The sequence below is a fragment of the Nelumbo nucifera genome, chromosome 8 (genome assembly GCF_055504915.1).
Source record: "Nelumbo nucifera cultivar China Antique chromosome 8, China Antique-T2T, whole genome shotgun sequence".
Taxonomy (NCBI): domain Eukaryota; kingdom Viridiplantae; phylum Streptophyta; class Magnoliopsida; order Proteales; family Nelumbonaceae; genus Nelumbo; species Nelumbo nucifera.
In genome coordinates this window covers 12553600-12786472 of record NC_142656.1, presented here as the reverse complement: position 1 = coordinate 12786472, position 232873 = coordinate 12553600, and the positions used below count along the sequence as shown (strand labels likewise).

Here is a 232873-nt window from a genome sequence, read left to right as displayed (position 1 = left end):
CTATAAGTATGTATGGAACTGTCATTCGCATTCTTCCCAAACAGAACCTGGATTAATGCAATGTTTTCAAAACAGGACCGGACTGGACAGTCAGACCAAAAAACTGGGAAGTGGTCACCTGACTGGTTCCGTTTAACTTTAAAACCATTTTTTAGCCCAAAACCATTGATTTGGTCAATAAATCACTGACCCAACCAGTCGAACCATTTGACCCAAAAACGGTTTTCTGTACATTTGTTGAATTTTTTAAACTTTCTATCCGTTTGGACCGTCCAACCCGAGAACCGAACCCAGAACAGTTCCCCATCTGATCCAATTTTAAAACCCTTGGATTAATGTAATAACATATCTTGTGCACGAGTACAAGATAAAATGGTATAAACAAGAAAATAAATGAAACTCAAAGCAAAAAACAAACACTCATATGTGAGGGCATAGGAATCATTAAGAAGCTCATATCCTCTTTAACAATTTTATTTTATGTGAAGACAAACCAATAGGTCATTCAGTTCAGTCGCTTCTGGTATCAAATTAAGTGTTTGAACTTCCGACTTATTGTGTGTGCATGTGAATGCATGGGTGGAGCCAGTAAATTTTCATGAGGGGGGCCAAAGTTTAAAGTGGATTAGGGAGAGAGAGCGAATGAATATAAATGGTTTCAAAGAAAGGCCAATCATGAGTTCACATCTGCACACCACAATGGTCCCACAAAACATTTCCATCGTGTATTAAGAATATCTCCCGATGATAATACTAAAACTGATAATGTTATTATTGAGAGATGTTCTCAATACACGATGGGGATGTGCTATGAAGCATTGCGGGGCGCCCCTTGTGGGGTACAGATCTAAATTCACCAACCATTGGGTTGGAGAGTGGGAGAAGAGGGAGAAGAGGGAATTTACATAAACAATTGTACTAATAGGTGGTGGGTTTTTGGACCATGGGGGGCCATGGTGGTCCCCCCTAGCTCCGCCCCTGTGTGTATGCGTAACTAAATGGGTGGTTATGTTTGGTTTATATGTGAAATGAGCCTTGTTTGGCCTCCTTGAATTGCAAATTTTGTGATATGTTAAATGTTTGGCATTTTATAGTCTATTAATTTTTTTTATATCTAATCGTTTATCCATGCCTACCTATATATATATATATATATATATATTTATATATCCAGTATAAATTTTGAATTTTATGAATAATTGTCTTTACTTTCTTTGTTAAAACGTTTTTATGCGACTTTGCTACAACTTTTTTTGGTTGTTTTTTTTCTTTTTTGAAGCCAACTTTTCTACAATACATTTTTGTTTTGCATTCTCTAGGTACCCAAAAAAATAAAACATACCATTGAGACTAAGTAGTTTCTATTTAATATTTTGTGATATTAAATAGGCTCCTATTCATTCGAACCAAACGGACCGTTAGTTGTTGATGATGATGAAATGCTAAATTGAAACCATTATGCATTTCTTAAAAATGTCATAATATTATCTTTGATGAGGGCAGATTTGGCCCTCTAGTGAAATTGCGACACGTGGCACCTCGTGACAACTAGGCGACACCCAGGCAACAACTTATCAAGTCGGTGTCCCGCTGGGGCACCGACCTAGATCAACACGGCACATGATCCGACCTGGCCGACTTGGATCAGTCCGGCACATGATCCGACTTGGCCGACCTTGATCAGCCCAACACATGATCCGACCTGGCCGACCTGGCAACCCATAAGACGCCCACCGGAACCAAACGGCATACCCCGCGAACTCGGTAGCTCACCAAGGAGCTCGCTAAGGAGCTCAGTAGCTCACCAAAGAGCGCCAAGGAGCTAGGCAGCTCTCCAAGGAGCTCGCCACCAAGGTGCCAAGCAGCTTGGCAAAGCTCGCCACAAGAAGCTCGGCATAGCCCAAGGAGCTCGGCATAGCTCCCCCGAGTAGCTCGCCACTTGTAGGGTAGCTCGATACAGAAGAGTAGTTTGACGTATCACAGGAAGATCTCCTGCCTGACAACCTAGCCCAGACACCGACCCGCCGACTGACACAGGCGTCGACCTGACAACCTGGCCCAGACACCGACTAACACAGGTGCCGACCTGACAACCTGGCCCAGGCGCCGACCTGGCCGCCTGACACAAGCGCCAGCCTGACAACCTCGAGGAGTTCACCACCGTACCCTGGTTCTGACGGGATATGACGAGTCTTACCATTTGAAGGCTTTTCACCCACCTAACCCGCGAGGACACCACTATATAAGGACTCCGACCCCCAAAGCCAAAGGGAGAAAAAAAAAAGGATGGTAACCCCTGCTCTCTAGCTCTCTCATTTCTCTCCAAGCTCTCTATAATCAGAATGCTAACTTAGGCATCAGAAAGTCCCCGCCGGGAAAATACCCCCGGGTCCTCTGATTCAGTTCTCGCAGGTCCCTCAGCTCCCGTCGCCTACAAAGGAGAAGAAATCACCTCATGCAGAGGGTAGTCGGGTTGCGCTGCACCAGGGAGCTCCACCATCCTCTGAGTTGCAGGCCGCCTAGGAGCAGGTCAAATGACGAGTCCACCAGGCAGTTCGCCACCAGGTAGTTTGCCACCAGGCAGTTCGCCACCAGGGAGCTCGCCACCAGGCAGCTCGCCACCAGGCAATTCACCACCAGGCAGTTCGCCACCAGGGAGCTCGCCACCAGGCAGTTCGCCACCAGGCAGTTCACCACCAGGCAGTTCGCCACCAAGCAGTTCGCCACTAGGGAGCTTGCCGCCAGGCAGTTCTCCACCAGGGAGTTCACCACCAAGCAGTTCGTCACCAAGTAGCTCTCCACCAGGGAGCTCGCCACCAAGTAGCTCATCACCAAGGCACGTCACCACCGAGTCAAATAACGAGGTACTTAGCCAAAAAAAATTTATACATCACAAAAAAATGATACGTGACCAAAAACGGTTACATCAATTGGCGCCGTCTGTGGGAACACGCTACAAAAAGCTAAGTTCTCATCCTACAAAAGCTAAGTTCTCATCTTACCAAAGCTAAGTCCTCACTTCTTAGAAATTGAAGCTATCGCTTTATAGTTTACATTTTTTATGAACTCAAAGACTATGCAGGGAGCTAACAGACTAAGTCGCTCTACCAACCTTACTTTCAATTCAGATAATGTCTCATCAGTCCTCTCCGCAAGGTCCCCCCTACAAAGATGAGCTCTTCGTGGCTTCCGCGGGAGTTGGCGGCCAACAGACTACATAGGCGTCCTTACCGGTCGAGCCTTCCAAGGCTCCCGTATGAGCTGGCGACCTAAAGTTAGTAGTGCTGCCCCCGAAGGTCGAGCTCCTAGTAGCTTCTTGTAGGAGTGGGTGACCGGCATTACGAAGCTGATGCAGCACAATCATAGCTCGTTACCTCACAAGCAAAGTCTGCGGGCCACATTACTGCTTAAGACCCGGTCGCCTCTCCGACACAGGCAAAGTCAAAAAATAGTAGACTACGAGTCACTCCCAAAGCCTACGGGCCATATTACTGCTTAAGACCCGGTCGCCTCTCCGGCACGGGCAAAGTCAAAAAAGAGTAGACTACGAGTCACTCCCAAAGCCTACGGGCCACATTACTGCTTAAGACCCGGTCGCCTCTCCGGCACGGGCAAAGTCAAAAAAGAGTAGACTACGAGTCACTCCCAAAGCCTACGGGCCATATTACTGCTTAAGACCCGGCCGCCTCTCCGGCACGGGCAAAGTCAAAAAAGAGTAGACTACGAGTCACTCCCAAAGCCTATGGGCCATATTACTGCTTAAGACCCGGTCGCCTCTCCGGCATGGGCAAAGTAAAAAAAGAGTAGACTACGAGTCACTCCCAAAGCCTATGGGCCACATTACTGCTTAAGACCCGGTTGCCTCTCCGGCACGGGCAAAGTCAAAAAAGAGTAGACTACGAGTCACTCCCAAAGCCTACGAGCCATATTACTGCTTAAGACCCGGTCGCCTCTCCGGCACGGGCAAAGTCAAAAAAGAGTAGACTACGAGTCACTCCCAAAGCCTACATGCCACATTACTGCTTAAGACCCGGTTGCCTCTCCGGCACAAGCAAAAGTCAAAGAAAATTAGACTACAAGTCACTCCCAAAGCCTACGGGCCACACTATTGCTAAATATCCAGTCGCTTCCTCAGTAGGAGCAAAATCAGCAAAAGTGAACTATAAGTTGCCCCAGAGCCTAAGGGCTACACTACTGAATTGGTGGAGACCCCCTTGCCTTACTGGCAGCTCGCCACATACAGGCAGCTCCCAAAGCCTAAGGAATTGGATCAACACTTACTAGCTCGTCGACTTACGGGCCAAAAGAAATCTACTCCCTTCGCTGAGTTACTCTCAGCTCGGGAGTGGGGGGCAAATGATGAGGGCAGATTTGGGCCTCCAGTGAAATTGCGACACGTGGCACCTCGTAACAACTAGGCGACACCCAGGCAACAACTTACAAAGTCGGTGTCCCACCGGGGCACCAACCTGGCCGGCCTAGCGCGCGGCCTGCGCGCGAACTATGTGTTATGGTCACACCATCCGACAGCGCACAGCGGCGCAGTCATAGGCAGCAACACGCACAACAGCAGCACGCACAGCAGCACGCATCGCCAATAGCGCGCAACACGCACCGCACACACGCCCGGCACCGCACGGCAGCGGCACCATGAGCCGCGCGCACGCACCTAACAGTAGCAACAGAGCGGGGCCCACACGACAGCTCATAGGGGTGGGCCCATCCTTATTTGGACACGTCAAGCCAACTCGCCGCCAGCTTATCTTATCCCTATCTTATCCTTATCTTATTTTATCTTCTTAAGTAAGAGTTATGAGTTTTAGTTTGAGTAGGAAATTAGGAGTTTTAGTTTGAATTGGATTACCCTAGCCTAGTCGAATCCAACATGGAATTCTCTTCTGTAATCTCCTATTTAAGGAGCTACAAATTGAAATAAAGGAGGCAGTTTTCGCAGTCAAAAAAGAGAATAAGGAGAGTTCGGGTGATCTCTTGGACAAATCACCCATTAGATAGTCAAAATAGGGTTTGTGCGCAAGGCCAAAGGCAAGGGAAGATCAGGGGTTCCTGCCGTGGAACGACCCGTGACGAGATCCTACGCTCGGGCCCATAACAATTTGGTATTAGAGCCAAACGTCACGGGCGATATGGAGCAGCTATCAGTCAAGGTCAACGAACTGGAACATAGGCTAGCAGAAACCAGCATGGAGGTTCGTGAAGTCAGGGAAGACGTCCGGGAGATGCGACGCCTGCTGGAAGCATTCCTCCCCAACAAAGAAATGAGTTCTGAGGGAATCACCAACACCAACAGACGCCGTCCGAACTGGGCAGAGGCATCCAGCGAACAACAGATCACTGCCCCTACAGCCGTAGTTATTTCCAAGGATCAACGCACGGAGGATGAAGCTGTAAAGTCTCCTCCTTTGGCTAGGGACAATGTCACGAACATTATAGTAGAACCTGCAGAATGCGCCCCTTTGAAGAAGACAGGTGGGCTTGGCGATGTTACTGGGGCTTTACCGAAGGCCTTGGCTCGGCGTGGACATAGAGTTATGGTTGCGGCACCACAGTATGGTAACTATGCAGAAATCCAAGAAACAGGAGTGCGCAAGAGATGTAAGGTGGAGGGGCAGGATATAGAGGTAACTTCCTCTCAAGCTTATATTGATGGCATGGATTTTGTGTTCATAAACAGCTCTATGTTCCGCAATATTGAGGAAAATACATATGGGGGAGGCCGAGGGGATATTTTAAAATGCATGGTTCGCTTCTGTAAGGCTGCTCTTGAGGTTCTCTTCTGTAAGTATACCCGGTGCGTTCCTGTGATCCACAACAAAGCACACCGGGGCCGTGGTCCAGTACACGATTTTTGTTATGTGGATCTTCCACAAAACTACTTCAAACTATATGACCCAGGAGGTGAGGAACACTTCAATGTCCTTGCGGCTGGACTAAGTGCAGCAGATCGTGTAGTCACTGTAAGCCATGGTTACGCCTGTGAGCTGGAAACTAAAGAAGGTGGCTGGGGTCTGCATCAAATAATCCAGCTTTATGCACTGAGATACGGAGCAGTCCCTATTGTTCTTACTGTTGGTGGACTGAGAAATAGTGTGCAGCCGTTTGATCCATTCGCAGTCCCAAGCCATGTATCCGGAATATGAGCTTGAGGACAAGCTCGTAGTCCGGGAGGAGTGTAATGTTATGGTCACACCATCCGGTAGTGCACTGCGGCGCAGTCATAGGCAGCAACACGCACAGCAAGCCACACAGCAGCAGGCACCGCCGCATGGCAGCATGCACCGCCGATAGCGCGCAGCATGCACCGCCAGGCAGCAGCGCGCACCGCACGCACCGCGCACACGCCCGGCAGCGGCACCATGAGCTGCGCGCACGCACTGCGCGGCAGCAGCACTGCACGGCAGCGGCACCATGAGCCGCGCGCACGCAACCGGCAGCAGCAGTAGAGCGGGTCCCACATGACAACTCATGGGGTGGGCCCATCCTTATCTGGACATGTCAAGCCAACTCACCGCCAGCTTATCTTATCCCTTATCCCTTATCCTTATCTTTATCTTCTTAAGTAAGAGTTATGAGTTTTAGTTTGAGTAGGAAATTAGGAGTTTTAGTTTGAGTTGGATTACCCTAACCTAGCCGAATCCAACAAGGAATTCTCTTTTGTAATCTCCTATTTAAGGAGCTACGAATTGAAATAAAGGAGGCAGTTTTCGTAGTCAAGAAAGAGAATAAGGAGAGTTCGGGTGATCTCTTGGATAAATCACCCATTAGATAGTCAAAATAGGGTATGTGCGCAAGGCCAAAGGCAAGGGAAGATCAGGGGTTCCTGCCGTGGAACGACCCGTGGCGAGATCCTACGCTCGGGCCCATAACACTGCACGCGGCCTGCGTGACCTGGATCAGCCCAGCACATGATCTGACCTGGATCAGCCCGGCACATGATCCGACCTGGCAACCCATAAGACGCCCACCGGAACCAAACGGCATACCCCGTGAGCTCGATAGCTCACCAAGGAGCTCGCCAAGGAGCTCGGTAGCTCACCAAAGAGCGCCAAGGAGCTAGGTAGCTCTCCAAGGAGCTCGCCACCAAGGAGCTAGGTAGCTCTCCAAGGAGCTCGCCACCAAGGAGCCAGGCAGCTCGGCAAAGCTCGCCACAAGCAGCTCGGCATAGTCCAAGGAGCTCGGCATAGCTCCCCCGGGCAGCTCGCCACTTGTTGGGTAGCTCGGTACAGAAGAGTAGTTTGGCGTATCACAGGAAGATCTCCTGCCTGACAACCTGGCTCAGACATCGACCCGCTGACTGACACAGATGTCGACCTGGCAACCTGGCCCAGACATCGACCCGCCGACTGACACAGGTGCTGACCTGACAACCTAGCCCAGACACCGACCCGCTGACTGACACAGGCGCCGACCTGACAACCTGGCCCAGGCGCCGACCTGGCCGCTTGACACAAGCGCTAGCCTGACAACCTCGAGGAGTTCACCACCGTACCCCAGTTCTGACGGGATATGATGAGTCTTACCATTTGAAGGCTTTTCACCCGCCTAACCCGCGAGGACACCACTATATAAGGACTCCGACCCCCAAAGCCAAAGGGAGAAAAAAAAAGGATGGTAACCCCTGCTCTCTAGCTCTCTCATTTCTCTCCAAGCTCTCTGTAATCAGAATGCTAACTTAGGCATTGGAGAGTCCCCGTTGGGAAAATACCCCCAGGTTCTCTGATTCAGTTCTCGCAGGTCCCTCAGCTCCCGCCGCCTACAAAGGAGAAGAAATCACCTCATGCAGAGGGTAGTCGGGTTGCGCTGCACCAGGGAGCTCCACCATCCTCTGAGTTGCAGGCCGCCTAGGAGCAGGTCAAATGACGAGTCCACCAGGCAGTTCGCCACCAGGGAGCTCGCCACCAGGCAGTTCGCCACCAACGAGCTCGCCACCAGGCAGCTCGCCACTAGGCAGTTCACCACCAGGCAGCTCGCCACTAGGCAGTTCGCCACCAGGCAGCTCGCCACTAAGCAGTTCGCCACCAGGCAGTTCGCCACTAGGTAGTTCACCACCAGGGAGCTCGCCGCCAGGCGGTTCTCCACCAGGGAGTTCGCCACCAAGCAGTTCGTCACCAAGTAGCTCTTCATCAGGAAGCTCGCCACCAGGCAGTTCCCCACCAGGGAGTTCGCCACCAAGTAGCTCACCACCAAGACACGTCACCACCGGGTCAAATAACGAGTTACCTTACATCAATCTTGTATATTTCAAGTTGAAACATGATTTCCATTTTATATATTTGCGCTCAACACATGTTATTTGTTAGTGTTTTTTTATTATTTTATCTAGCTACTCAAAGGGGATACCCATCCCCCAAACCCATAACTGCCAACCCTGGTGATGGTGATTAGGGGTGCAATTTGGGCGGGCTCAAATTGGAAAATTGTTAAAATTTCAATGAGCCCAATCCAAAATCCAAGTCCAATATAATGTACATTCTTCAAATTGGGTACCTGCTTTATTATAGCCTCAAATATTTTACTATTTGATTATTCTGTTCACTAAAAAATAGGGCAATAAGTACTGATTCTTCATTTAGGAAGAAAATATGATTCCAACATTTTTTCTTTTTACTTTAAGATGGAAGAGAAAAAGGAAAAAAATAAACAAATGACTATCACCCTCCATCCTCGTTTTTCTAGTCATTACACTTTTAATTTTTTTTTCCATCATTTTCACATTAAACACAATGTTTGATGTACCAAATTCATTATATTTCATTTTAAGGCATTTTGCAAAATAAATGTTGAGATTTTGTTTGTCGAAAAAATCTAGCAATGTTTTCAAAGTAATGTTGGATAAGAGAAAAAAAAAACTTAGAAACTCATTTGCAAAAGTATGGTTGGGAAAAATAAAAAATGAATAGCAAATAATATCAAAAAGGAAATTTTTAATAAGAAAAAAACAAAGAAAGAGAAGTAGGTGCAATTGGCTTATGCCCTTACTGAGGGAAAAAAAGTGAGGAAAGAGAGGGGAAATTACAGGAAGGTACCCATGTACTATATATGAGGGTAGTAAAACTTAAAGGGTCTCAACTTTGTTCTTTCAGAAATCAACAACCAAGCTCAATTAGCATTCTATGGTTATCTAGAGTATGTAATGTCATGTGCACCTTGAAACATTTAAAAATCCCAAGACTATCATTTTTGCATATTTTATGAGACTGTTTTGTTCTCTCTTTTATCGAGTATCTAAAACCGTTATTCTCACACACACATTCTACTATGCATTAGGAACATCTCCTGTGCTTATTAGTTATTGGCCCTTCTTCCATTTTCTTTCTCAAAGTTGAACAAATTAGATGTTAAAGCAACACAACCATTTACACATTAACCATATCCATTTTTTTGTTATTTTGCAGATGGGCATTTTAGTAATTTTACCACTCATCCTAACATCAGTTCATGGACTTGGATTGGTCTCTAAAAGTACAAGGCACCTAAGGTCATGTTTGGTACAATTTTCATTTTTTTCCCTTACTCAATATGAAATTCTAAACTGGACAAGAATGGATATAAATAGGCGGAATGAGAAAAATACTGCTATGAATCAAATACTTTTTTCCAAAAAATTAATTCTTTTTAGATTAACAAGTATCTTATGTAAAAGTACTTTTGTAAAAATATTTTTGAAAAGTGCTTTTATAAAAATACGTTGATGAAAGTAATTTCGTAAAAGTACTTTTATAAAAATAATTTTATAAAAGTACTTTTGTAAAAGTAGTTTTGTAAAAGTACTTTCCATGGTAGTGCTCTAGTAAACATCTATGGCAACAATTTTGTAGGCATGCTTTCCTCAAAGAATGAAAATCAATGAGCAAAATGAGGCATAATTATTTTTCATCCTACGGGCTACCTCAAATTTTGTGTTATGGGCTGATTTTTCATTATAAAAAGAATGTAGCCCATGACAAAAATTTTATAACCAAACACTCTAGTGTTATTATTTCTTGCTCATTTAAGCAAGAATTAAAAGAATGAGGCTCAAAGCAGTGAACCAAACATGGCTTTATTGTCGCAATTGAAAGTTGAGGCCCTTTAAATGCCACTTCCCCCAAAGTACAGGGTGCACCCCTGTAGTTTTCCCAAACATTGAGGAAAGAGAGGTCTAGAAGAAAACTTCAAGATGCCTGAACTGTGACAAAAAAAAAAAAAAAACTTGGCTGTCCATGTTCCATGGTCTCTGCAGCTGTGCTGTCCACATGTTCTCTCCACATGACATGGTAGTTCATACAGCTATGCCCAGACACTGCTACTGTTGCATGAAGTTCGTTTGGACCAATGTGTCATGTAAGGAGATGCCTATCAACAACAACACAAGCTGTCATATGTAGACAGCCAAAAAATTTTCCATATGGACAGCACTTATTTCCAACCTTCTAACTATTTCATTTGCCAAGGAATTGACTGATCAAACATCAGTCCATGTAAACAACATATTCACTATAAAGAGAACTATTAAGTACTAAATTGTAGAATGTAGAGGTCCATATGAAGGAACGTCACTCCAAAATAGGCATTAGAGATCATATAAAAGTCATCTGGGAATTGGGATATGAATCTTTAGGATTGCCAAAAAACTGTATTCTTTCAACAATGTGTTAGATAATAATCTGGTCAGTTGAGCCCCTTGCTCCCTTAGCCCCTCTTATCCCTCATTTTTCAGGACATTGAGGGATGGGAGGGGTTAATGGCTTGTTTGGTTTGAAGGGAAAGATAGGGAAATTTATACAGGGTTTGTAAAGGTTTTCCTATAATTCTTTTCTTTTTCCTAATTTTTCCTTCAAACCAAACACAGCCTAAGGGAGAGGCCATTAGCAATCTAAATCTTGGACTGATGCTTGTCCTTGTTGGCTAAGAACCTCTATCTTAGAAGACTTTGCTTACCTTATTTAGTTTGCACTTAGTTTAGTTATGTTGTTTCTGTGTTTCTTTCTTTTACTTTGTTAGTTTTATCTTCCTTTTTTAGCTTTTTCTGATGTTCTCTGGTTCTTGGCTTCGGCCCGTTTCTCTAATGAAAGTTTTCCTTTTTTTTACCAAAAAAAAATAATTATTCCCTGAGAAATGCTGATCATCTTTTCATTTGTTGCTCTCTGCCTAAAATATATTTGAAATCACTTTCAAACTTTTTTTTGGATACCAACTTCTTCTCTACCCATACAAAGGAAGATTCTGTAGAGACGCAGGTTGCCAGATGAAAGGTGTGGAAAGAAAGAAATACTAAAATGTAAACTTTTTTTTTACCTCTGCAAATCATTGGAAGCGGGTTATGGGCTTATGTTTTATTAATATATAACATTTTATATTATATGTCTGTATCAAATTTATTTTATACATTATGGGATAAAAAATGTATATATTAAACATAAAATGTAATATATAACATTATGAAAACCAAGATGGGCAAAATCATTCCACTCAGGCCTGGCCCAAAAATTTGTAGGTCTGATTCAGGCCCGGCCTGAATACAAAACTTAGATCTAAGACGAGAATTTCCATGCCCAACTGAAAATGACGAAGAAAAAGCTGCCACTGGGTTCAAAGTTTCCAACCAAAGAGCAAGATAATGACAAACCAAAAATCAAGACAAACACAGAGAGACTTCAGATAAAAATTAAAATATGTTGTTGATAAAATCCTAAACTCTACGACCTTAAACCTTGACTTATCCCTTGACAGAAAGGTCGGAGTTTCATATATATATATATATATATATATATATAATCTTGATAAGCAAAAAATATGAATGTATATGATTAGAATATGAATATATAGGGGTGTCAACGGTATTTGAAAATTAAATTTTGAATTCAAGATTTAACATAATTGAATTGAATTCGGATAATTCGAATATCTAATCGGTCAAATTTGAATATCATATTCATACTGAATAGCTAATTGGATTCGAATTCAGATATAATCTGATACGATTCGATAAATATCCAAAGTCAATCGATTATTTAATTCTTATATATAATATATAATTTTTTTTAAATGTATTATATAATTTATAAATATAATAATTAAATTGTATAAATAATTTATTATTTATATACTTTATATAAATAAAATATTTATTTTATATATTTATTAAATATCTAAAATAATTAATTAGTTGAATTTGATTCGAATCAAATATTCGAATATTTAATCGGATTTGAATTTGAATATTAATTTTTGATATCCATTGAATATCGAATTTTTTAATCGGATTCGAATTCATATATTAACTGATCCGATTCGAATTGGATCCGTCTACACCTCTGTGAATATATGGTTGGTAAATGATATTGAGAAGTGATATTTTCGAAATATATATAAGATGCTGGTCCACAGGTCTGAAACCGTCCATCTTTCTCGGGTTGCTGCACCGCCGGTGAAGGCCATAGTTAAAGCCAATAATACCAATAATTGTTATACAATGTAAATAAATCAAACTCTCTAGTGTATAGTTAGCCAATACGCCGCATACATTTATAGCGGAAGGTCGTGGGTGATTAGCGTCGAGTCGTCGACGTCGAGTCTCTTTGAAGATAGTTACAGAGTTTCATGTAAAAGATATTGCCAGTTGATGCAGATTAATGAAACTAAATACCTGCTGACCAGAAGCTTCATTTGGCCACTCCGATCATTTTCCAGTAGGTGGAATTTCAAATTTGTAGTACAACATTTTTGTTGCGGAGTATTAATTGCAGTACATGCAGTTAGAGGTGTCAACGGATCGGTTTTGGGTTGGACTCCGTCCAAATTAGACATATTGAATTTGGACGGATTGGATGGACCAATAAGACATATTGAATTTGGATGGATTGGACGGACCAATATGAAATATGGGATTAGACCTGGTTCGTCCATAATAAATATATATTGCACTGAGTCAATATCTGATCCATTGATAAAAGATAAGAACATAGGGGTCAATGAACCAAGTTTGAGTTGAAATCAATCTAAATTAACATGAATTTGAACAGATTGGACAGTCTTTGAACCTGTCCAAAATGGTCCAAAATATCCACTGGACTGGATTGGACTAGGTCTATTTGTAATGGACTCACAAGAAGACATGGTGGAAAAATCGACTGGCCCAGTTTGAGTTCACTAGTCCAGTATTGAGCGATCCTTCAGTGGACCAATCTACCATCGATCGAACCGGTTTGATGGATGGACCGATCAGCCCTTCACCCGATCATCAGATGCATGATTCCATTTCACCCGAAACCACTTAGACCAACACTTGAGAGATTATTTTTTCATATGAAGAATTTCATTATTATAACTAATTTTGTTTGATAATGTGAGAAAATCAATTTACCACGAGACCTATAGTTACCAATGTATCAATATGAAAAAAAAAGTTTCTTAAGTGGTAGAAAATTTTTACTTCCATATTTTAAATAAATTTAATAAAAATTCGACGGTAACAATGTAATCAAGTTTAATTTGGCCCATTTATTAATCTCTCAATTGAATTGGCTGTCCCAAATTTAAACCAGCAACACATGCATGCCCTTGTGATGGTGGTAGCACATACACCACTAGGCCTTAAGGCTGAGTTTGGAAGGAGTACAAATGCAAAACCTTATATTTTGTATGTATTTACTCTATACATATTTACATTTGTATTGCTTCCAAGCTCAATATGAAAAAAGTATAAATACAAATTTGTCCTGATTGGCAGGCCCACATCAATGAAAAGAACTGTTAGAGTAATTTTATATTTAGAAATATAGCCTCTTGTCTTCTAAATAACATAGTTTTATCTTTAGAAATATAGCCTCTTATCTTCTAAATAACATAGTATTATCTTTAGAAATATAGTCTCTTGTCTTCTAAATAACATAGTTTTATCTTTAGGATGGACGGCCTCTTTTGTCCTAGAGGGTAATTGTCACAAACGTATAAATTCATGAATACCGACCGAGGTGGTGATTCATTGAACATTGACGTGAAAACATGCTCCAAAAGGTCTAAATAATGTAGGTGGACCCTTCTCTCTCACGAGACATGAGAGAGAGAGAGAGATTATCGTCCAACATTAACAAAGAGAACAAGTGGCTTTTATTACCATTTTCTATCGATTCGAAATATTCAACACTGTTGGACTTTTTGAAGAGTTTTAAGAAATACGAAGAATTTTTAATAGCTTTTCTACGGGAGGCTTAATGTTCTCTCAGTAGATTCCTTAGTCCATTTATCAGGTGGCTTTAACAAAAGATAAACGCGGTTTCGGAGCTAGCGTTCAGGATTGTTTAATTTAAGGATCATTTATTAAAACATCCTTATAGCTTCATAAATTTATTAAAAACTATCTTATAATTTGTAACAATTTATTTAATCAAATTTTCATTACACATAACTAGAAAATGACAAATTTGATCATAATGTCTATTTGGACAAATTTAATAGAAAACATAAAAAATGGAAGTATCATTTTTCTCCCTAATAAAACGTGAGCAACCACTTATATTTGATCAGTTTTGTTCTTTGTTTGAAGGAAAGAAGAACCCAAATGCCACCGTTATCTTTTCTTCTTTATTTTACTGAAACCAAACAATGTTTGGTAGATCGGGAAATCAATCATTGTGTTTTTCTTAGATTCAGTTTGGAAAGAGTACAAATGAAAATATATACAATATAAATACATATAAATTAATACAAAATATAAGGTTTTGCACTCTACATATTTATATTTATACTTCTTCCAATTTGAGCTTAAAAATTTGATATTAAATGTTTGGGGTACTTCCCGAATAAACAATTATCTTAAACATTTTCCGCGGTTTAGGTGCTCATGTGATCATGATTAAATAAATTGGCTACAAATTATGAGGGGTATTTTAATAAAACCCAAATTATAAATTATGTTTATTATAAAAAAATTATAATTGTATGTTTCACTAAATCTACAAAAAAAGTATAGGGGTGTTTTAATAAATGTCCCTTATCTTTTTAATATGGGTCGTCTCTTCCACTTTTGAAATGAAAATACATCAACGGTTGGGATTATTTAGGCTTATATTTGTCTCCAAGTACTCTCCCAGGTACAAGAGACATGTGACTCGTGAGTCGTGAACCCAGAGGCCAAGATCGTTCTCTCTCACCAAGGTCTCGTGCCACAGGCCCACGGAGGCCCAGACTCCAATACCTTAAAAAAGTTAAAACGGAGGAGAATAAAAACTATATATAAAAGGAGAAGAGTTCAAAGACTAGAGAAGCACGTGCCATGCACGTGATTACTCCATATGGCAATTGCAACTTGCAAGTGACAAACTGACAATGACAATTCACAGCTCCACAATCCATGGGTCCAACTTTGAGTGAAAAATCAATGGCAGTTATAGCTTGACTGCGCTTAATCTTGATGCGGAGATCACAGTAATGACACTCCCAAGTCCCAACAGGCAACAGACAATTCGCAGTCCAAGTGTGTGATTCTGACTTTGTATGAGCTAATGAGTTTGTGGTTCATCGGTTTCCACGACTGATAAACCATCCACAACTACAATTTTTGGAGCTATTTGAACTGTCTTCTATCTATCCCTCACCTTTTCTCTCTTCACCATCTCATACAACCTTCGTTTAATTGCAGAGAATCCATGATTTCTTCTTTCCTGTGAAAAGAAGGAACACCCATCATCCGTTTGATTATCTTGTCCGTCCTTATTCTTCTTACAGTTAAGCTCTCCTACCATGGCTTCTTCAATGGCTTCCATGTCTAGGTTTCTTCAGAAAGATACTAAATTACAGATGCCTAGCGGCCTTTACAGAGGAAGCTCTTGTTTGCCTGTCAGAAGACTTCAATCCCATTTGGGTACGTGCATTTGTTCTCAAATAAAATGTTTCATGTGCGGGCTCTGTTTGATTGCTGGGTTGGCAAATTTTATGCTCGTCTGTAATATTGGGTTATACTTAGTTTGACTGTTTTGGGGATCTGGGTTTGTTTGATTATGTTACCGTCGATTGTAATACTAATTTGCTATTCTTTTCTTTTCTTGTTTTTATTTGATCAAGTAGACCTGAGAAGCAGCTTAGTATCTAATAAGGCAACTTGGACCGTCCTAAACAGTGTCTGGAGTCCGATAGTCGCTTTGTCTTCTCCTTCCTCAATTGTTCAAGCTTCGCGGTATGTTATGGATTACTTGAGAAGTTCTTACCTTTTTTGTGGGCATTGCGTAAGGCCAGCTGCCACTTTATATGTTATACGGTTTTCACTTTTCAGTTCTATATCCTCATCTTCACATTTTCTAAACTGATGCTTGCCTTCCTTTTAAAGGATTACAAAATTTAAGGGAAACAAAATGAAAAACTATATCCTCTGTCTTTATTGAATTTAAGTCATAAGCAGATCAAGCCTACCTGCCTGAGATAACTTCACCACTCTGTTGTCAACGATGTTATGCAAAAGGAACTGTAAGAGTGTGTATCTGGGAAAAACATGAACAAGGTTCTATAGTTGAGGATCTCATAAGCATACATCACATTTCTAGTATTAATTTTTTTAAGGAATACAGGCTTTAGACACGAGAGTTTATATGTAGTACACCTTTGTTTTTACAGTGCATTAAACCGGTGGCCTGTTATCGGAGGCATTGTACCTATTCAATAACTAGGGAGAGCTTATTCCAGAAAAGATGAATTCATTGAGGACTAACAATGAGCCATCATCAGAGTTTAACTTATAAAGAGAGCAGAGAGATAACTTATGATGTTCATATATAATGGGGACGTATAAAAAGGGAAGAAAAGTAGAAAAAAAGGAACAAAGAGCACATCATTTTTCTGTCTGCAGAGGTTGTTCCATCTGCCTCTTTAGGACTCTGGGACGAAATCTCAACGATATTTTAAGATCTTCTCACATTCTATTTTTTTTCTATTATTGTATTTTTTATATGATTTATTATTTTGTGGATTTAGTCCCATGTTGGTTGTTTGTAGCTCTGTCAATATGAAATGCTTGAGTCTATTTGTTATTGAAGTGGTTATGAGAATCTACTGTCTTTTGCAATCAGGTTCATATTTCTTGCTTAATTGCCTTAAATTTTGAGTGTTGACATACTTTTTTAGTCCACACAGTCCCAATTGCTTAGGATGGTAAATGATGGAAGCAGTTTATATCTTATTTTCTTTTCTAATGGTTTTTTTAAATATACATTGTGTGTGATCATGGTATTATATATTTGTGGGTTGAAGCTGGAAATAATGCCTTTATGATTTGAAATCATATTCTAACGATCATTCTATACCACTGATTTATTTGTTATGTACTGTCCAGCAGAAGCAATCGAGTTTTGTGCAAAGCAGCAGCAAGTGTATCTGGGGAGGTTCCTAGTAGCAAGCCCAGTGGATTGAACCAATATGAGAGTATAATTGAAACATTAACAACTCTTTTTCCTTTGTGGGTATGTTCAACACTCCACATTTCTTTGAAACCTTTCTACTCGTACACTTTCCTTTACCAATTCTTTCAGTTTTCATTTGAGGTTTGTTTGGTGAAGACAATTTCTGTCTTTATTTATTTTTTTTGGACAGGTCATATTGGGTACAATTATTGGTATATACAAGCCAGCTGCGGTAATGTTATCAATGTCTTTTCCAACTTGATTAATAAATCTATATTTTCATTTAATTGAAAATGTTTCTAAACTTTGTGTATTCAAAGTCTAGGTTGCATAGCGACTTAATCACTTGGATTCTCCTGCAGGTTACTTGGTTGGAGACCGACCTTTTCACTGTTGGCTTGGGTTTCCTCATGCTTTCAATGGGATTGACCTTGACTTTTGATGACTTCAGACGTTGCCTGAGAAATCCATGGACTGTTAGAATCCAACTCTCTTTGTAGATCCTTGGAATTAGTTCTGTTATTAAAGTTAAACTAATATATCTTTTAAAGCATTCCTCACTCCTTTTTGTTTCAGCCATTAAAGGACGAGTTTATTCTTCTATTTGCAGGTGGGTGTAGGATTTCTTGCTCAGTACTTCATTAAACCCATGTTAGGCTTCATCATTGCAATGGTATGCCTTTAGCCATACTAGTATCTCTCATTTTTCCCTGCATACTGATATTGAATCCTGTCATACGTTGATTCTTTTGATTTTTCCCTTTTGATAGAGACACTATTTAATGCCTGAATTTTATATTAGTTCTTCCTCAAGTTCCATACCTACATACATACATAATATATGTGATCACTTTCAGTATAGATTATGATAGTTTGATATAATTCCTGGTTGGAAATAGTCTAGGGAGCTGGAGCTTATTCTTCCATAGCTTTGCATTATCTGGGATAAAATGAATTAATTTTTGTGTGAATTAAGTTTTGGAAATTGAGCACTTATATATATATATATATTTGGTTATTAACATATCAGAAATTATTTATTAGATATTATGATAATAGTACATTGGTACAAGATAAAATAATAGTCTTTATTCTCTTCATTATTACAAGTAGCCCTCTGGCTCTGCCACCCCTAATATAAAATTGAAAAGAAAAAACAGATAGACATCGCCTATTCTTGATTATAAGGCCCGACAAACAGTTCAACCATGTTTACCCCCTTCTCTTGCATAAATATTGGCCAAAGCATTTGCTGATCTTTTCATCCTTTTGCTGGAAAGGAATCTGCCTTGCTGTATGAATATGTTTGGACACCTAAGGGTCTTCTTGTACTTCATCATGCATCCTATTACCACCTTTGAGTCCCCTTCCACCTCAATCTTGAAGAATTAATGCTAACTTTTCCCTCATTAAATTGCCAACTCCAATATGCCCAGAAATATCCATGGATTGTCATGATTGCAGCCATCAAATTTAATGTTTGGGTATCCTATCTTCTTGAAGAAAAGATCACTGCTTGTTGGTTTCAAATGACACCATATCTTGAAGACAACCTTTTTTTTCTCGTTTTTATTCAATAGGTAGATCTAATGATAATCAAATCAATCAGTTCCTCCTGCATTCTAGTTTTTTTTTTGTTGAAGACTTGAAAATTCCTTTCTTCCCAGATAGACCCTAGAACAGGGGCATCATATTATGACAGGCATTAGAATGTATGTTATTCCTAAATGAGTTCTACCAAGTGCATTTTCTTTTCATTCACGACCACTACTGTCACAGTTATCATCATTATCATCCCAACTATTTGGAATTAGCTACATGAATTGTACTCCATCATTTTATTTTGCATAGAGTAAAATCAATATCATGAATACAGCACATGATTGAATTTCTGCATGAACCATTGCTACTTGTATGCTATGGTGCTTAGAACTATCAGAATCAATTCACACTGCCTTGATTTTGTTTCCACATGATTTGTAGTCTGCTTAGTAAATCTACTCTCTTATTTACAGAGTCTAAAATTGTCAGCTCCACTTGCAACTGGTCTTATTTTGGTCTCATGCTGCCCTGGAGGCCAGGCATCAAATGTTGCAACCTACATATCCAAGGGAAATGTTGCACTCTCTGTTCTCATGACAACGTAGGTCTACTTTGTATACTTGCAGTTTGGTTTTTCTTCAGTAGACTGGATGCTCAATGGCCTTCAATTGTAATTTGATATAAATTCTCAAGGAAATTCTCTTCTTGCTAATACTTTTTTTGACAAGTTCTATAGTACTGAAATGATATTGTACCTAAAGCACTTTGACCAATCAAAATTTCATGTGAATTTGAATGAAAATATCGGTTGATTGGTTATGATGCATTATACCATAGCGGGACTCATACTTTTATGAAGTATTCGTGGGCTGGGTAGCCCGACAGGCGAGCCTAGCCTGGCCTGCTCTTAGTTGGGCTTAGACATGAATTTAGGCCTGCGGGCTTAGGCTTGGGCTTTCTCAAAAAAGCCTGACCTGAGCCCAACCTGATAGTATATTATATAATAAAATATATTTTATTATATATAATATATAATATATAATATGTTGTCTTTGTTCATCGTCTCTTTTCTCAAGCCATAGTGGGATCTTTTAGTATTGTTAGGTTTTGAGGTTGTTTAATATAAATAAATCAGTTTTGTTATTGAGTAAAAAAAATATCTTTTTTTCTCAATTTCCTTGCCTGGCTCAGGCTTGGGCCTGAATGTGTTCTATTGATATAGAGGCAAAGCCCGGCCCATGGATAGGTCTAGATGTACTAGGAAATGTGCATGTGCTTTTTATGTGCAATTTTAGATGATGATGGTGATAATAATAATGTGTCCAAAATTTTCCATAATTTTTTTATGTTTCTACATGTATAAAAATAGTTCTTTTATATCACACTTATTTTTGTTTAATATGATGAATATATAATATTAGAGATGTGCCTAAATGTTTTCTACAATTTTTTGGTGTTTCTATCTTTTTAAGTCTTTATTATTTAATATGACGTCAAGGTTTAACACATTTAACCCAAAGAGTCGAATTCTTATTGCCAAAGAAGAAAACGATTCCATTTTTTGGGCTGGTTTTAAATTTTGTATTTTATTTCCATGATCAATAGAAATAATTCTTCTTTATCTCACTTATTTTTCTTTAATATGATTAATATAAAATATTAGAGATATGCCCAAATTTTTTTCTATAAGATATCTATATTTCTTCATAGTTTTTTTTTGTGTTTTTTTTTTATCTTTTTATAATTTTTATTATATAATTATAATATCAAGAATGAGACATTTGACCTAGAAGGTTAAACTATTGGCCCACCACCAAGTTGGTAAGCAACTTCAATTTTGGCTTGGTTTTAAATTTGTATTTCATTTTCCACATCAATAAAAACACTTCTTGTTTATCAAGCTTATTTTTCTTTATTATTATTATTATAAGTATTAGTGAGTTTTTGTATTTTTTCATATCTTATTTTGTGTTTTCTCTTTTTAAAAATTTTTATTATTTAATTCTGATGTCCAAAAGATTGAACAGTTGACCTGTGAAAAAATAGGAAAACAATTTCATTTTTGGTCAGCTTTAAAGTTCATATTTCATTCCTAACATCAATAAAAACAATTATTGTTTATCACACTTATTTTTCTTTAGTATGAGTAATATAACATATTAGATACATGCCCAATTTTTCTATAGATTTTTAATTTTTTTTTGTGTTAATTTCTATTTTAAAAGTTTTATAATTTAACTATGACATCATGGGTTGACCCATTATGACCCTAGTGGTTGAATTGCTTACCCCAACTAGGAGAAATTAACACATTTGTTTTTGGTTTGATTTAAAAAAATGGGTTTTATGTTGTTAAAACTTAAAAGTATTGGATATAAGTGTAATTGATAGAATTTATTGGTGAGAAAAAAAGCTTAAGCATAGGATTCAATGAGAGAGAATGGGAGTTAATACCTTAAATATAAGACTTAATGAGAGGTAATTGATTGAGGTGAAAAGTAGTAGTTCAAATAAGACTTAGTGAGAAGGAAAGATAATGGGAGTTAATACCCAAAATATAAGACTTAATGAGAGGGAAATGAATGAGGTGAACAGTAGTAGTTCAAATTACATTTTCTGCCCTCACAATTGGAGAGGGGAAAATTCAATAATAGGGGTATTTTGGTCAACTAAAAGTTCCATACCATGGATTCATACTTTTTCTAATAATATAGATATAGATTTACAATATGAAAGCATTCATGGCTATTTTAGTTTCAATTTTACATCTGGAATGCCTTTTTACATGTTGTAGGTGCCCAAATCCATGTCAAATATGTTTTTTAACTTATCGGCATTACCCATAATCTAACATTAAATGTCCACCTCTATGATAATCATACCTGTTCTTATAGTTCCTTCATAAAACCATGAGACAAACATATTGAATTATGCATGGGGGGGGGGACAATAGAAGGAAGAAAGAGTAAATCACAATGTTTGCCCTACATGACATGTGCAAAAAACATGTTGGCACATACTGATTTGGCAGTGTTCTTTTGGAAGATTAGCTAGACAAATTCCAAGACATGTAGAAAAGGACAACTTCAGAAGTATAAAGGTTAACTGTTTGCTTGATAATATAATTGATATTGGCAGTTCTGGTACTATTTGGATCTCTGGTACTATTGGCAGTTCTAATATTGGTCCATCATGTTACATGGTTTTTTGGTTAGGAATGATCATGGGCCGGGCTAGGTTTTTACATTGTTTTGTGGTTAGGAATGATCATCATCTTAGCTTCATTGGGATGCATGAATCCTGTTTTGCGTTTCCATTCTGTTTAGTGCCAAATCCATTGATAAATTATGAGAGCTTAAATAATTTCTTAGTACTTCAACCATGTCCTTTTTGGTCTGCTTCTAGCTCCTTCAACTTGCAACATATTGCTTCTTCTTATGGGTGTTCTAGATGGTCTTCTATGCATGTGACCAAACCATCTTATTCTACTTTCTCTCATTTTATCACCTATTGAATCCATTCCTTGGTTCCTTTGAATGACTTCATTTCTGACCCTATCATTTCTAGCTTTCCCAAGAAAAAGACAATTCAGGATCTATGACCATAAGAGTTTTGTCAAAAGTTTTAATGCCAGCTGCCAAGTTGACACAACCCTCCTTTATCCAAGCTTGGGATTGGTAGTGTAAGACAAGCTCACATGACATGTATCCTGATTTGTAGTTTCATGCTGCTGCTTCTGCTGATGATGATGATATTAAATTTCTGGGCCAGGCAATGCGGACTTGGGCAGAAATGATCATCCTTTTTTTTTGTTAAGTGGCAACAATCACAATGCATTTTTTTTATGCCAGTGTCCTAAATTTCTTTCTCCCTGATTGATTTCAGATAGAATGTTCAATTTGAGCTTCAGATGCGTCACTATTCATTTTACTATTTGGGATTTTGTAGGTGTTCAACAATTGGTGCTATTGTTATGACACCTCTCCTCACAAAGCTTCTTGCAGGTCAGCTTGTTCCAGTTGATGCAGCAGTAAGCACATGCATTGCTTGATATTGAGTTCTTCAATAAATTGTATTGATTTTGTATAAAATAAGGCTAATAACTTTGAGGAACTTAATATTTTGTGTTGAATGGATCAGAATCAAAACCTACCGAATGGCCATAGGAATTAGGTTGGGAACCACGTAAAGGATTATGAATTATGGAATCCAATAAAAACGTTCTTTTGGATGGGAATGAAAAGAAACAGTTCTAGAAATGGTCCAGGAGGAAAAAATGAAAACAAAGAAATAAAGAAGGTGATTGGGTGGATGTGGATCATGAATCAAAGCCTTCCTTGTATTGTCATTTCATCAGAGAAACTACATCATGGCCTTAAGTTCAAAGATCAGAAAACACTCTAGTAGGTTTTTGGATAGAAAGGGCTTATGAATCATGGATCTGACTTGTATTAGGGGTCTCAATGGGGTAGTTCTTTAGGCTTGGGTTAATCTCTTCTGGGGTTATGTTTTGGGGGTTGAGCTAGATTATCCATGACTTGCTCAGTTGTTTCTTTACAGTTTGAGTTTTCCTTTATTTTTTGTACTCTTTTTCTATTGTTTCAACAAATTTCTCTGGTCAGTTACTGGAAAGAAAAGGAAGAAAGAGAAACTGTTAAATCTTCCAATTCAGTTTTTACTGTAAGGAACTTCCTAGTTGGACCCCATCAAACAGCGTGGACTGTGCTTACATTCTTCCTAACGGAATATAAACTTTCCTTTATCTCTTACAAGCAATTTTGATCCGATTATTGATAATTGCCTTCTGTCTACCAGTTTAAGGCTAAAAACAGTTGTTTTATCTTTGCAGGGCCTTGCCCTCAGCACTTTCCAAGTTGTTTTGGTGCCAACTGTCATTGGAGGTAATCAAAAGATGCTCACTTCACGGTATAATTACATTAATGATTAAAAAATAGATCATTATTGCTCTAATGCAGCTTACACAGCTCATAAATCTTTTGAAGAATGTTTCATCTGTACATGGATTTTAAATCTATGTTTGGTTTTATGTGTCAGTATTGTCGAACGAGTTCTTCCCCAAGTTCACTGAAAAAATAGTCACAGTGACACCGCTAATCGGGGTTATCCTTACCACATTACTTTGTGCAAGCCCTGTAAGTTAATGAATCTATTGGTTAATGAAATTATTAAATGAACCGTGAAGTGGTTATGATAGCTACAAGCTTAGTAGTTCTAGCATTATGTGGAAAAAAACTGACCTGGCCATGTGTATATGCAAGATTGGGCAAGTTTCAGATGTCTTGAAGGCTCAGGGTGCACAACTGATAGTTCCTGTAGCTATTCTACATGCTGCTGCATTTGCTCTTGGTTATTGGATTTCAAAAATGTCATTTGGTGAATCCACTTCTCGTACCATTTCTATAGAATGTGGGATGCAGGTATTTGTCTTTGTTCATCATCTGTATATTTTCTTGTCACCTGTTAGTGTGTCCAATAATTTGTATGCCATAAAACAGTTATATATATTTTTTATTATGTTCATAATGCATGGCATCTTCATTTAATCCCATACTAGTGAAAATCACTGATACTGGTATCTTTCTGCAATTTACCAGAACCAAGAGCACAATTATAATGGGTCTTTTTTTCCCATTACGTTCACAATTATAATGGCATATGGGCACCATTGCAAGGAGAGGTCTAGGGACCCTTGACCTCAGTTCCATGGGTCTTTTTTTCCCCAAATTTAGTATGATCCAGTTATGTCCTAAATAGAGAACTTACTGTAGTTGGGTTTTCTGTGACTTAGATAGAAATTGTGAGTAAACAGCAATTTATGTTAAATAGTGTACTTGTAAAGCAGTTTTTTTTTGTTGTCCTCAGACTACTTTTACATTGCCATAGTGTAGAAATGATACTCTGAGAACCCTTGAAATCAAATAATAGATAGTAGGAAATTATGAAATGTACTTAATAGATTACTGCATATGAATTAAGATTAAAATCTTACTATTGGAGCTGAATGGACTGGAAATTAGTAAGCTGGCAGTGATTTGCTGGCTTTACTCACTGAAGCTCCAAAACCCCCTATTTGCTACTGCCGTTCATTCATTCATCCTAATAAAAGATATTTTTAAAAGATAATTAAAATTATAGATTCTTTTTTCTTGGTAGGAATTAAGAAGTTAAGACCTAACATTTTTTTTTTGAGAAAAGGTAGGGTAAAATTTTATTGATATTGAAATAAGATACAAAGGGATCCCCCAAGGAAAAAACCTTGACAGGGTCCCAACATTACAACCCCAGCTTACAACTCCCAAAAGTTACTAGAATTCAGTCTAGCCTCCAAATGTGAGGTCTGAATCCCTTTAGTTGCCGACACCCAAGAGATTAATTTTCCAACTGAATACGAAATTAGATCCTCCTGAGTTCTAGCAATATTATGGAATATCCTTTTGTTCCTTTCAGTCCAAATGGTACTGATTACAGCAGCTGGAATTGTTTTCCAAATAACAGCAGCAAGTTTTGGCATCCCCTTTAAATCCCATCTCCAAAGCATTGAATCCCTTTAGTTGCCGACACCCAAGAGATTAATTTTCCAACTGAATACGAAATTAGATCCTCCTGAGTTCTAGCAATATTATGGAATATCCTTTTGTTCCTTTCAGTCCAAATGGTACTGATTACAGCAGCTGGAATGGTTTTCAAAATAACAGCAGCAAGTTTTGGCATCCCCTTTAAATCCCATCTCCAAAGCAGCTCCTTAACAGATCCAGGCATCACTCAATATAGGCCTAGTGCAGAGAAATAGTGGTTCCAAACTTTAATTGAAACGGGACAGTGAATAAACAGGTGGCAGCAATCCTCAACACCATGTCCACACAGAACACACCTCTGATCCTGGAGCTGAATGCCTCTTTTGAGAAGGTGAGCTTTAGTCAAACATCTGTCTAAAGTTGCAGCCCACACCATTAAAACCTAACATGGATTTGTTTGGGCTTGCCTCAAGGATCTTGGTACAAAGGCGGCCTGTAGAATTAAGATTGAAAGATGTTTAGCATCATATTAGTTAATTTGAAATAATGAAATTGTGAGAAAATTTTGAAAGTTTGACATGCTTAAATATGTTTTATATGCAATACTTTATTTTATTTTTGCATTTTCACTTCCAATATGCTTTATATGTTTATGTATTTTAATTTAAGCTAATAGGCTTTTCAAAACAGTTAGCTTAAAATTAAAGTTTGATTTTTTTAATTAATACTATTTTAGTATTTTTCTTAACTTATTTTGATTTTTTACAAATTTTTTGATTTTTTTTTTTAAATTTTGTGCCTTGCTTCAAAAAGGCGCAGTCCTCGCTTTGCGCCTTGCACTTTGGATGTAAAATGGCTTTTGCACTTTTTTGTGAATCTTGCGCTTTTAAAACACTGTTTTGTTTGGCGAACCATGCTTGTGACACAAGAGATAGCTCCTTTTTTCTGGCCGAGTGATGCTCTACCTCTTTCTGTTAATAAGTGCTTAATTGAAAACAGAATGGGAGTGCCATGGATCCGAGCAAAATGGGTGAAATAATTTTTCTGTTTGTTTTGAGTTTGGATAGAGAGATTCAGGGAGAGAATTGTATTTTAGGTGTGGGGCAAGGCGGGCTACGTCCTCCCATGTATTTGTTTTTAATTCATTAGTGATTTTGCTCAATAAAATTTCAAGGTGGCCACCCCTCCACCTGGTGTAAAGTTTGGGTTTAAAAAAACACTGTTCTAGCCTGACCTGCAATTTATTTGTATATATATACATAATGCATATATGTATGTGTTATTTTATTTTATATTATATGTTATTTATAAATATTACAATATGATAGATATTATATATATTTCATATATATAATATAAAATATTATATGTTTAAAGCTGTAGACCTGGAAGCTCAACCCTGAATAGCACATAGTCAACCTTGCTCAAAGGTGGTACTTGGTTGGTTGAAAGACTAACAGCCAAGGACAATGGCAGTATTGACACACTATGAAGGAGATAAAATACTTGGCATGGGAACGAGGTTACACATTCTCTTGGGTTCAAAGATCAGAAAATAGATTTGGTGATGCATTTTTTAACAAAAAAAAAGGGTCAGGTGGTTGTTTACCATCCCATCCCTAGGGATGCTAAACATATATTTCATTCTTTTTATTATCTACTGAAGTTTTAGTAGTTACCAATAAAAAATTCTCTAATGTCGACTGTGTTAAGGACTTGAATGAAACAATAACACAACATTTATGTAACTTTGGGCACACATCAAAATTGGGATGTCAGATATGTTTTCTTATTTCTCCTCGAAAAAAAAAGATATGTTTTCTTAATCAGGTAGAAATGAGATTTGTTGTTATGTTCTCTGGAATTAACTATAATTATCATGCTTCATTTTCTGGGAAGCTTTTGCACTTATGTGTTTGATAAATTAACACTAACAGGAATAATATTTTAGGGTGTTGTTGTGGACAATCCCATTTTTAATGATGTGGGTGCACCCGTTATAAAAGCACAAAAGGCTATTATACTTATTAATAAAACCTACATAAAAAGAATGAATAATAAGCCCTTTATGTTGACCTTTTTTATGACCTTCTGTCTAATGAACCTATTTAATTCTAATTATATCCCCCATATAATATGAACTAAGAACAAATTAAGAAACTCTTTTCATTGGCCTCGTTGTTGTTATTGAATCATGACCTTTCAAACAAATTTCGTTACATTCCTTTCATCAATGTTCTCAAACTTGGACTAGATGTATATTTGTTTCGGCGTTGGGTCAGATGTTGGAACTTTCAAACAGCCAAATCAAACATATGGCTCACTCAAATCATCATCATTTAAGCCTTGTCCCCACTATATAGGGTCAGCTACATGAATTTTGTTTAACCATTCAATTTTGGTCAGTGCCATATCCATTATTAAATTATGAATGCTTCAACCATTTCTTACTACAACCCATGCCCTTTTTGTCTTGCCCCTAGCCTTTATAGTCCCTTCAACTTGCAACAGATCACTTCTTCTTATGGGTGTGGGTGTTGTAGATGGTCTTCTATGCACCTAACTTTCCAATTCTTACACATCATTTGTTTTATTCTCCTAGTAAGGATAAATCTATTTGGCTTAAATGTTCATCATTTTTTTTTTATATTGGTATACCATTGCTATATTTTAAGCTATTGCAAATTCTAAAATTGTATCTTTTGTTTCACTCCTCTCCCCAAACCAAAATCCTCCATGCACCATATCCCACACTTCTTTTTCCGAGATGCCCATTTATCTCTCCTATAAAAATATTCTCTTTACTTGAGGTGCATAAACATTAATTATATTAATGTTTTCCTCATCTAAAACAAGTCTAATTAAACTGTTCTATCTCCAACTATATTTACAAATTCATTTTTTAAATCTTTATATACTATTATTGCTATTCTATTTCTATTATTTACTTCTTTGGCATAACATAATTTGTAGTCATCAATTTCTATAGCCTTTTCCCTTGCCATTTTGTTTCTTTTAAGTATGCAATGTCAAACTTCCTCCTGTTCGTTGTGTCTACTAATTCCATGGTCTTTCTTGTTGATGTTCAGACATTTCAAGTGGCTAATTGAATTCATGTTTCTTGAACTCCTACCTTGTCCAAAAGGATGGGGGAAGTCTTGCCCATTTTTGGCCACAATGGGCATAGTTGTGGTATGTTGCTTCTGAGAAATGGCTTAGCATACCACTGCCCATTTCTCAGTCCACTTGTGTTAAGCTGTAGTGTGTTGATTCCGGGGAATGCCCTAGCATACCTTTTCCCATTTCTTACCACACTTGAGTTATAGTGTAGCACATTTGTCGCTTCTAGGGAATTCCCTAGCATGAGCACGAAAAGACAATTCAGAATCCATGACCATAAGAGTTTGGCAGATTTTTTTTTTTTTTGATATCTTTTGAAGGGCTACACAACAGGGAGTAGCCCATCCCCAACCCATAACCCCCCAAACACAGGTGCAGACGGGATTCAATCCCAAGTCTCTGCTACGACCAGCAGGAGACCTTACCAAGCAGCTGGTTGGCACCTTGTGGTGTAGCACATCTGTTGCTTCTAGGGAATTCCCTAGCATAGGCACGAAAAGACAATTCAGAATCCATGACCATAAGAGTTTGCCAGAATTTTTTAATACCAGTTACCAACCTGACACAACTCTCCTCCCCTATCCGGACTTGGGGACCAGCGGTGTAAGGCAAGCTCACACTTAAAGAATGGGTAAAGAAGACAGAATTTTTCCAGATTATCTTTTAAAATCATTTTACATTGAAATAAGCTTAAAACGATAAATATTAAAGATTATAACACCGATTAACACATTTGGGTAAGTTGCACCAAGTCAACATTTCTAGGTACTGGGCAACCCAAAAACCATTTTAGCCTTTGTTCCTGGTTCAAATATCTGACCATCCAGTCCAGTCCAAGTTTAATAACACTGCCTTCCTTATCTCTTAGTATCTTGTCTTGACTCATGTTTTACAGTATTTGATGTTTTCTTAATTAGTGCAACATGTTATAGCTTTTAGTCTATCAAATAGAGCAGTTTAGTGCATTTCAATTTCATCTTTTGTAACTATACAACATTAGTTATTTTTATGTGCCTCACACATGCAGGCCCTATCTAGTACTAATAGAAGTAAAGACACAGGATTATTCTTATCTTTTTAGAAAATAACTTTTGGGAAACTAATTAGGGGTGCTCCATTTATCAAAAAGAGGATGTGTGCAAATATGCCCAATTTTCGAGTCTTGTTTCAAGCACTACTTTTATAAGTGTTTCTAATCATTTTATTTTATTATATCCATGTGTATATACATTACATTCTACCCATATTTTATTCTATGCAAAAGTGCAAATGTTCTAAAGCTGTTCCTCTTTAACATGTGGAATAAGATGAGAGCAATGCTCACATGTTAGGTTGGCTAGTCTAAAGCATGTGTTCCTATTACTTTCAACATTTTTAGCACCACCTTGTATATTTTCTATGTTTTCACAACTTCATGAATGAATTGTGCATTTCTAATTTTTATTTTCACGTCATCCTGATAAGATGGTTTACTTGTGAAACTTATAACAATTGTATAGTTACAATTGTCCAATTTAACTGAATATCAGCTAGCATGGGTGTTTGACAATTTGTTGCATTTTCTTGTTATTACTAGAGTTGTATTTTTGAATTCATAACACCATGGAGCAGTATTCATCAAAAGTAGGAAGAAAGTTCAAATAGCCCACAATAAATGAATATTTATCAACTCATGTACTCATGCTATACTTCAAATAAGCATAAAAGTTGCTCAGTTGTTTATTCCATTTTTACAGAGTTCAGCCTTGGGATTCTTACTTGCTCAAAAACACTTCACAAATCCCCTTGTTGCTGTTCCTTCAGCTGTCAGTGTTGTTTGCATGGCGGTGGGACTCTAATTTACTCTCATTAAACATATAATTATTATTTTCTTTTTCTTTTTCACATTTACCGGTATGGAATTCCTTACCCACTTCATTCATTATCATCTTTACAGCTTGGTGGGAGTGCCCTTGCTGTCTTCTGGAGGAACAGTCCAATTCCAGATGATGACAAGGATGATTTCAAGGAATGAGAATTCTTTGGCCTTTTCTGCTGGTACATTTTTGTTTCAAATTATGTGTCAGTTCAGAGCTTTTCCACTTAGAGTACAACCTATAGGAGATATCATTTAAACTTCCCCTTTAATGTGAGGAAACAATTTTGTATTTACATTGCATTTAGATAGTTAGATTGTTACTATAGGATGTAGAAAAGTTTTTGTTTTTTGCTGGTCAACTAGAAAAGTTTAATTTGAGATACTGTTTCTGGAATTAGGAAGATAAATTGGTTTTGGGTAAGTAATACCCAGTGAAGAATAATTCCTTTGTTCTCATTGGAGTATCTTTGCCTTGTTTTATTTGTTAAAATATTTTTCCTTATCTATTCATAATGCAAGATGGAGAATTATATAAGAAAAAGAGAATCGTAAAGAAAGGCTTAGAAAGAGGAAAAGAATGCAAATGAGAGGCAGTCAAGAGCCATTTTTCTGCTGAAATCGATAAGCATTTTATATTTGTCATACTGGTAAAATTGCTGCTGACTTCTTGGGGTGTGGCCCTCAATGCCAGTATTTATCAGAAAAGTTGTCACGTCTTTTTAGAATTCTTCTGATGACAAAGCTCCATCTTTATATTTAATTTACATTTAACCAAGACCTTTAGAAGTAAGTGCTTCCTATCAGTATCAAAAAAAAAAACCCAAGATTATTGTTAAATGGTCCACCAGCACCATTGTTGCTGTCATCTTTTAGCAGATATGCTCATTGATTCAGACCATCCATAAGCTATGAACCATTCGAACAATCATTTTATGTTGGTCAGTGCATTACTTTAATGAGTGGTTAAAAAAACTAAAAAGAAGCAAATGAAGATTGACTCATTTGGTGTTTATTCTGGACTTGTGGGCATGGGCCAAGGTCTTTAGACCAGATTGGTGGTTTATCTCAGGGTAGTCTGTCCTTTCAATAGGCCCTTATTTTCTTTTTTTTTTTTTCCCAGAGAATAAAGGTTCTTTTTCTCTAGTTGCCATAAAGCTATTAGTTGCAATCCACTCTGCAACTAAGGTTTACGGCTAGAACGTGCGGGCATATTCTACCACTTCATTTAATCTCCAGCAAGTAGGCTTCTGCATCCTGAGAATCCAAAAGACTATACAAACTTGAATGAGGGCTTGGGTCCTGTGCATTAAAATTCGTAATGTTTAACCTTCCATAAGGCCAGTACCAAGCCATGCTCTCCATTCAGTCACGAGACCCCCAAGAGCAAAAAAATTCTTTAATATCGATCCCAGAATGCCAAAGTCAAAAAACTTCCATTATTATTGGCTTTTATATATCAATTATATGAAAGTACTTCAGTACTTCCACATGAATCTAATTCCACATTTGTTTCAGTGAAAAAGGGAAGGGAAAAGAACAAGAAAAAGAAAAAGAAAAGCTCAACCTCTACAATGTTCATGATATGGAAAAATGAGTGTAAGGGTACATTGAGCTGGCTTGAGTCATTGACAGCTACTGCAACTTAGGACGAGTAAATGCATGGCAGCCCAAGTGATCTTCAGTGGTCATTTGGCCCTGTAAACCATAGATGGGCAAAAGTTCAATAAAGGGTATTTGGCGATTTTGTAAGGGGGGGCCCATCAAATGAAGAGAAGCTTTTTACAGTGTCAGATTGGGCCCCACTTTACAGTGATACCCTACCACACATTGACACATTGTCGTAGCTATATGTCCCATCCGACACTAATCTACTGATGAAAAATTATTGAGAGAAGCTCCTTTGTTGCATTACAGGGTCGCTTCTCAGTGTTCTCAGGCTCTAGCAAGCACTACTCCTCGGCCAAAAAGTCCTGGTACGGGTGCCCTAGATTGGGCTAACTGCAATGAGGCTGGAATCTTTCAAGTTGAAGCTTGATAAGGGTCCAGAAGGGTCAGGAATCAACTAGGGTCCTCTCAGGTGGTGAGGTATGGGCTTGAGGGTGCTCCCCCCTCATATGAGGGTCGATATTCAAATCCAATTGAATACAAGTTGGGCATGAGCGTTAAGTAGACTCCAGACTGATATGTGGAGGATACATATTAAAATGGACCCTCTCATGTGAGGGTTGCCTTCTGCCACGTGGCATGGGTGGCATCTTCTTATTCTTCCACCTGGCTAGATGTATTCTAGAACTTTGGATCTCAGAAAGCAAGAGTGAAAGAAACAATCACTAAAATGGAATAACCCTTTTTAATATAGCACTCAGTGAATTGAATGTGGATTATATTAAAGTGCAATTTCCGTGTAAGTCAATGATGGGCCTAGATTTTATCGAAAGTGTGGCCCATGGCCCACCTTCTCCTATAAGAGCAGAAAAAGGGCCTTCTTAGTGATAAGACATAGTACTACAAATGACAAAACCAAGCATCTTGCAGAAGAAAGATCAACCTAAAGTGTGATAGTGGATTGACCCATTGGAGTACCCCAAGTATATTTTATTCTTTTGAACTTGACACTATATTCGGTTCTTGAATTACTCCCTTCTGTGTAGTAGGATCCGGGCATAATCAATTTTGCAACCAATTTTTTAAGTTGAAAAAATTCCTTTGGGGAGGGTCAAATGGGTCCATTCCAAGTCCCACCACCTGGTCCAAATGAAGGTTGGGAAGCGGTCTACCTAGGCCGGGCAAAAGGTAAAACAAACCAAGTGAATCGGGTCTCTTGGTGAAAAGGCTGAGATGGGTTCATCTAAATTCCAAGCTTTGAACGTGGCTGTGAATTGTGATAAAGCCCAAACAATCTTCTACTCTTGTAGATGTAGGATGGGGTTATAATTCATAGGTGGAAAGGTGAAGTAGACGGTACAGCTGTTTGGGGCTTACGTGGATGCATTCACTGTACACTTGGAGGGCTGATCTGGACAACCCAGACTATCACATCAGGTGGAGGGGGATCTGGTTCATGGCAGCTATATATATATATGTATATATGGCCACATTAATGTTTTGACCTTTCTGCTGTAACTCTCTAGCAGATTGCTTTCTTTCTTCCTCTCCCCCACCCATCTCCCCTCTTTTGCTCGTAATGCAGCTACAAAAGGGAGCAGGGTGAGATTCCCATAACCAAGAAGGAAAAGAATATTAACAGAAAAGGCGATTGTCTTGGTTAACCTTTGAGGCTTGTTTTTTGGAACCCGACACATGTACAGTCAAGCTCCTGGTGGAGGTAGCATTTCACACAGAGTGACGATTCAATGGGGACCCACACAATGAAATGGGAAACTTTTCTGGACGACAGATCAGAATCTACTTGACGCATAGGTGACAATATGTCCCATCAGACACCAAAGCGGTGGTAAAAAGTTCTACTCATGCGAGGGGGTCCCCAACATTACTGCATCATGGCCTTGCTTAAATAAACCAATCCTTCTCATTAAACAAATATGTGAAAGCCTGGGGCTATGTTAAGCTTCTTGGCTTTAGGCTTTAGCTGCTAGCCTACTACTATTAATGCTTTGAACACTGTGGCTGTGGGGCATCCAACTTGGTGGTGAGTGTTCAAGGCTATATTGGCAGCTAGCCAGCTAAAGGCAAGAAGCTTGCCCCTGGCTTTTCTTTCATCCTATATATTTTTGGAACATTTAGCTTATCAACTGTGGAGCTAAAAGGGATTCTAATGTTCTCTAGTTTAGATCATGATCATAAAATATAGAGAATATTAGCAAATGCGCATGCAAACCACCAAGAACAGGGAAGAAGGGTATGTTTAATTTATTAATCAAATAGCCCACAATAGCCCTGTTTTGTTGCTTAAGCTTCAATCCTCTTAGTGTAGCTTAGAGATAATATAAAGAAACAAAAGAGCACAAATTCAGGTGATTAGAGTTTATTTGCAAGAAGAATTGCAGCTTGAGACTAGATTAATTTGGAAGGCCAGACAGCAGGTGCAATTTCACAAATACTCAACTAATGCCACCCATGGTTGGGACTTGGGAAGCAATATTTATTTGAAATAACACATAATGCATTTAATGAAGCAAAAACACTAGAGATCTCTATCTCAGGTACATCCCCCTTCTGCATTTATAGGATTGAATCTGTTTCTAGCCTCAGCTTTTGCAATGCCAACCCTGAGGGTTCTCTTTTTCAAATGATGCAAAGGAGGAATGAAGAATCTTCTTTTTTTAGGGGGGGAGGGGGCCGGGCTAAACATACAGAGAGAAATATGACAAAAGAAAGGATTTTCAGTTATAGACGTGCTGTTCTTTTAAGAAAAGAGGATATCATAATTCTATCTAAATTATAGAAAAAGTGGTCATTCTGTATGCTTTAGTTATAAACAATCTATTTGGGATGGATGACTTTAGATGCTTCATTAGCAATATTTATGGGTAGCCAAAAATATTCCATTTGACAGCTTTTTTGGCCGCCTAAAACCCAAAAGGGCTATAACAAAGGGAATACCACTTGTCAAACTTCTCATTATGTCAAGTTCATGCAATAATGCTATTAATTTTGAGGTTAAATGGCTCGAATACAGAAGAGAAAAAGAACTCTTAGCTCATGGATTAATAATGAAGTAAATAAATAGCCAGTCTACATGATTAGTCCAACAAAAGGAAAACAACAACAAAAACCCATATGATGTCTCAATACTTTGAATTCGTTCTATCATTCCACAACAAAGCTTATAAAAGAGAGAACATCTACAGTTCCTTTGTCCTCCATGACCTCTTTTGTATTAATTTCACTCTACAAGTAGTGCAGTATTATGGGTTTCTTTCTGAAGGTTTTCTTATAAATATAAGCCACTTTTGCCACCAAACACAGTGTCAATTGGCTGATCAGGAACTGATTGACATGAATAAACATGTTGGGAGAGGGAGAGCAAGGCCAAGGAGAACCAACAAACCAAAGACACAGGGGCATAGAAGAAAATAGGAAAAAAGTGAGATTGGTCTAAAGAAGAAGATGGCTCTTTTTTCTTCCTGAAGATTTTCTTATAAATATAAGCCAATTTTTCCACCAGACACGATGTTAATTGACTGATCAGGAACTGATTGACATGAATAAACATGTTGGGAGAGGGAGACCAAGGACAAGGAGAACCAACAGACCAAACTCAGGGGCATAAAAGAAAATAGGATAAAAGTGAGACGGTTTAAAGGAGAAGATGGATTTTTTTTTTCCTAAAGATTTTCATATAAATATAAGGCACTTATGCCACCAGACACAATGTTAATTGGCTGATAAGGATTGACATGAATAAACATGTTGGGAGAGGGAGAGCAAGGACAAAGAGAACCAACAAAACAAAGACTGAAGGGCATAAAAAGAGAATAGGATAAAAGCAGGATGGTTTAAAGGAGAAGAAAATGTTGGAGTAGTCCTACCAAATAGGGGGTCAAACTCCCTCTTTCATGTATAAGTTATTCAGTTATTTATATTACTAGAGGGGGTACTGAAGGGGCACTTTATTAGGTGAGATGTCAATTCATACATTATACCTAGGATATATAATGCAAATGATCAAACATTGAGCCCCATCCCACCCCCACACACCAATTAATATCAATTCTTTTTTGCTTCAAAAGCAAAGTGAGAAAATTTTAGTCATAATATTGCATTTCCATTACAATTTCTATAACTATTTTTTTTTCACTCTTGATTCCCTTTTCAATTTGGGTTGGGGGTGGCTTCACCCATGGATTACTTTCCCTGCAAATGCCTCTTTTATTGAATACAAGTTAATTTAAAATTTTTTTGTTGATACAAAACTATTCCCAGTTGACCAATTGTCTTAGGATAACTATGCAGCAGTAGATTTATAACAAATACAAAGCATGTAAACCACATGTTACATAACACTTGAACAAGCACAAAATCAAAATTGCACTCTTGCTTAACAAACAAGATGTAAAAGGTGGCACACAAAAAAAGCAACTCTACGACAACACCAAATGAAAACTAGCCAGATTTGAAAAGAAGCGAATCTGAAAATGTAATCCAAGGATATTCCTTTTTGGAACATATGGGGGCAGTAAAATTTAGAGTCAAGAATGAGAGAAGATAATCTAAATGGAGAATGCCAAAGAAATTGGTGTAGAGTTACTAATTCTAGAATGGGTGTTTTTGTCATTGCATCTGTGAAAAGGATGATGCATAGAGACACCGGTCAATAAAAGTGCATGATGTCTTGTCATTTTTTTTTTTGCTTCCGAATTGCTCAAGTAACACACTACTGGAGTTTTGATAGGGTGCCCCTAGCTAAATTGTTGTTTGGGGATTACTGATTAGTCCAAATTAATTAATATGTAATGTGGATCTTGGAGGCATATAGGTCTGAATAATTTTCTTGTCATGCATAATTATGGTGGTTATGTGGGGTATTAATGTCATTGCAATGTTGCAAAAAGCTGGGGGCTAAAATGGATGGCTTTTAACTCAAGCCCTAAAAACCAGTATATAGGGACAGATATTTGACACCCACCTTTTAATTGGGTCCACTTAGGGCATGCTATGTACCAAAATCAGCATAGGTGGATTAATTTATTTTAGTCCTCTCATTTCTAGGGTACTAAGTGGTAATAGATTGTTTTCCCACCATGCAAAAGAACTACATCAAACTACTAGCTGCAAGCGCATGATAATATTAATTGGGGAACCGATGAAGTTAAGTTTGTATGTAAAAGAATCACAAAAATCTTGAGGAAAAGGAATGGATGATGTGCCACATCCACATATGAATGGGTTCAATTAATTTGTGCTTATCATCATTTAAGTCTTGTTTCAATTATATAACTAGGATGGCTTAAAATAAGGGTTCAATGATCATGAGAGTTTGGCAAAAGTTTTATTGATAGAACCCTCTATGGTTAGTTTCCAGTGGTATAACACAAGTTCAAATTGGTTGAATTGGATTAACTAGGGCTATAATAGAAAATTTAATGAGAGTCGATAGTCAAGAAATTCCTTATTAATTACTCTCAGTTTCACCCATGGATGGGCAAGGGGAGAGACAAGTGTGGTATATTAACCAAAGGATTAGAGTTGAGTGGAAAATTTGTGCTTCAATGAGTCTTGTTCATTCGACACATAATAAGCCATGGAGAAATGGAGAATGAGCAGAATATATAGTAAGATGGGATAAAAAACACTTGGTATGAGTATATTGGGGAGTTGATTTGGAGGAGGCACTAATTAATGACAAAATAAGAGAACATTGATTGAGATAGTTTAGCGACCAATGATGCACCGATAAACTGATTTGATGAAAGTTAAAGCTCAAAATAGACAAAAAAAAGAAAAGTGACGATATTATTAATTACTCTCAGTTTCACCCATGGATGGGCAAGGGGAGAGACAAGTGTGGTATATTAACCAAAGGATTAGAGTTGAGTGGAAAATTTGTTCTTCAATGAGTCTTGTTCATTCGACACATAATAAGCCATGGAGAAATGGAGAATGAGCAGAATATATAGTAAGATGGGATAAAAAACACTTGGTATGAGTATATTGGGGAGTTGATTTGGAGGAGGCACTAATTAATGACAAAATAAGAGAACATTGATTGAGATAGTTTAGCGACCAATGATGCACCGATAAACTGATTTGATGAAAGTTAAAGCTCAAAATAGACAAAAAAAAGAAAAGTGACGATGAGGAGGAATATCGAATTCCCACTTCCCAGTACGGGAAAAGATCCAGTAGCTCTTTTTACCTAAAAGGGTAGGAACTAGATGTCCTTTCATGGAGAAACAATTACACTAGGGTAGATGATGATAATTGATAAGTAGAGTTTTTGACTTTTTTTTTTTTTTTCTGCTATTGTTTTTCAAGCTAAACCTTTCTTTGGATTTCATGACTATAGAAGATGTGTGATTATATAGGAGATATCATTGATTACACTGAGATGGGTTTGATTTAGCAATCCAAACAAGTAGCCGCAATATTTCCTTGGTGAACTTCAGTTTTTCTTCTAAGGAAAATAAAATCTTTTTCTATTCATACAATCATGACAATGCAAATCTTTCATACTGTTAATAGGAAAAACGGTTCCATTTGGTAGCAAACCACATATGCTTACCAGAGTAGTGTTCTATGTAAAATTTGGCTTACCATAATGGGTTTAAACTAAATTAGATACTCATTATTCATAATATTATTTAGGGTCTTTTTGGTTTGCTGTTGGGATCGAAGTCAAAATCGTTTGGAATTGGAATTGGGATGATCTGTTATAATTTATTTGGTTCAGGAAGGAATTGGAATAAGGTGGAATGAAATTGCATTTTCAAGGAAGGGGAGGGAATGGCCATTTCCTCAAATAGAGAGATGCCATTCCAGCAGGAATGGGAATGGAATTCTGATTGCACCCAACCAAACAGTTGGAAGTGGAATGACCGATTCCGGTTCCAAACTCCTGTTCTTGAAAACCAGATAGGGCCTAAATCATAACATCTACATTAATATATATTATTGGAAGCAATAATGTGAGATATTGATCCGTTTTTTTTTGAAGATGTTGAGATATTAATTAAATGCTTTGGTTTGTTACAGATTTAATAGCAATTTCCCTGATTTAAGGAAAATCAATAATGCCGATTTACTATTATATTTTAGTTGAAAGATATAGATATGAACTTTCTTAAGAGAAATACTGTTAGAATAATATATATGGTGGTGATCTGGGCACATCCCATTTTTAAACAGTCAGGTACAACCCTAGTGAAAAGACAAAAGATTCCCTTGCTTATGATAGTAAAGGTGACATGGGGGGTACTTTTGTTTGTGTTTTATTTTGTTTTGTTTTGTTTTTGTTAACTATCCCCTTTTCACTCATAATTATGGGGTATGTCTGGTTGTTCAAAAATAGGATGTGCCCAAATCACACCCAAAATTCAGTCTCTTTTATCTAAAACTAGTTAAAAATAAGCATTGAAAGTAGGAGACATGATACTTATTTCCGAATTGGTTTTAGGGGTGTTAATTTTGAGCACACTCCAGCAATGGTAAATGGGGAATATACCATATGAAAGACATAACAAACTCCTATTCATGACAACAATAATTAAGAAATTGGTGCTAGCTTCTTTCTTGTCAAAGAGTAATGGTCGATAATGGGTGCCCAAATCACCACCCTATTCTGTGTTCTTGCATAAATGGGGACATATAGCCAATTAACCTACCAAGGCAGTGGCCTAGAATATTCAATGTGGTAGCTTCATGTGTTGGCCATGTTACCTCTATCCATGTAGAAATCTGGGGCCAGCAGCCCCTATCATCTCTCAAGGAAGATATGAGAGAGAGAGTGAGAGAGAGATTGAAAGCCTCAAACTAGTGAAAGTATTGAAAGATGCTTTTTTTTAGCATTATTAACCATAGCATCTAAAAGTATGCTAGTACAAGAGATGAGATAGAGGAGAGGAGGTGGAAAGAGATGAGGGAGAGGAGAGAAAGGACAACAGTAGTAGCTAAGTGAGGAGTGATGACACAATGTCATGAACCATCTCACTTTCAAGAAACAGAGTGGGATCTTGCGATGGGGAGAGGAGGCAACAATGAATTTTAAATGGTACTTGGAAAAGGAGTTCAAATGATGTTTGTTTGCTTGTGTGATGGGGTTCATTGTAATTTAGTGCCTCCCATTCTTAGTAACTATTGCTTCTGTATGATATCAAACTATCGTGACTACTTTATCATTCTACTTTGACCTTTGATCAATATCCTCCTCCAAACAAGTATATATCCAACTATTCTCTCTCTGCAGATTAAGTGTCAAGACAAATAAAGCAAGTCTTAAGGAAAATTTCCCTACTAAATCTTAGTTATAATATGGCAAGTACAAGAGGGGGAGGGGTGAGGTGCGTACAATTCAGATGCCTGACAAACATGAGAGTGCTGGCTGGCTTAGCTTGGTTGGTTTACAGCCAACCTCTCCACTCTCTCCACCCCCATCCAGCACTCACTGTTCTAATTAAAGGGTACATCTATCAAGTTCTGTTGTTTCCTTTCTTTTGATGAACTAAACACCATTACTCCAAACAGAAGACTGAAAAAAAAAAAAAAGAAATGATACCCACCAAAGAAAGGTCCATGTAGAAGAAGACCTGAACAAAAGACTTGACAAGATTGGATAGAGACAATTGAATTCCGGACGCATAGTTATTGCAATGATAGAGGTGTTCAAGTTGATTGCAGAATATCATTGTCCAAGAACAAGGAATGTCAAGATCCCACCACACACTTTCGGGGTTTGTCACTAGAATCTCAAGCTAGGGAAGCTATATAGGAATATTTCCATCATTCTGAACCTCCTGCTGCAATAATTCAGCCCAGAAAAATATGGTTATCCAATGCTATCGTTGTAATGCATATATTCTTTTGGGGCAAAACGACGATGAATGATACTGGAAGATCTCTTTGCAGGTTATTGTGGGTCATCGAGGACCCCTCTTAAGCCTCTGCTGTCCTAGCTAGTGTACATATCTCTGAAACTTTTGCTCAGCTTTCAGTGGTCGAAAGTCGAAAACGTTTCCAAACAAATTTCTTTCTGATCATCAGAAGAAAAAAAAAGGGGGTTTGGTCTTTATATGTACACAATCGATGAGTATTTCATTAAAACTAAATGGAAACAAGATTTTTGGTCTCAATTTCCAAAGAAATGAGGCTTTCTGAAAACATTCCATCTGATCTTTCAATAAGAAGCCACCCCATTCCCATCCTCATCCACAAGCAAGGCATTTGCAGCGAATCTGTCTATGTTCTGATACGGCAAAGACTTGCGTCCAAAATGAAATTCATGGCTTCTCCTGCTAACCCACTGACCTGCAATTGTGCTAGCATAGTGTGTAACACTTGTGGAGTTCACTTCACCATGGCCGAATAAGCCTACTGATTATTAACACTTCCATGCATTTCATATTGCTGTTCATGATCCATGTTTGACCTTTTTGTGAATTTCCATGCAAAAGGAAAACAAGCTAGGAGGAAACCCCCCAAAAAAAATCCTGTTTGGGTGGCTTGGATCATCTGAAATCATTGACTAGAACACCCAATAAAGAAGCTTGCAGCTTTCTTTGGCTGGGAATGAAGAGGGTCCGCCGGCCTCACGTGTGGAGCCCACTCAAATCAATGTGAAGTGATGGATGGGAGATAGAGGTTAAGGACTTAAGGTTGAAATGGACTTCAAAATAGACTCCCCAACTTTGCCTGATTTAGGGTCCGTTTGAATTGCAGTTAAAATGGGAATTAAAATCCATTGGAATCGAAATTGGAATAGTCTATTCCTCCTGCCTGTTTGGTTCAAGCAAGAATCAGAATTAACTGGATTCACATTCCCAAAAGAGGGAGAGGGAGAGGAATGACCATTTCTTCAAATGGAAGAATATCATTCCACCAGAAATGAAAATGTTCACCCAATCAAACGGTTGGCTCTTGACCCTGCGAACCAAATGGACCCTTATTGCTTTTGTCTTTTAAGTCATGTTGATTGGGAAAAGAAAGAGAGAGAGAAACAAAATGTTAGGGTATGTTCTTGATGAATGAATTATTAAAGAGGTTGTGAGCTCTTTAATTAATAGTGGACGCTATATTAGGTTGATTGTTGTTTAACTAATATCCATCAACTTCACATATAGTCGGGTCCCCTGTTCAAAGACCAACCAACAAGAGACTGGATCTGGTAGGCACATTCGGTTGCACACTGAACAAGTACATGAACATTTTGCCAACATGTGTATGATACCGGTGGAGCAGAGTCTCAAGCTTGTGCCAATACTAGGTAATTACCGCCATACCAAGTACGCTTCTATTATTTCTCATCTACTTTGTTTGACACTCCTTGTCAATTTACATTACTTTTCTTTATTTCCAAATAATAACCCATTTTTCTATTTTATTTGAGGTTTTCTATTTATTTACCTAGTATATTTCATTTGAATTCATAAAAAAACTGGGGTTTTCATAGTTCAGTCCACCCCTAGGGTGGAGTTAGGATTTTTAGGGTGGACTGAATCCTGCCCGTGGATTGATGCCAAATTTACGAGTAGGATGCGTTTTATAGGGGGGGGGGAGCTACTAGTAGACTAAGAGGGGGCTGGAATTTAGATTTCTGAGATGGATTGCAGTCCACTTATCTTTTATATTTTTTAATATAAATCTTACATCTTTTGAAGTGGGGTTTACTTTTCATTCAGAATCTCCTTCTCACTTGATTGTATATCACTTGCTAAGTAGCCAATCATGAGTGAACACATCAGTGTTCCGTACCCATGGAGCCCACATGCCAGTGTTTGGAACACAGGCATGTTCACTTGTGATTGGTTAGCATATTTAAATTGTATGTTTTAAATTAGCATGTTTATATTGTCACTTTTATTTTTGAAAGTGGATTTAATACTCTTTTTTTTTTTTTTTGAGAGAGAGTCAATAGATATGTTTGAGAAAGAAAGCTTCTATTTCATAGTGCAAATAACTACTCTCAAAATACTCTTTTTTTAATTTTAAGAAGGTAGGATACCACTTGTGTTTGAAATAGAAGCTTTCTAGTCTCAAGGCATTCCTTTATGCCTAGATGGAAGCTATTAGCTTTTGTTAAACTTTTTTTTTCATTTCATTTCAATTTAAAATAGTGAAGAAAAGGGAATAAACAACCAAAATTTTCTAAATTCTTGCTTTCATCTATTCCTCTATCCCTTCCATATAGCCCGTTCAACCATCATTTGAAGGCATGTCCCAACAGTTCCAACAGCAGTGAAGACAATAACATTCTCCAACTTTGTCTCTCTAAGGCTGCATTTGGCATTCCTTATTTTAAGGACGTATCTCCTTTTTACAATTAAAAACTCAGTATTCAATAGGGAGATAAATCCATAAAATAAGGAATGCCAAATGCAGTCTTAAGTGACACTTGCACCAGCATGCATTTCTCTATCTCTTTTTGTTCTCGGCCTCCATCACTCCACAGATAAGTTCATCAAGGCTTCAAGAGCTCTCCTAGATCAACCCAAGCCCGAGCTTTGGCCCCACATTCATCTTCTCCAACGATTTTTTGGCATTTTCTCCAATGCCACCACCCATTCCATTGCCATATAATCTTATCTGTGGAATAATTTAATAATGACAAAACTCAGAATTCAATAACCATATATATTGTGGAATAAATATTTTGAAATATAATATAATATTAAATGGCATATAATGTTATTATTTGCTATAAAAGCATCATATATTTGTTTGTTATATAATATATGATATAAATATATCATATTAAAAAAAAATTTCTTTCTTGTCAAATCTTGTCAAAGTGCAAAATAACTTTTCCTCATTAATCTCAAATAAAAATATAAAGTTCAAATTCCGACCAAACGAGTCCTAAAATAGATGGCCAGGTATTGAATTTCACGAAAGGGTTTGTCATTAGGGCAATGTGTCATGGCCAAACTTAGGGGTGTCAATGGATTGGATTTGCGTTGGATTCTGTTTAGAATTAAAATTAAAATCAATTTAAACGGATTTGAGCTGACCAATAAGATATATGAATTGGACCAATCCAGACTTAATGGTCCGAAGTATTTATTGGATTGGATTGGATCCGATTCATCTTTAATAGATTTATATTGGATCGGGTCAAGTTGAACTAACATTCAATTTATTGACAAAAGATAAGACTATGGGTGTCAATAGACCAGGTTTGGATTGGACTCGATCTAAACTAGAACCAATTTAAAAGATTGGACGGTCTAGGCATTAAATTTGATAAATCAAGAATGGTTTAAAGTATTCACCGAATTGGATTGGACGTGATCTATTTGGAATGGACTCATATTGGACCGAATCGGGTTGGACCAATATCCAGTCCATTGATAGCCCTAGCCAAACTAGCTATGCTTGGGTCGAATTCAAGGAAAATAAAAGTTACAATCACTTTGGTAGGTGTATGTCTGCCATCAAGGCCTACACTGACAAAAGGTGCAACTTGGGCTAGGCTAACCCGAACTCAACCCGGAAAAAATCTAGTTAGGAATAGGATTGAAAGATTTGAATCTGCCTTAATTTTGAGTTGGGTTAGGGCTGAGGCCTTAGTTAACCAAAATCCAATTTAACTTCATAAATATTGTAACAATAAATCCTTAAATGTATGCATGTATGATGTAAGTATTAGGCTGATCATTTTTTGAGCAAAGATTGGAATTTTTAAATATACTTGGCACGAGCCGGAGCCCGGCTGTATAATATTATAAATAATAAATAATACATATTAATAATAATATTAGATAATAACTTGTATTTCTATTTTAATAATTTACTAAGCTACTAGCCGTCCAACACTAACTTTTAATTTTCATTTTTTCCTTCCCATTTTCCATCTGCAGATTTGCTCTCTTTACCCTAAAAAATATGAAATTAGAAGATAAAACTAATATTTGCTCGATATTGTGCTTGGATACAAATATGTAGAGTACAAAATATTGTATTTTATATTATTTTAAAAAAAGCACAAATACATACAAAACAATACAAAATACAAGGTTTTGCACTTAACATATTTGCATTTACATCCCTTCCAAACTGAGCCTGCCATGATTAATTGCAAATAGTTCTAAAATTATTATCAATAAATTTAAATTTAGATGTAAATTTTTTAAAGCATGATAATTATGATTCACGTCTTTTTACATGCAACAATGAATTGATCTCAACCCTTGAATCTAGAAAATAGCTTAGGAACATTTGGCAAAAGGAAAGTAGAGAAGTTCAGGCCAATCCGAACCAAACGATTGGCCTGATTGGGGATTCAACAGCTCAGTTTGGTTTGAATTGACCTCAACCCGACTTAACCCGACCCAACTTGTAGCCATACTAATATTAAAAGTCTTGTAATCACAGACTGTGTCCATCGACATGTATGTTGAGTGTTTTTTTCCAATGTCAACTGAGTAGAAACATGAAGTGTTGTATCATTGCAGCTCAAGCGATCGACAGTTGGACACTAGAGCTGTGAGAAATACAAACACGACGAAGTTGTCTGTTTCATTGCTTGAACATTTGTTGTTGTCATCTTTCCACTCCGCTGGAGCTATAGCTGGCATTTCAATCCCCCTCTGTTGCTTTTGTGCTCATCTTTTCTGCAATGTTTTTAAATTGAAAATGGTTAATGGAGAGAGGACACAAAGCCCTCCTCCCATGTTCTCATGAACCCGGATCTCCACACAGTTATTGCAGAGCTGTTGGGTTTTGATTTGTTCACAACAATCAGTTTTCCATCAGACCCAAATTCCTCCACATCACCATCTAATGTGTGATATATGACCAATATCAATTGCCTGCATCCCCTTGATGAGGTTATTATCCAACTATAACAGTAATTTGACTGCTTTTAGTAAATTGCATTGCTCCTTGTATTGATAAGAGAGGTAAAATCCAAAAAGATGAGTGCCAATAATATTACCCTGATCTCAAACATTATTTAATTTTTTTTTAATACAAAAAACCCCCATTGTGTTATGTGGAAAGGTGACAATGCAGATCCACAAGGATTTTCTGTAATGTGGAGGGATGAACCAAGCATATCTAGATTAGGCTTTTTTGGGATCTGCAACCCACATATGGTGTCCTTGTTGACATCAAATCCATGTTCTTTAAATTACTTCATCCTTTCTTTCTTTTTCCCCTTTCAACCAGAAAACATTCCTTGCTTTTGATAGGAGTGATGATACAATGAATACTGATCAAGTTATGAGCACCCTATTGTGCTTATCAATTCATAGGGTTAATATTTTAAACAAGAAAACAACTGTGACTCTTCTTTTTTTTCTATTTTTGAGATGATGATCTATTATGAATATATTAGGGTTTGTCAAATTAAGTGAGAGTGCACTAATTCTGTGAAGTACTACTACTCTGTAAGCTCCCAAGAAAGAAATATCTAAGCTATCAGGGAATGCAAGTGGGCCCACCCAAATGGCCAAATGTAGGGTTTGTGGGAATGAGCTTGAATGCGTGGAACATATTCTCAGGAGCTCCAACCCTGCAAATCAAATGTGAATTCGTTAACCAAATTGTCAATGTCCTAACTCCTACGAATGATGGGACTTAAGGGGAAGCCAGCCAGCTTCTTGAGATGTGGAGGAGAAAAAAAGAGAGGGAATGATCTTGCCTTGACAAACTGTAGTGGAGTTCATTGAAGGCTACGACGACATTGATGTAAACCAGGAAAGATGAAACAACAAGAGCAAGGAAACAAAAGATGGTGAAGTGGACGACCACATGCCACCCACTGATGATCAACTCCGACTTCGATCCATGCAGATCGACGTCAATCCTACAAGAAGTAGATGATGCGTGGCTAGAGAGACTCAGAAGCAAGAATTCTAGCATGAGATATTGAGAGCACCACTATAGGCAATTCTGAAGCTAGTGCAGCTGCTAGAGAAGCAATTAATCATCATGGTTGGGTTCAGTAGCACAGACACAGGTGGAGAACATCTAGGAGCCAGCAAAATCACACCCCTTCTTCGGTGAAGGAAATCGAGCAACACAACACTCCTGTTTTCAAAGAAGAGTTACTCAACGAGCAAAGCTTACAGTCTGCGTTCACCATAACAATTCCCTGTGTTTTATAATAGAGCTCAAAATTAGCCAGCTGGCAAATTATAATAAGCAAAGGCTGAGTGGTCGACCACTTTTGCTTGCCACCTCAGCTGCCACATGTCAAAATACAACTTCCCGGCTTGCATCATCTGACATGCAAATCTTGCGAGTTGTGTGATGAAATGAAAACAATAAAAGATGAGCCATCGCATTCATTCCAACCAGCTCATGATGAAGGCGATGATGCATTCCTTTTAATGAAAAAGACGAGGATGAGATGGCGAGACCAATCGTTATTAATTAACCTAATCCATTGATTTGACAAGGAATTAATTAATTAATTAATGGAAAATAAATGTTTCATTGGAGAATGAAAATCTTCTGAGGTTCTGAGTTCTGGAGTTCTCACTTATGAGCCAAGCTAAACGTCAAGTTAACGAAACTTAGAAGTCAACACATGAAATTGACATGGGAATTAGGGCACCCCCGCAAATCCCATTACGTGCTTTAGAACTCTAGTCCATTTCCTTAATTGGTTAAAAATAGCAACCACGCCCAGACCCGATTAGATTTTTATACTTGCTTACGTACGTACATATATGCATCTTTCTCACGGTCTCACCGCAGAAGAATACCTGGCAAACCTAATTCTCAGTGTCTTAATGACGAGAATACCCTGCACCATCCAATGAGACAGTCTGACCCACCCACCCACCGCCAAACCCCATCCACTCCTTCTAGCAATCAACGCCGAATGATCGGGGCTGTTTTGGTCATTTTAGAACCGTGGGCCTTACACTTGTGACCGTACGTGCCCCCCGCCCCCCGCCCCCACCACCAACAGAGGCAAATATGCATATCGAGATTCAATCGTGTCAGAGACACGTGACTTGCAGCGGTGACGATGGCTGAGGTCACGTGACCTCGTCCTCCCGTCCGGTCGGGTGCACCGTGACGTCAACCTGACTCCCCCTCTGTCCTCTCCTCTCTATATTTTTGACAGTGGGAAAGCTATCCGTACAACACGCTCTCTTTCTCTCAGCTCCTCTGCAATCTCTCTCTCATATAGTGATATATATATACATACCATACCATACACGGTTACACACAAAACACGGAGACGTGATAGAGGGGTAAAATCGTAAAATGAAAAGATCTCGTGAGTGATTGTCGTCACGTACCGTAGGGTGTGGAGGCCTCGGGTGGCGAAAAGATCTTTTACTTGGGCTCCAGAGATCCCACGGCAAATCGGCATTTACTCCCTCCAGGCTCCAACCCGACTGAGAGAGAGAAGTAAATCTCAGTAACCCACCCTCCAGAGTCCAGCCCAGAGTCCAGAGAGTCCACAGACCCAGCCACCAGCAGAAGAAGAAGAAGAACAAAAGGACCCGATCACCCAGCACCAGCACCAGATGATAGATAGATAGATAGATAGATAGAATAGAGACGATCGAGACGACGTCCTATCCACCCATCCTATTTGTTTTTTTGTTTATGCTGCTCAACTCTATACTGCAACTGGGTGCGCAATGCACGCATTTGGGCACATTTATTTTGCTACGCGTGCGCTCTGCTTTGCATGATAAGGGGTGCTGTCCCATTTCTTGCCCGAGACTAGCTATTTTGGGTAATATCCCAAGAGTAACTCTGTAACTGTTTGTTATTAAGACCTAGCCCCTAATTGGGTTTCCATACAAACCATTCATACAGATAGAGTTACCCATCATTATATTACTTGAAATTAACCAAGCTTTTCGATAGATTTTCTCACCAAATTTCCCTCTAAACCACTCAAATCTAAAAATAACCCATTTTTGCTCAGTGAAGTTGCTTCAGATGATCAGTTCACCATCAATATATGTCCTTTGATATCGTGAGCTTACATATATATAAGCATGCCTTGAGAGAGAGAGACCGAGAAAGTGAAAGACCCAGTTCGGTATAATAGAGGAGTCGTACTCTCCCAAGTGTGGAAAAGGTTAGTTGGATACAATCCCTGTACTTTTAAGTTGCAGAGTTGGAGGCAACAAAATAACCCAGGGAATGAATATGAATAGTAATGGATGATATTTGGTTTCCAATGGGAGATTGTATGTGCCTGTGTATGTAACTATTGCTTTGTATAGACAATATGAAAGGTGAATAGCAGGAGATGTATTCTGTTGTGTGAGATAAGAGTAATACAGTACACATTAAGAGAGAGAGAAAGAGAGAGAGAGAGGGGGGAGAGAGAGAGTGTGTGTTGTTGGTGTCTATCGTATATACTATACGATCTGCTTCACCGTCTGTCTCCTATCATGGAACAGTTTACGTGTCATATGACCTGGCATCTTAGTCTCACCATCCGTCCATAATTTCAAGTGTGCAGCCTTCACCAGTCACTATAACGGTACCACCCGCCCAAACTCAAGAAGAATTTTTTTTCTTACACAAAAAATTGGTGAGAGAAAAAGAGAAATTAATTAATAAACAATTCTTTTGCTTATTTTATTTATTTGTTCTGATAATAAACACCGCAGGATTTACATATTTATACCATCTCTTTGCCCATGTCCACATCCCTCTCACTGAGTCTGAAGAGGAGCCTTGAGAAAGAGAACCGAATCGTTTTCTTAACCTTCACGCCTCACTCACCTTCCTTTCTCTCTCTCCCCTACTCATCAGTTCTGATGAACGCCCTCCCTCTCTATTTGCTGCTCTGAAATACGATAAAGTTTCGTTACTCCATTCATCTTTCGCTCCACGTCTCCTGACACCTTGTTTCATTCAAACACACTCTCCCCCTTTTAAATAATCCATAACTTCTCGCCTCCTTCGATACCCAATACAAAGTTGGTAACAAAGAACGCATTACCTGGAAACAGGGGAGAACAGAGGTTTCCTGAGTGAGCAAACAGGGGAGCTTTTGAATGGGTTCTTGCAAAGAAAACGAGCCACAGATGAAATGTGCTTGGGTTCTCGGACCCATCATCGTCGGTGCAGGCCCTTCGGGTCTAGCTGTCGCCGCTTGCTTATCCCAGCACGGTGTCCCTTCCGTTCTGCTAGAGAAGAGCGATTGCATAGCTTCTCTTTGGCAGTACAGGACTTACGATCGATTAATGCTTCACCTTCCCAAACACTTCTGTGAGCTCCCTTTATTGGGCTTCCCGGAGGACTTCCCAGAGTACCCGTCGAGGCAACAGTTCATCTCTTACATTGAGTCATACGCTGCCAGATTTTCTATCAAGCCCAGGTTCCGACAGTGGGTCAAAACGGCTGAGTTCGACTCGAGTTGTGGACTCTGGAGGGTTCGAACCCAGGACATCGAGTACTTCTCCCGGTGGCTCATCGTCGCTACCGGGGAGAACGCTGAGCCTGTAATTCCTGAAATTTCAGGGATTGACAAGTTCCGTGGCCCTGTTATGCATTCAAGTGACTATAAATCTGGTGCAGATTTTCAAAACCAAAAGGTTTTGGTTGTTGGGTGTGGCAATTCCGGCATGGAAGTCAGTTTAGATCTAGTCAGTCACCATGCAGTCCCTCATATGGTAGTTAGAAGCACTGTAAGTTTCCGAATCCTTTCCATCTCATATCTTCGGTGTTCCATGAAACTGGACTCTTCGAGTTCAATACTTCAACTGCTCATATGGGTTTATCTGATTTCAATTCGTCCTTTTTCAATGAAATTTGTCGGTTCAGGTGCATGTTCTACCGAGAGAGATGTTCGGATTATCAACCTTTGGAATAGCCATGGCTCTTCTGAAATGGCTTCCCTTAAGGCTGGTAGACAAGTTTCTCCTACTAGCATCAAACATCATCATAGGCAACACTGACCGATTAGGCCTCCGACGACCCAAAACCGGTCCAATTGAGCTCAAGAACGCGACGGGGAAGACTCCAGTACTGGACGTCGGAGCTCTATCAGAAATCAAAGCGGGAAAAATCAAGGTAAACCGAGATATTGCCTGGTTTTTCACGTCAAAGCTCGAGCTTCATATTGCGTGTCTTTAGCTAACCAGTTTGTTTTGGTGTTGCAGGTGATGGAGGGTGTGAGAGAGATAACGAGAACAGGAGCCAAGTTCGTCAATGGACAAGAGAAGGAGTTCGACTCCATAATCTTAGCGACAGGCTATAAGAGCAATGTCCCTTCTTGGCTCAAGGTTAGCAGCATATAGCATGGCTCCAACTTTTTCCTCATATTACATCTTCGTTTTCCCATCTTTTTATCGACTCTTCCATCGCTATCACGCTTACACACAAATAGCCTATCTATGCCAAAGCGTCTCTTTCCTATCTTCTAGAAAAAATCAAATGGGTTCTGTAGACTGTGTTGTGGGGTTGTGACGTTTGTCCTACAAACTGAAATTTTTTACGCAGTTCTGAATTCTGATGCTTTCATGAAAATATTGGGTTTTGTGGCAAAACTTTCCATGCTCAACTAATCTAAAGCATCATAATGTGTACATCTAAAACAATTTTGGGAAGGTTAGGAAACCTACTGGAAGCACAACCTACAAAGTGTCTCTTTTCTCTTTCGCAGAAAAAAGCCAAATCCACTTTGTACTAAGAAAACCAGTACTCCGTGGAGCTCCGCTGATGTGTTGCTTTATGGAATTTTTGTTCTGTGTGGAGAGAGAAAAGAGATTTATTTGAATATCAAAACCTGGGTTGTTGTAGTTTATGGCCCAGATGCTTCTCGCAAAGGATCTCCTTCTTATTCCTTCTAACTAAAGAAGAAATAATAAACAAATGGGATCACCCCCACCAGGAGAATATCAACCTGAACCTCTGTCTAATTTCTACTTTCTACTGCTGAGGGTTTCTTTAGAGATTTCGATTTGAGAAGTTGGTTTGCTTAGGCTTTAGATGAGGTTTACGTGAATATATTTGAAAGTTCGTTACTTGGTGTAACCTGAGTAAAAATCCTTCTTGCTGCTAATTTGACAGAGCAGCGATTTCTTTACGGAACAAGGGATGCCGAAAACGCCGTTTCCTAACGGCTGGAAAGGAGAGAACGGGTTGTATAGCGTGGGATTTACGAGGCGAGGCATCTTGGGAACATCATCAGACGCCGTTAAAATCGCTAAAGACATCGCTGCTCAGTGGAGGCCCATTAAGGACGTCAACAGTACCTGCAACACCCATATTATCCTACTTGGGAAGCCATAAGATTGAACTCTTCGGTTTGTCTCACTCACTCTATACACACACGGGATTGGATTGAGATCCGCTAATCTTCGGGTTGGGCGGTTCAAACGGATTCAGTCCTCGGATCTTAACCAATTTCCATCGGATCACATCCTTGTTTTTCCTCTTTTTTATTTTCCTTTTTTTTTGTAAATTATTACCCAATTTTGCTTGGGAGGAGATCTCTCCTGCTTTCCTCCTTGCGATGTTCATGATAAATTATGTATTTTTGTTGGCTTTAATCTCTGTAATATATTAATTTGCAAATAGAGAAAATTTTCTCTCTTCACTCTTCAGTCTTCAGTTGTTTTATTTTTGACGGCTACGATTGCCGGATGAAGTGAGCATGTCCCATCAAAGCAAAAAGGGTTGCCCGTTGATTGATGGGCCCAGTTGAATGGGCTGGGCCTGTGAGCAAGTTAAGAGAGAACAACACGTAACGTTTTCGGATTTCCAAAGTCCAAACCCGGGTGGGGGCAGGGGAGATGCGAAGTGACCAAGCTACCCATTGGTATATTGATGTGACATGGAATGTGGTTTTGGGTCAACGTTTGGGTCAAAGTTGGGATGTTTAGTTATTTACGCCTTTTGGCGATGGACGTACAGGGAGGGAGGAGGAATAAAAATAAAATCCTCGGTTTTGCTAAAACTGTGGAACGGGGGAGGGGATCAACTCATCAACGTGTTGGCACTCGGCGTTGGTTGTGTGAGTGTGAGTGTGACAAAGCCCTTTTCAACGGGCTAAAATTGGCAATCAATCCAGCAGGGCTAGATTCGTCTTTTGGAAAGCGGTTAAAACAGTTAGGGAGGGTTCCCAACTGTAACATGGGACATGGTGGCACCATCACTGGACGCGTGCGCATAAAAATCTATGTGAATCTGAACTCTGAAGTGTGCTGCAAATCTCATGATGAAGCCTACCTCACGCTCGCCTCTATATAGATTAGTTCTAACTCTATATATCTATAGCCCAACTTGAGCTATACCTCTCCTATATGGCCCAACTCAAACTTAACAGTCAACACCCACCCCACGGGCTCCGAATTTCTCGATATCTGCATATCAGACGTTTTTCAGATAAGGATCCGAGGGCTGACACTTGACAGCTGTGGCCCTAACCATGGCCACCAGTGGGGGACCTGCTTTGCTTATTTGTTGCTTGAGTCCTATTTGCCTGACTCGACAGTCGACCCCGTCCTGTTTTTGATAATGCCAATGGGGCGGGGCGGGGCCCCGTTTTGCCTGTCCCGTATCCGACCCCGAATTGAAATTTCCCGCCCCGAATTCCAGAGAGGGATTAAAAATCTTAAACCTATTTTCGTCTCCGTAGGGATTAGGGATCCTCGACTTTATTCCACCCGTTCTAATCATTCTTATTTTGTATTTTATAAATCGGGAAAATCAATGATATGGAAAAGATATGATATGAAAAGAGTTTTGATCAATCAAAATTCATTCATGAATTTTGATAAATAACATCTTATTCGCTATTATATTATACTATACTATAATATAATATACATTGTTATATATTAATAATTTTATATGTATACAAGGTCAGGGCTGGAATCAGGGCGGGATGGACAAATATCATTCCCAACCCCCAGAGCTTTGGATTTTCCCCGAACCTCGATTGGGGTGGGACATGGCAGGACCTCACGGGGATGGGTCAAATTGCCTTTTCTACCTGTTTCCAAGTGTATTTGGTTGAGTAGTTATGGACTTATCACTTATGGTGACAGTATCTAGACCACCCCAAATGTGAACCAAGTCAGGATAGTTGGTTCTAAGAAGTAAGAACCGGGTTAGCATTGTTTTCATGGTTTGAGAAATGGTTTTACATAATTATTAGGCCTTATTTATTAATTAGTATCTTGTAGGGGATAAATTAGTTAATTGGGTAATTGACCAATATCCCATGTTTGGGAGTTAAGGTAATGGATCCCATAGAAAACAATTTTTCTAGAGTCATAAACGATACTCATCTCAAGGGTGGATAAGCTACTTAACCAACCCAGGGAAGCCTTAGTAATGACTCTAAGTATTTGGTTTTACATTTTTTGATGATGCAATTCTAAATTTCTAGGTTCGAATGCAATTAATCGAGATAATAAATTTAAAATAATAATAATAATAGGTAGAATTTATTATTTGGAAAATATTAGTGAACAGATAAAAAAATGTTCAAATCAACTGGTGAAGAAAGTCGATAGCTTTCAGGGAGTTGATGGGTCAAAGACGACGTTGCCTAGCTAATGAGAGCTTGAAACGCAGAATTTAGACGCAGAAAGGGTTGCAAGTGGCGGGTTTATCGGCCAGAATGGGTCTTTAGCATAATGCCAGCAGTCATCATATGAGCTAGATGAATGATGGAATGACCTTCTTTCCACGTAAAGGACGAAATTAGGTTTTAGGGTTTTCACTGAACTTCAGCCTGCCTAGGAGAACCGTAGATGGGTTAGAGTCTTCTTGATAATAGAATTGGATGAGAATTCGCCAAATTGTTAAGTGGAACTTTAAGTGACAAAACCTGTGGTGCATTCACACCACTAGATCTATCTGCAGCAACGTAACAGACTTGATTGGTTGAATTGATGATAAATACAGCATGTTAAGCATGAATATATAATCCCTAAAATGTGAATTAGTAAAAATTAAGTAAAGCAGACTTAACGTAAAAGTCGTAGCAATTTTTTTTTTTTTGTGGATTTAGCAAGAAATCGTGATCAAAATATAGCTTTCTTAATCAGGTTGATGAGTGAAGCTCGCATGGTAGCTCTACTATACTTGTTTCTACAATGTGGAGGGATACAATATCTAATTTAGAACGTTCATGAAATTACGGAGTTATCCATTATATGCTTACTCCTACAATCCGCATCAGCTCCATAACTCATTTTTTATTGGAGTTTTATTTATTTATTTTTTTTTTCATGAGGTGCCCAAATCCGTACGAAAGAATCCCATATAGAAGGCCTATGTTGGGCATATGTCAAGGTTTTCAACCTTGTTTGCATCAAGAAGTAAAGGTTGGAACGTGTCGAAACAGAGGGTGGGGAGGGTTCTTTTAGCTTTAGGGTCCCAAACCATTAATCTAACAAGAAAACTAATCTCTATATACATACATACATACATACATACAGATAGACAGACAGACACACAAGAAAATGATACATATATAAAAATGTTCAAAGCATTGATACACTCTGAATCTCCTGAATGGGTGTATGAGTACTTTATACTCTCATGAAAGTCCTTATTTTTTTTATTTATAAAATAGGTGGGTGTAGGTCTTAGGCCTGCCAACCCCCAAATTAAAACTGGTCAAAACGCCAAAACAATCGCATCTAACTGATACGGGTCGATACGTGACGAAATTTTAAACCATTCATGTAGTATATATTACACTGAGTCTTCCCCATTTTGTGTGTTGTGGAAGGGACATGCATAAAACCTAATAAATTCTTTTGCATTGCAACCAAAAGTGCCTAATATCATCATCAATTGGCCGCTGCACCATAGGCACAAGATGATGTAGTAGTACTACAGCAAACAAAAACTAGTCTTTGGTTAGTGTCGTATTGAATTAGCTAGTTTCAAGAGATATTGTACTTGAGAAGCCTGAAAGCTTCCCGTGCGGTCAGTATCTCTTGAACTTGGCCAAGTTTCTTTCAACCTGTAGAAATGGCAATTCGAAGCTCTCATTTGCCCATATCTTTGCTTTTCATTGATCGATTGAGGAAAAATGTCATAGTCCCATCTCCTCTCTTAATTTTCTTGAAATGGGTGAGTTGATGACTTGTCTAATCTATCACTATGCCAAAAGCTAGGGATTGTGGGTCTGCTGTAGACACTTGAAACCACGTTTACACCGCATGTCTTTTGGACTCTTCCGTGACAATATTGTTTTGGAAACTTGCGTGACTCAGTCAGAGCTCTTGTTTGTGGCACATGTTAGCCTCATCGCATGAACACTGACTAACATGCAAACAACTACAAAATGGGCAATTCCTATTGGGGTAGTGCAGATTGCAGAATTCAGATTTCTCTCACAAATTCCTTTCACCACATTCACAAACATTGAATCTCTGTGTGCATTTAGGCTGATAGGCTTCCTCCTTATATATTCTATTGATGATTTGATCATTGGGATTCAAATCTAAACTTTACCATATTTTTAGGTCATAGCCTGTATATATATATATATATATATATATGACAGTCACTAATTGTTGTCTACTAGTTACTGTAGTTTCCCATTTGATAAATGCTTACAAAATGCATGCAACTATGTCTTCAACCATGCATGCACTTGCTATATATATGTGCATGTAGTAAGCATTTCTGCCATTGAAGGGCTTTTCCTACAACCTTCCTTGCCAAACATCCGCTTAGTTACAAAAGGAAATAATCCATTCCATTGTATTTGAATGATTCAAAGAATCTATGAAGTGAAAAGCTATTTTGGTCCAAATCACTTTTTAGCTTCTTGGCTATCCCTATACCATATAAGCAAATCTGCATGATAGCATGCATATACCCATTCACCCACACATTCATAGGCTTCTTGCAAGGGTATTAGGTTCACCCATGTGAATCGTACCTCAACTCTTCCTAATGGGTGATGTTGATGTGAGTGGTCAGTGGTGTAGTGCCACATATTGTCACCATTCCAAGCCTAAACGTTATCTTGCAATAAACCAAGCTAATCACTTATGCTAGAGAGTTCATTCATGGCTTCTCCCAAGTGAGAATTTAAAATTATTCTGAATTTTTCATCTAACCTATCATTTATGCAAGTGAATTATTGACTCATGTCTTCTCCAAATATAATTGTAATTGCCCGTGAAAATGGTGTATTTTCTTCTTTTCCCATGCCTCAAAATTATTCGAAAATAATTGGATATATTTTCCTGATTATGCAAACTAAAGCCTAATTATTCATAATTAATCCAATATCTCTACGTACAACATTAATCAAGTCACAAACAAATGATATGGAAAATCTATGGAAAGGCCCAAACAAATGCCATAGATCTATGAAAGAAAGCATGCATGCATGGTTTTCAAAACATCATTCACCTGCGTGGTTGAACCGCTTAATCCAAAAACTACTCAACTATCAAATTTCATTTATCCTATGCATGGCCCAGATTTTTCTTAAAATTCATTGACTTGATCAACAAATTTGTTGGAAAATAACAAATAAGGCAAATGAAACTTATCGGTAATCACTTTTCAAACCGAAAACATGCAGAGTGTGATGTTGTAGAACTGCGAAACTGAAAAAATGAGGGTTAAGTCGTGCAACTTGGTCACTCTCCTTAAAACCGCATTTATCCACTACAGTGCAGTCGGGTGATCGCAAACCGGTCACCAAGATAAAATAACCCACAGGCCACTAGTAGCGGTAGGCGTAAACTCGCTTACCAGACCTCCACGAACCATAGAGAAATGATGCTCAAATTTGCAGAGAAGACAGAAAAGAAGAATTTCAAAAAAATGAATTCAAAAAAAATAATAATTTCAAAAATGTTGGTGTGTTGTTGTATGAAGACTAGTCGACCAACACTTTTTATAGAGTGTTCTCAGACCCGAATGGACACAGAGGTGTCCTTTTAGACAGGGACCTCTTTAGAACAATGCACCTGTTCGAAGAGACAAAGAAAAAAAGAGACACGAAAAAAGAAAAACAAAAACGTTTAAAAATTAAATTTGAAATTCAAAAGTCAAAATTATTAAACTGATAAAAGCAAACCCAATTCGGTGCATCACGCGCACTTACGCATACCTGCACCCTCACACACGCCCCAACCCAACCCAGCTCAACACGCACGTGTGAAAAACACCCCCAACCCCTCTCACATGAATGGATTGTCTATTGTGCTTTCCTCCTATGTGTCCCTACTCATATGGACAACAAAACTATAGATATACTCTGCCTCTACTCCTTTTCCAAGCAATGTAGGATAAGAAGTCTTCTCATACATTTCAAGAGTGGGAAGAGGAAAAAACAAAACTGAAAAACAAGAGAGGGAGGAGAGAGATTCTTGAAATTTTGAATCTTCCTCCAACAAAACTGCTGATACGAACAATTGAACCATCGAACCTTTCAACTTGGGTAATGGTTCATGGTTTAAAGTTAAAAACAAGAAGATTGATCGATTGGTGTGGAAGAGAAAAGAATTAATTAGGCCGGAGTTATTCCTTTCTTCTTCTTCTTCATCAACCCTTCTCACTCTCTCCTCTCTAATATAAAAATACCTAACCTAATATCCCAATCAAATGGTCAAGATGCAATAAATAATGGAAATTGAAATCAACCATTTTGACCTGTTCGAACCAAACGGCTGAACCACAGACCAAGAACCAAAGGAAAAAACCGGTTCCATATCCAATTAGGTTCTCAAAACCTTTGAAAAAATTGTTACAAATTCAATTCATACTTGATGAGGTTAGGCTTGTGATATCTCTCTTTTCTTTTACTTCATTTATACTACAACCAAATAAAAGAAGCTAAAGTTTGAAATAAAAATTAATCAGAATTTACACTCAAATCTGTTTTGCATCAGTGCAAATTTATTGGCATTGCAACGAAATACAGCCTTAGTAGAGCGTGTCACTAAATGTTAATTAAATTAGGTTCATCAGAGGATGCAGTCTAGACTTAGTTTGAAAGCACATTTAGGAAATTGATAAAATTACAGACTTAGAGGATCTTTCTTCAAAAAACGAGAAAGCACATTTAAGATTTCATGATAATGTACAAAGACTGTTGAAATGGAATCTTTTGTCTCAAAATCTAAGGATGTGATTCATAAAATCAAGGCCTCATCAATACACGTGTATTTCATCTCTGAGATTAAAAGTCACAATCCAACAGTTTTCACCCAAGACTGAGTTGTACTGTCAAGGACGGCATCATCATCCTTGAAAAAATGTTCAATAATATAGATTTATTTTTAGTATTTGACTTATGCCTCTTACAAATGCATTTAGTCTTAATTTCTTTTATACCACACATTAGGGGTGTCAATGGATCGGTTTTGGGTTAGATTCTGTCCAAATCAAAATTAATTTGGACGGATTGGATGGACCAATAAGACATGTTGAATTTGGATGGATTGGATTGATCAATGTGACATATTGGATTGGACCTGGTTCATTCATAATGAATTTATACTGGATTGAGTCATTATCTGATCTATTGATAGAAGATAAAAACATAAGTGTCAATGGACTTGGTTTGAGTTGAAACCAATCTAAATTAATAGGAATTTGAACAGATTGGACAGTCTCTGAACTGATACAAAATATTCATTGAACTGGATTGGACCAAGTCCATTTGTAATGGACTCACACTGGATAGGATTGGATTGCACCAAATCCAGTCCAATTGACACCCCTACCACACATTCATAATTGTGTATGTATTTAGTTTGATTGATAACTGAATGAACCACCCAAAATGGCACAATATTCCCAATGTGTTACATGCATAGTCATAAAGGGTTACTAGAAGAAAGAATGGCACCATAACCGTTAAAAATTATAGTGATCAGTCAGTTGAAAGTTACGAAGAATGTAATATTAATAAAATGGGTTCAACTATGATGCTGGAAACAAATGATACCCGGGAGAAACGGCATCATAAAAGTAGTCACCAATCAAGGTGAGTTTTGATTGGTTAGTGTCTTTTCCGGTATCATGTTTCTCCGATGGAAAAATCTATGATACGGGAAAGATATAGTATGAGAAGAATTTTGATCAATCAAAACCCACCCATGAATTTTGATAAATAACATCTAATTGGCTATCACGTTTACGATACCAATTAGTTAGTCAAAAAAATTACATATGATATCTTTGCCATATTATAGTCGAACCCTTTTCCGATATTATAGATTTTCTCTAATGAAATAATAACAAGTTTATAAAAATTGTCATATTAAACTTTTGTGTGAAAGCTAGGGTTCATCATCATCATTATCCAAGCACTATCCCAACCATATGGAGTTGGTCACATGCAGGGGCCGAGCCAGGGGTGGAGGGGAGCCATGGTCCCCCTATACTTTCAAATTCCCCACAATTCCCATTTATATTGAACTTTGTATTTCGGCCCCATCCTTGTTTATTAGCTTCCCAACCCCCCTCAAATCTATATTTATTAGCTTTAGAACTTTTAGTCTAAAATGATGAGTTTTTTTAATAAAATGTTGAAAGTTGGAGCTAATTAGAGGCATTGGTAGAGAAGTGATGTAGACTGGTGAAGTGATCAATATGTAGTAGTAAGTGAGGCAGAGAGGTCCCCTATATGTGGCTGATGTAGGGCTGGTACCTGATTCCTTGGTATGGCAGAAATGATAAGTGGAGTCGAGTCATTCAGATGAGAAGCCCATTCTTTGGTAACCGCCCAGAACGTGCCTTAAGGAATTGTTGGCCGCAGATTCCAATTCCAAGCGTGTTTTGGGGGATTTACCAAGAAATGTCGTGTTGCCAGGGACCAGTCTAAGTTGATGGTCCTTGGCACAATGGCACCGGCCTCGGCCTAGAATTTCCTTATCACTATTCAGTATTGAGGCCTCGTTTGTTTGTCCGTATCTTATAGGGGTTGAATTAGCCAATCGGAGTAATTGACCAATTTCTCATGTTTAAATGTTGGTATAATAGGTTTCATTGAAATTATTTGTTTAATGAGGAAAGTTGGTTATTAAAATTTTGGTTCTTTTTTATCAAAATACTATTTATATGTATCTTTTTTAAGATTTATGTGAGATTTTCTAAAAATTTATGTTTTTATAAATAATCAATTTATTTGAATAAATGATACTCATCTCCTAGATAAATTATTTTATATCTATATAAAAAAAGTATCAACACTAACACTTGAATGAAACAAAATTACCCAAAAAAAACATTTGCGTACCCAAACTCAGATACGAGGCGGAAGAGAATTAATGCTTAGGTAATTGGTACTCTATTTATTATTTATCCACCCACCAAAAACGTTAAAATCTCCCGTTAAAGTCTTCACCTAAATAAGCACCGAAGCATGCAACACTGCAATTTGACCAGATAATAAAACGCATTACTTGAACGAGGCCTGGCTATTCACTCCGGGTCTGAGATGATGAGGGGGGTATGATCCATTCCATTCCATATTGATCAACGCTCTCACCAAGTACACAAGCACGCATGGTTCATGCCAGCTAACCCAGTGGCGCACGTTAGTTCAGTTGGGAGTTGGGATGAATGGAAGGGAGGAGGAGAGTGATCAGTGACGTTTGTTGGTTCGTCTGTTTCTTGGGGTTGCATGGGTAAAAAAGCTTATTAAGCTGCTCGCTGTAAGTCGTCGTCTCTCGCTCTCGGACTGATTATTGGGACAATGATGGGGCTGTGGCGGACTTCCATAGATAACCGTACGCGTTCAGAACGGATTGACACTTGACAGCTGCTGAAATTTGGAGTCTCCCACCCTGCACCCTCCCCCCTCAGGCCCTCCAGATGAGATGATTCAACCACCGCCTCTCTCTCTCTCTCTCTTACTATCTCTATCTGTCTGCCGCCGAGAGATGGCTGAGATAAGTCCAAGAGATGAGATAAAGGAGCATTAAATGCGATATCCCCATCATACGCTTCCAAGCTTGCACGCGTTCCGGTGGGATGGAGGAGTGGCTGTGGCAGAGGCAGAGGAGAGGGGCAGATTGCATGGTTTGTGAAGAAGAAGGGTGTTTCTGTCTGTTTGATGCCTAAATTCACTTGACGCCACTTTGCCATGCAACCGATGCAAACCCCAATATCCAGTTCTGCTACTACTGCTGCTGCTGTTACTTCTGCAGCCTGAACCAGCATATGCTATCGGAATTGGCTCGACGTGTCGTCACGCTAGAAAAAAATTGTTATAGTAGTTGTTGTAGTAGTGTACCTTACCTGACGATGACCAGCCAGCCCAGCTCCAGAGCTTAGCTTCAGTCAAGCACAGTTTTGGTGATGTATCCTTCAGCTTATATTGCTTTGCTTGCATGCATGCGCTCGCTCGCTTCATCATCCACAGACACACACACACACAGAGAAGAGAGAGAAGAGAGAGATAAGATGGGTGAGTGATGAAAGGTGTTTGTCTTTACAAGCTAAGGCCCACCCCCAACCCAAAACGCGCCTCGTCTAGCTCCCACATTGTCATTCTTGTCATTTCTTGTATCAGTCTCTAAGCTTCGTGTTGTTTCTGGATTTTATATTGTTTTGCTTTTTGGAACTTACGATCAGTCCAGCTTCCCCCCGAATTCTCTTGTTTTGGGTTCTTCTTCTGTTTCTGCTTCTGCCCAGCTGGGTCCAATTCCCACTCCCTCACCCTTTCCCTTTTCTTCCTACCTTTCACAAAACTCAACGGCACGCAACAGATTATTCCAATCTTAAACTATCAATGGTTGCTGCTGCCTTTGGGCTTTGTCCATTACCCCAACCCAGATGAATGCTGGTCCTCGTCGGCACCGACGACCGGCCAAGAAGCCAAAAACTAATTACAACTACTACTACTACGCTTTTCTTCTCTTCTCTGTACATAAGAAAAGCCATCTCACGATACATCAGCTCTTTCGATCTGTGCTTCTGGGTTTTTCATTTCCTGTGATTTCTTCCTTACCGAGTTCCGATCTTCTACCGTCCTGGCCAGTCGCATAACTGGGCCAATCATCATGATTCGTGCCAGCTCCGTATGCGTGGGTCCCATGCATCTGGCTGACGTGGGATATCAGGGTTGGCCCAGCAGCATCGTGCCAGTTCCGTAGAGGATTCGAACTGCACCTTACCTGTCAGCCAAACGCTGATCTACTAGGTAGGACCTATGCGATGGTCAGTCGGGTTCTTCCAAATGTGGGACAGGTGGCAAATCAGTCCCCTCGGATGGTAGGACGTGTGGACCTTTTTCGGCAATGCATCTACATCTGCTACGATGCTACGAGGACAACACACAACAGACACTTTGGTTTATAAACGGGTCTGTGTGCTTCGTCCTCTTTCTCTATATGTGTATGTCATGGATGTTCTCATAGCTCTAGTAGTGTTGCTACTCCAGCTCCCAATTAAAACTGATTAACTCCACGTGGTCAAGTTATTAAAAGGCTCCGTTTGGGAAGCGTATAGATAGAGTGCAAATACAAATGTTTAGAGTACACTCTAGTCCATGCAAATACAAAATTGGTTTAATTTTGTATTCTTGCCAAACAACTTTTAGTTATAAGTGCAAAATTTGCTTTGTATTTGATATCATTGTCTAAGACATAAATATATTTTTACCAAACATTAGCAAAACTGAATCAGAATGCATATATACATTGAACCGATATTTGCACTATTTTCAAATGGAGCTTAAGTTAGTTCAACATTCTATAGAAATAACTGATTTGGTGGGGCCAATGGAGTCTACATGTCCTGCCACCTCAACATCATTCCATCTGTCAAGTTTAGCACGTGGCATTTCAAAAATTCAATGTTTATCCTTCACGCAGGGAAATCCGATTCATGGTTTAAGATATTTATATATAGCCTTAATATTATCCCGTGAATGTACCAATCCATAAAGCTGGTGCAGTTCTACCACATGTTTTTGTTTTTCCACCTATTTTTTTCGTTCTCCGTTTCCTTATTTTCAGTCCAGGCCCAGGGTCGGTTCGGCCAGTGTTGTCGGGGTCGGCCAGACCAGACAGTGGATCAGTGGCAGCCACACAAAACAGTTTTGGGTTGCCCGGTTCTTAGAAATTTTGACTCATTAAACTTACCCCAAACCCAATTACACGTGGCAATGGGTGTTACAATCACAATCTTAAAAAAGCATTATTTCAAATTTAATTTTGATGTAAAATTAGTTGGACCTGACAGAAAACAGAAGAGCTGACTGGGTCACGGTGTTATCAGTTGACAGGGTTGTTGAATTGTTCAGTCCATGAAAACTGTTAAATAACCAGGACCCAGAAAGCTCACTGGGTCACTGCTGATTCAACCACCTGCTCCAGTCCGAGTCTGACAAAGTGACAATAGTGCCCAAAGCCCATTATGTGCATGGAGACAGGACCCAAGTATGAAATGGATGGTTTTGGACCTCGCCCATCAAAAAATGGATCTTTGTTTAAAAGTAAACAGCCCACTACTGGAAAGACTCGGACTGCATGAGATGGGCCCAATATCGGCCTAGCCCATTAACGTGCAGAACTATTTATCAAAGCTTATGGCTCCATAGGAACAAGTGACTTGTCTAGGTCATGACACTCAGGCATGTCCTTAGATATATTTTCAGGAAACCCAGAGCGCCATGATAAACCATGTATTGGGCCTGTAATCTTCTAGAGTCAATTGAGGACTGCTCCAACATAAGCTGGGCTTTATGCACTTCTGGCCGGTCCAGCCCAACTGCACCTTTCCCAACCCTAGTAAGTAGTAACCCCATACCAGAATTCCAAAATCCAACGACTAGTTTCAAAGGGAGCAAGTCGGGTTGCCCCGAATTGAAGAATTGAAGAATTTCTGGGTGGACCCAGAAATCAGAACTCATCATAAACCTGGAATTAGAACACATCATTGACTGGGTCCGAGTAAAGAATGCTTTACGTGAAAAAGAGATCAAGATCCGATTATTCTAACTACCCGTTTTATGTAAGCACTGATTTTGGAGCTTTTCTAATAGATGTATAGATGTGAAAGAACACTTTTTTTCTTTTGACAAGTGGCAAGTGATAAAGCATGTGGTTCATATTTATATGTTCCCTTTGTTCTATCAATTCTGTGAACTAATTCACATCATTATCATGTAGACGTGGCAGGACCCAAATGATAAGAAAGAATAAGTTTGTTTGATCTTATTATCAACCAAAACAAGCAAATGACGTGGCAGGACCCAAAGGATCCTACAGATATATATATATATTATGGAAGGAAACAATCTTTCAATAAAAAGAGCTTAATTGCATTCATTAATATTTACTGCAGAATAAATTAATATCTCGACTAATTATTTTAAAGTTTATTTACTTTTATTGCTTCATATTTTATAAATATATTCTTCTCTTTATTTACCATTGCAATCAACCAAACAAGTTTTTTGCTGTATGGTGCAATGAAAGAATTCTGATTAGCTGAACGCGATGGCTGTTCAGCGGGCTGTGAAACCAACTCAATTGTAGTTTTCTCCACCAATGGAATATAATTGTGTGTGTGTGTTTTGTGCTAATTGCACAATTTAGTATATGTTTGGCATCGATGTTGCAGATAAAACGGTGCTGCTGATGTGTGGGTTGGAAGCATAGTTTCTGAGAAAACAGTGTCTTTTTTTTGTTTAGAAATGTTACTGTCAGATACGACGTTTCCTGGAGCAACAACAACGTTTTTTGTTTGGTACTAATGCTCGAAGAAACGTTTTCAGCACTAGTACCTATTATACAGTGCCACATCATGTCCCTATCACTGCCACCTCATATCCCTATTGGTAGCAACGAGCTGTAGCAATAGGAAATGCCAAATTCGGCGTTGCTTCAAACCATGCCTTCTCGATTTCCAAGGCATGGCATAAAGCACCATTTTTTTATGGGAAAACGGTTCCCAACAAACAGTCATTTTCTGGAGCACTATTTTTTTTTTCCGACATGGCACTGATGTGTCACCATTTTCTGAAGCAACAACAACAATGCCAAACAGGCACCTAATATAATTTGACAGTGTCTAAATTAAACTCAGAGTTCAACCTATTATGCATTTACTAACATTGGTTGCACTTTATCCAGATCTCAACCAATCACATAAGAGTTTGCTTACTTTCATGTTTAATAAGGTATATTTATCACTACCATCAAAATGAAAAATAAAAAAAATACACACATACACACAATTCCATAAGGAGGTAAATGAAGTGCTTTTAGAAATATGAGGGATGCCAATAAAATTAACCAAGATTCAAAGAATTAGAAGAGAAAGAGTGGAGAGGAAACCAAGTTTACATGAAAACCGTATCTTCAATTATGGCCCAATATGTGATGAGCTATTTTCTTTTACCAAAGAAATTAGGGGTAATGTTGACAAAATTCAAAACATTATGGGATAGATGGGCTTGGTCTTAAATATGCCCACGATATAAACAAAGCTAATTTCACCAATTTAGAGTGGAAAACACCAACAGAACTCAGATATAATATTTGGGTGGATTTAGTGTGAAGGAAATACATTACCAAAGAAAGTATATATTAAGAAAATACTTGTGTACTTGTAGATACAATTATTTTTAAACTAACAACCATGAAAAAAAAAACCTTAATGGGGCTTGGAAAGAATTTTACAAACTAGAGAATTGGGCTCGGAAAAAACCATTTGTGGGCCTCTACGCTTTTATAGAGCCCACAGAATAAACATAGAAGCTGGAAATATAATAGGCCTAGAACAGGTTAATCAAGTGTTAGCCATAAAATCCATGGTTTCTTATGGCCTGTCATGAGGAATTGCCTACCTTGGTAATCACTACTAACTGTTGGTTCAAATGGAGACAATGAACAAATATCAATATATTTATTTTTAGGCCTTGTTTGCTTTTCGGTAAGTTATTTATCCGAGTAAATGCAGTTACCTGTGTAAGTTTTCTCTGAGAAATATTTATCGGGTAAATGTATTTACCCATGTTCTTTTATTCTTATGTAAATAAGAAAATGACCATTTTAACTATAAAAATCCATAATTAAAATGATTGACTTGGAATCACAGGCCAATTCATTTTCAAATGGAGAAAATGACCTGTGATTCCAAGTCATTTAGACACATACAAATAATATAATTGGCCTATTGTCCAAATGACTGACTCGTTTTTTTTTAAACAGGCAATTCAGACTACGGAATTCGTAGAAATTAAAATGGAATCAAGAGAAGCAAATTTTAAAACTGAACTTGGAAACAATGGTGAAGAAGCACAATGGAAGATAGATGAAGTGTTTTGGTTGCAAGGGAATTAGAATCTTCAAAAGTTCGAGTCAAAGGTGACTCAAAGATGGTCGTTGATAGGCTTAACAAAAGCTTGAGGTATTCATGGAGGATTAGAACTTTAATAGTTGACTTATGGACACATATACATGTATATACATATATATTATAAATACATAGAAATATATTAAAGGCAGGTCTAACAAATTGGGCCCAATCCCGGGCCAGAAATTTTCTATGCTTGATGTGGGCCCTGATCAGAAAACATAAGCCCAAGAGTATAAATTTGCAGGTTGGGTTGGGCCAGGCTAAAAATAATCACCCCTAATTCAATGTAACTACTAACATTTAAAAAATACTTGAAAGATAAATTTAAGAGATGCATACATTAAAGAAAATGAATAAACTCTAAATGGTAGAATAATTAAAATATGCATGCATAACTTAGGAAATTGATATAACCCGCATTAATTCGTTAATTCTCTGAAATAACAAATTGTAATAATCAAATGTCTTAAAGGTTATAAAACTTTAAATTTATGGTGATTTAACAAGTTATGGCAATATGATATAGTGGTAAAGATTCTTGTCTTTTCAAATGAATAACCCAATTTTGAAGTTTGAACTTTGGTTGTTGCACACAGGATTTTTATATGTTGTTAATTGGATTAAGGGGGTCTTATTGGTTCTCCATCTAATAAGATTTTTATAGGTTTGTATGGATGGGGACAATAACAAGTGGGAGAAATCTAGTAAAATACAAAGAAGTATTGTAGCATAGATGAGGATTTAGAAAAATAAAATCAGAAAACCAATAAAAATTTTTGAAATAGGCATATTAGAATACATTGGTATGATTTGGGAGTGCTGAATGAATAGGCATTGGTTTGATTCCAACTATGGCTTTAAAAAATGACCTAGAAACTGAACTGTTTTAGCCATCGATTTTTGGGTTGAAAATTCGACTATCCGGTTTGAATGGATGGTCTATTTTGACAATAAAATAAAATAATTAAAAATAAAAATGGCCAAAACCGTTGAACGGGCTGACTGTTCGACCGCCCGAATCAATGGGTCGTTGACTAATTCAACAATTTTTGGCCAATGATCGGGTTTGAGATAAAACGAAACCGGTTGCCTGAACGGTCTGACTGTTCGAGACAACGGCGGTTCAAAAACCATGATTCTAAGAATTACAAAATTTATATAATGAAATTTAATATAATAGATTGTTATTGTGTAGAAGGTACAGGTGGGATTATAGACATGATTTAACATACCAGAGTTTGTATCAGGCTGATAAAAATAAGCACCCAAAGACATGATTTATGGGAGTTATACCATGGTGAATGCATTTTTTTTTTTGTACTCGTGTTCTCAGAGCTACAAAATGAGCCCATCCCGCGTTAATTAATATTGGTTGCATATTAAATCCAAATTTCAACTGATCACGTTAAAATTTGTTCACCTTTTCATTGATTCATGTTTCACATAGCGTGCCTCCATGTTTAATAAAATATACTAATCAACATGTTCAACCAATCATATATTTTGTTGCACGGTACAGTGGATGCATCATAAATTTTGCCTACTTATGGATACTGGTGGAACTACACCTAAACTTGGTCATTCCAAAATCTATTTAATAGTGCTTGTTAGATTAATCATGCTAAACTATTTTTGATTCTTTGGGCTCTATTTGATTTTTAAGGCTCAGTTTGGAAAGAGTAAAAATGCAAATATATGCAATAAAAAAACCTTGCATATTGTTTTAAACTGAGCCTAAAAAATTAAAATGAGATATATAAATATAACCCCACCATTTTAATATAAAGTGATGTAACGGTTTCTGGTCACGTATCATTTTTTCGTAATGTGTCAATTTTTTGGTTGAGTACCTCGTTATCTCGTCTGCTCCCAAGTGGCTTGTGACTCAGAGGCTGGAGCTCCCTGGTGGCGAGCTACCTAGTGGCGAACTGCCTGGGGGAGAGCTACCTGGTGGCGAACTGCCTGGTGCCGAGCTGCCTGGTGGTGAACTACCTTGATGAGCTTTGTTGCTCTTTTAGAGGTCTGCAAGGAATCAAATGTCAGAGGACCCGGGGTGGCTAACCCGGTGAGGTCACTCTGATGCCTAAGTTAGCACTTAGTGGAGAGCTGAGAATGATATTAGAGAATGAGAGAGCTAGAGAGCAGAGGTTACCCCTCCTTTTTTCGCATACCTTTGCCCCTCGGGGGTGAGGTCTTTATATACTGGAGTCCTCATGGGTTAGGTGGAGCAGTTCCTGGATTCCTGCTATGATGGGACCTGCTTTCGTGTTAGGTGGGGATAAAGCCACCAACTGGTAAGGTTGCCCATTTTCGCCTGACTCAGGGAGTGGGTGAGCTAATATAGCCGTTACAAGTCACAATCCCGTAAAATGTGGGGTACGGTGGTGAGCTCCTTGGGGTTGTTAGGTTGGCGCCTATGTCAGGCCACCAGGTCGGTGCCAGGGCCAGGCCGCGCCTGGGCCAAACTGCCAGCACGTGCCAAGGCCAAGTCGCGCCAGGGTCAGGCCACCAGGTTGCGCCTGCGCCAGGCCGCGCCTGTGCTAGGTCGCGCCCGTGCCAGGCCACGCCTGTGCCAAGCTACGCCTAGTGGGACACCATCAACTTAGCAAAGGCAAGCTATTGCCAAAGTGGTCCCGAGTGTCACCTAATTGTTCTGAGGTGTCAAGTGTCATAATGTCATTGGAGAGCCAAATCCGCCCTCATCATAAAGCATCTATTAAGATGTTGTTCAAGTTGTTAGACGCCCACCAAGTCGAGATGCTCTCAAGTTGCTTGACAGGTCCACTAAGAAGGATTCAAATTAAGATTTTCCAAAATCATTCGTTTGGCTTATGCAATTGGATTGGTATCTTTTGTACACTCGTCCAAACTATCATAAGAAAATTCTAATTAATCCATTTGTTTTTCTCTCTCCATCTCTTCTCTTGCAATTCAACATATAAAAACTAATAATAAATGACAAGTCAAAGAGCTTAAGTTAAGAAGAGAATTTTAAGATATACCCCACAAACACCATCCGGTTGGCATACCGTGTTCTTAAGGCTCGGCTGTTTTCAGTGTGATTTTATTTGTGTTGGTATACAAGAGTATGGGAGTGCAAATGATTTATGGGGGTGTTCTTTTTGTGTATTTTGAGAGGGGGGAAAGTTGGTCAATGGGATTCTGATTCCTATTAACTAAGAAACCAATGTTCTTTTTTCATATTTATGTGGGGACCATGGAAAGTTTATTTTCCTAGGTATTTATTTACCCGGGTTAGTGATACCCATCTCCTAAGTGGGTAAATAATTTTTCCACTCATGATTTGTTCTTTTGTAACAGTGCAACTTACTTAGATAAGCGCACTTATTCAATTAAATGTTATCCAATAAACATTTAATTGGGTAAGTGCACTTACCCATGTTATTTTGACTTTCAAGATTCCGAGGTAAATAATAAAATGACAGTTTTATCTACAAAAAGTAACTATTAAAATGGGTAAAATAGTCCCATCATATTTTATAAAAATTTCAAAGTTGGGAAACTTATTTGCCCACCCGGGAGATGGATAAGTTTTACCTAGAAAAGTAAGGGTAACTTTCCCATACATATTTACTATGGGGACCATTGCTTAATGCAAAAAGAACATAGAAAAGTTGGTCAATGGGAAAATGTTATTCATTAACCAACTTTCCCATACATATTTACCTACAAACGAATGGATAAATGCACTTGAATGGAATTGGGTTTTTATGGCTAAAATGGTCATTGCCTTATTTACATAGGAAATAAAAAGAACATGGGTAAATGGACTTACTTGGGTAAGCTTTTCCTAAGAAACATTTACCTGAATAGATAACTTATTGAACTTTTTATTTATTTTTGTTTCAATTATTGCCTTATTTTTATTTGTTTAAATTGAAAATGAAGTAAAATAAAACCTTAGGTAAACTAAAGTAAAACCCGAATCAAATAATGAATCAGATATTGCATTATTTTCATTTTCACATTCATGCATTTGTACTAATGCAAATGAAATTGAATCTTAAACAAATAAATCACTAGGAATGAAATAAAATAATAAAAAGGCATCAATTACAGCATTCACTGTATGATAATTGTCATAACTTCATGTTCAAACCACTATATACAAAATCCAATCACTTTCGGTTTCCTTTCTTTCCATTCTTTCTCTCTCTCTAAGGATGCAACTTGGGTGGGTTTAAGTTGTTGGCGTTTTATTAAAATTTGAATGAATCCAACTCAGAAGACCAGGCCCAATGCAGTGTAAAATATTGAAATTGGATACCCGATTTGCACCCTCGTGACTCCCTCTCTCTCCATTTGTTTCCTCTCTCCACATTCAAGGTTTTCTTCCTACACGTACAAGTATCTAGCCCTCATTGAAATGGGTAAATAAATTTTATTCAAAATAAAAATATATGTAGATTGGCATGGATCCCACTCTACCTCATATGTATTGAAGCAAATCTTTCAGACAATGACCTCCTTCATACTTGAGACTAAAGGGGTAAACAATTTCTAATTTAATGTGAAGTGGGGCGGGCCTCGCTCTATCTCTCAAATTGTGCTATTTCTAACTCAAATAATTAAAAATCACATTATAAAGATCCCATTCTTAATGAATTATTTAATTAAAAAGTTAGAATAAAGTGCTTTCAGACTAAACATTTGGATGGTGAATTTCAAACCAAACATACAGATTTGAGAGGGGGAAAGTTGGTCAATGGGATTTCGATTCACATTGACCAATAATCCTATGTTCTTTTTTTATATTTATGTGGGGATCAGGGAAAGTTTATTTTCCTGTGTATCATTTATAGGTGGGTAAATAACTTTCTCACCTAGGGAGAAGGTTGTCAACACTTAAATGAAACAAAAATGCCCCTTTTAATAATAGATTTTTATGGCTAAAATGGTTATTGCCTTATTTACCTAGGAAATAAAAGAACATGAATAAATATACTTACTCGGTTAAGCATTTCCTAAGAAAAACTTACTAAAGTAATTACATTTACTCAAATAAATAATTTATCGAAAAACAAACAGAGGCTAAGTATAAGATTAATCAATGGCCTAGTAGTTCTCCGTGGTAAGGTTCATGGAACTCATGTGCTTGCTCTATTTTCACCGTGTTTTGGGCTTATCTATCAATTATATTCATCAAACCTTGCTTTAACTTTTGTGCACACTCCAAACATAATTCTGAACTAACCTAAAGGGATTCCCCTATCAAACAATAAGAACTTCACTTGGATCAACACAAATTACACCATTTAATTTTAAATATGGTAAAAAATAGAGCATCTCGATTTTAAATATTACACTTTGTTGACTTGATCTCCCCAGCTGGCTTCATTACTTTTTCACCACTTCGCCTTGTCCTTTCCTTTTGGTGGATGGAAAGCTACAACATGTCATTGTCCTCTTCGTGAACACACAATATAACCACAAAATTCGTATTGTTCTCAACCGTGCTACACATGGAGCTTTGGCTTATTAATACACCTTCACAAGATCTTCTGCTGCTCACATAACTGTATATGACAGGCTATGTAACCAATCATAAGTGAACATGCCAGTGAATACATGAAGCCTACATGATCCGGAATTGATAAGTTTGGGCTTTCATCTCCCAAGGAGAAAATCAGCTAAAGTTGTGCAGTTTCTTTTCTCCCATCTTCATTAAAATAGAATTTGGGAGGGGAGAGAAATAAATAAAAAAAGAAAAGAAAAAGCTTTGAGAGATGGTATTTACAATTGGGGAAATTCCCGATTAGTATCAGGTATTTTGGGTCTATTGCCACTGTGGTCCCCAAACTTTAAAAGCTTTGAGAGTTGATGTGTCACCGTTTTTTGGAGCAATGACATCGATGTCAAATAGACGCTATGTTACCACTAATTCCACCGAAGTGTTCAATCAATTCTCATTTTATTTATTTTTTATTTAATTAGTTGAATAGTTCATTCAACCATGGTTTTTAAAACCAAACCGATCAGGGGTCCGGCTACCAGGTTGAATGGTTCGACTGTTCAAACCGAATGGTTGGCCCGTTCTAACAAAAAATAAAAAAAAACAAAAAAACGATCAAAACCGTTCGAACAGTTAACCGCCCAGGTCAGCAATTTGCTGACCAAAATCAACGATTTTAGGCAAATTTCCGGTTTTGGGGAAAATTGAAACCAATCACCTGACTGATTTCCAATTTTTCCAGTCTGACCGTCCAATCCGGTCCGATTTTGAAAACCATGCATTCAACCATGAAACCATATCAATCATCATCAAAGCCTTGTTCCGACTATATAGGGTCAGTTACATAAATTCTATTTTGTCTATTTGTTCTATTCAGCGTCATATCCGTCATCAAATCTTGAATGGTTAAAACTTCCAAGCTTTTTTCGGTATGCCTGTAACTATTCTAACCCTTGCAACTTGTAATAAAATCAGTTTTTTCCAACAGATGTTGTTGATAGCCTTCTATACACATATTGGAGCCTGTGCCAATATACATGTGTTATAGATTTTTGTAATATAAAGTATAAATCTTGTTACTCGTAATTTTTTTCCTTGGCAAAATATATTCATTTTTCCTTGCATATTTTTCAAAAAATGCACCATTACATTTTGTGATTTTTTAAATGAAGAAAAAATCGACCATTTTAACTTCAATGGTGATTCACGAGGATCTCATTTGGTAATTACTTTGTCGATCTGTTCTACCATGCAGCTACATGTTTTCAAGCCAATGAGTATTATTCACTAACGTTGTTACAAGTAAAAACTGGACCGACCATTGATCCTCTAAGGGGTTATTTGATAATGGCTGAAGTCACAGGACTGAATGACTTATTGATTTGCCTCTAGTGAATAAAAATAATTAAATGATAAAAACATTTAAGTATATGGTAATTAACCCAATTTCAGTTTCAGCCATTAAAGAATTCAAATCTTTTTTTTTTTTTTATCCCAAACTTTACTCTAGATGAAGGGAGCCACCTTAAAATTTTATTAATTATCCAACTTCAAAAGCAATAAGAAGAGCCATCAGCCAATACTAAGAACAATAAGTTTCATATAATCCTCTTTGAACAAGTTTATAAGCTCATGTGGAGCACCGTGCATAGACTCCGCTTAGTTATGCCTATGTTGACCAAAAAATCAGCACATCGGTTCCCTTATATAAGAGTATGAAGGACTTTGATTCTTATGAAATTGCAAATCTTTCTGATATCCCCTAAGGCTCAGTTTGGAAGGAATGCAAATACAATTATCTAGAACGCAAAACCTTGTATTTTATATTATTTTGTATATATTTGCATTTGTATTATTTCTAAATTGAGCTTAAGGTTGCATTTGGTTGTAATGTAAATGCAAATATGTACATTACACATTTATCCATTTTTCGGTTCATGAATGTAAACATGATTCACATTTTAAACTGTTTTTGCATTCATCTTGTTTGTTTGAGATAGGTGCAAAGTGTGAGCCCATCATTAAATGCTCTAATGCCTTTAACTTTGGTCAAAAAGTTAAATTTTCAAAAGAACACAAAATTGTATAAAAAAAAAATAGGTACAATAATACTCTTTTCTCGTAGTACAAAAGTGTTAGATAATACATTTTTGCTCTGATAATCATTACTTTTTTACATATCAAACAAACGTTTGCAAACGCGAACCAGTGTACATAAATACCCTGATTCGGTGTTTGTATCGCAAACAAACGGAGCCTAAGTGATAAGTGATGGACCACGGGCAAGGAATCTTCTCAAGAAGAATTTCGACTAGGTGTTATTAGAGAGCATGCCAAACATATTTTAAGGGCTTATTTGGGAAGGGTGAGGCAAAGATTGAGTTAAGTTGGTTCAACTTTTTTGGTTTGGAGTACTCTGAATTCTAGATAAATAAGCTATTCTTGTTGGATTATAGTTGAGGCCTGAAAGGCTCAAATGGACTACACAACGGAAATAGCTCTATCCCCCCATTTACAGTCATATGGGTCATACTTAGACTTGTTCATGGGTCGGGTAGCCTGACGGCCCGGCCTGGCCCAGCCCGCACCTCGGTCGGACTTGGACATATAATTAGGCCCGCGGGCCTGAACTCATACCCAAAGTAGCAAGTCTGACTGTGTTTTGGGCCGGGCTCGGGATTTGTCAAAAAAGCCTGGCCCGACCCAACTCAGCATTATATATTTTATAAAATATATAATATAGAATATATAATATTTATTAGAATATATATATATATATATATATTAATAATTTAATGTATACATTTTTTATTTTTTCTTTATAATCTCTCACTCTCTCTCTCTATTCAGCCGCTTCAGCAATAACAGCGGCATGAGCTAGACTTTGGGCTCGGGCCTTAGAAAAATCTGTTAATGGAGAGTGAAAATCTGGTCCAACTCGGCCCATGAACAGATTTAGTTATACTCATAATGGTATCCAAGTCCGACAACATTGATGGGCACATAAGATTAACATACAAGATCTCCTTCTCATTTGATAACCATTGTTTTGGCTTTGTTGCTGAGGTGGTGAGGTTTGGTGGGCCACATGATTTGCAAGCTACCAAAAAAAAAATAATAATAAAAATATCATGTGAACCTCTCGGGTGTCATGTCTAGGAGTTTTGCTTAAGCAAGATAGCAAGTTTCATTTACCACACAATAAAGCTTCCTTCCTTGTTCCTTCACATGTATCACAAAACCATCATCTGTATGGCATAGGATGTTGAGTCATGTTGCAAGGAAGGGCCTGTTTGGGAGGGTTGAAGCTTTGGTTGAGCTAGTTTTACCAAATGGACAGAGTAGGGCTATCACTATCAAGTATCAGCCTCTGATTCATGCCTGAGCTCGGTCAAAATTTAACAATTTCTCAACCATTAGGCAGGCTATGCTTGCACCTAAAAATACGATATTTAAATTTTAAATTAATTGTTGTCGTATTTAGGTGTGGTTTGAAACTTAATTTGAACCCATTTTCTAATGCAGCCATTTTCTTTCCTTCAATTGAAGCTCGAGTATAGTTGGCAAATGAGTGTGATTTTTGGACCCACCCAAGCTGTCACGTGTGCAGTTTGTGTAAAATAAAAACTGAATGCATTTTACTTTGAACAAGTGCCAATTCCTCATTTGGCAGTATTTAACAATTCATTCTATAGATTTGAGAATCAATATCAATATAACACTTTTGGTGCTCTCTGAATAAGTGGATTGGACAAACACCTTAATATTTTTTTCTTCTCCGTGTCTTAGAGAGTGATCGTTTTTATGGTTGACTTGCATTTACATGCCAAGCAAGGGCGGAGTCAGAAAATTTTTATAAGGGGGTCAAAACCTAAATGAAGTATGGATGGACTCATAGGAGGGACTATTGAGGTGGAGAGTGGGAGGAGAGGAAAATTTAAATAGAAACTATGTAGGGTGCATGGCTCCCCTGGGTCCCTCTGGCTCCGCCCCGATGCCAAGGCAAATTAAAACCATGAAAATTGTTAGAATTAATTATTACTTTTGCCCAAGCAGTGGTTAGGGGTGCAAGTCAGGCACCCGTTTTGTTTTGGGTCGGGCTATTCAAGTTTTGACAAAATTCTAACCCGTTTTGTTTGTCAGTATTTAGGGAGGGATTAAATTGATCAATCAATAAATTGATCATGATCTTTGCATTCATTTGCCACTATATTTGAGTTCTACGATAAACAAATATAAGAGAGTATGAAGAGTATCATTCAAAAACACTAAAATCCCACTTGAGCAAATTTTACTAGAAAATACTTGCATATGTAACTAAAACGAATTGGGCATAGTAATTAAACAATTATAGAATCAAAAACTTATTTTAGGCACCAAACCCATAAAATTTTATTGGCAGCATTGGAATCTCTTTTTTTTTTTTTTTTAAAGCCGGTCAAAGAAACAAAATTAAATATATATATGTATATATAAATTACTTTGAAGGTCTGAATGCACATTTATTATAATACCCTTTACAATTTTAAATTTGCTAATGCGGTCCCACAGTTACTTTTTATAGGATCCGAGTGGTCCTTCAGTCACCCACCAGGCCACCAGGACCATCTAAGTTATTTAGACCACGGTGGCCCTTTTCATCCTTGGCGCTCGGATTTATGGAAGATTCTCGACTTTGACCCAATTTGGTTTCAATAAAATAATAAAAGAAACAGAGTAGTCCATGTTCACAAATGGGACGAAATGAGCAAAATAAAGTAATGGGCGCCCCTTTTAGACAATTTCTTTTAAATAAATGCCCGTTTTAGTGACTCGAGTTAAAGACTCAAGAATTCTTGAGAAGTCCATCCCAAATCCAAAACACAGAGAGAATTAGAGAAAGACAAGAAAAAACGGGGCACAGCCCTTGGATTGGAGATCCCAATTCTCAAGGGTGGGAGATTGACAAAATTTTGAATTTTTCGGAACTTGGCTAGCGGGAATGATGGAATTTCTGAAAGATTTAGGGGGCATTTCTAGCATTTGACGTTGCAGAAAGAAGTTTGGTCTAGAGAGAGATTTGGCAGGAAGACGGGGCTAATTCTGGTCAATCATGTATGGAGGCAGTAATGATATCTGCAGCAGCTCAATCCACCACCGAAGCTACAAAAATTTTCCAGGACTCGATAAAAAAATAAGACCAAAATAAAGACTTTTGCTCAAACAAAAGCAGGTTTTGGGTTTTCCGCAGGTAAATCTACTCTTCTTTCCTTGTTTCTCTGCATAAATTTTATTTATTTTTTGATACTGATATTTATAATAACATTGTTTGTTTTCATTAAATAATCATTAATTTTGTTTCTATAATTCTCCTTCTTTGCCAGAAATAGTGGGCTAAGAGGGTGGTTTGTCTTCCCTAAGCTGAATTAGAATTTTCCCATTTCTTCTTTTGTTCATTCTCTCTCTCTTCTTTCTATCCTGTTGTTTGTTGTTGTGTCTTCTGTGCATTGACTGTTCTCCTTTTCTTATATTACTTTGTGTCTAATTTTGGTTTTGTTTATTTTTTTTATTCGTTTTGGGTATGTTTGAGAAGCTGTTTTGAGCGAAGGAATATCTGTTTTTTTTTTTTTTATGGGGTTATTTTCTCCAGAGCAGAGAGTGGAGAGAGATCGAGCTTGTCCCGAAGAAGAAGAAACTATGATCTTAGAATCTGACTGAAGGGTAGAGTTCTCTGACATTTCTGCAGGGGGATTGAGATTTTGAGCTGGGAACCATGTCTCAGACAAACTGGGAAGCCGATAAAATGTAAGTATTTCGTTTATATGCGTTTTTTCTCCCTTCTTTTTCTCTTGTTTTTATTTGTTCTGTTACTCTCCTTCCCTTTCTAGTGGGTCTCCTTTTGGGTTCTCTTGTGGGTTTCCTGTTTTTGGTTTCTGGGATTCTTGTGGTCTGGTTTTCTCTTCTGGTTTTTTATTTGGGGTTTGTTTCTGTAGTGGGTTCTTTTCATTCTTCTTTTTCTTTTTTGGTGTTTTCTCATTTGAACATCTCTGACTTTTTTTCTTAGGGTTTAGGTTCTTGCAATAGCTCCTTTGTTTCTGCTTTTACCTTGGGTTCAAGATTTTCAACTTTGAAACTTGGGTTTAGGTTATAAATGAGCTAGGTCTGTCGATGTTTCTTCTCTTTTGCCCCTCCTCTGGAGTCTGCAGTTTTTTTTTTCTCCGTATCATTTATCAAGTTTCAATCTTTGTTTCTGAATGGTGATATTTTTTCTTGTATTTCTTCGTAACAGGTTGGATGTGTATATCTATGATTATCTAGTGAAAAGGAACTTACAGGCTTCAGCAAAAGCCTTTCAAGCCGAAGGGAAAGTGGCTTCAGATCCTGTTGGTAAGATTATAAGAGATACGACAAATAAGTAATATCTCTTTGAGTTTCTGATTTTCAAATTTTCACATTTTGAGGGTTTTGAAATATGGGATTACATTGGTTTTCAGCTATTGATGCTCCTGGCGGTTTTCTTTTTGAATGGTGGTCCGTGTTCTGGGATATCTTCATTGCAAGGACAAATGAGAAACACTCTGAAGTAGCTGCATCTTACATCGAGGTGGGTATGTTTGTTTTTGTGTCTTGCATACTTTTTGGGGGTGAAGGATTTTTTCGTGTCCTTCCCTCCATAATTATAATTTCTTCCTTTTCGTTTCCTTTCAGCTTTGATGATTTTAAGCTTTAACTTCACAAGGCATAGGTTTTTATTTGCATTTTTTGTTCATTTGTAGTGTTTATTCAATTCTGTTCTATTCTTTAATATGTACTTTGCAGACAATAAAATAAGACCACTCTGTTTGAGAATCAGAGAATATGCCTTGTTTCAGAAGTATCATCAATATGTTTTGAGTATCTTATATGCTGCATTTTCTGCAGGTGGTTGAAATACACTAGAATTGTTTCTCTAGGGTTTGGGTTGGGATTTTTCATGTTGCATCTAAAATGTGGTTATCTTTTCCACTGGGAAGAAAATTCCGCAAGTGTACTCTTGTTTTCATGAGGCATTTTGTGGACTGTTTTGATGTCTATCTTCAGTGGCATGATTTGGCACCTTTTATTTGCCAGGGTGTATTTGTATTTGGTTACTTCTGCTTGACATGTCTCTATATGTCTATACCACTCAAACCTTTGAGGATTCACTGACTAAAATTAACTGCCCAAGTAACTCAACTATTCTGTGTCTTGAAATCTTTTTTGAACTATCTGGAGGCAGTTACAGGAATCCTGTATGCCATTTACTCCATCTAGGACCTGAAAGTCCTCTAATATTTTCCATAGTTGTCAAGGCGTTGCCTAGGCGACAAAAATGACAAGGCGGACGCCTTTTCTAATGTCATTTATATTGATGTATCTTATTAATGTATGTGTTACTACATTTTATTATATGTGTTGAAGATTAATTAGTTTTATGATGTTTTTCTGAGTAGATGTTTTATGTTAGTTGTTAGATAGGAGGTGGGGACCACAGTAGTTATGTCAGTCCAAATTTTATTATGTTTTTTGAGTGTTATATATGCTGTTTTATGTTTTGCGCCCTATAAGGGCATAGTTGTCTTTGTACTGTTCTATTATTTTAGTATAAATAATAAGTGAAGGGGGCGGCCAGATCATTGTTCTCTTTTCTTTCAACTTCTCTTCTTCTCCTTCTCTCTTCAAGAAACTACTTTCTTTCATATTTTTAATTCAGCAGATTTCTACTATATGCTATATATATCAATTATACTTTGTTTTAATGTTTTACTATTGAAATTTAAAAGATCAAAGGGTTTTGAGGAGAGAAAAAGAAAAGGAAAGAAAGAAAAGAAAGAGGAAAGAAAGAATAGAATAATAAAGTTCTTTTTTTCTATTCTCTCTCTCTAATTAAATAAAACAGAAACTCCATCCTTGTTTTTTTTTCTATTTTACTTTCTATCTTGAATATTTATCATATAAAGTTAATAACCTTCTTTAGCTGCTAATTAATATGAATTTGCTCTATTAAATACTTATTATAGTAGTATTATTTTTGAAAATAATGAAATTAATATATGTAAAAGATTTTTATCTTTTAGATGTGATGATTTGCCACATATTTAGAGGAAATTTAATGTTCTTAATAAAGAGAATTGCTATTTTTTCAATTAACATACATGCTGAATGGTATATAAAACTAGGAAACTAGCCAAAAGTCGGTTTTTTATATTATAAAACTTTTATCGCCTAGGCGACGCCTAGGCGCCCCAGTGTCGCCCAGAATCGCCTAGACACCTTGAAAACTATGGTATTTTCTCTTTTTGACCCATGTCTTTCACTCTTCATTTTGGAGTGTTCAACGTGCAAAAAAATTCTTCTCCTCAATGGTGTAGTGGCTGATCTTTGGCATAGATGATCTACTTTTAGGTTCCTGCTTAGGCCATTGCTCATCCTGCCATTGATCTGGAGATCATTTGTTCTTTGTTACACTCATCTATTCTACTTTTACCAAGTGTAACTGATAGTGGAAAACCTTGAAGAATGACATGTATAACTTGCAGGAAGCACTTAGCCTTCAAAAAAAAAAAACTTGCAGGAAGCACTTTGTGCTAGGTGTATATGTGATAAGAATTATTACGATTCAAACCATTCTTTGATGAGATCGTATTAGACCTTGTTTGGGATTTCAGCTGGATGTATAGCTTGCAGGAAGCACTTTGTGCTAGGAATCTTATTTGAAGTTGCTTATAGATAAGCACTTGGATGGAAAAGAACTATGCAATTTTGTGAAAATAACTTGTCAGCAGAACAAGGCAGTTTGGTTGTTTTGGAAACGCATTGAAGTATTATGGGTAGGTTGGCTATTGAAGAAAATTATTAGGACAGTTGGTCATCTATAAACTTATAAATGGATTAGGTGGACAATTTTATCATTGAAATGATCACAGGAAGAAATAATCCACTTCTTTTTTTTTTCGGAGAAGAGGTAAAGTATCAATTCATTAAAATAGGAAAATAAAGGACCCACGTACAACCAGAGGCTGTACAATGGGGTGGAACAAAACCAGTTAAACCACTATTCTATTCAAACTCAAAAAGAGAACTAAAGAAAGAACCATCAACGGCTAACTGTGCTGATGACCAGGAAAACAATTCCTCACTATTTTCTGCCACACTTTCTCCTGTTGACAGCCTTTGTTTTGGAGTAACCTTGAGTTCATTTCCTGCCATATCAACTAGAAGACTGCTCTTGGAATCAAATACCCATAATATTTTCTCTTTCTTACTCAAACCTTGTATCCACCACCCTTTTACAAAAGCATCCACTGAGGCTGGGCAGCAAATTCTGATACCAAAGATCCTGAAAGTTTTCACCCAAATGTTGTAGGTGAAACTGCAATGCAATAACACGTGGTCACCTGATTCTTCTACCCTGTTACATAACACACACCTAGGTGACTCAATCACCATTACCCTCTTAATCAAGTTGTCTTTTGTAAGAATCTTGTTCAGATACTCAATCCACATACATTTGTTCTCTATTCCTCACAAAAAGTACAAGCAGATCAGTAGCAACTAATCTCCACATCTTCCCATTATACTAAACTTCTACTTTAAATTATCCATGCTTTGCAGGCACTTAAGTAATTCACTAGATCAGCATTGATGCTTTTTCTTTCATTTTCTTTTCCAAAAGGGCTTAATATCTGCAATACCAAATGGAACCTCACCCTTTTACCAATAAAACGGAACCCTAGAGTTTTCTGTTTTTGGTGGCACAAAACATTTCTTACATACTATTACTAATATATCTAAAAATCAAGTGAATGAAATTAATTTACCTCTCAAAGGAAGGGCCTAAGGTTTCAATGAATTGATAGATAATCACTGATTATTTAATACCACAAAATTTTCTCATTGCTCCTGTAAGCTTTCAAGAAGGGTTTTTCCCAGTTGTAATTATTTTTTAAGTGTATAACTGTATATGCTTTTAAAGTAGATACTTATATTTATGTTGATATTTTGGAGGGCTATCCGTGTGAGTTTATGTTCTGGAATTTCAGACCCAATTAATAAAGGCAAGGGAGCAGCAACAACATCAGCAGCAACAGCACCAACCTCAACAACAACAGCATCAACAACAGCAGCAGCAGCAACAACAGCAAATGCAAATGCAGCAGCTCTTATTGCAGAGGCATGCACAACAGCAACAACAGCAGCAGCAGCAACAACAGCAACAACAGCAACAGCAACAGCAGCAGCAACAGCAGCAGCAACAGCAGCGAAGAGAGGGTGCCCATCTTCTTAATGGTACTGCCAATGGGCTTGTTGCCAATGACACTCTTATGCGACAGAACCCTGGAACTGCAAATGCTTTGGCTACAAAAATGTACGAGGAGAGATTAAAACTGCCAATTCAGAGAGATCCTTTAGATGATGCAGCTCTGAAGGTAGTGCTCAGTTCATAATTAGCATTAGAAACATTACTTTCTTTTTTCACATCTTTCTTGTTGCCATTTTTAACAAGTTAACAAATTTTCTTTTGCAGCAAAGATTTGGTGATAATGTGGGCCAGCTTCTGGATCCAAACCACACCTCGATGTTGAAGTCAGCTGCAGCAGCTGGCCAACCATCTGGGTACCTTCCATTCTCATTTTTTATCTTTATTGCTGTTCTTACCGTTAATGTTATTTTTAAATGTTGTTGTCATTCTGATTTGTTTATTTCATTAGTTTTAGTATGGGTGTATTCTCAGTTGGTGTGTTAGATGTAAAAGTTATTGTTTTTATTCCTTTATCATCATTACTTGATATACATGTATTATCTGATGTACTTGGTTGTATTAGATGTATATGCTGATTTTAACAGTTGAGTTTTTTTTTTTTTTTCCTCCAGACAAGTCTTGCATGGGACTGCTGGTGCCATTCCAGGGACCCTTCAGCAAGTTCAAGCTCGGAATCAGCAACTTCCTGGATCTACACAGGTGTGGGTTGTTAAGACTGAGCTCATTTTATGTCTTTCCTCTTAATGTATGCTATATGACTGGAATTGAAACAGGATATAAAGAATGAAATGAATCCAGTACTAAACCCCAGAGGTCCAGGTCCTGATGGATCATTGATTGGAGTTCCTGGTATTGACTTCTGGTTTCCTTCTTGTGTTGCCTTTGAGTTTAACTATATATGCATGCATGCATGTATCTGTGTGTGTGTGTGTGTGCAGAGGCTAAGTTCAAAAGTTGATTTTAATTTAGGACCATTTCTTTCTGACATTTCACATCATTTGTATCAGGATCAAATCAAGGTGGTAACAATTTGACTCTGAAAGGATGGCCACTCACTGTAAGTATTTTATAGACTTTATTATCAGTCTTCCTTGTCATTTGAATTTTATTCTCATTTATTTAACTGCATAATCATGACTATTAATTTGTTTATTATAGTGACTGCTAACCTTGTGGTATTAACGAGTGTTTTGAGTCATGTATGATTACTGGTAGAGTAAATTATGCATGGTTGCTGAGTTAGATCGGACATCACCTAAGGACCAATTTCTGGTGAAAGAAAGGAAAGAACATGTATTATGGTTTGCACAAGTGGCATAATTTCTTTACTTTTAAGGTTGTGGCTTCTTGGTTTTTGCAATGGATGGTATGGAGTGGGATCTCTTTAACTGTTTGCCAACTTTAAAATATTCTCCTTCCGTCAATGTTCTTGTTGTGCAGTTTTAAGAGTGAGAAGTGTAACCAGAGTGCAATGGGTTCCTAGAGGCAGAGATGCAAGGTGCATTCTTGAATGCAGTGAGGTGCCACTTTAGAAAGAAAATCGAAAGAAAAATTTAATATATAAGAATAGGCAAATCTAGATTCTGAAACAAAAAATAAAATACGTAAAATGCCTATTAGTTAAATTGGTTTGGTTTCTGCATCATGCTTTCAAGTCCTAATGGGCTAGAATGTATAAACTTTATAATCTGTAGTTACATCTATAATGTTGTAAATTATCCATTCTGTTATTTATCAAAAAAATTGTAAATTACCCACTTGAACCAAATATTTGTTAATTAATCAAATTGTAGCAGCGAGCCACAACTTGAGCCTTACCTGTGAGGATTTTTCAGAATACTATTGCTGTGGGACCATAATCTAAGAAAAGGGAAGCTGAACCCTTACTTCTCTCTTGGGATAAATGGGGCTTCATTTCACTGTCACAATTAGCAGCAATTGGATTTTCATCAATCCATGTGAACCGGCCAATTCCATGAGCCTAAAATGTTGCAATAGCAATTGTAACTCTAGTACGCCATTGAGTTGAGAGCCTTGGGACCAAGGCCCACAAAGTTTATCCTATTCCAAATATCCAATAAGTTTACTGTTCTATTCCCAGTAGGCCTGTTCACGGGCCAGGCTCGGGCTGTGATTTTGCCAAAACTTGAATTGGCCCTGCCTGAAAACTGATCCAGAAACAGTGTAAAATGTTCATGGGCCAAGCCTAAAGCCAGGCCCATGAACATGTTTAATTCCCAGACGATCCCCATCAACACAATAAGAAGGAAGCTTCTCTGGAACTGCACTAGAGCATCTATTCTTTGAACTGTGTGGAATGAGCACAACTCCAGAATTTTTGAGGATAGAAGACCCAAATTGATTATTGTATGGTAAGAGCGGCACATTTGGTGTTGACTAGAAAGTAGAAATGAGTTCAAAGGCATTGCAGTGGGCTCTATTTTTAGAGGATGATCAATGTTGGCAGGCTTCTATCATCATAGACAGGTGGCTTCTGGACCTTCGGTGGTGTTGGGGATAGACTGTAAAATTTAACATTGGCAATCTGGATCTGTTGGGTGTATGGTTATGTTCAGAGTTCATGCAGGAAGCATTCTGATGAACTCTTGAGGTCCAGCTGGAGTTGGAAACTCTTTAAAGACCAAACTTCTTGCAGTATTCCAAGGTCTGAATTTAGCTTTCAGTGTGGGCTGAAGTTGATTACTCGCAGGAGACTGTCAAGTGGCAGTAGGTTGGTTTCTATTGGGAATGGGAAGACCATGGATCCCAAGACTTCCGGTTATTGAAATTAAAGTTTTAGCTTCCAACTTGAATTGCTCATTCAGGTGGATTCTTAAGTTGGCCAGAAACTTGGCTTAAAGGCTGGCTAGGAAAGGTGTCAATAAAGCTGATCTAGAATTGGAGAAGCCAGGCCTGGGGATTAACATGTAGTTTTGCCATTTTCTTTTCATTATTTGTTCGGCCATCAAAAAAGCTATTGGTGATGTCAAACCTACTTCTTTAAGGGTTTCTCATGAGTCATGTGTTCTATTGCATATGTTTGTCTTTGATATGTCCTTCCTGTTTTTCCCCACTCATCCATCTTAGTATTTTTGTCTCATCTACTCTTTATTTGCTAGCATGTCCATTCCATGTAACAATTTTAGGCCTTTAGCCATCTTGTAATGCTTGGCCATTACAGTGTAATGGTAAAACCTCAGGCTGACAAGTGTGAGAATGTGGGCTTGAGTCTGAGAGTGGCTACTTGTGCAAAAAAAATGCCAGTCCACCTCTTGGTCCCCTTCCAACTTCCAAGACCCAGATAGTTGGGCCCAACATTGGGTAATGGCCTTTTCTAGCCATCTTGTAATGCTTCTCATTTAGTGTCATTTATGGGAAGCCCTTGCTGGTCTTACTATGAACTCAAATAGTTTTTATTGGGCCTATACTAGGCCTTGTATCCTGAATTACATTGTTGGACTAAGAGATTATTATGGCCAGCAATCAACTTAAAATGATAATCCGGCAACTATGTCATTTTTTTTTATTGTTTTCCATATTCATTTAAACAATACTTGGTTAGCATGAGAGATCAGATAAGATGGACTCCTAGATAGTTGAATTTGATTGCAGCTTTTTGGGTGGACTTGCTACAGCTGGGATTGGGAATGCATTTTTGTGATTTGTACAGTGACAGCTCTGTTACTGTGTTGTTTATTGTGGTGGGTGAAGCTGCCTATCCATATTTTGTGCATCAGTGTACATCCTTTAATCTACTCTCCTGCTTTTGGTATACTTTACATAATCAGTGTAGATGACTAGCCTTTGCTATATGTGTAGGGAGAATGAAGATGCAATGCATTTTTTCGCCCATTGTTGGGTGGCAAATTTTGTCTGGGGCTTTTTCTTCACATTATTTAGGGTTCAACCAAGCCAAACAAGTAATCCTAAAGGAATTTTTGCTGATTGGCCCCATCTACAAGGAAGCAGGAAGGCTAGATTTTTTCTGGAGTTGTATTCCTTTTGCTATCTGTTGTGGAATTTAGAAGGAAAGAAATGGAAGGTTGTTTGATTGGAAGAAGAAAGCTGTAGAAAGGGTCTGTGCAGACATTGGCGGCATGATAGTGGAATGGATTCTAGTTCTACCAGAATTTACCAAGACTGCCGTGGAGTCTTTTTGATCCAATTTTTGGTCTACCATTTAGGCGGATGGAGTCTTCTAGGAGTTTTATTTTATTTTCTGTTTTTGATGTCTATTCTATCTTGTTTGGTTCTTGTATTGTTGTCTTCTTTCATTATGGAAGTGGTCTGTATTATTGTGAGGGGTGCTATCTCATAACCTTCACTTTTTGTATTATCCTTTTTATGTTTTAATAAAATTTCTTCTATTTACTATTAATAAAATACATAATTGTTACCTTTTTTGGTTACATTTTGTATGTAGCAACTTAAACAGAATGGCATTGGAAAACATGATTCTTGTAGCCAACCCCATATAGTTGGGATAAGGCTTGAATGATATGAATGATGATGATGATTTGTAGGTAGTAACTAAAAAGATTTAAAGAAGGTTATAACAACTTAAAGAAAGATCTGAAAACAGTTTGTAGGCATCATTATCATTGCCATCATCATTGTGCCACCTAAGTTGAGTCAAAAGCCGTAATGCTTTATCCCAAGTGCTTGTTTTTCATTGAGCATGGGTTTTTTGGAATATATTCATAATGTTCTTTTAAATCCTTAAACTTTCATATGCCTATAAAAGACATTAACTTTCATAACTGGTCTTATAGGATATCTATTTTGACTTTATTATCTCTTTTATATACATTTTATGGTTTTATTTTTTGCTTTTTCACCCAACATCCTGCACTTTTAGATTTTGGCTGATATACATGTGCACCCAAGCCAAAATTGAAGGGTGGTTGTAGAGTCTTGCCCCTTGCCTTTGAGATCCTCAAGTATGCCATGCACAAGCTATCTAATCCTTAAACAAGGGTTTTTAGCCTTGTTAGTAATATATATTTCTTCTGTTGAGCCAGAAGTTCTTGCAAAGGGCTGGGTGTACTATTACTCAGTATGTACACCTAATTTTTCCAAGGAATCTGACAATTAATTTCTTCCCCTGTGGATATGAGTTACTTTGAAGTCCATCTTTAGGAATTTTATGTAGAAATTTGTACTTATTGTTCAATATAGCAATTTTATGCCAAGAATAATTTCAACCATAGGTGATGAGTCACTTTCAATAATAGCTTGGGCCTTATCCATGTTATGATGTCCAACCCATAACCAAGATGGCAAGAAAGCACTAGGTTACATTGGTAGCTTTGTAGTGGAATGCATTACCGTTTAGATTAAAGTTTCATATATCACTTTTTCCTTTCCTATGTTTTCATCTGGTTATAGATAATCCTGTGAATTTGCTCTAGTAAGATTTAGCTTTTCTAACCATTCTCATTTGTTTTACCCCTTAATAGGGAATTGAGCAGCTTCGTTCTGGGATTCTTCAACAGCAAAAGCCATTTATACAGTCTCCTCAGCCTTTTCATCAACTTCAGTTGTTGACACCGCAGCAGCAACAGCAACTCCTGCTTCAGGCACAGCAAAATATGAATTCTCCTTCATCCAATGAAGTAGACAGCAGAAGGCTGAGGATGCTTCTTAATAATCGAAATTTAAATCTTGGAAAGGATGGCCAGTCCAATTCTGTTGGTGATGTAGTTCCGAATGTTGGATCACCAATGCAAGCTGCATGCCCAGTTTTACCCCGTGGGGAGACAGAGTTGCTAATTAAGGTGTCTCTTTCCACCAATGATTATTCTTACAATTTTCTTCTGGTTTTTGAGCTATCAGTAATTCTTCCATGCTCTGGGTCTCTTTCATTCTCATTGAACGTGTTCCTGTGTAGTAGAAAATAGCTCAGTTGCAGCAGCAGCAACAACAACAAACCAGCAATCCACAGCAACCGCAACTTCAGCAACATCCACTTTCTAGTCAGCAGTCTCAGAGTTCAAACCACCATCTTCACCAACAAGACAAAATGGGTGGTGCTGGAAGTGTCGCTGTAGATGGTAGCATGTCAAACTCCTTTCGAGGAAATGATCAGGTCTGTCTTTTTTATGACTGAACTTCCTATTTCAGTTTTATCTGTCACTCATTTTTTCTAATGTTATCATAATATCTAATTTATAAATTTCTATTAGGTTCCTAATAAAGTTTTGTTCAATGCACTTTAAGGCTTCGAAAAACCAGAGTGGGCGAAAGAGAAAGCAGCCTGTGTCATCTTCTGGACCTGCCAATAGTTCGGGAACTGCAAATACAGCAGGACCCTCCCCAAGTTCTGCACCCTCAACACCCTCAACTCATACCCCAGGAGATGTGATCTCAATGCCTACTTTACCACACAGTGGTAGTTCTTCTAAGCCTTTGATCATGTTTGGGTCTGATGGATCTGGTACTCTAACATCACCATCAAATCAGCTGGTGAGTGGATATTCAACTTCTTGTATTGGCTTAACTTGGTGTCTCCTCAGAAAAAAAAAGAGTTTTCAAAACTTCTACTTGCTCAAAATTCTCATTAGCACTCCATTTTGGCAGTGGGATGATAAAGATCTTGAATTGCAGGCTGACATGGACCGATTTGTGGAGGACGGATCTCTGGATGATAATGTCGAATCTTTTTTATCTCATGATGATACTGATCCTAGAGACACAGTTGGCCGCTGTATGGATGTCAGTAAAGGTGAGATTAATGCCACATCGTGTGGTGAAACAAGTATTCCAGGAGTCTATAAAGATTTGAATTAGTAGTTGATTTTGATGGACTATTTTTTGCATTGAGACTGTTGTTTGTGATCTAAAACAGGCTTTGCATTTAACGAAGTTGGTTATATTCGAGCAAGTACAAATAAAGTTGTCTGCTGCCACTTTTCATCAGATGGAAAACTGCTTGCTAGTGGTGGGCATGATAAAAAGGTTAGGTCTAAATGGTGTTTTTTATTTTTATTTTTATTTTTAGTGTTTATAGTGCCGCAAACAAATTAGCCGACTTGATAGAAAAGCATCTGGTTTGTTAAAGAATAACAATTACCTATTGGTTTATGTTTGTGTTGCAGGCTGTATTGTGGTACACAGATACTTTAAAGCAAAAGAGTGCATTGGAAGAACATTCTTTGCTGATAACTGATGTTCGTTTCAGTCCAAGCATGCCACGTCTAGCAACATCTTCTTTTGACAAAACTGTCAGGGTTTGGGATGCTGACAATGTTAGTTGCCAACATATTACTTTTTAATGATTTGGCCAAAAGTTTGTTTGTTATTATTCCATTTTTGTGGAATCTGATTATTACTGTTACAAATTTTAATTGTCCTAGCTAAGACTTGTAGCAGCTTCTGTTCCTAAACATGATTTATTGTTACAATAGATTGTTTCTTAATTGTATCTTTATCCAATATCCAATATTTATGATGTTGCCAGTAGGAATGCTCTCGTATTTTAAATTGGTATTCTTAGTTTGTCTTTGGGACATTGACAATGTTAGTTGCCTTCATGTTTTATTTTTTTATGATTCATCCAGATTTTTGTTATTTTTCTTTCCATGTTTTTTCTGGAATGTGATTATTTATTGTTACAAATTGTTGTTTCTAAACATGATTTGTTGTTACAAAAGATTGTTTATAGTTGTATCTTTGATCCATATTTATGATGTTGTGTATGGTCATGGAAAATCTTGTAATGCAATTCCTGGATAATGTGTGAGATGTTTCTAATTGTTGTAGTTAAACTTCACTGCTCTTTGATTGGTTTTACTTAAGAGTCAAACGTTATGCCTGGTTCTTAATCTTAGGTACTGAATAGCTGTCAAGGTGTTGCTTAGGCAATTAAGCATCCTTGGTTGGGTGCCTTGTCTGAATGCCTTTATTTATAGCATCAAGGCACTTCTCTGGGTGACTAGGTGCTTGCCAAGGCTACAAAAATATAAGGCAGTCGCCTTATTATAATAATCATTAATATATGTATGTTAAAATATTTTATTATAAACTGTATATTTTTATACTTTTGTTTAAGTTTTACATTGAAATTTAAAAGTTTCTATAGGTTTGGGAATGGAGAAAGGAAGAAAGAAGAGAAGGGTTAAGGGGTTTGTTTTTCTTTTGTTTTTCAACTCTCTTTCTCTCTCTCTCTCACATTAAATAAAAAATGGTTGTACCCTTGTCCTTTTCTCTTTGTAGAGAACACTGATGTGGGCTCCACGGCTGTGGTCCCCACTGTGTTCGTATGACAGCACATGTAACCTTTGATTAGTTTGTCAGTGTTAGTTGGTTGTTATCTTAGACAGCTTGTTATCTTAGTTATTTATTTGTTTTATTTGCCATGTAAGCATTAAGGGCAATTCTGTCCTTTCCTACATTTAGTGAACATAAACTATAAATATTGAGAGAGTGGCAGCGACAGATTGATTCGATCTGTCCTTCCTTTCAAAACCCTTGTGTACTTCTGCTTCTTCTCCTTTCTTCTTCCTCTTCTACTTTTCTCAATCCGAAATCTGTTGGAATTCAAGACTGACTGTAGTCTTGATCGACTACTTGGTATTTCTCATGTGAGTCTAGTCCAGCCGATCACATGAGAACTGTCTAGGGCTGGAAGCTTACAAAGGACTGTTCGTTGGCTGATTCTTGGAGGTTACCAGAAAAGTTTAGCAGCTGTTCGAAGACTTGTCGAGGCTTGCAGAGTGTTTTGGTAATCAGGAAGAATCAGAGAAGGTTAGGGTTCAGGCCACGATTGAAGGTAGCGATCAGAGTTCTCTGGGTAAGTCTTTATTTTTCCCTTGAGATTGTTGTCAGTCAAGATAGGTTGAACCTATCTAGGAGGAGCGACCGAACTCTCCTATTCTCTCAGAGGTGATCAGTTTTTTTTTAGGGTTTGTCATTAACCCTACGGCTAGACTTGATTGTGAATTCTTTTGGAAAGTGTGGCTGAGCATTGTTTATGTTCTCACAAAGGTCTTCCTAACCCTACGATTAAAACCCTAATTCTGCTTCAGCATTACAGATTGCTTTCTACGTGGGTTTCAGGCCTGTTTTTGGCTTTCAAGCCTGTTTTGGGGGTGAGAACTTTTATTGGACTGCATATATTCTGATTGCCGATTGGTTTCAGATCAGATCTGAACTGATTTCATACAGATTTCTGATTGTGATCAATTATTTAAGTGTTGTTTTCTATTGTAGTAACCCTGATAGTTCTTAACTACTGATTCTTGACCAAGAGTGGAGTTCAAAAATCAGGGAGGTGTTTTTGGGAACAACAGTTCTGGTAGTATGTCTGAGACTGCGTTTCAGATTACAACTGTGAGATTTGACGGATCCAATTACTTGGAATGGGCCCAATCAGCCATGATGTCTATTGGGGGAAGGGGAAAACTTAGCTACCTATTGGGAGATGTGAAAGAACCTTTCAAGGAGGACCCAATGTATATCAAGTGGGTTCAGGAGAACTACTTGGTTATGACATGGCTGTGCAACTCTATGCAGCCACATATCAGCCGAAATTACTTGTGGGCAAAGACAACCTAGGAGATATGGGATGTCATGAAAGATACCTACTCCCAACCCCTTAATGTTGGTAGAGTCTATGAACTGAAGTGTGAGGTGAATAATCTTAAACAAGGAGAGAAACCAGTCTCTGTTTATTTCTCTACCTTGAAATCCCTTGGCATGAAATTGACCATCTGGAGACTATTGAGTGGGAAAGTCCAAAAGATGCACAGACCCATAGAAAGCAAGTCGAGACCAATAGGGTGTTTGAATTTCTGGCTGGCCTGAATTCAGATTATGACATTGTGAGACAGCAGATACTAACAAGAGACAGTGTGACCCTCTCTCAAGCATACTCCCTAGTGCGTAGTGAAGAGACCAGGAGGAAGGTTATGATGCAACAACAGCCCTTTCCCCCAGCCCTGGCGGCAGTTAAACCTAAGTCTGGGGTGATACAGAAAGGGACATGAAGAAGGAAGATAAACGGGATATGGTATGTGAACATTGCAAGAAATCCAAGCATACGAAAGATACATGTTGGAAGCTCCACCCTCATTTAGTCTCAGCAAAACTGAGGAATAAAAGGGGTAATGCTCATATGGCTATGAATACAGATTCTGCATCCTCGTCAGGCACAAAAGGCACGCCCATAGATACCTTAGTTGCTGTTCGGGCTGCCCTAATACAGTTGGCAAAGGAGGTTGGGAATTCAGCTCAGTCATCTCAGTCACCATCAGCCCCTGCCACATCTGCATTTGCTTATTCAGGTACTCGGGCCTCAGCCTACCATGCTTCCGCTCCAGGTAACACTGAACACTGTTGGGTAATAGACTCGGGTGCATCTGACCATTTGACTAGCTTGCCATCATTGTTCACTACTTATCACTTATCTTCTGGTAGAGATAAAGTATCCATTGCTGATGGCTCTCTTGTTCCCATTTCTGGCAAGGGTGACATCAAGTTATCTGATACTATCTCTTTATCCTCAGTCTTGCATGTTCCTAAACTTGATACTAATTTGCTTTCAGTATTACCAAACATCAGAACTGTTCAGTAACCTTTTTCCTTGACCGATGTGTTTTTCAAGACTTGGGGACGAGGAAGGTGATTGGGACTGGCCGTGAGACGAATGGGATCTATTTGCTTGGAGAGAGTTCTCATTAGAAAGAGCTAGTGGATAAGAAGTCTTTTGTTTCTCAGTTTGTGAGTCCAATTATACTTTGGCATAATCGATTAGGTCATTTTTCTTTTTGGTCTTTGAAGAGTCTGTTTCCTACTTTATTTGAGTTTGTTGAAATGTCAAATTTGAGATGTGAGAGTTGTGAGTTTGCCAAACATTGTAGAACATCTTATTTCTTGAGTAATAAAAGAAGTAATAATTCTTTTGATATTGTGCATATCGATGTTTGGGGGCCATATCACATCCCTTCTATGGGTGGGTACATATATTTTCTGTTGTTTGTTGATGACCATACCTGTTTTTCTTGGGTTTACCTTATGCGTTCTCGGGATGAGGTTTCCGCTCTGACCCAAAACTTTCATCAAATGGTTTTAACCCAGTTTGGGGTCAAAATCAAAGTCCTCAGATCTGATAATGCAAAAGAATACTTTGCTAATTCACTGGCCTCTTATCTACTTGATCATGGGGTTATTCACCAGAGCACTTGTCCTCATACACCACAACAGAATGGGGTTGCCGAGAGGAAGAATAGGCACATTTTGGAGGTGCTAGAAGCATCATGTTTACCTCCAATGTGTCTATCCGTTTCTGGGGTGATGCTATCCTCACGGTTGTGTATCTCATTAATCGGGTTCCTTCTTGGGTACTTGATATGAAGCCTCCGTTTACCCTTCTATACCAGACGAGTTGTTTACTGTTCCTCTTAAAACCTTTGGTTGTACCTGTTTTGTTCAGCTTCTTGGATCTCATCATTCCAAATTTGACCTAAGGCCTCCAAATGCATTTTTCTCGGTTATGCACAAACTCAAAAGGGTTATTGCTGCTATGATCCTGTTTCAGGGAGGAGATTTGTCTCAATGGATGTCACCTTCTTTGAGGAGGCACCCTATTATCCTAGGGTTTCTCCTTAGGGGGAGAGTAGTGAGAATTTGTGTCTTTTTTCTCAGGGGGAGCGCAATGAGAGTGGGGTTAACTCATCTGAGGTTGTTCCTTTACCCATTCCATTGAGTGATGAAGGCTGTAGTGGTGAGGGTTGTCAGAGGTATCAGGAGTTAAAAGTCTATCACAGTCGATGCAGGCAGGTTGATCTTGATCATCGGCAGTCCAGGCCAGCTCCAGTTCCTTCTGCGGATCCAGATCTAGGTACTACAGTCCTACGGCCCACTGAGATGCCTTCCACTGTTGCTACTTCCTCCCCTTCTTTAGATGACCTTGACCTCCTCCCTTTTGCGGTTCGTAAGGGGAAACAATGTTGCACCACATCCACAGCTCACTGCATTTCCCAGTTTCTATCCTATGATCGCTTGTCTCCCTCTTACAAGTCCTATCTGACTTCCATTGCCGATATCCCTATCCCCAGAACAGTGCAAGAAGCCTTGTCAGTTCCAGAGTGGAAAGATGCAAAGAAAGTTGAGATGGATGCCCTTTTGAAAAATAATACTTGGGAGCTAGTTGACCTACCTAGAGGAAAGAAACCGGTTGGATGTAGATGGGTATTTACTATGAAACATAATGCTGATGGCTCCATTGAAAGGTACAAAGCCCGGTTGGTTGCAAAAGGGTTTACTCAGACTTATGGTATAGACTACTTGGAGACTTTTGCTCTAGTAGCAAAGATGATCACTATTCGAGTTCTATTAGCCCTTGCAGCAAGTTACTCTTGGCCCTTGTTCCAGATGGACGTTAAAAATGCCTTTCTGAATGGAGACTTATAGGAAGAGGTCTACATGCAGTTGCCCCCTGGATTCTATGATACAGAGACAGGTAAGAAGGTTTGCCGACTGAATAAGGCATTGTATGGATTAAAGCAATCCCCTAGAGCTTGGTTTGATAGATTCAGACTAGCCCTTCGAAAATTCGGCTATGTACATGCCCAGTCAGGTCATACACTGTTCGTTAAAAGAGTGAACTCTTCTTTGACCTTGCTTGCTGTATATGTGGATGATATTGCAGTGACAGGGAATAATAATAGTGAGATTGAGTCCCTCAAACAGTTCCTTCATCAAGAGTTTGAGGTGAAAGATCTTGGTGCACTGCGATATTTTTTGGGTATTGAGGTTGCTAGATCTAACCAGGGGATCTTTATTTCTCAAATGAAGTATGTTCTAGATCTGTTGGAGGAAATTGGAAAGTTAGGTGTCAAGCCTGCCGATACACCCATTGAACAGAATCACAAGATCAATGTAGAGGGTGGAGAGCCTCTCGAGGACAGAGTTATGTTCCAACGGTTGGTTGGAAAGCTTCTATATCTCTGCCTCACACGGCCAGACATTAGTTATTCAGTCAGTGTTGTCAGCCAGTACATGCATTCCCCTAGAACTACACATCTTCTTGCAGCTGAAAGAATATTAGCATACTTGAAGAGATGCCCAGGTAGAGGTATACTGTTCAAGAACAATAATCACATGAAGGTGGAGGTCTATATAGATGTTGATTGGGCTGGGAGTGCTGATGACAGGAGGTCTACCTCTGGATATTGTGCCCTTGTAGGAGGTAACATTGTCTCTTGGAGGAGTAAGAAACAAAGTGTTGTTTCCCTATGGCTGAAGTCCTATTGCTAACGGAGTGGCTGAAATCCTATGGCTGAAGTCACTACTTGAAGAGTTGGGTATTGATTATGAGAAGCCCTTGATGTTGTATTGTGATAATCAGGCGGCTATTAATATAGCTCACAATCCGGTGCAGCATGACAGAACTAAACATATCGAAGTTGATCGACACTTTGTCAGAGAAAGGGTTTCATCACAAGAAGTGTCTCCCGTATATTATCTCCAACATGTAGCTCGCAGATCTTTTCACCAAGGCCGTTCCAAGGAAGAAGTTAGAGGCAGACCTATTCAAGTTGGGAATGACAAATATCTATTCCCAACTTGAAGGGGAGTGTAGAGAACACTGATGTGGGCCCCATGGCTGTGGTCCCCACTGTGTTCGTATGACAGCACATGTAACCTTTGATTAGTTTGTCAGTGTTAGTTGGTAGTTATCTTAGACAGCTTGTTATCTCAGTTATTTATTTGTTTTATTTTCCATGTAAGCATTAAGGGCAATTCTGTCCTTTCCTACATTTAGTGAACATAAACTATAAATATTGAGAGAGTGGTGGCGGCAGATTGATTCGATCTGTCCTTCCTTTCAAAACCCTTGTGTACTTCTGCTTCTTCTCCTTTCTTCTCCCTCTTCTTTCTACTCTTCTCAATCCGAAATCTGTTGGAATTCAAGACTGACTGTAGTCTTGATCGACTACTCTCCTTTTTGATAGATTTGTTCTTTTCCTCTTTTACTTAATCTCTATCTTAAACTTTTAACATGTAAAATTACAGCCTTCATATTTTATACGAAATTACTCTATTGTTGATGAAAAAAAACTCTATTAAATGTTATATTATTATAATTTGTTCATATATTTAACATACTATTCACTTGGATATTGATGGTTTTTCGTGTTTTGAAGAAAATCCATTGTTCCAAATAAAGAGAATTGCTATTTATTTTCAACTAATATGCATACTGATGGTTATATAAATGTAGGGAATTAACCAAAATTATATTTTTTATTTTATAAAATTCTTATCATCTAGGTGCCTGCCTAGCTAAGTGACTAGGTGCCACACTGTCACCCATCATCACCTGGACTCCTTGTTAACTATGGTGCTCAAATCCTAATTTTTTCTTGTGTATGATTAACATGTATTAGCTATCCTTGGATTCTTTGATTTTGATGTCACAAGCATGTTGGTGGTTTCCCCTCTTTGTATTTTTTCTCATTTTCCTTTTGCATGCTGGATATCATTTTCACTTGATACATGAATCCATTGCGCAGCCAGGTTATTCTCTTCGTACTTTTACGGGGCATTCTGCCTCTGTCATGTCACTGGATTTCCACCCAAATAAAGAGGATCTTATCTGTTCTTGTGATGGAGATAGTGAGATACGCTTCTGGAGTATCAACAATGGAAGTTGTGCTAGGGTATTCAAGGTATAAAACAATTGCTTATTTTTTAGTTTTTTAAACTTTTATTTAATGTAATAGTATTTCCTTAGTTTTTTATTTTTGTTTCGTGTAAAACTTATGAACATTTTCACTAATTTTGTAGTTTCTGGTGTTCTATGTAGGGTGGCACAACACAGATGCGATTTCAACCACGTCTTGGGAGGTGTCTTGCAGCTGCAGCGGAAAATGTTGTATCTATTCTTGATGTGGAGACTCAAATGAGCAGGCACTCGTTACAGGTTTGTTTTTAGAGCCAATGGTTGGTCATCTTTCTATCTAAATATGGTGCCATGAAAACTGTGGATCTGGTGCATTTTGTAGTATCCAATTAACTGTTACTTTTCTTTTTGAACCTTGGCCTTGCATGAAGTGCCAGATCCATGGTGTTGAAGGCACCATGTTGTTAACTCCTTGTTGTTGTAACTCTTCCAGACAACTTGGGTGCAACAGAGATGGGTTGAGGGTGGCCTTTTGTATAGTGGTTCAATGATTCAATCCTTACCCAGTTTGGTGTGCGATTTAAACTTTTCTGTCCTGATAAATACAAGGGAGTTTTTTGGATAAATAAATTTCATCAGTTTTCATTAGAAGCAAAGGATAACATCTGTTACAAGCATCCCAGTGGGAGGCGCGAGGTGCAGCCTCACTCTTTAACAAAGAAATGCAACATATTTACAAATGGGCCCAGTACATCTGATCCCTTGTTACCCCTTGCTTAGCTAAAGAATCAGCCAGTGCATTGGCCTCCCTTTCCATTCATTGTATAGTTAAAATCTTCTGTTGTATTAGCCATTTGAATTTCTTCATTTCATTTCTGTAGCATCGAATCACTGAATGTCTTTTAGCCAACCCACCACCACCTTGGAGTCCCCTTCTATCACCAACTTCTCCACGCCCAACTCTTTTGCAATCTAGGTGCCTTGTAGGGCTGCATATAGTTCTGCCTTTAAAAGGTCTCCTTTTCCCATTGGTCCTGAAAAGATGGTTCTGAATTTCCTTGTCTCTTACAACCCCTCCTATGCCAGAAGGACCTGAGTTACCTTGACTGCAAGGGAGTATTTTGAAAAGTCTCTAACCTTGTATTTCTTGGAGCATGGGGTTATACATCAGAACAGTTGCACTTATAATCCACAACAGAATGGGGTGGTTGAGAGAAAAAATAGACACACTGTTGAAGTTGCTTGAAGCATTATGGTATCTGCCTTAGTTCCTGTTCAGTCTTGGAGCATGGGATTATTCTCCTGTGGTCTCATTTGTCACAGTTGAGAATCAGTCCTCTAATATTAGGTTTAATATCAATGATTAACAGTACAAATCAGATCTGAATGGAAGTGCAAGAGCTGTGTATGTAGAAGAGAAGAAGAAATCGAATTAGTCTTCTTCCTCCTCTAACCCTAATTTTATTAAATTCTAAAACAAATTGATGATGACAAGTATACCCTTAAGTGGGCGGCCTGCTTGGCAGTTACATAAAGGAAATAAAATAAGAACAAATAACAGGCCCATCAAGTGAGGCCCATCAACATAAAATAAAAGATAAAGAAGGATATGGCATAAGAAGCTGTTAGGGCCCATTCGGCCCAGTCTCTTTACACTCCCCTTCAAGTTGAGCATAGATGTCAATCATGCTCAGCTTGCTTATATAGTGTGTCAATTTCCCCTTGGGAACTCCCTTGGTCAAGACATCAGCCAGTTGCTCTTCTGATGTGATGAATGGTAAACAGATTTCTCCTGAAGAGACTCTTTCCTTTGAGAAATGCCTATCATCCTCAATGTGCTTAGTTCTGTCATGCTGAACTGGATTATGTGCAATGTTGATAGCAGCTTGGTTGTCACAATAGAGCATCATTGGTTGCTCGTAATCCACCCCCAATTCCTCTAGAAGGGATTGTAGCCATAGTAATTCTGACACACTATGAGCCATTGCCCTGTATTCTGCTTCAGCCGAGGATCTAGCAACTACTGATTGTTTCTTACTCCTCCAAGACACAATATTCCCAGCAACCAGAGCACAATAACCAGAGGTGGACCTTCTGTCATCAATACATCCTGCCCAGTCTGCATCAGTAAAGGCTTCTAGCTTCATGTGATCATGCTTAGCAAATAGAATACCTTTCTTTGGAGTACCTTTCAAGTAGCACAAAACCCTTTCTGCAGCAACTAGATGAGTATCTCTGGGACAATGCATAAACTGACTAGGAACACTCACTGCATAGGAAATATCTGGCCGAGTCATACAAAGGTATAACAACTTCCCAAGCTGTCTCTGAAACACTCCCTTATCTGACAATGGTGTACCAACTGTGGCAGAAAGCTTCTGATTAGGATCAATGGGAGTGGTGATGGGTTTAGCTCCAAGTTTACCAGTGTCAGCAAGAAGATCAAGGACATACTTGCGCTGAGATATGAATATACCATCCTTAGATCGAGCAACTTCAATGCCCAAGAATTACCGAAGATCTCCCAAATCTTTAATTTCAAATTCAGAGTGGAGAAATGCTTTTAGCTTACTGGCCTCTTCAATGTCATTACCCTTGACCACAATATCATCAACATAAACAATCAAGAAGGTCACCAAAGAGTCATTTCTCTTCAAGAAGAGTGTATGATCAGATTGTGTTTGAATGTAGCCAAAGGAGACAAGAGCAGCCCGAAATCTTTCAAACCAAGCCCGAGGAGATTGTTTGAGACCATAAAGGGATTTGTGTAGTTTACACACCTTGCCTTTCATCTCTTTCCCATACACTTCTGGAGGTAGAGACATATAAACCTCTTCATGCAAATCTCCATTCAAGAAAGCATTTTTAACATCAAACTGGTGAAGGGGCCAGTCAAAGGTAGCTGCTAGAGAAAGCAAGATCCTAACTGAAGTCATCTTAGCTATAGGAGCAAAAGTCTCAAGATAGTCAATGCCATACATTTGGGTGTAACCCTTGGCAACCAACCTAGCCTTATACCTCTCAACCGAGCCATTAGAGTGATATTTAATGGTAAACACCCATTTACACCCCACTGGTTCTTTCCCTTCCGGTAAGTCCACAACATCCCAGGTATGGTTCTTATGTAATGCTTCAAGTTCAGTCATCATAGCATCCCTCCATTTAGGTTGAAACAATGCTTCCGGTACAGACCTGGGTATCACATGGGAAGAGACAGAAGCAATAAAGGAATAGTAGGAAGGAGAGAGAAAGTTGTAAGATAAATGTTTGGAGATGCAATGGGCTGTACACTTCCGCTTGCCCTTGCGAAGTGCAATAGGAAGGTCAAGGTCGGGGACGGTCGAAGGTGGGTCGATAGGGGGCTGACCTGTTTCCTCAGGAACCGTGGGAGTGGCCAGATGCTCTTCTGAAGGAGTGGAAACAACCTGCATATGTCTGTATCTCCGCCTTTGGTAACACCTTTGGAGCGTAGGAGCAGAAGCAAGAGGAGGATCAGGGGGGGTTCCAGTGGAAGAGGTGGGCCCCCCATGATCAGACTCACAAGGGATGGGAAGAGGAACAGCTGGAGACATAGCAAAGGGTTCATCAGATTTCTCCCCCTCAATAGGAACACTAAAGAAAGGAGTCAACTCTGCAAGGGTGACATCTCGAGATACAAAGCGGGTGCCACGAACTGGATCAAAACAACAATAACCCTTTTGTGTAGAGGCATATCCCAGAAACACGCACTTCTGAGCTTTAGTTCAAATTTATGCCTTTGGTGACTATGAATATGCACATAACAAGTACTCCCAAATACACGGAGAGGGAGAGAAAAGAGATTATCATCCGGGAAGAGAAGACTAAAGGGGGTTTTAAAGCCAAGGACCCTGGAGGGCATACGGTTGATTAGGTAGGTAGCAGTATGAACATCTCCCCAAAACTTCACAGGAACATGGGATGCAAACAAAAGGGATCTGGCAACCTCAACCACATGTTTGTTCTTTCTCTCCGCCACCCCGTTTGTTGTGGAGTGTAGGAACAAGAGCTTTGATGAATAACCCCAAAAGTTTCAAGGTAGGTGGAGAGGGTTTTCTCAAAATACTCCTTAGCATTGTCAGAGCGGAATATTTTGATACGGGTATTAAACTGGGTGAGGATGAGTTCATGAAAATTTTTCACAATGATTGGTACTTCATCCTGGGATTTCATGAGATAAACCCAAGTATAACGAGAATAATCATCAATAAAAAGGATAAAGTACCGGTAGCCCCCCATGGTTGGCATGTGATATGGCTCCCACACATCAGAATGAACAATATGGAAAGGAGAAAAAGATCTTTTATTACTGATTGAATAAGAATGTCTACAATGCTTTGCTAGCTCACATGACTCACAATGAAGACTAGATAAAGACACTCCTTTAAACATATTTGGGAACAAATGTCTTAAAGCAGAAAAAGACAAATGACCAAACGGAAAATGACATAGCAGAATTTTGTTAACAGACTCTGACACCACTGACTCTAAAGCAACTCCATGAGGTGATCCCAAGGTTTGATCTAGTGTGTCCAGCAGGTATATTCCGTTCGCCTCATGGCCACTTCCAATCGTCCTCTGAGACTGTAGGTCTTGAAAAACACAATAAGTTGGAAAGAAGGTTATGCTGCAGTTCATGGACTTTGTTAAGCTACTAACAAATAAAATGTTTGTATTAAACTTAGGAACGTGGAGAACATAAGATAAAGAACAAGGTGTCAGAGGTCTTTATATCTCCTTTACCAGAGATGGGGGCAAGTGACCCATCGGCCAAGGATATTTTCTCTTTCCCAGAGAGATGGTATGAACAAAAAAGGTTAGATAGGCTGGTCATATGGTCTGATGCACCGGAATCTATAATCCAAGGGAGTTTATGATTACCTGAAGCTGAAGCATGATTTGCTGAGGCATATGTACCTGAGTGAGCAAAAGCCGATGAAGATGACGTACTGTTGGAAGGGTGAGTTGAAGACACCGTAGCTTCCAGGTGATTTAGGAGCCTCCCATACTTCTCAAAATCCAGTTTCATTGCAGCCAAATGCTCAATAGTTGATTTTTCTTCACTTTCCTTACTTCCCCCCTCAGGCACTGTAGCAGCATTAGCAGTCTTGGATTTTCCCACCTGATTGCCATTCTTAGGGTTATTATTGTTCTTAAACCTATCTGGAAGAAGTTCAAGATGAAGCTTCCAGCAGGTGTCCTTTGTATGACGTGGTTTCTTGCAATATTCACACAACTACTCTCTTTTCTCAGTAGGGCCCTTCGGTTTCATTCATGCATGTGCAAAATGTTCTATAGATGGACTCTGCATCTGCACCTGCCGCTTACTCTCCTCACTATTGATCATAGCATATGCCTGTGAAAGAGTAACCTCCTCCCTGGCCAAAATGTTCTGTTTGATAATATCAAACTCAGGGTTGAGTCCAGTGAGAAACTCAAACACCCTATTTCTCTCCACTAGCTTTCTATACATTTCAACATTCTTTTTACTCTCCCATACCATTGATTCCATAACATCAATTTCTTGCCATAGGGACTTTAGTATGGAGTAATAGATTGCCACACTCTTCTCCCCCTGTCTCAGGTTCTTCACATCACTTTTCAATTTGTATGCTCTGGCTACATTCAGTTTCTGTGAATAGGTCTCAGTTACACTGTCCCATATCTCCTTAGCCGAAGACATCCAGAGATAGTGCTGGCTTATATGAGGTTGCATAGAGTTGGCTAATCATCCTATAACGGTATAGTTCTCTTGCATCCATCTTTCAAACTCAGGGTCTGCCTCTTCGGGTTTCACCTTGCTGCCTGTGAGATATCCAAGTTTTCCTCTACTACAAGCATAGATTTTTATAGATTGTGCCCAAGCAAGATAGTTTGTCCCATCTAGCTTAATTGTGGTAACACCCGTCAAAACGGAATCTACTAGAGCAGGTCCAGAAGCTGGCACCTGCTTGAACTCACTTCCATATGCCTCCATTAATCAAACGGAAATAAAAAAACAGAAAAAATTGACTATGTGAACTTACTTGAAGTCAAACCAAAACTTGGGTGCTTGAAAAACTAGGGTTTTGTTCCGTCCAGCGGATGAGCGGGAGAGAGAAGACACAGCCGCACCTACCAGAGTAACCCAAACTCTTCCAAACCTGAACCACCCTCCTTTAGTAGTCACAAGACACCTTCCAAGCACAAAGCGCCACACCCAAGCTTCACTTTTCCTGGTAACTTGAAAATCTCTAGTCGGCTAGGGTTTCGGGCAGCAGCAAGACAGCATCACTTCTTGGCAACAACTGGCCAGATCTAAACTCTCCAAACCCTTCTACCAACCAGGCAAGTGATTCTCTATACTATAGAGAACCTATCTCTCCATACACTCCCTTGATTTTAGAGTGTACAGGAACAAAAGAAAAAGAGGAACTGGACCCGCTCTGATACCAAGTTGAGAATCAGTCCTCTAATATTAGGTTTAAGATCAGTGATTAACAGTACAAATCAGATCTGAATGGAAGTGCAAGAGCTGTGTATGTAGAAGAGAAGAGGTAAGAGAAGAAGAAGTCGAATTAGTCTTCTTCCTCCTCTAACCCTAATTTTATTAAATTCTAAAACAAATTGATGATGACAAGTGTACCCTTAAGTGGGCGGCCAGCTTGGCAGTTACATAAAGGAAATAAAATAAGAACAAATAACAGGCCCATCAACATAAAATAAAAGATAAAGAAGGATATCACATAAGAAGCTGTTAGGGCCCATTCGGCCCAGTCTCTTTACAGTCACCACAACATTGGCAATGCCCTTCTTGTTCCTAAAATGAGCTGGAATAAGATTAGAATGAAGTATTCATCAAAAAATAAGATTAGGATGAAGTTTCCAGCATGTGTAGGCTTCTTACAGTGATCACACACCACATCTTTCTTCTCCTCTTTCTCACCACTAGCTCCCTTGTCTCCTCTAGGTCAAGGTCTGGCACTCACCATGGCTGTAGGTTCACAAGGTCTCATCATAACATTCCACCTACTCTCCTAAGAGACACTATCACAAGTGAGAGTGTTTTGTTTGGCAATATCATGCTTTGGTCTGAGTCCATTTAAGAAGTCAAACACTCTATTCTTCTCCGCTAGCTTCTGAGAAACACTATTATCTGAGAGAGTATGTTCTGTTTGGCAATATTGGACTTTGGGTTGAGTTCATTTAAGTACTCAAACACTCTTATTCCTCTCCACCAGCTTTTGATAAATAGCATCCTCGGTACACTCTCACCTTACTGTTTCAAGGTGAACGATCACTTGGCACAAGGTCTTCAGAGCAGAGAAGTAAATTGCAAGTGACTTATCTTCTTGCTTCAGACTACTTTTGACATCAATTGATAGGCTCGTGCTACATTCATAGCTTGAGAATAAGTTCTTCCACTCCATCCCAAATCTCCTTGGTAGTATTCATCCACAAGTTCTTACTAATATGTGGCAAACATTGAATTACACAGATTCATAAAAAAAAGAAACATTGAATTAGACAGCCTGGTGAGGTCATCACCATGTAATTCTCTTGCACCCATTGGGCATAGGATAGATCAGAGGACTCTAGCTCCTTTGTGTCCCCTGTGATATATCCCAATTTTCCTCTTCCCCCAATGGCTATATGTATAGATCAAGCCCATGCAAGAACCCTTGTTCCATTCAGCTTCACAATAGTGATCTGAGTTCCTTGCATCTCTCCCATTACTCCCAGAGACCCACCATGCTCTTCCGTAACTTCTGCTCACTTCTTGATGCTTCCATTGTTTTCAAAAGGGTCAATTATATGCCAGTAAACAAACAAAGAATCTCAGAGGGGCACTACATAAGGAAAAAAAGCAATCAAGGTTCTCTCAAAGCCACTAAACAGCAAACAAGGGTTTTGGACCAACTGGGCCTTCTAGATTAATCTCAGTAGAGCCTTTAGATCTCTTATCTGGTGCATTCGATCTCTTCAAGGGATAGAAACAACATAAACAAAAAAAAAAAACCTCTTGGAAACAGGTCACTTGTCATACTCCAGGTCTGGACCTTCTTGAGTTTAGGAGAAACTTGAGATGGGATCACCTCTCCAGATTTAAAACGTTGCGAAAGCTGAAGCACCCCCTCTAGAATAGTGAAAGAAAACTAGGGGAGCCCAAGTACTAGACCCAAACTGAAAAATAAAATCCTAGCTCAAACCTACATACCTCCTTGTATCTGCTTGGTTTTTCCTGTTTTTTGTATTTGTAGTTGTATTCATTGCATCATTTTTCAAGTTTTTGCTTCTATCTTGTTTTTTTTGGCTTGGCTTGCCATATCATAGACATTGGTGGGCTGATTTTGTCTGTATTCTGGATGGACTTGTACCAGGGACATACAAAACCTGTCCATTCTGTATGTTGGGATCCTTCTGGTGAATTACTGGCTTCTGTGAGCGAGGACTCTGTCAGAGTATGGACTTTTGGTTCTGGGAATGAAGGGGAGTGTGTTCATGAATTGAGCTGCAATGGGAACAAATTCCATTCTTGCGTTTTCCATCCCTCCTATCCTTCTTTATTGGTGATTGGTTGTTACCAGGCAAGTTATATTACTTCAAACAAATATTTCCTCCAGCTATGCCTATTAGCATGCTTTGTGTGTGATATTTAATTAGTGTTATTGTTAGTTCTCTAGCTTATTTTTGGCTTGAAAATTTCTTTTTTTACAGTTTTAGTTAAAATATATATAGCTTTATGGATGACATATCATATTGAACTTACTAACTGAGAAGGGCCTTGTATTGGTATTTTCAGGATATTCTCTCTCTCTCTCTCTCTCTCTCTCTACTAATCCATTATCTCTGCATTCTTCCACTCTTTCATAACATCTACTTATTTAGCGTACAACACTTTAACAAAATAATATGAAAATGATAGAAAGTGGGTATCCACATATTTTGTTCTAACTACTTCTGATGCCCCTTGTTGAAGTATACAAGTTCATGCTCTAAGGCGTTCCAAATTTTGGTGGTGTTTTGAATTTGTAGCTCCAACATTTACTGCCGTGTCTGGGCACTTTGGTCTGTGTACAACCCATTTGAGTGGGTGGCATGGACGTAAGGTGACTCAAAAGTTGCATGGTTTTGGTAATACATGTGGTGGAAAACAGGACAAATAACCGGCCAGTATTTTGTCTTTCTTCTTAAAGAATGGTGTTCTTCAAATAATAAATAATGTATTAATATCATATTATGTTAATTCATTTTTATCAGCTTATTACATTCAATTTATAGGGACTTTGTATCTATCAGGAAAAAAAATGACTTGGCCGATACGTAACATGTTATTTTGGCATTTTTACAGTCATTGGAACTTTGGAACATGGCTGAGAACAAAACAATGACTATGTCTGCACATGAAGGGCTGATTGCTGCCTTGGCAGTATCAAATGCGACTGGGTTGGTAGCATCTGCTAGTCACGACAAGTATGTCAAGCTCTGGAAGTGATCGCTGTATCAGTGCCATCATAGAGGGTGAAACTGTTGTCTTGTGTGTTCATAGATATTAGCAAGTCTAACATCTCTTTGTTAGTGGTTTGTTTTAATTGCAGTCCAATTGGTCTAGCAGGGGAAAAAGAGTTGCTAGGCCTTGTCAATTTCTTCTTCGTTTTATTCCCTTCCATCTAACACGAGAAGATGGCATTGATGCAACAGATACTAACCTTGTTGCTGTTGTGGTATTAGCTGGCTATATTTGTACAACCCAAGCTAGCGGAATCCGTCTTTGAGTGCTTCCTTTCTGTCAACACATGGAAGTCTTTACATAAAACTTGAATCAACTTGTAAAGTATATACTCTCGTTAAAGAATGCGTCGATTTTCATAACCTTGCCTTCATTTTTGCCTGTCATATGCTGTCCTATCAACTATTATTACCAAGTTCTGGATCGACTCCAATGGGTGACTGCAGTGGTGGGCAGGTGTTTGACAGATGATTGCTCTTGCATGGTATTGCCTAGTGTCAAATCCCTATGGTGGGTTGAATGGAATGACATTTGGGTGGGTGTTGCTGGATCAATTGGTCTGATGATTAATGCAGCGAGCTTGTGTTCTTAATACTGGTTTTTATACCCAAGTCATTCAGTGAGTTGATTTATCCTATCAATGAAACCGTTAAAATTTATGATAAGTTGGATTTTAATTTGGTGGTTAAGATGTTCAATTTTGAAAGAAATAGGATTATTATTATTATTATTATTATTATTATTATTTTCGTGAAGAACATGCCAGAAAGGTGTTGATGAAATTGGAATTGGAGACTGGAGAGGATTAGAGAGGGAGAAGGTACACGCCTACACCTTTTAAATAAATTGTTCCCTGTTTCAGTCTTTCTCTGGTCAGTATGTGTCCTGAAAATGGTTTTCTTTTTTTTTTTTTTTTGGTTATTGCTCGAGGGTGGTAGGGTGAGTTTATGAAGAAAACACAACCTTATTTACAGTCAGTCGTATATTATAAGAATAGAAAAAAGGCAAAGAAATCATATATCTTAACAAAAAACAAAATTAAAATTCGGTTCATTAGTATTAGTGAGGTATATTTGGGTATGAAGAAGCTACAGGTGTTTGGAGAGGATGGGGTGGGCAACACCTTGAGCTATGGGATGATAACAGCCACGGACTTCTGCAAAAACTCTTTTAGCCAATATCTTCGCTTCTTCCTTTCCACTGCCTTGAACCAGTGCCGTATACAGAGGGCGAAGGTACTTCATTCTCCCAACTTCCTTCAAAGTTTTCTCCACTTCACTGTAGTATTCTTGCACCCAGACGAAATGGCCAGTCGGAGAAATGCCGCCTTCACCTCATAACCCTTGGATTCTGCTAGCCTGTACCGTGCATCCAATGGCACCTGTCAAGCTTCAGCGGATTTATGCAAATTCTCCAGATAAAGCTCCCATTCCTGCCCTGGCCAATCCGCAACTTCATCCTCCCTTGGCATCCTCCCAAGTCTAAACTCGTTTGCCAGTAACACAATCTTACTATAGATGTTGGAGACAGGCTCAAAGGCATCTACAGGGATACCTGTATCCTCAGGCCAAAGAACCAATTCTATATGCTTCTCTATTCCAGGAATATTTGCTTTCAGGAAATTCAGAAATGTTTCAGTATCAATCGACTAGAACTTAAATGTAGCGATATGTTTCTTAATGAATTCATCAAATGCAGGCCGTCCGATCTGACGTTCAATGCGCCAAACAAACTGGAAACCTTTTTCATATGGAACTTTGAACATCGGGGTTCACCCCTTCCTGTTTGTTTTTCAGCTTTATAAACTCCATGTCATCCTTGAATCTCCATTACATTCAAACCTCTCCAACCCATTCCAATGCTCAGAGCAGCTCTGTCCTCTCCCTGTACAACTTCAATGATTCTCCGTTCCGCATATGTTGTGAAGCCCTCGTTCAACCAGAAATCCTCATTGGTTTTATTGGTGATCAGATTCCCAGTCCAGCTATGAGCAAACTCATGGGCTACTACTTGGGCACCACCAGCATCACCCTTAATCGCAGTCCGTGTCAAGAAGACCATCCTCGGATTCTCCATACCACCCAAGGATTAAAATATACGGTGTGTATCGTATAGTATCGGGTGATACGGTTCATACTGCACATCCGCATCCATGCCTTCATCTGATAACCAACCGTGTCTCACTTTAAAAAAATGAGGCAAGACATAGAATTAAAGTCGCCCAATGACTAAGAGCATATACCTCTTCTACTACTAATCCACTAACCACTTTTTGTTAATAAAAGAAATACATTAACCTTTATCAACGTAAAAGTCTAGTAGTCTACATACAACCCAAATAAACAATATATACTAATATTCAACAACTCCAACTATAAATTAAAAAGAATAATTTTTGAAATTAGTATTTTATTAACAATAGAATAAATAATTTATCAAATCTACATATATACCAAAAATTGATTTAAAATTTCAAGAAATTTATACAAATAAAATTATTATTAATAGAATAATTATTTTAATACTTAAAATTTATAAATTTGCACATATGTATATTCAAATTTTTATAAATTATTAATTAATATTTTAATTTGTATTAAATAATAATGTATTTACTATTTACAAAAATAAAAATATTATTTACAAAATATTTGAGAATATAACATAAATTGAATTGGTCAATTCCACTAATCTACATTTATATAAAAATAAAATAATTTTGTATTTTAAAATTTATAAAATAAAAATATTAATAACGGAATAATTATTTTTGTAATTAAAATTTATGAATTTTCATATGATGTATATCTTCAAAGTTTTAATAGATTTGATATATTTTAACTTAAGATTATATGTTCTTTTAATGAATTATTAATTAATACTTTACTTTAAATTTTATAATAACATACTTATTTTTTAAAAAATAAAAAATATTGTTTACCAAACATTTGAGAATTGATTTTTTTGTTGATTTTTTGTTAATGTTAAAAAATAAAAATAATAAAATATAAATATTGATATAGTAGTTCAAATAGAATAATTGCATATATTTTGTACCTTGGACTTTAATAGAAAATAAAATAATAATGGTTTTGTGCATGTATTAATTTCTAAGAATCTATATAATATGTCTTAGATTATTGATTGATGCATTATCAATAAAATTGCACAATATCTATGCATTTCACTATATTAGTTGTAATATATTTATTCATATATACCATTAAAATATAAAGCTCATATGTATTTATATATTATTTATAATTATTTTGACCTTAAACTTAATGTTATTAATATATTTATGAAATTCTTGTGCATTTCCCTAGCGTATCCAAGCGTTTCTATATTTTCCGTTCGTATCCATGCGTTTCCCAAATGTATCGGTATCTGTATCCATATCCAAGTTGTCTGATACGATACTCAATACCGATACTTTGATCATTACCTGCAACCACTTTATCACTTTGTTTAGAAGGTTGCACCATCTTTGTGACTTAAGTATAATTTGCACAGAGGATGCGTTCCCACATGGCAAAAACATAAAAGGGCTTTGAATACTGACTTTATACTCAGCTCATATAGATTCCATTTACTCTACGCTCAGGCCATCCACAAATCACTGTTTTGTAATAATATATACTAGCGAGAAGCCATGGAAGACACGTTCCCACCTGGCAAAAACATAAAAGTGCTTCGCATGTTGACTTTATACTCAACTTGTGTAGATTCCATTTACTCTACGCTCAGGCCATCCATGAATCATTGTTTTGTAATGATATATACTAGCGAGAAGCCCATGTAGAAAATGATAGAATTAACAAATGAAATCAAATTAAACCTATTACATTTAGATTAATAAATGAAGCATTTAAAAGAGTTTAGTCCCCTGAGAATTGTTTTATTGGTTTTCCCAAATGTATTAAGTTAAGAATATTAAAGAAATTAGCTTTAAATAAACATATTATCACAAAAATTAAAAACACCACATTGGTGCATGGATCTGTGCAAACCTTTCTTGTAGCAAACTGGATTAGACCATGAAGAAATGGGTGCATTGGTTGCATCTTGAAAGACCAACACTTAAATTAACCTCCAATTATAAACAGGGTGATAAAAGAAAATAGATCCCTACCAAAAAGAACACTAATAGGTAGAAAGAGAAAGGCTTATGTTAGGAGGCAAGTTTCTATTATATTAAAATGTTTTTTTTTTTGGGCTGTTAGAAAAAAATAGGTTCTCTTGGAATTGAATAACTTGTCCTAATTTTTAACAACAAGAAAAGAATAAGGGAAAACTAAAAGGAAAAAGGGGGGAAAGTAATAGCAAATTACAAAGAGAATAATAAAACATTTCTAGGAGATTATAAAAGGAAATTGCAAAATTATGAGAAAATGAAAAATGAGATACCAACCAAATAGCACCAAAATACTAAACCCACAGTTATCTTGTACGTAGGGGTGGATTCGAGCTAAGCCGAGCCGAATAGTACTTGGCTCGAGCTCGGCTCGAGACTGTTCTACAAGGCTCGAGCTCGAGCTCGGTTCAAGCTAGAACCTTGAGCTTGAGATCGGCTCTGCTCGAGCTCGATTTTGAGAATAAATATTTTATAAAAATAAAAATATTTTTATTTTATATTTAAAATTTTAAGAATTATAGTAATTAAGAATTATAAATTTTATTATATATATTATTTTCTATAATTTTATTATATATACATATATTTGAGCCGGCTCACGAGCCGAGCTCTAGTAGGCTCAAGCTCGGCTTGTTTAATAATCGAGCCAGTGAATTGGGCTCGAGCTCGATTGAAATTGAGCCAAGCGGAGCTTTTCACAAGCCGAGCTCGAACAGTTCATGAAAAGCTCAACTCGTTTCCACCCCTACTTGTACGGATCCACTTCAGTAAATAAAAAACATAATTATAAAAGAATGTAAAATGAATTAGATAAGAAAAAGGTAAATATCAATCAAAACCATGGGATTTAGATTTCTTGATTTGATGAAGACGACAAGAAGTTCTACATATTTTGCCGGAAAGAGAAGGACAAGAGTAAAGAAGAATTAGAGGATAGCAATAAAGTGTATCCCATGTCAAAGGAAATACCAAAAATACAACAGAAATGCATAAAATACATCTATAAAATTATTAGAAAATGGCAAAGGTAATAATAGAGTAAGGCATCAAAAAAATCAACAAATTAAAAAATAAAAATAAAACAACCTATTCTAAACCAAACTAAACCCCATAAAAATAGCAACCTAGATCGTTTTGATGAAGCACTTCCAAGGAAAAAGGATGACAAATATTAGAAAATAAAATACATTTAGTTTCCCTTCTATCATACACCACCCAAATCCTGCCATCATCACATCAAAAGTGGTTCAGATAAAATGAACCTGAAAACTAATTCTAGCAAAATAAAATTAAATAAGTATAAGATAAAATAAAAAATAAGACAGTAATCACTAATTCCAACAAAATAAAATAAATAAGAAATAAAAAGTAACTGCTGATTTTAGTGAATTAAAAAAAATAAATTGAAAACATAAACACTTACGTGGGATTTCTAATGGATTCTCCCCTGTAACCAGCTATATAATAACACTTTGAAACAGTAAAGGGTAGCCATTGATTCCATGAAGTGAAATAAAAATAGGAAAAAAAAAGATACTGTGATGATCAATATGTGGTAATCTCTAGCAGGTTCAGTGTAGCAATAAGAGAGTAGTCACCATTTTCATTGAAATAAAATAGAAAAGGAATAGAGTAAGCATTGATCCTAATAGAAGGAATAGTATAGTATGGTAAGGAATAGCAAATATAAAATTATAATATTCAAAAGACTAAAAAAGAAAGAGGGAATACAAAAGTAGAGGTGTAAAAGACTAAAAACTCTTTCTAATTTTAGGTGATTAATTAGGAAGGATTAAAATGAAACTAATGGGGTGGTGGGAATTAAATAGTATGGTGTAATGTACTATTAGTATGGATTAAAGTGAATATTCTAATGAGATGGTGGGTAGGGGTGGATTTGAGCTGATCTGAGTCGAATAGTATGAGGCTTGAGCTTGCATGGCTCGACAAGGTAGTACAAGGCTTGAGCTCGAGCTTGATTTGAGAAAGTGTTTTATAAAAATAAAAAATTATATACAAAAAATATCTTTTTATATTAATATTTTAAAAAATTAAGAATTATAATATTTTTATTATATATATTATTTTCTATAATATATATATATATATATATATATATATATATTCGAGCTCAGCTCGCAAGCTTCACGAGCCGAGTTCTATTAGGCTCAAGCTTAGCTCGTTTATTAATCGAGCTTGTAAATTGGGCTCGAGTAGCTCGTGGCCACCCCTAGTGGTGGGAATCAAATTTCATCAAACCAAAATTTTAATTTAGGTTATTAAATGGGATGGATTAAAGTGAAACTAATGGATTGTGGGAATTAAATAGGACACTATACTAAATTGTAATGGAGATGAAGTAGTTATGAATTTTAATATTTTATTTTTACCTTTTGGGGCCACACATGCGTTGTAAAAGAATTGAGAGGAGTATGTGTGAGGCTTGTGGGAGAGGCCCCCTTAATTACCTCCCCTCTTTCTTCCTTATATTATAGATATAGATATAATGATTGGAAGCTAAATAATAATTAATTTAATTTAATAAATAAATAAATGAGATGAATAGATAATCAAGTGAGAGAGTAAATATATATATATATATATACATGATTCTATATCTTACTTTGCTAGCAATAAGAATTTGTTAGATTATTAAATTATTAACTAATTAAATAATTTAGTAAATAAGTAAAAAAATAAATAAAACATTATGTATTATCAACACAAGATTGGTAAAGGCTATATCCAATTATTTAATTAATTTAGCACTATTAATGGGTTGGTCTGAACTATTGGGCTACCAAGCCCATGAACATGCTTAGCTTAGTTTGTGGCTTGGTCTGGCCTAAGACTTGGCCTGTATACCAGCCTGGCCCGTGGCAGGCCATGGGCCTGTGCGAGCTTGGGCTAAAATAAAATTTTAAGATCTTCTTTAATTTTTTGTCTATTTTATAATTTATGTCAAAATTTTCATTATTTTTTTTTTCAAAATAAAAAAAAAACATGACTTAGCCCAGTTTGTGGCCCGACCTGTCCCAAGACTTGGCCCGTGGCACAACATAGGCTTGTACGGGTTTGGGTTGTATATTATACAATAGTTATATAATATATTAATATATATGATTTTATTTTCAATTTTATTATATTATTGCATAATAAACTATTAGACACATCAAAATTCATATAAAATAAAAATTTAAGATCCTTTTTAATTTTTATCTATTTTTTAATTTATAAAAACATGGCTTAGCCTAGTTCATGGCTCGATAATAATTATATAATATATTAATATATATAATTTTATTTTCAATTATATACATCAAAATTTATATAAAATAAAATTTTAAGATATATATTTTTTTAATTTTTTGTTTATTTATTTTAATTTATGTTAAAATTTTCATTACTTTTTTAATAATTTTTAAAAAACATGGCTGTCTGGTTGGCCTAAGACTTGGCCCGCGGAATGGCACAAGTTGTATATTATATACTGTATACAATAATTATATAATATATAATTTTAATTTAAATTTTATTATATTATTTCATTTTATTATTACATATATAAACAAATGTATACATCAAAATTCATATAAAATAAAATTTTAAGACCTTTTTAAATTTTTATCTATTTTTTAGTTAATTTTAAAATTTTCATTATTTTTTTCAAAAATTTTAAAAAACATGGATTAGCTCGGTTCGTGGCCTGACTTGGCTTAAGACTTGGCCCATGGACCAGCTCGACTTGCGGCACGACACAGGCCTACGCGGGCTTGGGTCAAGGGGGGATTAGCTCAGTTCGTGGCCTGACTTGGCTTAAGGCTTTGCCCATGGACCAGCTCGACCTGTGGCACGACACATGCCTGTGCGGGCTTGGGTCATGGGCTGTGCTGTGTTATGGTCCCGCACGTAGGATCCCATCACGGATCGGTCCACGGTGCGAAAGCCCCCTGCTTCCCCTTGCGCCTTCCCTTGCTTACAGACCCTATTACGGAAACCCAATGGGTGATTTGTCCAAGAGACCACCCGAACTCTCATTTGGGGTGATTTGTCCAAGAGACCACCCAAACTCTCCTCACTCTTTTCTTGGCTGGAAAACTGAATAATGTTTTATTTCAATTCGTAGCCCCTTAAATAGGAGATTACAGAAGGGAATTCCTAATTAAACTCAAACTCCAACTTGAACTCAAACTCCTAATTACCTACTCCTATTGGTAACTCACTCTTACTTAAGATAAGATAAGATAAGGATAAGGGTTAAGATAAGGAAGGCTGGTGGCGAGTTCTCTTTGATGTGTCCTGATAAGGGTGGGCCCACCCCTATGAGCTGTCATGTGGACCCCGCTCTGCTGTTGCTGCCCGGGTGCGTGCGCGCGGCTCATGGTGCTGCCGCCGCGCGGTGCGTGTGCGCGGTGTGCGTGCGCGGTGCCGTTGCCGCGCAGTGCGTGCGCGCGGCTCATGGTGCCGCTGCCATGCGGTGCCGGCTGTGTGCGCGGTCGGTGCTGCCGTGCGGTGCGCGCTGCTGCCTCTGTTGCTGCCGTGTGGTGTGGTGCACGCTGCCGGGCGGTGCGTGCGGCTGGGCGGCCCGCTGTGCGTGCTGCTGCCTATGACTACGCCGCAGTGTGCTTCCGGCTGGCATGCCCATAACATTACACCCCTCCCGGACTACGAGCTTGTCCTCAAGCTCGTGTTCTGAATACATGGCTTGGAATTCTGCGAATGGATCAAACGGCTGCACACAATTTCTCAGTCCACCAACAGTATGAACAACAGGGACTGCCCCGTCTCTCCGTGCGTCATGCTGGATTATTTGGTGCCGATCCCAGCCACCTTCTTTTGTTTCCCGCTCCCAGGCATAGCCATGGCTTATAGTGACTACACGCTCTGCCGCAAGGACATTGAAGTGTTCCCTACCTCCTGGGTCATATAGTTTGAAGTAGTTTTGTGGAAGGTCCACATAACAGAAATCACGTACTGGACCATGACCCCGTTGTGCTCTATTGTGAATCATAAGAATGCTGTACCGGGTGTGCTTATAGTAGAGGACCTCCAGAGCGGCCTTACCGAAGAGGACCCTACGTTTTAAAATATCCTTTCGGCCTTCCCCATATATTTTTTCCTCAATATTACAAAACCTAGGGCTGTCCATGAACACAAAATCTATGTCATCAATATAAGCTTGGAAGAAAATTACCTCTATATCCTGCCCCTCCACCTTACATCTCTTGCGCACTCCTGTTTCTTGGATTTCTGTATAGTTACCATACGGTGGTGCCGCAACCATAACTTTATGTCCACGCTGAGCCAAGGCCTTCGGTAAAGCCCCAGCAACATTGCCAAGCCCACCTGCTTTCGTCAAAGGAGCGCATTCAGCAGGTTCTACTATAATGTTCGTGTCATCGTCCCTGGCCAAAAGAGGAGACTTTACAGTTTCATCCTCCGTGCGCTGATCCTTGGAAATAACTGCGGCTGTAGGGGCAGCGATCTGTTGTTCGCTGCATGCCTCTGCCCAGTCCGGACGGCGTCTGTTTGTGTTGGCGATTCCCTCCGGACTCATTTCTTTATTGGAGAGGAATGCTTCCAGTAGGCGTTGCATCTCCCGGACGTCTTCCCTGACTTCACGAACCTCCATGCTGGTTTCTGCAAGTTGGTGTTCCAGTTCGTTGACCTTGGAAGACAGCTGCTCCATATCGCCCGTGACGTTTGGCTCTGATACCAATTGTTATGGTCCCGCACGTAGGATTCCGTCACGGGTCGGTCCACGGTGCGAAAGCCCCCTGCTTCCCCTTGCGCCTTCCCTTGCTTACAGACCCTATTACGGAAACCCAATGGGTGATTTGTCCAAGAGACCACCCGAACTCTCCTTTGGGGTGATTTGTCCAAGAGACCACCCAAACTCTCCTCACTCTTTTCTTGGCTGGAAAACTGAATAATGTTTTATTTCAATTCGTAGCTCCTTAAATAGGAGATTACAGAAGGGAATTCCTAATTAAACTCAAACTCCAACTTGAACTCAAACTCCTAATTACCTACTCCTATTGGTAACTCACTCTTACTTAAGATAAGATAAAGATAAGATAAGGATAAGGGTTAAGATAAGGAAGGCTGGTGGCGAGTTCTCTTTGATGTGTCCTGATAAGGGTGGGCCCACCCCTATGAGCTGTCATGTGGGCCCCGCTCTGCTGTTGCTGCCCGGGTGCGTGCGCGCGGCTCATGGTGCTGCCGCCGCGCGGTGCGTGTGCGCGGTGCCGTTGCCGCGCAGTGTGTGCGCGCGGCTCATGGTGCCGCTGCCATGCGGTGCCGGCTGTGTGCGCGGTCGGTGCTGCCGTGCGGTGCGCGCTGCTGCCTCTGTTGCTGCTGTGTGGTGTGGTGCACGCTGCCGGGCGGTGCGTGCGGCTGGGCGGCCCGCTGTGCGTGCTGCTGCCTATGACTACGCCGCAGTGTGCTTCCGGCTGGCATGCCCATAACATGCTAGGCCGACCCCCTAAAGTATCCTTGGGGAGGAAAGCACGACACGCACGGCACGGCCTAACACAACCCGGTTGTAAATAAAATGAGAGATAAGACAATTTTTAATAAATATGAAAAAGGTAGAAGTTTAGTGGCATCATTATAAATAATTAGTAGTGGCACCATTGTAAATAATTACATATTTAGTATCAATTATGTAACATGAAAGAGGAAAAGGAGAAATGACAAGTTATGATTGTTTTTTTTTATTCAATAACATTATTGTAATTAATAAAATTTATAATGGTAATGATTAAAAACATGAGAAGAGAAAGATAAAGATTATAAGATTTCATTTAAATTATATAACAAAGATTCCATTTGTTAAACACATTGCACTCAAATTGTCCATTTGAGATTTGATGGGCCGACAGAAAAACTATCAAAATGACAAGAATAGACATTTAAACAATTAAACCTATTCTAATCAATATACGAATTCGATTAAAAATTATTATGTATATATGAAGTATAATTAAGAATATATAGTTATTATATATAATAATATAAAGTTTTTAATTGATAAATTTAATGTAGAGATTTATTATTTATGTATAAAGTATTCAGTTTTTTTTAATTTTTTTTTGTGATTTGGGATGTGGATAAAACCTGAACCCGACCCGAGTCTGGCATATCAAATTTTGTATTGGATTAGAATCTAAATCAGATCCGATTCAAATTAACACACGAGCATGGTCGAGTTGACATGTGGCAAGAATTCATGGTGTGTTGGCACCTATGTGGTACATGAGACATGTTAAATAAAATGTCAAATTTGTATTTATTATTAGTTGTTAAGATCAGTTTAATTAGTGGACTGTGATATGCATGCATTGGCCCACTTCAAATTAGTCTAGACAATGACAAACAAAGTATTTAATGTTGTAGTTGCTTACTGTCTTAATTTGTTTCATTGAAAAGAATAAAAAAAAAGGCATTTTCAAATCAGCTTCATTGAGTGGCATTCGCTAGCTTTGATTGAAAGGCATCCCGGGCTGCTTCCATCCTTTTTGGTCAAAATCTTTTGGTCTTTGGTTGTTCTCCATCCTCCATTGCATCCATTGCAAAAGTTTTGGCCCAAAGAGGTTTTGTGATTTAATGATGGAGTTGTACCTTGGCCTAGTTGGTTTCTTGCCACCTGGCAAGGGATCCAAATGTTGTCCAACTATATCATCAATTCGAATCACTGCCATGGGCGGAGCAGTGCTACTGGCCACAGAACGGACCGAGAACCCTGGACAAAGAGGGACAGGACATGTGGTAGAATGACAGGTCCTACCGCCCCCACCGATAGAGAACACATAGTCACCCTAAAACCTCCAGTGAGGGCGCCTCAGCGCACACCACGTGTCCTAACAGGCGGGGGTATTTAAGGGCACTCCCCTCATTTCTTTCCTCCACTTTTCAAGTACTCTACCCCTCTTGCTCTCTTACCTTCCCTTGCTCATCAGCTCTATTCGGTTAAGACCAGTTCATTTTAAACAGTTTCGCCTAGCCAGCCTCTTCATTGTCCTCTAACTTGAGTGCTAGAGTGCCTTTCGAACTATCTTGGGGTTTAAAATCTCTGATTTTCGGGTCGAATGATTGGCTTGTTTTGACAAAAAAATTAAAAAATGATCAAAACTGTTAAACGATTTAAATGATTCAACTGCCTAAATCAGCAATTTGTTAATTAAATCAACGTATTTTTTATAAAAATCCAACTTTCGAGAAAAATAAAACCGATTTTCAGTTTTTTTGGTCCAACCGTCTGATCCGGTCCGAATTTGAAAAGCATGCCTTAGGGCCTCTGCCTTGGTTTTCTTGCAGGTCGTCAAGCTCTCATCACTTTGCCTTGCTCATTACATTCAACACTGCTCGTCTAACATGGGTCATCCATCGTGGCGCATCCAGCTCAGTTTGTCTCATTCAACATGACAATTATCTGTTGCTCGTCCACCCTAGCATGGATAACATCATTTAGCGTGCTCACTTTTTTTGTTATTTTGATAGTTTTTTTTTTTTTTTTTCTCTCTTGACCCATTAAATTTTGAATGGACAATTTTTGTAATTTTATATTCACTGTCAACTGTGTTTACACAATGGAGGGCAAAGTTTTGAAATTTAAAAGTCTAAGAGTCTCTGTCGTGAAACAAAGTTCGGGGGTCCAAGTGTTACCACCCCCTAGGCTGTAATATATTCGTGATAATTTTGCAACTTTTTGCTTGTTATCCGATGGAACGCTTTATGGTTTGTTTGGTTCCTGCGATGGGAATGAGAAAATACGAATATTTTCCTTAGATTCTCTTTTTTCGATATTTATTCGAATGAATGGGATGAGAAATCATGGAATGCAGGTTCCCGAGTCCCGACCCCAGTGAGAAAAGAAAAGTTTGGGAAAAAAGGTATCGGGCTCTTCCTCAAAACCTTGTGCAACCATCACCGCCTACCTGCATCCACAACAGTCATGTCGTCGCCGTTATTCCTGTCGGTCTCCAGCTAAGATATGATTAGAACCATGACCACCGATGACTGACGACTATTTTCATACCCTTTTTGAAGTCGTCGTCCTCCTCGTGTCGATGGGAAGAAATGGTCATTCGTCGTCCAGAAGTCATTCTTTCATGCGGTTTAACTTATTTTTTGTTTTTTTACAGATCAACAATCTTTCCGATGGGAAGAAATGCCTCATTGCCTTGTTCATCTTTTTTTTTTTGTATTTTTATCAATATCTCTTTCTTTCTTTCCATGTGTTCCACTCGCCTAACGGCCAAAAGTCTAAATTGTCTTCTTCATCCTCTGCGAAGGCCAGATCTGTTGTCTTCTTTCTATATATGTTTTCTTTATCTGCTAACCCCCTGTCTTCTTCCCATGTCTCAGCAATCAAACAACGACAGTGATAGAAATGAGAAAATAAATTTTCCCTTTTTATCCCATCCCATCCCCTTTTAGTAACCAAACGGACCATAAGACTCTCATGGGATAGAAAAGTCTATGAAGGTATCTCCAAGTAAGGGAAAATGTTACGTTAATATTTAATTATTTGGTATTTGATTTTATTGTTATTATTATTAATTCATAAAAAAGCATGTGCATGTGCGTGTTTGTTGTATGTGTATGTAAATGGTAAATTCTGATAAGCTTAATTACTAATTTCTTAACTTTTGCTAAGTCTTAATAAGAATTAGTTTTAGACTTTTAGTTCATTAAACATAAGAATAGGTATGACCATCTAGTAGAAAGATTTGGATTGATGAAAGTGCTGGAATTTTTTTTCAGCAATTTAGTCTTGCTTGTTTTGATGTGCTTTGCTGGAAAGATATATGTGGTTTTTATTTTCAGTTTGCTAGTTTAGTTCATTCTTATCATGGACACTTGGAGCATGGTTTTCAAAACTGGACCGGACCGGATGGTTGGACCAGAAAAACTAGGAACCGGTCACTTGATTGGTTCCAATTTTTCTCAAAACTGTTGATTTTGGTCAATAAACCGTTGAACCGGCCGGTTAATTGTTTGAACCATTCTGACCGTTTTCCAATTTTTTAAAATTTTTTGTCAGAACGGGCCAACTATTCAGGTTGAACGATTGGACCATTCAAACCGATAACCAGACCCCCAACCGGTTCGTTTTTAAAAACCACTACTTGGAGAACACAAAATATTGGAAGTTTTGATTAAAACATATAATACATGAAAAATATGGATTTTCAAAAATAGGGGTTAAGGATTACAATACATATTCTTAAAAATATTTTTAAAATGTAATAAATTATTTTATCTGTAAATAAACTAAATATGAATAATTTTAATAGACATGAGTAATATCAACTTTCCCATATCAAAGAATGCGCCTTTTGACAATGCAACCACTATGACACCAAGGTGTGGCAATTGTCTACAAAAAGAATAGGAGAAAACAGTAATAATACCAAATTCCCAAGTCATGGCTGTTGTCTAAGAAAACCTTAAAGTTATTTATGGAATTCCTTCGTATGAAAAAGTAAAAATAATACCAAACATATAATCAATATTGAAAATTGAATATTCTCTTTTCCTTTTGAGAGAGAGAGAAAGGGAAGAGAATATTCAATTCTAGTGATGCTAGTATTTTCCTATAAACTCTGTAATACAGCTAGCATTCATGCTAGCAAAGGAGGGTAGGTGCTTGAAAGAGGTTTTCCATCATTCAAGTGGAACAAGTAGGCTTAGCCCAAGTGGTTGGATTTTATTTGATTCTCCTGTTCATGGATCCTTCTATCTTGCCTCATGTCGGTTACCTACAACAATACCTACCATGCTTATCTAGCTATCTGGACCCTGGATGTTTTTATCGCTATGTATCCATTAAATTAATTCAAAGGCCCTTTTGATTCTAGCACCTGTGGATCCGGCCATATCCCAACTCTGCCCACCCGAATTCACATATGGATCTGGTTTGAAATTCCAAAATCCGAATCTTATCCAAATAGAAAACTGAGGATTCTATAATATGAATGTTTTTGTTTTTATTTATTTTTGAAATTATTATATCAATTAAAAAATAAAAAATATATTCTTAAATTCTACTTTTGTTTTCAAAGAGAAAGACAAGATGCTTTATTTCTATGGTATTAATAACCCCAGATGAAAATATGCTTTTAAAACCAGAAGTCCAAAAATATATTTTCGGACTTTGGTTTTGAAAGAAAAAAAAAATATATATATATAAAGAATATGCTTTTTTTTCGTGTTTTTCTTGTGAAAAATAATTTATTTTCAAACAAGATGAGTTTGATTTATTTTTGAAATGGGAAACAACAAAGAACAATTTATATTAATAGAACGCCTCTTAAACTTTTGAATTTTGAGGCACTCAAAGACAAAAGGCAGCCATACGGCCCATACCCATATTTGTGAGAGAACAGATTATCATAATAGCCTAGCCTGCCTTCCCTAGTGCTACTGCTACATGAGTAACATGACACATCGTTCATTCTAGGTTATTTAAGTGCCTAAAGCCTAGGAATTGTGGGTCATTTTGCTCTTAACCTTTGAAGGACTTGACCTTCCTCTTGACAAGTTGGCAATGTAGACTTTTGGATGGGCCAAGAAAATAAAAGCTCAACTTCCTCGATTTATCATCTTTATGGGAGATTTGGGCCCACAGACTCAATTATGGGCCCCCTCCCCCCTCACTGTTGTGCACTACAAGGCAACCTAGAAAAGCTTCCTTCGAGTCTAGCACCTCTAATCTAAATTCCCTTAAGAATCAGATAAATACAAACAAAAGGGTCAAGACAAGACAGTCTGAGTTGTAAAGATAAGGTGCGAGTGATTAATGAGTTGCAGAGAAGGTCTCACTCTTTTACTATAAAAAGTTGGCTTCTTTTAAACTCCAAAACCACAAGTTATGCTTTGGGGTTTATATGTGTTTTGGCCTTATCATACTCTTATTGAGAGTGATACTGATTCCTTTATTATCAAATGCTCAAGGAATCCCTTCTTTCACTAAGTTTTCTTTTTCACTTGCCAAAAACTCAAAAGCAAAAACTTATCCGAAAAATTTTCTTTTGGGTACGTATCTTAGCAGTTAAAGCAAAAGATCAATAGCAGCCCAAAACCTTTGCAACCTACACCAGATTTTTGAGGTTGGGAAATCAATTTCTTAGCTATACTAGGGATTTGTTGTTTGACACTTAAACCATGTACAGCTAAGCATCATACAAGCACTATGTATAAATGGAAGTGAATTATTATTGAATATTCTCCTTGGTATTGACCTTTTCCAAGCCATGTCATTTTCAATACAAATTTTTGTTTCAACCAATCGCATGTCGATATCTACTTTTCATTAGTCCAATGTACTTATAACAAGACTTCAACAATGTTGAATATATCAGTTGTGTATGTTTTATCACCCCCAGTTCATATTTTTGACGGTGCAATTCATTCAACATGGGTTTTGCCCTAAATTTGTTTTTTTTTTCTTTGATTTAACAATTACTCCATTAATATGTAATCAACTCATTATATGGCTATTTTTCTTGATCTTTTATTTCTGCTCAAAGGCTCAAATCATGCATTTATTTTTGGTTAGTGAATGTGAAGATCAATTTGAGACAAACGTCCATGTGAATCAATTAAGCCACCTAATGTTATCATATGGTTTTTTCATTCAATGCGTTTTTTTAATAAAGGAGTTGGTGCCTGAGCTCTAAGATAAATGAATCTCGTGTAGATAGGGTTGCAAGTCGGATTGGGCCAACCCTAGCCCAATCCTAACCCTAACTCAACCCGACCTACTCAATCCTAACCCTAACCTTAACTAAATTCTTTCAATCTAACCTAATCCAACCCAATCTTTTTCCCATTCCTTAAAATCTTATAGAACTTAATCTTAGATCTTAACTCAATTTTAACTATATATATTAATCCTATGTTTTATTAGTATTTGTTTGTCGATATTTTTATTGGTTCTTTAGGCTCCATTTGGAAGGAGTACAAATACAAATATGTAAGTGCAAAACCTTATATTTTGTATTATTTTGTATGAACTAGTAATTAAGCACATGCGTTGCACGTGAGAAAAATTTCTTCATATCAATTACTTAAATTTTAGATATATCATAGTTAAGATGAAAATTGAAAATTAACAAAAGTAACAATATGATTAAAATTAAACTTAAATATTTGTTATTCAATTATGGCACCATGGGTTTTTTTGGAAAAATTGGATCATTGACCCACCATCTAGATAAGAAAATAGCATTAGAAAAGCATGTGCTATACTGACCTTTAATCCATGGGTTTCCAACATGTGACCTTTAATCCATGTTGGACACAACAAAAAGCTTATACTGAAATTGCCCTTTAATGTTGGGTGATTGAAAAAAAAAAGGGTTTTACTCACTCTCTCCCCCCTCACACCATCTCACCCACAGTCATCTTTATCTACTCAATGACTATGTGATTTGAAAATAAATAAAAATGGTTTTTGGTTTCTGCATTTACGTTCTCTATATCAATTTCTCTCATTCTCTCTCTCTACCTATCATTCTCCCTCAATCTCTCCCATTCTCTTTTTTTGGTCAATCTCTCATTCTCCCTTAATTTATATCATTCTCTTTCATTTTCTCTCCCGCTCCCTCTCTCATTTGTTTTATTTTCTTACACGCTTATATGGTATTAATTGGATTGTATAAAAGAACATGAGACCAACTTGGTATGATTCAAAAATTATTATACCAATTTGATAAAAATTCACAAAAAACTCTTAGCTATGAAATTTACACCAATTTGAGAACGATAGAGATTAAGGGAGAAAGAGATATTGACTGAGAGGGAGAGTGAGTAAGAAGAATGAGAAAGATTGAGGGAGAACAATAGAGAGAGAGAGAGAGAGAGAGAGAGGGAGAGAGAGAGGTTTTAATTTGGCTACAGACCGAACCTGAGAGAGTGGGAAAGACAAAGAGAGCGGGAAATCGAGAGTTGCCTATGAGAGTGAGAGAGAAGAGAGGGAGATCGAGAGACAAAGGGAGTGGGAGAGAAACTAAAAACTTATTTTCGGTATAAGTTTTTTGTTGTGTCCAACATGGACTAAAAGTCCCATGTTGGCAACAACCACATAAGCTTACGATGACATGGCAGGGGTTTTTATAATTTGAAATGTAAAGATGGTTGTCAGAGTTTTGTTGGTTTCTGGACCAACTTGCAACCTAATTTTAAATGTACAACCGACTTTGACTATAATTTTCCCTTTAAATTATATTTTTTATTTACATTATATAAAATATTTTTTACTTTTCACACTTAATTTTTGTTTGTTTCTGGTATCATTTATCTCAAACCACTAATCCACCATCTAAAAATAAAAATTGTTTGATTTCTAGGTTGACATTAAATTTTGTATTACATTTCATCATTGATAAAAGGGAATTTCCCAATCAGTACCCTATACTTTGGCTCAAGTCACAATTTGGTCTCTGAACTTTAAAATGTGACAATCCAGTATCTGTATTTTCAAAATGTGGCAATCTAGTACCCGAACTTTCAAAATGTGACAATCCAGTACCCGGACTTTCAAAATGTGACAATCCAGTACCTGAACTTTCAAAATGTGACAATCCAGTACCTGTTGTTAACCAGTCCGTTAATCAGCTGTTAAGTGACATTTGAAAAGTCAAAAACACCATTTGGATGCCATTTAATTCTCTTTATCAACCATCCAAATGTTGACAAAAAAACTGAACAGTCCCAAATCCTAGCCTCTTCTATTCAAAAAAGTTGATGATTGTTTAGAAGAATATAGAATTTGGGATTGTTCATTTTATTGTCAATGTTTAGATGGTTGATAAAGATAATTAGATGGCATTCTTAGGGCCTTTTTGACTTTTTAAATGTCACTTAACGACTGATTAACGATAAGTACTAGATTGTCACATTTTCAAAGTTCAAGTACTCGATTGTTGCATTTTAAAGTTTGAGGACCAAATTGTATCTCCAGCCAAAGTACATGGATCAAGAATTTTCCTTTGATAAAATTATTTCTTATGTATAAAACTTATTTTTGTTTAATATAATGAATGCACAATATTAGAGATGCATGCAATATTTTATTTTTTATAAATATATTACATTAGATATGTGCCCAAAATTTTCTCTATCTTTTTTTTTTTAGTTTTGTGGTTCTTTGTATTTTCTATTATTAAAAATTTTATTATTTTACTATGACAACATTTAATTTCTAGGTAGATTTTGAATTTGGAATTCCATTTTTATCATTAATAAAAATACTTCTTACAATTTATAGTTGTTTATTTTAATTTTTTATTATTTAATTATGACATTATTTATTAATCCATTTGACCCCAAATGGTCGAATTGCTTGCCTACCACCGGGAGGAAAGAAAATGGTTTTGTTTTCAAATTACTTTTCAAAATATTTATTTTTATACTATTAAAATTAATATTATGGATTTAATTACAAGAGTTTAATGAGAGAGAATAGGAAAATATTTTTATTTCCAATTGGTTTTAAATTTTACATCCATTTCCATCATGAATAAAAACAATTCTTATTTATCATACTTATTATTGTTTAATATGTATGTTAAAAATGTCCCCAATTTTTTTAATTTCTATTTTTTAATTTTATTATTTAGTCGTGGCAACATGGATTAACCCATTTGACCCAAAACGATTTAATTTCTTACCACCACCTAGATGAAAACACTATTTTTGATAGGTAGATTTTAAAAGTATAAGCTTTTATGTTATTGGAATTATTAATTTATTAGGTATGGATTTAATTAATAGAACTTAATGACGAGAAGAAACAAAAATGACTTAAATATATGATTTCAATAAACATGAATGCAAGTTAATAACTTAAATGTTGGATTTAATGAGAGAGAATTGATTGAATTGAATATTTTTAAATTACCTCTTTTCAACTCATTTAATATCAAGAACCAATTACCCTATTTGCCCTCAGTTTTTATCAATAAATTAAATATAAGGGTAAATTTTTCCCTTAGAAAATTCCGAAAATATTCTTGAGGTCATTCGTGATTTTTAAAATAGTATAGATTTGTATTGTACATATTTGTATATGTACTCATTCCAAACTGAGCCTTAAGTACAAAATTCAGAAACAAAAAAGTGATTGAAATGACTATGGTTTATTATGAGTTATAACTTATAATAGATCTTTTATAGAGAGCAAGCTATGTGTAGCAAACAACAAAGAGGATATAAAGAATAAAGTATTCAAAAAACATAAAATATGTTATTAAGGTTTTGGTATTTCTAATTAGGCTCAGTTTGGAAGGAGTACAAATGCAAATATGTACAGCGTAAATACATACAAAATAATACAACATATAAGGTTTTGCACTCTACGTATTTGCATTTGTACTCCTTCAAAACTCAGCCCTAGGATTAAGTGAAGTGATTATCTTAAAAGAAATAAATGATAGTATGTGGTGGGGGCTATACAACTATCATGCCGCTAAACAAACCAATGTATGATATATCATATATATAAAATATATTTATATGTGGTATGTACTATATAGTCAGATTCGGGGTGGATTGGGTTGCCCGAAAGATTTCGAGCAACCCGAAGTAAAATCGGATTTATAAATTTTAACCCTAACCTTAACCCGAGCATCAACCCAACCCAACCTGACTTTTTTTAGATTGGGTCCGGCTAACCCGGCCCAAATTGCAGCCTTACTCGTAGAAAACCCTCCTATTTAATTCAGATTTCAGACTACCTTGAATTGTCTCGTTTCCCTACGAGGGGGTCAGGACAATGGTCACTTTTACTAGACACCAGGTGCTGAATTTGCAAATATGCAAGAACCACATTGCTAAATAGGGTCAGGACCATTTTGGTAACTTCCGTAAGAAAATTAAATTGCTTGAGGATGAGCTGGCCCATTGCTATGGCAACATAAGGAGAGAAAAGGAGGTCAGACTTGATGTGGTTATTTATTTTTTAAATTAAACGTTTTTTTCGAGGGTTTTTTTTTAAGTTAAATTAATAAGGGTAAAAGAAGTCAAAATAAAACCCTCTTAAGTCATAATAGTCTTTAATAAAATCCCTCACTATTCATCTGCCAACCCCCACACTCCAAGTGTAGGCGGGGTTCGATCCCAAGTCTTTCACCTCAAATGTGAACCTTATATTAGACCCAATTTGATATTAAAACCCAAATTTATCAATTCAAACCTGACCGTATTCTATTTAACCCATGCATTATGTGGATTTTTAATTGTATAATAAAAACCCTAAATTAGGTGGGGAGACAAACAAATCCTTTTAGTTAAAATATAGAGTCCACTCAAGTAAGGAAAACGTGCACACAACAAACATTGTTGTTTTTAATTAACATCTTATCCTGACGTTACATTAATTAAGTAATATTTGTTTTTCAACCTTTACCATTACAAGCAACAAATAAAAAAAAAAAAAAATAAAGAAACAAAGGTGATGCAATGAAATTCAATGTCAAACCTAAAAAACCTGATAATTCCCGAATCTGGATCACCTGTGAACAAAACACGTTTCAATATTTTACCAACATGATCTGATTTCACACATTGAAACATGGCAGGTCCCACATTTACGATAGGTCCCAATCAGAGGGTGAGATGTGTGGTATCAGATCATGTTGATATGATAAAAGAACGTGTTATGTTGGCAGGAGATCCTAACTCATAATTCCTGCTGGGGAGTCAACTATCCGTAACAGCTGGCCCTTACTTCCAAAAGCTCTTCCAACGAACCTAAAGAAAACAATAAAAATCATTAGTGTGTTGGTACGTTAGCAGAGAAAAATAACCAGAGAATATTGATTTTTTATTTGTCAAAAAATCATTAATTGCAAATGGATTTATAACTACTACATCAGGACAAGCATAAATGCCACGTGATCAAGTGCCCTCTACAGTCTTCACAACTCTATTCAGTAGTGAAAATTTTGATATGATAACCCCCTCTCTCTCCCCACAATCAGTCTGTATATAGAGGGAAAGAGAAGAGAAAAGAGAAAGAAGAGAGCAACCAGTCTGTATATAGAGGGAAAGAGAAGAGAAGAGAAAAGAGAAAGAAGAGAAGAGGAGAGAGAAAGAGAGAGATGGGTTTTGAAGGAGTGAGAGAGATTCCATTTCTTGATTTCTCCAAGCAGAGTCTAGACTTGGAGGAAGGCAGTGAGGAATGGAAGGCCCTGTGCAACAAAGTTCGGGAGGCGTGTGAAGACTATGGTTGTTTTCAGGTGGCCTACGATGGGATTCCTGTGCAGCAGCATGAAGAGATGTTCGTGGCCATAAAGGAATTGTTCGAGCTTCCTGCGGAGACCAAGAAGAAGAACAGCAGCACCAAACCTTACTTCGGCTACGCAGGCAAGTCGGACGACGTTCCTCTCTATGAGAGCCTCGGCGTCGAGGATGCATCCAGACTCGAATCTGCTCAAGCTTTCACGGAACTGATGTGGCCGGACGGGAACCCGGGTTTCTGGTAAGATCGATCTCTTCTAACCTTGACTCTCCATGCACTGGATGGTTTGCTGCTTCAGTCAAGATGCATTTACAAAAATACATGCAAAATCAGGCCTTGTGATGAAAATGTGAAATAACAAACTGCTTCTCTGAGATCATCATAAGAACTGATCTTCACCTGGGTTATTGATGTAGACCTATAACCAAACACCCCCAGAGTCTATCAGACAGGAAAAAAAAAGTTAAAAAACACCCGAGTTTCTTTCCTTTGATTAGGGCTACACAACAGGGAAATGATAGAGATGGATTAGTGAATATTTTATTTATCTATTTATTCATTGATTATTGGTTACAACAAATTCTACTGTTCTATTAATCTTTAATTAAGTTCAGATTTGGTTTTTTCTTTTTGGGTAAATCAATCTTTTGTGGTAAAGGGTCCATATCTGACAGCCTGATTTAAGTGTTGGGAGAGTACAAGAATTACAGAAACAGTGACAAATATCAGTTCTCATAGGTAGACAAGAATTACATCATCATCATCATCATCATGTTCGGAAAATTATCAATTCTATAGACATGGATTAGTGACTAGTCGACATGCCAGGTCCACAATATATGTTGTCTTCTACAAGATGCAGCTGGATGGTTGTCATCTCCTTTGAACATTCAAATCAATCTCTGAACAAGTTATATCTCTGTACTCAAACTAATTGATGATATTTCGATCTTTAAATCCTTTCATGAACATCACCTGAAAAGAGAGAGAGAGAGAGAGAGAGAGAGAGAGAGAGAAACATTCATGGATGAATTCCCATAGAAGTTTACATTCCTTTTCAAGAATGTAACTGAAGATTGATTGGAATTGTTCTCTTTTGGGCAGTGAAAAGCTCAACTCCATGAGCTCAAAGATGCAGGAACTGGGGCTACTAATCAGGAAAATGATCTTCCAGAGCTTGGGCTTGGAAATGTACTATGATTCACATGCGGAAAGCAGCAATGGCCTCTTGCGTCTGAATAAGTATGAAGCTCCGCCAGCAGGCAGCGAGTCGGCCATGGGTCTGTTAGCCCACAAGGACAAAAGCCTCATAACAATTTTATCTCAGAACCACGTAAAGGGTCTCGAGGTGCTCACTAATGATGGCAGTTGGGTCTCTGTAGCTCCATCCGAAGGCTCGTTTATAGTTTTCATCGGCGAAATGCTAGAGGTATGTCTTTTCATAATTCACTCTAATTCAGTCGTAGTGAATTCACAAATTCACAATCAGAACCACCGAGAGCGAGAGAGAGAGAGAGAACAGAAGACAACAAGGCAGTCGTCCGGACTCCACACGGTGACTCGGATTTAGCGATCTCGGTTAACCAAAAAGTGAAACAAACAGTGAAAAGACAAAAAAATAATATCGCCATTGCCGGGGATCGAACCCGGGTCGATTGTGACAGGGGGGAATACTCACCAGTCACCACCATACTACAACAACTTGATGCTTTAGTTTAGCCTATCTTATAATAATATCTTTTAACCTGGGCATGAGGCAGTGGTCGAGAACCCACAGTTCCACACTCATCGTCATCGAGTCGGCTGTTTATGGATTTAGCGACAGGAAAAGGTACCGCCGTTGCCGGGGATCGAACCCGGGTCGCCCGCGTGACAGGCGGGAATACTCACCACTATACTACAACGACTGGCTGTTGTGGCTTTACAAAAAAGCCTCTCAAATCAAAATTCAGACATGAGTAGCTCAGTCATCAAGACTCAAGAGTCCAGTGAAATCGAGTCGGCTGCTTCTGTTCGGTTATGGTCTTATCACTTTTGGATTTAATTTAGGGCCGGAAAAAATTCTTTACGCCGTTGCCGGGGATCGAACCCGGGTCACCCGCGTGACAGGCGGGAATACTCACCACTATACTACAACGACATATTAATTAAAGGGCTTCCTATTTTCCTATTTATAAGATGATCTGGATACTACCTCATGCCGAACCAATTCTGTGTATAAAGCTTTTCTGTGGGTAATTCTGTCTTTTTCGTCTGCTAATGAGTCAGAAGCCAATTTACATAGTGGATGGATTGAACCCAAGTCATGGTCCTTTGATGGTTTGCCGCCTTCATTTCAAGCATGTCACTAACCCATCAATCACGACAGCTTCAACTTGCTGATGGGTCCATCTGCACCCATTTCATTTGATATCGAAATTATGATGCAGTTAACCTTTTTATCCATATCCAACATCTTCCTTACTTCCTAGTTCCAGCCTTACAGTCTTGCTAAATTGAGGTGTGCAGAGTTAGAAGAGTGAAAATATTTGTTAGAAAATAATAGGGTGGTACTGTAATATTTTAATTGCATGGGACAAAGAAATCTACTGTATGTATGTATGGTACACACATGATTGAATATTTGAATATTTTTGGTTTATTAAATGAAGAAAAATAAATCTATGGGTGGGCCCAGTTGGATCACCTTCTTGGTGAGCCTCCGTGTAAAGGGATGTCCATTATAGTGGCATCACAGTCCACACTAATATAATATAAGGATAATACTGTAGATTGTAGAACTCTATACCATCATACATCCACTAGGGGTGTCAATTCAACCTTGGCCGAGTAAAAGCTATACAGCATTTCACCCTAGAATTCTAAATTTCACTGCAGATTTACAATAATTCAAAATTTAAAACACCTCTACCTCTAACACTAATACTTACATCAATTCCGAGTTGGCACCTATTCTGTACGGTAAAGTTAAGATTTATTGGAATAAACTGAACAATAAAAACTTCTTTGGCCGATCCGATCTGGTCCAATATATCCATTGCAGATGGACCAGTCTAATATGTTCAAATTGGTTTTAACTTGGATTGATTTCAACCCAAGCCTGGTTCATTGATACCTGTATTCTTCTTTTCTATCAATGGATTGAATATTGGCTCAATCTAACCCAATTCAATAAAAATCCATTAGGGATGGATCAGGTCCAATTCAATCCAATAAATACTTTGGACCATTAAATCTATACTGATCCAATTCAATATGTCTTATTGATCCATCTAATCTACTAAATTGATTTTGATTTAGACAGGACCCAACCCAAACCCAGTCCATTAACACCCCCTACATCCACAGCAACCAGTTATTATACTGGAGTACCAGTGTAAATGTTCACCTTTATAAATTCATCTGACCCCTGTTTTTTCTTTTTTTTGAATCATAAGGTACATTGAGTGTAAAGGGGTCGCCATGGTTTTAGGAAAGGTTTTTAATAGGCGCCAGGTTTACTTATTACCTTCACTGAATCCTTCGTACTTTTAGCACCTGAAAATTATTTACAATTTTACTAGTATCGTCAATATATGTACCATAGTGTTTTTTTAAGACATTGTACTTTAGATTTTTCTGTGGTCATTTCTTACAATAAGGCTTTACAAACAAACATGGACCCCACCATTATTCACTACCCATTGATTTGGGTTGGGTTCGGGCCCATTGAAAATCTAAGAAATTTTCAACCCAGTTCGACCCAAGTTGTATGCAAGAAACCCACAAATCAGAATTAAAAATATTTTAAATATTTTTTAAAATAAAAAATAAAAAATGAAAATTTTAAGAAATTAAAACTAGATCTCTCTGTCTCTATCTTTTGTGAAGTTTTTTTTTATTCTTTTTCTGCCTCAAAGTATTTTTCCCTATTCTTATGAAAAAGAGAATTGGCATGCATGATAATTATATTGAATGAATATATCTCAATTACGTGAATCAAGATCAAGTAAGAGTTGATAATCATGAATTGATGGTTGATAGGCCTGGAGTAATGGGAGACTTCTTGCACCAAAGCACAGAGTAGTAATGAGCGGAGACATAGAGAGGTATTCGTTTGCACTGTTTTGCATACCAAAGGAAGGAGTAGTGATTGAGGTCCCCAAAGAGCTTGTTGACAAAGAGCACCCACTCCTCTTCCGACCCTTCAAATACATGGATTTTCTTCGCTACTTCCAATCAGTCGTTAATTCCAACGCATTGGAAAACGAAAATGTACTGGGTGTATATGCTGGAATCTGATGGTTTTTATATGTGTATGTGCATATATGCAACATATTAAGAATATGTGATGTTATTTATATATATATATATATATTGGGAAAATTATAGTGGTTGTGAATATGCATCTTTTATTAAATTTATCTTTCCCTTTCTCTTCTCTATACATTCACTTGTAAGGTGTGATGAATTATTACAATGGGTTATGTTAAAATAAAGAATATATGGTTGATGTTTCACTCATGAAAAGGATAAGGAATCATAAAAATAGAAATAAGACCCATTTGTGAGCAGTGCATTTTGAGAGAGAATTATATGGGATTGGCTATATGAATCCTGTTTTATCAATTTGTTCTATTTAAAGCCACTGTGAAATATTCTTAAGTATCATGTTCTCTGAAAAGTTCCAATAACTTGGTTCCATCCTTAACGATAGGTCGATAGGAGCTGCATATTGTTGTGCGAGACACTCCATATAACTGCTATGCCAGGCTTATATTAGCAAGTCATGTTCTCTGGTTGAGAAAACTATAAAAAGTCGAAGAAAATGTCTATTTTGATGGTTATGAAACCATTAACTTATTTCTACAACCAACAACAGTACATAAACATAAAAAAACACTTGGGTTATGTTTGGTTTAAAGGAAAAAGTAGGGAAAGGAAGGGAAAGGTAGGAAAACCTTTATAAACATTGTATGGATCTCTCCCTACCTTTCCTTTCCCTACTTTTTCCTTCAAACCAAACACAGCCTTACTTCCATGGTGACTACTTGCTCATGAATCAGATGAAAAATGAACACAATCACAAACTTACACTACCCAACAAAAAAAAAAAAAAAAAATCACAAGCTTACACACTTGTAATTTGTGGCACCCTCCTCCTATTTGGCTTTCTCACTTTCTAGGAAGAAGAGAAAATTCATTTCCAAGAATTGCTTGCTCACTCAACCAAAATAATCCAATGACGATAAAAAAAAAGCAAAAACAAAAGAAAAAAAAAAAACTCCAAATAACACAAATGAGCATTTTCACCATGAAAGATTATGAGAAACAATATACAACATCTTTTGATTAGCAAATCAAACCAATCCTTAATTCTTGTATACCATTTTCTTTTCCTTCTCTCAAACTAAAGAATCCTGACAGGTATAGAAAGAAGAACCCACTTTTACATTAAAGCTGCGATTGGTTTGAAGGAAAAGGGTAGGGAAAACTGGAAAGGTAGGGAAGGACTGTTCTCAGGTCTCAACATCTCCCTCTCTTTTTTTTTTCATTTCTAACAAGAAAAAAGAGAAAATTTCTAATCCTACATATAAAAAATCTTTTAAATGTAAAATTTACCTTAACATAAAAGAGGGAGCACATCAATCATTAGATAAGAACTTAATTCAACGGTTAAAAAATAAGACACAATTCCAACATGGTTCACTGTTTAAAAAATAGATTTAACATTTCTTGGGTTGAGTGGTTTAATTAAATTAGTTATTTTGTACGGTATAAGGATCAAAAGTCGAAACCGCGAGCATATAAGGTGCTTGGGTTGGGTTGGGTTGAAATTGGTTTCAATGTGCCCTCAGTCAAAATCTATTTTATCTTTCACACTTTTAAGCCCCAATGCTCAGTTTGGAAGGAGTATAAATACAAATATATATGTAGAGTGTAAAACCTTGTATTTTGTATATATTTATATTGTACACATTTGTATTTATACTCTTTCTAAACTGCGCCTAAAGAAACAAACCTTACAACCCTAGCTAAAGCTTAAGACTTTGTGCATCAGGTTTAAAAGTGTTTTGGCTATTTTTAAAAGCAACTCTTAACAAACTGATTTAAGATTAAAAAGAGGAGAAATATGCAAAAAGACGAGTGGGTCTTTGGACAACAAGGGCTCCTTTTTCATGACTGAAGTTAAAATTGGGTAAATTACCACTTAATAAGTCGTTTAATTCAGCAATTCCGACAGTTATCAACCCCAAGGACTTCTCTCCTTTCACCTTCAACTTCTTTCAAAGGCCCGGAGAAAAACCTTCACCGACAATCTTCTTGTGTTCTGTATCAGCATTGACCTGCAAATTATCTTTTAGGGTAAATGGTAGGGCTGTTCATAAGAAGGCCCAACCCGACCAAACCGACCAACCCGAGTTGGCCGGGTTTTCATCAGCACTGGTCGGTTTCGGATTATACAAATTCATAAACCAATGATTCGGGTCGGTTTCGGTTTTCTTGTGTGAAAACTGAAACCGACCCAAACCGAACCGACTTAGTTCCTATTTAACTAAGTTGTCTCTATCCTAATTCCTAATTACAACCTAACCTAGTCTTCTAGTTAGGATTCTATAGTCTTTTACACTGGATAGGCAACCAATTAGGCAATTACAATTAGAATTAGGTGCCATTTATTACTTAGAATAAAACTTAGAAAGTTTCTTGAAATATACAAATTTCAGTCTTATTTTTCTAATACAGTTTGACTTTCTATTTTCTTGATAACTTCTGTCTTCTATTCTAATTCTAACTTGGTCCGCCCCCCTTATCCCCTCAACTCAAGCACAATCTCTATTCTCTAATACAATTTGACTCTCAACTCAAGAATCAAAAATTTAAAATTTTAAGTTCTCAAGTCTCAACTTCAAGACATCATTTGAACTTGGCTCTCCCAACTCCCATCTTCTCAAAGTTCTCATTCTCTCAACTCAAGCTCAAGTCTCATTCTCAAAGTCTCAACTTCAGTCATTCAAAGGTTAGTATTGTTTTATTTAATTTTTTTAATTTAATGCATGTTACAAGTTGATATATTTTATTTGTGTTTTGTTTAAGTTTAAGCTTTGAAAAAAAATCCGGTTAATGATGATATATTTGCACAAAAAACTTCAGTCTTGTATGAGAAACCTCTTCTATTTAAATATATATTTCGGTTTTAATTTAAATATATTTTATATTTAAAACTGTTAAATAAAGATATTTCAGTTTTACATAAAAGCTGAAATATCTGAAAAAATCTATATCTAAAAAATATATATTCTGAAATATGTGAGATATATATTTCCAGAAAATATATATTCCAATATATTTGTATGTATATTTTTGTTTATATATATATATATATATTTCTAAAATATATATTTCAGTTTTAAATATATTTCCATAAAATATCTTAAAAACTTTAGTTTTCAATTTTGTATGAAAAACCTAATCTATTTAAATATATATTTCGGTTTTAATTTAAATATATATTATATTTAAAACTGTTAAATAAAGATATTTCAGTTTTACATAAAAACTGATATATTTGACAACCCAAACTTGCACCACACAGGCACATGGGCCACGGGGGGCATGGATGAACTTAGAGCCGAAGCCGACCCAAACCAACCCAACCCGACTCAAACCGACCAGGTCGGTTTTGCTTAACACTGGGTCGGTTTTGGTTTCCATTTCAGGTAACCCGACCAAGTCGGGTCGGTTGGAAAAACCTCAGTAAACCGTCCCAACCCGACCCGTGAACAACCCTAGTAAATGGGTTAAACACACCCTCAGGTTTTACAAATTTGAATTAATTTTAAATTGGCATTTAATTAAAATCTATTTAAATTCAATGAAAAATAATGTAAATTTGTTTAAAAATAGTAAAAGTTTAAAACATAATAAAAATAGTGAAAATTATTATAAATTTATTAGACAATACATAAACCTAAAAAGAATAACGATTGAGTATGGATTCCATTTGACTTAGCTAAATTAGGAATATCACAAAATTTTGCCTAACAAAACCCACCATCACACTGGTCCCTATATGTATGTTTTTAATTGGATAAAAACAATTACAATTGATTGTTTTTTCTTCAACGTTACAAGGTGTAAATGGGTAATTGATGAAACACATGAAAATGAACAATAATATGCTGCAAACACAAGTGGCAGGTCCCACTTTTATGTTGGATCCCAGTTTCATCATATTGGTAGAGAGTCCAGATCTTCTACTCACATAGTGCTCCTCACACCAACCTCACAGCATGTTCTGGTGCAAGTCAAGAACACCTACTGTATTTATGTTTATTATTCATGGGAAGATATTCCCAATACATGGTAGGATGTGGCTGTTAGGTCGGTGTGAGGAGGATATCTCAAGTTATTGGTAGGATGTTAGAATGTGTTTTGTTGGCAGGAGATCCCAACCCCTATGTAACTAATCGCAATGCTCCATCATCGGCAGGGATCTATTACTCTTACCAACCCATGATCCCAACACTGTCCCAACTATCCAATGTAATGGCTTGTTTGACAGTGTTGGAAGTGTTTATTAGGAAAAGATGTGAACTATCTATCATAATATCATCCAATTGAGTTGGGATTTTCTGCCAACATAACAAGTTCCTACCCTTTACCAATTTGATCTAGAGATCAAATTAGCCCCCACAACATTCCATGGCACATCTCTGTCGTGTATTGGAAACATCTCCCAATGATAATACTATAAATGATGATGTCATTATCAGGAGATGTTCCCAATACACGGCAGGAATGTGCTATTGGACGTTGTGGGGGGCTGATTTGAACTCCTTGATCTAACACCACATATTTCACCATAAGATTGAGGCCCACAATAAAATTAGGACCTGCCATGTATGAGATGCACGACATAAGATTATATTGATAGAGGATTGGAACGCGTTTTGTTTTAAGTGATCCATACTTCATCCAATTACCCATATTGAGCAAGATTCATTTGAGACAGGATCAGCTCCTTACATAGCGCTCCTCACACCGATCTCACATCTACCAGCCGCACATTAGAAACATCTCTCTTACATGTATGTTATTATTCACAGGAGATGTTCCTAATAAACGATAGGATGAGGCTGCGAGGTGCATATCTCAATTCTTAGAGTTCGGCTTTAGTCAAGGCAAAGCCCATTCAGGCAACTTTTACTACCTTTTGCATTGAAAATATCTTCGTACTTGTGTGCTTTATTTCATGGGGAGATATTCCCAATCTCCAATTCTTAATAGGTATTAGCGGAACAGCTCCTCACACATGGGCGCCTCGCAGGCACATCCACCGTGTATTGGGAGCATCTTCCGTGAATAATAACTAGGGGATGTTCCCAATGCCAGTAGAATGTGCGTGTGAGGAGCAGATCCGATCTCGGTATTACCCTGTTATAATTATACGTACTCGTGGACCGGGAAGGGTTGTCGAGACTCGGGAGAGACGAAACAGAAGTAACGCGCCAACGAACCAGAAGATACCATGAGCCGCGCAATGTCGGAGCCGGAATTGGAGGTTCAGTACGATCCGTCGATGCTTCTCCTGCAGCCAGTTCTCGACCTTATTGCGTCGGCCGGCTATTCCCCTGACCGAAACGTCAACTTATCGGCCTCTGATAAGCTTGTCGCCGGTCTCGCCTGGTGTATTGCCACCGCCAAAGCTATCGTCCCTGAACTGCAAGCCCTCTCCGGTCAAGATTCCATCCTCCAAGACAAAATGCAAGTAATCTATCCTCTCTTTGTCTCTTCTCTGTTTTATAATTTGCAGACGGTACTGATTTGTTTCCAGTGCATAATAATCTCTTCTTTTGACTTGTTTAAATTATAAATTTGAAAGGTTGATGAAATATAGGAGGTTAATTATAGTTAGGTTTTGTAAGATTCATTCTAATTTGCCAGGTTAATTAAGATTAATTGAGTCCAGCTTTTACGTTCTTTATAGTTTATGGCTACCCAAACCGGATTAAACTTTGGAAACGAGTGCTGAAACCGCTTGCTCTCAAGAGTAATTTTTTTTCAGTCATATTTTATCATATTGCCTAATCGTTTCCTTTTCTGCTGAGAAATGATAATTAATCTGTTTGAATTTTGAATTACGCCACGGGTTGGCGACTTATAGAGAACAATCTTCTAATAATTTAAATATGCATAGTCTCACTGTTTGAGGTAATTCAACTTGTGGTATTGTTTATTATATTCTCTTGTGTACTCTGGCCGTAATTCGAATATAATTGGCGTTATGATGGAGTGCAGTAAGACGCTAGACGTCATTGAATCAGCTCTAAGATCGATGGGATGTCCATATCCTCTCCAAGCTAACCAAATTCGAGACCTTGACTATGGAGGGATTTATCCTGTTGTACAGTGGATTGTCAGTCGTGTCTCACCAATGCAAACTGAGACTACGTGCGAGGTACTGGATTTTTCTTGGAAAGGGTCAATTTTACCAGCAGTGTTATGGTGGTTATTTGTATTTGATCTTCAGTGTACATTTATTAACATCACTTGATATATTAGTGTCCTCACCATGCAAAATATCTCTTTAATCTTCTGTTACTGACATTTTAACAGATGAACCTAAGCCTCTTTTAATTATCTCCGAGACTTCCAGTGCTCCTTTTGGGTAGTTCCAAATAGTAAGCTGAACCGAAATTTGGCAAACAAAATCAACATGCTTGTAGAGATCATGTGCAAATTATTAATCTTTTATGCAGGAACAAATCAGTTGAGTGGCATTTTAGGCAAGTAAATGAATAAAGATTCTGAAGCTGATTTTTCACTGGGTCTTATTTTGTTTTCATTTATAAGGGATAAAAAATCCAGCTATTTCCTTGTCCATTTGATGGAAAATCTAGTAAAGAACTTAAATTAAGAATTCATCTAAAGGACTTCAAAGTTCTCAAGATTTTGGAAAACTTAGGTTCATCTTCCAACTCATGATGTTAGGTTATTAATACCATGTGGAGGCCGGGATGGAGGAAAGATGATCAAGTTGACCTGAAACATGGTTGGATCAGGAGATCAACAGAAATATTGGCCTAAGAGGGGAAACAGGATGTTTCCTTTCCTTTTTTCTTTTTGAACAATCAGATAAAAGAGTTCAGTATAGACATATCCTCCGTATGTAATGGCTTATTACTCTTTTTTTTTTTAATAAACTAACCACGACTTATTACCCAAATGCCATTTTTTTGCATGTCTTGATTAGACCGGAAAGGATGTGGCTGAACTCAGCACAAGTCTATTTATTGAGATAGCTGAGAAGGGCATTTGTCATTTCATCCATCTGTTTAAAATTTGTCATTCTATCCATCTTTTAGGCTTAGTTTGGGAAGAGAGCAAATACAAGGTTTACAAAATACCAAATACAAGGTTTTTCACTGTACGTATTTGTATTTGTACTCTTCCCAAACTGAGCCTTAGCTGCAAATTTTACGCAACCAAGTACTATTCTAATTGAGAAGTCCTCTTTGTAGTTGTGGAGAAATTACCTGGTCTGATGGCCAGTCTAGACCTTCCATCTGACAGGTGACCCTTTGATACAAATATAATTTTGTTCATCTTTATTCATCCTTTTAAACAAAAATGGCAATAAAAGGCTACTCTTTTGGCACATAGCTGAGGCCTATGGACTACTACTATCCATACAAAGTGATGTTGAGATGGATGGCATGTGGAACTCTTTGGGCTTTCACTTTCAGCTACAAAATCCTTTGTATCTTTGTATGCTTCCATTCTCAATTAGTATCTGTTTGTGCATGGGCTTGTGCATGAATCTGTGTGTGTGGAGTTTGAAGTTTTTTAGACTCGACCAATATGGATTAGTCTCTCATTGGCCTTATTTATTTTGGGAACTCAAATGTGACAGGCCAGTAAAACAAAGGTTGTAAATCCTTTTTCTCTGATTGAGGAAGCTAGAGTATCCCCTTGGTCGATATTATAATTGAAAAGAAGCAAAATTAAAATAACAAACCTCCATGCATATGACCTGTTTTGTCATCCTCTTCAATCTTTCTGTCTATTAGGATCAGCATAGTTTAGTAATAATTCTGTTTCATTATGAAGCTTTTATTTAAGAGGAACGCTGGTGGAGGTATTTTGTTGCTGTTGCATTTGCTTCCTTCTTGAGTACATTCTGAGTTCACACAGGTTCCTTGGCACTTGTGTAGTCAATTGGATGTTTGAATGGTAATTCATTGGTTTTTGCTTCATCTTGAGGGATGGGGGTTACTTACTTTAAGGCATCTTTCACATCATGGATTGCCTTCAGCAGCTTCATTTTTTTTTTATGAGCAACATTAGATTTTATTAAGTATGAGCAGAATAAATACATACAATTCAAGCATCCCTTGGAGAGGATAACTTCTACTACTCCCTTAAAAATACATACTTTTACTTTACAATTGAGCCCAATATAATTGATCCCTAGTGATCCCTTGTTTGGCCAGTGCATCAAACATACCATTTGTTGCCAGCCATGTAATCTTCTTTAGTTCACTTTTTGTAGAACCACACTGTTCAGTAGCTGCTTATTCTTCTATAATTCCTTTCTAATCTGTTTATTTGACATAATGGGTAAATTCCATTATGAAAAACATAGGTTATTTATGTTGCACATGGCATTGAGCAGGAGCAACACGCTATTCAGTTACTTGAGAAGGAGTTGTGCCTTGCAGAAAATTCAATTAAGATGTTGCATGCCAATTTGAAGGAACAGGTTAGATAAATTCTGTTTTTGATATAATATTTCACAGGAGCAAATTATTTGGTTCATGACATTCCTTGGAAATGAGATGTTTATCGAGGAATTGGACTTGCTGGACTTGTTTAGTTTATATTGTGATCCCTGCATGTTGTAACCTGTGCTATTTGTCAGAATATGAAGAAGGAAAATCTTCTGAATGCAATGCAGCATCTACATGAAAGAATTGATAAAGAAGGTGGTGTAAATATGGTGCCGAAAATGGTTTCACTGTTGAAGACATCAAAGGTTTATTGTTCTAATCTTGTAGTTTCATTTTTTCCCTTCATGTTGAATATGCATTCGTGTTAATTGATGAAGTTTGTATTGATTTTATTAATGAATTAGAACTAACGTTGAAGGAGCTTGGGACCTGTGTTGACCCTCCTCCTCAGGGGCTTGGGGCCAGCATTGCTACTGTTTAAATCTCAAAACAGGATAAATCAAGTCCATTTAAACTTAAAAAGACTCATCCAACATGGAGAGTAAAAATTCCATCAAATAATCTCCACTTAACTTTTTATTTTTTTTTTCTAGGTTTTAAGCACCAAAGTTGTGTTGAAATTTTCATGAGATATTTTTTTTTTCTAAATTCAGGAGAAATTTTTGTTGCTGATAATAAGTAATAGTTATTTTCTGCTAATGATATTCAATATTAAACTTATGCATGATTTTGAGTCTTGTCCTTTTTATTTATTGTTGTTTTTCTTGAAGTACAAAGCATATTATTTGGTCTTTAAGGCTCTTACAATATCATCAATATTAATTTTCTCTTTAATCTTAAAACAAAAGCAATGTGATTATGTAGAGAACGCCATGTCCAATTGCTCCTTTCAATTTTGTGGCATGAACTGATTATTTGAATGCTTTGCCAGGATTTGGAAAGGCAAGCATTGGATTTCCGTTCCTGTTGCAAGCAAAAACATTCTGATTTGCAAGCTGAGGTTACTGAATTGGAGACAAAGATAAATTGTGACAAAAGCAATGACCTCCTTGGTGACATTGACCATTCTTTATGTAACTCATTGGAAAAACTGAATTTAGTAAAGAGTGTAAGATTCTGCTTCTTTTTTTCATAGTAAATAAAAAAAGTCATTAGAAGAAAGAAAAGAGGTAGAGTCTTTGGTAATGAGACATCACCAAGTGATCCAACAAAGAACAGACACAACTGACCTTCTTTTCATATAACATTACTACCAGTCAGGAAAAATAAAACTAAGAAGAATGAAAACATCTCCACCCCTCCCCTGCCAATTTGCCAAGCCCCAAAGCCATCACACCTCTCCCACCAATGACCAAGATCATTACCATGATCCATTTATCATCTTCCACCCTAAAACCACCTCCTATGAACCTTTCCATTAACCATGCTGCACATAAACATCCTTACCCCTTCACCTCCCAAGCCCCTTGCATCACCAAAGATTGTACTTTTGAGTGGAAAGAAGCTGGTTCCTGCTAATTTTTTTTTTCTCTTTATCCCTTAGAATATGCTTGAAAATTTCATTCAGCAATATATTTTAAGATGTTTGTTTATGCATGTATATGCCATGTCTGTGTCTATTGGTCATCATCATCCATGCATTATCCCAACTATATGGGGTCGCTAGTTAGTGTCCATTGATATGGTAAAACTTAAAAATAATTGCTTTCCAGGCTTCTCTTCATTTATAGAACACCTCTCTATATGTCACAGCCAGTTTGACATGGGAATGCTTTCTCTTGAAGGTCTATATTGTAATATATAATTTCAGAGATATAATTGCATATTTTGTATTCAATTTTATAGGAACTTGCAACCAAGCTGAGGAAAACTTTGGTGCTAAAGAGGCAGCTTGATGACAGGCCATCCCAAACAGAACTAATCCAGTATGTCAATCCTTCTTTTGATTAGTAGTGCTTTTAATAAATATTCTTCTCATTTCTTCTTCTTTTTGTGATGTAATCTCTTTTCTCCTTTATTGATCCACAAGAAAAATGTGCTATTAATATAGATGGAATTTTACAATGTCAAATTATCCCCCACATGGAAAAAAAGGACAGTTGATATATTATACACTGCCTTAGTGAATTCCTTACGAGGGACGCAACATAAAAAAACCTAGATCTGCATAGATTTAACTGTAAAGTGTACCACATTCCATCGGATCTTGCTTTTTTTCTGATAGGACCCATCAGATCTTCTCTGGAGCCTGAGAAGAACCATTTACAAATAATAAATATTGCTTAGCCCGAAAAGAACTATTTACAAATAAGAAACACCTCATGTGGCTTACAGGGTTCAAAGAATTGATGCATATCAGTGTGTATCCCACTGATGTGCTAAATACTGAGATTTAGGACTTGTAGCCACTTTTGAAGTGTAATAGCCTTCCTAGAGATGTCTTAGCTCAATTCTTGAAACTTAAAGATAATTCAATCCAAGTGTATTGCCCCTTTGAATTGTGTGATATGCAACTTTTGTGTATTACATGTATCAGTACTTTGAACCTTGGTGACTCATAAGTGAGCCCACTTGATATTAGAAAGATGTGAAAAAACTCTAGATATGGCCAACCAGTTCCCACTGTAAAAAGGATAACTAGGGTTTATAATTCCTCTTTCCTATTCATCATAGCACTGATACCTATGTCATAAATCATTTCCCTTCAAGATATTGGTCTTTAGAGACTGACCAAAAGAATTTGAAGCTCTTCACCCTTGCCATTTGCAGAAATGGTTTTAGGATGGCCTTCTTGATCTACAATTTCTGAGAGACCCAAATTCCTAAACAACTACATGTCAAAGTTAAATTTGAGGATGCCAAATAGTGCAAGGGAGAGACAACTGAGCTGCTGGCTCTATTTTTTTTGATCAATAACGCATTCATTAGCAACTTCGTTAAATCAGGAAAAAGATGATTACAAAGAAGAAGACAAGCACTCTTGTCTTCCACATACAGCTTGAGCACTTAAGAAAAGGAAAGGAAATGGAAACAGTAGTTTACAAATTGGCCCAAAATTGTTGATTGGATGGCTCTATTAGTATGCTGCTATGTCTTTCTTAACTCTAAAATTGTTGATTGGCTATATAACTGGAGAGAGTGAAACAAGATACAATTCCAAAGGACAGAATGCACTTATTTGGGGGGTGGGGGGCTAGGTGAGAGGGGCCCCCACCCCAATATGTATTAAATCTCAATATCTATAATATGTACATCTACTTGTATCCTCATTGATGGATGTAGTTTTAGTTTAAAGAGATCATGAGAGGTCATCAGAAGGAGCTGAGTACCAAAGTCAATCATGATCTTCTTTGATGTCTCAGAATTGTCTGTGAAAATTTTGGAGCTCTTCTTCTCCCAACTACTCCAGAAACAGTAAAATGATACACCTCTCAACCTCACCTAATGGAGACTTAGTTAAAGTCGCTCTTAGAAAGACATGGGATGCCATCAAGAGGCTTTCATTTCAGTATCAAAAAGTGGCATGTAATGGTTCTGTATCCCCACAATGAAAGCATGGGATATATTATAGTTACACATCATTAACTTTGATTTGTATGTCCTGAAACATTAACTTTACCTCAGCCTTGCACTATTTATTTACTTCAACTATTTTCAGGTATGAGCGCCGGTTCTCAGAATTATATGTTCAGATCCAGGTATGAGAATGATTCTTGTGTTCAGATTTTATTTTGATCACCTGATTAGTAATTCAATCAAGTATCATATATTGAAGTATCACCTGTTATTTCCTTGTTTCCAATTCATATTGCAGGAAAAGCTTCGTCAAACTCGTAAATACTATGCTACCTATAATGCTCTCTTGGAGAAAAAAGAATTAATGCTAAAGGAAACATCCTTATTGAATTCAATAAGTTCACAGGTATGGCCACTTTTCAAGTCTAAATTGGAGATTGTATTCTGTTAGGGAGATCCAACCCCCTATAGCAATTCTATAAATTGGGTCCTTGTAGTTGATTTTTTGAAAGAAAAATAATAGAATAAAAATCTTATTTCATACTCTTTCTGTCTTCTCTCTCTCTCTCTCTCTCTCTCTCTCTCTCTCTTTTTAAGGTGAGATTTCTTCTTCTCTATTTTCTCTTTGCAATATCTATTTATCTTTACCCATCAAATACACTGTGGTAAGATTATTCTTCTTGTCCTGCATTACCCAATTAACCAATATCATGTTTCTCAATCCAGAAATCTAAGTTTCTCTTTAACCTACAACTGTAAACCATAGTCAAGACCTAGGGCTAATCAACTATACTGCACCTTTTTTCTTTTTTACTTTTATGTTTGTGCCTTCCCTACCTTAGACTGCATGGTCTGAAATTCTTTTAGACTATATTGGGATTGGTGCAATTTAGTGCAGTGGAAATGGAATTGGGTTCCTTGAAATCCGTTTCCAGAGTTTGGGTTGCATTGGGGAAATTGGTTTAATTTTTTTTTTTGATAAATGAATGAATTTTATTAATCACCAAAGATAAGGAGTACAAGCATTCCAAGGAGAGGCACACGATGCGACCTCTCCTGAAAAGTTAGATACATCTTTCCAGACTTATTAGAACAAGTTACAAACTAGCCCTAAAAAGACCTTCCCTGAATACCCCTTGCTTAGCCAAGGAGTCAGCCACAGTATTTGCTGACCTGCTCACCCATTTAACATCAACTCTTATATTGCTGGTTAGCCACTTCACTTTTTTGAGAAGGTCTCTATAGCCCCATATAGCAGTATCCGGGTTTTACAGCCATCCTACTATCACTTGAGAATCTCCTTCAATTAAAAGATGTTCCACCCCAAGTTGGTTGGCAAGCTGGATCCCTTGAACAGCAGCTAGTAACTCAGCTCTAGTGGAGTCTCCAACTCCCACTGGTCCTGAGAACAAGGAAATGATGTTGCTGTCCTTATTTCTTAGCACACCCCCTACCCCTGAAGGCCAGGGTTACCTTGGCTGCTCCCATCAAAGTTCAATTTAAGGACACCTTCTGGAGGAGGTTCCCACTCTACCACCCTTCTATTCTTCCTAGTAGAGGTATTAGCCACTTCTAGCCAATTCCTCCAAAGATCATCGAATGAGAATTCAGCAAACAGGTCCAATGTCTTCATCCAATGGATTACTCTAGTTAAGATACAATCCTTTACTTCAGCCACACTTCTTTCCTTTTCTAGGAAAATCCTAGTATTCCTTTCCTCCCAAACAGTCTATAATATAGCTGCCCTGATACATTTCCACATGATTTTACCTCTTTTTGTGCACCACCCAAGAGAAAATGGATTAAACAGCATACTTACATCAGACGTCCACCTACGTCCAAATAAATTAAAGCTCCAACTTCATAAGGCTGCAGCAAAGGGGCAAGAAATCAGTAGATGGTAACAGTTTTCATTCTGGGCCTTACACATGAAGCACCAATTAGGGGAGAGGCAAAGAAAAAGGTCTCTTCTTTTGCAAGTTTTCCAAAGTGTTGATTTTCCCATGGAATACTTCCCAGCAAAAAACAACAATTTTGGGGGGAATAGGTCTTATCCAAACTTCTTTTACTAAAAACACCCAGGAGTTAGTGTTGGCAGTGAAGGATTTTAGAAATGAAGCACAAGTAAAGGTCCCTTTTGGAAGAGGGGTCCAAACTCTTTGATCAGATTTAGTGGGGTTCAAATAAACTGACTCAAGTAACTGAAGCAACTCAGAAATACCAAATAATTCGGCATCCCTTAATCCCCTACGAAGGCCAAAGTCCCAATTTAAAGACAAGGGAAGTACCGGACTAGGGAGAAACTTTGAAATAGGCTCATTTTTGTAAAGGGAGAGAGAATAGAGAGGGAAAAAGATCCTTGAGAGGTTGGCTACCCGCCCAAACATCCTCCCAGAACCGAATAGAAGTACTAGAGCAAGCTTCATACCTGATAAATCTGAGGAAGCAGTGGAGAATATTGTGTATCACCTTCCAAGGTGTTTTGAGAGTAGCCCAACGAGATATGCCAACATCCCAACCATTCTCTGAGCAACCATGAATTAACACCACCTCATGCCATAATCTCTCCCTTTCCAGAGGCCATCTCCATAGCCACTTACCTAATGGATCTTCATTCTTTTGAACTATGTTTCCTAACCCCAAGCCTCCTTCTGGTTTACTTTTATTGACTATCTCCCATCTGATTAGATGATCTTTCTTCACCTCTCCTTGTTCCCACAAGAAATCCCTCATTACCTTTTCCAATTTCTTAGCCTCCCTTGGGGGAATCCTAAAGACTAAAAGGAAGTATGTTGGAAGGTTGGCAAGTGTTGCCTTAATCAAAGTCACTCTACCCCCTATAGAGATGTAATTCTTTTTCCAGGCTGCCAAATATTTCCCAAATTTCTCCACAATAGGGGACCGGAAGCTACTCTCTTTAGGGCCTTCTCCTAAGGGAAGCCCTAAGTAGGTCAAAGGCCAAGAAGAGGTAGCACAACCTAAGCGAGCTGCAATGAACTCTACCTCCCCATCCTCCAAACTTATTCTAGCAACACAACGTTTTTCAAGGTTTATCCTCAAATTGGAGAGACATTGTCAAAGACCCTTATTAGATTCTTAGGGTTGTCCACCTTTCTAAACTCACTCCCTTCACCAAAAATAATAATATCATCTGCAAAATGAAGGTGAGTCACCAGAACGCTTCTCCTACTTAATCTCCAACCCCTAATTTGCTCTTGTTCATATGCTTTTGAGATCAATCTACTAAAAACATCAGCAACAAGTGTGAAGAGGAAGGGAGAGAGAGGGTCACCTTGTCTTAGGCCTCTCCTGGTTGGGAAGAAGTCATTGACCACTCCATTCACTAAGATTGAGTAATGGCATGAAGTTATGCAACCACTTATCCAATTGCACCATTTATCCTCAAATCCTTGCCTTCTTAGCACCTCCAATAAAAAACTCCAGTCCACTAGATCATAAGCCTTTTCCAAATCCAGTTTACACACAAATCCTTGACTACCTGATGTCCTCATTTCCTCCACACTTTCATTTGCTATGAGGATCTGATCTACAATTTGTCTATCCTGTACAAACACACCTTGTGCTTGACTGATGAGAGAAGGTAGAACTGCTTTGATCCTCCTGGAGAGTACTTTTGCCAATATCTTATAGATGCTAGTCACCAAACTAATCAACCTAAAATCCTTGGGATGTTTAGCACCAGTCTTTTTGGGATCAAGAGCTAGGAATGTAGCATTTACTCCAGGACTCACCATATGCTTGTCCTCAAATTCTCTAATAACCCCTATTAACTCTTCTTTGAGTATATCCCAGCAGCCTTGGTAAAATGCCATTGTAAAATCATTTGGTCTTGGAGCCTTAGCTCTATCCATAGAGAAGACAGCTTGCTTGATCTCCTCTTCCTCAATTTTTCTTACTAACCATCCCTTGTCATTCTCATTCAAAGTTGGCCAATCCACATCCTCCACTCTCTCTCGAAACTCCAAAGGTCTTTGAAAGATTGATTTGAAATGATCCACAAAGCAACCAACAATCTCCTCTTGAGAATTTATGCCAATTCCATCGACCTCGATATTTACTATCAAAATTTTCCTTCTTCTCCCATTGGCCATAGCATGAAAAAATTTGGTGTTCCCATCCCCTTCCTTGATCCACTTCCTCAACAGGACCTCTTCTAATTCCTTTTTCAGTTTCCATCTCACTTCTCGGTCCTACCCACTCATCAATCTTTGGGACTCTTTTGCATCTAGACTCTCAATATGAGTCAATAAGGTAGTTTTTGTTTCTTCCACTCTTCCAAATTGATCTCTATTCCACTCTTTTACTTTGGATCTCAATCTTTTGAATTTCTTGTGAAATCTGACTCCTTTCCATTTCACCCCCTCATTTCTTCACTCCACCATTCCTTAACCATATTCACAAAATCCGGATGTGTTAACCACGTATTCTCAAATTTGAAGGGTTTGGGTCCGGATCCAAGTGGTTCTTGTCCTACTTCTATAGGGCAGTGGTCGGAAGTAACTCTAGGTAAAGCCTTAGCCACCAAGCCTCTCCAATGATTCTCCCAACTTTCATTGAAAAGAAACCTATCTAGCTTCGAACAGGTTGGATTTTCCTAGAAGATGGACCAATTGAAGATAGCTTGTAATAAGGGAAGCTCTTGTAACTCATAGGAATTGATGAAATCATTGAATTTCCTCGTACTAATAGTGATGGCCTGTCTAGGATTATTTGACTCAGAAGTAAATCTTATTGCATTAAAGTCCCCCCCGACACCATGGGCTTTCCTATAAACCTTGGATGCCAAAAGCTCCCCCCACAACTCATTCCTCTCTTTATAATTATTTGGCCCGTAAACATTTGTTAAGACCCATGTAAAACCATCTTCCACCATCCTGAATTTTTTTTTGATGAATTCCACCATCCTGAATTTTAGGGATACAAAAAAAATTACCTATCAGCTCCTCTACTGGCTCTATAACATCCTCTCTCCAAATGAGATTTTATTGCATGAAGAAAAATTTACTTTTACCCAAGAAGATGGATAATAATTTATAATACAAACAGCCAAAAGCTGACCACTCCAATTACTATGCTAAATTAAATTCTTTACAAAACATCCCCTAGCCTGGGAGTTACCCACTCCAAATTTTCCTTTGTAACCCCTGTTCTTTGTAGAGTCTTCCAAGCTGTTATCAGCCCTAGGAACCCACATGAACAATGTGATTGTCAGTAGTTCTAGCATGATATCTGGTAGAACAAAGAAATGCTAATCTCACCCTTCGCTATATTGTTTAATATGCCATTTTAGTTTGTTAATTGTTATTTACTATATTGTTAATTGTTATTTACTTATCTCACCTTTACTATTTCTTGAGGCGTATGCCAGAGGCACTAACACCTCAGAGGCGTACGCCTCATGCACACCTCATATAAAAAGACAAAAAAAAAAGAAAAAAGGAAACGAAACGAAAAGAAAGGGAAGGGAAGGGAAAGAAAAAGAAGAAGAGAAAGAGAAGAAAAAAAAAAGAGAAAAGGAAAGGGAAGGGAAGAGAAGATAAGAGGAAAGAAAGTGGTCTGCCCCTGGTCCCTTCAGCTGGGGGGCTTTGCCCCCCTTTTCAAGACCCCCCTTTCAACTAGTGCTATACATCTTTATTCTTCTTAATATAAAAGATTTTTATCAAAAATAAAGAAAAATGAGATCCTCCTTCCTCTTCTTCCTCCTCCTCCTTTCTCTTCACTACCCTCTTCTTAAGGAGGCTTACGCCTCCTTGTGTTTGGGAGGCTTACGCCCCTTACGTTCTGAACTACGCCTCACACCTCTAGGTAGTGAAATGCCTGCATCACGCCTCTGCGTTTTAAAACATTTTTTTCTACTTTGTGGTATATTTGTGGTTTTAGTGATTTTTTTTATCTTATAATAGAAACTTTATTGCTATCTAGTTGGAAAATAAAGTCAGGTACTTTTGATGTGATCCTTGGCTTTTACTTCTTGATGTTTCAAGGAAAACAAAGAATATTCAAGTCTATCAATCTCTTACCGCCGATAAAAGTATTTAGTTGATAAAACATCTATTCAGGAAGTTGTTCAATCTTTCCTCATCTGTTCTCTATCTCTCTTTGATTTACGATTTTGCTGTCACCCCTTTACACTGTCACCAAAAAAATGTCCTTTACACTATGAAGAACAGGATATGTCCAAAGTACAAGTTATTCCTGTGTTGAACATAAAAACAATCAAAATAAACCCAGATGATAAAATTATCAATTCAGTTCATTTTAATTTAATTCTTCGTGGACAATTCCATTTAAGCCAACCTCAAAAGAACTTCCGTTCTTTTAACCTAAGTCATTTTCCTAAACCTTAATCCTTCTTACTCTATGCTTTTTGGAGTATATTTCAAACTAATTTTTCTCCTGCAAGTTTATTATTTCTATTGAATCCCTTTTCCAAGATTATGTCCATCATTCATAAATTATTTATGTTCATTGTTTATAATATTATTCATTGGACTTGTAACTTTTGTCTAGTTTCAAGATACCATTAATAGCACAACTGGTCGTGTGAAACTTATCAACTCAATGGAGGGCATTGTGAAGGGTACACAACAGGTAAACATCAAATCTTCTTATGTATAAATTCATGAAACAAGTCCTAGATGCAAAGGAGATATTCTCTAGTTGATATAAGAACCTGGTAACACAGAAAACTTAAAATTGGCAAATACCTGTCTAATCCAGTATTTTATATATGAACTTCACAAGTTATATTCAGTTCTCTCCCCAAACAATATCAACGGAAATTTACTTTATGGGGGATTTATCTATGAGGGAGAAGCAAGCAAAATATATAAAAGGTAAAGAAAATGTGGAAGACCTTAGCTTCTTTCTAAATTAGAGAAGACAAAGGTCTTTGTTCTCTTTAAATGGGAGTACAAAACGGTATAGGAGACTTTATAGTGAAATATGTAATACATTTTCCACAATCCGGATCTCCTTCCACAGGATACTACAGCTGTACATTGGGAACATCTCCCCATGAATGGTAACATGTAAGTAAGGAAGATGTTCTCAATGTACAGCTATAGTGTCCCGTGGGTAGGAGATTTGAGCTCCATTTTCCACCAAAAACAGTGTTGGAAACTTCCATAGTGAATATATGAGATGTAAATCAGTCCTCTAAAACTGATGTAAACTTGGAAAAATTAGAGAGAAAAGAGGAAGAAAAGAAGAGAACAAAAGTACAAGAGAAAGAAGATGGAGAAAAGAGGAGGAAGAAGAAGAGTTCGAATATCCCTTCCCTCCCTTCTCTAATCCTTTTACTAAACTTCAATCTTAACATAATTACAAGTATGCCCTTAAGTGGGCGGCCAGCTAGGCAGTAACATAAAGAGAACTAGCAAAAAGAAATAACAGGCCCATTAGCTAATAGATAAATAAAACATACTACAAGAAAAGATACTAGGGCCCATTCGGCCCAGTCTCTTTACACTCCCCCTCAAGCTGAGCATAGATGTCAATCATGCCCAGCTTGCTTATATAGTGTGTTAGGTTCCCTCTCAGAACTCCCTTGGTCAAAATATCAGCCAACTGCTCTTCTGAGGTGATGAATGGCAAACAAACTTCTCCTGAGGAAACTCTTTCCCGTATAAAATGTCTATCAACCTCAATGTGCTTAGTTCTATCATGTTGAATAGGATTATGTGCAATATTGATAGCTGCTTGGTTGTTACAGTAGAGCATCATTGGCTTTTCATAGTCAACCCCCAATTCTTCTAAAAGGGATCGTAGCCACAATAATTTTGACACACCATGTGCCATAGCCTTGAAGCAGAGGATTTGGCAACTACAGACTGTTTCTTACTCCTCCATGAAACAATGTTCCCTGCCACCAAAGCACAATAACCCGAGGTGGATCTCCTATCATCAATACATCCTGCCCAATCAGCATCAGTGTATTCTTCTAGCTTCATGTGTCTATGTTTGGCAAATAAAATACCTTTCCCTAGAGTACCTTTCAAGTAACACAGAACTCTTTCTGCAGCAGCTAAATGAGTATCTCTAGGAGAATGCATAAATTGACTAATAACACTCACTGCATAGGAAATGTCTGGTCGAGTCATGCAAAGATATAACAACTTCCCAAGCAGTCTCTGAAACACTCCCCTATCAGATAAAAGTTCACCATCTGTAGCAAAAAGCTTATGATTGGGATCAATAGGAGTGGAGGTTGGTTTAGCACCAAGTTTATTAGTCTCAGCAAGGAGGTCAAGGACATATTTGCGTTGAGAAATGAAGATACCATCCTTAGATCTAGCAACTTCAATCCCAAAAAATATCGGAGATCTCCTAAATCCTTGATCTCAAATTCAGAGTTAAGAAATCTTTTGAGTTTACTGACCTCTTGGGTGTCATTACCCGTGACCACAATATCATTAACATAAACTATCAAAAAGGTCACCAGAGAGCCACTTCTTTTCAAGAACAGGGTATGATTAGATTGAGTTTGTGTATAACCAAATGAGACAAGAGCAGCGTTGAACCTCTCAAAGCAAGCTCGAGGAGACTGTTTGAGACCGTAAATGGATTTCTGCAGTTTATACATTCCCTTGCATTTCCTTTCCATACACCCCTGGAGGCAAAGATATATAGACCTCTTCATGTAAATCTCCATTCAAGAAGGCATTTTTAACATCAAACTGGTGGAGAGGCCAATCAAAAGATGCAGCTAGAGATAACAAAACCTGGACTGAGGTCATCTTAGCCACAGGAGAAAATGTCTCAAGATTGTCAATACCATACATCTGAGTGTAGCCTTTAGCAACCAGCCTGGCCTTAAACCTCTCAATAGAGCCATCAGAGTGATATTTAATGGCAAATACCCATTTACAACTCACTGGTTCCTTCTCTTCAGGCAAGTCAACAATATCCCAGGTATGGTTCTTATCCAAAGCATCCAGTTCAACCATCATAGCATCCCTCCATTCAGGTTTAGATAAGACTTCTGTTACAGACCTGGGTATCACATGGGAAGAAACAGAAGCAAGAAAAGAGTAGTAGGTAGGAGATAGAAGGCTATAAGACAGGTGTTTGGAGATACAATGGGCTGTACACTTGCGCTTGCCCTTGCGGAGAGCAATAGGAAGATCAAGGTCTGGGAAAGAAGTAGATGGGTGAGAGGAAGGCTGACCTATTACCTTAGTAATGATGGGAGGAGCAAGAGGCACTTTTGTAGGAGTGGAAACAACTTGCCCATGTCTGAATTTGTGCCTTTGGTACCACTGTGGAAGAACAGGATGAGGAGGAATTACAGGAGGATGAGGTGGAGGAGGAGGAACAGGAATATTGGAGGTAGGTTTAGTGGGAGAAATGGATACCTCATGAGATGACTCAAAAGGAACACGAAGAGGAACTGCTGGAGACATAGCAAAAGGTTCCTCAGATTTCTCCCCCTCAGGAGGAATACTAAAGAAAGGAGTAGACTTAGCAAATGTGACATCCCGAGATACAAAGCGAGTGCCATTAACTGGATCAAAACAGCAATATCCCTTATGTGTGGGGGCATATCCCAGAAAAACACATTTACAAGCCTTAAGTTCAAATTTGTGCTTTTGATGGTTGTGAACATGCACATAGCAAGTGCACCCAAAAACACGGAGAGGAAGAGAGAAGAGATCCTCATCCGGAAAGAGAAGGCTAAAGGGGGTTTTGAAGCTGTTGTAAGGCCTATTTAATTGTTACTTTATAGTTGCTGTTAGTAGGTTGTCCTCTTAAGATACTGTCAGTTAGTTATTTTTCCTTCTTTTCTATTAGTTTGTCTCTAGGGTGTGCCGCCAGGGGCATACTTGTAATTTCTGTTCTTTTTAATAAGTTAATATAAATAGTGAACTGGCGGCCGCCAGAGATGTCGGTTCTTTTTTTTCTCAATTGTATCTTCCTCTCCTTATCGTTCTCTCTCTTTCTCTCTCTCTCTCGTCTCCCACTCTCCATGAATGATTACATGGTATCAAAGCAAGTTTTTGGGCTATAAAATAATTTCGGTCTCTCCAATTTTGAACCGGCTCCTCATCTCTTTTCCTCTAAATTCTTGGACGTGGAAGACAGAGAAACCCTAGTAGACTACTGGCGGAACCTCCTTTGGGTTCTTCCTTGGTCGTAATATCAAGGAAACCCTAGTCGAAGAAGGGCGGTGCAAATAGAGACTCCCTTTCCTCTCTGTTCGATGCTGTGAAGTCAATTTCTAGTTGGCACCTTCGTACAGGTGCTGGACAAGGTATGTGTTCTTGTTTTTTGTGTTTTGGCCAATGCTGTGAAGGCCTTATTCCTTGGTTCTATACATTCGTTTGGATGTTGGTTTGTTAGACTGTATGGGTTGTAGTTGGACTGATAGTAATGTCTGCCTTGGCTGTGTTGGACTGATTACCGGGCTGGTTTAATGACTGAACCATCACAAAGTTGATTTCAGCAGTTTCTTGTTTTCTTTTCCACATCCCAAAAGTAAGTTTCTTGAGGGGTGGTATTCAGTTTGTGGCTGTTGTGTAGTTGTGTGGGATTTGGACTGTTTTCAACAGTACTCTATGGCAAATTATGAATCAACTTCATCGGGGGTTACACCGACCCGCAACACAGCTGGTATGGGAGGTGAAGACATGATGTTTCCCATGCCCATTACCCCCTTAAATGGTCTAAACTACTTGGAGTGGGCTAAAAGTGAAAACTTTATGTAACGGCAAGGGGAAAAGCTGGTTACATAAATGGAAGGGTGAAAGAACCCAAGAGTGAGACAGCTGAACATGATAGGTGGGACCAAGAAAATAGTATGGTGATGTTTTGGCTCCTTGCAGCCATGGAACCTGATGTGAAGAAGAACTTTATGTGGGCAGACACCGCTAGTGAGATCTGGGAATAGGCCAAAACTACCTATTCTGAGAAAAGGCATTATGCCAAAGTTTACCAGTTACAAGCTGAATCCTCAACCTGTAAACAGGGAAGTCGTAGTTTATCTTCCTATTATTCTGCCCTTACTTCCATATGGAAAGAATTGGATCATTATCAGGCTATAGAGTGGAAACATGATGACGATGCTAAGGCCTACAGGAAGCTGGTTTCTCAGCAGCGTGTGTTTGCCTTCTTGTTGGGACTCAACCTTGTCTATGAACCTTTGAGAGTTCAGATCCTAGGAAGCAAAGAGTTGCCGTCGGTTCACGAGGTATACTCCCTTGTTCAATCGGAAGAAAGTAGGCGGAGTGTGATGGTTATAGCTAAGGGGGAGCAACAAGTTGCTTTGGCTGCGATGAATAATAACAGCACAGGAAAGAAAAGTGACACTAAGAAGACTGATGATAAGGACAAGTTGTTTTGTACCCACTGTCGGCATTCACGGCATACACGTGACAGATGTTGGGACATTCACGGGAAACCCAAGTGGGCAGTAAAGAATCAAGAACAGGGTAAAGGTCAAGGTCAGAAGAAGATGAACACAGCACAAAATGCAGCACATGTGGCAACCCAAGATACTCAGGTTGCCGATACTACCCGGGACCACCTTAATAATTCTGACCCCAAGGAAGATATAATGAACTCCTTCAGAGAACACCTGGAGTCTTATGGTAGGGATTTGCGACAAATGGATAGCTCAGTCACTGGTACTCCCTCTACTTCATTTGCATCTACATCAGGTAATACGGCTTCTGCATTCCATGTCACTCCCACGGGTTCCCTTTGGATCATTGACTCAGGAGCCTCCAACCACATGACCGATAAGCCGAACTTGTTTCAGACTTATAGCCTTTTGTCAGGAAGGGATAAAGTGAGACTTGCAGATGGCTCATTTTCCTCCATTGCAGGCCAATGATCAATATCTCTTCCCCATGGCCTTAACCTGAATTGTGTATTGCATGTCCCTCAACTTCCTATAAATTTGCTTTCAATTAGTAGTATCACGAGCTCTTTAAATTGTAGTGTAACCTTTTTTCCTGGCTCATGTGTTTTTCAGGACCTAACTTTTGGGAGGACGATTGGTAAAGGGAGCCTAGTGGATGGTCTCTACATTCTCGACAGCAAAGCTGGTATCTCGGTGTCATCCTCAGAGTCACATAGTCAGTCAAATAAGAGTCAATTTTTTTTTGTGGCATAGTCGATTAGGTCATGTTTCTTTTGAAATAGTAAAGTCTTTGTTTCCGGTTTTATTTAAGTCATGTTCAGTGTCAGAGTTCCAGTGTCAAACGTGTCAATTGAGCAAACAATGTAGAACAACTTTTCACTCAAATAATAAAAGATCAAGTGTTCCTTTTCATGTTGTGTATTCTGATGTATGGGGGCCTACTAATGTAATCTCTGATGGCGGATATAAGTACTTTATCACATTGATTGATGACTACTCTCGCTATACATGGGTATTCCCTATGCGTAGTAGAGACGAAGTTCCAAAGATTGTGAAAGACTTCCAGAGGATGGTATTTATGCAGTTCCATGTTGAAATACAGATCTTCCAATTCGACAATGCAAAAGAATACTTCCATGGTGAGCTCAATGAGTTCTTTGTCTCCCACGCATCTATTCATAGGAGCTCATGTGCCAGAACACCACAACAAAATGGTGTTGCAGAAAGAAAAAATAGACACCTCCTTGAGGTAGCTCGCGGGACGATGTTACACATGAATGTTCCAAAAAGGTTTTGGATGGATGCTATACTTGCAGCTGCTTATGTCATCAATCGCATGCCCTCCAAAGTGGTGAACTACATGGCCCCTCATCAGTTGTTGTTCCCTTAGTCCCCTTTATTCTCGATTCCCATGAGAGTTTTTGGTTGTCGTGCCTTTGTCCATGATTTGTCTGCGTCTCGAGGTAAGTTAGACCCTCGGTCCATTCCTTGTACCTGCGTCTCGAGGGACAAAGAGAGTGCCTTTGTCCCTCCTCTCAAAAAGGATATCGGTGCTTTGATCCCGTTAGTCATAAGTTTTTTGTGTCTATGGATGTGTCATTCTTTGAGTCTGAGTCATTCTTCCCTGCTTCTCCTCAGGGGGAGAGTAGTAGTGTGGAAGAGGAGAAGCAGGTTCAGGTCTGCAAAGTCTCTTTTCCTTCTATTCCGGACCTTGCTCCCTTTGGTGTCTTCCAACGTACACGTCGTAGAGATCAACAATGTGATAGAGATGTGGAGCAGCCAAACATTGAGCAACCGACACCGTTAGACTCCCAGGAGGTAAGTCCAATCCCTGATGCACCTGTTGATACTCCCCCTACTCCTACTGTGGATGACCTTGACATTCCTATTGCTCAACGAAAGGGAGTCAGGTCATGCACTACCAGACACCCCATTACCCATTTTGTCTCCTATGATCACCTTTCCCCCTCATACCGAGCCTTTCTATCTGCAGTTGATTGCATCCCTGTTCCCAAAAACGTTGCAGAAGCCTTAAAATGCCCCGAATGGACAGATGCTATGGAGGAGGAGATTAATGCTCTTCACAAAAATCAAACTTGGGAATTGGTGGATCTTCCAAAGGGGAAAGACCCCGTGGGATGTAAGTGGGTGTTTACTGTTAAACACAAGGCAGACGAAACAGTTGAAAGGTACAAAGCAAGATTAGTAGCCAAAGGGTACACTCAAGTGTACGGGGTTGACTATGATGAGACTTTTGCTCTAGTAGCTAAGATGAACTCAATTAGGGTTCTCCTGTCATTAGCTGCTAATCTTGACTGGGAATTGCATCAATTGGACATAAAGAATGCTTTTCTGAATGGTGACTTAGAGGAGGAAGTATACATGGTTCAACCCCCTGGATTCTGTGCCAAGGGAAGTGAAAATAAGGTGTGCAAACTGCGAAAGTCTCTTTATGGTTTAAAACAATCTCCTAGAGCTTGGTTCAGTAAGTTTCACATGGCAGTTCAGCAGATGGGCTTCAAACAATGTTAGTATGATCATACACTCTTTGTGAAGAGATGTTAGAAATAGGTTGCTGTATTGATAGTGTATGTGGATGATATCATCATTACAAGAAGTTGGAGTTCAGAAATACAAAAATTGAAACAATTCCTTGCCTCTAAATTTGAAGTGAAAGATCTAGGTCCCCTGAAGTATTTCCTTGGAATTGAAGTTGCCCACTCAGAAAAGGGTATCTTTATCTCTCAAAGGAAATACACCCTTGATCTATTATAGGACGCATGCAAATTAGGTGCAAGGCCAGTAGATACTCCCATGGATGTTGACCACAAGTTGGGTGACTGTGATGGTGAACCTCAGAAAGATGTGAAAGAGTTCCAAAGGTTGGTGGGAAAGTTGATTTATTTGTCCATGATCCGTCCAGACATTGCCTATTCAGTTGGGGTTCTAAGCCAATTCATGCACTCTCCTAAGAAACCACACATGGAGGCAGCAGAGAGAGTTCTTAGATACTTGAAAAAATATCCTGGAGCAGGTCTACTATTCAGTAAACATAATCACCTGAAGGTGGAAGTCTTTACAGATGCTGATTGGGCAGGTGTTGTGGATGACAGAAAGTCCATGAGTGGGTATTGCACATTTGTGGCAGGAAACCTAGTGACTTGGAAAAGCAAGAAACAAAGTGTGGTAGCAAGGTCAAGTGCTGAAGCTGAATATAGAGTTATGGCACATGGGGTGGCTGAAGTCCTTTGGCTAAAGAATCTTCTAGGGGAGCTTGGAGTTGTTGTTCATAATCCTATGTCTCTTTACTGTGACAACAAGGCAGCCATAAACATCGCCAGCAACCCTGTCCTACATGAGAGGACGAAGCACATTGAGGTGGACAAACACTTCATAAGGGAAAAATTGGAAAAAAGAGAAATTTGCATCCCTTATGTCAACTCCAAGGAACAACTCGCTGATGTCCTCACAAAAGGGCTTCCATACTCGAGGCACAATGAGTTATGTGACAAGCTGGGCATGATAGACATATTCAGCCCAACTTGAGGGGGAGTGTTGTAAGGCCTATTTAATTGTTACTTTATAGTTGCTGTTAGTAGGTTGTCCTCTTAAGATACTGTCAGTTAGTTATTTTTCCTTCTTTTTTATTAGTTTGTCTCTAGGGTGTGTTGCCAGGGGCATACTTGTAATTTCTATTATTTTTATTAAGTTAATATAAATAGTGAACTGGCGGCCGCCAGAGATGTCAATTCTTTTTCTCTCAATCGTATCTTCCTCTCCTCCTCTTTCTCTCTCTCTCGTCTCCTACTCTCTGTGAATGATTATAGAAGCCAAGAACCCGAGAAAGCATACAGTTAATCAAAAAGGTAGTAGTAAGGACAGCATCTCCCCAAAATTTTATAGGAACATGGGATGCAAAAAGGAGGGATCTGGCAACTTCAACCACATGCCGGTTCTTCCTTTCCGCCACTCCATTCTGTTGTGGAGTGTAGGAACAAGAAGTTTGATGAATAACCCCAAAAGTTTCAAGATAGGCTGAGAGGGTTTTCTCAAAATACTCCTTAGCATTATCAAAACGGAATATTTTGATCCGGGTGTTAAACTGGGTAAGAATGAGTTCATGAAAATTTTGCACAATAGTTGGTACTTCATCCCTGGATTTCATGAGATAAATCCAAGTGTAATGAGAGTAATCATTAATAAAAAGGATAAAGTACTTGTAACCCCCCATAATAGGCAAATGATATGGCCCCCACACATCAGAGTGAACAATATGGAAAGGAGAAATAGATCTTTTATTGCTTACTGAATAAGATTGTCTACAATGCTTTGCCAGTTCACGCGACTCACAATGAAGACTTGATAAAGGCACTCTCTTTCATATCTGGAAATAAATGACTCCAAGCAGAAAAAGACAAATGACCAAACTGAAAGTGACATAACATAACTTTGTCAACAAACTCTGACAAGACCGACTCCAAGGCAACTCCATGAGGTGGTCTAAGAGCACTATCAGGTGTGTCCAACAAGTATATTCCATTCGCCTCATGGCCACTCCCAATCATCCTCTGGGATTGTAGGTCCTGAAAAACACAATGAGTGGGAAAGAAGGTTATGCTACAGGTCATGGATTTAGTTAAGCTACTAACTGATAAAAGATTTGTATTAAGTTTAGGGACATGAAGGACAGGGGATAAATAAAGGGTGTCAGAGGTTTTTATATCCCCTTTGCTTGAAATGGGAGCAAGAGACCCATCAGCAAGGGATATTTTTTCTTTACCAGAGAGGGTGGTATGAGCAGAAAAGGTTAGACAAGCTGGTCATATGGTTTGATGCACCAAAATTAATGATCCAAGGGATTTTATGATTTCCTAAAACTGAAGCATGGTTTGCAGAAGCACAAATACCTGAGTGAGCAAATGCTACTGATGATGATGTATTACTTGAAGAGTGAGATGTAGAAACAGTAGCCTCCAAGTGATTTAACAACCTTCCATACTTTTCAAATTCTGCCTTCATTGCTGCCAACTGTTCAATGGTTGATTTCTCTTCACTCTCCTTACTTCCTCCTTCCGGTGCTGTGGCAACACTAGCTGTCTTAGGCTTTCCTGTCTGACCGCCCTTCTTAAAATTGTTGTTATTCTTAAACCATTCAGGAAGAAGATCAGGATGAAGCTTCCAGCAAGTGTCCTTTGTATGCATCGGTTTCTTGCATCATTCACATACCTGCTCCTTCTCAGTTGGACCCTTCAGCTTTATTCCAGCATGTGCAAAGTGTTCTGTAGGTGGACTCTGTAACTGAACCTGCCGCCTACTCTCCTCACTACTCACCATAGCATATGCCTGGGCAAGAGTAACCTCATCTTTGGCCAGAATATTCTGCCTAATGATGTCAAACTCAGGGTTGAGTCCAGTAAGAAATTCAAAAACCCTATTTCTTTCCACCAACTTCCTAAACATTTCTGAATCATTCTTAGTCTCCCATGCAACCGTCTCCATAACATCAATTTCCTACCATAAGGATTTCAATATAGAATAGTAGATTGCCACACTCTTCTCCCCCTGTCTTAGGTTCTTCACATCACTTTTCAGCTTGTAGACTCTAGCCACATTCAACTTCTGTGAATAAGTTTCAGTAGCACTGTCCCAGATCTCCTTGGCAGAGGACATCTAGAGATAGTGTTGACTTATATGATGTTGCATAGAGTTGACCAATCATCGTATGACAATATAGTTCTCCTGCATCCATTTCTCAAATTCAGGGTCTGTCTCTTCGGGTTTTTTACTGCTTGTGAGGTACCCAAATTTTCCTCTACTACAGACATAAATCCTTATAGATTGTGCCCAAGCAAAATAATTTGTCCCATCTAGCTTGATTGTGGTCACACCAGTCAAAACGGAATCTACCGAGCCAAGCCTGAAAACCGGCACCTACTTGAACTTACTTCCGTATTGCTCCATTAATCAAACGAAAATAAAAAAACCAGAAATTTGGTCTTTATAAACTCACTTGAAGTCAAACCAGTACCCAGATGCTTGAAAACTAGGGTTTCACTGCGTTCGGCTATTGGGGGGAAAGAGAGAAGATGCAGCCGCTCCTACTAGAGCTTTCCAATCTCTTCCAAACCTGAACCGCCCTCTTTTAGAAGTCAAAAGACACCTCCCAAGCATAGAGCGCCACACCCAATGCTTCACTTTTATTTGTAACCTTGAAAATCTCTAATCAGCTAGGGTTTTGAGCAGAAACAGTACAACACCACTTCTTGGCAATGTCTGGCCAGATTTAAACTCTCCAAATCCTCTACCAACTAGGCAAAAGATCCTCCAAACTGTAGAGAACCTATCTCTCCATACACTCTCTTGATTGAAGGGTGTATGGGAAAAGAGAAAGAAGAAAAAAAGGAAGAAAGAAACCTGCTTTGATACCAAGATGTAAATCAGTCCTCTAAAACTGATGTAAACTTGGAAAAAATAGAGAGAAAAGAGGAAGAAAAGAAGAGAACAGCAGTACAAGAGAAAGAAGATGGAGAAAAGAGGAGGAGGAAGAAGAAGAGATCGAATATCCCTTCCCTCCCTTCTCTAATCCTTTTACTAAACTTCAATCTTAACATAATTACAAGTATGCCCTTAAGTGGGCGGCCAGCTAGGCAGTAACATAAAGAGAACTAGCAAAAAGAAATAACAGGCCCATTAAGATAGGCCCATTAGCTAACAGATAAATAAAACATACTACAAGAAAAGATACTAGGGCCCATTCGGCCTAGTCTCTTTACAATATGAATGTCTGTATATGTATGTACTTTTAAACTAGGGGCTATTGCTTGGTGTATTTGTAAAATCTCGGATTGACAAGCATCAGAATATGGGTCTTCATCTGAAAGAAGCCACTTTGTGTAACAAACGTCGAAGGTTAGGTCTGTATCCAATTTTACCCTCCCAAGACCCTAGGTATCTGGGGCCCACATTTGGTAATGGCCTTTTCTTATGTATGTGCTTTTCAATGAAGTTATTCCAGTTCTTAATCTGAAATTAGTTCTTTTGATAGCAAAGAGGTATAGGCTTAATTTTGTGTCTCCTATACTGCACATTATCTGTATGGAACCTTGTGATTTTTCCAATATAATAACAATGATCATGCCCTGTTGTGTAGTCTATTTTCCTGGAAAAAACAACTTAGTCCCACCGTGAACATGTGCAAAATCTTTAATAGTCACTCTGTTGGGTATGATAAATTCTGGGACCTGTTTGCAAAAAGGAACACAGTTTTATTTTTCTTTCAGTTCATGTTGCTGGTGTATTTTTTTTCTTTTCTCTTAACACTGTAAGCACAATGAATATAGTGGAAGAATTCAAATCATAGTAATCTCCATAGATGCATGTGACAGAAGTTTTCTGTGAGCACGAATGGCCTATTTCATGACTGAATTGTGTTTGATTTCCAAATCTATACTTGTTATTCTTTTTGTTTCAGAGTTTTAATGGATTGGGTATATTATCAATACATGACCAATCACATAAACAAAATACCAATAGATATTGCTGCAAAAAAGCTACAATTAGAAGTCGAGCTTTGAATTGTCATCTTAAGTTTGTTGTTGCATTCTCTTGTTATGTTTAATTGGATATCAATAATAGAAGGCATCTATATTACAAAATATAATTTTGCTTGCTTGATTATAGGCATTTAACCATGTGCAAATGGGAGAGTTTTGCTAGATAACTGAAAATTTGAGGAAATTGGGAAATACTAAAAATGTATGATTGTGTAATCAAGATCTAAAAAAATAACAATTCATTATATACCACAAATAATAAAATATAAAAAATCTTAAATAGCCATCAAAGGGAACATCATCTATTCATTGTCATGCAACGTGAACATCCTCTAGAACCTAATTTAACTTTTATAGCCTAACTCTTTAGCTTTGAGGCTCTCTAAGATAATCTCTATCTTAGATTGTGAGGAAATTATTACTATTTATATAATTTATTATAAAATTAATTACTCTTAAATTAGTTATCCAGTTAATTTTTTAAAAGAGCTTTATATTCTGAAATCCTAATTCAAGTTGTTATTCAAATGTGTAGAATCAATAAATCCATTTACTTTTTTTTTGTAATTTTATACAGAAGTTGTGGTTTATGCATGTTTTATGCCATGTGATTATTTCCAAGTTCATCTTCCTAAATATTTGGCACTGCCTCTTGAAGCAAAGTGTAAATAAAGAGCAATTTGGGGTTTGATGGTGGAATGGTATGAAAAGAGACTATCCTCTTTGAAGGATAAGTACCTTTCAAAGGGAGGGAGGGTGACATAAAAAGCACATTAGTTAATTTACCAGCCTACTACCTGTTTATGTTCCCTATTCATAGTAAGGTAGCTAAAAAGTTAGGAAGAATTCAAAGAGAATTGCTTGGAAAGGGTGGAGGGAGGATAGAGATTTATTGGGTTGATTGGGAGAAGACGTATTCATCAAAGGAGGAAGGGGATCTTCAGATAAAGAATTTGAAAGTGGTAAGTGCTGCATTGATGGGGAAATGACATTGGTGGTTTAGCATTGGAAGTTAACAGTTGGTGGAACGTGGAAGGAGGTTGTAGAGGCAAACTATGGAGCAAGCAATGGAAACTGGGATGCAGGAGTGGCTCATGGCACATATATATGCCCTGTTCAGAAAGGGATTTATAAATCCTTTGAGGCCTTCAGAAAGGGTACAATCTTTAAGTTAGGTAATTGAGAAAGGTACAGTTCTGAGCAGATACATGATGTGACAATAGGCCCCCAATCTGCATCTTTCCCTATATTCCTTTTCCAAGGATCAGGAAGTAAAAGTAGCTTTTTTTTTGCCAGTTAGAGACAACGACATTGTTTGGACTCCATAATTTCATTGGAACCTTCAAGACTAGGAGGTAGATGAAGTAATGGCACTCAGGTTGCAAAGTCAACAGCCAAAACAGCCAAACACAGATTCAAGAGATGCAGGGTCTGGATTTAGGAGGATGGAAACTTCTCAGATATCATTAGCCAGACACCTCATCCCAGTGGGTGACAGCCCTTTTCCGAACAAAATAATTTGGGAGTTCCAGGTTCCATCTAAAGTCTCTTTCCTTGTTTGGATAGCAACACTTGGCAAATGCTTGACCTGTGACAAGATAGTAAGTAGATGCATGAGCATTCTACAATGGGACTGTGCTTTTTGTGACTATGAGGTGGAAATGGATAGTCATCTATTCATCTATTTTCCCTTCTCTCTCACAAAATGGAAACCTCTCTTTAAGTCGCTTAATATTAGTTGGATCCTTTCTGGATCAATTCAGTAGCTGGTGGAGGTGTTGTGGATCAGGAAGGACAAATGTGTGTGGTATACATTTCCAGCTGTGGTTATTTGAGCTGTCTGGTTAGAAAGAAACAAAAGAATCTTTAAAGGAAAAGCTTCAAGGATAGAGGATGTGTTAGGAAAAGCTATGGGCAGGCTGTGATCTTGGGTCTTGGTGAATATAGTCTTCAGTAACTGTTTCACTCTTTCCTGTATGAAAATGATCTGTTTGGAGTGTAAACGGGAGATTTTAGTGCTAAGTCAAGTCCTTTGTATCTGACTATCTGTTACTAGAGTCTATTCCTTGGGTTACATCAATACAGATCCTCTCTCTATGGACAGTGTGGCCTCGTTGTAAGGCTGTATTGTTGTAGTATCAGATTTTTATCTAATACATTACCTAACAAAATTTTGACATAGTGATAACGGAATATATGTTGTTAAAGTGACTATTGTTACCACAAGCCTAGGTTTAATAAACATCCACACTTTTGGGGTGCTCTGTCATTGTCATGGGCCCTATTCTTTCATTACATCTATGCATATTCTAGCTTAGGATGGATTTAAAGAGAATTAGAACAATGATCCCTCTTTGATCTGCATGGTTTGTCATCTATTCTCTATTCTCTATTGTCATGTTATTTGTTTTATTTTCTGTAATTTGTGATTCATTATGATCCATTATATACTTCAACTTTTGTTTGTAATTTCGTTCGTTCATAGTGTTAATTTTTTGAGTCTGTATACTTGTTATTAACTTTTACCGTTGGAGAATGTAACTTTATCTACACCCTTTTATAGAAACTGGAAAGGGTACAGCTTGGGCTTCAAGCAGAGCAGAAAGTTTGTGATGCCCTCAAGGAGAAATATACTGCAGCTATAGCAGAGCAAAGGCATTGCTCTTCCCTTCTCAAAGCTTTTCAGGTGAACACCATTGTCATGGAATAACTATAACTAGTGTTTTAAAAGTGAGAACTGCAAGGGGTCCAAGAGCTTAAGGTGTAAGGCACAATGGAAGGCTGACACCTAAATAAAGTGAAGTATCACCTATGAAAAATTAAAATATAACAATATGCAAACCTAAATTCTTAAAGAAGAAAAGTCCTAATTGCTCAATTGGTTTGAGCATTGTGTTGTTAACAAAGGTTGTAGCCTTGTAGGTTCAATTCATATATGGACTAATCAGCTTCAGCATCGGAAATTATAGTTACAACCTACAAATGCAAATGACCTATTCAAACATAAAATTCAAGGTTAATTTATCAAAATATAGCAACAAGGAAGTGAAGTGAACCTAGGTTTGGGTGAGGTGAACTCCCATGAAACGAGGTTCCCTTGTGAGCCTATGCATACCTTTTAAAACAGTAGGAATAACCAAGGACTTCTCTACCAAAAACTAGAAAAACAGCAAGGACATGTTGATACTCATCTGCACCCCTAACTGATTGAAAATTTGCACTTATTGACAGTGCAAATTTTGCACACCAAAAACTGATGCAAAATTTGAACCACCTTCTTCCTCTCATATAAAATGGGAACCACATTATTTTGCTTCTCCCAAACAACCAACTTTTTACTACCCTCATTTCCTCTCCTATAAAGTGGGGACCACATCATGTCACTTCCCATTTTATTCCTCCCAAATAAACAGGACAAAGTAAAATCTGAAGCAAAAATGAACCCGAATTTGCACTCAGAAAGAATGGATGGTTGCAAATTTTTAGCTGGATTTAAAATTTTAAATCTGAATTTTCATAGGGGCCATTACATGGTACAATGGTAAAATTCCAGTCTTACAAACATGAGAGAATACGGGTTCAATTCTGAGAGCAGCCACTGCATGAAAGAAATACCTATGAGGTCACACATCCAGTCTACCCCTCCCAAGACCCAAGATGGAAAGGGGCAACATTGGATAATGGTCTTGTTACATGCTGACGCTGACGATCTTGTAATTGAATTTGATCAAACATCCCGATGACAATTTCACTGGAGTGATGGACTGGTTGTCATTGATCACGATATTTAATAAAATTGTTATATTGTCTCCACATGCTAAATTCCTATAATTGAACAGTCCCTAGCTTGCTTGCTCGGTGTTGTCATTTTGAGGATTGAAATCCATTATATGCACCAACAATCACCTCATTCTATTCCTGACTTCCTGTTGGTGCCACATGTATTAAATTCATATAATATTCATTTCTTTTAATTAGAGCTTGATGGTTTTCTCAGGAGGAATGTGCAAGGAATGAGAGACTTCGCAGCCAATCTTCCGTGTAAAACAGCTTCACAATGGAAGCACTCAAGCATGTGTTATGTTAAGAATGTAAATTAAAAAATAAAAAATGTTCAGTATTCACTCTACTTCTACTATTTTTCTTTCGTTATTTTTACTTTTCCACATTGTCAAAAGTTCCATCTCCCTTTTTTGTTAGTGGGTCGATCCATCCATTGGGTCCCTTTTATTCCGTTAGTACAATTCCTTCAGAGTTGTAACTCCGAGTCCGATTGTGAAAGTACAATAAGACAGCTATAATTGCAGGTCTATATTTAAATGAACCGACTCCTGTTTAAAAAAGAAAATTACAGTTGTTAATCAGGTGACTGAAGTGTTGAGAGTGAGTGGCATAGGTCACACTTGTGTTTCCGTATTACTTTTCTACATGCTGATGTTTTCCTGTCTCCAGACTCCAGAGTAAAACTCTATACTTGGGGTGGAGTTTCCTTGGCCATAGCGTACTTACCAGTGATGAAAAAGATGGCTACAAATACATTAAGACGGTAAAAAAACTGGTTGTTGCCATGAGAGAGAGGGCGGCAGGGAGTTCTCAGGCTGGCCTGGCAGTGTCAACGAGCACGTGGAAGCACAACAATAACATCTTCAACACACAATGCTATGCCCAACATTGAAAGGACCGACACCGGTGTCTTTACGATAAGGCCGAAAATCCCATTGAATTTCAAGAAGAGAGAGAGAGAGAGAGAGGAGAGGGCCCAAGCAGAGTCGAAAATGACAAACATGGCCCTCTCACTTTCTTCTTATAATATTGTGTGAAATTTTTGGTAGTTTTCCTGTGTCATCTTTTGAGGGATTGATCTCATGATCAGATGATCTAACCCCATTATTTTTTTCTCTTATCTTGATGATTGTCTTATTCATGGAATAGGGTATCCTCATTCATATCCGGGGCAAGAAAGTGTCGGTTTGTGTGTCCCCTACATGAATATTCAAGTAAGCATCTTTCCCTATCTTTTTTTTTTTTTTTATATACACAGACAAGGGAAATACAGAGACCGTTTGTTTTGCATTCATTGACATGATTTGATGTAACTTATCCGCTTGGGCCCTTGTCCTGGGAAGTAACCGGATTCCCCTCTTTTATTTACCCACAACCGTCCAAGCGAGGAGAGTCCCTAGAACATGGGCAACCAATAAAGCAACAACCAAGGTGATAGTGAAGATGATCCTTTATATGCAAACTGATTATTCTGCTAGCTGACTTTTACGCTGTTGTGATCATTCACGTCGACAAATCCGTTTACAGGGTTGCAGAGGCGAACTGATGATAGTGCCTTGTTGAAATGCTTTGCCTTGGTTCCGAGATACTCGGCCCATGTCACCGGGCGATACAGTGGTGGGTGGTTTGGGTCGACTAGACTTGAGATGGGTGAGATTTGAGCGTTTGTTGGTGGTCCATACAGGTACGCAACCGAGAGGCGGTGGTGGGTCCGGTTGACGATGGCACGATGTAGAACGCTGGGGTATTTGCCATTGGAAAGAATGTGGAGGAGGTCACCGACGTTAACCACAAGTGCACCCCGGAGTGGAGGTACAGTCACCCACCCTGCAGCTCCATCTCTCAGCACCTGTAGCCCGCTTGTGCTATTCTGATATAGCACCGTCAGAAGGGTTGAGTCTGTGTGCGCGGCCAGACCCATGGCCCGGCTTGGGTCTGGGCAGGCTGGATATGAGTTCAGCTGCAACGCGGCACAGACACCTCCGGACTCGCCTTTGGAAGCTGCTGCTGCCCACTTTATGTCATCCTTGCTTATACCCAGTGACCCTAGCATCAGCCACATTAGCCTCCCGGCAAGCTGTTTCATCTCTTTCTCATACTCTTCCATTACATCACTGCATCATCATCATCATCACAAGAGAAAAGAAAAGAAAAAAACATCAATCGCTGTGTCTTAATTACTTATCAGCTGGTACCGTATATATCCAAATGGGGTGGGGTATGACCGAATGAATGAATTATATGTAGTTATTAATATCTCATATTAATTATGATATAGTATAACTAGCTATATCATTGATAAAGGAAGAAAACAATAAGTAGATTTCCTCCTATGTTATCGATCTCTCCATATCTTCCTGGTGGAGCGTTGTCACCATTACTATCTCAACTAGCTAGTTGCAGAAGTGCTGGCTTGGATTTATTCTAGACTCCTTATAATTTGTTTTGTGTTGCACGTGAATGCACCTAGTTAGTAGATAGGTGTAGGTAGAGACACATCACACATCACACATGGTTAGGATGAATAATTAGTAATTACCAGAAGTTGCTGTAATCCAGTGGCCAAAGTTGGCGGGCATGTTCGACGGGGGAACCAACGATGGTAAAGCCTTCGGACCACATGAGTTTGGGGAAGAAGGAGGAGATTCGAGCGAGGCCATAGCCGGAAATGCCATCAGGCGGCCTTGCGGCCTTGAGCTTCTGGTGGGGAGGGAGAGAGAAGAGACGACGGCCCTGGGACTCGACGTCGTCCAGCAGACGCATGGGGAGGCCATGGTTGGTGACTTGGAAAACACCCCACGTCTTGCATGCATGTCCAACAAGCTTGACTGCATTAGGGTCAGTGAGATCGATCACAGGCGGCACGGACTCAACATCAAAATTGGAGTCCTCCACAGTCACAGCAGATGGGTAGTCATCGAGTTCTGGCCAGGCATGGGAGTCGGGTACCTCTCGTACTGATTCCAAGTCCAAGTGATTATGTTGGAGGTGGACAGGGTGGGCTCTGAAGGCATCAGAAAGTCTTGAAGGCGGCATATCGAACTCAAGTACACAAACCACAATTGGTGGCGATCGAGACGAAAGAGATAGGGCGAGAGCCTAGCTAGCTAGCTAGCAATGAGATGGATCTAACTTTGGGAGTCAGTTTATAACAAAAGGGTGGATGGATGCAACACGCAATGACTACTGGAGTTAGAATTAATATCGATAATAACTTGTAGTGTGGAAGCAGTGGAAGTACTAGTGGTATATAGTTAGTAGAGAAGAGTAGAGAGAAGAACGTAAGGAAGATATAAGATGGGGGGGGGGTTGTGAATTGTGAGGGTATGTGGCTATATATATATAGAGAGAGATGATAGCCAAGAAGGCGACAAGGTGGGCGAGAGTGGTTTTTTGGAGGGAGTGGGTGTCTTTTGAGTGGTGTTGGGGAGAGAGTTGATAGAAGGGGACAAGATAAGAAATGGGTTAGTGTATGTGTATGCTGGACAAGAGAACTAACAAAATAAAAAAAAGGACCATCCGGTCCTTTAGAAAACAAGATCTTTGAGAAATAAAAAGTAGGGCATCTCTCTATCTCATATATTCATTCAATTCTTCCCTTGGGCCTTGGCCATGGCCATGGCCAAGTAAGAGAGGGAGAGGGCCTCTCCATGTGCCTCTGTCTTGTCTTCAAGTAGAAAACCATCCTTGTCATCCTCTTGGATCTACTTCTCTCCTTACAAGAGGACAACAACCCACCCTTCTTCATTACTTTGTGCAAAATGACCAAATTGACCTTCTCTCTCTCTCTCTGTCACTCACTCACCCTTTTGGAGCTGCTGAAGGTGAAGGTGAAACTGCTTAACTTCAATACATCTATATAGACTACAACAGTGAGAGGAGTGGTTTTTTTCTAGGATAACCTAGCTAAAAGATGTTTATCCAAGCAGAAAGCAGAGGCAGCAAAGCTAACTCTGATTGCTAAAGCCATGGGAGAAAACAACATCTCTTAGGGCACTCTTTGTCATCTACCATAATGAAGGTTGGATGGATGTCATTACACTTTTTCCTGGATTTTTGGCCATTTCTATGAAAAGTAGTAAAGTTTGTTTTGTACTTAGCGGGTGCATTTGTGTCGACTGAGCTGACCTAAGTGGGTCTGCCTAGCTATGACCACCACAAAAGTTGATATGTCCCTTAACGTCCCTTGGTTCTTTCATTCTGTGATCAAGTAACCCCCACAATGTCCCGTGGACCTTTTTCAGTTTGCTCCTTCTCCTTGGGCAAGATGACGCCCTCCCTCTCTTTTTGTTCCTCCTCTCTCTCTCTCTAGATCTCTCTGGTCTCTCATCTCTGCATCACACTAATGGAGCCAAACCAAGTGTATTGAGATCACAATGCTTCTGATATGCATGCAGAGGCCTTTCTCTCTTATCCTCTTCCATGAGCTGCTGGCCCACTCTGTTGCATGCGACATGCCCACGCGAGGTAGTGCACATACACATTCTGTTCACGTGGCACACACAAGCAGCGGTCAGATTGTCATTTTTCCTTGGATTTGATCGGCCAATGACTTCGTTTTGGTTAGAAGTTTTCTCCATGCATGGTGCCTATCAAAAAAATTTTGATTATTTGATTTTATCCATCCATTATCCATTATCCATCTCTCTCTCTCTCTCCCTCCTCTCTTGCAACTTTTTCAAAGCTTGTCATCCTTAATCCTAGCTGGTGTTCCAGTTTTTCTACCAGAGCCCAATTATATTTAGAATACCTTAGATTGTTGATCTCTTCCTAGAGAAACTGTCACTTACAGTTCTGATAAAAGCTCTGATGCTGAATACATCACTATTTAATTTGTTAGACACCATGGTTAGTACTGAGAAGAGTTTCCCAACTAGATCTGAAGGTAGTTTGCAGAAATAAGAGAAACGCCATGGGTGATGAGAAAACAGAACAGTAATCAAAATTAAAAGCTGGAGGTAAATTTTGCTAATTAAACCCACTCCTCCTAAAACTGACGGTGTTTTTTTTTGTGGCTGAGCAGCAACTGAACAAATGACCGTGTGGGTCTGGAAATTCCATTAGTAATTCCATCTGCATGCATGCACATGTACGTACGGAAGTACTTGCATGCATGTCTATCTGTTCATGTATTTATTTATATACTCTCTCTCACTCTCTCTCTCTCTCTTCATATATATATATATGTAGGTATATATACCTCTACACTTCCATATATATACTTCCACACCTACTCTATTATTGCTCTCGACTCTAGTAGTTTTATTCCAAATTAAAGCTGGTTATCCCTGAGCAGATAATTACAAAGAGGTTTTGGTTTGTAATTGATCACTTGTATATGTTTGCCTTTATTTGGTCAAAGGTTTCCAAGAAAGAACCATATAAGCTGTTTAAGGTATTGAACACGGCAAGCAACCATGTCCCTCCATGTGATATCTCTCTCGCATTGTTTCAATTTATATGGACATCTCTACATCTTTTGCTATTGCAATTACTGGAGAGATAATTATTAATCCTATATGTAGTTCCAAGGTTCAAAGTACATAAAGATATTGCATATCGTGCAATTCAAAGGGGCCAGGCTCTTTTATTATTATTATTATTTTTTAAGTTTGAAAAGTTGAGTTAGGACACTTCTGAGAACAGTATTAACCTTCAAAAATGGCCGATGTCCTTATTCTTAGTATTTAGTATATTAGTATATTAATTATGAAAATAAGGAAATGTTCGTTCTTCTTAACTCTTAAGAGGAATCTTTTAACTTTAAGAGAAAAATGGTTATTCATTTCCTCTTATCTCTTAAAGTGCAATAATACAACTTTTTGTTTTTCAATGATACCCTTAAAAAGACAAATAAAACTCTCATAAATGGCGTCAAAATGGGTATTTGATCATTTTCAAAATTCAGAATTCAGAACAACATTTTCTGCATTCAGTGTTTAGAGAGGAAAGAAAAATTCACAAATACCAATATACCTCTTAATATAATTATTGCACATTTAGGTGTCAGACTTTAGAGCAAACCAACAGGCCCTTAAATGTTATAGAATAAAAACCTATTCAGGAATCTCATGTAACACTTGAGTTTTTAGGTTGAATAATTCTTTGAAATGGTAACAGAGTCTGCTTGACTAAGTGGTCTAGTGTTTGATCCTCGTGGCCTTCATTATAATTAATTAAGTAGCTTGGGGGGCATGTTAAAGAATAAAAATCTAGATAGTACTCTATCTACTAACTCAACTATATAGCCCAGATTCTTACTTAACAGGAAAGGAAAGGGTAATACGCTTATGAAAGAAAATTAAATGATGAAGCTTCTGTCATTCTTGTGCATTATTGGAGTTGATCAGAAATGGGCAAAGCCTGCATGATGTCTGGTAGAACTGCAAGCTTTTCATTTTCATTTAGCTTGCTTTCAGTATAAGCCAAATCAGAGTGAGACCCCCACCTACTGGTCCTACAGAAGATTCTGATCCACACCATTGGCTTTGATACATACATACATTAATTAAATCACAGTCAAATGAGTATGGCGTCCTTTTCGACGGAGCCAAAGGTTTGGATTTCAAATGAATGGTAATTATGATGGTACTAGCATTAGAACATCAGTGTGCTGCCATTGGATATCAAGACTGTGACCTGTCACAGAGACGTGTCCTCGTACTTGTGGAAGTAAGGTTTTGATCAATTTGGACCGTTCAACTCAAAGTGTCATCCATTGGGCGTGGCCCACAGCCTCTTTTGGATTTAGCCCATGGTTTAACTTTGGGCTCTTCATCATCTAATTTAGGTAAGTCATGGGCTCCTGGATGAATGCGTGGTTCTATTATCATAAGACGTCCATCTGTCAATCATATTGATCGTTTGTCTAGAGGATTATTCTATTCTTAGAGCGACTAGAGCTCTGAGTGGGTTGGGCAGACCCGATAGAATCGAGTCGAATTAACCAAGTTATATAGAGTCTGGGTCATTAGATGTCAATTACAAGTATGGCTGCCTATTAGAATCGGGTCAGACCTATATTTGGTTCAGCTCTGGTATGTTATTACATAGCCTATCTGATTCTGATTCTGGTGATTTATTTTATAGGATCAAGAACGGGATCAGACCTGACCCTTTGAGAGAAGTATTTTGTCTTGAATAGAAACACCACAAGAAAGAGTCAGCACATACAGAAGAAATAAATATTCTACTGGTGGGAAACTGAAAATGCAGTACTAATAAATTAAAGGCAGTTTCTTGGGGTTGAACTGCAGATCCCCACTATAGGGCCCTCAATATTGCCACGTCGAAGGTCAGCAGACACCGAGTGAGACCCAACAGCCCAGCCTAGGTTAACTGGATTCAATTGGACAGTAAACAAGAAGGAGGAGGAGGAGGTAATAATCCATATTTACCATTTGTTGCATGCCGTTCATTAATTAAGGCTCGGTTTGGAAAAAAAGTGCAAATTGAAATATGTGCAGTAGTATAAATACAAGGTTAAGAAATATGGTATATAAGATTTTGTACTGAATATATTTATATTTTCACTCTTCCCAAACTGAGCCTAGTATTTATTTGATGATAATGATGGTGATATGGTTGTTTTTTTCATTGAATGAAACAGCTACAAAGTGATAAAGGGGCATTTGATAACAGCACAAGTAGTAGCTGAATTGAATGACTTATTGCTTTGTCTCATAGTGGATGGATTATTGTAACTTGTGTGCTCAATAGATGAATGACATCTTGGGGTGAATACATGAAATATTAATTTATCTATGACTAATTTATCCACTAAAAACAAAAGCAGTAAGTAACTCAGTTGAACCACTTCTGCTATTACCAAACAACCTCTAAGGCAGCCCAAGAATCCACATATGACAATCTTGGGTACTAGCCAGAAGAAGTACTCCATGGTATCTGCTGCATCACCATTTGCTGCAGATTGTGTCGATTTTCAATTCAGTAGCTTCATAACATGTGGAAAAAAGCTCAAAAAGAAAAAAACAGAGGGTCGTCCTTTTTTAACATTTCTATTAAAATTTGTACAATTAACAACCAAGGATTTGTTATGAATACAGCTAATGAGGACAGGGGGATATATATGTGGCCAATCAAGCTAGCTAGTAGAGTCTCCTACCCAATGGACAATCCAGACTGGTTATGTATCTCTAACAACTCAGTATATACACTGTAGCTACAGAGTTTTAATTAGTTTGCCTAGAATTTGATCAACACTCAAAAAAAGTAAAGGAAAGTTCTATAGTCTTGATGTATTTGGTGTATTATTCAATTAGTTATCTATGCACGAGAGAGAGAGAGAGGTGGAAATAATATTTCAGTCAATACCTTCTTAATTCAATGAGAACCCTCAAAATTAATTTGCTTCTGAAATATTACAAAGCCAAGAAAATTTTCAAAACAGACTGAACAAAACTCTAGAATTTCAGTTCAACATAAATCTCCAGCGGTATTTGATGCCATTTTTGTCCCAGCCAATTGTGACATTTTACAAAATCTAAAATTCTTAAAATGAATATATTTATATCATTGAATTTCGATAAATTGGGCCTGGATCAGACAAAAGAACCTTACGCTCAGTTTGCTTTGGTGCAAAATTCATTTGCACTGGTGTAAATGCATGGGAGTGCATGTAGGCTGAGTGTAAATTTGGTTTACTTTTTGCTTCATATTTTACTGAGGTCTCTACCTTATATGAAAATGGAGTTAGGAGGGGCATTGTTTGAGAGTGAAGTAAGAAGGAAGTGAGGTGGTCCCCATTTTATAAGAGAGAGAATTGATGTAGAGGAAGGTGGTGCAAATTTTACATCTGTTTTTAGTATTAAAATTCATACTGCTAGTGAGTGCAAATCTATATTACTATAAAAAGTACGAATGAGGCTTGAGATTTTTGGAATTTTATTTGACTAAAATACCCCTCATTTTGAATTTAGACATTCTTTATTTTGGGGGTAAAAAATATAATTTCAATACCACTATTTAGTTCATTCAATTCATTCTCATTAAATCCTATATTTAAGGTATTAACTCCTATTGATTTCTAATTTTTTTAGCTAAAATACCCTTCATTTTGAATTTGGACAATTTTCATTTGGGGGGCAAAAAATGTAATTTCAATAGTACTATTCATTTTATTCAATTCCCTCACATTAAAACCCATATTTAAGGTATTAACTCCTATTCTCTATTGTTTACAAAAAAAAAAAACTATTCTCTATCATTGAATACTATATTTAAGGTTTTTGTTTTTGGTTTTTTATTTTTAAATTCTATTAATTAAGTATAAATAATGGCTTCCATAATATAAAAACCTATATTTTTAAAAACAACATTGAAATGAAACCATTTTTTCATCTAGGTGGTGGGTAAGTAGTTCAACCATTTGGGCCAAATGGATCAATCCAAAATACCATAATTAAATAATAAAAATTAAAAATAGATAAATATATAAAAAACAAAGAAAATCTGTAGAAAATTTTGGATGCATCACTATTATTATTATGTGTTGTATTAAACATAAGTATGATCTTTTTTTTGTAAACTAGAACTTTATTAAAAGAGAAAAAAAAGGAAGTTTATACAATAGAAATACCCAAATGGAGTATGCAAAAACCCGGGCCACACAATAGCAACCCAATAAATAAATATGATAAAAAATGTAAAATCAAACAAAGTTAAAACCATTTTCTATCTAGATGGTAGATTAATGGTTCAACCATTTGGGTCAAATTGGTCAACCCATGGTTTCATGATTAAAAAATAAAAATAAAGAAATACAAAAAATATGAAAAAAAATTGGGCACATGTCTAATATTATATATTTGACATATTAAAAATTACATGTGATAAATAAGAAATGTTTTTTTATTAATGATAGAACTTGAATATAAGAATTAGAAGAATTGATGTTTAATTTGTGATTCCACTAACTAGGTTAAATGGTTAAATTAGGCCACCATGATGATAACCAAGTAAATGACTAAATAGCCCTTTGCAAGTAAGTGGTTTGGTTGTAAATGGACTAGAAATCATTGTTAGGTGATGGATTACCCATTTGACCAGTTGATTTGACTATAAGATAAAACCATGTTCTAAAAGTCAAATGCAATTGCATTTCCCTCCCAATTAAACAAGTTAACTTATAATGTCATAAAATAAATAATGAAAATACAAAATATAAAACCATTTGATTAGTATTTTAATGAATACCAAAAGAATTTTAACCGATCATACCCCACTAAGAAATTTTAATGAATACCACTTGATTAGTGGCATATGAAGGAACCTAGAGTCACTCCAAAAGGAGAAAATTGAAACATGAGTCACTTGGTCATTTGCATGTAAAATCATATATAAATCTCTTTAAAAAGGTGTTCAATTTAATATTAAAGGGGTAGAAAAGCCAAGGATAAATCGAGAAGGACTTAGGTGGAAGTAATAAAAAAATATGTGTCCATAATTTGATGATGGATATAGTATTGAATGGTGAAAAGGGATTCATATAGCTGATCCCATATGATTTGGACAAAGCTCTTAAACAACGATGATAACCACCTAATTGGTTATCATTTTTATGACATCAATTATACTATGATTTGATCACTTTTCTTTGAAACATGAGCTCTAATAAGAGCATTTAAATTTTATTATCATTATCATTATCGTTGGAAATTGCCACATGCAATGCATGTACACATTTACTAGTGAGACAAAAAGTACAAATTTTGTATCATGTAGGAGTGAAAAACATATTATGTCTTGTTGGCAATCCGAGGATTTTCCATGTGGCACATAAGTGAGGATGGATCTCTGAAGAGCAAGGATAAAATGACGTGGTATCATACTTTTGCATGAATAACTACTTTAGGCTGTGTTTGGTTTGAAGGAAAAGGTAGGGAAAGGAGGGAAAAGGCATCCCATGAAATGAGAAATTGGGGTTTTCTTAAAATTTCCATGTGCTATGAATTTGCTAAGCTAGTATGACTATATTTTATTTTAATACTTATTTGTTGAAGAAACTCTGGCACGAAGAATTAGAGATATAGTCTGACCTGGCGCACCCTTGCTTTTGTAATAATGGAAGGCCTCATCCACATCATCCTCCACGGGGCTAAAAAGACAGATGTCAGATACAAAAAGAGATATAAATGGGCTATATATGTAGGGATATGCATGAATGCTTATATATATATATATATATATATATATGTATATATACATATATATACATAAACCATGTCTACCATTTGGAGAAAATAAGTTCTCCAATTCTGTTTCTCCACCTTTTTGACATATTTGATAGCTTGAGTGGCACCATATAATGGAACCTCTTATTTCTTTCAAGCTCGCTCTATCCTATAACATCATATGGCAAAAGGGTCATTTCTCTTACCTTTTTTGCTAGAGCATTTTTTTTCCTAATCTAATTACTCTAAGGGCTGCTGATTCGTGGAATCAAGTACCAACGAAACCCATTCGACACCACAGCCTGTTCCTAATACACCATTGTAGTGTTGTGTGGATATGTGTGGGGAACAGATTTGAGTTCCTTTATAATAAGAGCGAAACTATATTTACCTTGCGGCAGAAAGCTACTCTCTCTCTCTCTCGTGTAAATTTCAACCCCTACCTTTCTATTTCTCATTTCTCCGATAGATGTATGTATGTATATATGTATACATGTATATATCTATTCCTAATAAATCATCATTCTTTCTCCAATTCTTGCGCCTTGGACCTATTTACAATAAAACCTGAAATTTATTCAGGATATATATTAACATTCCAATTAGGCTTTACTCAAATCTATCCGATTAATTTGATATAATGGATTGGAGAAGAATGCAGTGCACATATACACTTGTTCATGAGCCAGATGGTTAGTTAAGTATGACTATTTGATCAATCTAATTAATTACTTTTTAAAGTTAATTTCTTTATTAATTAAACATATTTGTACAACTTAATAACTCATACATTATATATCAGAGATGATGAACTAATATTCATTGACTTAGCTTTCTTTCTTTGGGTGACCTCTCTCCTATTCAGCCAACCAAATTTCTTCTTCTTGAACAGGAGAAGGAATTAAGAGGAGGAGGAGGAGGAGGGGCAATAGGCTGAATCCATGTCGGGAGAGACCAGTCATTAGGCAAACAACAACATACCAAATAGACAAATCTTCTTCATCACCATGTCGGGAGAGAGTAGCTGGTCACTTCACTTGGGGCAAACAACAACAAACATACCTAGCTGCTCCGAGGCCCACCACTAGGTTGCCACATGGAATCCTGGGTCAGCCCCTGCTAGGTGACTCAACTAGATAAAAATCAACACTGTCCATCAGGTAGGCGACAGTCTAGATAGGCCACATGTTCAGTGGGTAATACAGATCAGTTCAGCACCCCACCATAATCAGACTCTTGTCCCTGGCTGATATGTTTCTCTCAAGAAATTTTAAATTCAAGGGATTTCCCAAAAAGAGGGTTTCCATTCTCACATGGTGGTGGGGGGAGTATCAAGCTCTAAATCGCCACATGATGAGAGGATGACGCCAACTTATTGTGGAATGTGGAGCCACATTAGCCGCCTTAGGGTTCTTTTGATGATTTGCTATATCAAAAGTACTTTTCCCTTTTCTTTTCTTTTGGATTTTTCCCCACTTTTGAGGGTGATGACCTTACCCATTTCAAAATTTTCTCTTTCTTTTCCTAGCTTATGCCCTCTTCTGCTCTGGTGACCCACTTCATCAATTAATGTGTCAAAACAAATCCAACTATACTCTCTTCTTAAGATAAACTCATAACAATAATAATTAAAGAAGAAGAAGAAGAACAACAACAATTGGAGGAATAAAACCCCATTTTCAGGCCTTAATTCTAGCTCCTAACTTCTTATTATTGTCAAGTGTCAACCAGTTGGATAGGATTTGGGTACTTGGGTTTAGTGCTCCAATTAACTGTTACCTTTGAAGTTTGAATTGGATTTGCATTTATTACGTACTAAGGAATAATAGTGGCCTGATTAATTGGGTTTTGCTTGTCTTGTTTACAATTCATTTTAAGGGTCTAATCCCTTTGTTTATCTTGATCATTGCAGGAATTATTGTCCCTTCAAGTGTCGTATGCTGAATATTAAAATAAAAACACTCAAACAACGACAAAAGTTGGTTCATTTGTTGTTTTGGACTCATTGATGTGATTTCATATTAAATTATTCCAATCCAATAAGTTTCCAACTAAGTAAAATTCCATCCATCCACTAGAATTCTAATTGAATTTGGTTGGCCCGGCCCGACCCGTTACTCATCCCTAGGAGGCTAGCTAACAGGATACCTGTCTAATGATTCATTCATACAATATTGTCTCTAATTAATTTTGATCATTGATCATTCATGTCCAAGGAACCATTCATGGGTGCAAGCTGCTGCAGGCGAACTAAAGAGAGCGCCCTGTATAGATGTTTGGCCTTGATGCCAATGTACTCTTTCCATGTCAAGGACCGATAGAGAGGCGGGTCACCGGGGCCAATCAGCTTGGACAACGGCATGATCCGGGTCTCAGTGGATGGACCATAGAAGTAGGCTATTGATAATCTCTGGTTGGTCCGGTTCACCACTGCACGGTGGAGGACGGCCGGGAACCGTGCGTTGGAGAGGATCTGGAGCAGGTCGCCAACGTTGACGATGAGTGCACCGGCCAGGGGAGGAACCGAGACCCACCCAAAGCCATCTCTGAAGATTTGCAGACCGCTTGTATTGCTTTGGTATAGTATGGTGAACATGGATGTATCAGTATGAGCAGCTAGGCCCATGGTCCGGTTGGGGTCCGGGCAAGCCGGATAAGAATTCAACTGTAGAGCAGTGGTTGCACCTTGAGTGAATTCACCGGCTGGACCAACCCACTTCGTCAGATCTTCTCTGGCCAAGCCCAACGAGCTGAGTATGAGCCTAAGCAGCCTCACGGATAGCTGCTTCATCTCCTTCTGGTATTCGTCCATGACACCACTGCATGAAATCAAAACAGTATATATGCATGTTTTAATAAATTTATGTGTGTATGTGTGAGAAAGAGAGAGAATATATATACCAAAATCTTGTGTAGTTATGGGGCCAAAGTTGATGAGCGTGTTCAGCTGGAGAACCCATAATGGTGAAGCCTTCATGCCACATGAGCTTAGAGAAGAAGGGGGTGATACGAGCACGGCCATAGCCAGTGGCTCCGTCGGGCGAGCGGAGGGCCTTGAGCTTCTGCTCGGCAGGAAGAGAGAACAGACGGAGAGACTCGGATTCAACAGCCTCTAAAAGGCTTATGGGCTGGCCGTGGTTGGTGATTTGGAACACGCCCCATGTCTCACAGGCCCTGCCCACAAGCTTCACGACGTTAGCATCGGCCAGGTCGATAACTGGTATCGGCCCACCAACACCGATCACCGAGCCCCGGCGGCCGTGTGGCTTGTCATCCAGCAGCAGAGACGACGTCCATGCATGGGAGTCGGGCAACTCCCGCACCGAACTGAAGTCCAGGGGAATAATATGTTGGAGGTGGATAGGGTGTGCTGATGATCTATAGGCTTCTGAGAGAGAAGTACTCATAGCGTGAATATAATTGAAGCAAGAGTGCAACTTACAACCATGTATTAATTGAACACATACACATACGCACATATATATATATAGAGAGAGAGAGAGAGAGAAAGATTTAAGCTAAAGGCAGTAGCTATCAGAGGAAAAAGAAGTGGGAGAAGTGGGTGACACGGTGGGTGAGGGTGGCTCTTGGAGGAAGCGATGTCTTCAAGTGGGGTGTTGGGGCAAGTGTTGTTGATACTTGGTAGAATGGGACAACAGAAGGAACAAATTTATGGAAGAAAAGCATCTTGAATCAGCTCCCGCATGAGAAGAGGGCTCTATTTCTCTCGCTTTTAGTGCACATGCCTTGTCCTCTGCTGGAATGAGACACACCCATATGATTTATATCATCACTCCATCCTCTTCTACTTCATTTCTTTTACAAAAATTTTGGGCTCATTTCCATGAAAAGTACTTTTCTGTTATTTGGTTAGGCTTCCGTCCTTGTCTTCTTTGTATATATAATATATTGGCTCTGTTAAACCCTTATTTTCCCTTTCTTAATTTACCATCCCACATCAGTAGCCTGTGGTTATTGCTTTATTTTCGTCATCCCTTACTTATTGCTATATGTTTAAGTTGATTAATTGACATGTATATTGAGCGTTTTTGGGGTAAGCCCCTGAGTCCTAGCTATTATATATAGAAGAAAACCCCTATTCTGCTAGAGCTAGTGGATCCATCCTTCTAGAATTCTTCTCTAAAGTTCCAACATGGGTCAAGAAGGCCAAAAAAAGCAGCCCATCTCTCTTGAAAAGTGCATTATCAGAGATTTCCCATGGTTAGAACTTAGAAATCCTTCATGCATGATTCAAACAACTTGAATCAATTTTGAGTTAATAAACTCATGTCATGTTCCACCTGAAACCATGCATTGACTGAGAATCAATAAGAAGTTATTTGTTACAAGTTGAAGGGACTATATGAATCCAAATTATAAAAACTGATTTAAGCATTCATAGTTTAACAATGGGTTATGGCCGACATTAAACAGAATGCAATGGCAAAACAGGATTACATGCAGCTGACCTCATCTTATATAATTGTCACAAAGCTATTGCATGATGATGATGATGATGAAACTCTTGTCCTACCTACGTCTAGGAACTGCTGTAATTGTTAGAATTAACTAAATACACGTCAAATGGAGATTATTATCATCTACAAGATCAATTCAAATCTTTTATTTTTATTTCTTAAGTGACCCATCTCTTTCTCAACAATGTGGCATTTGATCCACTGGCCTTTACTTTAATATTAGAGACTTATTTGATAGATAATCCGTTTACTCTGTATAACGAATGATCAAAAGCCTTGACGGTAAGAGACGTCACAGTGCGGTAGCTAGAGCATGAGATGGTCCAGCTCATCAGCCTATTTGGTGAGAACCTTTTGGTTTTGGCATTCACCTGCGCGACGGATAGACTATAGCTGGTACCTTATTCACCCTTTGGATTATAGTCGAAATCAGAATGATCTATTCCCATAGTCTGTTTGATTCAAATGAGAATTGCAATCAGCTGGAATAGGCTTTCATTCCCAAGAAAAGAGAAGGGAATGGCCATTCCTTCGAATGAAGAGAATGTCATTCTACCAGAAATGAGTGGGATTCTAATTCCACCCAACCAATCAGTTGGAATCAGAATGGCCCATTCCATTTCAATTCCAAACTCCCTATTTCTAAAAGTCATTCTGTGCAGAACTATGTACAATGGATTGTGGGTGAAGAGAGCTCCTGTAGAGGCAATGATACAGTTTTCTGATTGCATTTACTAGTTAGAACTGAACCATATATATGAAGGGAAGTTCTCGTCATTTCATTTACATTGGAATACTCATTAATTTTCAACAACTCTGACGATTCATATATATCGAGACCAAACCCGTGTATTGTCAGAAGAGAACATGTAATACAAAGCCCTAAACTCAAGAAGAAGATCAGAGATATATTCATCATCAGGGTCAGGGCTCTTGTGCAATATACTTTGTTTGGTAACATTGCTCCTCTTAGGCTTCATGTTAGAAGAAACATGAATGTTATCAGAAATACAGATGATACAAAGAACATAGTTGGTCCCGGTTATCTAAGGGGGTATTGGAAGGAGTGAACTGGATAGAGACCTAGGACTAACCTCTGCCAGTTTTTGCATTAAGTTGCCACTTTCAGAGTCAAACCGACATCCTTATTCTTGTCAGCTCCAGAGTTTATATATCATTACATCAACGCCCTTAATTAAGCTCGTTTCGGTCAGTTTGGGAAGAGTAGTGTCCAAATATAAATATATGTACAGTACAAATGCATACAAAATACAAAGTTTTGCATTCTTTGTATTTGTATTTATAATCCTTCGAAACTGAGCCTTTGGTTTTGTTTAATTAGTGCAAATTACCTGAGTTTAGTATGCAAACTTTGGTTTATTTTTGCTCTGATTTTTACCTTTGTTTTGTTTAAGATTAGAGCCAGAGGAGAAAAATAATAAGTATAATGATGTGGTCTCCACATTTTTAGAGGACAATTAAAGAATGATTTTCCTCCAAACCAAACATAGCCGGATGGAAGAGGAAGGCTGTTTCTTTCGAATTAGCAGTAAAATAAGGAATAAAATAATGTGATCAACCAAGTGACTCGGCTGGTAGGGTTTTTGGCTCCTTGTAGTAGCGGATACTTGGAATCAAATTCTGCTGCACCAGGGTTGGTGGGGGGCTGGTTACCCCATTGTGTAGTCCCATGAAACAAAAAATTAAAAACAAAATTATGTAATCACTTCACATGAGAAAAGATGTAGAGAAAAGGTGGTACAAATTGTTTGTTAATTTTTGGGCAAAATCTATGGTGCATTCTATGAAAATTGTTGCAATATAATTCAAACATGAATGAGTCATTAATAAGAGTCCTGATCTCCTGCCCACAAGAACTCTGCCCATGTCTATCCACGTAACATTGCAGTCACACATAGAGAACATCTCATCCTCCTACATAATATTATGCACGGGAGATGTTCCCAATGCATGGGGGGTAATACACCTTGTGAAACAATGAAAAGAAAATAAAGCCATGTAACATATTTAATGTGATTAGTTGGCATTTGATTCAATATACAATAAATACTCAAAATATGCCATAAGTAAACTGTAATTTTTGAAAATTTTGCATTGAATATGAATATGGATGAGACAAAAAGTGCAACTCATGACTACAAACAAACACATGCAAATCTGAACTAGGTGCAAATTTTGCCTTCGGTTTTGTACTTGCATTGCAACAAGTGAAGCTTTAAGAAATGAAATATTGTTTTAAGATTAAAAAGAATCAGAAATGTAAGGAGAAAATAAACAACATCAACTACTGTTTTGAAAATTCATTTCTTTCTCAAAAAGATCCTTCAAAAGCTATGTAAGCCTTTCAAATTGGCTTTAACGTAGTAAGTATGAAATTCTTAGGGGATGTTCTCCAATATGTATGATTTTATTTTGAAAACAAAACAACTGCCCCCATCAGCAAAAGCCTTTTTCTTTGTGTGTGTTCAAAAGCAAAATCATTTACATTGCCAAACACTCCTTAGTCTCTTATCATTCATTCTCAAGGAAGAATGTTGACTACTGAGATTCAATGTGAAGTACACCAAAATGATATTAAGAACATCAAATCCCATTACCCAATCAAATCAGATTAGGCCACATCACCTACTTTGGTACGTGTTTATTTGTGATTGGAGGTGTTTGAAGTCTCGTTTCTAGCAGATACGGAGTCGTCCTGGAAGAGTTAAGGCCCATTGATGAGGATAGGTTTAGGTATGGGCCGGGCCTAAGCTTTCAAGTCATGGATTTTGGTTGTAAAGCCTAGTTAAAAGCAAGTGTATCTTTGGGCTGGCCCCTACAGGCTACAGCCTTCTCTACTTCCACGCGGGAGAAATGATGTACCCAAGATATCCTTACTACTTCACCGTATCATCATCATCATAAACCAGGTGAAAAGTGAAAAAATGCTGAAACAAAAAACAAATCATAAATTACACTTAGAATCATTTGCACTTCTATACTTTTGCACCAATTTATTTATACTATCTATAAAAGAGCGAAAATCCCTTTTTTCTAAAATTTTCATTGAACGTTTTCTATCCCCTTGTCTAAGAATACAGTAGGCATAAAGATGGTATATATGTCCTTTATTCTCATTTCAGAAACTGTCCACTTGTAACCGTTCAAAAATTGCCCATGAATTATAAATAATTTTGTCTTAGAGATACTTTCACATGCAAATGCACGTACATATGTACTAGTACAAATAAAAATTGCACTGAAAACAAACCATGAAGACCTTTTCAGCCAAAGAAACTGCTCTGAATCATTCTCCCTGAATGTCAAAAACCTTAGCAATGAACAAGGATTAGCTGAACAAGTTGGTTGTTTAATGGGCTGTGGAACCAATGATAGATTGATAGTGTTCCAAGCCAGTAATAAAATTCATAGTACCCACACCTTTCACAGTGGAGCCCATGAATTTATTACTGACGCGGAATACTATTATTGGTTCCACAGCAGCTGAACAGCCATCGTGTTCAACTAATCTCAATTCATTAGCAGATCTGGGATGAGCTGCCTCATTACTATGCTTCGCCACAAAGTTGAAAGAGCACTTTAGATGAAGTGTATCTCCCCAGAAAACCCCAGATGTGGGCCTAAAATTCCCTTTACCAGGTCCAGATAATCACTACAAGACAAATGTTTGACATTGATCTTGGCTAGAGTCACCCTTTCCTTCAGGACAATAGCTTCAGCTTTTAGCAGAGGGGCCTTACAAAAAACCCCAATTTTGAAGCAAGAAACTTCCATTGACGTGATATGATAACAACTCCAAATGCTTTATGAATAGTTAAAGTTGCCTTCGACTGATATTTTGATGGCTGTAAATGGAACATGTTTGCCTAAATTGGAATTCAAATCCAATCCCATTAAGGCAAATCTGAGTTTAATTCATTTCTAATTGGATCAAATGTGAATTTACCCCGATCTGATATGATCCAATTCAATCTGATAGTATTTGAACATTTAAATTTATGATTATATCTGAACATAAAATTAACATGTATATCGCAATTTGATCAAATTTATTTGCAGCCCCATTTATGGCGTAAAATCATCTATTGAACAAATTGACCATCACATGCACTGTCCGTAACATCTGATCAATTGCAGCTCTCGTTCTTCATCATTCGTACCAAAGTTTCCTTTTCCCATTTTGCTTGTATTTACAAGTGTGCAATTTCTTTTCTTTTCTTCTTTTTTTTTTTTGTCAAGTTAAAAGTGTGCAATTTCTTTTCTTTTCTTCTTTTTTTTTTTGTTAAGTTAAAAGTGTGCACTTTTTTAACCCAGTAGGGCGAGATGGGTGAGCTATATCATATCAATCCTTAAAATGTAAAGAGCAAAATGAACCCATTCAAAACTGAATATGAAATGAGAAATGCGAATTCTGGAGAATGGATTTTTTTCCCTTTTTTTGTAATTTTGAATCCTACAACCGATTTTGTCTGGTGAAGCAAATATTTAAAAGCCCAGATGATACCAGAGACACTTTATGAAGGGGGAATAACTGCAGATAGAATGGAATGACAAAGGTCTTCCACCACTTCTATTTTCCCACCTCTCTTTTGCCTTTTGTATCAGTCTCTGCCGCTGGAGCCAGGGGCCTTGTTTCTTTCACTATAATGCCACTTTGATGAAACCCTACAACCCAAATAAGGTAGCTGGGATAAACCAATTCAAGCCTTATAAAAGGAACACATAAAAGTGGATGAATTCTAACGACATACCTGAGGATGACATCCGAGGATCGACTTGAACTGTTGAAATTCGACCACCTTGACTGAACCCTTGACCAGGATTCCCTGAAATGGACAATCTCCCATGAAATTCTTGCACAGGCTTCATGTTGTTTTTACCCATTTCAGTCTCTCCATTAGGCACAGAAGCTTTGTTTAGGGATGACTGCCCATTAGATTTAGGCAAATAAGTTGTGGACCATGACCCTCCATTTGATCCTGCTAAAGCCATAATGACATCTGCCTGTTACACAAATATGGAGCCTCAAATTAATGGTGAAAGGAACGTAGTTATCTATACTACAGATTCGTCCTAAAAGTCTCATGAAGTAACAGTTAAATCTCACACAACTATTGCCACAAAAATCACATGCTAAGAATCTGGGCCTAGAATTCATTGCTCCTTTCCAACTGATCTTATTTCCATATATTCCATCTGTACTCAATAATAACTTGCTATAACTGCCTTAGCTAAGTTACCAAATGGTATCCAACTCTCTTGGAATCCACAAGGGTGTTGGAAAAGAGCTTAGATTGTATTCTCTTAGGTAATGCACCAATCTCCCAGGCCCCAGCCCAGCAAAGAGCATCAGTTCCCCAGGAACTAGTAGAGACGAAAGAGGTGGCAGGTGGCAGCTGCATTCTTTTGACTATTCTTGAACCTCTAAGAATTGCTACCATTTCAGCTTTTGATGCATCCAAATGTACAAAAATCTCCACCAGATCTCTTTGTATACCATTTTGGTAAATGCCCTTCAATTCCTCTTTTGCTAAGATCCATGAATAGCAGCCCACAACCTCTAATTACTTCAAAAGTTGCCTTCAAATGCATAGTTCTTACTTTCTCCCCACACTTGACATTGTATGGGAGATTATTTTCTAGTAGAGCTTTCCCCAAGATCAACCAACCAGTTTCCATTGCTGAAATAATTCCCCAAGTCCATGAATTCACAGGGAACAGCAAACAACCTTACACAATTCAAAAAGACTGGTGTTCCTCTCTTCCCATACTCTCCCTATGATTGTAAGAAAAATGGCCATTATACAATTCAGGTCCGGGCTGCCAAGGGTCTTGTGTGGGGTGCAGTGGATATAGATCCAAGCTCTGGCATTTTAGCACAAAGTGGCCACTCTCAGACTTGAATCTGCATCTTCACACTTGTCATCCTGAGATCTTACCCTTGCACCAAACAATTGCCCCAACTCTCTAAATTATTGTATGGGAGACTATTTCTGGTGAAGCTTCTCCCAAGATCCTCCAAGCCAATTGGTTTCTGATGTTGAAATAATTCATCAAGCCCAACTGGTGCCACCATTCCAGCCCACAAGCCAAGTAAGAAATGGTACAGTTCCTTTGACTACCCATGAACCAACAAGTGGAATAACTAGATGATTTTCTATGAGCCTCGAAGAATTGGGAACATGTAAATGAAGAAACAAGCTAGGTGCCAATCTTGCAACCAAATGTTATGAAATTAATCGTTTTTCTAGTGAATTTCAAAGAATCTTTCTGAACTAGTCAAGGTGAAGTTATAAATCATAATAAGTGAATTAGTTATAATGTTATATTCAATGACAAGATTTTAGAAGAAAATACATTATCATTAACCAGATACCATGTATTAGCCATTAGAAGTTGTGTCATTAAGTACATTATACATTAAAGAGAAATTTGTGCATAACCACTAAATAGATTATGGCTAACCAATATGTAGCAGAATACAGCTGCATCTACTTAATTAAGTCAGCTGTGGTGCACATAAAGAACCTCTCAAAAATCTTAATTTCTTCTTATGTAGATGGGAAAAATAAAAAGTCATGATGGTAAAATTCTCATGACAGGAAGCTAAGGATTAAAAAAAAAAAAAAAAAAACTCAAGGTTATCATTTCCATCAAGACCGCATGTTACTTAACGTGTACAAAAGTCAGAATTCAACATCATGATTTAAAATTACAGTCCTGTTCGATTAGACTGAGACACCTTATCTTTGGTTAAGGAATAACTACTGATTACTGCAATACTAAATATTAAGGTAGTCATATGTAATATTGAAATAGATGTGGAAATTTAGGCAAGGGTGACATTGGGCACTAAGTTGTATGTTTTCCATACATCCAAATTAATATAAATCCTTGTTTGACATGCACCACAAACTGAACTATCTCGACCATATAAATGTGGAAAACCATACCATTTGAAACTGATGCTGCAATTAACAATCAGAATGCTCACCTTATTTGGGTGGACATCATCAAAAACATGAGCTTGTCCTGCATAAAATATAGTCATCTGCCGACTGGTAGACGTAAGACCATGTTGACAGGACAATGCATCAAATATAAAGATGGAATCAGTTTTCCTTCAGATCCTCAGTAGAAAAGTTGAAAATGGGTAAAATAAAGGGAAACAACTAAAATAGAATTTTACCTTGGTGGATTACAAGACTCGGGGTCAGCAGCCTGAGATCCAGACTTTGGCCTGCTGCAGCTCGGAAGCATTGTGGATGAGTTTCTCTCAGTGGTTCCACTGCTGGCATTAATGGCACTCAAAATTCCAGATCCTTTTATGCCAGTTCTAGACCCTTCATCAGCAGCTGGTTGAGGAATTAGTGAATGACCGGCATTGGCCTCTCTGTATCTGTTTGAAGAGACCTTATCCACAAAAGTCACATACTGACTCATCTGCAGGGGGTATTGCATCATAGGACCCACATTCATCGTCATAGATCGATCCCACTTGGAAACAACAGAATCAGGTCTGCTGCCAATTTGCCGATTTAATATGATGGGAGAAGTAGAAGTTGGCCTTGGTGGTTGCATTCCAAAGAACAAGTCCTCATCAAAAGTTCTTCTTGGTCTCTCTCCCCCCGTTCCATTTCGGAACATCTGAATTTAAATGCAGCAATCAGCATGAGATAATATAAGTGGAATACTATTTTAGCTACATCTGGATTACACTAAGCTGGAGCATAACAACATGGGCAAAGATATTCTGCATACCTTCATGAGGTGAGAGCTTTCAAGGGAGTCTGGTCCTATTGGGGGCATCCTATCTCTGGCCGAACCCATAAAGGTGGAATCTGAATTGCTCCTCTTTCTCCCAGAGAATCTATTACTTATCTCAGTCCCAGAGAAATCACTCTTCGAAGCGTAAAAGGGAACCCCCTCGAAATGATTCCCAACCTGCCTTTCTACCATTAATGAAAAGAATAGAACCGAACTCCAATTACACAATAAATCTCTAATAAGGAAATACACCTCTTAAAAGCTCTCCAATTTTAACAAAACAACCAGTTGGTTTCAACATTTTTTAGTATCCATTAACTGAAAGTAGGAAGAGGATCCCAAAACAAACAACAGAGATAATATGAAAGCAGACTAATAAGATATTAAGAGGCTAAGCCAGCACATTCTGGATTGAAAATGTAGAAGAAATTTTCATAAGGGAAAGGGTATTGTGAACACAAAACAGTGTACATTATTTGTTCCTTTAAAACCCAACAACTGCAAATGAAGAAGAAACAACAAACACATTTGTGACCAACCATAGACTACTTAAAAGAATACAAGTAGGTAAGCAAAGCATGTCTCAAAAGAGAAAAGTGATATATGCATACCCACGTAGAGAGAGAGAGAGAGAGAGCAAAAAGCTACCGAACCCGCTAATGACTTTAATATAACCACTCCATTAACAAAAGAAAGCAACTTGTACATACAAGAGAACCAAACTATTAGAGAAAAATGAGAGAAGATGAAGAACCTATCAACTTCTACAAAGCCCAGTGCAATGAAAAGCACCGACTAAAGCAAAATAGTAAAACAAAAATGACGGCATCTAAAAAACGGGGCTTACCGGAACCCAGATCAGAAGTGGCAGAGACAGGACCATGCCCCCCTGATGAAGCTCCGACAGATACAGAGGCCGAGGCAGACGCCTCTGACGGACGGATTTCGCCACCAAAACTGACGCTCCTCACCGCTAAAGCAGCAGGAGAATCGGAAGCACAGTTCATGCCTAGAAAATCATGGAAAAGGAAAACTGGTTTTTCTTCCTTGCTGTTATTGTCGTTGTTGTTCTTGCTACAATTACTGTTATTATGAGCCATCATCAGTACAGCCATTTCATCAGGAAATCATTCTGTGGAACTCTTACCGAAGACCCCCCACTCCAAAAATAATAATTTAAATAACCATCCTCACAAAACAAATTAAAAAGAAAGGAGAAAAGGGAGCTCGAATTTTCAGAAAAGATAAAGTAGAGAGAGAGATAGATAGATGTGAAGAGAGGGAGAGGGAGAGGGAGAGGAGCATTAAAAAGCAAAAGTTGGGTTTCTTCACTCTCTGTGTTTCATTTCATGGGTTCCGTGTTCTGTTTTGTTCTGTTCTGCTCTGCCTCTGCCTCTGCCTCTGTGCTCGTGTTTTATGGCATTTTTGTGTTGTTGCAGTGAGAATACGAGGAGAGTGTTTTTCTTTAATTTTTTGAACATTAAAATATTTTCCATTACATGAAGGGACAGAGTCAGAGATGAACCAATGAGAGTTGGGCACGTGCGGGGAAGTGCAAATGTCACGTGAGAGTGTGATGGAATGAAGGGGACTCGTCGGTTGGTTGGCTTTTTAGTGAGTAAAGCAATTGAGGTAAGTGGGTGGAGATTGGGGAAGGACTTAAAGGAGGAGTGGTCCGAGTGGAGAATTTTTGGGGCATTGATTTTGATTCTCTCAGCTTCAAATGTTGACTCCTGTTCTCCGGTTCCCGCCTCAGCCGTTTTAATTCTCTAAACGGATCGGAATGGGTCAACCAGCATTTTGAACCAGATCCGTGTCTTCCTCCCCTTGCCAGCCTGGCCAAGTCTTGGGTTAGACTTAGATCCATATCATATGGGTCTGGTCGGATCAAACCGAAATTCAACATAATGATGGACAGAATTGCATCTGTTTTTCTTTTTTTTTTTTTTCGGGGGGGGGGGGGGGGGGCTCAAAAGTCAAATGTTTAGCACTTGGGCAGGCCCGGGCCGGGTTTGGGTTGCTTGAAAAAATCCAGATGGAATCAGCAAGAGTAAACTCGCAAAATTCCACTTGAGCAGTGGGATGCAAGTAATCATTCTGATGAGGGAAGAATAGAATTCATTGTCGACCACTAGAAAGCTGACCTGCTCATGGGTTGACGGTTCAACCGGACTACAGTTAAATCCAATGAAATGATCAATCAAATCAAATCAAATCTGTAAAAGAGCAAGACTAGACCAGCCTCGACAGTTGGAAATCATTGTACCAAAAGATATTTGGAATTTGGGGGGGTTATGGGATTAAGTAGATGGGTATCAGGATTAATGGTGCTTTAAGATGCTATCCAACTAGGGTTTTGAGTGGGAGGTCATTTGAAATGATCAAGAATCCATCAAGTTGATTATCTACATGATATTATAGCTTGATTTACCATGGTATGGAAAAATGATTTGTTCAATATATACTCCATCTTTGCCTAAAAGAAAGAAAAAAAAATACTCAATCTTAAGATTCCATGGGTAGCATTTTGAATGTTTATTCTTCTTTCTTTCTTTCTTTCTTTCTTTCTTTTAGTGAGAATTACTCAATGGGAGTAATCCTCTCATACCCACGGCCTCTCAGCCAAGTGAAGGCCGGCCAGAATCGATCCCATGTTTTCACTATAACTGAGCCAGAGACCTGACCAATTGAACCAATTGACACCTATGGGTTGGGGGAGGGTTTGGTTTACCAAATAGATCTCTAGCATTTCCCCTAGTGAAACTTTTAACATTTACCTTCTTCTCCTGCCACTTTAGAATCTTAACAATATTTTGCTGTCCTGTGACAATGACTTTACATGATATACAACATGGAATGAGAGAAACAAAGCGAATGACATGGGACAAGAAAATGGTGAAACTTCACATTCAAAAGGTAGGAAGATGTTACATAGATTGTAGACAAGGAAGAGTAAACGCCATGGTTCCCAAAAGTTAGGATTCCTCATGCTTATTCTGCTCAATGAAGTAAGTAGTGATCAATTATTTATCTGCTTCAATAAGAGTCCCTTTACTTTTATGTAATATGTTCCTTCATAATGATTCACGGATAAAGATTTTATGTAACCAAGGTTCAAAGTATCGATACATATAATACATATCAGTTTTGAGGTTGCTCTAGTAAAGTTTAATGAACATTAATTAATATTAAATTTATCTATGAATATACTGAATTTTTCAATAAGTAGTGTATCAATACTTTGAACCGTGAATGGAATTTATGTCTTTTTCTTCTTGGATTCCCAACAAATCAAAGATATGGTTGATGGCAATCGTCAATCATCATTTAAAAGCTCAACATATTGTTTCAAAGGAATGGGTGTCACTTCCATTCTGCTAGAAGCAATCTTAGTTTACTAAGCTGCATTTGTATAATTGTTTAAGGCTTTATTTTATTTATTTTGTCTAATTGCATAACTAGTTTTATATTATTTTTTTGTCATAGTTCTTGTTTTGTCTTATTTTGAAAAATACTTTTCCTTTCTTTTGAATTTCAAATTTCCTTACCAAAATCACAGTTTTCTCTCAATTGCCCTTGTCCCATATGGTGGCATATAATAAAGAATATTCACTAAATGTTACAATATATATAGTTCTACAGAAAATAGTTATTTCAGGTGGATTAATGAGAGTAGGGACATTCTTTATACACCAAACTCTTTTTTTTTTTTTTCATTTGTTCCTTGACACTCCTTGCCAACACAAAATAGAAAGAAATCCAGAGTTGGAGTGACTATAACATGCTCCTCCACACCTATACATGCATTCCATTTTGGAATATGCTAAACCTAAAAGTTGAAAGCTAAATTAACTTGTTTTGCCAAATTGAGCTACAGTACAAAAATGAACCCAAACTACACAAATCAGATAGTTATGGAATTGACAATTGCATACCTTTATTTTAAATAACTAATGCATATATGATGGATGTTGAGTTATTGAGACAAATGATTTAAACCCAACAATATTGTATAAAGGTTCTTGTGTGTGTGTGTGAAATTTTTATTTTATTTTTCTCAAAAATATAAATTTCGAAATAAAAGGTTTTAATTAAGGTTCTTTATATTTTTTTAATTGCTTTTGGTTTACTATATTCAGAGTACTTTTATATAGGGTTGTAAACAGACTAGATTCAACAAAATCTGAATATATCTGATCTGATTAATGAAAAAGAGAACCAGAACCCGATCAGATTTAAAGATCTAGATCGGATTGGAATCCTATTCCCATCATACTTAGAACGGATTCAGATTTAATCCAACTCTCTTCATTTTTTAAAATGAAGAAAAAATTAACTACTTTTTTAACTTCTATATAATAAAGAAATATAAATGTGAAATATTGAATTCATATTAATTGGATTTGAATTTTAATATATAGGACCGGATGGAGTTAAATCTGCATCCGATCCCCATTATTAATCGGACGTAGATTAATTTAGACTTTTGGAGTCCGTTGGCAGACCTACTTTTATACAATTTCTATTGAAGGCCTTTGTGCTATTTCATATTGTTCGGGTGGTGCCTCAGCTGTCAAAAGTTGCCACGTGTTGGCTTTCGTGGCTAATGTCTTCAGACTACGTTAGCACATATCATTGCCATCACGTCATGAAAAGTCATTTTGAGGAAGCAGAGTCCTACACAGATGATGAAGGGTGATTTGGCACGACCTAGTAAGAAGGGGATATGTAGATGCGATCTGCTCGAGGGGTGACAACTCAGTCAAACAAACCCATTTCGCAACATTCGGAGCTCGAGTATCCAGTCACCTCGGCCTAAAAAACCACCTCGGCGTAGAGACACCTCAATACCCATTCCAATTCGGGACTAAAGAATCAAAGTGTCAGTTCGGAGCTAAAGAGCAAACGCCACATAATTGACTCCAAAGGCCTCCCCAACGGACCCCGAATTTCTTGGGATCACGATGAGACTCGTCCTAGCTCCACCTGAATCGGAGGTAAACGATAAACCTTATCAACATATTGCTTTTCTTCAAAAACGGAATAAACCTTATCTACACAGCTTGGAGATCCCGGAGCTCTTTCGTGAGGCCCACGACTACTCCATTATATAAGGACATGAAACCTCAAGGCAAAGGTATGCGTGATTATTTTACTCACTAGCATTCAAGCACTCAAGTATTCAACTCGCATCCACAGTATAAGTACTGACTTAAGCATCGGAGCGACCTCGTCGGGTTAGCTACCCCGGGTTCTCTGATCTATTGTTCTGTAGATTGGTCTAGCTCGTCACACAACTGGAGATTGGATCGTCTTCCAGCTAGGAGTATTTAGATCGCGTACCATCAATAAATAAGAAGACATGCCCTATCGGGAAAGAGGGACCTCCTGAGTGTTAGACAGTGTATGCCCTTAGCTCCAATCAGATTGATGTACTTTTGACATTTATTGTAAATGAATAATAGTACATAACTAATCCATGTTATATCTGGTGTGTTTATATGTAATACCATTAAACTGGACACTTATGAGACTCATGTTAGTTTAGAATGTTCACAGCCGTTGGATAGACCTAGGGAGGTTTATCCTGCCAAGGCTGACACTAATGTGCCGCCAAGTCGGTTGGGGTGGTTTGTCTCAGCTGCTAGAGTGAGACCCGAAACACATGTAGTGTGGGTTTGCTTGAAACTCTGAACCGGACCATTTTCCAATCATGCCCTGGACCTTGGAGACAGATGGGCAAAATTGGAATGTTACACCTAACCCCTAGACTCGATTATGGTACTGCACTAGGTGTTGGATTGGGCTATTTTTGATATGCCAATCAGTGAGATCCTTAGTGGGGGTCAAAACCTGGGTATGTTGGGGCAATATGAGAAATCACCTGAGCGGGTGATCATAGTGACAAGAATCAGCCCCTTTGTCGGACAAAGTGAATGATCAGGGACAACACTCTCTCTGATGGAAACCTAAACTGCCAGCAGTTGATTTCAAACTTGTTTGAGATTTGTTCGGTCATCCATATGATGGATTTCCTTCCCTTCACCGAGAACCTCAGCAGGCGACCTCATCCTGACAACCCTGCAGACCTCATCCAACTACAGCACGGATGTTCGACTATTTAAAGGCATCTCCCCCTCGAGGTAAAGGACTTCTGCTCCCTAGCATTTTGCTCTCATACCCATCTCTTCAGTTCGGACTAGCTCGCCCTTAATAGCTCATCCAAACCGCTCTCAATCCTTCGTCACTCACTTGAGCGTCAAAGTGCCTTCTCGAGAAATAACTTCTCAAGTCTTTGATCCACCTTGGCCATGCCTAATTGACAAGAAGTTATCTGACTACGTCCTCAATCCGATACATTTTGGATCGGGCAACGTCAGATCCTAATGTGTCTAGTTTGATAACGCTCAATGATTTTTTAAGTGGTATAATGGAAAAGTTTTTGTTCTGATAACCTAATAAACAATTTTATAGGCTATTTAGTATCATGGTTCCAAGCCATACCATTTCTAAATAATTTTTAGCTTGGCAACCTATAATGTTTGGTGAAAACCTCATAAAGCCTAAAATAGCTATCTTATAGCCCTCCTAAAGGGTGACCCTACATCTCCCTAGAAATGTAAGAAAATCATTGTCAGTTGGGCTTTCACAAGAACAAAAGGTTTCCAATCAAACTGCAAACCATAAGATGTCGGGTATCATTTTCATTAGAATGGCCCAACACAGAAAAGCTTTGAAGCAGTTGATGGACCAAATTGTAATTGGGCTTCCAAATATTCGTCAAAAGCTTTAATGCAAAATATGCCAATTTCGATCCAAACCTGGAAAAGGAAAGATTGTGGTTTCATCAGCTCAGAAGAAAACTTGTGCATGTAATCATCTTTCCAGTGCAACAAGTACATAGAAAAATTAGAACAGTTGTAAAAAAGGAATGTATAGAAACCATGGACAGAAAGGGAGGAAATTTGGGTGGTTGCATGAATCATGTAGCCTTGCTTCAAGCGGCTTTATTAACTTTCGGCAGGACTCTTTTCAATCTTGCTATGCCAGGGTTTGTCCAATAAGCCCATCTCAAACTAACTTTTATCCCCAACTTTGAGCCTGAGCCCTGCCATAGCCCTATGGATTGGCCCTACTTCTGGTAAAAGCGGCATTTGAGTCAGTCTGGCCCAACCCAAACTGCATTCGAAATCTAGGGTCATCTTTATCTGATGAGTTATGTCCTTGAAGAAGAAAAAACAATAAGTTTTAGTTCATGGTGGGGATGCTGCCATGATTGCCCAACTCTTTCTGCCATGACCAATTTCCATTGGCATACACAATGACACAAACAAGTGGTTTGGAACCCGGCTTGGAGTTGGAGGTTCAATCGTTTGGTTTTTTTTTTTTTCTCCGGATCATTGGGTCAGCGATTTAACCAGTTAATGGATGAACATGTGATGTCATTAAATACAAAAACCTCTTCTAAAGTTTCTGACAATCATAAAAACCTTTTCTATAATTTCATTTCAGCAAAAACCTCTCCTGGATTTTTAAAGAATTTGGCAAAAACCTCCCTTCCATCAATGACCCAGATGGAAAATGCCAAACTATGCATTAATTTTGTTCTAAATACCCATTTTACCCTTTTGCAAATTAATTTGCATACATATTTACTGAAATACCATTGTCGACCTGTTATCCTCTTTACCTCTCTCGTCAGCCTCTTCTATTCTCTTTCCTATCCCTGAACTCCACCGTCTGAAGATGAGGAAGGTGGAAGCTATCCAAACCCAAACAGAATGCAACTCTTTCCTTTTTTCCCTGTTCTTTCTTTGTCAATCTCTTTCTCCTCTTTCAATCTCCCAAGAATCTATAATTTTTTGTTCAGTTATGTCTCTCTTTCAAAGTTCTGTTGATTCCAAGTTTCAACTGACATAGAGAAAACAGAGCAAGATGAACGGTTTGATGACTAAATCCTTCCTCAGCTATGTGGATCTGAAGAAATAAGCCATGAAAGATCTGTAAGTTGGCAAATATCGATTGAGGGCAGATATGGTATTTTACAAATTCATTAAATGATACTTCGAGGGTAATTTTGTAAATGATGACATTTTTTGACTCGGTCATTAACAGAATGGAGGTTTTTGTCAAATTCTTTAAAATTCCAAAAGAGATTTTTGCTAGAGTGAAACAATAGGAGAGCTTTTTATGAATGTCAGAAATTTCAGGGAAAGTTTTTGTATTTTACCCTCTAAAATCTTAGCCATTTATAAAAAAGAGAAATGGATGAGCGTCCATCGTCCAACACCCTGATTTATATTTCCAATCCTACCCCCTCTTAAAATGCTGATTTTATATTTCTAATCCTACCCCTTCTTGATTTCATATTTCCAATCCTATCCCCTCTTAAAATGCCTGAATTATATATATATATATATATATATATATATATATATATATATATATATATATATATAATATAATGTATCTGTATTTGTACCATTTATAAAAATGGTACTTTCCATTTTTACCCTTTATCATGTTTTTTATTTTAAATCTTGATTTTCACTTTTCGTTTTTACCCTTTATTATGTTTTTTATTTTTCCAATTTTATTTAATTAACAGTTAACACTTGTAATTGGATAATCTCTGTATCTCACCATTTTCATTTATAAAAATGAGGATGGTGACAATGTTACGTCAAAAAGCCTAATTTTCATGTTCCATTTTTACCCTTTATCATGTTTTTAATTTTAAAGCTCGATTTTCACTTTCCATTTTTACCCTTTGTTATTTTTTTTATTTTTATTTAATTAATGGTTAACACTTGTAATTGGATAAAACAAATAAAATAACAAGAAGACTACTGTGGAACCTATTCCTCGCCTTATCTGATCTTTTCCCGAAGCACCTACTTAATGAACCTCTTCATTGATTAGAGCCAACACGTGTCAAAAAAACTTAATTTTCATTTTCCATTTTTACCCTTTATCATTTTTTAATTTAAAGCTTGATTTTCACTTTCCATTTTTACCCTTTGTTATGTTTTTTTTTTCAATTTTATTTAATTAACGGTTAACACTTGTAAATGGATAAAACAAATAAAATAACAATAAGACTACTGTGAAACCTGTTCCTCGCCTTATCTGATCTTCTCCTGAAGCACCTACTTAATGAACCTCTTCATTGATTAGAGCCAACACATGTCAAGTATCGGATGGTTTACCCAAACCACGAATTTGAATTGAAGGGAAGAACAGATTTTTTCAACCTCTCTCTTTTCATCAAGGAACAATCAGATGATTAAATGAAGTTTTTTTTTTCTTTTCTCCGTATTTTTTTTCAATCTGTTAACGTAATAAGTTGTATTGGATCAGGAAATGCTCTTAGGTTCATTATATTGATTCATTTTAGGTGTTTTTTCTCGATGATCATCGGGCCAATCCGGTAATCTAACACCCTACCAACATAATATCGTAAGGATTGTACTTGGTAGGGTCATAAGGGTTTGGAATGCATTTTGTTGGCAAGAGATCCGAATTCTTCTATATAAATCGAATGGATGTTCAATTCGAATTTGAATATAAATGAATCAGGATTAACCTATATCCTAATGCTAGCCATTAGATATGCAAATAACGGCCCCACCATTGACGAGAAGAACGACCAGAGGCAAAAGGCCAAATGGCATCATTCACACATGAAGCGAAGACATAAATCCTAAAACCCCAATTCTCTCCTTTAAACCCTTCTCTGCATATTGTATATCTTATCCACTCCCCCTACTTTACAATAGGAAGGAAGAAAGCATAAATGGCATTTCTCTTATCCTACGCAACTTTCTGTACTGTTTATAAAAATAAGGATGGTGACAATGTTTCATGAAAAATCCTAATTTTCACTTTCCATTTTTACCCTTTTTTAGGTTTCAAATTTTATTTAATTAACGGTTAAAACTTGTAATTGGATAAAGCAAATAAAATAATAATAGTTTTTTTTTATTTTTCTAATTTTATTTAATTAATGGTTCACGCTTGTAGCAAATAAAATAATAATAAAACCGCTATGGAACCTACTCCTCTCTCCTCTTAGGCCTTATTGATCTTCTCCCCAATAGGGCTGTAATCAGATCAAATTCTAATTGGATGTAGCAAAATCCGCATCCGATCTGAATATTAAGAACCTACATTCAAATTTGATCCGAAATTCGATTGTATTTAAAGACTCAGATTCGAATTCGAATCCTAACAAACTCATATAGGATTCGGATTTAATCCAACTCAACTTTAAATTCTCTAAAATACCAATAAAATTAAAAATTTATTTACTTTTCAACTTTTATATATAATAAATTAATATAAATATAACATACTAAATTTATTATATATAGATTCATATATAATATAATATTTAAAGTATATTTTTATAAACTTTAATATAATTATATAGAATTTATATATTAAAATTAATAAATATTATAATATAATCATATTCAAATTTTAATCAAATCATATTGGGTCAAATCCAAATCTGATCTGATTATTAATCGGATGTAGGTTGTAACATTCAAATTTGATCTGATTACATAAATACATAATCTGAATCCAAGATAATCAGATTGGATGTCGAATTGGGCCTCGGATTTTCGAGTATCATTGACAAGCCTACTCCCATCAGGTCTACCTGACGAACCTCTTCATTGATTAGAGCCAACATGTGTCAAGGGAGGAATGGATTTTTTTCGACCTCTCTATTTTCATCATTGAACAATCAATTAAATGATTAAATGAAGCCTTTTTTGGTTTTCTCCCTATCTTTTCATGTATATTTTTCCCATTTCCCTTCTATTTCGATTGTCTCCGTTAACATAATAAGTTGTATTGGATTGGAAAATGCTTCCAGGTTCATTATATTGATTTGTTTTAGGGTGTTTTTTCTTGACGATTGTTAAGCCAATCCAATATTGATTTGTAGACTCTTCTACAAAAATTGAAAATATGTTCAATTCGAATCCGAATATAAACAAATCAAGATCAATCTATATCCAAACGCTAGCCGTTAGATATGCAAATAATGGTCCTATCATTGACGAGTAGAACGACATGAGGCAAAAGGCCAAATATTATCATGCACACATGAAGCGAAGAAATAAATTCTAAAATCTCATTTCTCTCCTTCAAATCCCTCTCTGTATATCCATCCATCCATCCATCCATCCATCTATCTATCTATCTATCTATCTATCTATATACTAAAAAAATGAAAATGTTGCAATTGGTTTGGTCAAAACACCCTAATTTTATCCTCAACTTTATATTTTTTCCATTATATATATATATATATATGTGTGTGTGTGTGTGTATATGTGTTATTACAAAATAATTATGAAAAAACATATAAAATGAAGAAAATAATATAAATTATAAAAAATAAAGAAATACATAGAAAATTTACAAAAAAAATATAAAATCATAAAAATTGAAGAAAATAACATAAATTACAAACCTTTACCCGATATATAATATAGTCAAACATCACCACCAATATCAAATACCCGATGCTTGGGCCATTCCACTAGTATACCAAAAAAAACGTGTAACTCATTAAATGGTCAAATGAGGCAACGGTTCAACCATATGGGTTAAGGGGTTGTTGACTGAATCATTAGTTTTTATTATACAGTGGATTGGAGGTTAATGGAAATTGGGATTGTGATCAGACCAATGGCCTCACCATCTGGGTCACTTCAGGTTGAAAACACTGCACAAATTTAACAATATTTTATTTCAGAAAACCATGATAGTGGTGGGAACGCGCATCTGCAGCAACCCCGGAATCCAGGATGTCGTATGACCCGGCGACCTCCGATAACAATTCGACACGTTTTCTCTTTTAGCTTTTTTGAAAACTAACTGTGACGTGAGACCGGATCTGCTCCTCACACCTGGCGTCTCATAGGCGATTTACACGCACATCTTATGATGCATCGGGAACATCTTCCGCCTGTGAGGCGCCCATTTGTGAGAGGAACAGATTCCATTACTCTTGACCTAACGGATGGATTTATGAGAAAATAAAAAATAATTCAGCGCCTTTTGAATTCCACCGCAGACAATTCGCGAATCGTGAACATCCCGCCCATACGATACGTTCCTTCCCTCTCACCACGTCTCAAATGAATACCCCCTTCTACTGAACCCCCTTTTCTCTCACTCTCAGCAAACCCACTCTATATTCTATTGGAAGAACTTTGGAACATGCCAGTGATCAATGGTAGCGTTTCCCAATTCAGGCCGAACTCTCTTCACCTTCTCGTTTGTATATAGAAAGCTTGAGTTTATTCGGGTTATAGCGGAACAGGGGAGGGGAGAAAAGAGAACTAGAGAAGAAGAATATGAAGGGGGAAGAGAGAGAAGGATGGGTGACTGGTTCGGTTCTCTTCATTGCCTCTGTTTTCGACCGGAGGAAGATAAACCAATGACTTGGGGATTTCAGTTGCAGGTTGTGTGTTGCAGCAACCAAGGGAAGAAGAAGAAGATGAGGAGAGAGAGAGAGAGAGGGAAAGGTAGATGGGGCAGAGTTACCACTGCTACTTTTATTCGGTGCTGTGGTGCTCCGTTAACTGCGGCTAGAGGAAGAAGGTGGACAGCGTTTTTCAGTCATTGAGCATATAGTGATCACCGTATTGTCCGTTCCATTAGTCGCCGGAATCAATTTTCTGAGTAAATTAGTTTTGTGAGAGGAAGGGATAGCAAGACGATGACTTTTGAGTAAATTAATTTTAGGGTGAATCTCTTAAATTGACAAACTATATTCTTACATATTGTCTTGCGGTTCCCTTTTTCTAACAATTAACACCCCGTAAACACTAACAGAAAGAAATGAAATATCGAATTTATTCTTTACTATTTATCAAAATTACAAAATAAAACCCAACTGACCGTATAAATCTGTTCATTATTCTTCATGGGAGAGGATGCCGGTTTTCAGCATTGCTCTCCTTAACTTAGACTACCCCTCCGTCTGCTGTTGATTGGACTACACCGCCGCAGCAGATCTAAATGCCAGTCTAGAATTTCCAATTCCTCTGGAAAACTGGAATCTTTGGACTTCCATGCCTGTCTTTTTTTTCTCCTTTGATTTTGGTTTATACGGACCGATTCAATGACTCTTGTCCATCGTGTTTGAAGGTCGGTCATAGCTAGCAAGGAGCGAGAGCAGGAACCAGAGCAAGAACGCTACTCTGCTATGGACTTCATCTCCAGGTCCTGTCTCAGTAGAGAGGAACTTGAAACCGAAATGGCACAGTTTGCGTCTCTGAATCCTCCGCCAATTCACGGTGATACGAAAGAACAACAGCACTCCTTGCGTCTCTGGATCATGTTGCTCTGTTTTGTTTTGCAACAGAATCTATTCGAGGCTTGATCTCAGGGTGGAGATGATGGCTTCGTTGTTCCTGGTGAGATTGAACCACATTCAAATGTAGGTTTGTTTGGGAGAGAGAGCGCTCTACTGCCAACCAGTTCATAAAGTACATGTCTTGGCAGAGAGATATGACGGTGAACCAAGTGGTGGCAAGGAAAGAGATTACATGTCTTCAAAATATTCAGTCGGCCCTGTTCTGCTCTCCCATCTATCTCTCTACTATTCTTCTTTTTTTTTTTTTTTGTTCAAATTAACGGGGCATTGAAGCTTTCAACGAACATGAACCACCAAATCAATGACTCCACTACCCATACAGCTTTTATGTTAAATTCATGGAAAGGCTTGAAACAAGATAAATGGTTGTGAAATTTTCTACTGAAACAACCTATTTATGTGATAAAGTTTTAAAGTCTCAAACCAAAAATTGCTCGTATCTTGTAGAAGATGAGCTCCCGCCAGCCTCTCTCAGTGTTTTCAACAACTGTAGCATTGCCATATCTGCACCGCAACTTGCAAACAGTAATAATCAGAAAAGAAAAACAATTAAAAATGTCCCAAAACCAGAAGAATATAAATAACAGATCAGAAAGAACCACAGAAACCCGGGTACCCAACCTATCCTCCTCTGGTACGTCCATCTGGGTTAGCTTAACAATGGTAACACCGGTTCCAGGCTCTTCAAAAGTAAGCTGCACCTACAACGTTGAACAAATGTATATCCTCGTCAATTCCAATTCCCTAATCCATGAAGTTATGAGGAAAAAGTAAACAAGGACAGTCGATTACCGTTGAAATGGAGCGACAGTTATTTCTTCCTCCGCCCCCTTCTCCTCTTCGTTGTGTGAGACTTAACGGAAGGGTAAGACGTGGTATCCCCGTCGTGAAGTGAGACTTGGAGATTGAATCCATGAACCAAACCTCGAAACCAGCTTGGAGATTCAGATATGTTACTTCTGTGAACCAAACCGTTCTCCGTATTCGATCCTCTGTCCAGACTTAATGGCCAGGCCTTTTACTCTTGAATATACGCGGGAGCCTCTGTATTCGATCCTATGTCCAGATCGGCTTTCGGATCTACTCCGGTGAATGGGTGGGTATTGTTGTGTGATCACTAAACTTTTGCCGTTCAGAAGTTGTAGTGGTTGCCGTCGCTTTTAACAACGATATCAAAATCATCGCCACCACTGCAACTTCTGACAGCGGCGGTGAACAACTGAACCAGAGGAGAGTTAGAGACATTTAGGTGATCGTGGTGTTCCTTCACCCGGATTGCCACCTGTAAACAAGGGTATTTTAAAAATTTTAAAATAATTAACACTCACATTATACATGTAAATCGAGTGTGATGAAAAATTAATGACAAAGAAGGTGTTAGACAATTGTTAGAAAACTTAAGGGCAACCCAAGACAATATCTAATCAGTATGGTACAGTTTGTCAATTTCATGAGCAGTGGGGGTAGTTTAAGAGATTTATCCTTAATTTTAGTGCTTTTAGAATTCTACCTCTTAAATGTATCATTGACGTTAAATTTTGAATAACTTTTCTAAAATGACGTGTACAATTTTCATTCAAGGTAACTTTCGGCATTTCTCTTAAATTGTTTAAAACTCACCATAAGTTTTCCGCATTTCTCTTAAATTCATCACAACTTTTCAAAATGTCTAAAACTCACCATATCACTAACTTGACCTTTAATAGAATAATGGGTGTTAATATATTACCATTTTAACTTTCATAGAAAAATTATAAAATATATACAAAATAAATTAGCAAGTGTTAATATATTACCATTTTAATATTTAGACATGAAAAAAGGAAAAAGTTCCAAAAAAGTATTTTCAAATATAAAATACATAAAAATATATAAAATTATAAAAATTGTAGACAAAATAAAAAAATGTTTTCGAATTATAAAAACTATAGAAATTGAAAAAAAAATTATAAAAAACATTGGAAATAAATAACCAAAATACAGAAAAATTTATAGATTGTAGAAAATAGAAAAGTGTAAAAAAACTAAAATTATAAAAAACATTGGAAATTATAACAAAACACTAAAAAAATACAAAAAAACAACAAAATTGAAAACTGAAAAAGACCATTTTTCCTCTAACTCACCATTCAAGGGTAATTTGGTCATGAAAATTGTTATTTATATTGACATAGACACCTCTGTTAAGAAGCATTAACGGTGCACTATTGGAAGGCAAGTTTTGGAAAATAAAAACCTACACATGGTGAATTTTAGACATCTTGAAAATTTGTGGTGAGTTTAAGAGAAATGTTGAAAACTCATGGTGAGCTTTAGACAATTTCTCAAAAACTTATAATCAATCAACCAATATCATAAAAAATCGTCCTAGGGTTTGATTGGTAAAATCCCTTTTTTTTTATCATGTCTTAGGGTAAAATAAAAAAAAAACTCCGTTGAAGTTTCTGACAATCATAAAAACTTCTCCTATAATTTTATTTTAACAAATATCTCCCCTAAACTTTTGAGAAACTCGCAAAAACCTGCCTTCAGTCACCTTTTAAGACAAAAAAAGTTAAACTGGTGCACCAATTTTTCTATAAATTATTTTATATACAAAATTAATTAAATTCTTCAGTTTTTTTAAGGCTTAAAAGCATTCATTCAAGAAATTGATACAAGTATAGAGAATTGCCAAATAGAGCAAGGCCAATCAAAACTCATATACAATTTCGCAAGTAGAACAAAATATATAAATGGATAAAGGAGAAAGATAATGAATTTCTGCCATCAAACAAAGGTGAATTTAAAATCACCAACAGCAATAGGTAAGCACAACTCCAATCCACCCACCAAAAATGGCAAGAGAAATGACAAGAGAGGTTCCCAAAAGAGAAATGGACATATTCTTTACCTTGACAAGAGATTTGATCGATAATTTTTGTGGAGTTTGTCGGGTTCTAGCTATCATAGGAGACCTTGTTTTGCAGAATTTGCATTGCTTAGATGTCTGAGAAGATAGAAATAATTAATGGATTTGGAAAGAGAACGGTCTTTTTAACCAGATGTTCTTAGGAGATATCCGATGGGCGGTGTGTCAATTTTCTTTCCCCACTTCTCTTCTGCTTGCTTGGAGGTGAAAGAAACTTTGAAATTGATACGTGATAGAGACCTCTGGTTTTCACCGTAAGACTTGATCACAAGTCAACTTGCAATGTGAAGATCTGGCGTCTCTACAAAGTATCTAATAATCTAAGAGCAATATTAAACGACTCAACATATATCATCGCAACCTCGTATGACAATCACTACGATATATGGCTTCCATGATTCCTCTTCTCTGTTTCTTTTTCTACTTGTACTTATTTCAACTTCTGCACAAACCAATGGTAACATAACCTTGGGAACTTCTCTGTAGTCTGTCCACCCTTGACAAAAATCCTTTTTGGGCTTCACCTTCTGGTGATTTCACATTTGGGTTCCAATCCCTCACAGGAGGAGATAGCTTCTTGCTGGCAATCTGGTTTGATAAAGTATCGGAAAAAAAAAAACCATTGTTTGGACAGCAAATAAATTAAAGTTATCCGGTTAGAGGAGGATCTAGACTGAGTTAACTAATACAGGAATCGTTTCAGGGATGGCCAGGCCCGAGAGATTTGGAATCTGAAACCCAGTAATAGCTTCTACAGTTCTGCTACCGTGCTTGATACCGGAAACTTCGTGCTAACCGATATTGTATGGGAAAGCTTTGACAATCCAACTGACACAATCTTACAAATGGCAACTTAGTTAAACTGAATTCTGTAGTTACGATTTCAACTGCGAGCTTCTACCATAGGGTCATGCGGTCAACATTCCAGCGACGTGTTGTGCGCTTGAAATCCCAAGTGCTGTAATGGTGGTTTGTGGGGGCAGCGGGGATGGAGGTGTAAATCGGGCCTTGTCGGGCCGCGGCACTAATTTGGACCAGCCCGGCATCACGGTCTGCGGCCGTGCCAGGTTTGGTACGATCATGCAGACCGTGCTGGGCCTGGGGTTTTAGGTCTACGGGTTGGCATGGCCCATGACAGCCCACGGGCCAATACGGCACAACCTGCATTTTGTGCGGGCCGCTCACGAGTCGTGCCATGTCGGCCCGGCACGGCCCACTTTACACCTCTAAGCGGGGAGGGAGAAGAGAGGAGAGGAGGAAGAGAAAGATGAAAAGAGTAGACTCGAGGGGTTTGTGTTGAGTTAAAACAGGGTTATTTCGATAATTTTGTATGTAAGATCATTTATAAAAGGGTAAAATGGGTATTTAAAAAAATCGGTGCATCATTCTAACCTTTTCTATCTGAAAAGGTGACAAAAGGGAGGTTTTTGTCAAGTTTCTCAAAAGTTAAGGAGAGACATTTGTTAAAATGAAATTATATGAGAGGTTTTTATGATTGTCAAAAACTTCAAGGGAGATTTTTGTATTTTACCCTAGATTTTTTCAAATCTATACTACTTTAAAAAGCACAAATAGCCTCAAGAATATTTCTAAAATTTTTTAAGGACAAAAGTTACCCCTCTATATTTAAATTTATTGATAAAAAATGAGGGCAAATAGGGTAATCAGTTATGATATTAAATGAGTTGAAAAGATGTAATTTTAAGATATTCAATGCATTCAATTACCTTTCATTAAATTCAACATTTAAGGAATTAACTTACATTCACCTTCATTAAATCATATATTTAAAACATTTTTGTTTCTTCTCATCATTAAGTTATATTAATTAAATCCATACATAATAAATTAATAATTCCAATAACAAAAAAATTTATACTTTTAAAATCTACTTAAGAAAAAATAGTGTTTTCATATAGGTGGTGGTAAGAAATTAAACCATTTTGTGTTAAATGGGTTAATCAATGTTGCCACAATTAAATAATAAAATTCAAAAAATAGATAAAATGCAAAATTATAAAAATAAAAAATAATTGGGAACATTTTAGCATCATATATTCGACATATTAAACAATAATAAGTATGATAAATAATGAACATTTTTATTAATGATAGAAATTGAATGTAAAATTTAAAATTAATTGGATATATTCTCTCATTAAACCCTATATTTAAGATATATTTTTTTCATCATTAAATTCTACGGATTAAAGACACAACATTAATTTTAATAGTATAAAAATAAATATTTTTAAAAATAATTTGAAACCCATGTTTATCAAATACTTTTTAGTAATATGAAACCCATGTTTTTAAGGGGTAAAATTCTAAAATATCCCTTGGAATTTTTGACCATTGCTAAAAACCTCCCCTAAGGTTAGGTAATTGCAACCACCTCCTTTGAACATTGTAAAACAATTGCAAGTAGACACCTTCTCTTATAATCCACAAACAAGAGGCATGAAAATGCCCAAAATAACCATGTAGTTAATTTGACTAAAATATTTATTTTCCAAATTTTCCCTTCATATCAATCACTACCCCAAACCCTTCCAATCTCTTTTCCGAAATTGATTTATTTTATAAAATTTTCCTTCATATGAATCCCTCAAAGTTGCAATTTAAACTTTTTTTTTGTTGTTGTTCATAAAGTTTGTATTGTTTGTTATGCAAAAACCAGTCTCAATAGTAATTGCATGGGTATTTTGGACATTTGTGTGCTTCTTGCTAGAGGATTTTAAAAGAGGGGGTCTACTTGCAACTATATCAGAAAGTTCAAGGGAAGTGATTGCAATTACCAAACTTTAGGGGAGATTTCAATAATGGTCATAAATTTTATGGGAGGTTTCAACAATTTATCCTTTCATAAAATTAACAAAAAAAAAAAAACAAAATTATTCAATCATCCCGGTTAATTGGGTGAATCCATGATATCATAATTAATATTTCCCATTTGGTCTGGGTCAACAATTCAACTCTTAGGTCAAATGTGTCAATATTTGATGTCATAATTAAATAATAAAAAATTAAAAATGAAAAATATACAAATTTTGCAAAAAAAAAAACATTTGAGCGCATCTCTAATAATTGTATATTCATCTTATAAAATAAAAACAAGTTCCATAAATAAGAATTACTTTTATACACATGTAAATATAAAAAAAAAGTAATTTGAATTTAGTCCATTTTTAATTGTGAGGCAAAAACATGTAATTTTAACTATTATTTTTCAACTCATTCAAATCCCTCTCATTAAGTCATATATTTAAGGTACTAATTCTCATTCTTAGGGGAATAGCCATTCGAGGCTTCCCACCAGGAATGGTATTCCCATACGAGAATCTATCAAGAAATAAAGAACTCATGACAAAAGGCCCCCCAAACCCTAATGTTAATAAAATAATAAATTAATAATAAGTTAATAGTAATAAAATAGTAATAATATATTAATAATAAAATAATAAAATATTAATATAATATAATTAAAGTAATAATAATAAAAATAAATACATAATTAAACAATAAAGTATTATGAAATTAATAATAATAATAATAATAATAAAATATTTATAAAATAATCATACTATAATAAAATATTAATAAACCAATAAGAAAAATAATAATATAATATAATAATGTAATAAAATATTAATAAAAAGATTATTCAAGTAATAATAATATAATTATATTTTAATAAAATATTCATAAATTAATTATAAATACTAATGAAATAATAAAAACAAAGTAACAATAAAAAGCTAAAATATTATTTATTAAATAATAAGAATAATTAAGTACAAATAATATATATATATAATATAATTAAAGTAATAATAAAATACTAACATATTAATTATTCAATAATAATAAATTAATTCTAAAACAATAATCAAAATGATAATAAATAAACTAATAAAAAGTACTAATAAAACGTAATAAATAGACTAATAAAATTACTTTCGGTCCTGTCCGCAAATCAAACAAACCCTAAATCTCTTTTTTTTCAACATTGAACCAAAAAATGAAATTGTCCTATCTAGCTAGGTAATAGGTAAGCAATTCAACCATCTGGGTCAAATGGGTCAAGCCGTTATACCATAATTAAATAATAAAAATTAAAGAAAGACAAAAACACAAAATATACAAAAAAAGTACATAATACTTGTAGAAAACATTTAGAACATCTCTAATATAAAATTATTTTATAAACATAATATTACACTCTTTGGGACAATATTTGAATGTATATTACTATTTTTATCATCTAAAATTGCCACATGCAAATTTACTAGTAAATAATAAGAGGATAGATCACATATTACCACCCCGACACTTAGCCAGTTAGCCCCCGAACATTTATTATTTGTGATAAAAACCTTCCTGAACTTTCAGAGTCAAGCACACCCAGGATTGCCTGCTCGCTCTGCTGTGTATCATTTGCTACATAACCAATCACAAGTGACCATGGTGCGAGCAGCAGATCTGTGCTCCTCTAGATGGAATGCAACTCCTAAGGGATGGTTTGGTTTGAAACACCCTCAATTTTCTGTTTCTCCCTTATTTTCTATCAAACAAAACATAGCCTAAAGACCCAATATGCTTAATCCTAGCTAGTGACTGAGGAGAGGATACTTCATCTCTAGTTCTTTCCTAATCCATCCATCACAGAAATCTGAACTGAAGCACAGAACTTAGATGCATGCATGCACACACACATGCATGTAAAACATTTTAGAGCTAGGGATGTTCTTGGGTCAATTCAGTTTCAGCCCATTCCCATGTATACCTAGAAATAGACCCAGATTGTATCGATAAAAGAGGAAAATAAAAGTGTGATTAGGTTTAAAAAAAAAGAAAAACAAAAAACTATTGAACTGTAAAAGAAGAAAAACTACACTACCATCTAAGCTAAAACATCTATATCTACATAACACAAAAGAGTGTAAAGCATCAACAGAAATTCTGTTACAGAATAAGTACATAAATAAAATGTTTATTAAAAGGAAAAGGAACAGTAGTAAACATTCCTTTTTTTTTTCTTTTGAATACAAGTCCTAAATGCAGGCAAATCTAAACCACAATATTTCCATTAGAGCTTACTATTTGTGTAGCCATCATGATGGCCATTTTCAATGTTTAACTTGAGCTTTCCAGCGTACGAGTTCAGCTTTCTAGTGCACCGAAAAAGGAAAATTCACATGGTGCCCGGTGTCCTATAATAAAGCTTACAAGTTACAAATACAATGAATGAACAAATAAATAAGCATATTTTACTACATCAGATGCTACACCATCACTTAAAACAAATACATTTCATGAAAAAAAAAAAAAAGAATATCCAATGGCCATTCTCAATAAGACTGTTTATCAAACCAATGAGGCAATTAAACCAATCAATTCAACCCAAGCTGGTCAATTTTTTAGTATTTAATATGGAAAAGTGGAAATTTCTCATATTTTCTACTTTAAATATTTTATATTATAAATTTAATTTTTAATAATATAGCTGAAATTTTTAATTTAAATTTAATTTTTTCAGTTTAAATTTTTTGAACTGATACAACCTGAATTGATCAGTTTTCACTAATGGTCAATCAGTTTCAAGTTACCAATTTCTCAACCCAACCAAGTCGGTTCAGTTAGCCAAACAGCTTACAACTGAACCAAACTGACCTATAAACACCCCTACTTCTCAACCATTTCTTCAAGCAAGAAAACACTTGATCAACAAGAATTTCGAGCATAATATACTGGATATATACTTCTCTCAACCATTTCTCAAAACACATCTAGTGCTTACTCCCATAAGAGAATAGAACAATAACAACATAGAGTATGTAGCAAATTTGAACTCTAACGTCAACTGCCTCTATAATTTTTGGTAGGTAAATGGGCTACACAACCTGGGGATCGAAGCCCTTACCCAGGTTGGGGAATTGAATGCTATTTGCAAAGCTCTTTCTTTGGCTAGGGATAAGGGATGGCATCATCTAGTTATTTATTCAGCCTCCCCTTTAATAATTAGGGTTTTGCAAGAAGCAACGTTGAAATTCCTTGGCAGTGTTTATTTTGTGGATTGTATCAAAACCCTTTCTTTTGAATGTGGATCAGAAGTTGTGGTTGGATCAACCACCTACCTGTTATTACGTAATTTGAAATTCTGAATATTGTTTTTGATTCTCTGAAATGAATTTCTTTTTTTATGATACTTTTATCTAGCAAAAAAATGTGGGATCAGTTGACACAAACCAAGATTATGATCAATACCCAAAAAAAAAAAGAACCAAGATTATGATCGTATCACTAGGTCAGTAGTTGGACCATCTGAATCAACGATTGAAAACACTGGGCTCTACTGGACTTGATTCACATCTGCCACTGAAAGTAACCAATTTGCCACTCTTCCCACATACCAGGTTTTGCCAAAAAAAAAAAACATTTATAAACATAAATTTCAGAATTAAGAGCTTTCAACATCAAAGATAATAGTCCAGAGTTCAACATATGGAATCAATGAGAAAGACTGAACCACCCCCCTTTAACCTTTTAATGAATGGATGTCTACAAGAAAAATGCTTCAGTTGGCATAAAATGGATGAATGTGAACTTTACAGATTTAAACTTAGAACTACAGCTTTAAATTGACTCTTGGATTTACGGGGCAACAAGATTTTTCTTTTGGGTTTACTGGTAGTCTGGAATCCAGGCTCACATAGACAACCAAAGTAGGAAGTTGCCCTCTTAACAAGAAAACATACAATTGAATTATATATACCAAAACGCTTCTTTACAGTTACAGATTTCATCTAACACAGCCCTCTTATTAGGGATGAATACACATCTTACATCTTAACTGCAAATTCTTAAGAAACATTTTGCATTGAAAGCAGTCAGACTCCAGCTTGTCATCTCCTTAAAAAGTTGAATGATTTGATTGCGTAGGCGAAAATCAATGCAAAGATAACAGAAAACATAACCACCATAAGACTCGCATAACCCAAAAAGTCATGCCTGTATCCTAACTGGTCCTGAAGTAACTGTCTTATGGGCACCGAGTTGACTCCATCAGAGAGCTTCACGTGATCATCCACATCACCGTATTGGGATGTCAAAAGGCCATACAGACTCCAGGCTACAGGATTTGCCCAGTAATACCATCTCCACCAGATGGGAATCCTCTGCAAAGTAAGAGACAATTTAGTAGTAGCAAGAGGCAAACATTATAACTTGCATTAAATAGAATGGAATAGCAAAACAGAATTCATGTAGCCGACCCCATATAGTTGGGACAAGGCTTAGATGATGATAGTGAAGGCAAACATTATAACTAGTTCCTTTGGCCAAGGATCACTTTTTTATGAAGCCCATCCAGGCAAAACATTCGCTAAGTGCTCAGAAAACAATCTTTTACAATACAATCAGAAAGAAATTCTGGAGTCCTAGACCTGGTCTGAATTGTGTCAATTGCAGAGAATATCTTGCCACCAAGCAGGCAGCTAAATTAGCAGACGGGTGTGAAAACCACAAAGCACTGGTAGAAGAAAACCATTAATGCCCTGCACTCAGCCGCCAATTAAAAATGATATGCCAAGGAGGATCGGTACTCTCCTCAACAGGGCTTGAATTACCATTAACACACCTCCCTCCACCATCAGATGACTGATTCCAAGCTGCACTGAAACTTTTAGGCCTTCCATCAAGGGTAATTGCTTGACAATTCAAAGATAAATGTTCACCTCCCTTTGTTGTCAATGAGTATTAACAAAGGGATAATGATCTCCAAGCCCATTAATCAGTTTAATCAGATGTTCAGTGTCTGATTAGGTTGTCTTCGGATGATGGAAAATCTAATTCATTGCCTACAAGGCTACAATTGAATGCCAGCTCCCCTTACTCTTCTAGTTAAACCAGGTGGATAATGCCTTCATGATACACCCCAATTAAAGTATCTCAATAAACAATAAGCCCTATCCATAACACAATTCACACAGAAAAAGGGTGAAAAGCATGATAATAGGGACAAAATATTGGATTCTTCACAGTGAAATAACCATTGGAGTGAAATCTTCCATGTTTTTTTGGTAGACAGACCAAGACATGCAGCAGGATTCTAGACTCTAGTCTTAAATGTAATCTCGTCCATTTTACCAATGCCTGACATGAAATATTTGTAGTTTTTCTATGGGATTGTGGAAAGCACGCAGAAATGCCAAAAAGATTAAAAATGCCAACACTTTCAGATAAGGTTTCCATTGTGCAATCCTGTCTGAAATCAGTCCAGTTCATCAATGTGTTGGACAAAAGATTCTAGTCTAGTGGTTTCTGCACAGGTTCAATATACCCTTCTCCTACTCTAGTGGTTTCTGCGAGTTTCTTCCCATTCCAAGGAAGAAACTTTTTTGCCAAGATACTCACTTTGTCTCGTAAAATGCACATTGCATGAAAGAATGCTTATCAGAAAGGAATGATGTGCAAAATGAGCATTGTATGTTACCTTGTGAGCAACCATGAATCCACTGAATAGGTTCCACATCATATAGAAGGGAGCAGCTATAATTGCAGCGACATTATGGTTGGGCGTGATTGCAGTTGTCATCATCCCAAAAAATGTGAAGTACAATATAGTGAAATACATAAAAAATAAGTACCAAATGAACTTTGTAAGGGACCATTCAAATGCAGCCATAGAGTAGAACACGGTACTGTAAATAAGTGTTTGCACAAACACGTAAGGCAACTCGATGGAAACCTGTCCACAAGAAATTCCCAAGTGCTTATCAATTGAAAATAAATGGTTTATCAGACTATCAAAAAATTGGATAAGGAAAAAAATTAGGGACCTGTGCTATTGCGAAAGGTAGAGCTGAATACATTCCTGCTGCTCGTTCTCGGTAAGACACGAACCTTTCAGTGGAAACTACTGGTTGAACAGCTGTAGCATTAGTTATCCCAATAAACAGAACTGCTGCATACATGGACCCCATGGCATTGAAAATATCTTGTCTGGTCTCCCTGTAAAATTGAATGCAGACCCCAGTCTTATGAATATCAAAAGGAAGCTCTGAATTTTTAGGTCATAATTACAGAAGAAATAGGAGATAAAGGAAAAATGATCTAGCTGGGATGCAAATGATATCTGTTTGTCTGAATTCAAATTCAAATCCAGTCTGATAAAGGTGAGCCAAATTCAATCCATTTATAGTTGGATTAAATATTAACCCACCCCAGTCTAAATCATCATGATCCAATCCAGTAAATTGGGCACAGTTGTACAAATAAATCGATGGGATGGACTCTAGCAAAGTCCCTATAGGGGTGCTTTTGGCAAACTGTATATAATGCATTCTTTTATGGGAATCAATACCTATAGTTACCAATAAAAAGTATTTAGTTTCTTTCAGAATTTAGAGTTGCATGCACAGGTAGGGTGATTCTTCAAGAGCATTATTGTTGGCAGTTCTACAAGGAGTATAATGGGGGAAAATACTACATTACAATGGATTGATAGTAGAAGGGGACTCACAAAAGTAGTTGTGGGTTGGTTGAAGCCTAACAGTATTGCCTTGTAGACATATAGGAATGTGATAAGGAAGTGTAGGCTAAAGGCAACTTTCAGATGGACCAAATGTCAGCCAATAGAATAGCTGATGCTTGTCAGACAAGGGGTCAATAGCAGGAACCAGTTATTTAGGGGGCAGTTTCCCATGGTGGAAATTCATGATTTGTACATTTTATTGTGAACGTAAATAGGAGTTGGTAGTTGGACTAGCCCAAACACAAGGGCTTTGGCATCATTGCATGTACTTCATTTTTAACTATAAATCAAAAGAATTGATTACTAGCAAAAAAAGTTAGATTTGCATGCACTTGTATTTTGTTTTTCTTTTTAGTATTTTTCAACAGTGGTGTCTCACTTCATGCTAGTGTGTACCTTGGTTTTTGCCTTGCTCTAAAACCCCCTTTGCCCTTTATTTGCACTTCTCACTTTTAAAATGCTACTAATTCTACAAGCAGCCATTAAAACCATCAACAGCCTACAAATTCATCACCAAAGCGACTACTTAACATTTTTAAAGACTAAAGCTGATTCAGGTACATTCTCCTCAAATTTACAACAAATCTTGACTTACACATTTCAATAGTTTTCATCCTCTTGTGCCAACCCTTTGTTTATCAGCAATTTGTTTTTTTATTGATTTGTAATAAAGAATATGGTATATGTACAATAGAAAAAGTGTTTTGTGCAAAACCATCTTCCAAATGCCTTCATATTAGATCACCTATGATAAGATTATGACTTTATCACCTTCCATCCTACAAAATTTAATTTCTTTAAACCTTAGTTTTTGGAATTTTAGAAATTAATCTTACAAATGGAATTCTTTGTCCTTTTTCAAAAATCTTATCAGGATAGTTTTAAATTAAATGTGCTCATAATGTATATCAACTTAAACATCTCTACAAATTTTCATTAACATATTCCATCACAATCCTTAAACTTAATCTTTGAGTTCTTTTATTTTTCACAATCCCGAGGAAAATCTGCAATTCTTAGATATTTTGGCTATAACTTTTCTAACCCCTATCAATGTTTTAGTCGTAAAGACATACCTAAACCCTTCTTGGCCATTATGACCCCTCCTAGTCTCATCATTGGTTCTACCTCACCAACCTGTCATTTTCTAATCAATCAAGGGTTTAATGGATCAAATATAGGAGATTAATAATTTCAAACTTTAGTTGACAAAGAAATAACATAATCATCCTAGCAATAGACATCCTTGAATGATTAGTCATTTCCTGACCAAGGACTAAAATACAGTTGGAAGGTTGAGATAACATATTAAGACCCATCCTTGGTCCTGGACATTTAGGCATCATCTACCAAGTATGGGAACCATGAGTAGGGTGTACTGCAAACTTTCAAGGGAGGAAAGATCCCTTTCATCTGCAATATTAAAAATGCACTCCTTTCAAGTAAAAAATATATAACACAGTTTACCACGAGAGAAAACATCTAAATAAGGTTAAAATTAAAACTAATGCAGAAATGTCCAAAGGAAGAACCTTTTAGAACCAAATCTCCAACATATTGTTCCAAACATCAAAGAAATGATGACTGTGTAGAAGAACCGAACTGCAGTGTACTGAGGGTTTCTCCAGTAAGACAGGTTTTGCTTCCACAGGCAGGCAAGAAATTGAGCTAAAAAGGACCGACAATATTTGTTGGGAAAAAATAACTCTTTGGAATCACTATTTGGTTTGCTCAGACTTTCAACCAAATCCATGTTTTTCCTGCAGAACCCAAAAACAAAACAATTAGAGGCCTGTGAAATTGCAATTTCCAACAATCTTTCTTGAAAGAACAATACATACTGGTACAGACTAGATCTCTGGTATACTTCGGCAAAATCCACTCCAAGGCGACTTTCTTCAGAGGAGGAAGTAACCTCTAGCATCCAAGCAGCTGGATTATAACCAGGCCTGATCTTCTGGACCCCTTCAACTGCCTGCTAAGACAAAATGTATATTTAACCAAAATAATATTAGGGAGGACTCAGTGCCATTTTCCAAGGACCTTATATGAATTGACATGTAAAAGCATTAGCCTACCTCGAAAAACTCAATAAGCTTGCATGACTTGGCTCCCAATGGACCAGCATAAATAAGCTCTCCTCCCCGCTTCATAAATAAAAGCTGCAACAGGAAATGAGAAGCAATAAGATAATTTAGTCAATGTTGAATTGAGGTATGGCTGTTTTCAAGGTTCAAAATTTGGTCATGTATTGGCCCAAATCAACCAATACATACCGTACTCGTGGGTCACTCATATGCAAAGTAGGAGAGTTTTGGGGTTTTGACCTATTTCAGGGGGTAGACAGGCCTAAGACCTACCCCTGACATGTTTTTGAAAAAAAAAAAAAAACTAGAAAAAAAGGTGGCCACACCCTTGCACCATATCAGGGTGTATCGATATTTTGAACCTTAGCTGTTTTCTAGAAAATGTGAAACAGAGATCTAATAAGCATTACAATTGTCTTTAACAATACAATTGAGCATGGGTATATCCTCCATAGACAGACAGAAGCTGGCTAGAATTTACAGGATATTTGAATACTACCTGACATGAAATGATTTTATTATGGTTCTCAATTTGAGACAAGAATCTCACCACCTAAAATGGAGTGACTTCTGGTTGCAAAGAAACCATATAAATCTGTCATTTTAGGATTTCAAGATATTAACTCATTTCAATTTTTTTCTTAAAAAAAATAAATAACTAAAAGGAACTGATCAAGGTTCCTGTCTGCAATAATTTCGGCTTGTTGTCAAAACAGAGGTTTTGAACTGTACAGAGATGTGATATGGATAACTCTTTGTCTCTTTCTACTTCGCAAAGGAATCACTGGATACTAGTGCTGAAACTGGGTCATATTCAGCTTCAGCCACATCTGAATCTGATCTGATTATTGAAAAATCAAGTTTGAATCCAACCTGAAATGTCAGACTTGGATCAGATTCAGATTTAATCCAAATCCACTATTGTCTTTAAAACAAAGGAGAATTTTAAAAAGTCTTAAAAATTAGGGTGATTGTCTAGAACTCCCCTTCTCTTTTCTCCAATTACTTTAAACAAACCCTGACTTTTAACCTCCAGAGAGCCCCCTGCCAGAGAATTTTTATTATCAGCTAATCACCTTCCATCAGGCCACTGTATTGACCATGACAGAAGTTGTTTGTATAAACAATTAATTTTTTACTGACCAAACTAGCCCTGATTGCCCAACCTTAGCGAGGAAATCAATGGACCATAAAAAAAGGTAAAGATCTAATTTTCCAAAGCAAAACGAAGATCTGAATATTGTCATGGAAATCCTTTGGGTGTGATGAAGTACTGGAAATCATTGGAAGCTATTGGATAAATTTAAACAAAAGACCATTGTATCCCAACGTTGTCCACAAGAAACAGATGTAGTTAGGGGTGCTCATAAAAAACTGAAAAACCAAACCAAACTGAAAAATGCGGTTAACCAAACTGATCCATTCAGTATTTTTGGAAAGCTGAAGGACCAGTTTGGTTTTGTTACAATTTCTTTATTTCCTTTGTCTCAAGTGGAGGGTTAGAATGGTAATTTTGCAAAAGTCGTTCTTCAACCAAGGACAACTCTCTGACAGAGGGTCTCTGGAGGCTTTAAAAAGTCACAGTATGTTTAAGAGAATTGAAGAAAAGTGAAGGGGAGTTTTACATGATAACTCCAAAAATTAATTACCTCTTAACTTATACATACATAATCATATATAGTTATGTACATATAACGAATTTTAATCGAACTTGGATCTTAATTGGATCAGGTGGAATCAAATCCACATCCGATCTGATTGTTAAATGGATGCATATTTTATGATCTGAATCCAAAATAATCAGATCAGTATCAGCCAGGTTTCAGACTTTCAGGGTCCATTGACAGCCCTAATGCACATTACCCCCAACAGACCCACGCATTTGGACAAATCTCATGTGAAATGACAACTGAATTTTCCATTGTTAATGTTATTCTAGAGAAAGTGTAAGAAAATAACTTTTTTCTTTTTGCTACATGGAAGGCTCCTTCAGAAGAGATTTGGAGAAGGGATGAATTCAAAATTCGTGGACCCCTTTGGTCCTACAACCTCAACTGATGCATGTATGAACTAAGATTGAAACTTAGACCAGTAGCATCAACTATGTATATAACTGTGTTTCTAAATGCAACAGAAAAAAAGACCAAACGAATAACAATTTTTACAAATCATAACTAGGAAGAGAGAAATACCTCATCAAAGGATTCAAAAATGTCAATGCTTGGCTGATGGATTGTGCACACAATCGTCCGTCCAGTATCAACAATATTCCTCACAGTCCTCATTACAATAGCTGCAGCTCTTGCATCCAGTCCTGAAGTTGGTTCATCCATAAACACAATAGATGGATTCGCAACCAACTCTACAGCAATTGTCAGCCTTTTCCGTTGCTCTGTGGACAACCCATCAACCCCTGGTAAACCAACCAGGGCCCCACTCAATGAAGTGAGCTCCACAAGTTCCATCACCTCTTCCACAAATGCCTGTAAGTATACCATTATAGAAATCATACCATGACCAAAATACAATAAGTAATCCAGCAATGTTTTATTATTACCTTTTGTGTCTCCAAGTCAACATGTTGAGGTAAACGGAGCAAAGCAGAGAATAAAAGTGATTCACGAACAGTTAAGCATGGGGAATGAACATCGTTCTGCTCACAATAACCAGAGATCCTGGCAAAAGTTTCTTGCTTTTTGGGATAACCTGATATATAAATGCCGCCTTCTATATGTCCACCAGTTTTTCTACCAGCTAGAACATCCATAAGGGTAGTTTTACCAGCACCACTAACTCCAACCAACGCTGTCAGCACTCCTGGCCTAAATGCTCCAGAAACATTAAACAACAACTGCAATCTTTCTTCTAATACACCTTGCTGCTTCAGTTCCTGTAACAAATAGCAAATATTACACAAAAGAGAACCCTGAAAGAATCCCCCTTGGGGAAACAACAAAGGTAGTCCTTCTTAGCTTAAAGCTATTAATTTGTAGCTTTAATTTCAAGGACTAATAAGAGGTCTGGAGACTCTGCAGCCAGGATTTCAGCCCCTGGAAACTAAGAATGTTCTATTTGCTACTGCCTATAATATTGGGTGAGAGGCATAATGTACCCCATATTTCTTTTTTTTTTAGTATTGAGTTGTATTAAAAGTGAAAGCTAATTACATCATCAGCCCATTTACAATGAGAGCTTGTACATTCAGAATATACAAAAAACCTGAGAAGCCACTCAAGAAAAGGTCCAGCTTGCAAAAAACCATGAAAAGCTTTGTACACTCAACCAGGAGAACAGCAAACCTATAAGGTTGTTCTTAACTGAGTCTAAATCAGAACATTTGTTCTCTTCCCAAGGATCACATCTACTATATAAATTAAACCAACATGGCTCATTTTTCTCTGTTTCTTCACAATTTCTTGGAAAATTTCTCCTGATTTTTCTCAACCAATGTAGACCCCCCCTCTCTCTCTCTGTGATCCTTCCAGCACTCCTCCCTCTCTCTCCCTCCTCTCTCTCAAAGTATGTATCATCGACTCCTCTACAAATGCATACCAAACATAGATCTGGAATAGTATAAGTGGGACCACTGGACTGACAGATCTGTAATCCATCTCAAATAACACAATGTCCCAGATGTGTGTTATACAATGCATTATGTAGATGTGTGTTATACAATGCATTATGTTGAAAGACCATTGTTTTTTATTATTATTTGTTTGATATGGATGCCAGGGGTAGATTTTTCATTTCCTCAAACCCTCTCCCTCTCTCCTCTCTTTTTCTCCACTCTTCTCCACATTAACATACCAACTGAATTAATTCTAGATCAACAAATTATTATAAGGGGCACCATGTATTGCTTTTTTTTGTGATAATTAACAGAAGCATTATGCATCACATTGCAGTTCTTTTTAATGTTAATTTTATCTTTTATTGTTATCATGGAATCCATCTGAAGTGATGCAATGTCCAGATCGGTGGTCTATGAATGCATTACAAGGGGCACAATATATTGCATTGTAATTACTTAAAATTAATTTTATTTTTTATTTGCCCGTACTAAGTGCAAGCTCTCAGCTAGTAACAGCTACAAGATAAATGAAAACTTAGAAAGAACTTAAAATAAATGCTACACAAGGGATGGAATCTTTAAACATACCACAGGCACATCCACATAATAATTAATATTGCTGAAAGACATGGAGAGAGGTTGGAATGGAAGAACCATGCCTCTTTTCTCTTTCCCGTTTTTTCCTGCATATAAAAATTAAGTAGAACAACAACAAATGTAAGCATTGGGTGAGACTTGAAAAAAGAATAATATGAAACTTGAAGAATTAACAGTCTTACAAACCAGTAAGTGATCCTGAATGCTGTAAATATTGTCTTAGCTCAGTCACAACATTTTCACCTCTCCGCCTTTTCTCCCTTTCTCGTAGTTCTTCCTTGGAAATAACAGCTTGTTGTTTTCCCAAAGCTGTACAGGAATCGGAAACCATGATCTCAGATGGCTATTATCTTTAATAGGAACATATATGAGCCATAATTCATAATAACTAATATATGTTTAGGAGAAATTCCTTACGATTTAGGTAAGTCAGGAAAATTGTGAAGAGAATGTTAAATAAAATTGCATAACCAGCCAAAGCTCCAACGCCAATCCAATACCAGTAATTCTCAGGAAATAAACTCCGCACTTTCAACAACTCCTTGCCTAATGGTACACTAGTGTTCATCTCAGCTACCTACAATCCCACCAGATTACCACCATCTAAGAATATGTGAAATAGGGGGGAGAGAGAGAGAGATTGAAAAAAGAAAAAGTTTCTGTGCAGAAAAGCAATATTGGAAGTTCACAATAGTTAAGAACAAATAATACAACACTACAACAGTATTCCTCTACAATGCTCCTAGTGAAGCATGCATATCCAATGTGCTAAAATCGGCATTGCTTAGTTGCAGACTATGTTAGAAAAGATGGAATATTCATAATTATCAGAATGAAATAAAAAATCAAATATTCCACCAAAACTATGTAATACCTTATCCCAAGAATGCCCAAGAAATTCATTTACAGAAGCAGCATTTTGAGCGTACATTAAAGGAGAAAACCAATAACCCCAGATCCACCAACTTGGAATGCTGTCTGTCACAATAATACAAAGAGTATAAGCCAACCGACAAACTGAAGTTATTACTTATTAGAGTTTGACAATGGCAGAGATTTGGTTTTGACCTCTGGTAAGGATAAATCCCCCAAGAGCCATGACAACCAGCATTGCAAAAGATCCGAAAGTGTTGGCAACTATCATATTTCTACCTAAGGATGCCATCAGACGAAATAGAGCTATAGACATCTGGTGCAAAAAGAAAAACAACAGGAACTGCCGGAAGAATCTGAAAACCAAAACAAAATGCATCAAGTCAACCATCAAAGTTACAAAAAGAACCAGGTTAGCATAAGGAGTGGATCTTACCTAGTTATTTGTGGATCAAAACCGACTACATAGTATGTAACCACCACCCACATACCAGACTCTATAAGTGAAGTTGGGATGCTTAAAACCCAAGAAGGAAGCGTATAAACCCAACATGGATAGAAGTGCAAGTCCCTATGCTTGTAAAGCACTGGAAGTTTAGCTACCAACATGGAAACCTCTGTAAATCCATTAAATAGAATCATAATCATTGCAAAGTACAGTGCCCCCAAGTATATGATACCATCATCGATGGTGCTATGATGCATTGTTGTCCGGAAAAATACTGTCATTGTGATCACAGCAATAAACAGAAGCTGCAAAACAGTACACATGGTGCTCATAATGAGATATCATAATCTTTTACAGTCCCAAACTCTACTTATAAGCCTCCCTCCACCTCCAGTTCCCCACAAATATAAAGCTATAAGACCAGTGAGATCAGTGCTGTCAAAAATGAACCATAAGAATTCAACCCAATCCATCCTCAATTAAGTGGTCAATAAAATATTCAATATGAGGACATTACCTGAATGAACTTGAAAACATAAATAAAGGAATTTCGTTTCATAAGTAACTTCTGCCAGGAAAAGCTGTTATTAAGAAGCTCAACCCTTGAGACACCATAGTTGGATGTTGACAGGGCAGCCGGATGATTATAACGCTTGTCAAATGAAACGGCTAGTTCCTCTGACAAAATTTTACCAACACGAAATGAACGGAAAGCTTCTGCAAACTTCAACACAGATATGTACTGGTATGGGCAGTCAGGAACTGACCAATACTGCCCTTGATCTTTCTTAGAAGTAACCTAACAAGAATATCCAGATATAAAAATAAACAATCTGCAACATACTAGTTATACATAAGATCTTCAAAGCCAAATTCTTACTTATTACCTCTTGCAAGAAGTCTGCTACATTCTTCCGTTCAGGACATCTAAAACCCATGAATGCAAAGAAGTCAAGTGCAGAATTGCGGGGTCCCTGATATACAATCTGGCCTTCAGATAGAAGAATAATATCATCAAATAATTCATAAGTCTCTGGAGCTGGTTGCAGAAGTGAAATAACTGTGGTCCCATCCAGTGCATGGGTTGAATGTTTAAGATACTTGATTATTTGATATGTAGTTGAACTATCTAACCCAGTCGATATCTCATCCATGAAAAGCACTCTAGCTGGACCAACTAGCAATTCACCTGCCAAACTTACATGTAGCAGCTGTAAGCACTGAATTTTTTTGGCTCTTTTACACCAAGGAAAATTATAAAAGAAAACAGAAAGGAGAAAGGAGAAATGTCTAAATACATACCTGTAGTAAGGCGCTTCTTTTGTCCCCCTGAGATCCCTTTGAGCATTTCATCACCTACCAATGTATCCGCACAAATGTCCAACCCTAGAATCTTTGGAAGATAACAAAAAATTAAAATCGGATATGATACTGAAGAAAAACCAGAGTTGTGAAACCTAACATAATACTAACATGACAATACACATCAAAAAAGTCTACATGGTAATTTAAAATTTTGAAATGTTACGCATAAAAAGTTTATCTTGTAGAGCTAAATGCTTAAACACATTCCTGTAGAACTGAAAGGAAGATTCTAGATGGGTCACTCTGAAGCTCAACCAAAAAATTGCTTAAATTCAGATAAAAAGGAACCAATTAATTTGGATAGACCAGCTACAACCATCTAAGGGTGAGAGCCTGAAGGAAGGAACACTTTGTAATATAAACAGTTTCGCTACCAGTCAGTGTATATAAGGTAATGATCGTTTGTTGTCAACATCTCCACCAAGACATAGAGAGAGAGAGAGAGAGATGTTGATGCAATCTGATAGAAAACAAGAAATTTTTGTTCTTCTTCAACATTACTTCCACAACCATTTCAATTTGACGAGGAAGTTTCAGAGATTGGGAAGAAAGTCAATCACATGTCTCTGAAGAGTAGGGGTGGATTCAAGCCAAGCCGAGCCAAATATCTAGGTATTCAAGCTTGGCTTGCCAATAAACTATGAGGCTCGAGCTCGAGCTTAAGCTCAATTCAAACTAGAGGCTTGAGCTCGAATTTAGCTAGATTCAAAAGCTAGTAAGTTCGAGCTCGACTATGAGCCAAACGTTTTATAAAAAAACAGTTATACATATAAAAAATTATTTTTTATTTGACATATAAAAAGTTAAGAATTATAAAAACTAGTTGTTATTATTACATATCTAAAATAAAAAATATTAAATATATTATTTTTTATATGTATAATATTTTAAAATTTATTTTATATGTATGTATTCGAGCTCAGCTCGATTAGCAAACAAGCCTATATATTGGGCTCGAGCTCAGCTCAAAGCTCGGTTTAGACCAAGCCGAATCGAGCTTTTAACGAGCCAAGCTTGAATAGATTATGAAAAGCTCGACTCACGGCCACCCCTACTAAAGGGGAAGACTATAATACAAGGAAGAAATGGAAAGGAAATAACAAATTAACAACAACAATAATAATAATAGCAATAATAGCTTGACTTGTGGCCATCACCCAATGATGGTCCTATGCATCCAGGGTAGACTGGATATGAACCTAAGTGCATAATGATGGTATTAGGATGTAATGATATTCCCCTTGTATGGTCTTCAAAATTTTTATGTATGCTCATCTTATAGTATTGACCTGGTAGAACCCACCTTAGTGAAGTGTCACAAGAGCATTGGCATGAATCAATTATTAAATCCACAATCCTGTTTCCAACATTTCATTGTTCAAGAGGAAAAATGGATATATACAAAATAAGATGAAAGATAAAAGCCTTTTCATACCATCTAATTGAGATATAATTCCTACCAAAAAGAAGCACTACCAGTCTGAAAAGTCAAAACATTTTTAGCAAGGTTGGTTAAATATAGAGAGGATAATGAGATGGGACCTCAAAGACAGATACATAATTGCTATTACAGATAACAAAGATTGCAGCATGAAACCACATACCTTTAGAATATACTCCACAACAAGGTTTGTCTTCTGTCCCCCTAGTGCTAATGCCTAAAGAAAGGAATATAATTGTGACATTAAAATATACATACCAACTATGAAAAAAACAAACCACTAAAAATTAACAGAAAGAAAGGTTGAAAAAAAAAAGAGCTTTACAGGTATATACCTTCATGAATATATCAAGATCTTCATCAGGTTTTATGCCAGCATTCTTCTCTCTTCTTGTGAGCTCAAGAAGCATATCTGTTGTGTGTATACATCCATGTTACCACAATTCCTAAGTGGAAAGCTGCTCATAAACATGTACAGAGCAATTCATTAATCTTACCATATTTGAATCCAACGCCTTGACAACGTCCAGAGAACTCAAGAGTTTCCCTGACAGTCATCTCTGCCACATGCCAGTCATGTTGACTAACATATGCAGAGGTCCTCTGGGGAACAAACTCATTTAGATCATGCCCATTATACGTAATTTTCCCTGACATCTTCAAAGCATTTAAACAGTATTAACAGATAAGAAATGAATCAAGAACTCAATATATATAATACTAAGAAATCATCTTCAATTAATCATCAGGAATCACTGGGATTTACATAACATCAATTAAAATCCAGAATGTGAAACTCTTTTTTTTATCTTCTTTTTACAGATGATAGTAGTAGAACATGCTATACCCTTCTGCTTCCTTTTTTCTTAATTTCTAAGAATTATAGCACCCTGACTGGAAAGATACTGATCAAACCTAACTCAGAAAAAAGGCCATTCTACCATTTTGAAAGTAGGTTCTGCTGTGTAAACATTGTGTGCTTATAGGGCATGTCTGTGCGCGTGTCTGTGCGTGTGTTGAGAGCGAGAAAGAGAGAGAGAGAATTCATTTATGTGCTTAATATTCTCATTCTTGACAATGTTCAGATGAAAGTTCTAATTCAATTTAAATTCTATCTACTGCCCTAGTTTCCAACACTTCCACTTTGATTTATTACTATCTGAAAGAAATTTTCAACTTTTATACCAAGTGAGAAGACACCCTTGAAAGCTCACGTCGCCGAATCGCCAAGCCATTTTGTACATTGTGTTATAAAATACTTGTATAATCTTCATTTTTTTATATTATAATTATAAAATAGACATTATCAAACTAAAATAATCATTTTTTGTATTTATATACTACTTTCTTTCTATTATTTTTTTGTTTGTTAGGGTTTAATCAACACACAAACATTGCTAAATGCTGTATTGAACCCTCAAAGACTTCAAAACCTAAACCAATAAGGAAGAACTTAAAATTTTGTCTAATCAACATATTTTCTTCTTCCTCTGCTTCCACCTTTTCTTTTCTTCTTTTCCTACAACAAATAGGGGTTCGGCCCCTATATTTTTTGAATTTTCTTTTCTTTCTTCTTTTTCTCCTCATGAACATGTTGATTTTCTATACTTTAACATGAAGGTTATACTTTTCTTATGAAAATTATGGATAATTATTGAAATATGCTTATGGAACCTAGGGAACTACCCTAGGATACATGTTTTTTACTTAAAAAAATCCATCACCTAGGCGACTAGGCAATAAGGCACCCCCTTGGCGCCTTGAAAACTATGGGAGCGACTTCCCCATTTATGAAGAATGTACATACATATAAAGGGAAAATCTATGATGCTGGATTCTGGAAAGGTATGATACCAGAAGAGCATTGACCAATCAAAACACTTCGTGAATTTTGATGAAAACCACCCTGATTAGTTACCACTTTTTTGGTACCCATTGATTGGTTAAAAGTTTTCCCGGTATCATAGTCAAACCCACATATAAATTGTCAAAAACAGGATATAACATTATCATGGCAACCTACTTCAATCTCAGTAATTAAAGTTTTACATGGTGTTTGGGTTGTTCAGGTAATAGAAGTGGAAATTCTAGAAGGGGAGTCAAGACAAATGGAAAATGGATTTACTACACCCCCCCACCCCACCCCAGTAGATTCCAGAGTCTGCTATAACAACAGAAACACATAAATATCCACTGTTCTTGGGTTTCTTCTCCATTCTTTCTTTGGAGCCAAATGGTAGAACTGATCTTGTTGGTGTATTGCCACTTCTGCCCCAATCCAAAGATAACCTCACATCTTGGATGCGTCATGATTTTGGGGGTACAAACACAAGTTGATTATTTATCATATGCCAAATAAGGACAGATTACATTTAAATTTAACAGAGGCTTGTCTGAATCTCAATAAAATGACCCAAGTAAATGAACACCAGCTTCAACATTTGACAGGCATCATGCAACCAAGCTCTTCCATATGTTAGAACCTAATTTTAGGAATAAAGTGATTTATATTCTAATACTATATACCTTTATATTTTCATTTTTTAGATGAACATTAATATTATCTGTAAATTATCAAATAACCAAAATCCATTGAAGATCTTGAGAGATTTTCTATCCTATTTGCACAATTGCACCCTATACCCGATCCCTGTCCAGGATTCCACCATTGCAGATACCTTACCATACCAAATAACAATGATCCCACTAATATCAGTAGCAAGACCAATGACATGGCATACTAGCATGAAAAATAAAGATGGTACCTGCAAACCAGGTCCAAGACGTCCTGCAAGGGCCAAAAGCAATGTTGTCTTTCCAGAACTAGGTGGACCCAGTAGCAGTGTCAATCTACAAAGCACCACCAGATAAGTGATCAGAAAACCTGAACCACCAGTTCCGGAATTGGATTTCTATTGCAGTACCTTACCTGGAAGGCCTAATAATCCCATTTATCTCATCTAGAATTGACAATCTCTTCCTCTTGCCAGGAAAAATCCTCAATTGCCTTAAGAATGCCTTGACAATATAACAAGTAAAAATCAGGAAAAAGAAGCTGCAAAAAATTCAGATTTTTATACTCAAAACCTGTTAGAAATTACTGGATCTTACCTCAGTCATGTTAAAAATGAAGTTGGGAATGGTTGGTAATGCTCTGCTACCAACATGGACATAAGTATCCACTTTCAGATTCTGAAATCGAACCTCAATTTTTGGAAATTCCAGATCAACTCTGCAGTGCAGAAAAAGAAGAAGCATGTCTACAATGATGCCTATGCAAAAAGGTCTCACTCGCAAGAAAAATGTAAGAGAAAAAGTAGAAAACTAAAAGGTAAAATGATAGCAACATGCAGAGTTCATCACTAAGACTTCGACAGTTGAATTTCAGGCACCAAATGACATCCATGGATCAACCCCCCACCCCCCAAAAAAAGCAAAAAAGAAAAAAAGAAGTGACCATTTGCATAAGTGGAATAGCATACTCTTAGTCAATGGGAAAATACCAAATCATTGAAAATAAATAAACTTAACAATTTGCATTCAAAGGAAATAAGACAAGAGAAACTTTCCCCGATTCATAGAAAACCAATGAGAAAAAAAAAAAAAAAAAAACAGAAATTAAACACCATAAGCAAAATAAAACGAGGACAGAAATACTTCTTAAGTTCTGTTTTTTTTTTTTTTTTTTTGGTATTATACGTTTCGAGTTCAAGAGCAGAAAAGGAAAAGGAAAAGAAAAAGGTTATCCAACCGAATAGAATTAACAAACGCAAAACTCAAGCTTGAACGTTCAAAGAGAGAGGAAGAGAGAAATATAGGAATGCAAATTCGAATTTCAAAGGCAAAAATGGCAAAAGAAAAAGTAAACAGTTTAGCGTAAAGTCTGAAAGATAATAGAAAAGTTACACCAATTATACCAAAATGATGAGGATCACTAGTAGCATCTAGCATCTACTCGCTGTAAACAGCTAAAATTAATAAATAGCTATAGAAATATAAGAGAGTAGAAGAGCATTTACGCGTCGAATCTCCGCCGTATCCGATCAAAGAAGCGCTCGGGGTCTTGATCGACCGAAGAGACCAAGCGATCCAACACAAGCTTCTGCTCCTCGACTTCAAGCTCAGAGATATCAACCTCGGAGGCATCTCCAATAATGTTCCTGAAAACTCCTCTACGGGCCCGGTCGTACGTGGGCAACCTCTCCAATGCGGCCCAGGTGAGAGCCTCCACGTCGTCTCCATCTTCCCTGAAGGAGCTCGACCTTGCAAACACATTCTCTGCGGAACTCCACATGGCGGTCGAGCTCCAGCAGAGAGAAAGAAAAAGAGACAGTAAACCCCAACCCTAGGTAGTGAAAAAGGAGAAGGATGAGAAGAGTGAAGATAAGAGGAGAATTTAATGTGGGTTCTGCGGTCGGCATTGTAGAGTAGCAGTGTGCTTCCATCCAACGACTTAAGCAGCACCAAACTGGTTGTTGAGCGTGCATTAATGGCTGTCGAGATTTTTCCCTACTTTTTTATTTATTTTCTTTTCTTTTCTCAACTGAATTTCCCCTCTCTCTCTCTCCCTCTCTCTCTCTGGATGTGTACTGTTCAGAGTGTTGTACAGAGTGTATGTTTGGTTGGGAAATTTGCAGTTTTACCTCCGGTTTGAGAGAGAGAGAGAGAGAGAGAAACACGAAA

General features: G+C 37.5%; 9 protein-coding genes, 3 long non-coding RNA genes, 2 other non-coding genes and 1 pseudogene across 29 annotated transcripts; 6 read left to right on the top strand and 9 right to left on the bottom strand.

Annotated features, from left to right (window-relative positions):
- Positions 1-15416: 15416 nt before the first annotated feature.
- Positions 15417-30902, top strand: LOC104592314 (sodium/pyruvate cotransporter BASS2, chloroplastic-like). Of its 4 annotated transcripts, none has more exons than XM_088893898.1 (13): positions 15417-15862; positions 16066-16174; positions 17327-17450; positions 17581-17622; positions 17753-17866; positions 18001-18063; positions 19406-19533; positions 22881-22962; positions 23782-23833; positions 23988-24085; positions 24212-24370; positions 30325-30414; positions 30525-30902. In XM_088893898.1, the coding sequence occupies exons 1-13, from the start codon at positions 15742-15744 to the stop codon at positions 30600-30602; spliced, it is 1260 nt and encodes a 419-aa protein (XP_088750024.1). In that variant the 5' UTR covers positions 15417-15741; the 3' UTR covers positions 30603-30902. The 4 variants fall into 4 exon arrangements, with proteins under 4 accessions (XP_088750024.1, XP_010249921.1, XP_019052413.1 ...); XM_010251619.3 differs by having other exon boundaries at positions 17324-17450; XM_019196868.2 differs by having other exon boundaries at positions 15608-15862; positions 16063-16174.
- Positions 30903-49691: 18789 nt separating this feature from the next.
- LOC104592313 (putative indole-3-pyruvate monooxygenase YUCCA4) lies at positions 49692-52597 on the top strand. Its single transcript, XM_010251618.3, has 4 exons — positions 49692-50677; positions 50814-51062; positions 51152-51274; positions 52062-52597. Exons 1-4 carry the CDS (start codon positions 50045-50047, stop codon positions 52281-52283), a joined length of 1227 nt encoding a protein of 408 aa, XP_010249920.1. The 5' UTR covers positions 49692-50044; the 3' UTR covers positions 52284-52597.
- An 8756-nt stretch (positions 52598-61353) lies between these two features.
- On the bottom strand, positions 61354-65100 carry LOC148789635 (uncharacterized). Its single transcript, XR_016079620.1, has 2 exons — positions 62227-65100; positions 61354-62141 (listed from the first exon to the last, which is right to left on the bottom strand). It is a non-coding gene; the product is annotated as an uncharacterized LOC148789635 (long non-coding RNA).
- A 12496-nt stretch (positions 65101-77596) lies between these two features.
- Positions 77597-107531, top strand: LUG (transcriptional corepressor LEUNIG). 8 transcript variants are annotated; one of them, XM_088893980.1, is made up of 19 exons: positions 77597-78004; positions 78404-78558; positions 79043-79140; positions 79248-79357; positions 82815-83201; positions 83300-83388; positions 83647-83734; positions 83809-83884; positions 84043-84092; positions 88495-88812; positions 88929-89123; positions 89270-89500; positions 89642-89759; positions 89883-89992; positions 90133-90282; positions 97552-97707; positions 97845-97961; positions 106040-106246; positions 107011-107531. In XM_088893980.1, exons 2-19 carry the CDS (start codon positions 78527-78529, stop codon positions 107152-107154), a joined length of 2676 nt encoding a protein of 891 aa, XP_088750106.1. In that variant the 5' UTR covers positions 77597-78004; positions 78404-78526; the 3' UTR covers positions 107155-107531. The 8 variants fall into 8 exon arrangements, with proteins under 8 accessions (XP_088750106.1, XP_088750102.1, XP_088750103.1 ...); XM_088893976.1 differs by having other exon boundaries at positions 89615-89759; XM_088893977.1 differs by having other exon boundaries at positions 89255-89500.
- A 670-nt stretch (positions 107532-108201) lies between these two features.
- Positions 108202-109257, bottom strand: LOC104592617 (leucine aminopeptidase pseudogene; annotated as a pseudogene).
- A 20037-nt stretch (positions 109258-129294) lies between these two features.
- On the top strand, positions 129295-134089 carry LOC104592310 (putative 2-oxoglutarate-dependent dioxygenase AOP1). The gene is made up of 3 exons (XM_010251615.3): positions 129295-129794; positions 130659-130983; positions 133578-134089. The coding sequence occupies exons 1-3, from the start codon at positions 129415-129417 to the stop codon at positions 133833-133835; spliced, it is 963 nt and encodes a 320-aa protein (XP_010249917.1). The 5' UTR covers positions 129295-129414; the 3' UTR covers positions 133836-134089.
- Positions 131390-131461, bottom strand: TRNAD-GUC (transfer RNA aspartic acid (anticodon GUC)). The gene has a single exon. It is a non-coding gene; the product is annotated as a tRNA-Asp (tRNA).
- TRNAD-GUC (transfer RNA aspartic acid (anticodon GUC)) lies at positions 131623-131694 on the bottom strand. Its single transcript has one exon. It is a non-coding gene; the product is annotated as a tRNA-Asp (tRNA).
- Positions 134090-138672: 4583 nt separating the features above from the next.
- LOC104592308 (paramyosin-like protein) lies at positions 138673-169306 on the top strand. 5 transcript variants are annotated; one of them, XM_010251610.3, is made up of 11 exons: positions 138673-139301; positions 139836-139995; positions 142213-142299; positions 142459-142572; positions 143199-143375; positions 144113-144192; positions 145926-145965; positions 146082-146189; positions 152315-152395; positions 167283-167405; positions 168717-169083. In XM_010251610.3, the coding sequence occupies exons 1-11, from the start codon at positions 139066-139068 to the stop codon at positions 168762-168764; spliced, it is 1254 nt and encodes a 417-aa protein (XP_010249912.1). In that variant the 5' UTR covers positions 138673-139065; the 3' UTR covers positions 168765-169083. The 5 variants fall into 5 exon arrangements, with proteins under 5 accessions (XP_010249912.1, XP_088749061.1, XP_010249913.1 ...); XM_010251611.3 differs by lacking the exon at positions 168717-169083 and adding an exon at positions 169172-169306 and having other exon boundaries at positions 138931-139301; positions 142183-142299; XM_010251609.3 differs by having other exon boundaries at positions 138931-139301; positions 142183-142299.
- Positions 169307-169575: 269 nt separating this feature from the next.
- Positions 169576-170167, top strand: LOC148789634 (uncharacterized). Its single transcript, XR_016079421.1, has 3 exons — positions 169576-169716; positions 169846-169933; positions 170030-170167. It is a non-coding gene; the product is annotated as an uncharacterized LOC148789634 (long non-coding RNA).
- On the bottom strand, positions 169706-171674 carry LOC104592309 (gibberellin 3-beta-dioxygenase 1-like). The gene is made up of 2 exons (XM_010251614.3): positions 171042-171674; positions 169706-170616 (listed from the first exon to the last, which is right to left on the bottom strand). The coding sequence occupies exons 1-2, from the start codon at positions 171536-171538 to the stop codon at positions 169977-169979; spliced, it is 1137 nt and encodes a 378-aa protein (XP_010249916.1). The 5' UTR covers positions 171539-171674; the 3' UTR covers positions 169706-169976.
- Positions 171675-181647: 9973 nt separating this feature from the next.
- On the bottom strand, positions 181648-183208 carry LOC104592306 (gibberellin 3-beta-dioxygenase 1-like). The gene is made up of 2 exons (XM_010251608.3): positions 182596-183208; positions 181648-182513 (listed from the first exon to the last, which is right to left on the bottom strand). The coding sequence occupies exons 1-2, from the start codon at positions 183171-183173 to the stop codon at positions 181889-181891; spliced, it is 1203 nt and encodes a 400-aa protein (XP_010249910.2). The 5' UTR covers positions 183174-183208; the 3' UTR covers positions 181648-181888.
- Positions 183209-188550: 5342 nt separating this feature from the next.
- On the bottom strand, positions 188551-193359 carry TIFY8 (TIFY domain protein 8). 2 transcript variants are annotated; one of them, XM_010251606.3, is made up of 6 exons: positions 192808-193359; positions 191955-192145; positions 191383-191840; positions 191188-191251; positions 188945-189197; positions 188551-188858 (listed from the first exon to the last, which is right to left on the bottom strand). In XM_010251606.3, exons 1-6 carry the CDS (start codon positions 193073-193075, stop codon positions 188764-188766), a joined length of 1329 nt encoding a protein of 442 aa, XP_010249908.1. In that variant the 5' UTR covers positions 193076-193359; the 3' UTR covers positions 188551-188763. The 2 variants fall into 2 exon arrangements, with proteins under 2 accessions (XP_010249908.1, XP_010249909.1); XM_010251607.3 differs by having other exon boundaries at positions 191955-192137; positions 192808-192985.
- A 12171-nt stretch (positions 193360-205530) lies between these two features.
- LOC148789633 (uncharacterized) lies at positions 205531-206694 on the bottom strand. The gene is made up of 3 exons (XR_016079774.1): positions 206155-206694; positions 205984-206063; positions 205531-205866 (listed from the first exon to the last, which is right to left on the bottom strand). It is a non-coding gene; the product is annotated as an uncharacterized LOC148789633 (long non-coding RNA).
- Positions 206695-215014: 8320 nt separating this feature from the next.
- On the bottom strand, positions 215015-232617 carry ABCG32 (pleiotropic drug resistance 4). The gene is made up of 24 exons (XM_010251605.3): positions 232210-232617; positions 231302-231422; positions 231120-231208; positions 230956-231040; positions 228688-228847; positions 228526-228602; positions 228354-228407; positions 226687-226777; positions 226272-226573; positions 225902-226183; positions 225373-225689; positions 225132-225292; positions 224938-225041; positions 224481-224640; positions 224250-224372; positions 224055-224149; positions 222453-222785; positions 222088-222378; positions 219887-219970; positions 219650-219783; positions 219341-219568; positions 217114-217285; positions 216768-217022; positions 215015-215451 (listed from the first exon to the last, which is right to left on the bottom strand). The coding sequence occupies exons 1-24, from the start codon at positions 232482-232484 to the stop codon at positions 215179-215181; spliced, it is 4266 nt and encodes a 1421-aa protein (XP_010249907.1). The 5' UTR covers positions 232485-232617; the 3' UTR covers positions 215015-215178.
- Positions 232618-232873: the final 256 nt, after the last annotated feature.

Bases quoted from the DNA above. Each gene is read 5' to 3' on its own strand.
- LOC104592314 (XM_019196867.2), top strand. From the start codon at position 15,742: ATGGCTTCTTCAATGGCTTCCATGTCTAGGTTTCTTCAGAAAGATACT. The intron at 22,963-23,781 runs GTAAGCACATGC...TTATCTTTGCAG, and splicing joins TTGTTCCAGTTGATGCAGCA to GGCCTTGCCCTCAGCACTTT. The intron at 23,834-23,987 runs GTAATCAAAAGA...TTTATGTGTCAG, and splicing joins GGTGCCAACTGTCATTGGAG to TATTGTCGAACGAGTTCTTC.
- LOC104592313 (XM_010251618.3), top strand. From the start codon at position 50,045: ATGGGTTCTTGCAAAGAAAACGAGCCACAGATGAAATGTGCTTGGGTT. The intron at 51,063-51,151 runs GTAAACCGAGAT...TTGGTGTTGCAG, and splicing joins TCAAAGCGGGAAAAATCAAG to GTGATGGAGGGTGTGAGAGA. The intron at 51,275-52,061 runs GTTAGCAGCATA...CTAATTTGACAG, and splicing joins ATGTCCCTTCTTGGCTCAAG to AGCAGCGATTTCTTTACGGA.
- LUG (XM_088893975.1), top strand. From the start codon at position 78,527: ATGTCTCAGACAAACTGGGAAGCCGATAAAAT. The intron at 83,202-83,299 runs GTAGTGCTCAGT...TTTCTTTTGCAG, and splicing joins TAGATGATGCAGCTCTGAAG to CAAAGATTTGGTGATAATGT. The intron at 83,735-83,808 runs GTGTGGGTTGTT...GAATTGAAACAG, and splicing joins AACTTCCTGGATCTACACAG to GATATAAAGAATGAAATGAA.
- LOC104592310 (XM_010251615.3), top strand. From the start codon at position 129,415: ATGGGTTTTGAAGGAGTGAGAGAGATTCCATTTCTTGATTTCTCCAAG. The intron at 129,795-130,658 runs GTAAGATCGATC...TCTTTTGGGCAG, and splicing joins GACGGGAACCCGGGTTTCTG to TGAAAAGCTCAACTCCATGA. The intron at 130,984-133,577 runs GTATGTCTTTTC...GATGGTTGATAG, and splicing joins TCATCGGCGAAATGCTAGAG to GCCTGGAGTAATGGGAGACT.
- LOC104592308 (XM_010251609.3), top strand. From the start codon at position 139,066: ATGAGCCGCGCAATGTCGGAGCCGGAATTGGAGGTTCAGTACGATCCG. The intron at 143,376-144,112 runs GTAAGATTCTGC...TCAATTTTATAG, and splicing joins AACTGAATTTAGTAAAGAGT to GAACTTGCAACCAAGCTGAG. The intron at 152,396-167,282 runs GTAAACATCAAA...ACCCTTTTATAG, and splicing joins TTGTGAAGGGTACACAACAG to AAACTGGAAAGGGTACAGCT.
- LOC104592309 (XM_010251614.3), bottom strand. From the start codon at position 171,538: ATGCCGCCTTCAAGACTTTCTGATGCCTTCAGAGCCCACCCTGTCCAC. The intron at 170,617-171,041 runs GTAATTACTAAT...ATGATGATGCAG, and splicing joins CTGGATTACAGCAACTTCTG to TGATGTAATGGAAGAGTATG.
- LOC104592306 (XM_010251608.3), bottom strand. From the start codon at position 183,173: ATGTGCGTATGTGTATGTGTTCAATTAATACATGGTTGTAAGTTGCAC. The intron at 182,514-182,595 runs GTATATATATTC...GATTTCATGCAG, and splicing joins CATAACTACACAAGATTTTG to TGGTGTCATGGACGAATACC.
- TIFY8 (XM_010251606.3), bottom strand. From the start codon at position 193,075: ATGGCTGTACTGATGATGGCTCATAATAACAGTAATTGTAGCAAGAAC. The intron at 192,146-192,807 runs GTAAGCCCCGTT...CATTAATGGTAG, and splicing joins CACTTCTGATCTGGGTTCCG to AAAGGCAGGTTGGGAATCAT. The intron at 188,859-188,944 runs GTATGTCGTTAG...TTTGGGTTGTAG, and splicing joins TCCTCGGATGTCATCCTCAG to GGTTTCATCAAAGTGGCATT.
- ABCG32 (XM_010251605.3), bottom strand. From the start codon at position 232,484: ATGTGGAGTTCCGCAGAGAATGTGTTTGCAAGGTCGAGCTCCTTCAGG. The intron at 226,778-228,353 runs GTATGTGGTTTC...TATCTTCCAAAG, and splicing joins TTGTGGAGTATATTCTAAAG to ATTCTAGGGTTGGACATTTG. The intron at 224,641-224,937 runs GTATTACATAGT...GTGGGATTGTAG, and splicing joins TTGGGCATTCTTGGGATAAG to GTAGCTGAGATGAACACTAG.